This window comes from Leopardus geoffroyi, chromosome B3 (assembly GCF_018350155.1).
Source record: "Leopardus geoffroyi isolate Oge1 chromosome B3, O.geoffroyi_Oge1_pat1.0, whole genome shotgun sequence".
Lineage (NCBI taxonomy): Eukaryota > Metazoa > Chordata > Mammalia > Carnivora > Felidae > Leopardus > Leopardus geoffroyi.
This window is the reverse complement of record NC_059337.1, coordinates 135,751,537-135,961,312: the sequence shown is the minus strand read 5'-3', so window position 1 is coordinate 135,961,312 and position 209,776 is coordinate 135,751,537. Positions and strand designations below refer to the sequence as shown.

Below are 209,776 nucleotides of genomic sequence, written 5' to 3'. Positions count from 1 at the left end.
AGAGACAGAGTGTGAGCAGAGGAGGGGCAGAGAGAGAGGGACACACAGAATCCAAAGCAGGCTCCAGGCTCTGAACTGCCAGCACAGAGCCCGACGCGGGGCTCAAACTCACAAACTGACCTGTGAGATCATAACCTGAGCCGAAGTTGGATGCTTAACTGACTGAGCCACCCAGGCGCCCCATTTTAAAAAAAAATTTTTAATGTTTATTTTTGAAGGAAAGAGAAAGAGACACAGTGTGAGTGGGGGAGGGGCAGACAGAGAGGGAGACACAGAATCTGAAGCAGGCTCTGAGCTATCAGCACAGAGCGTGATGAACTCACAAGCTGTGAGATCATGACCTGAGCCCAAGTCAGACGCTTAAGAGCCACCCACGCGCCCCTCTTATCCCCTTTCTATAGACCGAATGTTTGTGTACCCCCCAAATTCATATATTGAACTTATTTTTTTTAATGTTTATTTTGAGAGATAGAGCACAGCAGGGGGAGGGGCAGAGAGAGAGAATGAGAGAGAGAGAGAGAGAAAGAGAGAGACTGAGCTGTCAGCACAGAGCCTGATGCAGGGATTGAACTCAAACTGCGAGATCATGACCTGAGCAGAAATCAGAAGCTCAACGGACTGAGCCACCCAGGCCCCCATATATTGAAATTCTAATCCCTAATGTGATGGTATTTGGAGGTGGGGCCTTTAGGTGATGAGAGCAGAGCCCTCATGAATGGGATTATTGACCTTATAAAACAGTTCCCTTGCCCCTTCCACCATGTAAGATTATAGTAAGAAGATAGCCACCTATGAACCGAGAGCAGATTCTCACCAGACACTGAATCTACTAGTGCCTGGACCTTAGACTTCTCAGCCTTCAAAACTGTCAAGAGTAAATTTCTGTTTTTTATAAGCCACCCAATCTTAGTTTCTTTGTTATAGCAGCCCAAATGGACTAAGACACTCCTACTTTTAAAATCAGTTCCAAAAGGGGCACCTGGGTGGCTCAGTTGGTTAAGCATCTGACTTTGGCTCAGGTCATGATCTTGCAGTTTGTGGTTTGGAGCCCTGCATCGGGTTCTGGTTCAGATTCTGTGTCTCCCTCTCTCTCTACCCTCCCCTGCTCGTGCTCTCTCACTCTCTCTAAAAAATAAACATTAATAAATAAATAAATAAATAAATAAATAAAAATAAAATCAGTTACAAAACAGATCGAACTGTGAAATGGAAAATAATAAAGCTTCTACAAGAAAACAGAACATCTTTATGATCTTGAGGCAGACAAAAAAACCCTTTATAAGACACACACACACACAAAATACTAACTATGAAAGAAAATACTGATAACTTGGGCTTTGTTAAAATTAAGAATTTCTTTTCATCAAAAATTAAGAGGGCAAAAAGATAGCCAAAGATTAGGAGGAGATATTTACAACACATACATTTGAAAAGGATTTGTATCCCACAATACGTAAAGCTCTCTTACAAACCAATAAAAAGGAGCAATCGACCTAACAAAAACGGACTAATCTCTTAAATAAGCACTTCACAAGAGAAAATATATAATTGGCCCAAAGCACATGAAAAAGCTATTAGTCATCAGACAAATCACAGTGAAATATCTTTATACAGCTGCCAGAATGGTTAAAGTGTAAAAAGATGGAAAATATCAAGTACTGATGAATTAATGGAGTTGCTAGAACACGCAGGCATTTCTGACAGGAGCGTAAGTGATAGAAGCACTTTGGAAAACTTGGCCTCTGTTTATTAAGGCTAAACATAGGTCTGTCACCAGCTAGACCCCAAGACTTGACCTTTACTGCCCACCTGCTGGTACTGACCTTTGTCTTACACTTTTCTGTAAACTTCTTTCTGGCTTACTTCTAAACTCAGGCAAATGAAAGCTGAAACCACCCCTCAGGTGGTAGTGACCGCCATGATAAGACCTCCCGTTGACCAAGACCACCCAGGCCTTTTGAGCTAAACCCCCGACTCATGCCTACTGAGAGGGACCACGGAGTGACCCCTGGAATGATTGGCAATTACTTTTACCTTATTAGAATACTAAAATCTCCACCCAAGGAGGAAGCCTCAGTCTCATTTACATAACATGCAATGTGTGTGTAGGCATGTTTCCTTAAGTCACGTGCGTGACCTTATGCCTACCTCTACATACAATGACAAGTCTTCCCTACCCAAATATTCATCCCAACCCTAAATAAAAGGCACCCATTCACTTTCTGTCAGGAAGTCAGTCACGGCTTTGGAAGCTATTTCCTATGACCCCCTTCTTTGCTGCAAATAAAGTTTACTTTGTGCGCCAACCCCACCTGGTGTATCTGTGACTCACCAAGGAGCAAACGCACATTGGTTCGGTTACAGGTCTAGTCTATAATCTGGTGAAAAACACGTACGATGAAAACCGAGAAACTATAACTACGCGCCACAACATGGATGAATCAGACAGAGTTGTGTTAAAGACGTGGTGTTGAGTTAAAAGAAGCCAGTCCAAAGACTACATATTTATAATTCCATTTCTATGAAGATCAAGGAGAGGCAAAGCTAACCTCTGATTACAGAAGTTATAATAATAGTTACCTTGGGCGAGGGGGCCAGGTATTGACTAGGAGTGGTGGAGATGGAGGTTCCCAGGGTGCTGATAATGTCTGCATCTGGAGTTTGGCGTTGAGAATACATGTGGATACACATATAAATAGTCTTCATTAAACACTGTGCACTTGTTAATTTTTCTTGCATATATGTTACATCTCAATTAAAACAATTTAAAAAAATACACATACTTGGGGCACCTGGGTGGCTCAGTTGGTTGAGCATCTGACTTCGGCTCAGGTCATGATCTCACAGTCTATGAGTTCGAGCCCCGCGTCGGGCTCTGTGCTGAGAGCTCAGAGCCTGGAGCCTGCTTCGGATTCTGTGTCTCCCTCTCTCTCTGCCCCTCCCCCACTCATGCTCTGTCTCTCTCTGTCTCCCAAAAATAAAGATTAAAAATTTTTTGAAAAAATATTACTACCTCAGACCACACATAAAGATGTCAGGGGCACCTGGGTGGCTCAGTCAGTTGAGCATCCAACTTCGACTGAGGTCATGATCTCAAGGCTCGCAAGTTTGAGCCCCACATCGGGCTCTGTGCTGACAGCCCAGAGCCTGGAGCCTACTTCAGATTCTGTCTCTCTCTCTCTCTCTCTGCTCCTCCCCTGCTCACACTCTGTCTCTCTCTCAAAAATAAATAAAGATTAAAAAAAAATTTTTTTTAAATACACATACTCTTTAGGAAGATAATTCCACTTTTAGGAAATTATACCACAGATATGCTTACACACATGCAAAATGACATATACAGAGTTATTAATTACAATATTGCTTATATAATAGCAAATACTGGAAATAAGTTAAATGTCCATTGATTTAAAAATCTTGGTACATTCATCTGACAGAATGTTACACACCTGTTTTGAAAAACCGCTCACACGAGGCTCCTGGGTGGCTCAGTCAGTTAAGCGTCCAACTTCAGCTCAGGTCATGATCTCACAGTTTGTGGGTTTGAGCCCCGCATTGGGCTTTGTGTTGACAGCTCAGAGCCTGGAGCCTGCTTCGGGTTCTGTCTCATTCTCTCTCTGCCCCTCCCCCACTCACACTGTGTGTGTGTGTGTGTGTGTGTGTGTGTGTGTGTGTGTGTGTCTTTATGTCTCTCAAAAATAAATAAATGTAAAAAAAAAAAGAAAAAAAAAGAAAAACCACACACACATACAGAAGCTCTTGAGGAGCTGTGAGAGCTGAACAATGTATAAAAAATCTGAAAGGAAAAAAGTGTGTTCATATATGCTACCATTTGTATAAAATATCCTTTTGTGTGTGTGTGTGTATAAAATATCTTTTAAGGGTAGAATCTATCTCTTGAAGGTCACTTTCTTTGCCTCCTGGGAGGAACTTGCCTGGGCATCAGGGGTGAAAGGGTGGTTTATTCTTTGATGAATCCTCTTTTTTTTATTTAAAAATAATTTTTTAATGTTTGTTTATTTTTGAGACAGAGAGACAGAGCATGAATGGAGGAGGGTCAGAGAGAGAGGGAGACACAGAATTCAAAGCAGGCTCTGAGCTGTCAGCACAGAGCCAGACGTGGGGCTCGAACTCACGGACCATGAGATCATGATCTGAGCCAAAGTCAGATGCTTAACTGACTGAGCCACCCAGGGGCCCCTCGATGAATCCTCTTTTGTATGTACCCTTTGTCCTCTGTGCCGTGAGAAACCATTATTTTGTGAAAATAAATAACATTAGAAAAAAGAAAATAAATAACATTAATTTTTTTAAACTTTGAGTACTGTAGGAGGCTGCATGCACTCCCCACGTCTTTGTGGTCCTGCCTCTTGGCATCACATGATATTCTTCATTTCCATCACCTGCCCAGCACCTAGGAATTTTGTGACCCTCACTTGAAAGGTCCTGTGTTCTTCAGCTCCTGGGTTCTGTGGTTCTACGTCCTTGTCGAAAAGATCTGAAGGATAAAATCTGTGCATTTTCATCTTCCAGCAGCAGGAGGCACTGAGTACTTAAAATATACATATGTCTATTTGTACGTATGTATATTCTGTCTGGATTGACAAGTAAAAGGAGAATTGCTGTGTTCTTTTGTTTATGGAGCACAGAATGTAATCTTTCTATGAACTGACCCTGAATGATGCACAGGAACTTCATGTTCCCATACTTTTTTGGAAGTTCCTTCAGATGTGACAGGCCAATTCTATTTTCCATGCCATCTGGAATGCTAAGCTGCTCTGAGCCCCTGATGAAACTTCCTAGGCCCCCATCTGTGCCCCTCCTTAACCTGTCTCTGTCCCTGCTAAGAGGCCCCCAAACCCCATATGACTCTATGTCGGCAGCTGGGCCGGGTGGAGAAAAGGCTATAAGTTGCCCCGGAAACAGCACACGCCTGGGCATCAACAAACAGCATTTTGTGCTTTACTTTGGCATCATGGACAACTCTATCACTCAGGGCCTCAGGTTCCTTAGATGTAAAATGGGTCATTAGTGGTTTTTAAGGTATATGGGAGTGATCATTATACATAGAATTCTTTCTTTAAGGGGAATCCTATGTCTACAACCCATATATAAGATACATCAAAGTGGAGTAGTCCTGATTAAGGAGTGTGGATGAAGAGCATCAGCATGGGAAAGAGGGTACCCAGAGCCCCACCCAGTCATTCCCTGCACTCCATCAAGTATCTGCTGAGATAACCCAGAGGAGCCCTGAGGGAGTTAAATGTGTTTGCACTCAGCACCAAGTAATCTCCAAGTGCCTTCCAGCTCTGAGATGCTGGGATTCTGTGGACTCAGGAGAAACTTCCCCCTCCCTTAGCTAAATGGAAGAATTTCAATTGAAGGCCTTTCCAAGAATAAAGATTATTACCAGAGATAAATTTTATCTGAGTGTCCTATGTATATGGCAGGGCAAACATCTAGTTACCTAACATCTGTGTTTTTTATTGCCTCATGAAGCACATTCCTTCCCTTGAAGTCCCGGGAACCCTGCCCTCCCCTCCTTACTTAGGATGGAAATACACACCTCATTTTGCCTGACTGTCTTTGGAATTCCCTTGTCTGCGTGGATTCCCCCATACACAGGCAATGAAACTTAATTTTCTCCTGTTAATTTCTCATGGCAAGTTGAATCTTGGCCCAGCCAGAAGCACCTTGTAAGGGACAGGAATTGCGTGCCTTCCCGACAGAACTGAATTGTGAGTCTCTCTGAATTCACATGTTGAAGCCTGACCCCACTGTGACTGTACTTGGAGACAGAGCCTAGGAGAAGGTAGTGGAGGTCAAATGAAGCCATGAGTGGGGCCTGTTAAGTAGGATTAGTGGGCTTTGAGGAGATACCAAAAGGCTTTCCCCTCCCCGACAAGGAAGAACACAGTGAGAAGACCCTATCCTGTTTCTCGTCCTGCTGGATTTAGCATCCGCCCATGTTTCTTGACTGAATTAATTACTGCCAGGTGATGATTTGATGATTCTATCACTCCTCCCACATTTACCAGGTACTATGCCACCACAGGAAGTGCTTTTCTCTCTTCTCACTCGCTGGATTCCTGTTTCAGGTGATGGAATGCAATCTGTTACTCTAACTAATTGCTTTCCAAATTGCCCTAGAATCTGACTTCTTTGTCCCTTTGAGATGTCACCCTCAGTAGAGGACGTCTTTGCTTCCTGACACCACAGCATGTTTCAGGCTCAGTATATACCTCCTGTACCTCACTCCTAGAATCAGTAACTTCTCCAAGGGTCCCTTGTTCATGTTGCCAGGGGGAAAAGAAGGCATTTAGAAACCAAGATCTGAGTGCTGAGTTTGTTCATTGTCACTTGCTGTCTATTTCTATATCCATCTTTTGTTTTGCAAACCATGAGTTTAGCAATGCCCCCAATTCCCATCCAACACCACAAGGTTCATTCTAGATTGATCCCTTTTAAGACTGGTTAACTCTCTTTCCTGATAATGAGAAGCCTGCTTCCCATTACCCATTACCCTCAACATATTTATGTATTTGCTCAATCCCACTTCACGTACCTGATCTCCCAGTTCTGCTTTGCCACTGGCCAACTTAGCCACCTTCCCTTCTGAGGCCCCAACTGCCAGGCCACTGACCTGCTGGGCCTCTTACCTTCTTTGAGCCCTGACTATTGCTGGGGCACCTCCAGACCTGGCTGTCTTCCTCACCTGAGACTGCCCAATCACTTTTCAGTGGGATTCTTAGGGAATGGAGCAAAGAAGGAACATGGGGAGTCCATATGAATATTTCACATAAATATAAAACAAAATTAAATTAAAAATAGAAATCTCTCAAATCAGAAGCGAAAATGAAATAAATGTGTGTATTGAGTTGTGGCATTACCACACAGACAGAAGCTATTTCAAGTGACTTTAAAACAAAATAATTTGGGGGCGCCTGGGTGGCTCAGCCAGTTGAGCGTCCGACTTTGGCTCAGGTTATGATCTCGTGGTTTGTGAGTTCTAGCCCCGCGTCAGGATCTGTGCTGACAGCTCGGAGCCTGGAGCCTGCTTCGGATGCAGTGTCTCGCTCTCTCTCTGCCCCTCCCCTGCTCACGCTCTGTCTCTCTCTGTCTCAAAAATAAATAAAACATTAAAAAAAATAATTTGACTGCACATTCTCATAGATACACACCCTAAGAACAAAAAAGAACTGCAAGAAAACTTAAACAGGTTTTAGTAATGATCCAGAAAGTCTACTCCTTAGTGTACCAGGAGTCACGAAAACATGTCCACACAAAACCTGTGCACGACTGTTTATAGCAGCACTATTCCTCATAGACGAATGGAAACAACACAAATATTCACCAACTGTTGAATGGATTAAAAATGTGGCATATCCATACAATGCAATATTATTCAGCCATAACAAGTATTGATACATGCTACAATGCAGATGAACTTGAAAACATTCTGCTAAGTGCTTAACAAAATCTAGACACAAAAGAACACATACTGCCTGGAGCACCCGGGCGGCTCAGTCGGTTGAGCATCCGACTTCAGCTCAGGTCATGATTCCGTGGTTCGTGGGTTTGAGCCCTGTGTCGGGCTCTGTGCTGGCAGCTCAGAGCCTGGAGCCTGCTTCAGATTCTGTGTCTCCCTCTCTCTCTGCCACTTCCTCACTGGCACTCTGTCTTTCTCTATCAAAAATAAATATGAACATTAAAAAGAACACACACACACATACTTTCTGATTCCATTACAGCTGACCCTCGATCAACACAGTTTTGAACTGTGCAGGGCCACTTCTACACAGATATATATATTTTTTTATGAACAGTACAATACCATAAATTTATTTTCTCTTATGATTTTCTTAATAACATTTTTTTCTCTAGCTTACTTTATTATAAGAATACAGTATACAATACATATAACAATAAAATACACATTAAGCAACTCTTTACGTTATCAGTAAGGATACCAGTCAACAGTAGACTATTAGTAGTTGCGTTTTGTGGGAGTCAAAGCTTATACATGGAGTTTCAACTGCATGGGGGGTCAGTGCTCCTAACCGCTGCCTTGTTTCTTCAAGGGTCAAGTGTAAATGAAATGTACAGAATAGGAAAACATAGTAACAGGAAGCAGATTAGCGTTTGCAGGGCGTTGAGGTGGAGAATGGGGAGTGACTGCCAATGGGTATGGGGTTTCTTTCCCGGATGATGGAATTCTATCTAATTTTGGAATTAAATAATGGTGTTGGTTGTACAACTTTGTGAATATGGTGAAAACCATAGAATTATATACTTTAAAAGAGTAAATTTTATGGGATGTGAATTGTACATCAATAACGCTGTTACTTAAAAAAGAGAGAGAGGTAACCAGGCATGGAGTGCTTCCTGAAGAAACATTCTCATCAAAAATGAGAATCTGAATCTTATTAAGTCTCCGGGTGGAACATGTTAACACCATGGAGATATAATCAGCAAAATCCAAAATGAGAGACATTCTATAAGACAAATTGATTTCCTCAAAACAAACACATTTAAAAAAATTTTTTAATGTTTATTTTTGATAGAGAAAGTGCGAGTGGCGGAGGGGCTCAAACACACGAACAGCGAGATAATGACCTGAGCCAAAGTCAGATGCTGAAGCAACTGAGCCACCCAGGCATCCCCCTCAACAAACACATTTCAAAATAAAAAACAAAACTATAGGGGCGCCTGGGTGGCGCAGTCGGTTGAGCGTCCGACTTCAGCCAGGTCACGATCTCGCGGTCCGTGAGTTCAAGCCCCGCGTCGGGCTCTGGGCTGATGGCTCAGAGCCTGGAGCCTGTTTCCGATTCTGTGTCTCCCTCTCTCTCTGCCCCTCCCCCGTTCATGCTCTGTCTCTTTCTGCCCCAAAAATAAATAAACGTTGAAAAAAAATTAAAAAAAAAAAAAAACAAAACTATAACAGAAATGAGAGACCTATAGATTCCTATGTATCTATGTAGGGCTGTTACTTGGATATTGATTGAAACAAACAAAACCAAGAAAGTAAAAGAGAGAAAACAAACAAGCAGGCGAGTGGGGAAATTTGAATAATGACTGGATTTTGGTGATATTGAGGAATTATTTACTTAGGGTGGTAATAGTGTTAAGATTATGTTTATTTTATGTTGGTGAAATAGGTCTGTATCTTGACATTTTTTATATATGAATCTATGCATGTGATAAGGTTACCCCTTCCCTGAAAAGAGGAAAGTAAGAGGCCCTGGGAGTTTATTCACATTAAGTATTCCTAAGAGAATGGATGTTGAATGTGTTCATATACTCTGAATAACTTTTCATGAGTCAAGTTCTATCTACTCATTTCTGAAAGCATGAAGGTTATCTAAGAGTCTTCTTTTCGAATATAGTGCTTTGTTAGCCATTTATCACTTCCTGTTTTGATTTTTTATTTCTTCAGTCAGCAGTCTCACATTTAATCAAGTGCTTTGTTGTACAGGAAGAAAGAAAAAGAGGAACTCTGGCCTCCTACTAACTCTTTTCATTTTTGAGTTCATGTTAATTATTGTCTCTGTGTTTTGCTGAACATCACAAGCCAGTCTTACTATTTGTGCAATTCAGGCCGGGTTTGGGGAAGTCATGGGTCCCAGGATACCAGCCAAAGATAATAGTGGCTTTTGCCAATGTCTTTTCACGCTCATTGGGAGCTGAAGATAGATGATATGAAAAGAGATAGTACTGAAAGCATTTCCTTGATTTACTGAACCTTAAAATTAAAAAAAAAAAAAGCTTTATAGGGGTGCCTGGGTGGCTCAGTCGGTTGAGCATCCGACTTCGTCTCAGGTCATGATCTCGTGGTTTGTGAGTTTAGGCCCTGCATCGGGCTCTGTGCTGACAGCTCGGAGCCTGGAGCCTGCTTCGGATTCTGTGTCTCCCTCTCTCTGCCCCTTCCCTGCTCACGCTCTGTGTCTCTTTCTCTCAGAAAATGAATAAACATCAAAAAATTAAAAAATTAAAAAAAATAAGCCTTATTTGGGAGAAGAAGTGTAAGAAAATGAAACGTGATACCAGGAACTTGATTCAACAAGTGATTCTGAGGGCATGACCTGAGATCACCCCATTTAGTCCAAAGTCTTAGCCCCTTTCATCGGTAGCAACATCTTGAGAGGCATCTGGGCCAGAGAACAGAAGAGCTGTGTTCAAGTCCTGCTTTGTGGCCAACTTGCTGGATACTCTTAGGTGGCATGTTTCCTTCAGTTTCTCAATTTTTTTATTTGCAAAACTAGGGTCCTGTGCCATATCACCCCCAAAGTTATTCAAGTTCCCCATTTTTTATATCCATAAGTCATAAAAGGGTCTTCATCTGTTCTGGAAAGAAGATCACTAGAAGTTTGAACTAGAGGGCTCTTCTGCTCAACTCCCTTTCATTTATTTATTTGGTATTCAGCCAACACTTGTGAGGTGCTTACAATGTTTTGAGGGACTGGATAAAAACATACATCAGATTGTTGCCCATGGACTGAGCGGTGATTTCTGAGCAAGATGTCTTGGACGGGACCAGAACTGCCAAACGCATTTTGGGGCTCTGATGTCTTCCACAGCTAGGAGCTTAGGGAAAAGCATTCTTCTCAAAGATAATTCTCTAAGGAGGAGACTTTCTTGAAACCTTTAGCTTGAGTTCTAGGGTAAACTTGGTTTTAAGAACTTGGAAATTTTAATAAGATTGTTGGGAGGAAGAAAACATCTTTTTGAAAGGTTTGACTAGACTTTTGGTTTCATTTCTGGGACAGGCTATTACTCTTTGTTTGGGGAAGATCATGTGAATAATGATAAGGGTAAATGATTCTGTGTAGTGCTTCTCATCTAGTAGGGGTTATACGAAGTCCAATTCAACATATTCATTTAATCCTCATAACAGAATGCAAGAAACATATTTTTATTTACCCAATTTTATAGACGGGGAAGCTGAGGAATGCACAACTTTTATTTATTTTTAAATGTTTGTTTATTTATTTTTAAAGAGATAAAGAGCAAGGGAGGGGCAGAGAGAGAAAGGGAGAGAGAGAATGCCAAGCAGGGTCCACGCTGTCAGCGCAGAGCCCGACGCGGGGCTCGATCCCACAAACTGTGAGATTGTGACCTGACCTGAAATCAAGAGTTGGATGCTCAACCGACCAAGCCACGCAGGTGCTCCAGAAATGCACAACTTCTAAAAAACCTACTCGGGATGACATACAATAAATGGTAGAGCTGGATTTGAACCCATACACCTGGCAAATCGTGCTCTTAATTCCATCCACTGATGACTCCCTCAATGGGTCTGTTAGTAACGTGAAAGTAAAGCTGGGATTACCTTATAGCCCAGTGTATTTGTTTCCTGCAGCTGCTGTAACAAATTACCACTGTCTTGACAACTTAAGATAACAAAAATGTATTCTCTGATAGTTCTGGAGGTCAGAAGTCCAAAATGGGTCTCACTGGCTTAAAATCAAGGTGTTGGCAGAGCTGTGTTCCTTCCGGAGGCCCTGGGAAGGAATTCCTTGCCTTTTCCAGACGCTGCCTGCATTCCTTGACTCATAGCCTCTCTCCGTCTCCACACTCAGCAACAGCCAGAGTCTATCTCATGCTGCACCACCTGACACTTTCTGGCTTTTGTCTCCCCTTCCTTTATAATGATTACACTAGTCCCACTTTGATAATCCAAAATAATTTCCTCATCTCAAAATCTTTTAAAAAGTTTATTTATTTTGAGAGAAAGAGAGCGAGGGCGGGGAAGGGGCAGAGAGAGAAGGAGAGAGAGAGAGAGAGAGAGAGAATCCCAAGCAGGCTCCGCACTGTCAGCACAGAGCCCCATGTGAGGCTCAAACTCATGAACCGTGAGATCATGACCTGAGCCGAAGTCGGACGCTTAACTGACAAGGCCGGCCAGGTGCCCCTCATCTCAAGATCCTTAATCCTACCCGCAAAGTTTCTTGCCACATAAGGACATGGATGCACAGGTTCTGGGGCTTAGGACGAAGACACGGTTAGGGGGCCATTATTATGCCTGCTACATCCAGCAATGCTGCTTGTAGGTATATTCGCAAGAGAATTAAAAACAATAAGAAAAAGAAAACTTGTATATGAACATTCCATACAAAAACTTGTTGACAGATATGTTCCTAGCAGCATTATTTATAATAGCCAACAAATGGAAATGACATTAAACAAAATGCGGTATATCCGTACAATAAAGTATCATTGAGCCAGGAAAACAAATCAAGTACTCATACATGCTACAACATGGATAGACCTTGATAATATTATGCTAAGTGAAAGAAGCCAGACAGAGGAGGCCGTATATGATTCCATCATGTTAAATGTCCAGGAAAGGCAAATCTACAAAGGGAGAAAGTAGAATGGCAGTTGCCCAGCCCTGGGGTGGGGGGTGGGAATGGGGAGGGACTGCAAATGGGCAAAAGGTATCTTTTGGGGGTGATGGCAAGGTTCTAAAATTAGGTCGTGAGATGGTTGCTGAGCAAGCTCTATGCGTTTACTGTAAATATTGAATTGTGCACTTAAAAGGAATGAATTGTATGATATGTAGATTATATCTTGATAAAGCTGTCTTTAAAAATGAGGAAGACAGAACCAGTACACGGCGTTGATGTTGCCAACCCTGTTCTTAACAAGAACTTTCATTCTGAGATTATGTCCTTCCTACTTTTTTAAATCTATCTTTCCTTTCTGAAAATGATGTGATAGAAAATTGGCAGTAAGAATAGTTGTTTTTTCATTGCCCTTCCATGTAAAGCAAAAAGAAAGCACCCCGTGTCCTCCCTCTCTCTCTGCCCCTCCCATGCTCATGCTCTGTCTCTCCCTGTCTCTCAATAATAAATAAATGTTAAAAAAAAAAATTAAAAAAACAAAAAGAAAACACCCTGTGTCAACTCTTGAATGTTTGTAAAAACTGTACTGATCTGAGAAATCCAAGAGTTTGGGAAGCCCTAGGCCAGGTGATCTGTTCGAGTGGGAAGAGGTCTGAGGGATCATTGAATTCAAATTTCTCATTTTCAAGATGAGAAAGCGGAGAAGGCCCCTGGTGGTGGAGCCCCTGGTGCAAGGTTGCCCAGCCAGCTTCTGGGTCGTTCATTTGTTTCCATTCTCACTGCTCATTCTCTCTTCTCATTTTGATTCCGGGAGTCTAAGAATTCTTTGTCAGTGCTCCTATCAGTACACACTAGGGTAGGACATTCTAGGCAGACCAACAGGTGGAGAGGCTTCACCAGGGACACGGCTCAAAGGAAATGCTTGGCTCCACTGAGGGGAAATCATCTGGGTCAGTCACCTGACCCAGACCAGTCCACATCATCACATGACAGTCAAAGGTTCTGAAGTGCTTCTGCCAAATGACTAAGAAGCGTTTACTGGCCCAAGGGAGAAGATGTTGACTGTTTGTGTGGGTAACTAAGAGTACTTCCCCAAGACTTGGCAGAGTGGGACACGTGACCCCTGGGCATGGACCCCAACGTGACATTCTCGGTTTCACTCCTGCTTCTGAAAATATACTACAAAGGCACCTATGACAATGTCTAAACCCCCAAAGGTCAAGACACTTGGGGAATGCAAAGACGAATCAGGTATTTCTGTCTTTATCTTTTTTGTTTACTCCCAGTCTTATTCCAGAAAGGAATGAAGGCAGTTTTGAAGGATGAAGTTATGTAAATATGGACGTCATTTTCTGACCTGAAACTCAACTTTTCATTAAAAATGTCTAGAGGGGAACATGAATGGCTCAGCCGGTTAAGTGTCCAACTCTTGGTTTTGGCTCAAGTCATGATCTCATGGTTTTGTGACTTCAAGTCCCAATTCGAGTTCTGCATTGCTTGGGATTCTCTTTCTCTCTCTGCCCCTTCCCCACATGCACTGTCTCTGTCTCTCTCAAAATAAATTTAAAAACTTAAAAAAAATAAATTGGGGGCGCCTGTGTGGCTCAGTCAGTTAAGCGTCCGGCTTTGGCTCAGGCCATGATCTCGTGGTTCACGGGTTCGAGCCCTGCGTCGGGCTCTGTGCTGACAGTTTGGAGCCTGGAGCCTGCTTCACATTCTGTGTCTCCCTCTCTCTCTGCCCCTCCCCTGTTTGTGCTCTGTCTCTCTCTGTCTCTCAAAAATAAATAAACATAAGAAAAATAAAAAAATAAATTGTTACAAATGTCCAGAGAAAATATTCAACTAAAATTTTTTTCCGAGACTTTATTTTTAAGTAATCTCCACACCCGATGTGGGGCTCGAATTGACAACCCTGAGACTAACAGTCGCATGCTCCAGCCGGATGCCACATAAATATTCAGCTAAAATTTTTATACCTCTTAGCTCTATAGTACAAACTTTAAAAAATAACAATTATATTGTGATGCAATTCACATACCACAAAAATCACTCATCGAAAGTGCAAAGTGGCAGTTAGCATATTCTCAGTTGTTGCATCCATCACCAATGTCTATTTTAGAACGTTTTCATCACCCCTAAATACAACTGTACCTGTTAGCAGTCACTCCCCATTTTCTCCCAGCCCCTGGCAACCACTATTTTGTGACTCTGTGGATTTGCCTAGTGGACGTTTCATATAAATGGAACGAGGCAATATGGCTTTTCTTTTTTTTAATGTTTATTTATTATTTTAAGAGAAAGAGAGACAGAGCACGAGCAGGGGAGGGGCAGAGAGAGGGAGACACAGAATCCGAAGCAGGTTCCAGGCCCTGAGCTGTCAGCACAGAGCCCGATGCAGGCTCAAACCCACAGACAGCAGACGGCGAGATCATGACCAGAGCCGAAGTCGGATGCTCAACTGACTGAGCCACCTAGGTGCCCCGAAATTACTTCAAAAAAAAAAAAAAAGAAGTCAATCTGAGAGGGCTAAATACTGTAGGATTCCAACTATATGACATTCTGGAAAAGGCAAAAACCATAGAAACAGTAAAAAGATCAGTGGTTGCCAGGGGTTGGCGGAAAGGGATGAACAGGCAGAGAACAGAGGATTTTTAGGGCAGTGAGACTAACCTGTTTGATACTATAATGGTGGCTACGTCATACATTTGTCAAAATCCATAGAACGAACAACCCCGGAAGCGAACCCTAATGTAAACTGTGGACGTTGGGTGACAATGATGCGTCAGCATAGGTTCTCTGATTGTCGTAAATGGACCAAGATGTTGATAGTTGGGGAGGCTCTGTGCACGTGGGTGATAGGGGACATATATGGAAACTCCTTGCACTTTCTGCTCAATTTTGCTGTGAATCTAAAACTGCTCTAAAAGGGGCGCCTGGGTGCCTCAGTCGTTTGAGCATCCGGCTCTTGATTTTGGCTCAGGACTTGATCCCAGGGTCGTGGGATCCTCTGTTGGGCTCCTCTGTTGGGCTCCATGCTGAGCATGGAGCCTGCTTGGGATTCTCTCTCTCTCCCTCTGCCCCTCTACCTGGCTCACACTCTCCCTCTCTAAAATAAAACAAAGCAAAATAAAAACCTGCTCTAAAAAAAAAGAAAGTCTATCAAAAACAAATAACCAGAAAACTATCATATACACCTGACTTGAGCGTCACATGTAAGTTGTGATGGTTTCAGTATAAGGGATGTTCTTGGTGCCCTGCTCAGTTCCCACCCTGCCAATGGGCTAAAGGAAGCTGTCCCCTGCCAGGAGATGCCTGGGAAGTAACACTCTCTCTTCATGGCCAGTGACTGGCTGATGTGGGAATTGACAGCTCAGCCCTCTTGCCTCTGGGTAGAAACACCTCTATGGTAAAACTGTACTTCAGAGTCTTCATGGGATCAGCCTGAGGCCCACTTCTTCCTGACCGTTTTCCCCTGCCCTGTCCCCTTCCAACACTCCCCTCCAGGTCTGTACCACGAGCGAGCCCTCTGCAGCTCACTAGCACTAGAATCATCTCTCAGGCTTTGCTTCTAGGGACCTGATCTATGACAATTCCTAGAGGACATCTGGCACTGTCTGGAGACATTTGAAGTGTCACAGCTGGGGGAGGGGAGGCTGCTAAACATCCTGTAATACACACATGCAACAGTCTCCTACACAAAGAATTATCCAGCCGAAGATGTCAATAGTGCTGAGGCTACGTAGCCTGGCTTAGCCTTCATCGAGGAAGGGAATTTGCAGGGAATGAGAACTAGATTTAATCATCTCTCCACTACAATTCTTTTTTTTTTTTTTTTTTAATGTTTACTTATTTATTTTTATTAACTTTTGAAAAATGTTTATTTATTTTCGAGAGACAGAGCATGAGCGGGAGAGGAGAAGAGTGAGAGGGAGACAGAGAATCCAAAGCAGGCTCCAGGCTCCCAGCTGTCAGCACAGAGCCTGACGTGGGGCTCGAACTCATGGACCGCAAGATCACGGCCCAAGCTGAAGTCGGATGCCTAACTGACTGAGCCACCCAGCCGCCCCTAATGTTTATTTATTTTTGAGAGAGAGAGAGAGAGAGAGAGAGGGAGGGAGGGAGACAGAACGTGAGCGGGGGAAGGGCAGAGAGAGATAGGGAGGCACAGAATCTGAATGAAGCAGGATCCAGACTCCGAGCCGTCAGCACAGAGCCTGATGCGGGGCTCGAACCCACAAGCTGTGAGATCACAACCTGAGCTGAAGTCGGCCTCCACTACAATTCTGAAGATCGTTCTCAGATACCACACCCAGCTCTTAAAAAGAACTTAGAGCAGGGCTTTTCCAAGGCTAGTCAACAAGCACATATTGAGCACTTCCTGTTTACCAGGCATTATCTGAGCACCAGTGGTACTAAGATAAGCAAAACGTGCACAGCTTTTGTCTTTCTGGAGCTTACATTCTAGTGGAGAACCATACAAAAACCAGGGAACCCCTGCATTATTGCCTGGCTCTGCCACTTATCGCTGTGTGACCTTCGGCATGTTAGTTAATCGCTCCAGCCTCAGTCTCTTCATCTATAGAATGGGCTAATAATAGTATCTGCCATATAGGGCTGCTCCTCATGGGGTTATTGTAAGGATTAAAAGAATATATGCTAAAAAAAAAAAAAGAATACATGCAAAGCCTTTAGACTATAGCTGGTATCTGTTAAGAAGAGAAAAATCACTCAACCAGATAAATATAACATACAGTGTCAGAAGAAAAATAAATACAGAATACAATGTTTGAAGTTAAGAAAAAGAAAACTAGGGGCATCTGGGTGGCTCAGTCAGTTAAGCGTCCAACCTAGGCTCAGGTCATGATCTCACAGTTTGTGAGTTCAACTCCCACATCGGGCTCTGTACTGACAGCTCAGAGCCTGGAGCCTGCTTCAGATTCTGTGTCTCCCTCTCTCTCTGTCACCCCCCCCTCCACCCCCCGCTCATGCTCTGTCTCTCTCTGTCTCTCAAAAACAAAAAACATTAAAATAAAAAAAGAAAGAAAAGAAAACCAGGGGCTCCTGGGTGGCCCAGTTGGTTAAAGCATCTGACTTTGGCTCTAGTTATGATCTCATGGTTTGTGGTTCAAGCCCCCTTTGGGCTCTCTGCTGTCAGTGTGGAGCCTGCTTTGGATCCTCTCTCTCCCTCTCTCTCTGCCCCTCCCCTGTGCTAGCTCTCTCTCAAAAATAAATAAGCATTAAAATAAATAAATACGAGAGCCAAAGCATAAGAGACTGTTAAAAACTGAGAACAAACTGAGGGTTGATGGGGGGTGGGAGGGAGGGGAGGGTGGGTGATGGGTATTGAGGAGGGCACCTTTTGGGATGAGCACTGGGTGTTGTATGGAAACCAATTTGACAATAAATTTCATATATTAAAAAAAAAAAGAAAAAAATAATAAAATAAATACATACATACATAAAATCTTAAAAAAAAAAAAAAGAAAGAAAGAAAAAGAAAACCAAGTAAGAGGATGGTGAGTGATAGATGGAAGGGACCCTAGAGGGAGGGTGCGGGGTAGGGGTAAGGATGTCTATGTTATTTAATATTTGGGAAGGCCTTTCTGAGAAAATGACATTTGAAACTGAATTAAGTGAGGAAATACCTCGATCAATATACAAAAATCAGTTCCAAGTGGATTAAAGATCCCAAACGAAGTGCCATTATAAACCTACGAGATTGGTAAAAAGTCTGACAGTACTAAGTGTGGGTGGGGTCGTGGAGGAAATGAGAATTGCATACATGGCTAGTGGGAATGTGAAGTGGGACAACCCACTTGGAAACAGGTTTGGGTTTGTGAAGAAAAGTTGAAATGTCACTTATCCCGCGTACTCCTAAGAGAAACTCATGCATAGTGTGCACCAGGACACGGAAATAATAATATTCATGTCAGCATCGCTCCGACTTGGAAACAGCCCAGATGTTCACTGACAGCAGAAAGATGATTCCTCGTGAAATGATACTAGGTAAGATGCTGCAATGAGAACGAATGGGCTACTTCTATAAGCGGCCGCGGGGAAGACTGTCCTCCACGTAACATTTACCAAAAGAAGTAAGTCATGCAAAAGTGAAATAAGTCAGACAGAGGAAGACAAGTATCATATGATTTTGCTTATGTGTGGAACCAGAAAACAAAACAAATGAACAATGAAACAAAAACAACAACAAAAAACCCAAAGAGACTCTTAAAATACGAGGGATGGTTCCCAGAAGGCAGGGGAGTGGAGGGCTGGGCCCGATAGATACAGGGGATTCAGAGGTACAAACTTTCAGTTATAAAATAAATAAATCACAGAGATGAAAAGTACGGCATAGGGAATATAGTCAATATTATTGTAATAACATACGGTGATGACATTTATCATGGTGAGCACTGAATAATGCAGAGAATTGTTGATTCAATGTGCTGTATACCTGAAACTAACATAAAATTGTATGTTAATTATACTTCAATAAAAAAAGTTAGAGCATTATGTACCATACAGAATTGTCGAACCTCTGTGTTGTATACCTGAAGCTAATATAACATTTTATTTCAACTGTACTTCAATAATAAACATTAAAAAAATTTTTTTAATGTTTATTTTTGAGAGCGAGACAGAGACAGAGTGTGAGTGGGGGAGGAGCATAGAGGGAGGGAGATAGAGAATCCGAAGTAGGCTCCAGGACCTGAGCTGTCCGCACAGAGCCTGACGTGGGGCTTGAACTCATGAAACGCGAGATCATGACTTGAGCTGAAGTTGGATGCTTAACCGGCTGAGCCACCCAGGTGCCCCAGTAATAAAAATTTTTAAATAAAGGGGAGCCTGGGTGGCTCAGTCGGTTAAGCATCTGACTCTTGGTTTTGGCTCAGGTCATGATCTCACGGTTCATGAGATTGAGCCCCGCATTGGGCTCTGTGCTGGCAGTGCAGGGCCTGCTTTGGATTCTCTCTCTCTCCCTCTCTCTCTCCTCAAATAAACATTAAAAGTATTTTTAAATAAAGAAACAAGGCATAAAAGAACAGTATGATCCCAATTGTGTAAATTCAATGACTCCCCTCTGTTGGAGGGCAAGGAGGTGAAATCAAATTATATTGTTTAAAGTTACAAACTTAGATGTTAACTGTACAAAGAAATGCAAAGAAATAATGGTCATCACTGATGAGAGAGCATAAGGCAAGCTGACACCCCAGAAATGTGCCCTCCTCCCCGCAGGTGGGAAATGTATAAAATTCTTCAGGCTCTCCCAGCTGCCCAAGAACAAAGAAAAGGACAGAAAACAAATGGTTAAACTGATCGAGTCTCCATCAGTTTACAAATACCTTAGTAATATTGGGAGAAAAGGGCAATCTTATTAATAGCCTATTCTCCAGGACCTCCCTACTGTCTTAATGCTAATGCTTTGCTAGAGAGAAAAACAACCTTAGCTTGACAATAGCTAAGCCTCCAGTAATCTGTGAGTCTTCTTTCGCATATGGAAATCGCTTTAAGAAATTTCCTCTTGACTTTACCTCCCCCAACTCCACACTATACAACCAGTCACTCTTTGCAACCCCAGTGCAGCTCTTTCTGCCCACGGGTCCTGTCTCTGTGCCTTAATAAAATCATCTTTTTGCACCAAAGATGTCTTCAAGAATTCTTTCTTGGCTGTCAGCTCTGAGCCCCATCACTCCAAAACCCCATCCATAATGACAGGATCAGTCTCTGGAGGGTGGGGAAGGAATTTTGGCCAGGTTGGGGCATATGGTGGCGGGGGGGGGGGGGCTACTGAGGTGCTGGTGACATTTTATTTCTTGACCTGGGTGGTGCATGGGTGATTTTGTTTTATAATTATTCATTCAACTACATTTTATGCACTTTTCTGTGTACTTGCTATATTTCACAATACAAATAAAAAAATAAATAAGTCTTGGAAATTCAGTGGGAAGAGCCTTTCAGGCAGAGGAAAAAGCCAATGGAAGAGTCTGTGGTAGGAATGAAATGGGCATGTCTCAGGGTCACCAAGAGGCCAATGTGGCTGGCAAGGAGGGAGGGAGGGGGCAGGTGGTAAGTTGAGGTCAGAGAGGGAGCAGGGGAGCCAGGTCACGGAGGGCCTTGTAGGCCACAGTAAGGTTTGGTTAGGACAGAGAAGAGATCTTCTTTCTAGAAGTGTAAGATCTAAAAGTGTCAGTTGCCAGGCTGCTGTGTAGGGGGTAGGTTGCAAGATGGTTGTAAGACTCATCTAGAAAGTGCAGTGGGAATGAATGAAGATGAAAATGAACAACTATTGAGTAATTACTATGATGTGCCTTCATCTCTATCAGCAATGAATCTCTACCACCAACCGGAGGCAATTGCTTTTGAAGGGCTCTCATGATTAGAGTAGGCTCACCTGCCCAGATAATCTCCCTTTGCCACATAACATAATCATGGGAGCGATATGTAATCTGTTAAAAAGGCAAAAATTCAACTGTATAAATTTGAAGATCAAATTGGCTTTATTCAATGATTCACGAATCAGACAGCACCCTGCTAGCAAGTAGAAAGAGGCTCAAAAGAGCTGTATAAAATGGAAGACTTACAGGCAGAAATGGGTGGGACAAGGAAGTTATCCGTAAAAGACAAGACAGGACTGTTTCAGGCAAGGTCACTTTTCCTGGAGGGCAGGAGGCAATGGGGGTGGGAAGGGTAAGCATCTATCATGCAGATTATCTCCTTACTGTAGATCAGGAAATTCCAGGCTGATTGATTTAAAATTCCACTCTTGGGAAAGGCTGAAACTGCAATTAGGTTAGGCATGAAGTCTTGGTTTGGTACGTGGGGCTTAGCATAAGCGACTCCATTTTGGATCTGCCATTTCTTTTTTAACACATCTTATTGAGAGGTTTCACCCACCCTGAAGGAGGAGGAGATTATACATGAGTAAGGGTTACTTGGGCAGGCCATTCTAAGAACACTGTCTACCACAGAGTTAAATAAATGTTTACTGATTGCTTGGAAATCTTTCAAAAACAACCAGGAATAGACGGCACCCCCCACCCCCATGTGTTCAGGACCACAGCAACCTGAATGTGCCTTTATCTTGTCATTTAATTCAACTGATATTTATTGACCGACATGGCAGCTACTATTTGGGGCACTGGGGTATAGAAATAAATAAGAGGGACTCAGCCTCTGCTCTTCAATTTTATTGGGGCGCTAGGGTAGGAAATTAAGAAATGTATAAAGAGAGATGGTAAAGCAGGGTGAAAGGCTATAGAGTAAACGGGGTTTTCTGTGCTATCTTAGGTCAGCTGGCCCAGGATGGCATCTCTCAGGAGCAGAAGCCAGCTGTGCGACTAGAAGGGGAAGGGCATTCCAGGAAGAGGGAACTGCATAGGCAAAGACAAGAAGACCACAGGAGCTGGAGTGGAGTGAGTCCGGTGGCAAGAAACGAGGTCATGGGAATAAGCAGGAGTCAGATGATATTAGCCAGGTAGGATTTTATTCAAGGAAGAGGGGGACAGTTTTTAAGCTGATGAAAAGTTTCAGAAGTGGATAGGCCGCACGGCCATGTGAATGTGACTAATGCCACTGAACTGTACGTGTAAGAATGGTTTAAATGGCAAATTTTATGTTATACACATTTTACTAGGTCAGGGAGCAAGAATTCTGGTCCCCTCAAAGGTCCTTCTAGCTGGACTAAGAATCAAATTGACATAAGACAAGTTGACAGGAGAAAATCAAGTTTCATGGTGTATGATGTACTGGGAATCCACACCGACATGGAAATTCTAAACACAAGCAAAACGTAAGTCATGCTGAACTAAGGAAAGGGGGTAGGGGTCTGGAATTCAGAGAAACCTATGCACTTCACGTAATAAGAGGAGCAGGGGTATCTGGGTGGCTCAGTTGGTTGAGTGTCCGACTTTGGCTCAGGTCATGATCTCACTGTTGGTGAGTTTGAGCCCTGGGTCGAGCTCTGTGCTGACAGCTCAGAGCCTGGAGCCTACTTCAGATTCTGTGTCTCCCTCTCTCTCTCTTTCCGTCTCCCACTCCCACTCTGTCTCTCTCTCTCTCTCAAAAATAAGTAAACATTTAAAAAAAAAAAAAAGTGGCACATTCTGGGAGGGTGGGGGCTGTCCTGAACCCCTTCATTTTCAAAACTGGTCTCCATTTGAGTTTGATTCTAATTAACTTCTAGCTGAACTTTCCCCTGCCCCCAAATACAACCTACCCCAAACCCTCAATGGACTCCCCTGTAGCTTGGGACAGTTTGCTTGTCTCAAATTGCAATTCCTCTGCTATTCCCAAATAAACTCATCTTTTTTGCACTTGCCTCCGTTTACTCCTTTATTTAGATCAACAATATTACATACTTCAATGGAAATAGTTACATTTAAAAAAAGGTCGGTCTCTCTGCGGTGGGGACAATTGACTGTAGGAATCCTCAGGGCTCAGGCTAATGCCTGACACTTTACCATGCACTCAATAAATAGCTGGCACTTGGCTAGACTCTGTTCTGAGGTTTTTTTCACTTTGTGTTTCAAGTCACTTGAACTTAGCAACAACCCTACGAAACACAGAGAAGTGAAGGGATGGTCCAGGACCCCACCGGCCAGGAGAAACCCAGGAAGTCTGGATCCAGAGTCTATGCCTTTAACCTTCACATCGAACAGAATGACTGACTGACTGAATGGTATGTTGAGCCCTCTCTCTCTCTGAACCAGTGGTTCTCAAGGTGGAGGGAGGTGTGTGTGCACAGATTTTGCCCCTCCCCTCCCCATCCCCTCCCCGGGGAGACTTTAGGCAACCTCTGGAGATGTTTTTGGTTGTCACAACTTGAAGGGAGGGTGCTCCGGATCGCCTCCAGGGATGCCGATGCTGCTGAACATCATTCAAGGCGCGGGACAGCCCCCCAACCTCCCCCACAGGGCAGAGAATTACCCAGCCCCAATGTCAGTCGTGCTCAGGTGAAGGAACCTTCCTCTAAACTTAACCAATTTCTTTCATGCTCTCTCCAACTCTTATTGCTTTATAATCTTAATCTTGCACATAGTCTCCCACTATTAGATAAAAAAAAAAAAAAAAAAAGGACCAAATGTGAAATGGCTCCTCAGTGCTCTTATCTCTGGTGACTGGGTTATCTGCCGCATTCTTGCGGTATCACATATTTATATCTGGTTTGAGCCTCACTAAGCCCTGAGTTTCACACTGTGATTTTCCTTGTGAGAATTCTTCTGGGGACATTTGAGAGGGTGTCCCCATGCCTGTATGTTTACAGGAAGCCTGCCACCCTCCTGCCACCCTGGAATTGTTTTGTGCCTCGATCTTCCCTCCTGGTGCACCCCACTGGTGCTGCCCTTCCCACACCATCCGCTAATGCACGTACAGGTATCAGAGCACACGCGGTGCCCAAGGTCAGAGATTCCCATCTTCTTGTTCTCATCATGCTCTTCACCCGGCGGGGGGGTGGGGGGGGGAGCTAATATTCGTGGGGCATGTAATTTACAAAGAGACCTTACAAAGTAGGTGCTGTTCTTCCATTTTACAGTTGAGGAAACCCAGGCACTGAGAAGCTAAGTAACTTGCTCATGTCACACGGCTCGTAAGTGCTGGAGTTGGGATTGGAATCCAGGTAGCTGGACGGCAGAGCGTGAACCCGGTTCTCACTCCAGGCCCCTCTCCTCTCAGCCTCCTCGTTGCAACTGGGCTAAGCTGGCCGCCTTGCAGTCTCTTCTGAGGTTCGCCCGGCCATTACCATGGCAAACCCCAGCAGCTCATCAGTCCTCCCTCAACTTTCAGCCATCTTCTCTTGTCCCACACTCTGAGCTCAGAGTTGCTGAGGGAGACGGAAGGGACTCTCCCTGGCCCCTCATTTGCCTAAACATGTCTGGCATCAGGCCACCACTTCTTTTCCCTTTCACCTGTGAAAACCTAACCAGCCAAATGTCACCATTTATTCTGGGTGACTTGAGGGAGTGGTTGAGGACACGCTCTTCCTCTTTTACTAGACAGTGAATTTCCAAGGGGGAAGGAACAGACTCCCATTTCTCTCAAGGCTCAGCTACACTTGGCACATAAGGGAAATCCACTAAATGTGCCCTTGAATAAATGATTCAATGACCTCCCAACACTCCCCTCGGAGGAAGACCGTGAAAGCATAGCGGTCATGAGAATTGGTTTTGGACTTGGACAGAGCCGGGCTTAAAGATCACGGTCACTTTGAAGCTGAGTGTGGAGGAGTACTTAACTCAGGGTTGGCAAACTTTTTCCGTAAATGGTCAGACAGCAAATATTTTTGATTTTGTGGGGCACATGGTCTCTTGTGTAACTACTCAACTCTGCAGTGTTTGCAAAACCAGCCAGAGATAATACCTAAGCCAGTGGGAGTGGCTCTGTTCTCACAGACCTTTATTTACAAAAATAGGGAGCAGGCCCAGGGCCTGCTGACACAGGACTTACCGTAAGAAAAGATTAAAAAATAAGATCAAACGAGGCAACCCATGAGTGTGGCCCTAGATCTTACACTTGATGTCCTTGGGTAGGATTGCAGTTATTCCCTCACATCAATTCCATTCAGTTCAATTTACTGTGCCACATGGCACTGGCATGCATAGTATTTCTTCTTTTTCCCATTTCCTTGTGAGATAATACCAAACATTTGAGAAACAGCATTGCATGGGGATTAAGAGGATAGGATTCTGGAACTGAGACTGCCTGGGTGTGAGTTCTGGCCCCACCACTTCACAGCTATGTGATCACAAGATTAACTTACCTTCCGTGAGTGACCGAACCTCCCTCAGTCGTCCTACCTGCAAAGCCAGGGCCACAATAACAGTGCCTATCGCTCATAGGATTGTCTCGAGGATTAAACGGATCTGCATATCCGAATCTCCGGGGGATCTTTAAAGATTCCAAAACCCAGGACACGTGCAGACCAAGGAACTCACGACATGTCTGGGGTGACACAGGGCCATTCAGTACTTTTGAAGCTTCCCTAGATGATTCCAAAGTGCGACGAGTTTGGAAGCCACTGGGTTAAAGTGCTCCGCCCGCTGGTTTTGATCCTTTGGTGGACACTTCTGGAATTACTGCATCACCAGGAGGTCCCGCGCACCCCGGGACCCCCCAAGCCGACTTCGTTGCTAACCCTGTTCCCCAGGCTTAGCGAGACCCTGGCTTAGAAGCCCCGGCCGGTGCATGCTGGGACTTGTAGTCCCTTTGGTTTGCCGGCCCCGCCTCGCCCCGCCTTCCATTGGCTTTCTCAGACGCCCACCCCGAAGTTCCACCAATCACCGCAGCGCGGCTGGCCATTAAAGTCTGGAGCTGGCCGTTGCTCCGCAATCACTGCAGGGCGGACATCACGAGGTGGCTCGTCTGAGGCTGCGCGCCGCGAGGAGTTCCCACGGTCCTGCCGCCCGCCGCTGCCGCCGCCTCCGCGGGAGGTCTGCTGCAGGTAATTACAAGCCCCATCCGGGGACCCGGGCTAGGCCGCACGTCCCGGGCCAGGGTTGCTTCTCTGCCGCGGCTCTGGGTCTCACGGCCGCGATTTTCAATTTCCCCGACCCTTTTTGAGTAATCCTTTTCTCACCCCGGGGAAGAGGATTTCGGGAAGCGGTGAATCCCAAGGGAAATGCTGCGACCTCTCAGCCCGCCCTCCCGGAGGGTGGTCGTGGGCTGATGGGGGCCCTCTGTTGCGCGAGTTCTGGCTGGAAGCCCAGGCTCTTCTTCCCAGGCGCAGGGAGAAGCGGGCGCGCGGAGAGAGTATTTTGCTCTGCTCCCACAGGCAGGGCTGCCGGGCAGGGTCTGGGGCTTGGTTCCGACCTTCAGGATCTAGGAGCAGTTCAGCTTCTTGGTGCCTTTTTTTTTTTTTTTTTTAATGTTTATTTTTTGAGAGAGAGAGCGAGCGCGCACGAGCGGGGGAGGGGCCGGGAGAGAGGGAGACGCAGGATCCCCAGCAGGCTCCGGGCTCTGAGCTGTCAGCACCCAGCCGGAGGGCGGCTGGAACTCACCAACGGTGAGATCGTGACATGAGCCGAAGTCGGACACTGAACCGACTGGGCCACCCAGGCGCCCCAGCTTCTTGGTGTTTTTAATGCGGAGGGTTGCATCCATTTCCACCCACTTAATTACCACAACAGAAATACCCAAACGTATAAAAACATCCCTTCCCAGAAGTTAGAGGCGCCCTAGTTCCCAGAGGCTTGAGCTGGTGGGACTCACAGGATGATTCACTTCAAGCAAGAAAGTGAAAGCTTGGTTTGGTCCCCTGCCCCTAACTATCAGAGGTGAGGTTGTGCCGACATGGGTCATTCCAGGCCAAGAATTGTAGGATCTGGGAGTTGGAAAAAGGAACTTTTACCACGTGCTTCGTTTTATAGATGCAAATAAATGCCTGAGGTTTGAGACTTGCACTGTGTACGTGGTGAGTGGCGTAGCTCAGCTCTTTTACTGTAGGGTCCCATTAGTTAGCAAACGTTTATTGAGCCTTACTAAGCTCTTTGAGCAGGGGGCATTTGTAAAGGGGAGAGGCAGCCTCTGGAGAACCAGTCCGGTGTTAAAAGGGTTTGCCCAGGGGCAGCCCATTGGCAAATCTAGCCCAAATCTAGATTTGTGGGAAGAGGCAGAACTTAGTTTGAGGGATGCACAAGAGCTAGTGTGATGGAGAAGAACGTTTCACCTGGAAAACAGTGGGTGAAGGCATAGAGCAAGGATTTGGGACTCGAATCTTGAAACCTGGTTGGAACAAGGGATTTCATGTGGGTGGTGGATTTCATGAGCTGTTTCATGAGAAGATAGCGGTATATCTTGCAAGGCGTCCTGTGCTGCTGTAAGAGGTTTAGATCTTGTCCTGGAAGCTTGGGAAGCTGAATTCAGTAAGTGTGCACGTTAGGTAGTCTGTAGTGTGGAAAAACATTGGAGAGAGGTCACAGCAGGGGGCACAGGCAGTAATTCCCAGGAGAATTGGTGAGGCTTTTTGAAAAACAGTTGCAGTTGGGAAGGAGAAGAAAAGAGAAAAAGTTCTGAACTGTTAAGGAGGTGAAATACACCATACCCAATATTGTTCAGTAAAAGTATATTGAAGTGAATGCTGTTTCTTGAGTTTTCCAACCTATACACTATCTTGAGAAGAACCACCCAACACTTCTTTTTTTAACTGCAGAAGTTGCTTTGTAGACCATAATTCACATCCCAGTTAATGATGGGGAAATTGTCACGTGTATCAAAGATGTTGAAATCTGAAAGGTTAAGCCGATGATCACACTTAAATTTTCTTGTAATCCAGAAAATGCAAATTAAACCTATAATTAGATCACTTTATGTCCATCAGATTAGGAATTATAAAGTTCAGTGCAGTTAAGAAATGATAGGTATTTAGAAAAAAAAGAAATGATAGGTATTTGAGGGAAAGATTCACTACTGATAGAAGTGTATCTTAGAACAGTATAGCTACTAGCGAAATGATAAGTATACCTGAAGACCTAGTGGTTCCACTTCTAGAAAGTAGCCTAAAGAAATACACATTTGTATGCAAGGAGAGGAGTATTAGGATGTTTGTTGCAACTTTGTTTATAGTGATAATGTTTTGAAACTGCCTAAAAGTCCTTTAGAAGGGAATGTTTATAAAGCGCACATATGTGTTTTTAAAGGTATAATAAAGTGAATGAAAAGAAATGCTAACTTACGATTGTGGTTATCTTGTGGTGTGGGAAGAATAGAACAGGATATGGAAACAAATTTCATCTGTAACATTTTATTGGTTTTATGGGGAAAGACTCTTCACAGATTCGCAAAATATTAACAGTTCATGGGCTTAATGATAAGTTAACAGTTGTTTTACATTATACTTTGTACATTTCTGTAATTTAATGTTTACCCTTCAGTTTCTTTTTTTACAGTTTATTTATTTGAGAGAGAGAAAGAGAAAGAGAGAGAGCAAGCAAGGGAGGGGGAAGACAGAAAGAGAGAATCCCAAGCAGCCTCCCCACTGCCAGTGCAGAACGCAATGAGGGGCTTGAACTCATGAACCGAAAGATCATGACCTGAGCCGAAACTAAGAGTCAGACACTTAACTGAATGAACCAGCCAGGTGTCCCTACCCTTCAATTTCTTGAAGTATAAATTAACAAAATTTAAGTTAAGAATTAACATCGAACTGTAAAGGTCTTTCAGTCATTTTGGTAAAATTCTACAAACTAAACTGATATCAGGTTTCAAAAATAGTAATTTTGGTAAAAGGAATTCAAGTGTCAGATAGCCGTGAAAATAAAAATTTGGATAAACTTAACCATTGGGCAAATTTTACTTTGCTAAATTCCGAAATTATTCTAACCGTTAGGAGATTTTAAAAGTGTTTATCGACTGTCCATTTTGAAATGTGTTTCAATTGCTCAGACTTTTTGTAATGTTAAAAAATAATTTTTAAAAAGGTAAAGTCGTCACTCTATAGATACAAGGGTGAACAAGTAGTAAAGATTACATTTAACTTACTTGAGGAAACTTAGTGCGGTGGTTACAACCAGTTCAAAGGCGACTCCATGGTATGGATATATTTGTAGATCAGAAATAATGAAATAAATATGCAAATGGCAGGCAAAACTGGCTTCTTTCTACAACCAGAAATCATCTGAACCTCAGCTTGATAGAATTCATTTGTATATCTTTAGATAAGAATTGTTTGGGGTGCCTGGGTGGCTCAGTTAAGGGGCTGACTTTGGCTCAGGTCGTGATCTCACGGCTCATGAGTTGGAGCCCTGCATCAGGCTCTGTACTAACAGCTCAGAGCCTGGATCCTGCTTCAGATTCTGTGTCTTCCTCTCTCTCTGCTCTGCCCCTTCCCCTCTTGTGCTCTGTCTCTCTCTCTCTCAAAAATAAACATTAAAAAAAAGAATTGTTTGCATTGCTGTTAATCCAGTTTACAGAGATGTGAAGAAAAAGTTCCATAGAGTCAGAATTAGGTAACCTTGAAGGACGTACTCTAATCTAGAATCCAGTTTGCCATGGACTCAGAAATTTTCCTTATAGGAAAAATATTGATTACCCTGAATAAGGTACAGTTTTCAATTGAGATTTAAGATACGATCCAGTTGGATTTGTTTTAATCTCACTCTTCAGACAGGAAGTTTAAAGGTTTGAGAGCTGAATCTGCCCTAAATAATTTAGTTCTACTATCATTGTACAGATAGACAATTCCCTAGAGACGGAAGCTTCTCCTGTGAGTTAGTAGCTGTGTGTCCTATGTTAGAACTTGGCACTACACGCTTGTTAAAAACAGCAAGACAGGTTTTATTCCAGCAGTTTTATTAGGGACAGGTGCTTGAGTGTAGATCTGAGCTCAACTCAGAATACAGCAAGGATAGCTAGGATTTATAGGTGGACGGGGTCAGTGGACGGAAGATTACTAAGTGGAACTTGATTAGATATCAAAGGGGGGCTTTGATTCTTGCTAAACTGAGCTCACCAGGCCAAGACCTAGTGAGAAGGGGGCTCAGAGGGACTTGACTCCAGTTCGGTCAAGGATGGGTCCTTATCATCTCTCCCTGTGTCTTGCATACTGTCAGTCAGGGTCCACTAATGTTGATCTTATTGTAAGCCCCAGGAGAGTAGAGAGCAGGATCAAAGACCTTCAGGATCCGAAGGTTCTTTTCAGATGTCCTTGACTAGCTAGCTGCTTTGCTTGGCTTTGATGGTTCCCTGTTTCTAAAGAGTCAGTAGCAAATTGGGGACTGGCATTGAGGTCACACCCAGTGGTGGTTAAGGTGTGGGCTTTGGTGTCAGACATTGGTTTGAACTTGACTGTGCTACTTAGGGTAGTCCTGTGATTGGGGCCTCATTACTTGTATTGCTGGTGACAGTTTATCTAGAATGGGCACTCTGTCCCACACCTAGCAAATGAATGGAACCTTACTTGCTAGTATGCTTCAAGTCAAGTGGAGTCCTTTGATGGAATTACTGACCTTGTGTAACCCTGTAGCCTGAGAGAGACGACGCAGGGCTAGTGGGAACAGCAAAGGACTTGTCATTGGAGGCGGGTAAAATTCATTCGTAAAGGTTTGACCGATGGTCTTGGCTTTGTGTGGTTCAGGTTCTCCTTTGGTAGGTTCTTTTAAGAGAAGAGCTCCTTGTACAGATGGCCCACAAGTGCCTTAAAATAGTAAGGTGGTGAGGAGCACCGGGGACGACCTGCTGGTGGAGGGGTTGGGCCCTGGGTAGGGGGTGCTGTGCACCCACCTGTGCTTACCCGGTTTTGCAGACATCCACATAAACAGCTCTTTTTTTTGTGACGAGCAAGGTGACGCAGCGAAAAAAGCAGTCTCTGGACCAGATCTGTGTGTCAGCCCCAGGCTTGCCGCTTACCAGTGCATTTGTCTCCCTGTCCGGCCTCGCTTTTCTCAGCTCTGAATAGAGCGATGAGACTGGCTCACAGGCTTTCGCGAGGATTGGGTGGAGTGAACATGGCACGGCTCATTGCAGAAACCCGCAAGCATCCTACTCTGCCGCCCTGTGCAGCATATGAACACGTGTCTCTGTAGGGGAGACCTTCTCTCCTCTGGTAGGGGTAACACGCGTCTGTGTCATTTTCTCCCCACAGATGGTTAGCAGACTAAACACATCCCCACTACAGTCCCCTTGGAGATCTTTCCACGGTTTGAAAACAGGTTAAAACAGTGCCCCATCGCAAGCGTGTGCCGTGGCTGATTTAACTCGACAGCCCTCCGTAGAGGACACATTTTGCCATTAGAATGGGTGGGCTTCCTCACTTCCTTAAAGTCTTTCCCTTTTGACGAGATCGGGTGCGTTTAGGGTGGTATGGCCGTAGACAAGTCTTTCCCTTTTGAAAAATAATGCCTCCCACTTCTACTGGACTCTGCCTCCTGCCTTATATTTGCTCCTGATGGTCATCCCCCCTGACAACGTGTGGATTTCAGTCGTGTGTCTTCCCACTAGAATGTCAGCTCAGTGAAGGATTCTGTCATTTGGTTCGCTGTTCTGTGCTGTGTTTGTTGGATGGATGGGTGGGTGGGTCGGACTGTAAAAATAGCCATCATGGGGGTGCCTGGGCAGCTCAGTCACTTAAGTGTCTGACTCTTGGTATCGGCTCAGGTCATCATCTCATGGTTCATGAGTTCAAGCCCTGCATTGGGCCCCGTGCTGGCAGTGTGGAGCCTGCTTGGGATTCTCTCTCTCTCTCTCTCTCTCTCTCTCTCTCTCTGCCCCTCCCCAACTCACTTTCTATCTCTTTCTCAAAATAAATAAATAAACTAAAAAAATATAGCCATCCTGAAGAGCTAGTTCAGCAGGGATCATTTACTTTGCCTTCGTGAACTTTTCTCTTTGACAGAACAAGAATCACAGGCATGTCGCGAGATTATTTGTGACTTTTGCCTGATGCTTGGACTTTGTCAAGAGTATTGCTGATCAGGAAATGGCCGGGTGAGGCCGGCTGCTTTGAGACGTGTTCTTGCTGAGGGCAGTGGAAAGCTTATGTTACTCATCTTCATTCTAGACCCCAATATGTTTCCCCAAATGGTATTAACACGTGTTTTTTTAAGTGACACTTTCCATCAGTGTCATACTGTGAGGCCTTTAACTTGCCATTCTGTTCAAGGAACCGTACTGCGTGTTTATAAGAAACAGCAACAACAAAAAATCGCAGACAGGAACCGTTGCCAAATGTTAGCTATGAAAATGTCACTTGCATATTAATAAAGCACTTTTCCCCACTGAGGGGTAGCATGCTAGTGTATTAGTAGAAGAGTGACAAATGAATTTGAATTTGTAAAAATAACCTGGCGGTGCTTTTTCGGTGCCTGCTGTGTTGTTTGCCAATATAGGCAGTTAAGCTGGTGGTGTCCCTTCTAGGGTTCACAGTCAGGCCAACTTCTTGATTCTGCGTGTTTTTTGTTTTGTTTTGTTTTTTTTTTTTAATGTATTTTGAGAGAGAGAGAGGGAGGGGCTGAGAGGGAGCGAGAGAGAGAACCCCAAGCAGGCTCCATGCTGTCCTCGTAGTGCCCGACACAGGGCCTCCATCTCACAAACCGTGAGATCGTGGCCTGAGCCAAGATCAAGAGTCGGATGCTTAACCTACTGAGCCACCCAGGCGTCCCTTTACATATTCTTTTTGTCCCTAAACGTGAAGGGAAAAAGTCACATGGCAGGGCCTCCAGAGGAATGAGCCTCCTTGTGATTAAGTCACGCAAACCAAACTTGGAAGAGACTGGTGTGCCCACCAGAGAGCCCGCTGAATGACTGCCGATGGAAGATGATAAGAACCGGCCGCTGTGCCCGTCACGTCATGTGGGCTGGCTGGGAGTATATTCTCGCTCCCTGGGGCGGGTCAGAGAGACCTGGCCCTGGTTTTATTGGAACATCACCACGCCCACTGGTTCATGTATGGTTTCTGGCTGTGCGCACAGGACAGCGACAGAGCCGGACAGTTTTGAGGGAGATGGTGCGATCTGCAAGGTAAAATAGTTCTGTCCAGCTTTTTAGAGAAGAAAGGTGCCAGCTGCTGCCCCGGGGGAAGGCTTCCCAGGGAGGCTTAACTGCAGTGAGGAGGCCGCCTGGCAAGCTTAGGGTCAAAGAGCTCCTGGGGGGTCATCTCCGTCGTCACTGTCACCTCTGCCGTTACCTCCCAGCCCTATGGCGAGCCCCCATCAGGTCCAGAGGACTTGGGAAAGTGTCCTCATGTGCACATTAATACATTAATAGGCCAGCTGGTTTGGGTACCAGGATGGCCGCCTGGGCAGTCTACTGCCCTCATCTGTTCTCTGACTTCATCTGTCATATACCATACTTAAAAACAGACCAACTATGGCATCTGGGTGGCTCGGTCAGTTGAACATCCGACTCTTGATTTCAGCTCAGGTCATGATCCCAGGGTCGTGGGATTGAGCCCTACATTAGGCTCTACAGTGAGCATGGAACCTGCTTGAGATTCTCTCTCCCTCCCTCTCCCTCTCTCTCTCTCTCCCTCCCCCCGCCGTCCCCCTCCTCTGCTCCTGCCCTCTCTCACTCTAAAACAAGCACAAACAAAAAGCATGGCCATTTCTGAATAAGCTTAAACACAAATCTGGGGCACCTTATCGTGGTTCCCCGTTCATCTGTGGAAGACCTTGTGTGGTGCTAAAGAAATGTGGATCTAGCACCAACTCAGGTTACAAGTTAAGAATTGAGTTCCTGGAGGGGCTATCACCTTGGAGGGGGTGGCGGGGAAAGAGTAGCCTCAGGTCATGAGACTTTGGGCCAGAGGTGAACTAGAGCCCGCCAAGGTTAATGAAGAACGCTGTTGCATCAAAATATAGTCCTAGACATCACCTGTAGCTCATTAGAAATGCAGAGGCTCAGGTCCAGCCCAGGCCTCCTGAATCCGAATTTGCATCCTAACAAGATCTCCAGAGGATGTGGGTCATGGTCAGGTTGGAGAAGCACTGGACTAAGACACTGTTAGGTTTTTAAACTTTTATTGGATTCAGGGCTTCCTGTTTCCTCACTTTTGGGGGGAAAATCTACTCAATCCATTTTTGAATTTTAGCAGTGTTAGGTACAGAATGCTAAGGATGGTTTCTTAGGCTTTTAGGTGGTTCATCCCTTAGCTGGCAGCATGCTCACCAAGGATAGAGGCTTTGTCCCGTCCTGCTGCGTTCAGAGCATCCAGCATGTTTTTTGCCAGAGTGGGTGTCCAGGAGACTCTGGCCAACTGGGTGAATGAATGAATGAATAAGTGAATGAGTGCGTGAGCCCTATTTAACAAATGGCATAAGTGTCAGAGGTCAGCTTTGCAGACTGTTCTCCCGAATCCCTAATCTCAGAGACTGGTTTTCCTCTTCTCTCAGTGTGACAGGCTTGGTATCTGTCACAGGAAGGCTGTTATTTTAGAATAACATTCAGGACGCAGGACAGTGTCTGATCTGAGTAAGGCAAAGTGGCCGGGACTCGGCCTGGGTACTGCCTCTTATGCGTTAAAACTCTAAAGTTTTGGCCGTGCAGTATAAAATTGGGCATGTACTTCATTAAGAATAAAGTCTCAGGGCACCTGGGTGGCTCAGTTGGTTAAGTGTCCGACTTCAGCTCAGGTCGTGATCTCACAGTTCATGAGTTCGAGCCCCGCATTGGGCTCTGTGCTGGCAGCTCAGAGCCTGGAGCCTGCTTCAGATTCTGTGTCTCCCCTTCTCTCTGCTCCTCTCATGCTCATGCTCTATCTCTGTCTCTCAATAATAAGTAAACGTTAAAAATTAAAAAAAAAAAAAAAAAAAAAAGAATAAAGTCTCAATGTAGAACTGTGTGGCAGAAAGCCTGAACCAGGAATTCAGAAGGCATGGGTTCTGGTCTCTGGCCAGAGCTGGCTGACTGGATATTGGACAAGTCGCTTCTCTTGCTTTAATCTCCCCTTCCTATAACAAGGAATAAAATATTTGCTCTGCCTGCTTTACTGAATTCGTGTATGGTTGTAAATATTGTACAAAGGCATTGAGCTGAGCTGCCAATGTTTGACTATAGCTTATCCAGGTAACTCACTCAAACTTATAAATTGCCCCTCAGTGTTTGAATTTTTACGAACTTTATTGCATAATAATATCTGTTAATTGTAGTAAAAAGAGAGCTAGGAGGAAATCATCCTGAATTCTACCTGCCGCCAATCACTATCTACTGTTAAATTTCTATGTCTGCCCTCCACATTTTTCTATGCACACATTACATATGTATTCTTTCCTTGCAAACATTTCATACAGTGTGGTAGACATTCTTCTATTACAGTGAGTTTTGTTGTTGGTGGTGGTGAGTTTTATCTGCTGTATTCCAAGTTGTGATAAAAACTTTTTAAGTTTTCTTAATGTTTATTTATTTTTGAGAGAGAGAGAGAGAGAGAGAGAGAGAGAGACAGAGCGAGAGCAGGGGAAGAGCAGAGAGAGAGGGAGACACAGAATCCGAAGCAGGCTCCAGGCTCTGAGCTGTCAGCACAGAGCCCGACACGGGGCTCGAACTCATGAACCGCGAGATCATGACCTGAGCTGAAGTCAAATGCCTAACCCGACTGAGCCACCCAGGCGCCCATGACAAAAACTTTTTAAAGAGTTTTCACAGTATTCTTTGGTTTATACCCATAACTTCAACCTGTAGTGAGGGAGATATGAGTAGACCTTTTTCCCCTTAGGGAAAGGGGCCACAGAGCTAAAGATAAAATTCTGCTCAGTCATCATTTTTGTCCTTAGCCTGTTCTATCTGATGACTAACTGGTCTTATCTTTTTGACTCATTTGCTGTGATATTTCCTCAGGGGCCAACAATATTCTGTTTTTGTCATTCCTTTTTTGCTTGACTCTCTGCTTTTTTCTCCCCAGGTTCCTGCCGTTGAACTGTGAGGCACAGAATGATTTGGGAAGGAGCTGTGTTGCTCAGCGTGGTCCTGGGAATCGGTGCTGTTCCCATGGATGATCCCGAGGACGGGGGCAAGCACTGGGTGGTGATTGTCGCAGGTTCAAATGGCTGGTATAATTATAGGCACCAGGTAAGACCATGACTAATGCTTTTCTTTATGACCCTGGTATTCTGTAAACAATCCTGTACATTGTCAATAGAACAGACTTTTTAAAAAGTCATTCACACTCCCAAAGGCTGGCTAAAGGGTGTGTGTTGGCAACGATGTGGCGAAATGGGGGGCTCGTAAAATGGTGCAGCCATTTTGGATCACTGGCAGTTCCCCAAAAGGTGAGACATTGAGTCACCACATGACACAGCAGTTCCATTCCTAGGTATGCATCCGGAGAAATGAACACATATGTCCACACAGATGCTTGTACATGAATGTTCATGGCAGTATTGTTCATGCTGGTGAAAAAGTGGGAACAGTCCAAATGTCCATCAACTGGCGAGTGGATAAACAAATGTGGTACGTCCATACGAGGGATATTATTTGGCCACAAAAAGGAATGAAGTACTGAAGCAGGCTTCAGCGTGGATGAACCGTGAAAACATGCTGAGTGAAAGAAGCCAGTCACAAAGGACCACATAGGATCCCACTGATATGAAAGGCCAGCATAGGGAAGTCTGTAGAGATGGAAAGTTGATCGGTGGTTGCCAAGGTCTGGGTGGAGGGGGGAATGGGGAGTGACTCTGGGGTAATAAGAATGTTCTGGAATGAGAGAGGGTGATGGTTACACAACTTTGTGGATATCCTGGATACCACTGGGTTGTATATTTTGTTGTTTTTTGTTTTTTTAATGTTTATTTATTTTTGAGAGGGAGAGATAGAACATGACCAGGGGAGGGGCAGAGAGAGAGGGAGACACAGAATCCGAAGCAGCCTCCAGGCTCTGAACTGTGAGCACAGAGCCCAACCGCGGGGCTTGAACCGGTGAACCCGGAGATCATGACCTGAGCCCAAGTCAGGTGCTTAACTGACTGTGGCTCACCATGGGTCGTATACTTTATAAAGCTGACTTTTATGTGAATTAGAGTTCGGTAAAGTTGTTGCTTAAACCATCAGTTAATCTGTCAATTCTCAGAAACAGGATGCAGGTTGTGCTGGCTTCTTGTCTAAGAGAGCTTCCACACGTGAACTCATCTCACCCCGTCGTCGTGGAGCAAGGCACAGTAGGCCCAGTTCTTGTTTCCTCTTTGTGAACGAGAGGACTGAGGCATAGAAAGTCAGTCCTCCACCCAGTGAGGCACTGATGGCAGGTGGTTGAGCCTGGATCAAACCTGGGCTGACTAGCTCTGAACAGCGCTGTCTAGTAGGAGGGCCACGTGTGTTGTGGTAAAATTTCTAGTAGCCACATTTTTTTTTTAACGTTTATTTTTGAGAGAGAGAGAGCATGTGCATGCTGGAGGGCTAGAGAGACAGGGGGACAGAGGCTCGGACACGGGCCCTACACAGACAGCAGAGAGCCGATGTGGGGCTCGAACTCACGAACCGTGAGATCATGACCTGAGCCGAAATCAGATGCTTAACCAACTGAGCCACCCGAGTGCCCCAACCACATTTTTGAGAAATAAAAAGAAACAGATGAAAGTAACTTTGCTACATCTTATTTATCCCAATATATGCAAACTATCATTTCACTGTAATCAATATAAAAAGTTAATGATGAGATATTTTACCTTTTTTTTTTTTTTTTTTACGCTATATCATCAAAATCTGGTATGCATTTACATTCACGATCTATGGAGTTTGGACGGGCCGTACTTGAAGTGTTCGGTTGCCCCGGGAGTTGCTGTACGGGACAGCACAGGCCTGGAGTCTGTGCATCCACGGCCTGGGCAGTGCTGCTCGCGCGTTACCCTCTGGGGCTGTTTTCATATCTGTTAGGCAGGGCGTTGGTTTAGAAGACCTCCCTACCAGCTCCGGAACGTGATGATTATTGAATGACCTGTTTCGTGAATGTTTTTGTGTGTTTGCCGAACAAGAAATTTGGCTTGACTGAAACGTTGTCATGGCAAGATGATCCCTTTTAACATCTTAGTACTTAACCACAGACCTGACCTATTTACGGAGGAGCAACCTGAGTACATGGCTGATCCGTCTCTCAATTTTCTCCTCCCTCTCCCAGGCAGGAGAAAGATAAGGTGTTAAATACAGGTCACCGATGGTGACCTTTTTTTTTTTTTTTAGTTTATTTATTTTGAGGGAGAGAGAGAGTGCGCGCACACACATGTGGGGAAGGGACAGAGAGAGAGAGGGAGAGAGAATCCCAGGCTCGAACTCATGCACCTTGAGATCATGACCAGAGCCGAAGTCAGACACTTAACTGACTGAGCCACCCAGGCGCCCCTTAAATGTTACTTATTTAATTTTGAGAGAGAGAAAGACAGAGACAGAAGGAGAGGGAAATCAGAGGGAATCCCAAGCAGGCTGCATGCTATGGAGCCTGATGAGGGCCTTGAACTCCTGAACCATGAGATCATAACCTGAATCAAAATCAAGAGTCAGATGTTTAAAACCGACGGAGCCACCCAAGCACCCCTTGCCACGCTGGTTTTTGTACAACCCACTTAGAAAGAATATTATTGGTTAAACATTATTAAGTATAGGGATCCAATGACCCTTTCCTCTGAGAAAACCCTTTCTGCTTTTTGTTGTTGTTGTTGTTGAAGGGTGCTAGTTTCCCCTGGTAAAATAATATCGAAACAGAATGAAGGGAAGCACTCACTTCCCAAAAGAAAGAGTGAAAAACACTCATCCTTGAGTAAAGAGGACAGAGGCCGAGCGGAGGAAACGCGAGCGCTGAGTCATCGCTGAACTCAGCACTTAGCACTACTGGCCTGGTTCTGTCCTCAGCCGCTGCCAACATTGGCCTTCTTGGCTTTGGAGACTAATCATTAAAAGAGCATTTGAAAGAACTTTCCTCCTAGAACCTACACAGACTTTTCAACCTATATTTTGACGGAGGTTTACCTTCTTGGATTGACACAGCGCTGGTTCCCGCAAATTCCTTTTGTTGCGGAAGGACGGGGACACCAGGCACAATTTAAATCACTGCTGAGTGCTTTGCTGTGTGCGTGATGATGGTTATTTAAATCATGTTTTGTCTTGACAAACTGGGTTTCTCTGGTTTCCATTTTGGGGTGGGATTACTGGATGGCCTCGAGGGGGTTGGTCTGAGGCGAGGTGGGTAGAAGGTCTGCATCTGGTGCCCTCAGCTGGTTGTGGGGGAGGGGGGGGAGGTAAGGCCTCGCCAGGGCAAGTGCCTGCAGTGTCCGGGCAGAGGAGAGAGGGAGAGGTCCGGAAGTGCAAACAGCACTCGGGGACAGGCTTGTCAAGGGGAATGGAATGGGCCGCTACAGGAGGAACTGGGGTTGGAGGAGGGTTTCTTTCAGGACAGGTCTGAGCATGTGGAGGAGGAAGACCTCAGGTGGAACCGTGGGGGCGGCTGTTGAAATAGATTGCTGGCGAAGTTCACGGCCCCCTGGGGACTTTGGGGGTGACAGGAATTGAGGAGAGGCACATGTGACCAGGTGTCACTCAAAGGATGGGGGTTGGGAGGGTTTGAGGCCATTGCTGGCAGTGGGGCTCCAAGGTTTGCCATGTGTTGGCAGACGCCCCCCCCACTCCGCTGGTCTGGTCTGGAGTTGGGTGGCGGTGGAGAGAAAGGGGACCGCCACCTCCTCCTGGAAGCTTTAAGAGCATCTGTTCCGGGAGCTGGGAGGCAGATAGGCAGGTTTCAGCTGAGGCAGAGAGGGAGAAGGAGAAGCCTAGAACTCACTCTTCTTGTTGGAACTGGGAGAAAGACGTGTGATAGAGGGCCAAGCGACAGAGTCATCACGTTTCTAAAAGACCACCTTTAGGGGCACCTGGGTAGCTCAGTTGGTTAAGCATCGACTTCGGCTCAGATCATGATTTCGCGGTTTGTGAGTTCGAGCCCCACATCGGGCTCGGTGCTGACAGCTCAGAGATTGGAGCCTGCTTCAGATTCTGTGTCTCCTCTCTCTGCCCTTCCCCTGCTCATGCTCTGGCTCTCAAAAATAAATAAACATTAAAAAGTTAAAAAAAAAAAGACCAGTTTTCATTTTAAAGATTTTAAAAAATGTTTTTATTACTTTTGAGAGAGAGAGCAAGCTCCACACTGTCAGCACAGAGCCCGACACAGGGCTCAAACCCACGAGCCATAAGATCATGACCTGAGCCGAAATCAGTTGGATGCTTAACTGACTGAGCCATGCAGGAGCACTTGATTTTATAGATTTTTTAAAAAATGGGTGCGATCACCACTTTTTAAAACAGCTCTATTGAGGCATACCTTTACATGTCCTACAGTTCATCTGTTATAATTGTATACTTTCTGTGAGTTTCAGCAAATTTATACAGCCCTGCGAGCATGGCCACAGTCCATTTTTAGGACACTTTCATTATTCTAGAAAGTTCCCTCATGCCGGTTTGCTGTCAGTCCCTGCTCCCATCCCAGCCCCATGCAACCACTGCTCTGTGTCTCTATTTTCTTTTCTTTCTTTTTTTTTTTTTTCAACTTTACCACCCACTCCCCTGCCATCTCATTTTAAACCTCTGATTCTCCTCTGGAAAGTTCGAGTTGGTGGTGGGCTCAGTGAGGCAACTCTGCAAAGTCCCTGACCCAGGGACTGCCTCACCCAGGCAGCACACAGTATGTACCAGGAAGTGATAATATGCATACATCCGGCAATGAGCAGACCAGGAGGCGCCTCTCTCAGATCCTTACCTGGCTCACAAGTGGACCCCTTTACACTGACCATGACCGGAATGTGCCAATTGAGTTTAACCTTTGTTCTAAAGTGGTGGTTCTCATTTGGCTCACAGCCGGCCTGAGGTGGCAGCATCACAGGCAGGCATTGTCAGACAGTGGCTTGCATCAGGGAATCACGGGATGCTTTACAGGCCTGTCGTCAGAACTCCTAACACAAGCTGTGAACCAAGCTGAGTCATGGCAGTGTCTGCTCAGTAGCCCAGAGGGCCTTGCCTTCTTTATAGAATCTTGCTCAATACCGTCGTCACATACTGCTTTGTAGGCTTTTCTGGTTTTCAGGGGAAAATAACATATGGGCCAGATAGTGCAAAGGAAGTAATTCAAGTGGCTTTTAGCACCATTTCTCAAGTATTTGACTTGGTTTAACCCTACTCTTCCTTGTTTTGAGTAGCAGTCAATACTGAGTCTAACAAGGAGCCCCTTTAGGTTAACAAAGTTAGAGGCAACCAAGTACCTTTGGACCTCGGAGAGACCCATGACCTGACTGTGAGACTGCTTCTTGTGGAAGAAGGGCACAAGGCATGGTCGGGGTCAGGAGACCTGTGTTTGGATTGCCGAGTCTGTGCTGAGTCTGTCCCCATTTGCAAAATATGGATGAAAGCATGTGCCTGCCAAGGTGGTGGTGAGGAGTCCAAATAGTGTAGGAGAAGTGCCAAAACAGGACACGCTGAACCTGCCCTTTCTAAAATACATAGCTTTATTGAGGCATGTTGTACACATCACATGTGATTCACCCATTTCAAGTATATAATTCAATGATTTTTTTCAGTAAATTTACCAAGTTGTGCACACATCACCATAAATCAGTTTTAGAACATTTCCATCTACCCAGTTAGATTCCCTCCAGCCCATTTGCAGCCCCAGCCCCCAGCCTCAGGCAACCACTGAAAATATACCTTCTGTCTCTATAAATTTGCCATTTCTGGACGTTTCATATCAGTGGAGCCATTTGACATGTAGTCTTGTTTCTGTTAACATAATGTTTTTGAGATGTATCTGTGTTGTAGCATGTCAGTACTTTGTTCTTTTTTATTGGCAAGGAATATTAAATAGTATGTATAGACCACGTTTTATCTGTCGCCTTACCAGTTGGTGGACATTTGAGTTGTTCCCATTTTTTGCCTATTATGTGCAGTGTTGCTAAGAACGTTGGTCTCTAAATCTTGGCTGGATAAATGTTTTTGTTTCTCTTGGGCAGAAAGAATTGCTCGGTCATGTGGTAACTTTAAGTTCAACCTTTGAGAAACTGTTGAATCACTTTCCAAAATGGCGGCACCATTTTACATTCCCACAAGCAGTGAATGGAGGAGGTTCCTGGTTCCCACATCCTCACCAACACTTGTTATTGTCTGTCTAGCTGTGAATTGGTGTCTTGTGCTTTCAATTTACATTTCCATAGTAATTAATGATATTGAGCATCTTTTTATGTGCTTTTTAGCCATTTGTGTATCTTAGGTGAAATGTTAATTCAAATCCTTTATCCACTTTTGATTGGGTTGTCTTATCAATGTTCTTTGCATATTCTAGATGCAAATTCTCTATCAGATACGTGTTTTGTATATATTTTCTCTTACCCTGTTGCTTATCTTTTCATTTTCTTAATGGTGTCTTTTGAAGCATTCAAGTATTTAATTTTGCTGATGTCCAGCGTATCAGTTTTTTTGGCTTATGGACCTTACTTTAGGTGTCATATCTACAACATCTTTGCAGTTATAACTCAAGGTCCTGAAGATTTTGTCCTAAGTTATCTTCCAAAAGTCTTATTGTTGTAGCCCTTACATTTAAGCCTATGACCCATTTTGAGTTAATTTTTGTGAGTGGTGTGAAATGAAGGCCCAAGTTCATCTTCTTGTGTGGATTTCCATATGGTCCCAGCACCATTTGTTGAAAAGACTGTTCTGTCCCTGATGTACATTTGATCCTTGGGACAACATAGGTTTGAACGGCACAGATCCATTTATATGCAGATCTTTTTCAATAAATATGATATAGTACTATACAGGCATTTTCTCTTCCTTATGATTTTCTCAGTAACATTTTCTTTTCTGTAGCTTACTTTCTTGTAGGAATACAGTACATAATACATATAGTATGCGAAAGGAAGTAAAAGTCCTTCAACTTTTTCAAAATTGTTTTGGCTGTTCTTGGGTTTTTGCAATTTCCTATAAATTTTAGGATCATCTTATTCACTTCTGCAAAAAAGCCTGCTGGTCATTTAAAAACATTTTTTAAATAGAATTAATTAAGTCTTCTCATCCATGAACATGAGGTGTTTCTCTGTTTATTTTGATCTTCTTTATTTTTTTTTTTTTTAATTTTTTTTTCAACGTTTATTTATTTTTTTTGGGACAGAGAGAGACAGAGCATGAACGGGGGAGGGGCAGAGAGAGAGGGAGACACAGAATCGGAAACAGGCTCCAGGCTCTGAGCCATCAGCCCAGAGCCCGACGCGGGGCTCGAACTCACGGACCGCGAGATCGTGACCTGGCTGAAGTCGGACGCTTAACCGACTGCGCCACCCAGGCGCCCCTATTTTGATCTTCTTTAATTTCCCTCAACATTTTCAGATTTTCAGTGTACCAGTCTGACACTTTTGTTAGAGTTATTCTTAAGTGTTTTTTTTTATTTTTATTTTTTTTAAATGAACCTGGCTTCTGACAAAAGGAATAAATAATAGGATGGTTGTCACCAAGGGGAGTGGGTAGGTATACCTGGTCACTTTCACTTTCATCATAAGAATAAGTTAAATCTGACATAATATTGGTTTGATTTTTTTTAATGAAAAGGAAAGCAAAGAACTATCTATATGACCTGTGTGTGCAATTTGAAGAATATTAATAATAATAATAATAATAATAATAATAATGAATACCTGTATCAGACTAAAAAAAACAAAAAACAAAAAACATTACTAAGACCCTATGCCCTGTCTGATTTTGTCCCCCTCCTTCCTGCCTGATGGCAAGCTCCTGAATTTTTTGTCAATCATTCCTTCATTTTGCTTTCTGGTTTTACCATATGTGTATTTAACTATAAACAACAAAATGTTTACTTTTGCCTGTTTTGGCCTTTATATAACTGTAATCATAGTGAATGCATTTTTGTGTGACTTATTCTTATTTGCATTATGTTCCTGAGATTCATCTATTTGAAACATGGGTTGTATTCCTTCCTTCCATCCACCCACCCATCCATCCATTCATCCATCCATCCACCAGAGCTTTATGGTATTTCATTATATGAGCATATAACAGTTTATTTTTTCCTATTTATGGTCCTTTGGGTTATTTCTTTTTCCCTTTCTTTCTTTCTTCCTTTTTTTTTTTTTCTTTTGCTATGAATAATCCTCTACTGCACAGGTTAGAGTTTTTTTAGGGTCTCGCTAGGAGCAGAATCCCTGGGTTGGAGGCAATGTGCTTCAAGTTGATTGGGTAATGGCAAGATATTCTCCCAAGTAGAATGCCAATCACACTAAACTTCCACCATCAGTGGATTAGTTTTCTAATGTTGCTATAACAAATCACTACAAGCTTAGTGGCTTAAAACAATGCACATTTATTATGTTACAGTTCTGGAGGTGAGAAACTTGAACGGGGGTCTTACTACATTAAATCAAGATGTCAAAAGGGCTGTGTTCCTCTCTTGTGACTCTGAAGGAGGTGCCATGTTCTTACCTTTTCCAGCTTTTACGGGCTGTCCTCATTTTTTGGCTCATGGCCCCTTCCTCCATGTTCAAAGCCAGCAATGGCGCAATTGAGTCTTTTCTGACATTGTATCCCTGCAACACTGATTCACTGCCTCCTTCTTCTACACACAAGGACCCCTGTGACCACACTGGGCCCACTGGAATAATTCAGGATAACCTCCCTATTTTAAGGTCAGCTGATGAGCCATCTTAAATCCATCTGTTTTAATTCCCCTTTCTTAGGTAGTGCAACATGGTCACCAGTTCTGGGGATTAGGAGGTGGACATCTGTGGGGGCTATTTTCTTTCCTACAACTGTTAGTATTTGAAGGTCTTCCTTGTTCCACAGAAACGGGGATTTAAACATTTTAGCAATTTGTGTATGTATAAAATACTTATCTTAGTAACTATCTTAAAACAACCTGTTCAGATTTTCAGCTCCTCCCCCTCTCTGGGCTTCTCTAATTTTTCCGATTTCTCTGTTGTCCCTGCATGAAGCACCGTCAAGTTCTGGAGGCAGAGTGCCTGGGATATCTCGCTATGAGCTGGGTGGCTTGGGTAGGTCACCTTACCTCCTTAAGCTCCAGATTCCTCTCCTATAAAGTAGGGATCATTACCTTAGTCACGTAGCATCGCTATGAGAATCCCATGAGGTGGCGCCTAGAAAGTCTCAGCACGGTGCCTGACACGTACTAGAAAGTCAGTAAATGTATGAGCTTTTGTTATTTATTGATTCAGTCACCCATTCATGCAACAGCTCCGGAGTGCCAGACCCTGGACTCACTCGCCCAACATTCAGAACTGTGTATTTAACACCCGTCGCTAGCTGTGAAGTCCATTTGTTGTGAGGCATCTACACCGCCGGGTTTAATGCTCAATAAGCTTTATTGCCGTGCTATGTACTGTGTAGAATGTGATGTGTCCTGAAGGTCCAGTTCCTAGAGCTCCCTTCCTCAGAGAGGCAGAGAGCTAGGCTCACTTTGTTCTTCACGTGTGTCTAGTTGTTCGTGAAAGACACACAGGAGCAGAAAGTGAGAGAAGTTTTTCCTCACTGACCTCAAATGATTCCCAGGTTCCGGAGTGGACCACGTGTCATCTGAAAAAGGAAGCGAAGAATGTCTTCACCCTCTTATGGACAAGGAATCACGTTAACAGAGTTTTTCTTTAAGCCCTAATGTTGTCACTCTTGCTATTTTTTTTTTTTTTTAACAACTAAAGAGTACATTTCCTCCTTTCAATACCTGAGCTGACCTTCTGAGTTTTCAATTCCCTGAACAGCGACGATAGCAGCCAAAATTACTTGAATTGGAAGAATCCTGTCTGATACAAAACTAAGTTTTTAATCTGTGGTTCATCATTCTGTTTTTCAGACCTAATTCTTTGCTTTCGGGAGACTTTCATGTGGTGTGGAAAAATGAAAATAAATTCTTCAAGACTTTTTAAGGCCCTTGTTATCCATAGTGGTGGTGCTGTGCATGTGTGTGTGTGTGTGTGTGTGTGTGTAACCCACATATATGCCAGCTACCAGGTGAATGAGAGTTTGGATAATGGGTGTGAGGTAGGGAGTTAAAAACATTTTTTTAATGTTTATTTATTTTTGGGAAAGAGACAGAGACAGAGACAGAGCACGGGCAGGGGAGGGGCAGAAAGAGAGGGAGTCACAGAATCTGAGACAGGCTCCAGGCTCTGAGCTGTGAGCACAGAGCCCAATGCAGGGCTTGAACCCACAGACTGCAAGATCATGACCTGAGCCAAAGTTGGACGCTTAATGGATTGAGCCACCCAGGTGTCACCTCCCTTAAAAAAAAGTTTTTTTTTTAATGTTTGAGGTGGGGAGTTTTAAAAATTGAGTTAAGGGGTGCCTGGGTGGCTCAATCGGTTAAGCATCCGACTTCAGCTCAGGTCACGATCTCATGGTTTGTGGGTTCAAGTCCCACAGCGGGCTCTGTACTGACAGCTGGGAACCTGGAGCCTGCTTCAGATTCTGTGTCTCCCTCTCTCTCTGCCCCTCCCCTGCTCATGCTCAATCTCTCTCTAAAATAAATAAAAACATTGCAAAAAATTAAAAATTGAATTGAAAAAAGACTAATGTATATGGTTTAAAATAATTTATTTTTAATTTTTTTGATTTTATTTATTTTTTGAAAGAGACAGAGTGTGCGAGCAGGGAAGGGGCAGAGAGAGAGGGAGAGAATCCCAAGCAGGCTCTGTACTGTCAGCGCAGAGCCTGACCTGGGGCTCTAACTCATGAACCATAAGATCCTGGCCTGAACCAAAACCAAGAGTCAGATATTTAACCGACTGAGCTACCCGGTTCCCCTAAAATAAGTTAAATACTCAAACAATAAGGAGTGATTTATAACATGTGTTCCATGAGAAAGAACCGTGTGGCTCCTTAGAACTCCAAAATTGACCTCCTTCTGGGCAGAATCTAAAACTTGACAAAATCCTTTCTCCCAGGCGGATGCATGCCACGCCTACCAGATTGTTCACAGAAACGGGATTCCTGATGAACAGATCATTGTGATGATGTATGATGACATTGCCAACTCTGAAGAGTAAGTAGGGAGTATTTTTGAACTTGGTGATGAATTCGGGATATTTTTTTTTTTTTTTAAATGCATACCCACTCATAGGAATCTTTAGAATTAATATTAGAATATAAACGTTAGAACGTGCACAGACTGGCAGATGAAATCCCACAGGGCTGCTTCATGTAGAGCTTTGAATACAACTGTGGGCGGGGGGGGGGGCACCCCGGCAGTGTCAGTTGGCATAGGAGTTGCTGAGGGGTGTTTGGGGCTGGTGGCTTTGGGAGAGTTTAAAGTGTAAGTTCCTTCTTGGGACACCTGGGTGGCTCCGTCGATTAAGCGTCTGACTTCAGCCCAGGTCATGATCTCACGGTTTGTGGGTTCGAGCCCCATGTCGGGCGCTGTGCTGACAGCTTGGAGTCCGGAGCCTGCTTCTGATTCTGTGTCTCCCTCTCTCTCTGCCCCTCCCCCGCTTGCACTTTTCTCTCTCTCTCTCTTTCTCTCTCAAATAAAACGTCAAGAAAAGAATTAAAAAAAAAAAAGTGTAGGTTCCTTCTCAGCTTGGAGAACTCACCATTGGGCTCTGCAGTGCTCATTCCCGACCTCCGAGCAGGGGCAGGCAGCACAGAGGGGTTGCCTCGGTGGCCCTGTGCGCAGGAGACTCTTATTTGTAGGCTGGATCCTACTGCCCTTCTTTCCGTGCTAATTTGCTTTTATTGTTTGTTGAATTCAGCTTTACGAATAGTCGTCTCATGCCTGCTTATCTGCCGTCTTGAGATCAGGAGCAGCATTATGGCTACTAAACTGCACCGGTGCTAGTCTCCCCCACTTCTTGTTTTCCCTGCTGTGGCCAAGGATGGCCGATCACACGACAGCACAGAATCCATTCTGAGCTTTCTCGCCTGAGCTCTTGTATTAAAGTCTTGTCTTCCGTCCCATCTTTTTCTGTAAAGAGTTTTGCTCTGAGAGATCGCTCGCTCGGGTCTTGCCCCCAGAAGGCCATACAGTTCCGGCAGGAGGCCAGCCACACCTGTCATTTTCAGGACAGCCCTTCACTGCTCCCACCAAGAACCGGAGAACTGTGGGCTGCCTGAGATCCCCAGGCTCTAAAGTCACTAGCACGTTGGCGGCTGTGCGGGTGATGAGAAATGTCTCTGACAAACGTGGTCACTCACTGTTTTTTTACGTAACGGGGGCATAGTTTTGAAGAGAGATTTCAGAGCCATATCACACCGCGTGCTTCAAATGTGTCCCTCGGTTTCTTTGTTTTCTTCAGCAACCCCACGCCAGGAATCGTGATCAACAGACCCAATGGCTCGGATGTGTACGCGGGGGTCCTGAAGGACTACACCGGCGAGGTGAGGGGTGCGAGGTTGGAGCCAGCAGGGCTTGTGTTCATTTCAGTGACAGTACGCCCCTCGTTCTTGCATTTCCGGGATCAGAACCTCACGACACTGATTTCTGGGCGGTGCTTCGTGTTGGTATTAAGATTTGCACTTGAGTAATTTCTGAGAGTTTTGAAAGAAAGCTGAGGAAAGAAAAGGAAAAAAGCTAGAAGTAAGTTGTAGTCTACTGATCTTTAGTTTCTAGTCTTTTTTTTTTTGTAAGTTTATTTTGAGACACAAAGAGTGTGGGTGCGTGAGTGGGGGAGGGGCCAAGAGAGAGGGAGAGAGAGAGAGAATCGTAAAGCAGACTCCACGCTGTCAGCACAGAGCCTGATGTGGGGTTTGAACTTACAAACCTTGAGATCGTGACCTGAGCCGAAATCAAGAATCAGGCGTTTAACCAACTGAGCCACCCAGGTGCCCCATCTAGCCTTCTACTTTAAGCCTGATAATGGATTTCCTTCAACAATACCTGATTTTCTTGAGATCTTAGCAGAGATCCTTGCTGCTAATCTGATTATAGAGCTGTGCTCTTGTCTGAAAATCGATTTTCTCAGCACCAGCTCTGGTGCCAAGAAAGCATCACTGGATTTTGCTGAGATAGTTTTTCGTTGTTATTGTGTATCACTTATGAATTATATCGCTCCCAATTGAATTCTATCCCTCCCAATTGATTGAGGCTTTATCAATTGACACATTTTTGAAGATACCATAATGACTGCCACCGCATGGTTTTCCAGATTGTAGAGGGATCTCTTAGGAACTAATATTCCTGGTAATGAAGGAGCATCTATCTGAAATTCAGCAATTCTTTCAATTTTTTTTTTTTTTAAATTCCAGCACGGTTGAATTGAACACATCATGCTTGTAACATAGATGGTCTCGTTTTTATGAAATTGTTTTTCTATAGTGTGATAAAGAAATACCTGGAATCTTAGTGGTAGGGGGTAGGGTTTTTGGTGATTTTTTTTCCCCTTTGTACTTTTCTGTATTGCTTTATTTTTATTTTTATCTTTTATTTTAGAGAGAGCATGTACAGGAGAGGGGGGCAGAGGGAGAGAGAAAGAATCTTGAGCAGGCTCCACACTCAGCACAGAGCCCGACTTGGGGCTTGATCCCATGATCGTGACCTGAGCTGAAATCAAGAGTCAGATGCTTAACCGACTGAGCCACCCAGGTGCCCCTGTATTGCTTTTTCAAACGATCAGGCATCAGCATTATAAAATCTTTAAGGACATCAAGTGTCCTTGGGATTTGACCTTCTAGGCAGCAAGCTGGATGCAAAGGGAGGCCCACTGCTGGTGCTTCTCCTCCCTTTCTGCTGTGCCCCTGAGGTGCTTTGCTCTTCCCTGGCTGTGTGTCCCTACCTACCAGCATCTTTGGGTTTCCGCACGTGGACTCTGGGATGGTTAGGAAGGAAAGGCAGGCTTGCTGAGTTGCCATCAGCCAAAGGCAAGATGATATTTGAGAAGAGGTCATGCACAGGCCCCAGAAACACTGGCCTTCCTTTGGGTCTACCTTGGTTCCAAAGTGTTTGCTCTTAAACCTTGAGCCTCAGAGATCTGTGGACCGCTGGCTCAGGTCAGCTACAGACTCAGCAAATGCTCTGATTGAGAATGACACCTATGTCTGATTTTGACTTCCAAATTCTTTGTAGGATGTGACCCCAGAAAATTTCCTTGCTGTGTTAAGAGGTGATGAAGAAGCAGTGAAGGGCAAAGGATCTGGAAAGGTCTTGAAGAGGTAATGTCTGTTTTATAAAGGCTTGTACACTTTTCTAATGACTTGGCCCCCAAATAGGTGTTGTTCTTTGCTCCCGTCCTGTTTACTCATGAGAAGTAACAGAGCGGGAGCTTTGTCCTGACTTACGACAGGCCGCATGGAACTGATGGCTTCACTGGGGAGCGCATTTCTGTACTGAATTAACCCTAGGAGCCAGGGTCCTTCATTATCATTAATGAAATGTTCTCTGTCACTTGAAGCGACTGCTTTTTGTTGTCCACGATCCTAGGGCTGGTATTTTTCACTGCCAGCACAAAACACTGAGACAGGCGGGAAGCCCTGCAGCCGGTCAGGTTGTAGGGTCTGGCCTTCCAGTTCTGTGCTGTGTTCGAGGTCAGCCCAGTGGGGGAGAGGCGTACATGCGTACACACAGCTCTCACCTTCGTCCTGGGGAAAACCACCCCACTGCTTGCTGCCGGCTCTGGGTGACCGTGACCGATGGCTTGTTAGCATCTCTTGATGTAGCACTTTAAGTGATGTCAGGGACTTCAGTAACATGCCCTCAGACTCTCTCAGATCCTTGGCAAATGGTGCCGTTCCTTTCATGCTAGAAGGGAACAGTGGGCACAAGGATGGGCAGGTGGGCCGGGCACACAGTGGGCAGCCTGCGTGCAGGCTGAGGGGCCTGGAAGGGAAGAAGTCTGAGCTGAAGGACTGTGTTCAGCTGTGTGTGCTGACCTCCTTCCCTCATCTTAGGGCAATCTGGTTGGAGAGTATGGCCGCTGGCATGAGGCCCGATTGCCAAAGGACTTCGATGTTTGAAAAAAAAAATTTTTTTTTTTAATATTTATTTATTTTTGAGAGAGAGAGAGAGACACACACACACACACCGAGTATGAGCGGGAAAGGCACAGAGAAAGAGGGAGACACAGAATCCGAAGTAGGCTCCAGGCTCTGAGCTGTCAGCACAGAGCCTGATGTGGGGCTTGAACCCACAAACCTTGAGATCATGACTTGAGCCAAAGTCAGACGCTCAACTGACTGAGCCGCCAGGCGCCCCAAGGACCTCACTGTTGGAATCATACCTGGTCCATAAGCCAAGCCACCTGGCAGATGTCTCCTCCCGGACTGTAACTCACAGCTCTGAGGCTCTGGGATGTGCCTTGTGGTTCAGGATCACCCTCAGCAGGAGCAGAGGGCACCACCCAACAGTAGACCGTAGTCCTGGAGCATCTTCTTACTTTTTTGATGGAGCAACTTTTCAGAGAAGTCGAAGTGAAATAGTGGAAATTTTGACCTTGTGTGTCCCGCTCTCTCGGCAGCGGCCCCCGGGATCATGTGTTCGTTTACTTCACCGATCATGGAGCTACTGGAATACTGGTGTTTCCTAATGACGACGTGAGTTTTCCTTAAAATTATAAATACAAAGTAGGAGACTAGCAAACAAAACCTTGGCATTGACGTGAAACCTGGGATGTGTGTTGCTCATGTCCTACCAGGGTTGGTTTCTGTGTGTGGCAGGTGAGTGTGGGGGGACACGCGTAGCGGCTGGAAATCTGTCTGGCAAGTTTTGCCTACATTTGTCTTCGTATCTGAGCCTTAGTAAAAGGTCTCCAGACCTGGGTGCGTTGCAGTAGAGGCAGTAATAGAACACGGTCTCTGAACGCTTCAGACGAAGTGATGGAGGAGAGAGCACATTCTTGTCCCCTTTTTATTTTTTTTCTTTTAATATTTATTTATTTTTGAGAGAGACAGAGAGACAGCATGAGCGGGGGAGGGGCAGAGACAGAGGGAGACACAGAATCCGAAGCAGGCTCCAGGCTCCGAGCTGTCAGCACAGAGCCCAACACGGGGCTCGAACCCACGAAGTGTGAGATCATGACCTGAGCTGAAGTCGGATGCTTAACCGACTGAGCCACCCAGGCGCCCCTCTCTTCCCCTTTTTAAATATTTGAATAAAACACATGAGGTGCCACTTTGGGATAGTGCTGTTCACCGTGATTCTTTCTAAGGACCGGCAAATAACAATTTACAAAGCATCATTAGGACTTTTTTTAGGGGGGTTCTCTGGAGATGTTGGTCTGAATGTCCGTATTCTTACGTTTCAGCTTCACGTAAAGGATCTGAATAAGACCATCCAGTACATGTACAAACACAAAATGTACCAAAAGGTAACGTCAGCGCTTGGGGCAGCCTGCGGGGAGGAGTACAAGGAAGGCAGTAGACGCACAGCCTGCCGTATACCGTGACTGCCCCAGCCCCAGATGGCTATCTGGGGAGTCTCCTTGGGATCGGTCTTGACCGCTGGTTTCCCGGGATTAAACTGTAAATTGTAATTCTAGGGCTTTAGCTGTTAGATCAGGATCACTGGAGCTCTTGTTAAAACAAAGTGTGGACCCCACCTCCAGAGTCTGACTTGGAGGCCTGGGGAGAGGCTTGAGAACTTGCCTTTCTGAGTTGACATGGATACTGATGGTCCAGGGACCACTTTGAAGACCACTGTTCTAGCACTGACCTCAACCGGGAGCAGCCGGGGAGGAAAACGCCATCGTCTTATTTTCACGTTGGCCGTCGCTCGCCCTCGTAGCACCCTTTATAGAAACTGACCAGCTCGGGCATGCATGTGATAGAAATGTGGAAAGAGGGCCTGCCGCACCGTCTCCCTGAACTGGACGGTGGAACAGTTTTCCTTAGCATTATCTATGGCACCATTCGCTCTGCACCATTTCAACTAATGGATCATTTTCGTCTGTTAGCGATGAATAGGTTTGAGTCCTTCCGGTTTGCATGACAGCAGGTTCTGTAGCCTCCAGCAGCAGCCTCTCACGGCAGAGATCTCTCCCAGAAGCAAGAGTTAAAAGACCCTTAAGGATGGGACAGGAATGTGAGCAGAGCCCGCATTTGTGAGAGGTCCGTGCCTGGCCAGGGTGTGAGGTCATGTGTCTCTTTCACCTCACAGATGGTGTTCTACATCGAAGCCTGTGAGTCTGGGTCCATGATGCGCCACCTGCCCTCCGACATCAATGGTACGTGGTGGTCGTGCTGGCCTCTGAGCCAGGCTGGGTGGGCAGGTTGCTCAGTGGCGCAGTTGGTCATTGATTCTGCCGACGTGAAGAACCGGGCGGTGTGTATAAGCAGGGGCTTAGGGCAGCCTGGTGCACAGAAGCGGGGGTGAGGGGTTTACTGTGGGCAGGAATAAAGAATAAATAAACAAAGAATGTGATGTGAGCTTCATGGTGCTCTTCCAGGTTCTAGTAAAGCTACTTAAGTCCAAGATCACATAGCCTTTGGACCAGCTTCGGTCCCTTTGTGATGCACTGCTTGCCGGCCATCTGATCTTGGGCAGTTGACTTACCCTCTTTGGCCCTCAGTTACCCCCGTCTGTGAAATGGGGATGAAGATGCTGTCTGTTGGGAGAGTTGCATTTTAAGTGATACCACTTGCCCAGCACGATTTTGAGCCCATAGCAGCTAGGTAGTAAACGGTAGCTATTGTGTATATTCAAAGTGTTCGTTTGTTTGGTAAATGTTAGCTTTCTCCAGAAATGAAATTAGGTACATGTTCTTCAAGTTTCCAGAGCTATTGAAATGGTTCAGATTATTCTAGAATCGCTTAATATCCTAACAAGCACGCGGGCTGCTTATTACCGCCGGCTGCATCCGTCAGCCAGCTTCTCTGTCTTCCCCATTTCATCTTAGGCAGTTGCTGTAAACAAGTGAGCAGGGCTGGGTATGGCCGTGTCTCTCTGTCCTGCCTGTGCTGTTGGCAGGTGGCGAGCTCTGATCACACCGGGCGGGAGGGAGAGGCTCACGCATCGGGTGGGAGCCACGGCAGAGAGGAGAACATAATCAAAAGATGTCTTTAACTCCTACTAGTTTATGCGACCACGGCTGCCAACCCCACCGAGTCGTCCTATGCCTGTTACTATGACGAGAAGAGGTCCACGTACCTGGGGGACTGGTACAGCGTCAACTGGATGGAGGACTCGGATGTGGTGAGTCCCGAGGGTCCGGCCGTCCAGCTGAGGCTGAGCCGTCAGCTCTGACTTGTCCGAGGACTTCAACGTTTGCATCTTTGCAGGAGGACTTGACCAAAGAGACCCTCCACAAGCAGTACCAGCTGGTGAAATCCCACACCAACACCAGCCACGTCATGCAGTATGGAAACAAGGTGAGAAGGGCAGCCTGGCCCCCCCGTGGATTCCCGAGCCTCAGGCTGACTCGCCTGGAACGTCGATCTCTTGGCGAAGAGAGATGGGGACCCAGGGGAGAAATGGCCGAGGCGGCGATGGCCCTGCCTCTCAGAGCCAACTGCATCCTGGGCCCCGGGCCCGGGCTCTGGAGTCGGCTCAAACTCGCAGAGTTGTGAGATTCAGGGTAAGCTCGTTAGCTTCGCCAAATCTCCCTTTCCTCCTTGGTCAGAGCCTCAGTGTACAATTAAAGAAGGTCGTGCACCCAAAGCACTGAACAGGGCTGGCACACACTAAGAGGTCTCTGGATTGAAAGCTTCTGCCTCCTAGGACCCCACATCCTGCGCGTTGCACTTGTTACTTTCACCCTTTGGCTAGAACTTAGGGCCTTCCGCTCCCCCCCTCCCCCGCCCCGCCACTGCCCAGAAGGGACCTAGGTGGTTAAATGGGTAAGATGATCAGGGCTGTCTAGACAGATGTCACAGCAGGTGGCTGCTGAAGGCTTGGGCCTTACGTGCCACCACGGGCGGGCGTGGGGGGTGGCCAGCCCTTGGGATGCTCACTGGCTGAGACCCGTTCCTTTGATGCAAGCATTGGCCTTCTAGAAAAACTTGTGAGCTGGTCAGGCCAGCTGCCTTCAGCTCGTCCCTGACAGAGTGTGGACTGGGGCCTGGAGGCCACGAGACAGGCCTTCAGGATGCCACAGGCCTGGCCGGGCTTCTGAGTGGGGGTTCCGGAGCGGGGAGCAGAGAGAAGGCAAGGGGGGAGGTGACTTCGACGAGGCAGGGTCAGACGTGGCACCGCCCTGGCCATGTGGGGGGTTCACAGGGGAGAGGGCACCCAGCCACAGCTCCTTGTCCCTGGCTTCCTGTTCACTTTGTGATTTCCTCGGTGCTGGCCCTTCCTGGTCTTGGTCGAAGAGGTATGATGGATCTTTGCCAAATGTTACATGTTTCTGTATATTTATTTTTTTGTCTTAGAACTTTTTTAGAGTATTGTTGCTTGGTTTAGGAACAAGAATACTTGTAGCATTTCTCTCCTTCTGATTGGGATCCAGTCTGGAGTGGCCTGTGCAGGCAGAGTCTGGCTGTCGTGCTTGTTTGGCCCCGACTGTCAGCCGGACCCTCTGTGGCTTTAGCTCTGTCCATCTCAGTGGACCCAGGCCTCAGCTGCAACCTGAATGGATGCTTTGCACCTTCCTATTCCTGGTCTCTAGGGACAGGCAGGTTCACATGGATAGGGGAGCACAACCCAGGTCGTCACTGGTTGAAACGACTCTGGCCCCAGCTCTGCATGACTGTGGAGTAAGGATCGTCTATATATGAAATAATTAGCAGTTCTCCTCCAAAGGATGCTGGATATTTATTTTATTTTATTTTTTTAATGTTTATTTTTGAGAGAGAGAGTGAAAACGGGGGAGGGGCAAAGAAAGAGAGGGAGACACAGAATCCGAAGCAGGCTCTAGGCTCAGAGCTGTCAGCACAGAGCCCGATGCGGGGCTCAAACCCACAAGGCACGAGATCATGACCTGAGCCAAAGTCGGACGCTTAACTGACTGAGCCACTCAGGTGCCCCTAGATGCTGGGTATTTTTGAAGTTCATCATCGGTGGATTTCAGGAGCTCAAATGTGTTGCGTTGCTCACTGCTGAGGGCCAAGCCTCTGTTTTCCGGCTGCGACTGTGGCTGTTGGTGGTCCTGAAACCACGTGGTGTGAACTGTGAGCCTCCGGCGGAGAGGTGGGACCCAGGGTATGTGTGGCACATCCACTCTTCCCACTCAGACTGGTTCTCTCCCTCTCTCCTCAGTCGATCTCTTCCATGAAGGTGATGCAGTTTCAGGGTATGAAACACAAAGCCAGTTCTCCCATCTCCCTGCCTCCGGTCAAGGACCTTGACCTCACCCCAAGCCCTGAGGTGCCCCTCACCATCATGAAAAGGAAGCTGATGAGCACCAATGATCTTCAGGAGTCCAGGAACCTCGTGGAGAAGATCCACAGGCATCTGGACGTAAGTAGTGGTTAAAGGAACCATCTCCGGATACTGCTCCCAGCCTCACCGGGCAGCATGTATGAACTTGGTCTCTGCCTCCTGACAGTTATCCAGCATTGTTGGAGCCAGGTGACAGCACTCTGGGGCCACTCCGCCTGGCACATGGGGGTATGTGGGAAAGGAGACTAGTCTGTGCTCTGTGTAACAGAGGAGTGAGCAGCAGCTGTCCTCATCTTCATTATTCATTAGTAAGCTGACCTTGACCTCTTTTTCTCTCCTGTATCCTGCCAAGAAGTCATGGCATGTGGGTGTTTCCCTTTTATACCTAGTTGCTTAGAAGACATTTTTATTTTGCTACTTGAACACTAGATTAAAAAAATTTTTTTAATGTTTATTTATTTTTGAGAGAGAGAGAGAGAGAGACAGAGTGTGAGCAGGGGAGGGGCAGAGAGAGAGGCAGACACAGAATCCAAAGCAGGCTCCAGGCTCCAAGCTGTCAGCACAGAGCCTGATGTGGGACTCGAACTCCCAGACCGTGAGATCATGACCCGAGCCAAAGTCGGATGCTCAACCCACTGAGCCACCCAGGAGCCCCTGAACACTGAGATTTTAAAAATACTAACCGATTTAGAAATAGCAGTAATAAACTCATTTTGCGTGAAGGTATTTTTTTTTTATTCATCATTTGGGAAGGAAACGATGCCCCGCTCTGTGCCCCTCTATCTGTCTGGTGGTTTCTGGAAGAGGCAAAGTGCCTGTGAACACACTGCACTGTTTGTGGGACAATAGTCTACTTTGGCACAATTTCTACGTCCCCCTCCTTTTCTCAGAGTGGACCATGCCTGCTCTTCAGGTATTTAGATTTAAATGTTAACGTTGTGCGAGAAGACATCGGAAAGGCAGGGTATTTCTAAAGGCTTCTAGCTGTTCCAGAAGCCTCGCGTGCACAACCTCTTGCCTTCTGTAGGACGGCTCTGTTGGCATCTCTTTCGACATCCTGGGTTAGAAGTTGCACGAAGAGAAGCCTTTAAATGGGCTCCTAACCTGATCCAGGGTTCCAGGAGAGACTGCGTTAAGTACAGTACATTTTGAAAAGATGTGTTTCTTCACAGGCTAGGCATGTCATCGAGAAGTCAGTGCAAAAGATCGTCTCCTTGATCGCGAGGTCCGGTGCTGAGGCGGAGGGGCTGCTGTCTGAGAGGGCCGAGCTCACGGCGCACGACTGCTACCAGGCAGCCGTGTCTCACTTCCGCACACACTGCTTCAACTGGCACTCACCCACGGTAAGCCCAGACCCCCGGGGGCCGCTGGCCGCTGCACCCTGCCTCCCCTGGGTCAACTTAGCCTTTCCCTGTGTCTTCAACCCCTAAAGCTAAATTAAGGTTGTCCACTAGAAATCACGTGGGATGTGTTGCCTTGTAGAAGGTTCCATCCAGGCTGAGGAAACAATGGACTCATTCAGAGGCCTTTGATGGGGACAAGAGGAGGAAGTTCAGCCAAATTCAGTGACCATAAATCCTGGCCCCAGACACACTCAGTTGTTTTGTGGGTAGGAGCTTACCAGTCATGACTCAACTCCCATTTATATTTGACTGAAGGCGCATTCCTTCTCTGTACACTTGTGCTGTCCCGGCCAAACACCGGTCACATAGGCTTTCTCCCTTTCGGGTCTGTTCTGACCCCTCCCCAAGCCTTATTGTTGGAATCAGGTGCTGGCCCGTGGAGGACAAGGTAACAAGCTTCTGCAGATTGTAGAACGTCAGGTGGGAAGGCGCCTGTGGTCAGCAAAGCGGCCCACGGGCCAGATCCTACCCGCAGCCCGTTTTTATAAATGGTTATATTGGAACACAGCCCTGCTCTGATTGTGGCATCGTGTCTATGGCTGCATTCACACTGCAGCAGAATCGAGTAGTTCATACAGCCCACAAAGCCTAAAATATTTCCAATCTGGCCCTTTACAGAAAAAGTTTGCCGACTTCTGCTTTAGAGCTGTGCTCTTTGGTACGGTAATTGCCAGCCTCGTATGGCTACTTGCATTTCAACTTAAATGAATTAAATTAATTCAAACGCAGTAAGATGTAATGCTTAGTTTCTCAGTGGCATCGGCCACATTTCAGTTGTACAGTTGCCACAGGCGGCCAGCGGCTGCCGAACTGGAGAATTTTGTAGAACGTTTCCGTCCTCGTAGAAAGTTTTGTCGGGCCGTGACGGGCACACCTGGTCATGCTTGAATGCTTCCAGAGATGGAGTCCTTGGCACTTCAGATGTCGCTCTCCATTATTTGGAAGCTCTCGGTTTTATTTTTTCATTTATTTACCTTTGTAAGGGAAGTATTTTTCTTACCTATTAAATAATTAAAAACGTCCCCCTCATTTAATAAATGCACTGTCTCCTGGTGGTGTTACTCTTTTTAAAAACTTTTTTTTTATATACATATTTTTAATGCTAATGAATTTTTATGAAAAACACAAACACAGCCAGGTGAGAAATGAGCAAAGGAGCTAAATAAAAACTTCACAAAGAAAGATACCCAAATAGCCACACACACAACAAAACAGGCGCAGTCCCTCATTATTCATCAGGGAAATGCAAACAAACAAACAACACAAAACACGAAAAAGGCAAATCTAACAGAATGGCTAAAATTAAAAAGACAGAAAACGATGACTCCCAGTCATGACGAGGTGCAAATGGAACTCTCATTCATTGCTGTTGGGAGTGGAAATTGGTCACCGTCTGTGGAAAACCGGTACCATTTATGATAGATTTGCAGTTAGGCCTGCTCTATAACCCAGCAATCCCACTCCTGAGTATATGCTGGACAGAAATGTCCACACTTCTGTACTACGAGTCAAGTACAAGTACATTCCTAATAGCACTATTTGAAATAGCCAAATAGTAGAACAGACATGTCCCTCAATTGTAGCACTGATTTAAAAAAAAAAAAAAAAAAAAGCACTGACAAATGTGGTATATTCATATAATGAAATACAGTACAACCGTGAAAATGAACAAGCTCCTGCAACATACCACATGGATGAACCTCACGAATACAATACTGAGCAAAAGACACGGACCCAAAAATGTATATACAGTATTACTCCATTTACATAAAATTCAAAAACAGGCAAAATGAATCTTTGGTGTTGGTAATTACTGCTTACCTTTGGGGAAGAGTACAATTAATGACTGGGAAGGACCTTCTAGGAGGTTCTGGGGTTCCTAGGATGATGGACCATCTGTGGTGGTTATACACATATATTCACTTTTTCAAATTTCACTGAGCTATGCCCTTGATTTGTACACCTTCCTGCTTATATGTAATATTTTTTAACTTTAAAAATAAATGTATTACAAGTTTGTAGAAATTTTACTTCTCAAGATCCATTCTTAATTTTTTTTTTTAACGTTTATTCATTATTGAGAGACAGAGAGAGACAGAGTGTGAGCAGGGGAGGGGCAGAGAGAGAGGGAGACATAGAATCTGAAACAGGCTCCAGGCTCCCAGCTGTCAGCACAGCTGTTCAGCGGGGCCTGAACCCACGAACTGTGAGAGCATGACCTGAGCCGAAGTCGGACGCTTAACCAACTGAGCCCTGGTGGTGTTACTCTTTTGCGCTCTGGAATCACACAAAATGAATCTTCTCCTTCTTCCCCATGAGACTTCTCAGATTCTCCTGAAGGTTTTTCAAGATAAACACCCCGGTTATTTCAGTCTTCCCTGTTGCGCACCATCCAGTTTGGTATCCGCTCCCCATCCATCTCGCATCAGTGTGTCCCTCCCAGAATGAGGTTCCCAGAACCAAAAGCCAGGTGGGCGGGGTGGGGGGGTCCTAGGTAATAGAAGGGAGCAGGGCCATGTGGACTCCTCAGTCAGGAGGCCTGGCCCGGCACCGAGAACGCTCCAGGAGGCTCGCCAGCCCTCAGGCCGGGCTGCATTTTTCACAGGAGAGGGAGCCCATGAATCTCTCCAGATTACCGAAAAGTGGAGGGGGGGATCCATGAGCTGAAGAAGCTCAAGAGGCACAGGTCGAGGTGCTTTCCCCCCAAAACCACAACAGTGGGATATTCCCAGGTTAGAAGTTGCTTGTGTGGTGGTGATGGTGTTTGACGATGTCTTTTTTGGTGTTTTCCTCTAGTACGAGTATGCTTTGAGACATCTGTACGTGCTGGTCAACCTTTGTGAAAAACCTTATCCGATTGACAGGTGAGCCAGCCCTGGGCCTTGCAGGGTCAGTGTCATTCCGAAAGCAGAAGCAAGCAGCATTGCTAAACCTTTTCTGCAAGTGGACACTTGTACTTCTGCCAGCCACCCCCTCTCACGGGAGAGGAATCCAAAACTGATGCATCCTCCGTGAGATAATTGTTGGGTGGGGCCGTCATAAAGGATGACCTGTTTTGGATTAGGTGTGTGTTAATTTTCTTCAGAGTTGACATGGGTCACCAACTTCTTCTTCCTGTTTTGCACAGGATAAAATCGTCCATGGACAAGGTGTGCCTTCATTACTACTGAAACACTGCCTTCCTGACGGGGTTCCACGTGGGAACACTGCCGCTCAGAACGCGTGCTAATCCGGGCAGAAGAGGCAGAACAAGAGGGAGGCGAGCCTCCCAGGCCCTCCTGGGGAGCGCGGACACTCCCGGGCCACCCTCTAGGCCTTGCACAGAGACCTGCTCACCGCTGCCTGCTTCCCCAGCCTCCTGCAGGTCCCGTGTGATGCTCCGATGAAACCACAGATCGGTGTGGGGAAAGCTCTGTGTTGAGTATAATTGCTTCTTGGGAGGTGTTTTGTGCTCACTGGTTTGAAGGAGCAGGAAGTTCACTGGGGCCTCTGTAGCCAGTGAAAGTCTCTGTTCTGCGGAATTTGAAGCAGGTAGGGTGATTTTATCGAAGAGGGATGTATGCCCCAAATGGAAAACTATTTTTAGGAAGTCTCATGATTTTTGATTGCTTTTGTATCTTATTTATCAATAATGGGCGAATCTCAAAAAATAAAATTTTATAATGGAATCTGAGTATTAATTTCAGGCCCCTGACTTGGTTAGTGTATGCTTTGGGCCTCAGCTCCCTCACCCCTTCCCACGGCTCTGCCCTTCCTGTCCCTCTGTACTTCTCGGATTTCTCAGCCTCCTGTGCCTTTGCTACTTACTGGTCCTCTTGCCCCAGAGTGCCTTTTCCTGCGTGTGGTAGGTTCTCTAGGTGTATCTGAAGTGCCACGTCTCCCTTGAACCTTCTTCCACTTCCTCCTGGCCCCCTGACCCCCTCATCGAAAGTCCTCTCCCCTTTCTGTGTTGATTTGTATCTCTTACAGCACCTGTCAAGATCTGTCTTTACTGGGGAGGGGGTGTCCTAGCTCCTGGAGGGCAGAGACTGCCCGACTTACTGTTGTTTTCTTGGCCCAGTGCCCCACACTGGGAGGTACTCAACGTCGGGCTCGCTAAAGACACGTAAGTAACACTAACCATATCCACGCAGCGGAATATCACAGAGCATTAAAACGGAACGAACCTCTTTATGTGGGAACGTTAAGCCAAGTTATCAGTCACCAGAGACCACGTGCTACACGATTCCATTTGTATCTATTTGTCCAGAATAAGCAAGTCTGTAGAAGCAGAAAGCGGGTGAATGGCGCCAGGCAGTGGGGCGAGCAGGGAACGGGGAAGGAGCTGTAGCTGATCGCTATGCAGATTTCTTTTTAGCGGTGACTGAAAATGTTTTATATTCGCACAACTCTGAAAATACAAAAAAGCCCCAGAATTGTACACGTTCACTGGAATTATGCAGTTTACTCGTTACATTTCAGTGATGCTGTTTTTAAAAACAAGCCATATAGCCAGATGCTGTGTAGCTAGCTAGCTAGAGAGAAAGCAAATGCGAAACACTAAGTAAACCCTGATATTCATGACCACCTGTCTTTATGAAGTGAGACCTGTCTTAACAGTGATTGATGCCCTTAAAAAATTTTTTTAATGTTTATTTTTGAGAGAGAGACAGAACGTGAGCAGGGCAGGGGCAGAGAGAGAGGGAGACACAGAATCTGAAGCAGGTTCCAGGCTCTGAGCTGTCAGCATAGAGCCCAACGTGGGGTTTGAACCCACGAGCCATGAGACCTGAACCAAAATCGGACGCTTAACCGACTGAGCCACCCGGGCACCCCTGATGGATGCCTTTAAAGTTTGGAGTTATGGATCGGACGTTGGGACACTGGCCAGAAGGGTTATGCCGTGACAAATTCCAGGTGTTAACTTTTGTTTCTAATGGGCCCACTTTCTGTCAGCACAGATTACCCTTTCTCAGCGAGGCTGTCCTCCGGCTAATCAAAGGACCTCAGGATAAAGAACTCTTACCATCCTACAGATTTGGGGGAGCCCTAGGGTGTTAGGTAACAAGTACACGAAGCATAGTGTGTGTGTTGTCACTGATGGTCAATGATGGGTGAAACGGAGGGCTGGCTGATGTTCAAAGAAACCTGAGCACTGAAAAGGAGAACTTTTAAAAGGAGTACTTTAAAAAGGCCTCAAGATACAGGTGGTAAGAAGCTCTGTTCTTCTATTTCCACGAACTGTGATACTCTTGTTCTCCATTTGTCCTCTGGAGAATGAAAATATGTTTTATCTACTGAATAAATACCGAAACTCCAAGAGCATTCATGGTCCTAAGGGTTAAGAACAGCTATATTTTGTTTCTGAAATAAACGGCAATTGCATAATTCACAGTGCTTTGGTGTCTTTTTTTTTTTTTTCTCCCTTCCTCTTGTGGTTCCACAGGCCCCCAGTAGAAATGGGCTCTCTGTGCCTCATATTGTAATTTTCTGTTCAATTTCTAATGAGGTTGAACTTTCCATGTGTGTCACAACTAAGATCAGCCTTTTTTTTTTTTTTTTTTTTTTGTAATTATATCCAAAACGTAGAGACATGTTCTGGCATAAGAGTCATATAACACAAAAATATTCAGAGCAAATTGTGGCCATCTCTTTTCCTCCCCATAAATCCCAAAGAGCAGTTTGGTATTCATCAAGAATCCCCTTCCTCTCTATTAACATACCTATATGCAAATTAGACTTTTTTTTTTAAGCTTTTCATTATAAAAATATATAGGAGACCATGCAAAACAAATATGTTGCTTAGTGAATTATAAGGTGAACATCCTTGTAACTATCACCGAAGTCAAGAGACTGAACTTTACCAGCTGTAGTAGTCAAGGTCGTCTGCAGAAACAGAACCAATAGCAGACTGGAGACCCAGGGGGGAGTTGCAGCGTAAGTACAAAAGCTGTCTGCAGGTAGATTCCTTCTTGCTCCAGACTTCGCTCCAGGCAGGCCTTCCACTGATTGGATGGGACCCACCCACATTACAGAGGACGATCCCCTTTGCTCAGAGTCTTACCAATTTCCCTGTTGGTCATTATATCCAAAGAACACCTTGGCAACAAACATCCAGAATCACATCCGACCAGATATCTGGGCGCTGTGGCTCACTCCACGTCGACGCATAAACCACACCAGCCATCCAGAAGCCCCTCCTGTTCCATCCCGGTCACGGCATTGTCCCCCCCCCCCCCCCCCCCCCCCCCCACCACCACCATGACCACTCTCCTGTGTTCTTTGTGGCATTCACGCATGTGCATCCCCAGACACTGTTCGCTCTTGCCCACTTAACAAAAACGGTAAATGTCTTTTCAGCTCCTTTAACCTACAGATTTCCTCCCCATCTCTTTCCAGCTTCTGTTGAGGAACCCAGGCTATTGAGTGGTGGAGTTTCTCAGCCTGGGTTTTGATGACTGCATGCTATGGTGTTAAGCATGTTCCCGGCTCACTGCCCCGTGTCCCCTACAAATCAGCAGCTCAAGCATGCTCAGTTTGGCTCCTTTTGGCAAAGGATGAAAGCAGGGTGTGCTCTTTGCTCAGGAGGCACACTGGCTGAGGTTTGTTCCTTTAAAAAAAAAAAATTTAAGTTTATTTACAGAGAGCAAGCAGGGGAGGGGCAGAGAGAAAGGGAGAGAGAATCCCAAGCAGACTCCTCACTGCCATCATGGAGCCCAATGCGGGGCTTGAACCCACAAACTGTGAGATCATGACCTGAGCCGAAACCAAGAGTCGAACACTTAACCGACTGAGCCACCCAGGCGCCCCTACTCCTTTCTGATAGTAGTTGACGCTCAGTGCCTGTATCCATTAACTCATCAGAGGATTGCAAACTGGTAAAATTCTATCATTTTCTTCTCCTTTATTAGCTGCAATAACTTCTCTGCTATGTATTTGTGTTTGAATTGGTTCTCTCCCCCTCAAAAGGTGACCCAGTAAACTTTCTAAATATTTTGAACTCATGGATGTAAACACATCTAATGGGTTTCAATCCGCTGTACTCTGTTGAAGCTGGGGCAGTCGGGTCCCCCCTCAAGGCTGCATGCCCCTCGAGCTCAGTGGAGAGCACATCCCTCCACTGCTGCATGCAAGCCGGGAATCCAGAGGCCCACCTAGGACCCTTCCTCTCCCTCACACCCTCCAGCGTATCCTGCTGCCGCTGCCTCCTCAATGCTTCTCAGGTTTAACCTGCCCGTCCCCAACCCCCTCCCAGTCCAGACCTCACCTCTGCCCTAGGTTCCTGCGGCCGGCTTCTGTAGACCCCCTGCCTCCTGCCTGGCCCCCTTCCAGTGCCGCTACAGGAGAGTGGAAACTTCCCACACTCCTTGTGGTGCCAACCAGGATTACTCAGGGCTCGGCCCCACTCCATCTCTCACTTCCCCTGGCCTCAGGCCACCTTGAAATGACCGGTTACCCTGCATACAGCATTCTTCAGTTTCGTTTTTTTCTGAGGTTTTTTAATTTTCTTATCTTTGTCAAGAACTGTCTGGGTTGGGTCACCTCGGTCTGACTTCAGCTCAGGTCATGATCTCACAGTTGGTAGGTTCGAGCCCCACATCAGGCTCTCTGGTGTTAGGACAGAGCCTGCTTCAGATCCTCTATCCCCCTCTCTCTCTGCCCCTGCCCTGCTCACGTTCTCTCTCGCTCTCAAAAATAAAATACAGGGGCGCCTGGGTGGCTCAGTCGGTTAAGCGTCCGACTTCAGCTCAGGTCATGATCTCATGGTCCGTGAGTTCGAGCCCTGCATCGGGCTCTGGGCTGATGGCTCAGAGCCTGGAGCCTGCTTCCGATTCTGTGTCTCCCTCTCTCTCTGCCCCTCCCCCGTTCATGCTCTGTCTCTGTCTCAAAAATAAATAAAACGTTAAAAAAAAAATAAATAAAATACATTAAAAGGAAAAAGAACTGTGGGTCTGAGATTTTACCCCACTTGCAAGCTAACAGGGTCACTTGCCGCAGTTTCATAGGTGCTGGCAGAAGATAGGAGACCCCTGGGGCAGAGACAAAGGACTTTATGTTACTCCCCACACGCAGGTTGCATGAGCTTCACATTTGCTTCCATCCTCCCTTCCCACCACGTGTACGGAGGCCGAGGTGGGCCCAGGCGGATGCTGTGTACACAGCGGGGTCTGGGTCATGGCTGAGAAATCTTGAGCTTAGGAAAACTCCCTGATCTTTTCAAAAATGCTGCTAGCAAACCTGTGCAACTCTTGCCCTGGAGGGAGACACTGTCTTCCAAGGTGAGAGAGAGTATTTCATTTTCCTGGTCAGGAAAAAAAAAAAAAAAAAAAATCTGCCTTCTTCCCCAGAGGGAGAAACTATATAATTCAAGGCTATTCAAATACTCTTAAAAAGATGACTAGAATAAAAGCTGTCAATGACCCGTCACTAGACATGTGGAAATGCAAGGGACATACGGACTGTCTCCTGGTTGTGTTGCAGGAGTTCTAGTCCCTCCTGCCCTCGGCCAGCTCCTTATCCTTCAAGACCCAGCTCAGATATCCCTGTCTCCAGGGAGCCCTCTTTGCTTCATCCAAGTGGGTTACCCTCCACTCCCTCAGGCCCCAGAGCATCCTGTGCTTACTGCTGTCATCAAACTGGTCACACTAAGCTGAAAATCAGTGCATGGCCCAGCAACCCCCAGATTTGAGCTCACCTCTACCCTATAGACCATAGAGTGCCTTCGTATAGATTTGGAAAAGGCATCTCTTCTTCTGAGTGGACATGGTGCTGTTCCAAGGAGTAGCCAATCTTGGAGTCCAGATTGAATTTCAGTTCACTTAATCACCTCAGCTGTGCAACCTTGGCCGTGAATGACCTCCCGGCCCATATACGCAAGCCCTCAATTTATTTACCTTTTCAAAAAGATCTGAGGCTTCCCTTGCTTGTCCCCCCCGGGAGTTTGTGTGGTCCCTGCAACAAGCCTGGGAAATCGGGATATAAACGCTCATTTTAAGAGCAGGGAAGGGTGCCTGGGTGGCTCAGTCAGTTAAGCATCCGACTTCAGCTCAGGTCATGATCTCGCGGTTCGTGAGTTCGAGCCCCGTGTCCGGCTCTGTGCTGACAGCTCGGAGCCTGGAGGCTGCTTCAGATTCTGTGTCTCCCTCTCTCTCTGCCCCTCCCCCACTTGTGCCCTGTCTCTATCTCTCAAAAGTAAATAAACATTAAAAAAAAAAAAAAAAAAAAAAGAGGGAGCTGGAGATGTTCCGTGACTTGCTGAGGGCTCCCAGCTGGGCTGGAGCCCAGGTCTCCTGGCTGCTGCCGAGGTTCTTCCCACCCTTACTGCTCAGCAGGTTTTTCTGACTTTGAAAGCAAACAGATGTTGGAGTTTCCTTTTGGCTTAGGGTTGCGTGGGCTGAAAGGATTCCTGGAGAGCCTTCCTCAGAAAAGAATGTTTCCCAGCAAATCGCGTGATGCCTGGGGAAGAGGGGAAGCCACCGCTGTGAGCTGGCACTTTCGTCCCCAGAGCTCAGCTCTATATAGCCTTCCTGCGAAGGAAGGGCCTGGTTCCTGCCACAGCTGCTGCCCACTTCCTCCCAGATGACACTGCCCAGCAGGAGGCAGCTCCGGTCCCGGAATCCAGGCCAACTGAGGGCATACGCAGCAATCGTGTCTGCAAATGTGTGCCAAGACTTCTGGACACAGCCTCGGCCTGCCAAGTGGGAAGATAGGTGTGTCTGTAGTGGGGGACCGCTGGGGGGGGTGGTGGTGTCTGCTGCAGCCAGACGGCTCTCTCCCCCTCTCTCTGCCCCTCTTCCCTCTCAGGGCCTCTGTTCTCTGCGCATCTCTCCTGTAGGCCCGCCCCTCGTCCCTCCAGCTCATAGTTGGGCAAATCGGATATGCCACCTTAAGGTGTTGTGAGGCCATCATGGGCCAGGCATCTTCAGGGCCTGAGATTTTTTCTCGATGGGCAGGATTTTGTACCCAGCTGTCACTGGGAGGCCTGGGAGAAGTAGGAGTAGCAGGGCCCGGGCGTGACTCAGTCTCTCTGCAGAAAGCTGATGGCTGCTTTCTCCAAGGCTGGCCCCAGCTCCAGCCTCGGGCTGAAGGCTAGTAAAAGCAGAAGAGGGAGCCAGCCTGCCAAGGGGAGAGGGGACACATGCCAGGGAGGAGAAAGATGAGCCCCTGTCACATTCTTTGTTCCTGTCACCCTTGGACACACACACACACACTGATGCACAGCTCTGGACTCCTGACCGCTTGCTCGGGGCCACCCTGTGACACTCACCATGGCTGGCTGCCTGAGGCAAGTTCACCCAGAGCTGGGACCTAACAGGCAAGGTTTGATGACTGGTTTTCTACCAACAAGTCACTTGTGATGCTGTGTGGGTCAGGAAGAAGAGCCTTAGATTTTGGGGTAGGTCAGCCCTGAGTTCAAACCTCTGACTGCACAAGCTTGGGTACAACACCCTGTTATCAGCTGAATTGTGTCCCCCCAAAGTTCCTATGTTGAAGCCCAAACCCCGAGTATCTCAGAATGTGACTGTATTTGGACACAGGGCCTTTAAGGAGGGGAGTAAGTTTGGGGCGCCTGGATGGCTCTGTCGGTTGAGCGTCCAACTTTGGCTCAGATCCTGATCTCACGGTTTGTGAGTTCGAGCCCCGCATCGGACTCACCGCTGTCAGCCTGTCAGCACAGAGCCCACTTCGGATCCTCTGTCCCCATCTCCCTGCCCCTCCCTGCTTGTGCTCTCCCAAAATATAAATATATATATACAAAAAGAGGGCATTAATGTAAATTAGGTCAGAAGGGTGGGGCCCTAATCTAATAGGACTGGTGTCCTTAGAGGAAGAGACAGAGGGGGGCTCATGCAAGAGAAAAAAGGCCACATGAGGACACGGCGAGACGCAGCCATCTGTGAGCCAAGAACTCAATCCTGCTGACCCCCCGGCCTCAGACTTACGGCCCCCAGAACTGTGAGAAAACAAATGTGTTGTTTATGCCCCCCAGTCTGTGGTATTTTGCTATGGCAGCCCAAGCAGACTCATATGCCCCCTTCTTCGAGCCTTGATGTCCTCATCTGCAAATACCTCCCTGCAGGGGCTGTTTGCAGATTAAATAAAATAATGCAGGGGAATCACTAACCAGTGCCAGGCTCCCCCTGAGGGCTCAGCGCGTGTGACGCCCTGGATGAGGCCTGCACCCCTGTCCTTGTCCGATCACACCTCCCTGTGGGCAGAGACATCTAGACAACAGGGAGTCGGGGCAGCCCCACCCCTCCTGCCTTCTGGCCTCTCCTGGGTGAATCCCGGCATTGGCCTGAGGATGCTGGGCCCTGCACACACCCACACACATGCGCAATGATCTTACAGCGGCCCGTCAGCCCAACTCTCTGGCTGCTTCTGCCCTTCCTGGGAGCTGGACATAAGACCCCAGGGCTGCGCTAGGACCCAATCCACCCCCTGAATCCCAAACCCATCCCATGTTGAGGCCCCGCCTTGGGCAAAAGGCTCCCTCTGACTTTCCCCAACTGCCTCGGGCCTTGTCGGAGGCGGTGGGCACTTACCTTACAGCTGGGGGTACAAGGCCGCATCGCAAGCTCAGCTCAGGGCTGTGGGGACTGGAACCCCAGGAAGGGGACGGTGTCTGCATCCTGTAGCGGGGGGAGGGGGAGAGGGAGGGGCAACCTGGGACCGTGCCTGGCTACCCTCGGTTTCTGTACATTTGCCCATCTACGCTCACCCCCAGCCTGGAAAGTCCTCCCGGCCAGCAGCGTCCTGAAGCAATCCTGTATCTCACACCGGGCTGGCCTGGAGCCAGAGCCCAGAGCCCAACAGCTGTTTGTTGACTGGCTAAACGAGCTGGCTGATGCCCAGGGGTTTAATTCGGGCGAGTCCAGCCATCCTTCCCTGGGCACACTGCTCATTGCCGTTCACCCTGGGGCTCCGTTCGAACTTTGTCTGTTTTATTCTCTGTTTCCCAAGGCCTAGAAGAGTGCTGACAGTTAACAGGCCCTCAACAGATACATATTTTTAATCAGCGTGGACGACACAGATGTGAATGGTTGGAATCTGGAGGACAGAGCAGAAGTATCAACAGACAAGAGCAATTTGCTATCTCTCGTGAGGAGATGAGCCCGGGGGGCTGTGGAAACGTGGATAAGGACTCTCTTGCCAGCCTGGGAAGTCAGAGGAGTCTTCCTAGAGGAGATGGGCTTTGAAGGATGAATAGGAGTTTGACCAGTGACTCCAGGAAATGGTATTCCTGGGATAAGAAGCAGAAGCAGGAAGGTGTGAGATCATTTTTGAAATGATACAGAGGTGGGAATGACGGGAACCAAGGGTGGGGTGGGGGAGGCAACAGATGACCAGGCCGAGGGGCAGACAGGGGCCACGGCCATGGGAGCTAAGGATGGTTGATAGCACACTGCAGATTCTGTCAGAAGACAGGGCCTTCGGGAGAAAGGAGGGGGAGGTCTTCCGAACCCCATCTGGGAAGGGAGTTAGACATTCATGGGGGGGGGGGGGTCTGGCCGGCTGAGCAGGGCTCAAGCCTCTTGAGGAAAAAAGATGCCATTTTTAAAAGGGCTTTTATTAAATTCTCCCCACACGGCGTCTCTGGCCACATTGCCACAGCCCTGGGGCGTGCCCACCAGGGAAAGGGCTCCGTCAGTGTTCTCCTGTGGCTGAAGCTGAACTTGTCCTTGTAGACACTGAGCCGGCCTTTACTTGGTGGATCTGGTGTTTGTCTGGCTGCTTCCGGAGGGACTCAGAACCTGGGGGGCGGGAGGGCCACTGCGGGCACTAGTAGCTGAGGGCAGTCTCCGGTCGGTGTAGGGGGTGTAGGGATGGGGGGGCTCGTCTCAACGCACACCCTGAGAAATACTCCTGAGATGCTGGGAGGGGCCAAAACATCCAGCTCGGTCCTGGGGGCGCGGTGGGCAGCTGTGGCCAGGCCACTCCTCCTAAGGACAGTCCTAGGGAAAGTCAGCCCTTCCCACAAAAGACAGGACTGGGCGGGCCGAGGCTGGAGCAGAAGGACCGGCCTGAAGGGCTGTGAATGAACAGGGGGCAGGCTTGGGCTCTGTTTGCCGCAGCTGGCTGGAGAGTCCCTTCTCTCTCTGAGCCTCAGTCTCCCCTTGCGTCTAATGAAGAACTTGGCCCCTCGAGCGCTCCTCACAGGATCTTCACAGCTGTTCTGCTGTGTTGGCCTACGCATGCTCGGTATGTTGCAAATGAGTGTGCCAGGTGGGCATCCCATCCACGTTGGGAGTGTGCGCGTGTTCAGATGGGGGGCTCCTGTATGCACGTGTTGGGGGCTTGGTGAGCAAGCGGGAGCCCAGTCTGCCCGCTTCCACGCCAGCCAGGCTTTGAACGCTGCCACTGGAGGGGCCGGGGGGGGGGGGGTGGGGAGCCCCGGCCTCAAAGGAAGTTGGGCTCCCGCACCACGAGGCAGGGCGGGCCCCCGCCGCCCCCGCCGCCATCCAGGGGTCGGTACACGAAGTGGAAGTCGCGCTTGGGCTCGCTGCGCAGCAGGTAGCCCTTGATGCGGTGGGGCAGCGCCTCGTCCGCCAGCTGGAAGCAGCGCCCGTCGACCAGCACGAAGAGCCGGTAGTCCTGGGGCTGCAGCACCTCGAATTTCTCCGCGCACTGAGCGCACAGCGCCTCGGCCAGCGTGTCGGTCCGCGACGCCAGCGTCCGCGACTGCCGCTCGGGCTCCAGGTACGACACACAGATGAAGTCCTGCGGGAGGGAGACGGAGGGGTCTTGAGTCACCGGGGGGGGGGGGGGCATCCCGTCTCAATCCCGTCTCACCCCCACCCCGACGCTGGGAGCTTGCAAGGCGCCGAGGGGCTGAGTGGCCTCGGACAAGTCCAATGCCCTTTCTGGGCCCCCGGCTCCTCTCTACAGAGAGGGGACTGCAGGGGCGGGTTGGAAGTCGGGGGGTTGGAAGTAGGAGCATCTGCGGCTGACCCTGCCGTGTGACCTCCGCCAGGCAAGGTCCTTCTCTCTCTGAGCCTCGCCTCCCAACGGGCTGACCATTCTGGGGGAGTCAGCCGGGCGGGTCTCGGCAATGAGGAGTGAGCACGCCCCCTGGTGGCCAGTCCGCGGGCTCATCCGTCACCCACTTCCTCAACAATTCCTCCCGAGGCTCCCCCTGCATTCCCACCCCAGGCCCGACGCTGGGGCACCGAGGCTGGCAGAAATAAAATAGAATGTGCAGACCCCAGGACCAGCAGCCCACGGTGCAGCTGGAGCTACTAAGGCTGGCGAAACAGTTCAGTCCTTAAGGCTGGAAACAGTTCAGCCTGGGGGGTGGAGGTTCCTCGTTGCAGGGGCAGGAGGGGGGCTTAGTGAAAGGGTAGGGGAGCTGGGCCTGAAGGCGGGTTTAGGACGGAGGGAGAGGGGCACCGCCCGAGCTAGGCGGGCAAGGGTGAGGCGATGCCTGTGGGGCTGGGTATAGGAACACACGCACAAACCTGAACAGCATCTACACCTTCCAAGAGCCCCAGAGGGAAGACCAGGTGGTGGAAGGATGGGCCCTTGAGTTCCTGCCTGGCTTTGAATCTGCTCCCATGCACTGTGTGACCTTGACCTCTCTGCGCCTCCATTTCCTCATCTCTAAACTGGGATGACACCAGTCCCTTACAACCTTGGCTGGGAGGAAGCAGACAAACTAGCTCAGCGCCTGGAAGAGTCCCCTTTCCCCCCAGCACTTTGAGGGCAGGTAGAAGCGGTGTGTGAGGGGCTGCCCCCTTGTGGAAGGCTGGTCGCAGTACAGCTGTCTGACCATAGGGAAGATGATGAGGACGAACAAGGCGACCGTGACTTAAGAGTGATGATAACTATGGTTACAGGGTGGTGAGTGCAGACGAGTCGCTGAGAGGAAGCAGGGGGTGGTGCCCTCTCTGGACCCCGGAAATAGTGCTGGGGGGCTTCCTCATCCCCCATCCAAGCCTCTCTCTTAAGCTTTACCTCCCCAGTGAGAGGCACTGATGCTCTGCCTGGTTTAGCACTGGGAACCTACAAAGTAGAAGCAAGAAGTGAGCAATGCCATGGTCAGACATGGGCCAGCAGAGCCCCTGTTGCCAGAGTTGGTGGAGAGACGGGTGTTCCAGGAGGGGATGGGGGGCAGTGACGTGCTGGAGGCCTCCTGTACCAACTTATGCTGGCTCATAACCAGCCTGAGAAAGCCAATTGCGTACATCTCTTTCCAATTCCAAGTTCGGCAATCCCAAGTTAGTAGATTGAAATTGGCCATGATGGGAGTATTTGCACCATGGAAATTGACAGCAGCTAAAATCAGAGCTGCCTTTTTTCTCCCTAGAAGCCAGTTGGTAAATATTATCAAGACACCATTGATAAGTGGTGGGGGGATATCATCTTGGCAGCCTAGAACATGTACTTGGGAGGCAGAGCGCATCTGATCCACTGAGTCCCAAAGAGGGGCAGGGACTGCTCCTGGCCACATAGCAAGCTAGTACAGAGTTGGGTCCAGGCCTCCAGGCTTTTGCCTCCCAGGCCTGGGCTCTATCTGTTACAGTGGGGCCATCTTGAAAGCCAGGGGTGGGGTTCAGGTCTAGTGTGCTCCAGGTGCCAAGGGAGTGAGACGGTAGAGTGTTTACAGCTCTGGATTGCTGCCTGGCCTGATGTTTTAATGTCTTCATTCTGCACACACCCCTATCCCAATCTGTCCCAGGCCCTGGGCTTGGGGCCCCTCAGACATGTAAGTCACGGGCCCTCCCTTCCAGGGCAATGGCTTCATACATAGATGGTCACAACACAGTATGATATATGCCATGGGGATATAATGGGGGAAGTAGCAGCAAGAAACACAGAGGAGGGCATCTAACCTGGGCCATAGGGAGTGGGAGACAAGACAGGTGGGGAGGTCGTTCAAAGAAGACTTCTCAGTGAAACTGAGGACAGGCTGTGGCAGCAGTGTGGAGCCAGAGGCTGAGTGCCAGGGAGTGGAGCTCCGCACGTTCAGGGAATCGGGGGCAGCTTGACTGGACGCAGCATGGGGGTGTGTGGGGTGATGAGAGTGTAGGAGGCAGGATTCCCGCCGTCCATGGCTTGAATACTGAGTGTGTCTAGAGAGAGGTGGGGAGGGATGGTGGCTGGATTGGAGGGGCAGGCTAGGCGCAGAGGCACCTTGGCAGCATTTGTCCAGAAACAAAAGGGGCAAGGCCGTGGATCAGGCCGTGGGCTCCCCAAAGTGGGACTGGCAAGACTATGTCCAAATCTCCAGGCCCAGCTGGGCACTAGGACATTAGGACACTGAAGACACTAAGGAGTGTTGGACAAAAGTCTCATTCCTCCCATCCTGTCTTGCCTGCTCAACTAAAACACCGATGCTGCCTGGAGAGACTTTTCTAAAGTATCCCGTCGATGTCGGGCTCCTGGGCTGGGGGGCCACGGGATTGGCGTCCGCGGGACGGTCCCGCCGGCCCCCACCCACCCTGAGTCCCACGCATCACCTGCACGGAGGAGCGCGAGGCCCGGGCCTTGTTGAGCGTGCGCCGGCGCTCCCAGCGGTGGATGGAGTCCTGCACCTCCATGCTCAGCTGCCGGGTCACCGTGATCTTGTCGTAGTTCTTGATGTGCTCCAGGGCCCCGTACGTGGTGGTCAGGTAGTAGGAACCTGCGGAGACCAGGGTGTGGAGGCTGAGCTAGGACCCCTCGCCCGCTTCTCCAAGCTCCGCCCACCGCCGCCGCCTGGGGCGCACCTGCAGCACCCTCCCCTGCGGAGCTGCAGCCCTGCGCTCACCCCTGCAAATGCACACGCTCCCTGAAGTCCAGCGTTCCCCCTCCCCAACCCCGTCCCAGCTGTCAGGCTCTGCTCAAAGATTGTCTTTGGCTCCCCTTCCGGACGGAACTTATTTATCTTTTTAATGTTTATTTATTTTTGAGAGAGAGAAAGAGAGCGCGAGAGCGAGAGCGCACGTGCCGGAGGGGGCGTGAATGGGGAGGGGCAGAGAGAGAGAGAGAGAGAGAGAGAGAGAGAGAGAGAGAGGCAGAGGACCGGAAGCTGGCTTTGCCCTGGCAGCGGCGATCGAGATCGAGATCGGATGCAGGGCTGGAACTCAGGAACTGAGATCATGACCTGAGCTGAAGTCTGTAGCTCAACAGACAGAGCCACCCAGGAGGCCCTCCCAGGACTCCTTGATTGAAGAGAGGAACCAGCCCCTTACTCTGATTCACACCATTATTAGTTACACCGTGAATCACCTGCAGCCCCAAGCATGCCTGTTGCATTGGATGAAGCTGCCAACACATGTCTACAAATTCCACACCAATATGGAAAAAGTCCACACCCTGGCTGGGGAGGTTGTGAGCGAATGTCACGGCTAACACAGAACTTGGGCTGGCATCACGTATCAGAGAAGAGCCAATAAACCACGCATGAGCATCCCTTTGTAGTTGAGCTTAAAGCCAACTGTGCCAGGCACCCTTCCCTGGGGCCCCAGCCCTCGCTGCCCTGAGAGCCCATCTCCTCTAGCTGGCATGCCTCCAAGGCACTGTCCCCACCTGTGATCATGTCTCCCTGGCTAGTAATGGAGGAGCTGAGTGCAGTGCACTGACTGGGAACGTTTAGGTTTGGAGTCAGAGAGCACAGTCCAGGTCTGTGCCCTTCAGCAGCCAGCCCTGTGATCTCGGGGGAATTACTGTCCTCTCTATGCCTCAGTTTCCTCATTTACTTTTCCCAGAATGTTGTAAAAAGTAAATGAGATGAATACTGTCGAGTGCAGGGCTTAATCGAATGTGAGTAATGCAGGTAGTTAGGTGACCTAAGGGAGATGCTCTAGAGGCTTCTCACCCTCTCCCAGACAACTTCCCCTTGACTTGGGGCCATGCCATGCAGTGCCTGCCAGGACCACTAGGTGGCAGGCAACCCCTCCCACCGTGAGTTTGGGAGCTGGTTGTTCCCTTTGGGGAGAGTGTTGTCCTTTGATGGAGAAAACTCACTACCCCTTTTAAGATATTTGCACAGGGGCACCTTGGTGGCTCAGTTGATTAAGCGTCCAGCTTCACCTCAGGTCATGATCTCATGGTCCGTGAGATCAAGCCCTGTGCTGACGGCTCAGAGCATAGAGCCTGCTTAGGATTCTGTCTCCCTCTCTCTCTGTCCCTCCCCCACTCACACTCTGTCTCTCAAAAATGAATAAATGTTAAAAATTTTTTAAAATAAAAAAAATGTTAAAATATTAAATGTTAAAAATGTTAAAAATTAAAAAAAATTTTTTTTAATTTATTTTTGAGACAGAGAGAGACAGAGCATGAGCAGGGGAGGGTCAGAGAGAGAGGGAGACACAGAATCCGAAACAGGCTCCAGGCTCTGAGCCGTCAGCCCAGAGCCCGACGCGGGGCTCGAACTCATGGACCGCGAGATCATGACCTGAGCCAAAGTCGGATGCCCAACTGACTGAGCCACCCAGGCACTCCCCCAAAGATTTTTTTTTTAATAAAAAAAAAAAAGATATTTGCACAGCATGGCCAGATGTCAATCAGCGCAGAGGGGATGTGGGCAAAGGTGACCATGGGGGTGCTTCTGGAAGAGGTTTGGATTTTGAGCTGGCTCCAGCCAGGTGCACAGCAGCTGCCAGGGTCTCCCGTCTGCCCGTATTTGCCCAGATTTGTGGGAGCTGCAGAGCAAGGCTAGAAGGAGGCTGGGATCCGATCAGCCCAATGTTCAGGCGCTCTCTACTTCTTCCAGGAAGTCCCTGATCTCTCATGCCTGATAAGCCTGCTTCAAAGAAAGCAGGACCCAATCACTGGTCTTTTTACCAAATTAGCAGCACTCAGAACCAGCTGAAAGAACATGAGGGTCTCAAAGAATGCAGTCAGACTCGCAAGGCCTTTGGTTGAATGCAGGATGCTGGGGCACCCAGACAGTGTGAAAACCCCACATCTAGCCCAGCACATGTGCTTTCCCAAGCCGGAGACGTTACGGGACTTGTCCAAGGTCTCCAGCCAATCAGAGGCAGAACCGGGGCCGAAATCCAGCCTGCAAACCGCTCTTTTTACTGCACTGGTATTAGTTCTCCTCTTAAGATGGAGGAACTGACGTTCTCTAGAATGGGGGCTCCCTGAGAGCCTGCCCCGTCCCAGGCATCTCTGAGCTCCTCAGAGCACCCACTCCCCTGTAAGGCAGGCTCTTCTTTGTATCTGAGCCTCAGGGGCTTTGGGAACAGAGCACCCTGTGTGCCATACCAGCCAGTTAGGACAGGCGGCAAAGCTGGGGAAACGCAGGAACGCTGTCCCCCTCGTGCTCTGTCCCTCTGCCCTCGGCCCAGTTACTTCTAGATGAAGGTCTGCTGGCTGTCAGACTTGAAGGGCGGACGCCCCGGCCCAAGCTGAAGACATCCACATCATCTCACTACCGGAGGCCTCGCCTATGAGGCCGGGCCTGTCCTGGGTGCTGGGACTTCCCACCTTGACTATCAGAGTAGGAACAGAGAGAGGTACAGGGAGGCCTCTTGGTGTATGCAGCATGATGTAAAGCTGGTCCTCTGGGCCATGGGCAGGCTCTGTCACCCATGTCGGTGGGGGCCGGGAAGGGATGCTGGGAGGGGCCGTATACAGTGCGTGGCAAGGCTGTGTGTGCCCTGCCCGCCTCTTTACTTCCAGCAAACACCTCAAGGATTCCTTAGAAATCTTCCCATGTGGGGGTGCCTGGGTGGCTCCACTGGGTAATCATCTGACTTCAGCTCAGGGTTCGTGGGTTTGAGCTCCACGTTGGGCTCTGTGCTGATAGCTCAGAGCCTGGAGCCTGCCTCAGATTCTGTGTCTCCCTCTCCCTCTCTGTCTCTCCCCAGTTTGTGCTCGCTCTCCCTCAAAAATAAAAAAATAAACCTTGAAAAAAAAAGGATCTAGATTCTAAAAAAAAAAAAAAAGAAATCTTCCCATGGAGCCAGAGACTGACTACTTCAGTTTGAAAGAGGGCAGGGTACAGGGTATTCAGGCAGCCTTGGGTCAGAAACTGTAAACTAAGACCTTTATGTATTTACTGGTACTTGCCTTGTCTCAAAAGCACTTAACATAACCCAGAATAGACCAGCATTCCCGCCTGAAGGACCTTTGCTTTCCTACCCAAACCCCGGGTAGCCTTAGGAATAGAAAGAAGGATCCTAGGAGGCCATGGCAGGATTGTGGTGGGGATCGCAGGCCCATTAGGAGAGGGTAGCTGGGCCAAGGACGTCCCTGCCCTCTCCCTGTTCAGCTGCTATGCCTGGCCTGGAGCCTCCTTTGGCCATAAAGATTCAGGCTGAGAAGGGAGTAGGAGTCATAGTGGCCAAGGCTTGGCTGACCACTGCTAGAGAGCAAGCCAGGACTCAGACCATGGCAGAGCCCCATGGTCTAGCTCCATTATTCCACCCCTCAAGTGTTTTTCTCCAACACTGTCTCTAAGACACTAAAAAAACCTATGGGGTTGGGGCTAGTTCTTTAATAGGATTTGTAAGTGATTTCTTCCCAGGTACATCAGCAGCAGTGCCCTTGGTGGAAAATTTGAAAGATGGATAGGTGGGTTGGTGGATGGATGGATGGATGGATGGATGGATGGATGGATGGATGGATAGATGAAAGAAAGGGTGGGTGGATGGGTAGGTGCATAGGTATATGGGTAGATGAATGAATGGGTGGGTGGGTAGGTATATGGGTAGATGGATGGATGAATGGATGGATGGGTGGATAGATAGATAGATAGATAGATAGATAGATAGATAGATAGAATAGATGGGTGGATGGATGATGGATGGATGGATAGACAGATGGGTGGGTGGATGATGGGTGGGTAGATGATGGATGGATGGACAGAGAGATACATGGGTGGGTGGAGGATGGATGGATAGATTGGATAGATGGGCGGGTGGATGATGGAGGGATGGATGGATGTACTGGACAGCACATAAGCACTGCTTAAGGAAGCCTGGCTTCCACTGAATTCCTACACCCTCTGGAAGACAGGTTGTTACAACTGCAGAATTTTTTTTGAGAGGAGAGAGAGAGAGAGGGAGAGAGAGAGAACCCATGCAAGTGCACGCACACACGAGTGGGGGAGGGGCAGAGGGAAAGGGAGAGAGAGAATCTTAAGCAGCCTCCATGCCCAGAGTGGAGCCCGACACAGGGTTAACTGCAGAACATTTTTAACTGAAGAGGAGAAACAATAGCTCCAGAGGTCCCAGGGCCCTAGTCAAAGTTATATGGGACAGCAAACTTCAAGGCTTTCCACGCTCCCCTGAGTTTCCAAGAACTCACAGAACCACCCATGTCACACTGTCACCCCAGAGGCCAACACACGCTAAAAATGCAAACAGATGTAAAGTGGGCCGGCTTATCTCAGGAACCACAAGGCCCAAAGGGGACACTCGGGCCCTGAGAGTCTCACTTCGTCCTTTGGGGCTGACGTGTCAGGGCTGATATCTGGGCTGTGTACACCGCAAGGATTGTTGGTGGAGGAGGGGCCGAGGCAAAGTGGGTGGGGGGGAAGTGGTGGGAAGGAGGAAAGGGGAAGGGAAACTGAGCATGGGGTGAGCAAACACACCTCTGCCATCATCCTACTCGGGAGTGCAGGTTCCACGTCCCAGCATCAACCTTCTCTCACGGACACAGGACCTGGCCACGGCTGAATGAGGAGGGGGCCGACAGTTCCCAGGGCCACCCCTGTCTAAGAACTGATCATTATTCCCTGCTCAGACTCCTTCCCTTGGTGGGTCCACCCACTGATTCAGCCTTGTCTTTTATGCTACCAGCAAATGCTGTTCCCTCTGTGAAGAATGCCTCCCCCACTTCTTTCACGGTCTGGCTCCTCTCCAGCCTTCAACACTCAGCTCAGGTATCACCTCCTCCTGGAAGCCCTCCCTGACTGCACAGCCTGGGCACCGCGCGCCTATACACTGTGGACTTCCCATCATTCCAGCATCCGTCAAGCAGTGGTGACAGGGTCTCTTTGCTGGCCCAGCTCCCCTGCTGGTCTGTGAGCTCCGGCAGGACAGGGCCCGTGTCCAGGCCCTGTGTCTGGTCCTCGGGGCTCAGTGGAAGCTGGCATCCGGGAAGTTGCTTGTTGGGCTGTGCAGCGGACCCTGGCAGCCTGGAGAGGGGCCTGGGGTGGGGACTCACCCTCGCCCAGCTGCAGGGCAGGGTCCATGAGCTCCATCATGTACTCCACGTTGAGGAGCATCTCCGTGAGGTTGCTGCGGGCCAGGACGTACATGAGCACGGGCAGGAAGTCGTCTGCGCCGTAGGGCTTCCCTGGGAGGAGAAAGGGTGCAGAAAGTGGTGAGTGTGAGGTTCTCCTTGCGAGCCATTCTCTGCCCTCGGGAAGAGGACAGCGGTTCGCTGGGTGGGGGCCGGTCTCCCCTGGAAGAGGAACCTTGCAGCCTTCTCATGACTCAGGACAGGGGCAACCTGGGACCAGCCTTCCCAGGGATGTCTGAGACACAGCCCAGGGTTAGGAAGAAGGAACTGAGAGCGCCACCCTCCACTGGAGTGGTCAAGTCCCAACCCCTCCCTCTTCCCCAGCTCTTCCCCCTCAATGCCCCTGGCTGCTAACTTTTTTTTTTTTCTTTTTTTAAGATTTTTATCCCTAAAGTAATCTCTTTACCCAACGTGGGGCTCGAACTCACAACCCTGAGAATGAGTTGCACCCTCCACCGACAGAGCCAGCCAGGTGCCTCCCACCCTCGCTGCTTGCTTGACAGTCAAGTTCATATCACACTTATTCAGGAAGCCATCCAGAAGCAGCTGTCTAACAGTGATGTATTCGGGAGGGTCCCCTGTCCCTTTTAACCACATCTCCCTCTGCATCTGCAAAACAGAAAGCCCTCCCTCAATCAGTACTACGTGGTTGGAAATCCCACCACTCAACCTTCACTCTATTGGGTTAAGCAGGGCCCTGTCCTGAGGGGTTCTTTTAACACGTAAATACCTCTGAAAGGAATAACTCATCACTTCTGCTTTTGTGGGAGATGTTCTCATGGCTCAGAGGATCTTGACAATAATAGATGCTTTGGGGAAGAGACAAGGGTGGACAGTGGGCCTATGAGATGCCTCCCCTGTTGGGCTCCGGGATGGCTCTGGTGACTGACTGGCAATACAAAGGCACGGGCTGGATGTGGAGGGAAGAATTCCTACAAGGACAGAATCCCCTGGAGTCCCTCAGTTGGCACATTGGCATTCCCCCCCTCTTTTTTTTAATGTTTATATATTTTTGAAGGGAGAGAGAGAGCGTGAGTGGGGGAGGGAGAGAGAGAGGGAGACACAGAATCGGAAGCAGGCTCCAGGCTCTGAGCTGTCAGCACAGAGCCCCACGCGGGGCTCGAACCCACGAGCTGTAAGATCATGACCTGAGCCGATGTCGGATGCTTAACTGACTGAGCCCCTCAGGCGCCCCAGGAGGAGTCTTACTCATAAGAGCCCACCCACTCGCTCATTCATTCATTCATTCATTCATTCATTCACTTGAGCCCTCGTACTAACCACCCTATTCCTTGGGTGTCACCTGTCCAGGTAATAAGATCTGATTTTTTCTGGATTCCAGCAGGGACCAGAAAGATGTGAGTAAAGGAGATGGTGTGACAGAGGTTTGAGAAGAGTGGAAGCTCAGTGTTGAGTTTAGCAGCCCCTTCGGAGGCCCTGTGTCCCACTGCCCATGCCTGCACAGGCCGCCCACCCCTGGGTGCCGGGAGGCACGATCGAGCCGCGCTTCCGTGGGCTCCGTGTGTCCACGCCTCTCCAGCACAGGCCAGCGCGCTCCTCCTCTGTCCTCCACGCTCCCCACGGTACAGTGCTGGCACCGCGGGGGCCTCTGACGATGTCTCTCCCATGGGGGCCCCTTCTGCTTACAACCCATCCTTGGTCGGTTTCCCAGAGAACAGTGTGCCTGTGGCCGGCTTCCTGGCCACACTCAGTTCCTACATCTGCAAAATGGGGCCAGCAGCACGAGCCCTGATGGCCTTTCGGGGTTTTTGAGAGAATAAGGTGAGCAAAACAGCAAAGTGTTTGGTACCTGTAAAGTGCTACGGAAAAGTGAGCTATTACTGACGTCTCTGTTCTGCTGTCTCAAGGGGCCTCCGTTTTCCCACCTGTGAAATAAACAGGCTGAAGGGGTTGGTAACACATAGCACTGAAAAGCAGAGTCGGACCCAGAGTGTGAGCCTCAGTGCACTTCTTATCAGCTGTGTGACTTGGGCTGACTGCTTGACCTCTCTGAGCCTGTATTTCTAGTCATGCATGATGTGCCACAGATTACACGACACCCCATAGGATTTTGGTGAGAATTCTATACAAGGATTTAAGGATTTACCCATAGCACTCCCACATGCTCCCATGGAAATGCCTTCTTCCCATTCCAGTTCTGTGTGTGTGTGCGCGCACAGGTGTGTGTTTAATGTTTATTTACTTATTTTGAGGGGGGGAAGAGGTAGAGAGAGAGGGAAAGCAAGAATCCCAAGCAGGCTCCGCACTGTCAGCACAGAGCCTGGTGCAGGGCTCAAACCCACGAACCATGAGATCATGACCTGACCCGAAATCGAGAATCGGACACCTAACTGTCTGAACCAACCCAGGCACCCCTGCAGCTCTGTGTTCCGAGGCTCTCTGGTTATTTGTTTCAAAATTCCTGTCCTGTCCCTACACAAAATTAGTCCGTTTTGGAGAAAGCTCTCCCCTAAACCTTTATAAGCCAGAGACACAACCAACGAGTTCCTGGGGAAAGATTTTGTGCCGGGAGATGTTTTTCATGCTGATAATTTAATTATTAGAATCCTGGCCTACAGGAGATTCTTTTCTTGTTTGAGTTACGAGTTAGGAACTGATGTGAAACGGTCCTGTGCCTTTTGGAATGCACCTATAACTCACGCACCGGCTTAGAGCTGATTGAATTTTTACTGAATTTTACTAGAACACTGATTTCGTCCTGGTATTGTGTTAATAGCTCACCAAGGGATACAATCAGGCAAGCAAATTTGCTTTTGAGCAGTGGTTCTCCGCCGGGGTGGTTCTGCCCTTCAGGGGCCACTTGGCAGTATCTGGAGTCCTTTTGGGTTGTCACATCAGAGTGGGGGTGCTACTGGCACCTGCGATGCCCAGGACAACCCTCCATCATAAAGATTTACTCAGCCCCAAATGTCTATAGTTCTAAGGGCCAGAAGCTCTGCTTCCGGGGGCAGTGACTTTCAGCAAGAAGGATGGTCAAGCTCTGGCCCTCAGTTTAGGATTCAGAGGCCCTCCGGACTGCGGCTCTGTGCCTTGTGGGGGATAGAATGTGGTTCATGTGTTTCTTTGTCTCCCCATGCTCTCCCTGAGAAGCCTGGCCAATGCTCAGGAAGGGCTTTGGGGCCCACTGCCTCAGTCCCCAGCACATTCTGCTTAGCCACCTACTGCAAGGGCTCCCGTGATCCCACGACTGTCCCTCCAGCTACCCATGAACATCCCCTTTCTGTCTCCCCGGGACACAGAGCAGGGCACAGCAGCGGTGAGCAGGAAGGGGTGCCTCCCTAAGTTCCCCAGGCTCCGGTGGACCTTTACAGACACCCCATGAGTCCTTCCCCTCGCCAGGGGCCAAACCAAGTGTTTCGCCATTTCCTGGAAACCAGCCCTGGCTGCAAACTTTCCCATTTCTGTCAAGGAGCCCACGGCTCCCTGCCCCCCATCCCAGGGTGCAAGGCCTGGGAGTCCCCTTCTTCCTCTGGGGTTCTCTGTTCCCTGTGGCCAGGCAGGTCAGAGCCCCAGACGAATCTTCCTTCTAACTGCTCCCTGCACTCACATTTTGCTTTTTCCGGCCCTACTTCCCTATGCCTGCCCTCCCAGCAGGGTCTCTGTCCTTTGATCCACTCTGTCCACTAACCCATCTCCTGCGAGTATAGCTCTGATCATGCTATTTCTCTTCTCAAGAACCATCAATGGCTCCCCCCTGCTTAGAGAATCAGGTCTGGATCTCTTACCCTGACATTCAAGGCTTTCCACAACTGGGCCCATAAACACCTGTCCAGTATGATTACTCTCTTCCAGCCACACTGTCTAGTTGATGGCCTGAGAACAAGTCACCTGCACTCTGGCCCCTTGGTATTTGCCACAGTCACCTATCGGGCATGGCTTGTCCTTACCTTCCCCCTCCCACACAGCACCAACATTTGTGGGCCATTCTAAAAGCAAAGCATATTTTATAAATATTATACCAATGGATTCCTAAAACAACTCTGTGAGGTGGGTTAGATCCATTGTGCCCACTTTATAGATGAGGAAAGTGAGCCCCAGTGAAGTTAAGCTACTTGCCTAAGGTTGCATGGCTAGGATGTGGTGAACCAGGACTTGATTCCAACTTTTTCTTACCCACAATCCCAGGTACCTGGTACTTCAACATTCTTCCTTCAAGTTCCACCTCCTCCACGAAGCCCTCCTAGACTGCCCCCAGCCACCACTGCTTATTCCATATTCCAACTTCCAGCTCAGAACGACATGCTGCCTTCATCACCTTCTCACACAAATCCCTCCGTGCTGAGTCATGGGCCATTCCCCGAACTCCATTCCTCGTGCCTTTGCACACCCATTTCCCTCTCCCGGGGACACCTTCCCTAGCTCTCCCGAACAAACTTCTCCTTCTTTGCCCTCTCCCACGTCCTCAGGCACAGGTGAGCACTTCCTGCTCCAGCTCCCAAACACCTCGACTTCAGAGCCTGCCCTTTTCCTTGGACTATGAGCTCCTCGAGGGCCAGGACGGAGGCTGGGTGAGCTTGGACAAGTCTCTTAACCTTTCCGAGCCTCTGCCCCATCACTGCCTTTCCAGTCCCCAGCACAGGGCTTGGGATGTTGGACATTGACAACGGACTGAATGGAGCCACATGTGTGCTCCCACTGGCCTTCGCTCTGTCCTGTCCAGGGCTGGGGCCATGGTCAAGGATACTAGGATCCTCTGTGGGTCTTAGACAGCGGTGAGCTGGGAAATGGCCAACAACTGCCTCTCCGAAGGGAAAAAGAAGCTCCGATTTGCAGGGTTTGCCAATTTCTGTGGTATAAATATTTCCACAGCGGCCCATTTCAAGCTACCGACATGAACGTGGAACGGGAGAGAGGCACATGATTAGCTCTCATGGCATGACCAGCTGACTCAGGACACCAGCGGCCCTGGATTCATCAAGCCCAATCTCACTGTGAGGAGGCTGAGGTTCAGAGACCAGAGAAATTTGCTCAAAGCCCCACAGCCGGTTAGTGATGGATCTATGACTAGAATCTGGGTCTCTCTTCCTGATGTAGGTGGGAAAGGCCCACACAGACTCTCTGACTTGATAGCTACTTGCAGACAAACATAAGCCACAAGCATTGTTTAAATGCTCCAGCTCTCTGATATTCCAGGGCTAGGTAGGGCTGCGGTCTCCTTCCTGTGAAGCCAGGAGCCCAAGGCACGAGCTCAGCCTGTGCACAGGGGGCCTCAGCCAGCAGTGCTGGGATACGGAGGCACAGCTCCAAAGTAATTCTCCGTGATCAGAACGTCCGGCTTGCACGGGTCAGAGACCACATCCATCAGGCTGTGCCTCCCAGAGCCCTGCTGGGCCACAGCCTGTAGTGCCTGGTGATTTCTGCTTTCTTTTCGTGCCAAAGTCATCTGTTTTCCATCAGTAGGTATGGGGGGTGGGGGGCGGTGGGCCATCACACGTTAAAGGGCTGGCTCGGTGCCTCGTGCATATTTCATCGGCGGGCAGGTTTTCGAGGCGAGTTCTGATAAAAAGGCGCTGAATGCGCTCGCCTCGTGCAGACCGTGTGAGTACTGCATCAGGAAGCCCCCAACTCCGTCCCTTCACTGTGTGATCTGGGGCCGCTCACTCTGAGCCTCAGTCTTCTCATGTGAAAACGGGCTGATGATAAAACTCACTCAGACTTCAGACTGGGGGCGCCTGGGTGGCTCAGTCGGTTGGGCGTCCGACTTCAGCTCAGGTCATGATCTCACAGCTCGTAGTTCAAGCCCCGCGTCGTGCTCTGTGCTGACAGCGCGGAGCCTGGAGCCTGCTCTCTGCCCCGCCTCTGCCCCTACTCACACTCTGTGTCTCTTGCTCTCTCTCAAAAATAAATAAACATTAAAAAAAAAATTAATTCAGATTGTCACGCCAGGTTGCTGTGAACCTCAAGTGAGTGGCTGGGTTAAAAATTAGGTTTTAGATCATTTGTCAATGATCTAAATGAGCAGTTGGCCTATCTTTCTGTAAAGGGTCAGGTAGTAGTTATTTTTAGTTTCGAGGGCTATGTGGTCTCTATCCCAACTACTCGATTCAGCAGTTGTAACAAACGTAGCCATGGACACTGTTAATGAATGGGTGTGGCTGTTTCTATGAGTGTATTTACAAAATCAAGTAGGGGGCCAGAGTTGGCCTGCAGGCCATAGTTTGCAGACTCCTGATCTGGATAGAGGAAGGGTGTATCATCTTACTATAACTGTCCCTCCAAATTTGTTGACCGGGCTCTTCCTGAAAGTGGTGGCTGATGCAATAGTCCTGGGGCAGACAAGGTACAGGACTGTGATGTGCTTTGACTCTTACTTTCCACCATGATTCCCACTTCAAGTCACTTCCTTCCTCCAGAAAGTATTAACTGAAGACCCCCACTTCCCACAAACTAGGTTAATGCCCTTATGATGGGTTTCCTCTGCCCTGTCCCTGCAGAATGGGAAATCGGATACTGTACATTAACTCAGAGAGGCCTCCCCTGACCACCCCACGCAGAGCGGCAAATGCCTCTGACATTCCCCAGACCCTTCTCCGTGTTTGATTCAGCCTGCCGGCACGTTTCAGCATCTAATGACATAGTTTATGCTTCCGGTTTCTTATTTATTACCTGCCTTGCCTCATAGAATGAAAGCTTTGTGAAGGCAAGGGTTTCATTGTGTTCACTGTTCATATCCAGTATTTCCACTGTGCCTGACCTGCACTAGGTTCTTTTTTTTTTAATGTTTATTTACTTTTGAGAGAGAGAGAGAGAGAGACAGAGACAGAGTGTGAGCGGGGAGGGGCAGAGAGAGAGGGAGACACAGAATCAGAAGCACGTTCCAGGCTCTGAGCTGTCAGCACAGAGCCCGATGCGGGGCTCAAACCCATGAACCGCGAGATCACGACCTGAGCCAAAGTCGGACGCTTAACTGACTGAGCCACCCAGATGCCCCACGCACTAGGTTCTTAATAAATATATCTGCTAAATGAATGAATGGATACCATTTGTCACACGGTATGACTGTCGCTTGTTTAATGCTCCGTTATCTCACTTGAATTGTGATCATCTTAAAAACAGGGACTGGGTTTTCCTGTTAACATCCATATTGTCATTTCTTGTTAGTCCTACTGTTGAATGAATGAACTTATTTGATAAACACACGGGATGGTAGGAAGTAGAGAGCAGCACCTATAACAGGAGGTTTTCAGTTTACTTTTATAGCGGAAGACTTTCATTTTTTTAATGTTTATTTATTTTTGAGAGAGGGGGGGAGCACGTGTATGCTGGGGAGGGGCAGAGAGAGGGGGAGAGAGAATCCCAAGCAGGCTCCCGACTGTCAGCACAGAGGCTGGCTCAGGCCTGGATCCCACCGAACCGTGAGATCACGACGTGAGCCAAAATCAAGAGTCTGACGCTTAACTGACTGAGCCACCCAGGCGCCCAGGGAAGCCTTTCATTAAGGGGTATTTTAGGCAGAACTTGGCTTCTCTGGTTGATTCACAGTGGGGGCTGGCCTGCTCTTCTCTCCCTCCACTGCCCCCTGCAAATGGCCCTCAGCTATGTCTGTGGCCTCTGGGGAGCTCTCGGCTGCCAGTCTGAAAACCACTGGTCTAGTCTGAACTCCCAGCTGCACGGCTGAAAGAGCGGGAGCCCAGGGAGGAGGGAAGAGGGGTGGAGGGTTCCCCGCAGTCTGTGGCTGACGTGGGATGAGAAGCCAGCCCTCCGCCCACTGAACCCCCCTCCAAAGCTGCCCCGTTGGGTCATGTGGGCTTTCTGCAGACGCCGCTTAAGCCTCAGTTCTGCTTTGAGCCACACCGCATCTCCGAGGAAATTACTCCAGCTCACCAGGTTCCTCTTCGGAGAGCTCAGCCCGTGAGCCAGTCCAGCCACACAGGCCGCAGGCTCGGAGCCCTGCGGCCCAAAGTCCCAGCCTGGCTGGAAAAGGCATGAGGCCTCCTCTGACTCGGGCCTGACTTCTCTGAGGTCCTCGCTGACCCCAGGACACCCCAGAGAGGGAGGACAGCGCACGGTTGGGCGCGGGACCTGGCTCCACTCGCCTGCTCGTGGATGACGCTGAGTGTGCTGCCCAGCCTCGCTGAGCCTCAGTTTCCTCGGCTCTAAAGTGGGGGCAACAATAGTGTCTACACCTCAAGAAGTGGTTCTGAGGATTCGGTGGCAAGACAGGTGGGCAGTGATGAACACGGTGCCCGTGGGGCTACCGGCATGTGAGAAATGCCAGCCAGGAGGGCAACGTGTCTTCTGATGCTCAGAGCACGACATCTTAAGAGGGCCCGGGCACCATTTCTGTTGTGCGGTGGGGGGCGTAAAAGCAAGGCTGTGCTTTGCTTCCAGGCCTGGCCCTTGTGCTCTCGCTCTCTCTCTCTCTCTCTGTCACCTGGATGTCAATGCCCAGGAGGATTCAGACAGTCTCCCTCGGCCTGGATCCCTGAATGACTCCATGCAGCAGAGCCCCGCCCCCCCCCCCCCCCCCCCCCTTCTCCATCCGCTTGGACTTACATGAGTGAGAAATGCACGTTTATTGGGTAAGAGATTGCAGGGATTAGCAACATAGCTATAATACATAGCAATATATATATAATATATAGCAACATGTTAGCAAATATAGCAGCAAGTATTTTCCTTAACTAATGACCTATTTATCTACCTATCTATATCTCTTTCAAGAAGACCAGAAAGAAATCCAACAAGATACTCATCATCTTTTTTCAACAACAAACATTATTAGTGACTTCTGTATCAGAAATCGGAGGAGACTTTTTTTTTTAACATAGATTTAAAAAAAACCCAAGAGCCTGACCTCCCTCTGTGTCCCCCTGACCCCTGGTCAATGTCACAGGCTCCCCGGGGTCTGCCCTCGCAGCCTCTGCCCCCACCTGAACCAGCTATAGATTCCCAGCTGGCTCTGCGATGTCTGCGAGTGGGGTGAATGGTGAGGGGCTAGAGGGGCTCCAGGACCCTCAGACCACCATCCCTTTGGCCCTTACATCCAAACACCTGGCTGCTGGACACCCCTCCCCCAGGGTCAGGGGCCAGGTTCCATCTTGTGCGGCATGGCATCTGGGTGTTTACACAGACTGCTGAAGGCACAGAAAAAAGGCAACCTCTTGCCCATCATTGCCCCCCTCCTGTTGCCTCCTCTCCATCAAAAAAAGGTTCTTTCTGTTCTTTTAGAAAGCGCCCCGAATACGTACACACCACACTCCTCCCTCCTTCCTCCCTCTTGCATTTTGGGGCGGGGCTCTCAGGCTTGAATCTATTTCTCCTCAATGGCGGGGCCAACCCTGTTCTTCGACACTGAGAAGGTTCTTAGACTTTGAGAAGGTGGGAAGAGCTTGTTTGTGGAAGCAGAAGGAGAAATGATTCTAGAAGTTCTGGCTGCTCTCCCCAAGCCTCATGAAGTCCATGAGCAGCAACCCAGTCTGCTCCTTGCTGCAGGATGGAAGGCCAAGCTTACCCAAAGCCATTTGTCTCCATGAACACCTGCTCTGCCTGACTCGGACCCCTAAACTTGCTACCGTAGAGGAAGCACGTGACTGGGATTCAGGAACCTTGGGATCTGTCCCTAGGCTGGCTGCTGCCTATAGTCACAAAAGCACAGGCTTTGGAGTGAGGACCTGTTGGCTTCAAATCCTGGTCCTTTTGTACCCTGGGCATAAAGAACAATACCCTTCTGGGAGAGACGGCCCGGCCAGTTAACTCAGACGTCTCCAAGTTCAGTCCTTCTCTTTGTGCGCCAGCGGGCCTTGCCAGCATCCAGGCCACAGGGACACCACAGGCTATTGCCAGTGTCATGTCAGAGGTAGGCAGGTGGGGCTTCTTCCCTGGAGATGAGGGGGCTGGGGTGGGCGTGGGGTGGGAGGGAAGGGCTGTTTTCGGCTTTGAGTGGGTCAGTGGTAGAGGTAGGCGGGACCCAAGCTGGAGTGTGCCTTTTCACGGGGTCACCGATAGCTCCCGGAGCTTCCATGCAGGGCTGCTGGTCTGCGGACCACACTTTCGAGCAGCAAGCCTCTGGAAGCATCTGGCAGGAGGGAGGTGTCGGCTGAGTGTCTGGGGATAGGGGGCCGGGTCCTAAGATCGCAGAATGTCGAAGTCAGAAGAGAATTTAAGGGTCCGTCGGGATCTGGCTGAAAGTGCATAACCTCAATCTAATCATGAGGAAACATCTGACAAACACAAAATGAGGAACTTTCATCAAAAAGAACCAATGGTGAGGGGGTGGGGTGGTGGGAGGGAAACCCGTATTCCTGCAAAACATCAATGTCATAAAAAAGCAAAGAAAGAAAGGCTGTGGAAATGTTGCAGGTTAAAGGAGGTAAGAGACACATGACGGCTAATTGTGATACCTCACTCCTGACCGGATCCCGAATGGGAGGAGGAAAAGCCAGCAAGGACCTTATTAGCTCCAGTGACAACCTGGAATACAGATGGTGGCCTAGGTAAAAATATTGTATCAGCGTGAATTTACAAAGTGGACAACTTTACTGTCGTTATGCAAGGGAATGTCCCTGTTCTTAGAAAAGTATCTAGGGGTAAAGGGCCAAGATGTAAGTAACTTAAGCTCAGATGATTCAGGAAGAACATTATGTATGCACAGAGAGAGTGTTTAAGTGATAAAGCCAATGAAACAAGATGTTAACAATCCACAAAGGGTATGTGGATGTTCCTATTAAAAAATGTTTATCTATTTTTGAGAGAGAGGGAGGGAGAGAGAGCCAGAGCGAGAGCAGGGGAGGGGCAGAGAGAAAGGGGGACATAGAATTGGAAGCAGGCTCCAGGCTCTGAGCTGACAGCACAGAGCCGGACGCGGGGCTTGAATCCACAAACCGGGAGATCATGACCTGAGCCAAATTGGGACGCTTAACTGACTGAACCACCCAGGCACCCCTGGATGTTCTTATTTTAATGTAGTATTTCTATTCTCAAGCTTTGTGAAGTCTGAACCCATTTCCAAATGGAAGTTTTAAAAGCTAAAATATTTAGCAGCAGAACGGTTATTGCAAACAAAATCCCATGCGGGACTCCATGTGTAAAACAGGGACAAACAAGGTTGTGGCCCAGCTTGTGTTGTGTCCCCTTGGTGGCCCTGGGGTGCCTCCTGGACCCCAGTATGGAGACCACTGGGTGGTGGGGAGGCAGCAGCCATTCCCGCATCCTAACATGTCAGACACTCCCACAAGTATTTGGTTGCATCTGGTCCTCGAAACAGCCCTGAGAGGCATTCCCAGACCCATTTTATGAGTGAGAAAACCAAGGTTCTAGGAGATGCCTTCTAGGTGTTCTCCCCGCTCCTGCATGACAACCTGATTAGCAGGTCTTATCATCCTTGTTTCATATGCATGCAGAGGCCCCATGAGATTCACGTCCAAGGCTACAGCACTGAAGCTACAGTTCAAACCCAGGTCAATGAACGAGGCCAAAGCCCCCGCTCTTCTTGGCAGAAGCTGCTTCCTCCCAGGTGAAGAAGCCGGGGCTCGGAGCGGGGCAGCCCCAGCCTGCTAATGGCAGAGGTGAGATTGGAAGCCCGTGGGCTCACAGCCCAGTGCTCCCCCAGCAGCGGGAGGGGAACACACTGCTCCTTGACGAGAGACTCATTTGTTCCCAGCGGGGAAATCTTCCCACGGAGCCCCGGCCCTGGCCTGAATTTCTGGGCTCAGAGTTTCCCTGCCTGGAGCTGGCTTCTGAATCAGCAGAGAAGAGTCCAGCCTCCCTCCCGCGAGGACAGGGAAACTCTGAGCGCCCTCGTTCCCCTCTGTTCGTTCATGTGCCTCGCCTGGGCACATCCTCTCCAGCGACTGCCTTTCTTTCCTTTCCTTCTCCCTCCACATTAGCTATTCCTTCCCCCATTCCCTGGTCTCTGGTAAGGTCTGAGTGAGTAAATTCACCGTCAGCAAGAATCATGGCGTTTGAAGTCACTGGCAAGAGATAGGGTGTTTAAAACAACTGCAGGAAGCCCAAGGCTTCTGAGTAAACCAGGACTTACTGGGAATGGAACTGTCCCCTTCAGGCCCCAGACCGTCTCCCCGATAACGTCTCAGGGTCTGCAGAGTCCTTAGCTCGGATTTTACTCCAAGCCTCGGCGCGGCCCCGGGAGAAATGATTCCCCAAATGAGGAGTTCAGACATGGAAGGTAATTGCCCTGATTAAGTGACAGCCGCTGGGCTAGATGCAACTTTACAGACTAAATTACATCTCGTGACGGCGCCGTAAGGTGGGTATGGCTGTGCCCGTTTAACACAGGGGTAAACTAAGGCTCCAAGCACCTATGTAGCCAGGATACAGTCACATCGCTGGGAAGGAAACCTGATGCCTCTGAGGTCCCAGGCCAGCCTCTCTGTTCTCTCTCTGAGGCTGCTCCCAGCAAAGGGTCCTGCGGGGCTCTGGCTCCTCTCTGGTTCGATCCGGTTGTACTGTTGCTCCCTGCCCACACTGGGCAGGACACCCCGAGCTCCCCTCCCCAGCTGCTGCACATCTGGGGCAGCCTTGCTCTGGGAAGGACAGAGAAGGTCCTGGCCGGCCCCTTGCCACCTGACAACAGGGTCTTAACCTTCCGTTCCACATTGCTGCCGTGAGCCACGCCGGATACTTTCCCAGGGCCCCCACACCCTCGGGACCAAGCACGTCGAACTCTGATTGAGAGCTCGGGGTTCTGAAGGCTGCTTGCTGCCCTCACCTTATTTCCTTGGGGATTTTTAAGGAGTTTACTTGGTTGTGGAGTTCACATGCTGGACTGCTGTCTGGGGTCCGGACTGCACAGGACGCTGGGTCTCAAAGTCTGACATCCGCCCCACGATAAGAAAACCTCCACTTTGCCATACCGTCCCCACCACCAGGGTCTCTTTTCCAGTCACATTTCCAACGTTATGCTAAATGGTGAAGGCGCGGCTCTAATGGCTCTAACTGAACGTGGTATCTGCTTAGAGGGAACAATGTTCGTTCTAATGACAGCAATGGGACACAAGTCAATTTAACCCCAAAGGGTGACTCCAACCTGGAATGGTGGCCAGTACCAGGCCTATGAGGGAGCTTTCCTAGGGGAAGGGGACCTTGCACCATCCCTCAATTGCTTTTTGCTGGCCTATGGCCAAACGGGCCTGCTCTTCTCCAAGGTAGATGGAGAGAATCCCTCCCCCAAAACAGCCACCGTTTGTTGGGTCTGTTAGGTCCTGCGCATTGAGGTTGACATTTCACATGTCATTTTATATGCTGCTTCTTATATTCATAAGTGACTGAGTATGGCTTTTGAACCATTAGGGGTCTGAGTTTCCCCTTTGTAAAACAGCTTCCTTGGGTGAAGAAACTGAGCTTTAAGGGGTGAAGTTAATTATTCGAGGTCACAAAGAGAGTAAGCGACAGATGGGAAATTTAAACCCACGTCTGTGTGACAACAAAGGTAACGATCCTTTTGCTCTCCATTACCACGGCTGTCATGTACAGGCACACAGATCGCTCACTGCACAAGGGCATCCAGCTGAAGAGGTGATCGGGGGATAAAATCCAGCCATCATTCTGTTCACCAAGGCATATACCATGGTGCAATAATGCCTGTTCTTGTCTGCTAGAGGAGTGCTGTGGTAAACGGATTGTAAATGGTCCCAATATTCCCTTCCCTACATCTGTACCCCCTTGCAATGTTACTTTGCAGCTCTTCCTATCAAGCGAGTTTAGTCCTTTGCCCCTTGAATCTGAGCCAGTCTTGTGACTAAATAGGTCAGTGAAATGTCAGAGTGGTGTTGTGCCAGTCCAACCCAGGTCCTAAGAGGCCCTGCAGGCTTCAAATGCTCTCTTGGACCCCAGTGACAGTGATGGGTACAGGCCCAGATTCACCTGCTGGAGAAAGAGAAGCATGGCCCAGTAACCTGCATTCCAGACCAGTCAACAGCCACTCAGCCCCCCAACATATGAGCAAGGCCGCCCTAGCCCAGCCAGCCTCCAAACAACCCCTCTGACCACAGACCCATGAGCCAGCCCAGACAAGCCCGGGCACACCCGACCAGATCAGCATAACTGCCAAACCTCCTCGTGAGCAAACAATAAATGCTAACTGCTTGAGGTGGCTGTTGTGGGTTGAACTGAGTCCCTCCAAAATTCATACGTTGGAGCCCTAACCCTCAGTATCTAGGAGTGTGACCTTATTTGGAAATAGGGCCATTGCAGATGTCATCAGTTAAGATGAGGTCATACCAGAGTAGGGAGGACCCTTAATCCAATGTGACTGATGCCCTTGCAAAATGGGGAAGTTTGGATGCACACACACGCACGCACACACAGGGAGAATGTCGTGTGAAGACTGGAGCGTGTTGCCACAAGCCAAGAACTACCAGAAGCTACCAGAAGACAGGTCTGGAACACACTCTTCTCCAGAGCCTTCAGAGGCAGCATGACCCTGCCCACAGCTTGATCTTGAACTTCCAGCCTCCAGAACCGTGAGACCATCAATTGGTGCTGTTTCAGCCACCTCGTGTATGGCCCTTTGTGACGGCAGCCATAGGACACGAATATAGCACCTTCTCCTGATCAACACACACACTGAGCATGGCCTGTGTGCCGTCCTCTATCGTGGCAGCTAATCCTGGTCCCCTCCTGACCCCCAGGTAATGCTGGAGAGGTGCCCGGGGTTCCACTCCGCCATGCCTCGTCCTGCCCCAACAGGGCTCTGAATCTGGAGAGGCCTCCCCGGCGCCTGCTAAGGGCTCCGGAGTCCTTGACGGGGAGGGGGTCAGAGACCGAACAATAGTGCTGTTCCTAGAGAGAGCCCCTAGCCCGGGCTCCTCTGCCTGCCCACCTACCTGGGTTGCCGAGGGCCATGGAGTCATAGATGAGCTTACAGGTCTTGAGCAGGATGGAGATCTTCTTCTCCGGCGAGTAGGCCTTGTACATGCTGGTGAATTTCTGCAGGATCTTCTCCATGATGGGCACCTCCGGCACACTGGTGGTCACGCCCAGGTCGGTGGTGGTGGTGGCCAGGATCACCAGCTGGTTCTCCCTGAGCTGCTGCAGCGAGCCGTCCTTGCTGTGGATCTCACGCAGACACGAGTTGATGGCTTCTTTCAACGGCTTTAAGACGCACTTGTACAAGGCAGACTCCACAATCGCTTCTGTGGGCGGGGGGGGGGGGGGGGGGGGGGGGGGGGGGGGGGGGGGGGGGCAAGAGCGGGCCGGTGAGGAAGCCAGCGGCCAGGATCCTACCAGCAGGCTTTAGTGTTCAACAGTGTGGTGTCCCCATCTCCTTGTCCCTGGAAGGACACACTCGATGCCCCAGCAGTTATGCCCTGCAGTTCTGACACATGGGACAGTGTAGTACCTTCAACAGAAAGCCACACTGCCAAGACACTGGCGCACTGTCTGGGACTGAAACCTTATATCCTGACGCTTTTCATAGGGCGTGGTACTGATTAAACTCTCACAGGGTTGCCTACCAATGTATAACTTCAGAGGGCACTGTTTACATGGGAGTTGTGCAGTATACAACCTGTGCAGTTGTATGCGGAGGGCCTGGGTGCCCAGTAAACGTTTGGTAGAAATCTTCTTCTTTTTTTTTTTTTTTTTAAATGTTTATTTTTGAGAGAGAGAGACAGAGAGGAAGGGAGAGAGAGAATGGTAGTGGGAGAGGGGCAGAAAGAGAGGGAGACACAGAATCCGAAGCAGGCTCCAGGCTCTAAGCTGTCAGCACAGAGCCTGAAGCAGGGCTTGAACCCATGAACCTTGAGATCATGACCTGAGCCAAAGCTGGATGCTTAACCGACTGAGTCACCCAGGTGCCCCTGGTAGAATTATTTTTGATGTCTCTCTTTGAATTCTCAAATCCACTTGACTCTAGTTTCAAGAATACAGTATATCCAGAATCTAACTTCTTACCACTCCCATGGCTACCACCTCAACCTGGGCTATCTTTTGCTTGAGTTATGTGAGTAGCCTCTTGCCCTGGCCCCTTTTTATCCATTCTCGGCACAGCAACCAGCATAATCCTGCTAAGGCATGTTTGATCACGATATTCCCATGCTCAGAACTCTCCACTGGCTCCCATCTCATGCACAGTAGAAGCCAAAGTCTTCCCCGTGGCTTAGAAGTCTCCCCCGTGATCTGTTCTCACTCATCACCTTGCTAGGTCCCCTGTGCTTATGCTGCTCCAGCCCCCCCCCCCCCCCCCCCCCCCCCCCCCCCCCCCCCGGCTTCCCTGCTTTTCTGCCAACTGCCAGGCTTGCTCCTGCCTCAGGGCCTTAGCACCTGCGACTTCCTTTGCCTGGAGAAGTCACTCCACAGCTATCTACATGACCTATTTGTTGTTCAAATGTCATCTTATGCAAGAGGCATCCCGATCAGCTACTGGAATGGGATTTAGTCAGCTTTGATCTCACAGCAACTCTGCAGCCTACACGTCATGACCACCCCCCTCTGCAGATGGACCAGCTCCGGCTCTGATGGTGTGGGTCACAGCTAGGTGGGGCTGAGCAAGGATCTGAACCCATGGCTACTTGCCACCGTGGCTGCTTTGGGTGACAGTAGGGAAACGTTCTTGGGAAGTCTTTTTATTTTATTTTATTTTTTTATTTTTTTTAACGTTTATTTATTTTTGGGACAGAGAGAGACAGAGCATGAACAGGGGAGGGGCAGAGAGAGAGGGAGACACAGAATCGGAAACAGGCTCCAGGCTCTGAGCCATCAGCCCAGAGCCCGACGCGGGGCTCGAACTCACGGACCGCGAGATCGTGACCTGGCTGAAGTCGGACGCCTAACCGACTGTGCCACCCAGGCGCCCCTTGGGAAGTCTTTTTAGCTCCACCCCATCGCCGGGGAGCGGGGAGGGTCTCAACTACTGCCTAGTAAGGGGAGGCCCCCAGGTCCTGTCTATCTAAGAACACACCTGAGCTGCCCTATCCCTGGGGGATAAGGGAGGGACCCACGCTTTCGTGGTTGAGTCCCAGGAGAGATCCAGATAACGCCTTCCTTCCATGCAGGCCTGGGCCTGGTCCATGTCTGGGTTTGGTGCTGGTCCTAGCTATCTGCCCTCCTCATCACACCTCCTTCTTCCCCTTTGCTTCTCCAGCCTGTGCGACAGGACGCGCGGCCGCCCCGGTCCACCTCAGCCCACTGCTGCCCGTCCTTTCAGGCCCGCATCACGACCCCACTGCCCCAGAGCAGAGCAGCTACAGAAGCGGTGACCCGAAGGCAGGGACTTGGCGGTTGGCTTCCCCCGAAGCCTCTGGCTCTTGTGGGAGCTGGGCTGAGTCCTTTCTTCATCTACATCCACAAAACAAGAGAGGGCTGTGGCCCATGCCCTCTGGGGGCCCGGCATCTCTGAGAGCCACCAGACCTGCGGAGACTGCTCTGGCCCTCCGCAGCCACGTTTGTTTGTACCTCTTTTGCCTCCAACTGCTCCTCGTGACTCGTCTCCCTAAGAAAATCAGGAGCACCTGGGCGGGCAGGGGGCGCGGGAGGTCCCGCCGGCCTCGTATGTGGCTGGGGTTCTCCCACCGTCTACCTGGCCCAAGGGCAGAAGTTGGAACGGCAGAGGGGTTCGTTCACGGAAAGGGTGGATTGTCTGGAATCGGCCCTCCCTGCTGCCCGCGCCCGGCCCCCCTGCCCGGGACTGACCTAGCTCCTCCTCGGAGTGCAGGGTGGGGTCCACCAGGGCCTTGAGCTCGGTGCTCTGCAACAGGTAGCTCTTGAGCTGGGTCATCATGGTGCGGATCTCCTGCAGCATCTCCGTGCTGGAGGTCTGGCGTGCCATCATCTCCAGGCTGTAAACTTTGTAGTCCTGCACCAGGTTTCCGAAGTACGAGGCCTTGTCCTGGGCCAGCTCCACCACCTTCTTGTATAGCTTGCGGTTGTTGGAGAGGAAGGCGTGGAAGACATTGGTGAAGCTCGCGAAGCTGAGGCGGTGGCGCGCCTTGCCCAGGACCGCCGAGGGCTTCTTCTTCCCGCCGGAGCTGCCGAAGTGTTCTAGCTCCTCCTCCGTGCTGCTGGTGGAGTAGGAGTCCTGGTCTGTGGCCGAGGCGGGCACTCCCAAACTGTCCGCGAGCGAGGCCAGGGAGCCCTTGAACTCTGGAGAGCTCTGGGGTCGGGCACCGGTCTGGGCGTGCGGGCTCTGAGTCCTGGTCTGGGGGTCGGGGCTTTGGCCTCCTCTGGACGGACCGGGTGTGGGTTTCTCACGGGCTTCCTCCTTCGTGGGAGGCTCCGTGCTCTCCGAGGGGCTCGCGAGGCCCGAGGCCAGCTGCTGGGAGATCCGTCTCCTCCTGGGGGGCGGGACTGGGGGTTGCCGGATCTTCCTCGGCGGCTCTGGCATGCTGCCCGGATCACTGGCCTTGGCCACCGCTTCCTGACCTTGCTCTTTGGTCCTCGGAGGCCGCTCCCCAGGACTGTCTGAAGTGCCCCGGGGAGGCAGGCTGAGTGTGGATGCCCTACAAAGACCCAGCTGGTCCCCCTCTGCTGCCATCCCCCTGTCCGCCTTCCCTGCACTCTGGTCCTCCAGGGAGACCTTCTCAGAGATGCGGCGTCTGGGAGGAGCCGCCGGGAGGTTCTTCTTCACGGGTGTCGGAGGGGCAGGGGTCTGCGGCAAGGGGCTAGGGGGCAGCCCTGGCTTCACCTCTTCCTCCCTGAGGGGGCCCAGGCCTGTGGGAGGGCGTGGAGACCTCTCACAGGCTGCCATGGGTGGCTGGCTTGGAGGGTCTGGGGGGCCTGGGGCATGGGGTGCAGGGTGGGGGACAGAGGCTGGGGGCGTGGGAGGAAGGGGCTCTGGAGGCGGGGGAGCAGCCACTGGGGGGGAAGCGGGCAAAGGACAGGCCAGAGCAGGAGCAGGAGCAGGGCCTGGAGGAGGCTGGAGGGGGCCGGCGGGATGGAGAGGGGGTGCCGGGGGAGGGGGTGCTGGGCGGCGAGGGGCCCACTTGGAGGTGGGAGGCAACGGGCGTGAGGGACAGCTCTCAGGGGGTGGCTGGTCGGCAGGCAGGGCACCGCCACCGCAGTCCTCGATGAAAATAGGATTCACAAACCACAGGCGGTCATTTCCTACTGACAGCTCGATTTCACATGAGCAGTTTTCGTAATGGGCGCTGGACTTGAGGCTGGAGGCTGGCGGTGCTCCGGGGGCTGGGTCTCTCGGGGGCTCCGCTGGGCTCCCACCTCCTCGCCGGGGGTTCAGCGAGGAGTCCCAGAAGCCTGCAGAAACGAGAGAGGGAGAGGCTGGTCAGTCCCAAGGCCTGGCCCCCTACCTGCCCGATGGCGTCAGTGGGCGGGGTGGGGGGGCAGGGCCGGTCACAGCATTTGCTTCACTGCTCCGATGGCTGTTTCCCCTCCTGGGCTGTTTTAAACCTCTCCCACCACTTCCTGCCTCGAGAGGGGAAGCCCGGCTTGATCCTCCCAGGCGCTGCTGGGGTGGGGCCGGGACACGGCGGTGGCAGGCAGGGCTCCAGTTCTGCCCCTTGGAGTGAGAAAGCCCCCCACGGAGGGCACCAATGGATCGGGGTGCAGGCATGGGTGGGGGGACAGAAGGCAAGGAGGTCGGCAGCCGACCAGCTGGGTGCCCTGGGGCAGGTGACGTGACCTTACCAGGCCTCTGCCTGGTCATCTTTAGAACGGAGGTCCCCACAGGGAAGGGGCTTTGGGCCTGTCCCGGCCACCGCGGTTGTTTGTGCGCAGGGAGAACGAAGCACGCACCGTGGCCTGTGAATTCAGACCTGACCATCCAAATGGGGGACACCGGCCCACTGCAGAATGCTTCTGTCAATCTCCGTGTTAAAACAGGAAAATGGCCCACGCCCTGCATTTGTGTATCTGTGTGTGTGTGTGTGTGTGTGTGTGTGTGTGTGTGTGTGTGGTGAAGGGGGTGGGTCAGAAAGCAGGGGATCCTCCACTGCTGGCTGGCTTCCAGCACATGCCTCTCTCCTGACCCACCCCTCACGGACAGCCCACGGCCATGACCACCAACGCAGGCCCGGCCCGATCCAGATGTGGTTGGTCCACGCCAGGCTTGTTCTGGGTAACGGGCTTGGAACGTCCCAGCTGAAAGGGCATGGGGGGTTGGCTAGCTCAGGAGTTCTTGGGTACCAAGCCCTGTGGAGAATCTGAGAGAAGCTTGGGGTCCTTCAAAAAAGGGCACGGGGGCACAATGTTTTGAGCACAATTTCAGATGGTCTGCAGGCCACGCTGAACTCACTCAAGCTGCTCCTCCTGGATAACAGCGGGGACTCTAGCCTGTTTATTTTTGAGAGAGAGAGAAAGCAGACGAGGGGGAGAGAGAGAGGGGGACAGGATCCATAGCAGCCTCTGTGCTGACAGCAGGGAGCCTGATGTGGGGCTCGAACTCACACACGGTGAGATCCTGACCTGAGCTGAAGTCGGATGCTCAACTGACTGAGCCACCCAGGCACCCCACCCCCTCTTTTCAAAAAAAAATTTTTTTTCAGCCTGTTAATGTTAGACACTGATAGTGCACCGTCCCTTGTTAACGATGGGGCCAGGCCTCCAGCCTCCCGTCCTAGAGCTCTTACCTTCTGGGAGGGATTCATCGGGAAGAAAAGTACCAAAAATAACATCAAGAACAATAACAGGTGCAAACATGTCTTGGGTTCTGGCTGTGTGGGCCACTTGCTTTACACGGACCATCCCACTGACGCCTGACCACAGGCCTCCGGTGTGAGTCCTAATATTGTCCCCATATCACACGAAGATGAGAGACCCAGAGAGATTCAACAACTGCCCAAGGTCACAGGTTGGTGAGTGGAGGAACTGGGATTTGAACCAGGTCAGGCTAGTTCTGAAGCCTGTGTGCTCACCCCCCGCGGTATGTGCCTTCCTTCGTAGGAACTTGCGACACATCCTGGGGTCAGAGTGATAGGGTGGTGTGCACCCCAGAACTGGCGATGTGGTAAGAACACAACAGCCTCTTGAGGGCGAAAGAAAGAGGCCACCACAAGATGGCTGGCAGGACGATGGGGCTGCCGGGACGCTGACTGAAAGCGAGTGTGTGCATCAGGAAGGAGAGCGGGGCTCCCGGTTCAGCCCCGTCCTGGGCAGAGACCCCGTGTCGGGCATCCTGAGTGTCGCGGCCAGCTGTCTCCACAGTAACAAGGGCGACAGACTTTCACGTGACCGTTCCCCATTTGCCAAGCCCTGCGTACATCACAGCCACTACCTGAGGACATGGGGTGCCCGGGGTGGACGGGAGCCTCTGGGCTCTCTCACGTCCGGGGTGGGATGCTCCTCACGACCGTCTGGGCCCTGCACTTGGCTCTCTTGGGCAGCTACTGACCTCGCCGTGACTGATCCGCTCCCCCGGGGTGCTTCACACCAAGCACACAGATGTTCTGGCCCCGAGAGGCGAGCATCGGAAGTGCCGAGCCCTGACTACACAGGACCAGTAGAGAGTCATCTCGTCTGGAAGAATTCCCAGCAAAGAGAAGCCAGTCTGGCTCAAGAGTGAACTGGCAGCCGCCCCACATGTGAGCTGAGGTCCCTGATGCTCACCACCAAGTTCTCTGAAGACCTTCCTTTGGGTAAAGATGGTAGTCATAGGCTAGATGGTGAACACAACTGTCACCGATGCCTGGACGTTCTCATCATTGCTGTCTTAGATCGTGGCCATAGCCTGCCCACAGCCCCATCCAGTTTCCTCCTTGGGACACCATGCTGGGCTTGGTTGCTCTTTGTTCAGAATCACTGCCGACCCTTTACTTTTTTTTTAATGTTGGTTTATTTTGAGAGAGAGAGCGAGAGAGCGAGAGCGAGAGCGTGTGAATGGGCAAGGAGGGGAGGGGCAGAGAAAGAGGGAGAGAGAGAATCCCAAGCAGGCTCTGTGCTGTCAGTGCAGAGCGCAATGTGGACTCCATCCCCCTAACCGTGAGATCATGACCTGAGCAGAAATCAAGAGTCAGACATTAACCGAGTTCTCTGAAGAACTCACTGCCAGCCCTTCAGGGTGGCATTCGAGGCCTATGGGATCTGGCACTGTGCATCTTTTCCAACTTCACCCACTCGCTTCTTCCTGAATGTGTCACGGGCTGCCCCACCTTAAGGTCTTGGCTAATGCTATGCCCTCTGCTTGGAATTCTTTTCCTACCCTCTCCACCTGGCAAACTCATACTATCTGTCACGACTCAGGTCGACAGCCTGCCTCAGCATAGCAAGGTGGGTCCATCATGCACAGAATAAAAAAAAAAAAAAAAAAAAAAAAAAGGACACATTTTCCACCACTCAGATGTAGATTCTGGCAGGAACAGACATTGGGGTTCAGAACGACGGGCCTGGGTGACTAAGGACTGCTCCCCTGCCCCTAAGCTATGCCTGGTGGCTACGCTCTGGCAGAGCAGAGGCCTCAGAGCCAAGGCCACTCTGGGGGTGGGGGGAAGCTGGGACCTGAGGATCTGTATCTTAGGGTCTGGGGGCCTGTTAGGGAACCACAGCAGCAGCACAGGCCTCTATGCTGGAAAAAAAAAGGAAGTAGGTAACTTTCTCTGTAGCCTACAGAATGCCAAGGCCAGAGGAGAACCGGAACACTGTCGTGCAATGCCAGTGGTTGGCAAAGCTGGGGGCGCTTGTGCCCACTGGCATCCTGCCAAGCCCTGGCTCAGCGGCCGGAGATCCCCTGAGCACCCGTATGTTCACGGCCTCTGGGCTGCTACAGACTGAGGCAGGTGCTTTGCCGGCCCTGTAGCATCCTACAGCTCGGCCGGGGACGCCTCTCACCAGGTGCCCACTCCTACGATCCTCAGAGGGGCTGGGCCAGGCCGGGTCCTGGGCTGTAGGCTCTGAGGGCAAAGATGATGAAGGTTTCACCCTTGGGCGGGGGGCGGGGGGCGGACTCGCGGCAGGGCAGAGAGGGGATGAGTAAATGCAGCAAAGCAGTCCAGATGTCATGGAAACAGCCTAAAAGTCCTCCGAGTTTAGCGAATCACTGTTTTTTGTGGCATCCCCAAGATAGGCTGTTGGACAGTCATTCACACATGACTTTTCACTGAATTTTTAATAACTAGGAAATTTCACATTGTATAATGTAAAGGAAAAAGCAAATTACATGCAAATTTGGGAGAGCTATAGAACATGTGCTTTCTCTGAACATATTTTAAAAATATTAAGCATAGCGGGTTCCTGGGTGGCTCAGTCATTAAGCATCAGACTTCAGCTCAGGTCATGATCTTGCAGTTCGTGAGTTTGAGCCCCGTGTCGGGCTCTGCACTGGCAGCTTGGAGCCTGCTTGGGATTCTCTCTCTCCTCCACTGTCTCTCTCTGCCCCTCCCCAACTTGTGCTCTCTCTCTCTCTCAAAATAAATAAATACACTTTAAAAAATATATTAAGCATATATAGATTGCAAGCGTGTCTGAGAACCTCTACAAATCTGACCCCTGGTTGCCATTAAGTACTTGCTCTAGGTTCCCCTTGTGCTAAGAATCAAATGCATGCAGTTTAATCCCCATGTCAGCTTTGCGGCCCCAAGACAACCCCTCTGCAGCCTGGCTTCCTATTAAATGCCAGCCTTTCCAAGGCCAAACCTGGACTCTCTTACACAAGCACCCGCTCTGGGCCACCACGTGGTGCTGACCCTGCAAATAAATATCTCTGTCTTGGCAACATCACCCCTGCCTGAGCACCAGGGCTTTGCCGGGAATTGGATTTTTATCACATTCTACTCACTGTGTAAAAAGTGAGTAGAATGCCAAAAAAATTACATTGCAGACACTTGGTGATAGGAGGAAACACACAGCCTCACAACTTCTTCCAACTGCAAGGTCAGCGGGTGGCATGAGGCTGGCACCAGAGCCCGGCCCGGGGGAGGCAGGGGGTGTTGTCGGGGAGCAGGGACCCGCGGTTAGGGAGGAAGCCAGCGAGGCAGCTGCTGCTGCCGCAAAGCCTGGCTGGCCTTTTGCTCTGTTTCTTGGAGACTCCTCAGTGTCCCTTCACGAAGTCCCCTTTCATCTCTGCCAGTTTGAGGGGGCTTCAGGTCTTTGTCATGAGAATGCCTTGCCTGGAATAATGAGATGCTGGGGGCACAGTGCCCGGCGCATCCGGGCTCTTGGCAAAGCTGCTCCCTGCATATTTGGTATCATCGTTACCGGTGAAGGTCGGGAGGTCTACAGCTGCCCATCTCAGAGGCACCTCTGGCCTATGAAGGCATGTGCACTTCGGGCTCTGGGTCTCTGTCCATTCTGGGCATGGCCTAAAAAGTTAACCCTTCCTTGGCCACAGGGAAAAGTGATTCTGGAGGCCTTGCTTTGCATTACAGCCTCTAGGGGGCGCCAGGTCTGACCAGAATCCTCTAGTTCCCAGGCTGCCGCGCACCCGGGTTCCATTTCAATCCGCTTCTCAGGGAAGCAGGTGCTGACAGACGAATCTGAAATGCCACTGTCCTCCCAGACGGCAACCTCTCTTCTCCACTTCCGTAAGGTGCCTGAGGTCGAGCACTCCCAGGACAGAAGGGCTTGTCTCTTCCAGAAAGGAATGTGCCTCTACCCAGGGGAGAAGATTCTTTTAAACACAGTGTGTGTCTAGGGTTTAGCGGGGGCAGCCATGTTTCTCCAGGTGAGCAAAACCTTTGGGGAGCCCCTGGACACCTGCCTGTTGTGTAATCCCTACCAGTTTTTTTTTTTTTTCTTTTCACAATCTAAGTGCCTGACTTAAGCTTTAATTGCTGAGGTATCCATTCCAAAGAGGCATCCTTCAACGGTATTTTGAATAAACACGTCGCCAGTCACAAGACTAGATAACAGCCAGGCGGCCTCCCTCCACTGAGGCTCCTTTGTTCTAGAGATCTTGGTTGATTTAGACAGCTGACCATTTGGGCCACTTTTATTTTCTCTCTTCCTGCACATTAAATTTCCCTCTCATAGTTTGTTTGAAAGAGAGAGAGAGAGAGAGAGAGAGCGAGAGCTCACACACCCATGCATGCATAAGCAGGTAAGGGGCAGGGGGAGAGACAGGATCTCAAGCAGGCTCCACACCCAGAGTGGGAGTGGGGCTCCATCCCGTGACCCTGGGATCATGACCTGAGCTGAAATCAAGAGTCCGAAGCTTAACCGACTGAATCACCCAGGCGCCCCATCCCCCCTCATGTTTTAAATTCACCAATTAAGAGTGAGCCTGTGAAACCCTAGGTTTCCACTGTCAACCTCCAAAAAAGCAGAACCCCCGGCCCACATGTGCTTTCTCCCCATGACCTCACTGTGGGGCCCCAGAGGTGCTATGTAGTTTCTAGGTCTTGTAAGCAATAAACCTTTCTTTTTCTTCTTTTCAAATTTTTATTTAAATTCTAGCTAGTTACCGTACAGAGCAATATTGGTTTCAGGAGTAGAATTCAGTGATTCATCACTTCCATACAACATCCAGCGTTCATCCCAACAAGGGCTGTCCTTAGTACCCATCACCCATCTAGCCCATCCCCGCCCCCTCCTTCCATCAAACCCTCAATTTGTTCTCTATCTTTAAGAGAGTCTCTTAATAAACCTTTATTTTTTTTCAAAGTCTCCTGATGGTTGTTGCTGAAGGGTGTCTTGCAAACGTAATAAGAACCACAAGGGCCGGTCCAGCCACAACACTGGTCACTTGTAGGCCGAGACCCACACACGGCACGGCCTGAACCCCACTGTGGGGCCGAGGGCTGGAGCAGGCAGACCCCTCCCGTCAGAAGTAAACCTCTCCAGATGCAGCCCGTGCGTCTCACTTTCCCTACTGACTTGTCCTCGGACTGGCCCCTGACTGCTTGCTGCAAATCTACTGTGAAGGCCATGGGGTGCAGGTGAGGGGCAGTGGAGAGGTCGTGCTTGGAGTCAGAAAGCCCTCGGCACGTACCCCAGCTTTGTTCCTTCTGCCTGGGCCACCTTGGACAAGCTTCTCAGCTGTGCTCAGTCAGACTTGATTTTGTATTTTTTTTTTAATTTGAGAGAGAGAGAGAGAGAGCGTGCGCATGAGCAGGAGAGGGCAGAGAGACGGAGACAGAAGAATCTGAAGCAGGCGCCAGGCTCTGTGCTGACAGCTCAGCCCGACGCGGGGCTTGAACTCACGAACAGTGAGACCACGACCTGAGCCGAAATCAAGAGTCAGATGCTTAAATGACTGAGCCACCCAGGCGCCCCGATTTTGTGTCTTTGAAATGGGGACACAAGGATTACACGAGACAATGCCAAGCAAGTATGGAGCACCGAAGAGTGTCATTATGCCACTTTAGACCTCAGAGGAGACGTCACTTGGGCTGTGTGAGTTACAAACCTGTTACCCATCCCGCATTCAGCTCACGGTCACGTTCATGCTGCTCTTCTTTCTGGCGAAGCGGGGGAGGCCAGGGGGGCGGCAGGGCTGGTGCCCAGCTCTAGCCAGCGGACAAAGGCCTGGGAGTTTGGCTCGGCCTTTCCCAGAGCCACGTCCTGACTGCGGGTCAGCTTGTGCTGGTCCCGACTGGCCCCGGCTCCCCCAGACCCAATAAGGCTGCGCATCAGACCTTCTGGGTAGCTGTAAAAGGTGCCACTTTGGAAACTGGGAGAGTTTCCGGGCTATGGGAGCTCAGCAGCCAGGGGAGGGGTGGTCCCACGGGACCTGGGTGGGACTCAGCATCCAGCTTGGCCTCAGCCCAAGGGGCTGCCCCCGTGCATAGGTGGGCAGCAGTCCTGAGGCCCCATTTCCAAAAGCCCTGCCACCTGGCCTGAACCTCGGCGGGGACTTACCCAGGCCCAGGTTGGAGATGGTCTCGAGGTCTGTGAAGCTGTGGGCCTCAAGGATGGCCTGGGGCAGCTTCAGCGTGAAGGGCAGCAAATCTCTGTGGAGACAGGAAAGGTCGGAGGTCATGTGGGGGAGAGGGACCCATGTGTCCATTCCCTGGCCCCACAGCCCATAAAGGAAGCAACCCTGATGGCTGATGGGTCTCCATGAAGACTGGAAGCTTCCCTGGGGGCCCAGGAGCTGAGCCCTGTGGCTGAGGGAGCAACCAGTCGGCTCTAGTCCTGTGCCAGCACTGAGGGACCCGGAGAAATGGGAGATTGTGCTTGGGAGTTGTGGGGGGTGGGTCATGGCTTCTCCCTGGTTTTCCTGGCCTGTGGGAAGCCCAGGAAGTTTCCTCTACTGGTGCTATTCTGGGTAGTGACCCAGCCCTTCCTGCCTGCTAACCATTGTGGGTCCACGCTGAGACGGGCAGTGAGCACATAGTCGGGCTTCCCCTGTGAAGGTTACCAGTCGGCCCCTCCGGGCAGGCCGGGCCTAGACCCAGACTGCACCCTCAGTGCTCATTCCCAACTCAGGCCACCACTATCCCAATCTCTAACTTTGAAGGATGGCGCAATTCATCCCTGTGTTGCCTCAGTTTACCCGGTTGGCTCTCTGGCCTGCCAGCAGGGTTTCCAGCGGCTCCTCGGTCACTGTGTATGTCGTAACGGCCTGCAGAGTCCCTCAGCTCATTTGGTGCCCACCCCCGACCACCAGGACAATCTCCTATGCCCCCTCACCCCCCTTCTCTGTGTGCTGCTCAAGATGCCGTCATGGTGGCTGCAGACCACCCCCAGCCTGGGACCCCTGTGTCCACGGCCTTCCCTGGCCTTGGCTCTGCCCCCTGCCTCTCCCACCAGTGCCTCGCTTCTGCACCATAGACCCTTCTCTTGCACTCAGGGGCCTCCTGGCTGCCTCCCAAAAGGGCATGCTCATTTTCCTGTAGGGAGTATGCTTTGCTATGCCGCACCTCTGAGCTTTGCATAGAGGGAAGGCCTCCTCTTCCCCCCGACCACATCTACTTAGATTCTACACATCCTTTGAGGCTGTACCATGGAACCCCTCCTTCTCCATGACCCAGTGTTGTTCAAGGACTTCATCTGTCCCCACTCCCTGACACTTCATCCAATTCGACACTTCACCCAGGAGCTGCCTCTTCTGATCCAAGGCAAAGCACCCAGAGGACAGAGTGTTTGTTGAGTGACTATTATGTGCCAGGTACTGAGCTGAGTGTTTGCAGGCTTTGTGTCACATGATATTATTACTATGATGACAACGACAACGACGACGATGATGATGATGATGACTGTATCACAGCATGTGGGTGGGTATTAATACCTTTGTATTACTTAACGCTGGATCAGAATCCCATGGGAGGGCTGCTAAAAATGCAGATCCTCAGATATACGTGCATGGGCTCCCAGGGTCAGGTCTGGGGGTGGGCGAGGAATACACACACACACACACACACACACACACACACACACACACAAAGAGACAGAGTGAGAGAGAGTGTGTACAGGCACATGAGCAGGGGAGGGGCAGAGAAAGAGAGAGAGAGAGAGAGGGACAGAGAGAATCCCAAGCAGGCTCTGTGATGTCAGTGCAGAGCCCAGTGTGGGGTTCATCCCAGTCACCCTGAGATCATGACCTGAGCTGAAGTCAAGAGTCAGACGCTTAACCAACTGAGCCACCCGGGGCCCCAAGAATCCATATTTTTCACCAGCTCTCAAGGGGATCCGGATGGACACAGCCTGGGATGGGAATCACAGCCCCCAAAACAAAAGCTATCCATACAAATAAAAATTGAGCGCCTCTCCGGTTGTGTGTATGTGTACGTGTGTACCATTAAGTCCCTTAAAAAGCATTCACAAAAACAGAAATTTGAAAAATGGAATAATGCTCCAATGGAATAAGCATGAATGTTCCAACATGTCCCCCCACACGTGGGTGGGTCAGCCTGTGTACCTCCCAGGGTAGGAGATGCCCGTCCCTAAAGGCCTCTATTCTACTCAGTGGTTTTTGAATGTTTTGACCATGACCGCCAGTAAGAAACACATCTGGCATCTCGACGCAGTGTATACTCCCATGCACACGCTCTCTCCCTCACACACACTCATACACACACATAACTAAAGCAAGAGTTTAGCAAAACATGACTTATTCTAACTTATGTGAGACACATTCTGATATTTCCCAGTTTCATTTAAATTTTCCTTTAATTTTTTTTTTAATGTTTATTTATTTCTGAGACAGAGAGAGACAGAGCATGAGTAGGGGAGGGGCAGAGAGAGAGGGAGACACAGAATCTGAAGCAGGCTCCAGGCTCCGAGCTGTCAGCACAGAGCCCGACGCGGGGCTCGAACTCACAAACTGTGAGATCATGACCTGAGCCGAAGTCAGTTGCTCAACTGACTGAGCCACCCAGATGCCCCTAAATTTTCCTTTAAAAGGAGAGCAGTCCTGATCCACTAGATTGATTTTATGATCCCCTCCAGGGTGTTTCCTAACACTAACCACCAATTTTGCAATTTTCCACACACCAACAGGGTGTCCCACGAGTTAATTCCATTCTGGTGCTAATTACTTAGAAGTAGTGTAGCCCCTACAGGTTAGGGACTCCGCCCCACCTTCAGAAGCCTGTTGTAAGTCCCGGACCACCTGCACTTCCCGACTGACTGGCTATAACTTGCAGGTTCCCACAGCCCCCTCCTCAGGTTTGACCATTTGCCAGAATGGTGCACAGAACTCAGGGAAATGCTTTCCTTACATTTACCAGTTTATTACAAAGGATACAACGCAGGAACAGCCCAAAGAGGTGCATAGGCAAGGTACGGAGGAAGGGGCGCTGAACTTGGATGCCTCTCTGGGCGCGCCACCCTCCTGGCACCTCAGTGTGTTCAGCAAGTGGGAGGTGGGTGGGTGGGGCTGCAAGTCCCAGCCCTCTGAACACTTGGTCTTCCTGGTGACCAGCCCATCCTGAGGCTCCCTGGGGGTCCTGCCTATGTCAGCTCTTGGCACAAACTCAGGTATCACTAAAAGGGGCTCATGATGACTAACAAAAGATACCCTGTCACTCAGGAAATCCCAAGGGTTTTAGGAGCTTTGTGTTGGGAACGGGGACAAAGACCAAAGCAAATATATTTTCGTGTTCTACTATACTCCCATTATAATGGGAGTATAAACAGGATTGAAATAAAAACAGGGAGGGAGACAAAACAGAAGAGACTCATAAATATGGAGAACAAACTGAGGGTGGCTGGAGGGCTTGTGGGAGGCGGGATGGGCTAAACAGGTAAGGGGCATTAAGGAATCTACTCCTGAAATCATTGTTTCACTATATGCTAACTAATTTGGATGTAAATTTTAAAAAATAAAAAATAAAATAAAAAAAATAAACAGGATGGAAAAACACCACATACCAAGTATACTATCTCATTAATGCTAATTTTCTCTTCCTCTGAGGGCTGGGCAGCCCTGCCCAGTTCCTGTAAAGCCTTGGGGTGACCTGGGGAATGCTTATTTCCATGGAATGTCCTGGCTTGTGGGAACAGTATGTGTCCCCTCAATGCCCCCATGGCACCCCCAGCTCCATCCCCTGAGAGCCCTTGGGTGACTTTTGTGGTTTTGAAAGTTCATCACTGTAGAGGGAAAAACATGATCTTATTTTGGTAAATTTTTTATTAAAATAATTTTTGTTTTAATTTTTTTAATGTTTTTATTTATTTTTGAGAGGGAGCACACACGAGTGGGAGAGGGGCAGAGAGAGAGAGCGAGACACAGAATCCAAAGCAGGCTCCAGGCTCTGAGCTGTCAGCACAGAGCCCGACGCGGGGCTCGAACTCACAAACCGCGAGATTCATGACCTAAGCTGAAGTCGGACGCTTAACCGACTGAGCCACCCAGGCACCCCAAAACATTTTTGTTTATTTATTTTGACAGAGAGAGAGAGAGAAAGTGCAAGTTGGGGAAAGGTAGAGAGAGAGAGAGAGAGAGAGAATCCTAAGCAGGCTCTGCACTGTCAGCATGGAGCCCAACATGGGGCTCGATGGTCTCACGAGCCACAAGATCGTGACCTGAGCCCAAATCAAGAGTCAGACTTAACTGACTGAGCCACCCAGGCACCTTACTTTGGTAAACTTTCCAAGTGATAGAGAGGGAGAAGGTGAAAACCAGCATGAACTTCGACAGACCCTGCGAAACCCCTAGCTCTGCCAGTCCTGGCTGGGTGTCATTTCCTTCTCAGCTTCCCGGTCTGACGGAGGGGACACGATGCCCTCCCACGGGCTTGTTTTGAGAATTCAATGAGCCGGGGCATAGAAAATGCCGGCAGCGCATGCCAGCACCTAGTGGGGGCTTGTGTGTTTCGTTCCTCCTCCTAAAAGCACAGGTCATGGGTGCTTCCCAGCGTGGTCGGGCTCCTTCCCTCTCCGCCGCTCACCGGCACCAACCCCAGGTAAGACCACGGCTCCTGAGGAAGCTGGGAAGGCAACGCCAGAAACAGCTTTCTTCAGAGGCAAAGAGGACCAGCCTACCACCCCGTCCCCCTGGGAAAGGAGGGTGGTAGCTTAGTCACAACATTGTGTAGTCAGGCCCGAGGGTCTCCACCCTTCCTTCCTCATTTCAGCTAACGGCACCCACTTCACGAGGCTAGACGCCTGGCCCCTGGGTGCGCTAAGGATTTGTCCTCGCGGTCCTTGTAAGGGGCTTGGTAGAGTGCCTGGGGCACAGTCAGTGTTCCAGAAAAGATCCAGTGTGTTCACGGCCCTGTTGCCCAGGAGAGCAGCCCCAGCGCCCCCCTGGCTCCTCTGTTCCCTGACTCCCTTCTGCAGTGGCTGTCCCCCCCCACCCCTCTCAGTTCCTCCAGCTGGCGCTGGGGCAGGGGCCTCCCCGCAGGCACTGCGTGGCTGCGGTGGCCCTGGGCTGGTCTCCCCTCTCCCCTCCTCCCCTCTGCCGTCTGCTGCGGCCACACAGGTGTGCTAGAGTGCGGCCCGACTGGGAGCAGCAGTGGGGCTCACGGCAGCCGAGGAAGGATGTCCCCACAGCTCCCGGGCTTGGTGTTCGAGGCCTTCCATCTCATCCCCACCCACGTGTCTAGCTCTCCCACACAGCCGTTCCCAAGCTTCCCACCACCAGTCTTCCCCGCTGTGCGGTGTCCTCTACCTAGAATTCTCTCCCTGCTCTTCCTTGCTTGGTCTCCAGTGTCACCTGTTCCACAGGAAGGCCTGGACCCTCCCACCCGTGGAAAGGGAGGGCTGCAGGGGAACAGCACATGCACTCTCTAGGCCCCAGGCCCTGCATCGTGTGCTGGGAAGAAGCAGCTGGGGTTCGGGGGTCCAGATAAGCTTGTGTTCAAATCGGCTTAGGACTGAGCTGTGTGACCTGGGCGGGCGACGGCCCCAGCCTCAGTTTCCTTGTCTGTAACAGCTGTAAGAACACCCGTGATGGCCCCTGGAGTGTTTACGTCACGCCAGGCCCTCTGGCAGGGCCCTTACAAGGAACTTTGTGTCTGATTCTTAGCACAACTCGGGGGCAGGGGGCATCAGCCTCTGAAGTGGGTCCGTAGATGAGAACACCTCCCCACAAGCCAGCTGTAGGGGTTACAAAGAACTCTGTGGGCAGAGCGCAGACCAAGCCTGACTCTACACAGATGCCTGGTCAATCAATGGGAGCCGGTTTGCACAGTCTGCTGCTGCCCCACCCTGACCCCCGGATGCCTCTTACCAGCCCTGCCCACCCATCGCCCAGCCTCAGTGGGGTCTGCTCCCGGGGACTGGCACCTGTGACCCTCAGAGGGTTGTCCTGAAGGCTGGGGCCTCACTGTCTGCCCCACTGACCCCGCGGAGAGCCACAAATGCCTCTGTCATGGGGGCTGGTCGGGTGGCTTGGTGGGTACGAAAGCCTAGCCCCGCTGGCTTTAAGGTGGACAACGCTGAGGTCTCTCTTCTGCTCCAGAGCCGCCCTTGGGATCCTGCTGAGGCTGGGATGGCCCCTGCAATCTCACCTCTGCTGGACTCCTCTCCCTCCCGCGTCCTAGCTTCCCCTCCCCCTGCCGCTCTCTCCTTGGGGGCAAGTCCTTTAGCACCACCTGTATGCGTGCCTCTAGGAGAGCCCTAGCTGAGCTATGACTGCGCCCCACCCCAGACCCGCTGGGTCAGAATCTCTGGGGTAGACTCCAGGAGTCGGTATTGTTTTAAAATTTCTTGTCCTGTTTATTTGAAAGACAGAGAGAGAGAGGCGGGGGAGGGGCAGAGGGAGAGGGAGACACAGAATCCAAAGCAGGCTCCAGGTTCCCAGCTGTCAGCACAGAGCCTGACGTAGGGCTCGAACTCACGAACTGTGAGATCATGACCTGAGCTGAAGTTGGAGGCTTAACTGACTGAGCCACCCAGGTGCCCTCAGGAGTCTGTATTTTTAACCAGCTTCCTGGGCGACTGCAAAACCCAGGCAGGTCTGGGAAGGCTCTCTAGAGCCCTCACACCAGAGGACCATCCAGCCCGGAACGTTAGGGTGAGCACTCTGAAGCGGGGCCCGTGTCTTCCCGCATGGGGACAGGGACGGGGGAGCATGTGTTCCCAAGGAAAGTGCTGGCTCTATGCTGTGCCACCTTGGCTACCATCCCCTTGAGAGATAAGGCATCCACAGCTAGGAGAGGCTGGATGACAGCGAGGTAACGGGTCTCCAGCTCCTGGCCTGGGGCTCTTCCTCCCACAGCATCTCACTCCTCACAGACGGCCTTGGTGCTGACACCAAATACGGTAATGCTGACTTCGAGACATACGGGCTCTGTGCCCTGTGATCTCGTGGGTTCCCTGAGCAGCTGAGGGTGGGCAAACAGGCATCTGTTTTTCTGGAACGCAGAGAAACAGCAGCCAGAGGCGGAAAGGCCGGGAGGTGACAGCGTGCGCTTGGTGACTATGGCTCCAGATCTCTCTGGACACAAAGTCACTACTCCAGCACACCCTCCCAGGGCCCAACCCACGGAAACAGAACCAGAACGCCTACTAGCTGCTGGGTGGCTCCTTTATCCGCTTTCTTTCTCTGGCATGTGTCAGCGGGTATGAGCATTCCCATTTTACAGAAGAGGAAGTTGAGCCTCAGAGAGACGAAGAGACGAGTGCAAGTCCTGGGCTCTGCAATTATGTCATTGTTCATTTATTCATTCCAAGCACCAAACGCCATGCTGGGCACTCTCTCCTAAGACAGGAACTTCTCAGAACAAGAAAGCTCCCTGAGAGCTCGGCAGGTCATAACATATGGAGGGCCAGGGGGCCTCTGCCGCTCTGCCTCGGAAAGAACATGCCAGATCATTGAAATTATTGTGAGAGGCACACAGTGTGGGGGGCGGGGGCGGTTGTAGCAAAGATCATAGACCTTGGAGATTTACCTACTTTCAATCTCCATCCCGCCATTTACCACCTATGTGACCTGAACAAGTTACTTCTCTCAGCCTCAGCTTCCACATCTGTGAAATGGGAACTTCCCTCAGGGAACTGTTCGCAAGACTTACAAAGGTAATGGATATAAAAACTCTTAGCACAGTGCTGGGTACCGGAGAGCCCTCAACAGGTGCTGGCTGTTAGCGGCTGCTATCACCCAGCATCACATTTTTTTGCCCATCACAGCCCAGGAGGGTTCCGGCAGGTGGGAAGGGCATACTGGGTTGAGCACGGGAGGCAGCAAGGATGGTCTCTCGGACGCATGGAGAAGCGAGCCTGGAGCCCTGGAACCCAAGGCGTCCTGTCCAGCCCTCGTCAAGGGCCTGGAGCTGAAGCCATTATGACACCAAAATACCTTTTTACATCCCTATTGGCCTGCAGCCAGTTCTGAGGAAACAGAGCAGCTCTGAGGGTGGTGATCAGTCACTCACCCCACCCAGCAGCTACTTAATAATCACAGGCTCTGTCCCACTGAGGGGTATCAGCCCTTCCTGTTGTCCCCACAGGAAGTGCCATCTATAACCCCTGCAACAGGGCGGGTCAGGTCCTCATGGGACTCCGGGCTGTCCTGGAAGCTGGAGCACAGGAAGTTGGGGTAAGGGGCTGTGAGCCAGGGGGCAGGTGGTGACGAGGGAGGGGACCTTACCGGCCAGACTAAGATAGCATCAGAGCCAACACCTCCCTCATGGTTACCAGGACAAAGCCAGGGACCGTCCCCTCTCTGTGCCTCCTCTGGGCTGAACCTTTCCTTCCCTCTGGGGGCTCCCCTGTGACCCACACCCCCACCCAAGGGTGCATGAATGTCGGTTGCAACCAGATGCCCTTCTGTGGGGCCAGATCTACTCACCTACTGACACAGTAGAACGCGATCAGTCTGAAGATGTCCTCAAACACAAGAACTGAGCCTTCCAGGTACAGTACTGAGGAGAGATGACAAAAGCTCTGGATGAGTGTCCCTGCCAGGCGGAAAGAGACTCCCTGAGGGTTGGGGCCATATCTGCCGCCTTCACAGGGGGTCCCAGTGCCAACCACAGTGCCTGGCATCCTGCAGCCTCATACACATCAGCTCCTAACCAGACTGTAGGCAAGTGGGGACTGAACTTCTGTGGTGTTAATCCACTGAGATTTCAGGGGACTATTACAGCAGCTGGTTATCTTTGATATACAGTCATCATTTGGGGCAAAATGACACAGGAGACTCTAGATCGTAAAAGCAGAATTAAACATTGAATTGATGAGGGTCATCTCAATCTGACAAGGAATTGGGAGGGGCCAGCAGGGGGCAAGTTGCCCAGTTCTGTCTGGGTCTCCAGGAGGTGCAGGAGGGCAGGACCAGGGCCACTGGCCTTTCACCCAAGAACCCTTGGACCTGTTAGAACCTTACTTGATTTGGCTATATGGGTAATCCAAGAGTGAGGGTGACCCTGGTATTTCCCAGCTCTGAGAACAAAAACGGATCAAAGCACTTGCCCAAGATGCCATCCCAAGGTGGATATGGCTCCTTGGAGGGGCACGGTGCTGGGATGTGCCTGAAGGTAAGTGGGGGTGGACCGACCAAAGGGGAATGTGGCACCCTGCTTTGGGTCCTCAGGACAAGGGGCCCTCAGGACAAGGGGCCCAGAGAAGCTAAGCCATTTGGTCGAAGTCCACTGCCCATCTTGGCTGTCATGCAAGTTCATGACCCTTGACTGTCATCCCAGGGCTCCATATGCCCAACAGGTGATGCTCCCTGTGTTGGGGATCCCCCGCAGTGAACTTTCTCAGGCACCAGAGATACCAAGAAACAGAGGGCCACACTTCAGTTCCAATTTCCTAAGGTTCTTCTCTCATCTGTGTGGTGGAGGGGAAGTCAGGACCTGGGTCCCAGGCCTGGCTCCAACCATGGGTCAGGGCCACCACCTGCAAAAGGAAGGAGCCCTTCCAACCATACATCTAGATAACAGGAGGCTGTTCTGTTTTCAAAGCCTAGGACAGCATTTCACTGCATTGTGCTCTGCGACACGGGCACACACGAACCAACATGTTTTGTTCAGATAGCTTGGTATCATTTTATTTTATTTTTTATTTTTTTCACATTTATTTATTTTTGATAGACAGAGAGAGACAGAGCACAAGTGGGGGAGGGGCAGAGAGAGAAGGAGACACAGAATCCGAAGCAGGCTCCAGGCTCCGAGCTGTCAGCACAGAGCCCGACGCGGGGCTCGAACCCGCGAACTGCGAGATCGTGGCCTGAGCCGAAGCTGGATGCTTAACCAACTGAGCCACCCAGGCGCCTCTGAATAGCTTTATTTTTATATTTGCCTTCTTTCAACATACTAGATACTGTTCTAAACGGTTAACAGGATTTTTAAAAAGAAGTTACACTCATCATCTATTTATGGCAAAGAAGTAATGGTTTCCCATAGACACTTTAAAAGGGAGTTTAAAGAAAAACGCTAAGTAAATTTTTTTTAAATGTTTATGTATTTCTGAGAAAGAGAGACAGAGAGGGACAGAGACACAAAATCCAAAGCACAGAGCCCGACACAGGGCTCAAACTCACTAGCCATGAGATCATGGTCTGAGTCCAACTGACTGAGCTGCCCAGGCGCCCCAAGAAAAAATACTAAGTCGATTAAAGTACCAGTGGTACTTGGAAGGTGCATACAAATGACTTAGAAACATCCATCCCTGGAACTGCCACCCTTTGTGAATCAGTAGCAGTTGGGGCGGGCCACAGCGCCACCTAGTGCTGGCATTTGGGGCATCACCGACTCTCTCAAGAAGCGACAGGCCAAGGGAGCCCCGGGCCAAAAAAGACAGCCTGTAGCCTCAAGAGGTAGAGAGAGCTCCATCTATCAAGCGGGAAAGTAAATAAAGACTTCCTTGCGAATCCTTCAAGGGGAGGCTAGTAGTGATGCATGCAGAAAGCCTAGCGTACCTGGTGCGCGTACTCAACAGTTAGTAGCTGTCCCTAGCCACGGGGACACGGGGGCATGTCTGACCTTTGCAGGACACACTTGAAACTTTTAAGATAAAGTCAGCCACTCCCTCTTCTGCGAGGACAGCATCCCTTCACACCACGGACACCCCTGGGGGAGCTCCTGCGTGCCAGGGCCAGGGTGTGGCCCAAATCTGAGTCTCCCCTCCCCCAGTACCCAGCACAGCGTGTGGCACGCAATTTGGGAGATCACTATGTGTATTACGTGTCTATCTGGGAGGGAGACCCCGGAGGAATAGAGGCCTCGGGACACTTTGGATGGCTCATCGCTCTCCCCCGCAGGAGTCCAAAGGGACACCTCAGACCGGAGGGAGTCCCGACAGACAGCTTCACATCATTCTGGAGCACGGGCTAACGCAAATGGGTAAGCGTTCGGCGATCCTAATGTTGGCTGGGCTTAGCTTCCAGGACCGTCCAGAGTTCTGTGCTGTACCGGCCTGGTGCCTCGTGTGAGGGCGCCCGGGCCCAACTGCCCAAATATGAACATGCCTCCGTCACTCTGTTGCTTACCCTCTCTGTGCCTTGGTTTCTTCAGCTATAAAACAGGGATAATAAAGTATCCACCTGTTATGGGTTGAATTGTGTCCCCCAAAAAGGTATGTTGAGGCCCTGACCCTGATTTGGAAATAGGGTCTATGTAGGTATCATCAAGTTAACATGCAGTCAGACTGGATTGGGGTGAACCCTAAATCCCATGAATGGTGTCCTTACAAAAATGCGTAAGGACGTGGAACACAAATGCAGAGAGGAGAAGGCCACATAACGATGCAGGCAGAGATTGGAGCAAGGCCTGTATGAGTCAAGCAACACCAGAGAGTGCTAGTTGTCACCAGAAGCTAGAAGAGGGGCATGGAACAGATTCTCCCTGATCTGCAGAAACAACGAACACGTTGATTGTTGATTTCTGACCTCCAGAACTGCGAGAAAATAAACCTGTGTTGTTTTAGGACCACAAGTAGCACAGCGGTCCTAGGACACTAATGAACCCACTCATAAGCAATGCTCATTCCCAGAAGCCGCTAGAATGGTGCACAGCACGCTCAGTCACTGACAATACAGGATTACTAAACCGTAACTTTAAACCAGTAAGCCAGTCATGGAGGTAGAAGGGTTTCTGTGGCTCTGCTTGGCATTATTTCGTATGGCTCCTCAAAAGAAAACCTGTCCCTTGGGGGGCCCATTTTCCTCACTTTATCCTGTCAACACAGTCCATATTCCTACCACCGGGCCTTTGCTCGTGCTGTTGCCCTATGCACAAGAATCCGTCTTTTTTTGATTATTATTATAATTTATTGTCAAGTTAGCTAACATACAGTATATACAGTGTGCTCTTGGCTTCGGGATTAGATTCCCATGATTCATCACTTACATAAAACACCCAGTGCTCATCCCAACAATGCCCTCCCCAATGCCCTTCACCCATTTTCCCTGCTCCCCTCACCCCCCCTGCCCCTCCACTCCCTTCCACCCTCAGTTTGTTCTCTGTATTTAAAAGTCTCTTACGGTTTGCAATCTTTGCCCTTCGCCACCTTCAGGATTCAGCTCTACGTCTACCTTCCGGCCCAAAACCTTTCCCGAGTGTTCCGACCTCCCCCAGGGAAAGCTGCATCCAGGAGGGACTATGCAAACCACACATTTTCCCATCAGGGAAACGTCATACATACGCTCACATTGTGATGTGAGGTCATGAGACTGTGGACCCCCTGAGAGTAGGAACAGGTCTTAACTTTCCTTATCGCCTGCCCTGCACCTGACACCGTGTTGGGCACACAGGAGGACTCTGAAAGGGACAGCCGGGCTGACCAGGCCCTCCGGGGCTGGAATCGAGAGTGGAGCAAATTTATAGAGACAAAAAGTAGGTTAGTGGCTGCTTAGGGCTCGGGGGTGGGGGAGGGAGGAGAGGTAGGGAGATGATATGGTTTTCATTTTTTTTTAAATCGTGTTGAGCTACAAAAACACACAATTTAGCATTTTAACTATTTTAGGGGTGCAGTTCAGTAGCATTAAGTACAAACACATTGGTCAACACGGGGCTTCTTTTTTGAGGTGATAAAATGTCCTCACACTCACTAGGGTGGGGATACACTACTCTGAACCAAAAGCCGCTAAAGGAGCCCCCTAAGTGGGTGAATTGTGTGAACTAAATATATTATATGGCTATCTTTCAATAAAGCCACTACATAAAAAAAAGGAGTGGACTGAATTTCACTGCCTAGATTGTGTTTTTCTGGGAGTTTTATAATGAGCATATATGACCTCAGTAAGCAGAGAAACTATAAAGAGTCTACATTTTTCTCTAGCCTTTAAAAAAAAATGTTTATTTTTGAGAAAGAGAGAGAGACAGAGTGTGAGCAGGGGAGGGGCAGAGAGAGGGGGAGACCCAGAATCCGAAGCAAGTTCCAGGCTCTGAGCTGTCAGCACAGAGCTGGACGCAGGCTGGAACTCATAGACCATGAGATCATGACCTGAGCCAAAGTCGGATGCTTCACCGACTGAGCCACCCAGGTGCCCAGTAGATTTTTTAAAAAAATTTTTAATGTTTATTTATTTTTGAGAGAGAGAGAGAGAGAGAGAGTGAGGGAGGGGCAGAGAGAGAGGGAGACACAGAATCTGAAGCAGGCTCCAGGCTCCGAGCTGTCAGCACAGAGCCTGACGCGGGGCTTGAACTCACGAACCGTGAGATCATGACCTGAGCTGAAGTCCAATGCTTGACCGACTGAGCCACCCAGGCACCTCTCTTTGCTCATTCTGTACTCAAGTTGTTTGCTGTTTTGTTTTGAAGGGCTCAGAGTTCCTCTTTAGCTAGGACATTTTCATAACGTATTCATTTCTCCACAAATATTTATTGTGCTCATCATCTTGACAAAAAGGGTAGGTGGATATAGAAATTGAGAGGCAGCCTCACGAGTAGAAGGATGACAGGGAATTTGCCAATGGTCTGGCCATAGGACATCGCTCAAGCTGGGTCCCCGACAGGAAAGGCCACAGGCGCAGAACCTGAGAATAAAAAGCCACTGTGATGACAGGCTGGGGAATGGTTTGCAACTGGGGAGCAGGAGGGATAGACGTCGGCAGGCCTGGCAGGTGCAGCCAGGCCCGCTGGTCCTCATGCCTCCCACCCCTCGAGGCTCCTTCCCCGCTTGGAAGGCCGCAGTTACCTTCTGGCAGCCCAGCAGCACGGTTGCCATGGGAACCGTCACCTGGGCAGTTTGTGGCTCAGGTGGGAAAAGGCCTCTTTGCTACTCTCATCGGGCCTGTCCAAAGGCTCGATTTTCTGCAGTAGATGAAAACTACTGCCCCTGCTCCCAGGGGTGAAAGTGGGGAGAGTAGCAGTTTCTCCGGAGTCCGGGGGACCCTGTGGGTCCAGGCCCGGCTCTGGCGCCCACTTGTTTCCAGAAGCTCCCGCAGCAGCTGCCTGTCCTGTGAAATGGGAGAACAGCCATCTCCCTGCCCGAAGGAAGGGTGCTGCCAGACTAGGGCTTGTGGGATCGCTGGTCCCAGCGGAAGGAGAAGCGGCCAGGAGGGAGCACAGAGAGTCCCACGCTGGGCAGCAGGTCGGCTATGCTCTCTGGGCGGGCACAGATCCGAGCACGAGTGGTGGACACCCTCGTTCCCGCTCCAGGCAAAGCCCACGCGGGAACGGTACCGACCAGGCATGGGCTCCCGGTTCCATCGGCCACATGCCCAGAGACCAAAGCCTTTACTCTCAGAGACTTGCTTCCTAAAACTGCCACGTGATGATAAGAGTAACCGAGGCCCTCCTTGGCCCTCTGGCTCCTCGTGCAGAGGTCAGAGTGGTACCCTGCAGAGGTGGTGAGTGAGGGCTAGCAGTGGCCCCTGCACCAGAGGGAACACAGAGGTCCGAAGGGCTGGGGAGGGAGCCCAGGAGGGGCGAGTTAGGGCTCAGGGACCTGGAGAGGATGACAATTTGAAAATGTGCTGGAGACAGTTTCCTTTCTCTCTCCTTGCCTGGTACCGATGGTCCAGGTAGACACCTTGGCCTCTGGCTCATTGGCTGGCCCTGGAGCCCCTTGATTGTCTATTTACAAGCTCGCCTGAGCCTCCCTCTGTGAAACTTCCATCCCCTCTGAGCCCCGAAGCTTCTCAGTGTAAGATCATCCTTCCTTAGCTCCCCTCCCAACCCCCACCACATCTCCTCCATCAACCACGGGTCCCTGAGAGGAGGGGCATGAGCTGCAGGGAGGCTGACAGGGAAAGGAACAGGGAGGAACTGCCAGTCATGGGCAGGGGTCCAAACAGGGGGCTGCTTCCAAATGCCCCTAATGCTCTGTTATAGGATCTGGCAAGGGAGCAGAAAGGTGCCTTCTCTTCCAGGTGACTGTAGCCCTGCCCTAAACTGTACAACTTGACAAGCAGAACACCAGCTGGGGTTCATCTCCCACCAATGAGGCACTTTTGGACAGTGCACAAGCTGTGCAACTGTCTATGGCAGCCCTGGATGTGAGTCATGGCCATCTTTGCTGGTTGCAGTAGGCATAAGGAGCAATTTCCTAGTAATTTCATCTTAAGAATTTTAAGATGAAAAAGTACTGCAATGTCTTTTTACTGAGGTCTATCCCACATCCCAAATTTGCTCAGACTGGAGACTCCACCACACCGAAATGCTGCTCCCACTGGACTGAGAACCATTGAAAGCCAGAAGGGAAGGGCCCTTAGAGACACGTCTGGTCCAAACTCTCTCACTGCATAGATGAGGAAACTGAGGTCCAGGGAAGGTACATCATTGTGCTGTGAACCAGTATTAATTTGGGTGCTCCCCAGAGTTTGATTATGGTGCTCTCTGGAATCTGATTGCTATTCTGATTGTTCTGCCCCATTCTCCCAAATTCCTGGCTTTAGGAACCATGGGCTTTAAGCCTCCTGATTAATAATGGAGGGGTACAGTTTTCAAGGTTTCAGAATAATAATAACAATAGCAATAATAATATCGACCACTTATTAAGTGCCTACTGTGTGCCAGTCTCTATTTTTAATCATCATGGCAACTCCATTATCCTCATTTTACAGGCCAGGAAGCTGAGGCTCAGGGAGGTTAAACACATGGCCCAAAGGCCACAGTCATGATTAAGTGCCACCAGCCTGGGAGCCTGGTATATCAGGTGCCTTTTTTTTTGTCCAGAGAGGTGGCCTGGGGTGGAGGGAGGGCGTCCCAGTACTTCATGCTGGAATGCACTCATTGGGTCCCTGCTTCAAGTGAATAGGTCAGCTAGCAGAGACGCCTGTCCACGGGCCACGCATTTCCTCCCCTGTCACCAGGCAAGCCCCATGTCCCCCTGGGTGACACCCTCCCAGGAAGACCCGTGGCCTCCCTCCCTCCGGCCCTGGCGCTGGGTACACACTCGGCTTTAGAGCAGGACTACACCGCGTCATGCTGTGTTCCAGCTCTCGGGAGAGCTGGAGTCAGGCCTTCCTCCTTTTCCTTGTCCCAGAGCCAGGACCTTGCCAGGATGATACCGCAGCCCGGGCGGCATTTGCTGTCGCTAAACGCATCGCCCCCGAGCCTCACGCTGGCAGCCACATCCGCCAACAGCTGTGGCTACACGGTTCGAGCTGTAACGAAAGATTCCTTTTCTTGGATGGCGCTCTTCCATAGTTAGCGACTGTGCAGACGAGGCCGTAAGTCGGGGAAAAGGAATACAGAGCAAATCGTCACGATGCAGATGGGGGCTTTGCCTGGGAACTATTTATGGGTTCAGAGGCCAAAACAGAAGGGGCGACGTTAGACAGATGAGTGAACTGCCAAGTGTCAGGGAAGACTAAATCACGCGTAAGCAGACGGGGAGGAGTTTGGGGAGAAGGGGCAGGGAGGGGTGGAGGACAGCAAAGCAGAGGCATGCCGCCTGCCATCTGGGGGTCTAACTACCCACAGGGAATGAGCTGCCAGTCTGGGAAAGCCATCCACCTGCGCCTCCGCTCACATTCAGCGATCAGCAGGTGTCTTTGTCTCCATCAAGAAGAAACACTTTGCTCTGTTGGGCCAAAGGAAGAAAAGGAGGTGGCCCGAGGCACCACCCTATTGGCGAGAACACCCCCAAGTCCCACAGAAGGACCCATCAAGGCACAACCCAGCTCAGGAAACAACCCGGCCTCAGGGTCTTACCCCCGGTTTGCAAACTTTAATCTGAGGTCTAGAAGAAAAGTGACGACCACTTACAAAAACCGGGAGGCCCAGAGAGGTTCAGTGGCTCAGCAGAGGTCACAGAGAGCTGGGAAGTGATCCCGGGACGTGACTCTACAGCCCGCGCTCTCACAAAGCACACGCTCTTGGTTCTCCAGACCCCGCTGTCCAGGAGAAGCAACATGCAAGCTATGCGTGCAATTTTAACGTTTCCTATAGCCACGTTGGAAATGGTAAACAGAATCAGGTCAAGTGAATCCTAATCATATATTCTATTTAACCCCAAATATTGAAAATATTATCAGTCCCATAAATCATAAAGATAAAAAATTACTAGTGGGATATTTTAGATATTTAAAAAAAATTTTTTTTTAACATTTATTTATTATTGAGAGACAGAGACAGACAGAGCATGAGCATGGGAGGGGCAGAGAGGGGGAGACACAGAATCTGAAGCAGGCTCCTGGCTCTGGGCTGTCAGCACAGAACCCGACGCGGGGCTTGAACTCACGGACCGTGAGATCGTGACCTGAGCCGAAGTTGGACGCTTAAAGTATGCTGAGTTTCAGAAATCCTGCTGCGGAGGGAGAGCCGGTCTGTGCTCCCAGGACAACTGGCAGGAGCCCATGGGCGCTGCGGGTGCCCACGCCTAGCGTGCCACCGGGTGCCCAACATCGGTGCTTAGAGTGGAACTGGATGGAAGACAGGAGCGCCCACCAGGACTCTGAATCACAGGGATCTCGTTCCCATCCTCCTCCCCATCAGTGCCATGCACGGAGTCATGGAATCAAGAGCTAGGGACCGGCCTCGGGGCAAATGACCCTTCACTTGCTTCCAGATGCTGCTGGAACGCCAGCTTGGCAACATCCAGCCCAAGGCTCAGGACGCAGCTTGCTTCTCTGCAAGCATCCCGGGGCAGGCTCGGCCCTCGCCAAGGGGGAGGCCTACGGTTCTGGGGAGCAAATTCAGCGGGGGCGATAGGGCACTGCATTGCGGCTGTAGGGTCAAACGGCACTCCCAAAATCAGCCCATCAGTGGGCAAGTGGGTGCTCTGATCTTTTATCTAGCTCCTCACTGGTTCTGAATGTGGGGGTGGACAAAAGGGGTGTTATTTATAGACACCCCCCCACCGCGTCCCCATAGGCATAGGGCCGGGTGCTCTCTTGAATCACCATAAATACCCCTGGTCAGGAAAGGACACACTGTTGCTGCACGGAGAAGAGACTGCTCACACAGGGAAGTTCCTGTGGCTGCCCAGGGGTCAGGGCCCCACATCCTCAGGCATTTCCTCCCGCCCCAGGTTCCTCCAGCCCGTCACCTAATCCAAATTCCCCTTTAGCTACCAGATGGCAACTCGGTGGCAAGAACAGAGATGGAAACGGGTATCTTGACCCCAAAGGGCGTGACCACCAGGGAGGGTCACTGCAGAGTTAGCATCTCATGCCCCGGGGACTCTCAAATGTCCGTCCTGAGCCCTGGACCCATGGGTTTCTTCAAATATTTGCTGAGCACCTACTATGTGCCAGGCACTGCTCCAAGCACTGGGGTGATGGTGGTGGCTTCTTTCTCCTGGGCACGGTGGTTCCCCGTGTCCCTTGCTGTCACCCCCACCCACCATTCTTCCCCTGGACCTAGGGTGACACTGCCACAGGTCCCTGACACCCGGTGCTTACAGGCCCCTCTTCCTTCTTCAGCCATTTCTGCCCACCTGTGCTGCCCAAGTGACTCCTCTTCCTAAGTGTCTCCTCCGTCCACACCCGCTGTAGGAGCCGGTGCAGGCCCCACCATGCTCCCCTCTGGTCTCCATCCTGGGTTGTCCCCCCGCCCACCCCAGCAGTGGGGGGCTTCTGTGTGAAAGGCACATCAGACCACGTCCCCCATCTTTTTTTTTATTAAAAAATTTTTTTTTAATCTTTATTTATTTTTGAGAGAGACTGTGTGAGCAGGGGGAGGGGCAGAGAGAGAGAGGAAGACACAGAATCGGAAGAAGGCTCCGGGCTCTGAGCTGTCAGCACAGAGCCCCACGCGGTGCTCGAACTCATGAACTGTGAGATCATGACCCGAGCCAAAGTCAGACAGTTAACCGATGGAGCCACCCAGGCGTCCCACGTCCCCCCATCTTTAATGCCCTTCTGCCGGGGGTTCTTCCCCAGGTCTTTTAGATAAAGGCCAAGCATCAGGACCTGGGAGCACGCTGCCCTGGGATCGACCCGGGCAACGGTCCCCGTCTCTGCCTGTCCCTTCCTTCCACACACCCCGTACTCCAGGCAACTAAGCTTCCCTTGCACACACCCCAGCATCCTGTGACTCCATGGCCTTTTTTGGACTGGCTGGCAGCCTCCCATGCTCCTCCTCACTCCTCCTCCTGGGGTCTCACTTACCCTCCAGCGTTGGAGCTCTTTCCGCTAATTGCAGTAAAATCTTAACACTTTCTTAATATCATCTTCTGTGTATCCCTATGGCCTAGTGTCCTTAAACTGGGTAGATGAATAAGTACACGCTTCATACAATTCTCCAGTTATGTAGTGTGCGTGATCCTTGCACCCCAAAGCAGGTAGAAGTCTCCTCGAGAGCATAACCATGTTTTGCACTCAAGAGCAGTACAGCAGAGTGTTAAGCACACATGTGGGGGAGCCAGGCTGCTGGGTCTAAACCCTGGACCCACCCCTTACTCGCTGTGACCTCGAGCAAGCCACTTAGGCTCTCTGTGCCCCAGTTTCTTCACCTGTAAAACGAGGATCATACTTGTCCTGGTTATCTATTGCTGAGTAACAAACCACTTGAAAAATTTGGCAACATAAAACAGCCATCTTTTTGCAGCTCATGGTTTAGTGGGTCAGGAATTTGGGCAGAACTCAGCTGGGAGATTCTTCTGCTCATGGCACTGACTAGGTCACTTGGTGGCATTCAGCTGGGGACTGTCCTGGTCCAGAGGATCCAGAAGCCTTCACTCATGCCTGGTGCCTTGGCAGGAAAGGCTGGAAGGTTAGGCTCAGCCGGGCCCTCTGGGGCTTTGCTCCCTCTCTGCATGGTCTCTAGGTGGTCTTTCCAGTGTGGTGGTCTCAGTCATCAGATTTCCTACATGGCAATCCAGGGGTCCCAGAGTCCAAGCAGAAGCTGCCAGTTCTCTTAAAAGCTACACAGGGGACTGGCATACTGCCCCTTCTGCTTTCCTCTGTTGGCCAAAGCAGCCCCACGCCAGCCCAGATTCAAGGGGAGGGGTTGTAGCCCCTTGATGGGAACAGGGTCAAAGAAAGGACCGCCATCTTGAATCTGCCACACGACAGTGTTTATATCTTAGGGCCGATGTGCAGATTAAATGAGTTAATTCATACAAAGCGCTCCGCAGATGATTGCTATCAGTATCCTACATCCTTAGTCTCTCACGGTACCCAGGAAAGGCCCGGGCACGCAGCAAGTTCTCAGTAAATATTCTGTGTCATAACTCAGTAGAGGAAGAGGCATATGGAGAGCATTCTAGGTTGGGCTGTGTAGAGGGAGCTTCCTGTACCAAGCCCTGAGCCACATTCTCCACATTCGGGGTCACCTGGAGTCCTAAGACAGTGCAGTGAAAATGGGGAGAGCCCAAGAGAGCAGAATTAACACCAACCCAGCACACAGCAACGTGTGCCAAGACCCCACAGGCCCCTCTCCCAAGCATCCCCCCAAACCCGTATGTTATAGCCGAGGAAACTGAGCTCAGATGAGCTCAGGCTCTTGTCCACATTCAACCAGGGGCTCAGTGACGGGCTTCAAATCCAGGTCTGCCTGGATCTGTTGGTTCCTTCTACTACAGCCAAGGAAACCACGGAAAATGCTCTCTTCTCAAAGACTGACAGGGCTTTGGTCCTCGGACTCGGACACCCATAAGAAGGAGGCTCTCAGCCTCCCACTAGAAAGTACCTCATGGTCTCAAACGTGACCTTGTCTGTGACCAGCTTGCCGTGTCACGTGATCCACGTGGTATCTCTGGGAATCTGTGTCACACCTGCTGGGCCACCCCGACTCTGACGTAGTTCCTATTTCTACACACAACCAACACACACGCACCTGCCTGTTTTAGAAAAAAGATACAGCTGGGGCATCCAGGTGGCTCAGTTGGTTGAGTGTCCAACTCTTGATTTTGGCTCAGGTCATGATCTCACGGTTCGTGAGTTCAAGCCCCACAGGGGGCTCTGTGCAGAAAGTGTGGAACCTGCTTGGGATGCGCTCTCTCTCGCTCTCTCTCTCTCTGCCCCTCCCCCACTCATGCTGTGTCTCTCTCTCAAAATAAGAAAATAAACTTAAAAAACATAAATAGAGATACAGTTTTTCATATAAGAATTGTTAACAGATTGCATGTAAACGCACACTTCATATCTACATGTACACACTCCAGGCTTCAGTTTGGAAAGCATGCACATAGACATCAGCTCCCAATGGTTCTAGAAGGTGGGCACCCATTTTACAGATGAGGAAACCGAGCGGCAGCCTGCTGGCAAGTGTGTAATGACCAGCTCTCTCGGGAAAGAAACCTCAATTTTGTAGCAGTGGCCAGCTCCCAGCACGTAAGCACTCCGAGTATCAAGCCCAGAGTCGGGGAGCAATGTGCCTGCTCACATTGCACAAGCCGGAGCGAGCTGTCTCCCGTGTGCCACCAAAACCACAGCTCTGAGCCAAATCCACTTTCAGATGGTTGTTATGAGGCAGAACCATCAAAAGGCCTGGCACTCAGGTGACCCACTGACTCGAGGGACTCGTCCTCCGCACGGCTGTCCTTGTTGAAACCACCTAGCCCCCTTCTGCTGCCTTGCGGTCCAGCTCTGGTTCTGTGCCATGAACACAAAGGACTTGGATATAATTTAGGCTTAGGCCTCAGATTCGGAGGGTGATTCCAAAGTCCTTAGACATGCTCGATGATCGCCTGCACTGCCTCCTTCTCCTCCACCTCCTCCTGACCTGGAGAGCCTCCTGCGTAAGGACCACGGGAGATAAGACAAGAAACAACCTGGCTCGGGGGAGGCACGTTGAACGTGGAGGTGACAGGCCTGGGTTCAACCCCAGCTCCGTTCATGGGCACGATTTCCTCAGTGGCAAAATGAGGGTCCTAGCATCTGCTTCCTAGGGCTGTGGTGAAGACAAGAGGAACGGCTTCTATACAAGCCCATCCAGTGCCTGGCACACAGTGAGTGCGTTACAGTGGCTCGCCCACAGCAAGTCCCCAGTAACTGGGGCTAGAGCTACATAAGATTTCATGGTGGGACCTAGTTACTGGGGAACTGGGTCTCACCTGGGGGCTGCTCAGGGCAGTCTTAGACTGAGAACAATGCCTACATTAAAGAACATTCCAGCAGGGGAAGTCCTACTGGGGCAAGTTCCTTAAAAGTTTCCACTATGAAAACCAAAACGAAGACAAACAAACAATAAGCACAACACAGCATATGTGATAAGATCGGGACTGCTGAAAAAGCAGTGGAAACTATTCACTGAGTCTCCACAGACAAAAGGAGATGGACACAAAGAGCCACGGAAGACACCAGTCCTTTTCTACAGAACTTTCCAGAAGGTCTCACCTCTGACTTCTTCCTTAAATAGTTTGGGCAGAAAGAAGAAGTTGGCGGGACAGGCATCATAACGTGGCTTCCCAAGAGGCCAGCCCAGCTGCCTAGACACAGAGAGGCAGGTGTCTTCCTCAGCCACGGCAAGGCTTTAGAAAAATCCAAGTGTTTGGGATGTCTGGGGTCAGGCAAACAATGAATAGCACCTTCTCTCTGTGTGGGGCTTTGTCCTTCCAAGGCACTTTGCATCTGTCTCTTGCCAGGTGAGGTCAGGGATCCCTCCCCCCAGGAGTCCCAGAAACATCAAGTGACTGGCTGAAGGTCACGCAGCAAGTGACTGGGAGAGCCAGATTAAAACCCAGTTCAATGACACCCACCCATGGCTTTGCCCAAGCTCCCACAGGCCCTAACGCTGCTCACGCTTCCTAGTGGTAAGCCGTCTCGAAACTCCCAGAGCAAAGTACATCTAGGAGGTGCTCCAGAGGTGCTCAGAGGTAGCAACTTTCTCTTTCAGGAGAAAACCTAAAACTTGTAAGAACATCTCTTCACACGTCCTGAACCCGGGGAAATCCTCCTAGAGCAAGCCGAGCCTCCACACGGGGTCGCCAGGAGAGCCACAAAGCACTTGGCTTTGTTTCTTCCACTCTTGTCCCAACCCACTCAACTTCCCCAGCGATCTTTTTAAGAGCAGCATCTGGTCTTATCATGGTCCTCAATAGATCCTAGCTACATACATATGCGAATGAATGAATGAATGCAGTGTCACTCTTGCATTTCTGCCTGGTTTTAGGTGTATTCACATATGTCTTCTTATCTGTTCCTCATAACAATTTCCTTACAGGCATCATTCACTCCATTTGTGGTTGAAAGTGAGGCCCAAGAGGGGTGCCTGGGTGACTCAGTTGGTTAAGGATCTGACTCTTGACTTCAGCTCAGGTCATGATCTCATGGCTCATGAGTTTGAGCCCCCCACCAGGCTCTGTGCTGACAGTGCAGAACCTGCTTAGGATTCTCTCTCTGCCCCTCCCCGACTCGCTCTCTCTCAAAATAAATAAATAAACTTAAAAAAAAGGGGGGGGGCGCGCCTGGCTGGCTCAGTCGGTTAAGCGTCCGACTTCGGCTCAGGTCGTGATCTTGCAGTTTGTGAGTTTGAGCCCCGCGTTGGGCTCTGTGCTGACAGCTCAGAGCCCGGAGCCTGCTTCCGATTCTGTGTCTCCTCCTCTCTCTGCTCCTCCCATGCTCACGCTCTGTCTCTCTCTGTCTCTTAATAATAAATAAATGTTTAACAAAAAAAGGAGAGTGAGTCCCAGGAGTCAAACATCTTGCTATAGTTCACAGAGCTAGTTTAGTGGGAGAAGTGAATGTAAATCTAGATTTTCTAACGCTAAGACCCGGGCCAAAGGGAAAGGCAGGAAGTCAGGGAAGGGGGAGGGCAATTCACCTTTTGTGAACACCTCCTGTGTGTAGTGTGAGTTTGCCATCACTAGGAGTCCATTTCACAGTTGAGAAAACCAAGACTTAGTGAGGCAGAGTACCGAGCAACATTGCCAAGACCTCACAGCCAATGAAAACAAAGGGATTTGAATCTGGGTCCACTGGGCATGAAAGCCCACCCTCTCAGGCCTTCTGGACCAGGCCATCTCTCTGTTCGAGTGTGAGGTGTTATAAAGCAGCTGATCAGTGGCCTGGTGTTTGCTGAACACTTTCTACAGCTCTACTCTATGAGGGCTGTGGGGACCACATCTATTGTAACACACAAACCCTCGGAAGCTTCCAGCCAGTGGGGGCAGAGGAGATAGGAAAATGTGGAACAGACAACGAAGGCCGAAGGGATTGGGGAGAGCATCCAAGCACAGGTGGAGGGGGCTGAACCTGGTGAGTACAAGGGAGGGGAAAGAAAGGGGCAGGGTGGTTCCAGATGAGGGCATAGGCATTATTACTCTCCCAGGGGGGCTTTACACTGGGGGGGAAACTGCCCTGAACAGGCAAGAACAGGAGAGCACATTAGGAAACTTCACTGTCCACCCAAGGAGAGGGCCCGGGTGAGCGGTGGGCCTCAGGAGGATTTTGACAGTCAGAATGAGCCTTTTCTAGAACAGGTAGGTTCCCCCTCTTCTGCTATTTCAGGACAGCCAGGACAAACCAACTCCCACTCCTTGCAGGCTGAGGCCTGACATTTCACCACTGTAACATCACTACTAGAACTTTTATTCCTATTGAGAACTGAGACGCACACCCTCACGGCTGTGAGCACAACTTTATGGTGATGTTAGTCTTTCACATGTTAGTATAAATCTGTTTATTGGCTAGAGAGTTTCCAGGGAACACGTTTTCCCAGGAGGTGGCAGAGGGAGGCAGAAACAGCTAGGAAGGAAGGTGAGAGTCCCAGATGCAAACGTTGAGCTAAGATAATCCACATTCCCCCGCTCTCCGGTGACAGAAAGCCCAGGACCCCTGACACTTCTGTAGTCACCCCCAAAAGAGGGGTGGCTGCACAGAGAACCCTGGCTCTCTGAAACAGTTGGGTTGGACTGTTTTCCCTCGGACAGATTTTCGGAAGCTGCAAAGCCCCTGAAGGTGGTGGCCATTGTGCACACGGGCCACCCACTCGGGCCTGGTGCTGGCATGAAACCTTCACTCCCACAAACCCATTTCCCTCTCTTCCCCTTCTCTTGCCTCCAAGGCCCTGTGTTCTAGAAGTTTCTCTCATCTCTGTCAAAACTTCTTCCTGTGTCCCACTTCTTCAGGGCAAAGTGAACTCCCGGCAGTCCCTGTATTGCTGTGCCCCAGAGAGGCGGTGCAGCACCCCGCCTTCTTAGGAGGCTTCATCCACTGGAAGGGCCTCCCCTCCCACCCCCCTGCAATGGCCACTCCAGGCCCCGCCCCTTTTCTTGGCCCTGCTGCCCTGCCCAGTTCCCACCACTGCCACCGCCATCGCCATCGAGGCCCTTAACTCGGGCAGGTCTCTCAAACCCTCACTCCTCCTGCTCCTACTGCTCCTGGCAGGGAGGGCCGTCCCCTCCCCCTCCCCCCCCAGCCCAGCTCCCTTCATAAGCACCGATTTCATCTGGGCACTTCCTGCTCCAACTGTGTCCGTGCCTTCCCAAGATGCTGCAGAGCGAGACCCTGACACCCGGGGGTGGTTGTCAAGGCCCATGGTGACCCGGCCCAATCCCACCTTCCCAGCCTCATCGTCGATTTGGCTCCCCTCATCACCTTACCCCCAACACCGCCCACCCTTCCCTGAATCTCTTTCCTGCGTCTGAGCCCTGCAGGCTGTGGTCTCAGTTTCTCCTCCTCACGGTGATTTCCCAACCTCACGGCCCAGGGAGTCCTGGATGATATCTCCCTCAGCCAAAAGTAGTCTGTTTGGGGGCACGTGGGTGGTTCAGTTGGCTAAGTGATGGGCTCTCGGTTTCAGCTCAGGCCATGATCTCACAGTTTGTGCATTCGAGCCCTGTGTCAGGCTCCGTGATGACAGTGTGGAGCCTGCTTGGAATTCTCTCTCTCCCTCTCTCTCTGCCTCCCCCTCACTCCATCTCTCTCTCTCTCTCTTAAAATAAATGAATAAACTTAAAAAAAAAGTAATCAATTTTGATGCCTCCAAAGTACCCATTCACATTCTGGCACTTACGACAGACAGTCTAGCCTGCACTTTTGGTTAAGTGTGTGTGTGAGTGTGTGTGTGTGTGTGTGTGTGTGTGTGTGTGTGTGTGTGTCTGCCCTATGGATCCGATGTCAGGAGCCACGTCTTCCAGAGCCCATTGTAAGTGTCCTCCTTCCGAAGCCATCTAGAACATGTTCAATTGGTTGTGTCGTTGTCAAAATGTTTAATAACTCAGAGAAAGCTCATGGTAAAATATTTAAGTGAGCAAAGGGAGGCTAAAAACTATATGCACCACCATGATTCAAAACGCATTCACGGCGGGTGGCAGGGGGGAGGGAAACAGGCGAAGGGGGTGAAGAGAACACTTATTGTGAGGAGACGTGAGTGATGTACAGAAGGGGTCAATCACTCTATTGTACAACCAAAACTAATGTGACCCTGTCTGCTACCCATACTGGAATGAAACAAAAATTTTAATGCATTAAAAAAAAAAAAAAGAAATTCATCAAAGTTTTACAATAAAGTTCTTGGAGTTAAATGATCCAATGGTGTGTTTTTTTTTCCCTGGACCAAACCCAATTTTGGAGGCTGAGAAGGGAATTGCTGAAACCAGAAAGAAACAAACTGTGGTTAGCTTTTAGCCCAAACCTCCCTGGGTAACAACCGCTGTGTGATAAAAAGAATGAATCAGCCTCTTAGAGGAGTTCTCTGGAAACAAGGCATTGCAGGAAACAATGGTTTTGAGGTGTAAGTTGATGTTTTTCAATCCCCACAGCAAATGACGACTGGTAGTGTTTACTGAGAGTGCTTACTCCATGCGGACGCTGGGACAGCTCTTCCTCAGAAACATCCCCACGCCGTCCAGGGGACAACACGGTCATGTTGGGAAAGTTACTCCAATTCTGATGTCAGTTCCAGCGGGTCTCTTTCCCCACCGCACCAAGCGATTCTCCTCCACCAGCCGGGTGTCCTACGATTCAGCTCAATTCTGATGCTGTCCCCCTGGAGGTGGCGTCAGACCCCACAGGTTAAAGGCTCAGTCCCAGGAGATGGGCCCCTGCCCCACCCCTTCAGATGCTAATTACAAGTCCAGGTGCCTGTGGCCAAACAGTAACAGATGGGATGTTCCAATGACTCCCTTCTTGGGTTCAATTAATTTGCTAGAGCGGCTCACAGAATCCAGAGAAACATGTTACATATTAGATCACCAGTTTCTTATAAAATGATATAAATGACGAATAGCCAGATGGAAGAGGTTCACAGGGCAAAGTATGTTGCCCCAATCCAAAAGCTCTTTGAACCCCATCCTTTTGAGGTTTTGTGGAGGCTTCACTACATGGGGATGCATTGGCCATGCATTAAATGATTAAATTGTTGGCCGCTGGCCATTGGTGACTGATTCAACCTCCAGCCCCTCTCCCCTCCTTGGAGGTCAGGGTGTGGAACAGAAAGTTCCCACCCTCCAATCATGCAATTGGTTTCCCTGGCAACCAACACCTCAGGCTCCCCAGCCCTCACTGAGGTCTTTGTACAAACTCTGGTGTGGTTGAAAGGGACTTGTCATGAATATCAAGACACCTTTATGGCTCCTAACACTCAGGAAATTCCAAGGGTTTGGGGAGCTCCGTGCCAGGAACTGGAATGGAGACCAAACATATATTACTTATTATAAATCATGATAACATGGCTACGATGCTGTTGAGTGCTTTCCTCCCACCAGGCGATACTGTCCCCCATCCCTACATGTATTCACTCATCAACCCTCCAACAGTTGGTTCTGTTGCAGGTGCTCCCATTTTGCACGTGAGGAAACTGAAGCACAGATAAGTAGCTTGTCTGATGTCCCAAGGTGACAGAGACAGAATAAAGATGTAGAACCATCTGCCTTTCCAGAGCACATGCTCTCAAAAGAGCTCTGCTTTGACTAGAGTGTAACTCACAACTATGGGAGTACTGCCTCCCCGACAAAATATCACGAGCTTGCCTTGTCCTTCCCAACCCCAACGTTAACGATGATCGTTCCTTCCCTTTTTATGGACTTAATACGCTGTGGTCCAAATATGGGTCCAATCTCATTCTAGGATGGTGGGCCAGTTGGTGAAGGGCTCAAACCCAAGAGCAGCAGTGCAAATCTCCCATGTGGACCTCAAAGGCATTCTGGTCCACACAGGGCCATCTGGATGACGCTCTGACCTGCCCATACACACAGATCTCTACTGCCCAGGAACACTTATCTAGAATTTCTCTCCTCCTTGGTTTAAAGGTTCCTCCAGTCCAGTGGCGATAACACATCAGTGCCAATCAGCACGACATTCACCAAATTTCCCAGTGAGGTGGGCTTTGTTCCTAATCACAGGTGGATCTATCAGCTTCAACTACTTGGCCCCAAACCACAGACCTCAGAGTGGGAGATCTGTTCAAGGTAAGAAGAAACCCTGCCTGAGCTCAACATGCCAGCTTTTCTAAAGCCAGGGGGTCAGCCTGGGTAGCAGGGAATAGGCAGGGAGTACCGTGGGGCTGCCCCCGAAACGGGGCCTATGGCTCAGACTGAGTGCCAGGCAGTGGCTTTCTGTAGGGGCCAGACCACATCATCCGTCCCTGTCTGATGGTTCCTCTTCTGGAGACAGGGCCAACTCATTTTCTTTTTCTTTCTTCTCCTTCTTTTGTTTTTGTTTTTGTTTGGCAGCCAGCAGAAAAAATGCCATCACATGAATGTGTCAGTGTCACCATCTTCAAGGGTGCGGATGAATGAAAAGGGGCTAGCTTTTCATTAATTTCAGCCATTTCAGCTGGCCTAGCCTCCGTCCATCCTGTAGCCTGCTCATGTGTTCCCTGCGTCCCCAGCCCTAGTGCCTTCTTCTGCTGGTTCTCTGCCCCCACCTGCCACGCACACACAGCTGGCCTCTGAGGGTCCCTGTGAAGCTAAGTGGTAGCTTAGCTACCCAGACACGGCAAAGCCTTCTTTTCACCTCGGAGCGGAACAGAGGTAGACTGGGGGTGCAGGAGATGGTGATGCCTGCTCGGAGTGGTCACTGCCCCTCCCTGCACAGAGGGCAGACAGCAGCCGCTGCTGCTCAGGGCTGTTCGTCCCCACAGCATCACTAGCCTGAGCGACTGGGTCAGCGTTTTGCAAAGAACCTCTTTTTTTTTTTTTTTTTTTTTTTTAAATTTTAAGCATTTATTCATTTTTGAATGGCAGAGAGAGACAGAGCATGAATGGGGGAGGGGCAGAGAGAGAGGGAGACACAGAATCTGAAGCAGACTCCAGGTTCCGAGCTGCCAGCACAGAGCCCAACGCGGGGCTTGAACTCACGGACCGCGAGACCATGACCTGAGCCAAAGTCGGCCGCCCAACCGACTGAGCCACCCAGGCGCCCCGCAAAGAAACTCTTAACAAGGAAGGAGAGGGGGATCCAAGCACACAGAACCACAGGGGTGGTCCAAGTGAGCCTTCCTCGTGGGGCCACGGGTGAGGCTGACCTCCTGTGTTCGGGGGATCCTCTCGTCTCCCTCCTTTGCCTGAGTTGCGTGGGAAATCCCAACAAAAGGCCCCAGTCCCAGGCCTGGGCCTTCCCCTTGCCCACTTCCTCCTCAGGCTGTCCCCCGCTGAGGCCACCACGGCCACAGGGGAACTCAAAAGCTTGGTGGCTCCCTCCTCCCACAAGGGACTACGAGGCAGGTGCACGTGTTGGATGGGATTTACCCAGAGCCTGGAAACCTCTGTGTAGGCTCATTCCACTCTTCCTTTTAGCTTAATCTTGCAGGAGAATTAGTAATAATAATAATGATAACAAGGCCCAACAAATATGATTCTAATCTTCTCTTGTGCTCTTGATACTGTCCTAAGTTATTTACTTATTTATTTATTTATTTATTTATTTTTAAAGTTTGTTTATTTATTTGGAGAGAGAGAATCCCAAGCAGGGTCCACGCTGTCAGCACAGAGCCTGACTCAGGGCTCGATCCCACTAATCATGAGATCATGACCTGAACCGATACCAAGAGTCGGATGCTTAACTGCCTAAGCCACCCAGGTGCCTCTGTCCTAAGTAATTTAGACATAGCACCCCTATGAGGGAGACACCATTATCCTTCCCATCGTAGAAGCCTGGAGAGGCCAAGTAAGGCCTGGAGAGGTCACACAGGTAGTGAAAGACAGAAGTGGGATTCAAACACAGGCGGTGGCTTCTGTAGTCTGTGCTCGATCACCATGTTAAGGAGACAGGTACTGAATGAGGAAAGAGACCAAAAAGATCAGAACGGTGAATCAAGGAAGCACGGAAACACATCACCTGGTACATTCTTGATGTTGTCTGGGTTCAGGAGTGTGAGGTTTGGGGGAGCACCAGAGTAATATACAGAAAGAGCCAAAGAAAAACACATGCAAACTTATAGATGACATCTGTGCGGTCACAGTGAATGGACACAAATCATGATTGGAAGAGTTATGTCACAGGAAGGATTTGGGGTTTGGGTTTTGATGGTCTTTTCGGCAAAGTTGAGCACTGAGTGTTTCAGAGTGGGAAGTGAGATTCTACCACATGGTCCTGGGAGGAAGATATGAATCTGGAAAAGGGAGCTAAGTGCCTTGGTTTGTGGCTTGGGCTCCCGATGGGAAATGAGACATTTGCAGCCAGACATGACATCCTGGTTCCATTGGGTAGGACTTGTGCATGCTTTCTGACCAAGTCCCCAAAGGCCAGGAAGCGTAACGGGGTTGGAAAGACTTAGAAGTGATTACCCTGGAGCTAGGGCGGGGAAGTGGGAAGGAAGCAGAGGGGCAAAGGAGAAAAGCAGATCTTCCAGTCTGTCAGTCCAGCCCGGTTCCCCTTTCATCTGAGAAGCCTTCCTTATCAGCCTGCCCTTGAACAAAGCTCCCTCCTTGCACTTCTAGAGCACATGCCCACCTTCAGCTACTTTCTCCATGCTGGTGTTGAAATTCAAGAGCACAACTGGCTATCAGGTTTCTAAAGGACTGCAGGTAACTAGTGCCTGGGCAGGCGAGTCTTTGAACCCGGCTGATGGTCAAACACGCACCCGGGGTCTGTGCACCCCCAGGCACCTGCTGAGAACATCCAAGAAAGGGCCCGGGTTCTTGGAGAACAGTAGGAGCCCCAAACAACCTCCCCCTTCTGCAGTCATTAGAAGGCGCTGTATACCCTGGCTTGGGAAAACTATGACCCTCCTTCCTCTTTGAGATCCCTACACTTTCTTCCTTGCTGGACACTGCGGGACAGAGGTCACTGGTTTGCTATCTAAAGTAACAACCCCACATACTCTACCCCCTCACAGACTCTCAGCCTTTCACCAAAATCCAAGTCCTCTGCTTCTGCCTGGGCACAAGCCAGGACCACATTTCCCAGTCTCCCTTGCAGTTGGGTGTGGTCATATGACCGCACTCTAGCCAATGGAATGCAAGCACAAGTGACAGACCCATTTCCTGCACAAGACTCTGAACTGGGAGGCTGCCTGCTCCTGCTGCAGAGCCCCCCGCCCCCCCCCCCCCCCAAAAGAGCCTTCCCCGCTGCTGCTGAGGAATCTTGCACAGGAGCAGACACTAGCCTCTTCTGGGCTTAAGCCCTTACACTTTTTGTTGATATTGAGGCAGCTGGCTGATCTTCCCATTTCCACATTCTACACAGCAGGGACTCTTCAGCTCAAGGTCACCCTGTATTGTTACTTGTTTACCGTCTCCTCCTTTCACCTGAACATCAGCCCGGAGAGGCTGAGGCTGTGTTTTGTTCCATGTTGTGGTCCCAATGGTAGAACAGCCCCTGACACAGGGGAGATACTCAATAACCATGTGCTGAACATACAGTGAGTCAGGGTCTCTGTGGAAAGGCCCCCTTGAGCAACCTGCTTCTGCTCTCTCATCCACATCCACCTCCGGAGCTAGAAGATTAGCTTCTAAGTGCACGAATACCCACTGGTCTCCCCTTTGGGACCCAGCCTGTGTTCTCTCCTTGTTCCTGCTCTCCTGGAATCCTTCCCACCTTCTGCAGTCACCCCTGTCACACTGCACAGCAAGTGTGTGTCTGTGTCCCTCCCACCCCCACCAAGCCCCCCCCACCCCCAACTAGACCGGGAGACGCTTGAGGCCAAGAGCCTATTCATCTGTGTATCTGCTCAGTGTTGGGCACAAGTGTTTCCTGAGAAACAACTACTCCAGAATATTTAATAAATATCTCAAAATATTTATTGTATTTACACGTTATATAAATATATATTTACGAAATATACTTCATACATATTTTATTGTCTTCTTTAACTCCTTTCACTCTGTGTCTAACTAAGGGTAAAAAGCTTTCCACATCCCCCGGATTTTTAAGAGGACCTAAGCTGGATGCCTGGAATATTCTATAGATTCTTCTAACTTCTAGGCTTTTTGGCTCTTACTACCTGGCATGGTCTGCGAGAGGCCCGGACCCTTTCACTGTGTATCAGTACAAACCGCCCTTGATCGGAGGCCCCAAAATATTTTCCCACGGGCCCCAGGCCTGCTCCCCACAGCCCTGTGCCCACACAGGATTTCCGTCTTCCAAACTGCCTGCCCATTTGACCCTCACAAAGGCCCAGTGGCTCAGGCAGGACAGTGACTGTTATGCGCATCTGACAGACGAGAAAATGGGCTCAGGGGGGTTAAGTGACTTGTCCAAGATCAAGGTTGGGGTGTGTGCCGAGCTATCACTAGGACCAGGGATCCAGACAGTTCCTCTCCTTTTATTCAGTTTCTCCAGCCTGAGCTAACCAGAAGAAGCTTCGCGGCGGCCAAGAGGAAGCAAAGCCAACAGGCTGTGACGGGGGTGAGCGGAAACACATCGACTGTGAGCGATAAACTGAGTTCACAACAAACCTGGCCAGATAACTCTGGGGGGCTGAAAGTCCCCCCACCCTTCCTATTTTAAACCCTTCTGACCAGATGGGAGTGTCTGTGGTAGTGTGGTGTAGCATCTTCTGCTGCTGTGTGGTCAGGGGCCAGCACAGGAAGGTACTTACTCGATTTTTCTTCTTTAATGGTGTATTCGAGCACCTCGGACGAGCTGTCGTTCAGGGAAGGGAAGTGGACACAGAGCACCAGGTGCTTCAAGCTGCTGTCCCGGCAGACCAGGAACGTCTACAATGGAAGCAGGGGGCAGCTCCATGAGTCAAAGATTTGGGTGAAGGTTAGAAGGACAGCAGTGAGCTGGAAGTCATCCAGAATGTTCCAGAAACAAGGAGGCAAGCATCCCTCAGGGGAACTGGGGATTCTGCCCCAAGAGTCACATGTCACCTGGCCCATGTCCCCTGCTCCTGAGTCTCCATTTCTCATAGGCCCACAGAGGGGGGGGCGGTCAACTAAATCAATGTTTCCTAAAGAATTCTGTATTGTAGACATAGAGTTTGATGGGGGTGTTTAAAATGCGGATTCCTGTGCCCCACCCCAGGGATGCTGGTTGGGTGGGAAGGGTTCAGAATGGGCTGATTCTGATATGGGTAGGGGTCCGGCATACACACACAGAAAAGCTCTAAGGTAGGGGCAGTCATGTTGATTTTCAAGTCACACCCCAACATGTATGCTCGCCTCCACCCCGTCCCCACCCTGAGGTCTAAAGCCTCCCCCACTCAGGTCCCAAGCTCCTGGGCTAGAGCGTGGAAGACCAGGAGCCTGGCCAGAGACGCTGAGGGAACGCTGGGGAACAGGGCCACCAGGGCATCCCCGAGAATGTGGCCCCAGGGATGTGGCCCCGGGCACGAGACGCTCTGGAGAAGCATGAAAATGGCACGTTTTCCCTTTCCCCACCAAGGCACACTGTCCTCTCTCCCCTTTCATGATACTCCAGATTCTCTGCTTTCATTATTATAACTGTTAAGAAAACATTATACTAATATTGATTAATAGCAGCCCACACCTACTGCCTCCCTTAGTCTGCCTCAGGCTTTAACCCCAGGTGATTAGATTCCATGATCTCGCTTAGTTCCCTTATTAAAGCTATGGGGGGGGGGGCGTTGCTATTATTATTATTATTATTATTATTATTATTTTAAAATATTTATTTATTTTTGAGGAGGGGAGGGGCAGAGAGAGAGAGAGGGAGACAGAGAACCTGAAGCAGGCTCGGAGCTGTGAGCACAGAGCCCGATGTGGGGCTTGAACTCACAAACCGTGAGATCATGACCAAAGCCAAAGTCAGACGCTTAACTGACTAAACCACTCCGGCGCCCCTGGAGGGTGTTATCATTATCCCCATTTTAGAGAGGAGGAAGCTGAGGTAGAGAGAGACAAGTAATGCCCTTCGACTTGGATCCTGGGCACTCCGTCACCCCTGTACCCCCTGCACCCGGCCCAGAGAAGCTGGACTCCTTTGGGAGCAGTGACACAATGAGCCCATGAGTCACTCAACTGTGGTTGGAAGTTTACCAGCCCCTCTCCTGGAGCAGGGCAGAGTGGAGAGAGCATGAGAGCCTGGAGTGGATGGGAGAGGACAGGCGAGGACAGGAGGGAGGCTTCTGGGGGTGGAAATGCAGGTGACATGCTGCCTGCAAATGTGCCCCAGCCTGGAAGCTGGCCTTCCCTAGGGGACCCAGCAGAGGCTGGCTTACCTCTAGAAGCCTTCCGCAGCCCCCACCCTGCACGCAGAGAGGACGCCTGAGCCCCCTGCACGGCCTCGCCTTACGCAGAGCTGTGGCATCACTGAACCGATGTGTTCACCTGAACCTGATCTGGCCTCAGGAACACACGGTCTTGCAGAGAAAAGGGTTTATCTGGACTTTGCTTCAGAGGCCCAAGGTCAAGCTGTCTTCCGCCTGGGCTGGATGGGAACCAGCAGTGTGTGTGGGAATGTGAGGGTGAGTCTGTGGGGGTGTGGGGGTGTGGGGGTGGGGGAGTGTAGTATAATGAAAAGGGGATCTGGTCTTTGTCTCAGGTTCCTGGCACAGAGCTACAAAAACCCTTGGAATTTCCTGAGTGATAAGTGTCCTTTATTATTCATAATGAGCCGTTTTTGACTGTACCTGAATTCACACTAACAGGTAACTCATGGCAGCCCTTGGTGTCAAAGGAGGGGCTGGCCACAGAAAAGCCAGCGGGGGTGGGGGGGTGGGGAATGGAGGGTTGGAACATTCAGCCCCACCTCTGCCTCTCCGGGGAGCTGCAGACTGGATGGCCTACGTGTTAGTCGGCCCAGTCATGCCCAGGAGATAAAACTCCGTGGAGATTTCTGGTTGGTGAACACACAGATGTGTCAGGGGTGCTGTGCCTGGATTCCACCAGGGGGAGGGAACGGGAGCTCTGTGCGCCCCTCCCCACCCCAGACCTCACCCCTATTCATCTCTGTCCCTAGCTGCTCTTGAGTTGTGTCCTTCAGAATAAAAGGGTCAGCAGAAATAGAGTGTTTGCAGTGAGTTCTCAGAGTCATTCAGTGAATGATCAACTCTGAAGGGGGGCCGTCATGTTTAAAGCCAAGTCAGAAGTCTGGGTAGCCTGGGGACCCCACTTGTGTCTGGCGTCTGAAGTAAGGGCAGTCTTGTTGGGGACCCTGCTCTTTAACCTACGGGGTCTGCACTCACTCCAGGTACTTAGTGTCAGAGCTGGGTTGAATTGTAGACCCCCACTGGCGCTGGAGAATTGTTGTCAAAGCAGTGAGTGAGTGAGTGAGTGAGTGAGTGAGTATGTACGTGGGGGGGTGGTGAGTGTGGAATGAGTAGACTCCGGGCTGCCCCAGGGCCTCTTGCCTGGAGCTCTGGGGGACAGGGCACGGGAAGGAAGGCCAGTGTTTTCCAAACTGTGGGTCATGACCCGTGAGTGCAAATGCCACCAACTATTTTTATTTTCTCAAATAAAAGAGAAGAGAAGACAATCAGGATGTCTATAAGAAGGATGAACTCGGTCAGAGAGTGAGAGAGAGAGAGAGAGAGAGCGAGAGACCTACAAAGGGCCAGGGCCCTAGACCCAACATATATTTCTTCCTCTACTGGCATCGCCTTCTTCTTGGACTATTGTGACCCCACGCTGAGCTCTCTCTTGGTTGACTGCCGTGACAAAGCACGGGTGCCAGCCTCAAATGGGACCTCCTCGTGCCCTGCAAGCTCCCTGGCTCTTTCACACCCAGCACGGACTTCTTTCTAGATTTCTCCACTCTGCTGACACATCAGCCCTGTGCTCCACCCCCATGTTTACGGAAAGGAAGAAGATAACTTCTCCAGCTGGGAGGAGAGTCAGTCTGTCACAGTCTGTATTTTTCTTGGGCCCCTGGAAGGCCCTGAGCAGCCAGTCACGAGCTCGGTGGCCCTGGGTGATTCTGTGGCTCCCCTGAGCCTCAGTGTTCTGATCTGATCTGTAAATGGGGAGAATAACACCAGACTACCCAGCAGAAACAAAAAAAGAGCCAAAGCCCCGCCCCTCCGTATTGGAATTGGAAGCCGCGGAGATATTGCACAGGGAAGCACCCAGTGGGACAGTCGAGTCTCCACAGATGCTCACCAAGGATTCATTCTCCGTTTGCAAACCCCCCCCCCCACCCCAGCTGGGTTTTGGTCTTCTGTCCCCCGGTCTCGGGCTCCACCTAGAACTGAGGATGAGTCCGCCACACGTGGTTACTGTGCAAAGGAACCAGGAGGTGCTTCCCTGAGAGCATGGTTCAGTCGAGGGTGAGGAGCCAGAAGCTGAAACTGCGGCTGACGTCTGTGCTCTGCGCCACATTCGTCCCTTACATTTGGCCTCACTCGTTCCCCCCACAGCCCTGTGAAGTAGGTACTGTTGCCATCCTCTTTGACGGGTGAAGACTCGGGCTACAGAGAGGAAAAACAAACCCAAGGCCACGCAGATGGGAAGGGCAGAAGGAAGACGCAGACCGAGTTGTCACCAGGAGCGGCTCACTTATTTATAGCCCTCCTGCCTGTGTCATCTGCTTTTTGAGGGGCAGGGGCGTGGGCAGGGGTGGAAAGTCCCCCAGGCTGGACTCTGACAAGTCCCCAGTTCTGAATGCCCAACACCCGCCGTTTCTGCATGGCCACAAAGCCTCACATGGCACTTCCCTCTACCATGGCCAAGTCCTGGGGCTCTTATCTGAAAAGCCAAGGTAAGGCACTGGGGAAAGTTTGGGGGGGGGGGCGGTGCACAGAGAGGCTGCGGGCTAGTGGGGCCATGAGGGAGGGGGGCACTGACAGGGGTCTGCCTGGGCCACTGTCCTTTGGACAGTGTTCTGTGTTCCCCTTTGGGAGGGTTTAGCTGCTCAGCTAGTCACAGGGTCCCTCCTGGGAAATAGCCACAGACCGCACTCTAGACACAGTGTCGCTGTGCAGCCAAGTGAGGATAGGCACGATGATGCATATTATAATATTCTAAATAACCATAGTGACTCCTGCAAGGATTCTAGGTTATGGTGAGTCTCCTATGCTTAGACTCAGCAGAGTCTGGCCAAAGTCAGTGTCGGGAGGAAGACCATCTGTGTGAGCTGTCTGTGAACCCCTCACTCCCAAGCCTCATGACTGGTGACCACGACTTCTACTCTAAGGAGGTATCGCCCACGATGGTTGCTGCAGGTGAGTACGTAGGAGGCCGCAGTGCTGGATGGGCCCCTCAGAGCTCGTTCTCCCACACCTTTGGGGGGTCCTGTGTGCAAATTCTCCAAGCCCCCTTCACTTCTCGTTCTGCCCCCGCTGCAGCTAGCTTTTTAGAGATACAGTGGGACCCAGAACCAGCTCTGCTACTCACTAGCTGTTGGATCCATGGGCAAGTTCCTTTCCTCTTCTGAGCATGAGAATGATAACATCCACCTTTCGGGGCTGCCGTGAGAATTGCTGATGACGTACATAAAACACCTGACACCGGGTGTGCACTTAATAAATAAATAGTGCTAATAATCTTTATTATTATAGTAGACTGCTACCATTTACTGAGCACTAAACCACATGCTAAGATTGTTACAGGCATAATCTCATTTGATAAATAAATAAATATTTGAGGGTGCCTGGGTGGCTCAGTCGGTTAAGCATCTGACTCTTAATCTTGGCTCACATCGTGATCTCTTGGTTCATGAGATCCAGTCCTGCATCAGGCTCTGCACTGACAGTGCGGAACCTGCTTGGGATTCTCTCCCTCCCCACCTCTCTCTCTGCCCCTCCCCTGCTCGTGCACTCCCCCCTCCCCCTCAAAATAAATAAACAAACTAATCTCTTCCCTTTCTTGCTAACCAACCCCAATTCTGACCTGGGTGCAACAGATCCTGCCTCAGGAGATGAATCATGTTTGGTCAAAGCCAATCATGGTTCTTCTGCTCCTTTCTACCATTCATCCTTTCCCAACCTCCCTTGCAGTTAGGGGTGACCAAAAAGGCATCTAAAAAATATTTGTTCCCTGGCAAAAAGACTGAGTCTAGGAGAAGAAAGCCGTTTGCCTGTGACCACCTGCCTTTGAATGGGTGAGATGGCTGGAGCTGCAGCTGCCCTTTTGTAACTATGAGGTGACAAATCTGAGGACACAAAGCCAACACCTTGAAGATGGGAGAACAGAAAGGTGGAAAGACCCTGGGTTCTAAGGACATCGGTTAGCTGCTAAACTAACCCTGGGCCCCAACTTCCACATTCCTCATTAGACAAACAGTCATAGCTTTATGGCTCAAGTTACCACAGGCTGGGTTTGCTGTTACTTGAAGCCAAAAGCATGCCCGGCTGAGGCAGTGCCTCAAGTGATTATCAGAAGAACTGCACAGGTGCCTTCCGGAGAATGCCTGCTACATAATAAGCTCTCAGTATTTGGTGCCTCCCTTCCCCAGAGACCCTCTACCTGCCTCCGAGCCCTGAGGGCAAATGGCACAGAAACCCCTACTGTACAGAGGCAGCATTCCTATCCTCCACTGTTTGTGAATGGCTCCAAGAGTCAGAAAGGAAGCATGTGAGGCCCCAGGCACTCGCAGCGAGGCCGGGTCCAGATGCCAGGCCTCGGCCCAGAGACAAGGATAAGCTCAAGGTGGGCAGTGAGGGAACAGGAGGTGACAAGTCCAGCCTTCTTTGTCCACCTGCAGGAAACCCGTGCCTGTGGGCTGCCCGGGGTCATAACGAGCGCAACAGTTCACAGTCTTGCCCTCTGTACCATCCACCGCCACTCCTGAGTCTTCCCCCGTTAACCAGGCCACCAACAAACCTTGCTGTGCCCCAGCGTCCTCACTCAACCTCTCTCCTCTGTGGGAACAAGTACAGTTTGGTGCCCCGTTGGGCCGACATCTGAATCAGCCCACTCCTTCTGTGCCCTCTTCCCACCCCCTCCCCACCCCTGTCTTAAAAAGTTTGCTTATTTATTTAGAGAACCAGCGGGGGGCGGGGGCAGAGAGAGATGGGGGCAGAGGATCTGAAGCAGGCTCTGAGCTGTCAGCACAGAGCCCGACACGGGGGTCGAACCCATGAAGTGTGAGGTCATGACGTGAGCCAAGGTCTGAGGCTCAACTGACGGAGCCACCTAGGCATCCCAGGGGGTCCGATTTTCTCTAAAGAGCTAGGGTTCTCCCGTCCCCACGCCCAAAACAACAGTAGGGTAGTGGTCAGAGCACTGGGCTGCAAGGCAGGACACTGGGTGTCCCTCCTAGTTCCGACCCTGGTTTGCTGTGTCCTCTGGCAAGTCACTTCCCCGCTCTGAGCTGGCTTTTCCAGTCTAGGGAGGGCAAGGGGGTGGGAGGGTCCCACAACTCCTTCCTTCCAGAAGATTCTCCCCCAGCATCAGTGCCCTGGGGGCTTGCCCAGGTCCTGACAGGCTTGCACAGGGCGTTTCACGGGTAAATGCCTGCAGTCCACGAGGCTGCAACAGACAGCTGTAGGCGCCTCTTCCTGTCTACCCTTAGCCAGTGTGGGTTTTTGGAAAGCCCAACTGATTTCAGTAACAGCTGGACAGAATATGCTTCGGGAGAGAACTATGCAGTCACTGCAGGCCCTTCCTCCTCTCCAAATAAATATATACAAACCCAAAGCCCAAGACACAATAATGATTTTATTTTTATGATCCATTTTTGGCCTGGACAATCCAGAGCTGTCTGCTTTTCTACTTCTGTTATTTTAGGACTCTTTTCCCATTGCTTGGGGAAATTTTCCAATCATGCCCATCCGAGCAGTAACAGAAGTGGCTGGTCCTTCCCAGAGGCCACAAACTCAGGGGCTGCCATGGCTCTAGAGGCCACTCTGGACACATGACCCACGTTTCCCGTTACTGATAATGAAGTGCTGGCAAGGCATGGAGTGGATGGAGTTTCTCAATCCTGGCTGCACATCAGAATCACCTAGGAGCTGTTAAAACACGTTGGTGCCTGAGCCCTTACTCCAGACCAAAAAAAAAGAAAAAAAAAATCCACATTTCTGGGAATGAGGCCGAGACATTGCATTTTTTTTTAAGTTTATTCATTTTTGAGAGAGAAAGAGAGACAGAGCATGAGCAGGGGAGGGGTAGAGAGAGAGGGAGACACAGAATCGGAAGCAGGCTCCAGGCTCCAAGCTGTCAGCACAGAGCCCCACACAGGGCTCGAACACACAAACTGTGAGATCATGACCTGAGCTGAAGTCAGACGCTCAACTGACTGCACCACCCAGGCGCCCCGAGACATTGTATTTTTTTCAAGCCTTTGAAGGCAGTCAATTGGTGCCTTCCAATCGCACTTGACCATTTAGCAGCTATTATACTCAGGGCAGGCTCCTTACCACGGGCGTTGGGTTTCCTCAGGTATAAAATAGAAAGCCCACTCCCTGTTCTGCAGGGCTGTTGGAAAGATGACAGATGGTGTGTGGCACACAGTAGGTCTGCCCTAAGTGTTGACTGTGCCTTCCTTCCTGGCCCCAGCACCCCGAAGGGGCAAGAGAGGGGCTTCCCTGATGCTTTTGCTGAACTAATCTTTTGAAGTTTTTTAATTTATTTTGAGAGAGTGCGTGAGCAGGGGAGGGGCAGAGGGAGAGGGAGAAAGACAATCCCAAGCAGGCTCCATGCTATCAGCACCAAGCTGGACACAGGGAATGATCTCACAGTTCATGAGATTATGACCTGAGCTGAAGTCAAGAGTCAGATGCTTAACCGGCTGAGCCACCCAGGCACCCAACCCCTTGCCAAACTCACCTTGAACGGAATCGGTATTCCTTGCCTCACACCTGGGGAAGGTGCCTTGAACCACCTGTGTGGCTGGTCTGTATCACAACTAGGCTGCTGCAACTATTGAGCTAAACCCCCACCACAAAAGCAATCTTACAAGAGATTTCTTTCATTAAAAGCTATTCTTCTGTCCTCCAAGCAATGATACTCCAGTAGCAATAAACAAACATAACACCCTGATCTTGCTTTCTAATATTATTTTCTAACAAAAGGAACCAGGGCTTCTTGGAGAAATGGCTGATTCCAGGACTGGGGCAAGCAATATACACGTGCGCCTGGGTGGCTCAGTTGGTTAAGTGTCTGACTTCAGCTCAGGTCACGATTTCACCGCTGATGAGTTCGAGTCCCACATCGGGCTCTGTGCTGACAGCTCAGAGCCTGGAACCTGCTTCAGATTCTGTGTCTCCAGCTGTCTCTGCCCTGCCCCTGTTCATGCTGTCTCTCAAAAGTAAATAAACATTTAAAAAATTAAAAAAAAAAAAAAAGAAATATACAAGAAGCATGCAGTCAGAAAGTAAGGAAGTGCTCCAAAGACCAAACACACACACACACACACACACACACACACACACACACACACACACACGCAAGCAATGATGGGCGTATATCAAAGGGACTCAGGAGGCAACTGAAAGAGCTCCCGATGGCTAAAGTTGGAACAATTTGAGCAACAAAATACTTAAAATAGTATTGGATTATAACCCAAAGCATTGAAATCAATATCCATGGGTCCATATTGATACAACTAAATGACTGAATAAACAAATAAATGGAGGGGTGCCTGGGTGGCTCGGTTGGTTAAGTGTCTGACTTCGGCTCGGGTTATGATCGCACAGCCTGTGGGTTCGGGCCCCGCATCGAGCTCTGTGCTGACAGCTCAGAGCCTGGAGCCTGTTTCAGATTCTGTGTGTGTGTGTCTCTCTCTCTGCCTCTACCCCGCTCATGCTCTGTCTCTGTCAAAAATAAATAAACATTAAAAAATAAATAAATGAATGAATAAATAAATGGAGAGGACACAAAAAAGATCTTGTGCAGAAGAGCTCCAAATAATTGACGTAGGTAGTAAGGATTCCCCACTCCCTGAGGGTGGGCCATATGCACAGTGGCTTCCTGCCAAAGAGGGCAGTACAGAAGGGGGAAACAGTTAACTTTGCCAAGGGGAAACCTGAGCACAACCTCAGCCAGGTGAGCAAGGTCAATATTAACAGTGAGTGGTAAGTCATGTTGATAGTAGGTGCCTTTGACATGATGTGATGAGAACAGCCCCATAACGCTAGTCTAACCATCAGATAAATCCCAACCGAGGGCCCTCCTACAAAATACCTTAAAATACCTGTATCCGTCAACACTGTCAAGGCCATCGAACAACAAAGAAGGCCTGAGAAACTGTCACAGTCAAGACGAGCCTGAGAAGACACTGCGACTAAATGTAATGCGGTGCCCTGGAGGAGATGCTGGGACAGAAAATGGACACCGGGTACAAGCTGTGGGCTTTAGTTAACATGAATGTATCGATATTGTTTCATTAATTGTGACAAATGTATCCTACTAACGTTACATGTTAACTATAGCAGAAACTGGGTGAGGAGTATTTGGGAGCTCCCTATACTATCTTTGCAACTGTTCTACAAATCTCAAATTTCCAAAATAAGTGTGGTTTGTTTTTTTGTTTTGTTTTTGTTTTTAAACACAACGTTTGGGTGCAGATGGAATAAAGGTGGCTTTTCGATTGCCTGGTTTCTGGATACACACAAATAAAAAATGGGCCAGTATGTTCCCAACACCTTATCAGAGAAGCAGGCTGCAGGGAGGAGAGACAGGGAGGGGTGGAGGGGGTGGGTCGTGGTCAAGGTCACAGAGATACTGGTGTGGGGGCAAGGGGGCAGGATGCCCAGTCTCTTGACCATTCGCATGGACAGGAGGAAGTACCCTCCACATCAGGAAGGGTGGGTCCAGGCCATCTCTGGAGACCCTTCTCTCTCTCACAGCCTGGAAGTCACCTGCAGTGGCTGCAGCTTTAAAAACAAAGAAAGCAACACTGTAGCTGAGTTTCAGGCCATCGTGTGGGATGAAGGTACCCAGCAAAGGGCCTTCGATGAAGGTTACGCCATGCAGATTCTGTGCTCACCAGTCGTGTGGCCTCAGGCAAGTGAGTGAACCTCTCGTGCCTTTGTTTCCTCATCTGGAAATGGGGACACTAGTAACACTTACTACCTGACACAAATCGCCGTGAGAATGGATCAGGTTGTGCAAAGAGCAACTCTGGGGAAAACTCTGGGTAAAAGTTGGCCCATTGTTGTTATCAGAGTGTGAGCTTAGGGCTTGGCTTCTGCTTGAAACTACAGAAGAGGAAGAGTCCGGGGTAAAGGCAGAGGGCAGGGAAGCCGACAGAAGGTGCATCTGCTCTAATTCTGTTGTTCTCAGGGCTGGCCCTGCTCCTGCGGCCTCCGAGGGGCAGCGAGCGGGAACCGAGCGAGGGCCTGGCTGACCTCCTTTAGGGCAGTTGCCTTCTGTCTCAATGTTAGCTATGGCCTTACTCCCAGGATCTGATTCAGGCCTCTGGGCGTGGGGTTACTTTAGGACCTAGCCCTGGAGAAGCTTTCTATTTGCTAGACTCAGCCCCCGGATCATAGGTCCATCGCCGTGTGCCCCAGCCCAGCTCATGCCGACCTCTGGGGCTCAGCCTGTACGGTTCTCGCACCCACCAACTCTCCAATGAACCTCTCAGCTCCCCCCATCTCAGTCCTGCCCATCCGTGCCACATGACCCGGCTCAGCATCTGCCTCCTCCAGGAAGTCTGCCCACATCACTCCAGAGCTCAGCACCGCTTTCTGGCCAGGGTCAGGTCTTCTCATACCCAGGGCAGACAGGAGGTGCTGGAACATGAATCCTCACCTCCACAGCCTTGAACCAACGGTTCTCAGGGGTTGGTAGACAACAACTGCTTTCTCGTCCCTCGAGAGTGGGGGGATGACCTTGAGATGTGGGATGACCTTGAGATGCGTGTTCTACACTGGCTCCTAGAGGGCTCCAGCAAGATTCACTCCTCTTTGCCCAGAGGTAACTTGCATGATCACATACATACCTCTTATCAGCTGCCTCCCTTCCCTTCCCTTCCCTGTCTTACTTCCCCTGCTGGTGCTCCCTGGGGTCACCTTCCAAATAAACCTCTTGAACTCAAATCCTCATCTCGGGGTCTGCTTCAAGGGAAGCCCAAACTAGAAATGTTCCTCTTAGCCTCAGTTTCATCATCTGTAAACTGGGGATAATAGCAGAGTCAGCCCCACAGAATTATCACAAGGATTCAATGAGACGACATCATGCGGTACTTGAATTAATGCCAGTACAGGGCCTGGCATCAGTAAGCATTCTTCACTTAGAACCACTATTGTTGTTGTGAGTTGGGGTTATCTTAAAGTTTTTGAAGCGAGGGCTGAACCCTTCGGGGGCAGAGCAGTCAAGACGTCGGCCCAGCCCAGCCGGCCCTGGAGACGAACCTGCCTTCTGGGAAGGGTCCTCACTGTGCTATCCGCCCACATCTACACCCATGCCCGGGGCACACCTCTCCCAGTGACCAAGAAAGCTCCAGAAAATGGCCATCCCTCAGCATCAAAACATTGCACTTGGGGCTGTTTTTGAGCTGCATCGCCTCCGGGAAGGGTGGGAAGCTAATCCCCTCAGAACCTAATAGAGAAGAGTCGGGGCTCCTGGGTGGCTCAGTTGGTTAAGCATGCCATGATCTCACAGTGGCATGAGTTTGAGCCCCGCGTTGGCCTCTGTCCTGACAGCTCAGAGCCTAGAGCTCTCTCTCTCTCTCTCTCTCTCTCTCTCTCTCTCTCTCTCTCTCTCAAAAATAAATAAACACTAAAAAAAAAAAAAAGAACCTAATAGGGAAGAGGATGTTTCTCAGGGCCTGGGGCCTGGGAACATTGACTGGGACACTCACTGGCCTGAGCCCCCGACTCCGTTTTTCCACACGGTTTTATCATCCGCTCTGAAGCCGTCAGTTATTTCCAAACAGAAAACTTTATGGGGGGGAAGGACGAAACAACAGACCTTTTTTTCTCGAGCACGACAGTCTCACAGCCTGCCCTTCGAGCTCCCTCCCTGCTCATCCCTCCAGAGGGACCTACAGACTCCCAGGCTGCCCCTGGTGCTGCGGTGGGACTCGCCTGGCCCGCGGGGCACCTGCCACCATACCCAGAGGAGGCCTCCCTTGAGCTGGGAAGGATCCTGCTGGGCTGTCCGGCCTCACTCCCTAAGAGTGAGGGTCCCTACTCCCTAGGGCAGGGGCACCTGTGACAAAGGGAAGTTGGGACGTGGCTGGAAGCCCCTAAGTCCCGGTAATCCTGGAACTGCGGACTTGATGGATTCTATCTAGTCCAAGGTGAATGAGTCCACTAATCAGCCGAGCCCCGTGTATTCGGGAGCTTGGAGCATTCCCTGGACACAGCGCACATAGACTGCATACTGCATCGACGCTGAACCCCGGAGGAGTGTTCAGCGGCCGAAAGGCATGATTCCACCTGCACGTGCGTGTATCAGACAGCACAGCAGCAGCCAGACTGCCTGGGTTCAGCTCGGGCCCTTGCTCACTGAGTCATCTGGGGGAGGTCACTCAACTTCTTTGCCTGCCGGTTGCCTCCTCTGTGAAATGGGCATAATTGTAATGCTTACCTCAGAGGGCTGCTGTGAGCCCAAAGAGTGATGATTCACAGACAGACCTGAGACTAGTGCCTGGGACTCAGTAAGTACCTGATGAATCCTGGCCGCTATCAACATGGGGCTCTGCGTAAAGGATGCCTGGAGGGACACACCATGCACTTAGAGCAAAAGAGGCTTCGGCAGCAGACTGGAGGTTGCCGGGGGCAGGGGCGGAGGTGGGGGTGGGGGGACTGGATGCAGGGCTTCACGTTGGGGCCAGGAAATGTCTGGCAGATGTCTGACAGGACCGGTGCTGGGACAACACTGTGAACGTACTAAATGGTACACTTGACCATGGTTAATTTTCTGTTATGGGAATTTCACCTCGATAAAAAAGAAAACCGAAAAAAAGACTCCTGGGGAGTGGAGTAGAGGCTAAAAGAGAATAGATGGCAAAAACTTTGAGAAGACTCTACTCCTCACTTTGTCACGTCTGTCCAGTTTGATTTTTTTTTTTTTACAGTGAATACATATGCCTATCACTTTTATAATTAAACGAATTTTTTTTTTTTAAAGGAAGTGGCATGGAACAGAAAATGCGTGGGGTGGTGGTCGGTGGCATTTGATGAGCTCTGATTCACTATCTACGGATCTTTCTTCCCCTGCAATGCCCCTATCACCTAGAGCAAAGCACTTTAATTGATGGCCCCATTTCAAAGTGAGAGAAAGGGAGGCTCACTCAACTCACAGAGCCTGACTCAAGAGCTTTTGCCTCCATCACACACAGCCCCCTAATTCTCATATGTCAAATAAAGGGGTGTAAAATGATTTCTCAGGTCCCTCCAGCTCTGATATCCTCTGGTACCCTCTGGTCCCAGATGCCTGGTCCTGTCCACAATCCAGTCTCCTAATATTGAAGGCATTCCCTTTCTTCTCCAAGTGTCAACGCAGGTGCACGAATGCCCAGGACAGCCCATGCCAGCCACACAGTTCCCTGCTCTCCAGCAGGGACACCAGAGCCCCCGCCAGTCTCTCGCTCCTGAGTTTGGGGAAAAGACACCCCAGTCGAAAAGCCGATAAACCCAAGAAAGGAATGTAGATGGGCGGTTGTGCAGAGGCCAGCTGCTTGGGTGGGAGCCCAGGCAGCTCCTTGTGGCTGTGCCCGCCCACCCGTCACAAGGTGAAGAGACCCCAACTCACCCCAGCCGCCTCCCGCTGCAGGATCCTGGCTGCCTCCACGCGGCCCAGACCCAGCTGCAGCCACACCGGGCACGTTTTGATGAGCTTCTCCAGGACGCTGATACCCCGCCGTGGAAGGCAGTTCTTCGGGGTGACCGGCAGACAGGGCCCCATGCCACCTTCCTCCTCTTCTTCCTCTTCTTGTTTGCCAACATCTGGAACAGGACTGAGAACAGAATCAAATGATCAGCCCATCCTGCAGCCAGCCCAGAGACTGGTGTGTAACAAACGGGGATTCGGTTCAATGGGTCAGTTATTCATCTAGCATCTGTGAAGCCAGGAGTCTTTTGAGAATTAAAAAATAAACCATGATCTTCCCCTTAGGGTGCTTACAATAAAATGGGTTGGATACGCACAGAAACAAGCAGCTGAAGCATTGGGATAAACATAACAGAAGCACAGTGTAACAGAAGTAGCTAATTCCAACCCAGGATGGCTTCAGGGAAACACAGCGGGCATTGGAGCAGAGCTCTGAAGAGAATTTTTAAAACTTTTATTATTTTTATTATTATTATTTTTTGTACCTCTCTCTAGAGGGTGCAAGTGAGCCAGGGGCAGAGAGAGAGAGAGAGAGAGAGAGAGAGAGAGAGAATCCCACAAGGGTCAGAGAGAGAGAGAGAGGGAGGGAGGGAGGGAGAGAGAGAGAGAGAGAGAGAAGCGGGGCTCTCTCACAAAGTGGGGCTGGTGTTTTACCTGAAGCCGGTCTTGTGCTCACCTGAAGCGCGGCTCAAGCTCACCTGATGTGGGACTTGAACTCACGAACTGTGAGATCATGACCTGACTCGGTCAGATGCTTAAGGGCTGAGCCACCCAGGTGCCCCTTTTATTATTTTTTAGTTTATTTGTTTATTTTGAGAGAGAGAGAGAGAGAGAAGAGAGGGAGAGAGAGAATCCCAAGCAGGCTCTGCACTGTGGGTGTGGAGTTTGATGTGGGGTTCAAACTCACAAACCAAACTCACAAGCCAAAACCAAGAGTTGGATCCTTAACCGACTGAGCCACCCAGGAGCCCCTTAAAAACTTTTAAATTGAAGGGTAACTTACAGTGAAACATACAAGTCTTTAGTATACATCTAGACAGAATTATATATGTGTATATATATGTTATATATATACCCGTGTTAATTATGTATATATGTATGTATACATATATATACATACATACATATACCCATGTTAACTACCACCCAGATAGAGACCAGTGCTATTGAGCTCTTAAAAGTGGGTTGACTGAATTGAGACCTGCTAGGAGTATCAAATACACACAGGAGCTGAAGTCTTGATATGAAAAAAAAAAAAAAAAAAGACTGTAAAATTGCTCATTAATAAGATTTTATGTTGACGACACGTTGAAACAATAGTTTGAGTGTATTTGGTTAAAGAAAACGTTATTAAAATTAATTTCACCTGTTTCTTTCTACTTTTTTTAAAGTTTATTTATTTATTTTGGTGGGGGTGGAGGGGTGGAGAGAGGGAGACAGAGAATTCCAAGCAGATTCCACACTGTCAGTGCACGGCCCGATGCGGGACTCAAACCCGTGAACCACAAGCTCATGACCTGAGCCAAAGTCGGATGCTTAACTGAGGTGAGCCACCCAGGCGTCCCTCCTTCTATTTTCTTAATGCGGCTACGAGAAAATTTAAAACTTCATTTGTGGCTTGCATTATAGTTCTATTGCTCTGATACAGACATTTCCAGAAGGCTCCCTTATGTCCCTCCCAGTTAACACTCTCTGCTCCCCAGGGTGAGGATGTGATAGGTCAGGGGGGGGGGGGGGAAGGAGGCCTATCACAGGCCTAAGAAAGAGCAAAACCAAAGTAGAGGTCCAGTTTAAGAGACCTCAGACCCTCCCCCAAATGCTCACTCCACTGGAACCCCTGCACACACAGAGTTTTGATTCTGAGGAACGAAATCTCTCGGTGTATCTGCAGGGATGGTAACCCTTATTACCTAGGAAGCTGTGGCTGGTGCCCCTCTTTTGCCTGTGTCCCTGACTAGCGGGTGCTAGTAAGGAGACGCCCTGTGGAGGGACCAGGCCAGGATGAACCCCGTTACAGGCACAGAAAAGTGGAACCAGGTGGTGGGGGAGAGGGGGTCAGAGGGCAGCAAGACCCAAAAGTCCTGATGAGGGAACAGCATCTCCTAAAGGGAAGGGCAGGGTCCTGGCAGGTCTTAAGTTGGAGGGAGGCTGGGAAGTGCTGGACCAAACAGGTCCGGCAGCGCTGTGTTGTTTAAGCAGCCGGGTTTTGCAGAGGCCCGGCTAGGCGGGTGTGCAGTCAGCCAATGTGGGTGTGTGCTAAAATTCCCTCCTGACGCCCCCACTCCCAAATCCCTGGAGAAGCCCTCCGTCTCAGGGATGCTGGATGTGCAGGCACGGATACTTGTGGATTTCCCCTCCGTGTCCACGCAGAGAAGTGTGCCTGGTCACCAGGGCAACAGGAGTGGGCTGGGAGGGGCCATAGGGCCGCCCTATGGATGTCCACAGGCCGTGGGGCTGGGGCCCAGTGGGCCTCATTTGGAGTTCAAATCCAAGGAGGCCCAGCCGATACTGATGTAACCTCTTCCCAGGCCCTGAAGGATGAGGGTGGTCACAGCATCTCCTCTGGGACAGAAGTGAGAAGGGTGGAGGCCAGAATTACCCAGAAAAGGGCCTGTTTGTTTGCTCTAACCCCTCCCCCCACTTGGAAACACAAAACTATCTTCTGGAACCAAAAGTCTTCCTGATCATCTTTAAACCTCCTTACTTGGCCTGGGGCCTCCCCCAGGGGCAGGTTAGGGTTCTAATGGCAGCTGGGGGCGAGAGCTCCAACTTTCTCTCTGCCCCCAGCTAGGCTTAGGCCTTGAAACGCCCTTTCCCTCAGAGTCTGTTTTCTTATCGGTGCAATGGGCAGGGGGTGGCCCGGAATATTCCTCCACCTACTGGGTGGCCTGAGGCGGGGCCTGGGCTTTGGGGACAAAGGTCCTCATTTTGTCCTATGGAACCAAAGCCATGATCAAACAAACAGGCTCTGTGAGAAAGGAGGGGGTCTGTCTTGTATTCACTTGTACTGTGAACAGTCTCTGAGGGTCTGCAAGCTCCAGATGTTGTTCCAGGCACTGGGTTAGAGCAGAGAAAACAAAACCAAACGAAAACAACAAACCTCATGTCTAGGAGAGGGGCCAGGTGACAGACAAGGTGAACGAGTGACCTAGAGTGCGTCAGGTCGTGCTGAGCTGTACCGAGGACGCAGATGTCTGGGGAAGGGCCAAGGCCTTTGAGCAATCTTACCCGGAAGCCTGGGGGCTGGCAGGTGCGGGGGTGGGGATGCGGGGGGAGGAGGAGGGGAGGTCGGAGGGGGCAGGGTGGGGGTCCCTGTAAGATTCTGGAGCCATTGGCAGAGGTGGCTCTAAATCCATATATATGAACACCTTCCCTAGGCTTCTGATTAGCAACTAGCCCACAACCACGCAAGCTTCCTCAGCAAGAAATGGGCCCTCTATGACCTCATGGGGCCCACGGGGCCTCATGGGGTGGCTTCTGGGCCCATGGAGAGTCTTCAAGGATCCACAGAGATGAAGCTGTTCCCTGCCCCCAGCTCCCTGGGAGTCCCACCTGCATCCCGAGGACAGGGTGACCAAGGAGAAACTGCCCAGCCTCCAATGTCATGGGCACTGTGCCACCCTTGTGATCACATCCCTTCCAGCTCTAAAACCTTCAATGGCTCCCACCGCCTGAAGGATCCAATCCAGTCCCCTAATATTGAAGGCATTCTCTTTCTGAGCCCTGCCCCCTGCAAACTCCCCTACAAAGGGCTGCCCTCCATCAGCTCAGCAGAACCCGAGCTTCCCCACCCTGCTCTGTCCACCTGCAATTCCTTCGGGTTCCCTGTTACTCCCTCCCAACATTTTCTCCAACGGGCAGCCAAAAGTTTAGTGGATTGGACCAGAAAGCAAGAATCACACGAGGAAAGATGGATAAATTACACATACCAAAATTTACACACGTGTCATCAAAACACCTCGTGAAGAAAACGAATACTCAAACCATAGGCTCAAAGAAGATATCTGCAAAGCATACACCTAACAGAGAACAACCAAGTCGATGTTAAAAACAGACACAAGATTTGAAAATACCTCAAAGAAGAAGGCATACGAATGGCTAGCAAGCAGGTGAAAGACTGCCCAACATCATTAGTCATTAGGGAAATGCAAATCAAAACCACAATGAGATGCCGCGACACAACCACCAGAATGGCTAAAATTAAAAAGACTGACGTCACAAATTGGTGAAGATGGGAAGTAATCAGAACCGTTGCATGTTATTGGGGGGAATGTGAGTTGGTACAACCACTTTGGAAAAAGGCCGGTTTTCTGTTTTTTTTAATTTTTCATTTTAAGAGAGCATGAGTGGGGGAGAAGGGCAGAGGGAGAGAAAGAGAGAATCTTAAGTAGGCTCCATGCCCAACACAGAGCTCGACAAAGGCTTGATCCCATGACCCCGGGATCATGACCTGAGCCTAAATCAAGAGTCGGACACTAGGGGCGCCTGGGTGGCGCAGTCGGTTAAGCGTCCGATTTCAGCCAGGTCACGATCTCGCGGTCTGTGAGTTCGAGCCCCGCATCAGGCTCTGGGCTGATGGCTCAGAGCCTGGAGCCTGTTTCCGATTCTGTGTCTCCCTCTCTCTCTGCCCCTCCCCTGTTCATGCTCTGTCTCTCTCTGTCCCAAAAATAAATAAATGTTGAAAAAAAAAAAAAATTAAAAAAAAAAAAAAAAAGAGTCGGACACTCAACTGAGTCACCCACGCGCCCCGAAAAAGGCAGGATTTTTTTTGTGTTTTTAATAAGTCTAAACAGATACCTACCATCTGGCCCAGCCATCCCACTCCTGGGTATCCACCCAAGAGAAATAAAATATGCCCACACAAAGACCTGGACATGAATCTTCATGGCAGCTTTCCTCATAATAGCCTGACACTGGTCCAGGGGTCCATCAATGGCAGAATGAACGACAGACTGGTATCTCGCTGTCTATCTCACAACAGACTAGGAAGTGCTGATCCATACAACCACGTGGATGAATCTCAAAAACATACTGAGTGAAAGAAACCAAATGCAGAAAAACATACATACTGTCTGAACCCATTTGTATGAAGTCCAAGTGGTATACTAAGATAGGTGTATTTACGTTGCATCGTATGTAAATTTTACACCAAAACAATACAAAAGCACCATCAGTGAATACTGAACTCGAGCTAATGATACGTATGCTAATATATCCAGGGGTGCCCGAAACTTTCTTTGAAATGGTTTAAAAAGTAAAGTGGATTCACAGGAGGATAGAGGGATGGATGGGGGTGTAATAAAGTAAATATACAAAAACATTAAGGGTATGTGGCGGGTATATGGGTGTTAACTGAAAAATTCTTTCAACTCTTCTGCAAGTTTAAAATCTTTTAGGGGCACCTGGGTGGCTCAGCCGGTACGCGTCTGGCTCTCAGTTTTGCCTCAGGTCACGATCTCATGGTTCTTGAGTTTGAGCCCTACGTTGGGCTCTGCACTCACAGTGGGGAGCCTGCTTGGGATTCTCTCTCTCTCCCTCTGTCTGATCCTCCCTCACTTTATCTCTCTCTCTCTCTCAAAATACATAAACTTAAAATAAAATAAAATATTTTATAGTAAACTACTGGAGATAAAGTTTTCCCCATTCCTTGAGACCCATTGAGAAGAAGCCTTTCTGTTGTACTAGAAGCCCTGGGTTTGAATCCAGGCTGTGTGACCTCTGGCCGGTTACGTTACTTCTCCGGGCTTCAGTTTAAGCATCTATAAAAAGGTAGTAATAACCCTTACATAAAAGAGTTATTACAAAAACTCGGTGAGACGGAGGTCTGCCGGGTGCTTAGCACAACTCAGCAGATGTTAACTATTGTTTTTCTATCACTCCAACCCTCCAACTGGGTTCTTGTCACTACAATTCTTCCCCTTTGTAGTCTTGATTTTAGGATTTAGCACATTTGATTAGAGTGACTGGGGTAGACATCTGTGTGCTGCACTTGGCTTGTAACCTAGACAACACCTGGCCCCAGGGGTAACCCACAAGTTCCAGCACCTTGTGGCTCAGCGACGGCCCCGGGCAGTAGGCGCTGACGTGGCCAGGCTGCTCAATACCAGTCATCACAGCAGTGAAACCAAATCCGACACGGTCTCAGCTCTGGGTGTTTCCACCTTTGCTATTGTGCTTGAGCCCCACAGCCCAGCCCCAAGCTCCATCACCGGCGCTGGCATTCTGCGGTCGCAAGTGGGCGCTCAGAGCGCCCAAATGACCCCAAACCCAAAGTCGGCAGGGATTCGAGGATCAGAAGGTCCGGCCCCGCTGGCCTTCTTTGGCCTGGTCAGAGCAGACGCCCTTGTGAGCGCCTCGTTCCTTCGGGGCTCTGGTGCTTTCGTGACTCAGAGCAAGGCCCAAAGCTCCCAGCCTTGGCTCGCTCCTTCTCTGCTGGCAGAGCAGGTGACCCCGACACCCACATCCTCCCCCTCAGCGGCCAAACTCCAGCAGAAGGCCCTGCAAAGGCAGCCAGAGGAACCTTTGGGTAACGAGCGGCACTGTTAGCGAAAAGTAAGGAGCCTCAGAAACTTTAATGTTTTAATTTATATTTGAAAGAGAGACAGAGCTTGAGCAGGGCAGGGGCAGAGAGAGAGAGGGAGACACAGAATCTGAGGCAGGCTCCAGGCCCCGAGCTGTCAGCACAGAGCCTGACGTGGGGCTCGAACCCATGAGCAGCGGGACATGACCTGAGCTGAAGTCAGACGCTTAACCGACTGAGTCACCCAGGCGCCCCGAGGCTCAGAAACTTGAGAGCAACTCCACCGGAAAGAGCAATTGTTCACAACCTGTTTCCTTCGGCTCACTGGTGGGGGGCTCCAGTCAGGGCCTGCTGTCCAAGGACACCAGGCTGCCAGCCCAGAGGCAGTCTGGTCTGACACCCGAGGAGACCCTCACCCTGCACAGCATAGACACAGCAACCTGGTGTATTTGGGGGACTTTCTCACCAGCTTCCCTGACGGAGGGGTGAACTGGCATGTCCTCGTCTCCCTGGTCTGGTTTCTATGTCCCTGTCACGGGCCTATGAACCTGGCTTTGGAGAGCAAAGCTCTGCTCGGGGTGGACAGGCTGCCCCAGTGTGGGGTCAGGGCAGTGAGGGTGACGGCTTGGGGTGTGGGGCCTGGCTCGATGCTGCCTGTTTGGAAGGAAGAAATGGAAGGTGCCCAGCTCATGAGTGCCCCAGGCCCAGGGAGGCAGTTCAGAAAGTTCAGCGATGCCTCACTGTGCGGAGAACTGAGGCTCCCTTGTGCAGACTCAGCCAGCACTCAAGTGGAATGGGGGATCGAAGGAGAGGTTCCACCCACGATCCCAACCCCAAGAAGCTTCCAGATCAAGGGGGTCTATTGGGATGCAGAAGCCTGGTCCCTGCCCTCACAGGCTCTCAGGTCTGTGGGTGTGCTCCAGTGACGGATATTATGGGATGGCCAGATAACTGTACAAGGTGCACGGCACGCAGATGGCATGGGGGGGGGGGGGTGGATGGGAGGCGGCCCTGGTAATGCCAATCAGGGCAGTAGCCCGCCTGTTTGGTGTACAAGTAGCCCCCAGCACAACCATGTGTGGGTCTGCTCTGAGTACTCTACACAAGCCCTTAACTTGGGCATCCTCGTACCTACACACCTGGGCTGCACTGTGCCCCCCAACATGGTACGTCCAAATTTTAGCCCCTTGTACCCTAGAATGTGAACTTATTTAGAAAAAGGATCTTGTAGGGGCGCCTGGGTGGCGCAGTCGGTTAAGCGTCCGACTTCAGCCAGGTCACGATCTCGCGGTCCGTGAGTTCGAGCCCCGCGTCGGGCTCTGGGCTGATGGCTCAGAGCCTGGAGCCTGTTTCCGATTCTGTGTCTCCCTCTCTCTCTGCCCCTCCCCCGTTCATGCTCTGTCTCTCTCTGTCCCAAAAATAAATAAACGTTGAAAAAAAAAAAAAGAAAAAGGATCTTGTAGATGTAATGAACTTAGGGATGAGATGATCCTGGGTTGAGGACGGGCCCTAAATCCAGCGGGAGGTGCTCTTACAAGAACAGGGAACGCCCGCGAAGAGACACTGGAAAGTCACGTGAAGGCAGAGGAAGAGATTGGATTAGGACGTCCCCAAGCCCAGGAGCACCGCAGGCTGAGGGGGCCACCACTAGAAGCTAGGAGAGAGGCATGGAAGGGATTCTCCCCCAGGGCCTACACATGGAACCAGTTCTGCAGATACAAGGCTGGCCTCCAGAATTGTGAGAGAATAAGCTTCTGTTGTTTCAAGCTGCAAAGTTTTCAAAAGCTGCCACGGTCCTGGGAAATCAATACTCGACACCTAACAGTCCCAAGTCAAGATGAGGATGCTGAGGCACAGAGAGGTTAAATAGCTTACCCAAGGGCACACAGCCAATACGTGGCAGAGCTGGGATTCAAACCCAGGCAATGTGGCTCTAGAGTTTGTACTTAAAAGTACTACACTATTCTAGCTCTGGAAGGAATTTAAAAAATTTCCCATGTATTTGTGTCTTTGTCATACACGGCAAAGGAGGTTAGATAATGTTGTTATATCATCTGGAATGTATACAAACGTACACAGAGACATGTAAAAATGTACACAGAAATAACTTCCAGAAGGCTACGTAAGACATCATTAAAGACCGTTATTTCTGAGAAGTGCAGGGGATTTGTTTCAATTTTTTATACTGATTAGCATTACTTATATGATTAAAACGTATCTTAATTAAATAAATGTGGGAAAATATACCTGTTTGTCACATAAACGAATGCAGGGTAGAGAGCTGTTGGCTTTGGGGTCTCCCAAGCCTGGCTCGTAACCCAGTTTTGCACAGACTCTGGTGGGGCTTGGATGCCTTATCCAACCACTATGGCCTCCAGTTTCCTCTTCTGCAAAGGGAGTAAGTACAACCAGCTGAGAGAATTTCTCTTGGGAGCAAAGGAGATGCGGCAGGCAGGCACGTGGCATGAAAAGGGCACTCCGTGTGTGACGATTATTATGGGGTCACTAAGAGCACGCCTCTAAAAGCCACAATTGAATTGCCAAATGGATGGCAGCAACCACCCTAAGCTTCAGAAGTCCAAAGTCCCCTCCTTTCCTTTTTTTTTTTTTTTTTTTTTTTTTTTTTTCAACATTTATTTATTTTTGGGACAGAGAGAGACAGAGCATGAACGGGGGAGGGGCAGAGAGAGAGGGAGACACAGAATCAGAAACAGGCTCCAGGCTCTGAGCCATCAGCCCAGAGCCCGACGCGGGGCTCGAACTCCCGGACCGCGAGATCGTGACCTGGCTGAAGTCGGACGCTTAACCGACTGCGCCACCCAGGCGCCCCCCCTCCTTTCCTTTTGAGGTGGCACCTGTTTCTCCAGCTGGGACAGGACTGTCTAGAGGTCCTGGAGGGGAGTGTCCCTGTCTGTGACTCTGGTGGCCCTGAGATGCAGCCATGCCTCAACACTCCCAGGGTGAGACAGGACAGTTGCCCAGTGCTGCCCCCAACACCCCACCCTTTTCCTTGTCCTCCATGCCGACTGCTCCTCAATGAAATGACTCCTTCTGCACAGACCGGAAGGGACCAGAAACACAAGGACCGGCATATGGGAGGTGTGAGACCTGGTAGGAAGGGACATCAACCTCTCAGCTGGTGCCATCTCTCTACAAACTCACCACTCGAGGGTCGGTGGACATTTCACACACTCTGCCCAGCACAAGGGCGAAGACCTGGGGCTCATTAGTCTCTGTCCGAGCCCCTGCCGCGCCCTGGCCAAGTGACCAAGGGCAAGGTATTGAATGTCTACAGGGCTCAGTTTTCTCATCTGTACAATGGGGCTGGTAACACCTGCCACATGCAACGCACACCAAGCAGCACCTGGTACGTGATAACACTTCAAACAGGTCTTTATTCTGGCCGGGGCAGCCACATACACAGTCATGTTCTGTTTCTCCCAGGAACACCTGTTGCTACAGTGGCAACATACGAGATGGCCCAAGATAAGCAAGAATCCACGGCTCGGCCCTCTAGGAGCCGCTGGGGCACCAAGAGGGTTAAGCACCACCGAGAATGAAGACAGGTGCACCTGTTCTGAAAATGATTGTCAAAATCTAAGAGAGACGGGATGGTGTGGCCCAGGCCCAGCGGCCCCTCCCAGGATGCACACGGGCACAAGGAGACGATGAGGATGGCTGGCTGCAGGGGCGTTTGCAGTGACCAGACAATGGGAACGACCAAAGTCCACCCCTAAGAGAATGGGTCCATAATTTGTGATTCTGTCCACCCGGGACCATCGCACAGCTGCTAAAAGGCAGGAACCAATGCAACACAGTTAAATCTCAAAATCCTGTTAATGTCCTGATTTTAGTCCTTGTGCTGAGGGTAGGTAAGAGAATGTCCTTCTGTTTGAGAAACACCCACTCAGATACATTGGGGTAAAGAGGCACCGTGTCTGCAACTTAGAACGAGCAGAGGTGACAAAATGTTCACTGGTGGGTCTGGGTGAAGAATGTACATACAGGAGTTCTCTGTACTATTCTCATAACTTCCCTGGGAGTCTGAAGTTACATTAAAAGAACAAATTTCAGGGGCGCCTGGGCGGCTCAGTCAGTTAAGCGTCCGACTTCGGCTCAGGTCACGATCTTGCGGTTCGTGAGTTCGAGCCCCGTGTCGGGCTCTGTGCTGACAGCTCAGAGCCTGGAACCTGCTTCGGATTCTGTGTCTCCCTCTCTCTCTGCCCCTCCCCTGATCACACTCTGTCTATCTCTGCCTCAAACATAAATAAAACATTTAAAAACATTTAAAAAATTAAAGAACAAATTTCAAATTTCAAAATCACTCAAACCTAATGTTGAGTGAAATAAGCACATTACAGAAGGAAGGAACATAAGGAGGTGTAAAAACACACATGCCACAGCTCCGCGTCTTGTTTGTGGATACGGACACACCCAGTTCAGGATGCTGGTTCCTGCCGAGGGGAGAGGAAAAAAACGGGATCGGGGAGGGGTCTGCAGGAGGCTTCGGCCAGCTCTGTGACCCCTGATTTATTTTTTAGGGGATCTGCAGCAATAAGCCAAAATGACAAGGATTTAACAAAACTGAATTATGGGTACTCAGGGCATCGTTATGTTTTCCCCTGGACTTCTGTGTGCTTGAAATACTTAATTAAAAAGCAAACAAAACACCCACACACCTTCTCCTAAGATCTCAGCGTGTGTCACAGGCTGAGGAGATACAGGGTGGGAGGTCCCCAGGCAGCCAAGCTTATTATTCCCTCTGCCAGCTCAATTTCTACGGTACACTCCAGCTTTTGTTTGTTTGTTTGTTTCATGTCGTGAAGTCAGTTGTGGAGCTTGAGGGCTGTGCCGAAAGGCAATGAAGATAAGCCCAGCCTGGGGGTGGTTCACCAGTTCATCCAGAGAATCAAGCCCCAGGGGACTTGTGGGGAAATCCTCGGAAAACTGCCACAAGGTCACTAGAGAAGAAGCCAGAGGTCACTGTGGCCATTTTTCTGGAAGCCACAGGACTCAGGCCAGGAGCAGCAGCTGATGCCATCTGGAAAGGCACCCCAGAGGCCCTAAGGTAATGACCAAAGCCAAGCCACTCCACCTGGCTGAGCTCCAGTGCCCCCCACCGTGATCAGGGAGACCAGGCCACCTCCCGGAAGGTTGTCTGAGGATCACGTGGGATGGCATACGGAAAGAACCCAGCCACGGCTGACGCATAACAGGTGGTAAGCACTAGAAGGGATGGGGCATTTGGGACAGTTTACAGAGACGTCCAGATGTACAGCGACTGCTGATTTCCACAGTGTAAACACTGCTGGCCTTGCTGACAATGAGCCATCAACGGTTTAACCAGCAGCTCGCAAGGTTCCTGAATAGCTACCCACAGGCCTTTGTGAGCCTCCAAGCCGCTGGCCTCTGCCTCAGATGTTCCCCTAATGCTGAGGTTCTCTCTGTAGCATCCCAATATGTACTCGTTGTATCTGTTTGACGACTTCTAGTGACAGGGCGGCTGGCTCACTACCTCACTGGGCAACCCATTGTGAGAAGCAATTCTCAATGTCTATGGAGACGAAATGTGTTTCTCTCAAGCTTTCCCTCTTGTTGCTTTCTCTATACGTTATAGGGCCTTGGGGACCACTCACCCGCCCCCACAGAGCCCTTCAGCTATATGAAGATGGCTGGCACACCCCCTCCCCCACCCCAGGTCCTCTCTCCTCTTGGATGAACAGCCCTACTCTTCGACAAGGCTTCCCAGAGCTAACGTTTATCAGCTGTTTCCCTGTTGGTGGGCCTTGAGCTTGGTGTTTTACATACAGTGTCTCTATGAATTTGCAAATGAAGTGATTTTTTTTTTTTAAATAACATTTTAACATACACAACTCAACCATTTTTGGTATAGTCACAGAATTATGCAGCTATCAGTATAATTTAAGACATTTCCATCACCCCAGAAGGAATCCCATACCCATAGGCAGTCATGATTTCCTCCCAACACCTCAGGCAGTGGCAACCACTAATCTACTTTCTATTTCTGTCTTTATAGATTGGCCTCTAGATATTTCATATAAGGAATCAGATAATATGTGGTCTTTTATGTTTGGTTTCTTTCACTTGCATATATATATATATATATATATATATATATATATTTAATTTTTTAATGTTTATTTTTGAGAAAGAGAGAAAGAGAGAGAGAGAGAGAGAGAGAGAGAGACAAAGCATGAGTGGGGGAGGGGCAGAGAGAGAGGGAGATACAGAATCCAAAGCAGGCTTTAGGCTCTGAGCTGTCAGCACAGAGCCCGATGCGGGGCTCCAACCCAGGAACCATGAGATCATGACCTGAGCCGAAGTCAAACGCTTCACGGAGCCACCCAGGTGCCCCACATATATATATTTAATTCCAGTGTAGTTAACATAGCATGATATTAGTTTCAGGCATACAAAACAGCGATTCAACAATTCCATACATCACTCAGTGCTCATCAAGATACATGCACTCCTTGTTGATTGATAGGGGCATATGTACCCCAATGTTTATAGCAGTGCTTTCAACAATAGCCAAATTATGGAAAGAGCCTAAATGTCCATCAACTGACAAATGGATAAAGAAGATGTGGTTTATATATACAGCGGAATACTACTTGGCAATGAGAAACAATGAAATCTGGCCATTTGCAGCAACGTGGATGGAACTGGAGGGTATTATGCTAAGTGAGAGAAGTCAGGCAGAGAAAGACAGATACCATATGTTTTTACTCACAGGTGGATCCTGAGAAACTTAACAGAAGACCAATGGGGGAGGGAAAAGGGGAAAAAAATAGTTATAAACAGAGAGGGAGGGAGGCAAACCATAAGAGGTTCTTAAATAGAGAGAACAAGCTGAGGGTTGATGGGGGTGGAGGGGTGGGGGCTGGTGGGGAAAATGGGGGATGGGCATGGAGGAGGACACTTGTTGGGAAGAGCCCTGGGCGTTGTATGTAAGCGATGAATCACGAGAACCTACCCCCAAACCAAGAGCACACTGTATACCTGAGCCAAAGTCCGACGCTTAACCGAATGAGCCACCAGGCACCCCCCACGGCACCCTTACTGAAAACCAATTGAATGTAAGTTACAGCGGGGTTTGGAGCTCCCTAATCATACTGTTTCACCCTCCTTCTGAGCATGCTGAGTATCCTCTTTGTATTTTCGAAACGCAGAGTCTCAAACAGGGACTCTTTTGAGTTCCCCAGATATGCCCTGAGCACTGAAAAAAGACACATTACCATCACTTCCCTCATCTGGATATCCTACCCCTATTAACGTGACGCGACACGGCACCAGCTTTTCCCCAGCTACATACGCAAGCAACACTCTGATAAACGGTGGGAAACTGTTGCATTCTGAGGTCGGGATTCCCACTGTCGAAATGAAGGGAAATAACAGACCTACGAGATGAGCAGCGGTTGTGACAAACGCCGTATTCATCAGGAGAACAGGTAGGATATAAAGGCGGTGGCACTGAGCTCAGACTCAGGAGACCACGGTCTCATTCTGTTGTTCACTATGTGACCGTGGGACACTCACTCCTGCTCTCTAGGCTCCGCGACCTCTTGAGAAAAATGAGCAGGCTGAACTGGACCTGGGACGGCAAGTAGGTTGAACGTGCACGCGGTCGGTAGCCGCTGCTTAGACTGATGTTTTCCGCAGGAAAAGAAGGCTAGGACACAGCGTGCTGTCTGCCACGGGCTCCGTCTGGCTCTGCCATGCACCGACATGGACCCGACCAGGGACTAAGGCTCTTTCCAGCACTATGAATTCCACGATTCTGGACTCAACTGACCCGTGGCTGGATGCCACCTCAAGGCTTCTCTCCCTAGCTGGGCTGGCTCGGCCCCAGCAGACAGCCTGCGAGAAGGCAGGCGGCCAGCCCAGCTTCTCTGTGGCCTCCTTCCTGCCAGATGCTTTTCCTCGACGTGTAGAAGCTGAGCCACAGCTGCTGCCGGATTCTACCTCTGGCCCAGCGTTTGGTGCACACGGGACCAAAAACGCGGCTCCGGGCTGACCACGGGGATGGAAGAGACGGGGCCAGTTTCAGAGTCAGAATGTCTTAAGCCTGTAACGTGCACAACCCATGGCCCGGTTTCACAGGCTAAATAAATGCCTGAGGCCCTGGTGGGTTCCCACCGACGCCTGGGGGGCTCCGAGGACGGTGTTTGGAAAATCGTGTTGTGAGAAAGTTCCCTGGCTTTCTCTCCACCCAGAAACCGAAAGGCCTTCTGCGAGGCAGTGGGACACAGGGTGCAGCTTAAGCCGCGCCCCCGCCCCCCCACCCTCTCCCCCACCCTCCCCCCACCCCCCCACCCAACACTTGGTGGGTTAGCCTCAGGAACCTGGGATGCGGTGCTGTGGGCCCCTGCCCACAGCTTCTCAGAGGGGAAGTCAGCTTAAGCAGGTCTTCCGGACCCCGGAAGTGCTGAGAACGGGTCAGGCTGTCTCAGTTTGCACGTCACAGCCCACATCAAGGGGTCTAGCAGGTCAAAGGCCTTCAAACTTTCCACACCTGTGTGTGCTGCCGACCTCTGTTGCTTGGCACATGCCAGGCACTGCCCGGCTCCCAGCCCTGCCTTCCAGGCTGTCTGCCGGGTCCTCCGCTGACCCCGAGGGTTCCACCTGCTTAGACTGAGCCACTCCGGGGCCCCGGTGGAGCCTGGTGGAGCCAGGCTCCAGTACTGAGCCCTCTGGTGGCTGCTCCCACTATGCCAGGCCTGCCCCCAGACCCCATGTCTCAGGTTTGACTGCTGGCTCATAGCTTCTCTCTGCATGGCCCTTGGCCCTGGCCAATCTGTGCTCCTGAGAGCCTTGGACACCACAGCCTCCTGGGAACCTGGGTCAAGTTCGTCCACCCTCCTGATGGGTAGTAACTTCCTCTGGCTCACAGGTCACAGCCTCTGTCCCTATCCCAGCCAGCCCCTTGAACCCAGCCTTACTCGACTCAGCCTGCTGGCCCTGCCCACACACCAGTCCTAGGCTAAGACTACCCACTCCCATCAAGACCCAGCTCATAGATGATAATACCAATTCTCTCCCCAGTGCTGTGTGCAATTGGGCTCTGAGCGATGGCAAGGGCTGGGCTGATTAGCGGTTTGAGCACGGGCTCAGGACCCAGACAGCCTGGACTAGAACCCCAGCTTGGTGACCTTGACAAATGACTAGAGCTCTCTCTGCCTCACTTTCTTTACACTTAAGATGGGAGGTATGAAAGGCACCTGGGTGGCTCAGTTGGTTAAGCGTCCGACTTTGGCTCAGGGCACGATCTCATGGTTCATGGGTTTGAGCCCCATGTCAGGCTCTGTGCTGATAGTTCAGAGCCTGAAGCCTGCTTCAGATTCTGTGTCTCCTTCTCTCTCTCTCTCTCTCTGCCCCTCCCCAGCTCGTGCTCTGTCTCTCTCAGTCTCTCAAAAATAAAATTAAATAAATAAATAAAATTTCAAAAATTAAAAAAAAAAAAAAAGATGGGAGATATGAGCATTACTACCTTATGGGATTCTGTAAAGAGTTCAGGATAGTGCCCGGCATACAGCAAGCATCAGTGATGTTACCCTCAACCATTCATTCATCCATTGAGTATTTATTGAGCATCTACTATGGACCAGACAAAATTCTAGTCTTGTCACGATAATAATTACAAAAATAATCATACGTAGTGAAAAGGCAGCTGACATTTCCCTCCTTCCTCGCGTCCCCTGCCTCTGCCCAAATCCTTAGAAACTTCACTGAACATGATGATGGTTACTGGAAAAGAGAGCACTTGGGGGACAGATTTCCTGCCTGGGACTGAAGCTGGATGCAGTGGGGACACAAGGACCCAGGTCACCAAGGGCACTGGGCAGGCCTGTGAGCAGCTGTGACACCTGTATGTTGACATGGGCTGCGGCCACCTCTGCAAAGACACACAGGAGAGGGACCAAGTGTTGCCCTCGGTGGGGGACGGGGAGGCTGGGGCACAGGGGTGGGAGGAAGGCGTTTCACTGTATACCTTCTTGCACCTTTTGAATTCAACTCATGTGACTCTACCACCTGTTCCCAAAATAATTAAAGCAACTTGTAACTTTGAAAAAGAAAAGTTCTCATCAAGGGGATTTCAGATGTGGAACAGAGCTGGGTTCTGCACAAGCACATCTAGAGAATGCTGCTTTCTTGTTTTGGCTAAGATGGCACATGCAGGTCATTTCCCTTCTAGAACTTATCTCAGAGAGATATTTCAGAGGTGAGATAAGGCTCCACGGACAAAGATGTTTACTGCAACGTGACTTACAGACGTCAAGAAGGAGAATCAAATGGTGAACAACGTCTCTTGTCACGGCCCGTCTGCTCCCGGCGCTCTGTGTCAGTCATGTCTACTGCTGTGCGCCCAGGCTCAGCACAGAATAGGTGCTCAATGAAATTTTTTTAAATGCTTGAATGACTGGGGAAGGATTAGTACGATACGAAATTGGCAACAGCCAATTATTTTTGATCTACAAAGAAAGCAATTTTAGATATTCAATCTAATACAAACCCTGGAATCACATATCTATAAAGATACAGCTGCACATGTGCAAAATGACAAACAAAGATGCTTGCTGGGTTCACTACAGCGTTGTCTGCAATGGGGAAGAGACTGGAAACAATCTAAACGTCCATCGGAAAGGGGCTGGGTGAATGAATGGATACCAGGCAACTGCTACAAGAAGAATGAAGAAGCCCTCTGTACACTGACATGGAAAGGCTTCCGGGACATGTGGTTACATGACAAAAACAAGTTACAGAACAGTATGTATACTATGTTCCCTTGTTGGGGGGAAAAAAAAAGATCATTTGCATTTGGAAAAAAGGCACCGGAAGAAGATGCAAGAAACTAATCACTAGCTGAGCAAGTATAGGAACAGACACACAGGAGACAAGGTGGGAAGAATTTTTCACTATACATCTTTAAAAAAAAATATATATATGTATATTTAAAAATATATAAAAATATATAAAATATATTAAAAATATATAAAAATATATGTATATATTTTTTAATGTTTATTTATTTTGAGAGAGAGAGAGAGAGAGAGAGCAGGACAGGGGCAGAGAGAGAGGGAGAGAGAGAATCCCAAGCAGGCTCCAAACTGTCAGTGAAGGAGAGCTCGATCTCATGAACTGTGACATTATGACCTGAGCCGAAACCAAGAGTCAGATGCTTAACTGACTGAGCTGCCCAGGCACCCCTAAAAATATATTTTTATTTTGAACCCTGTGAATGTATTACATACTCAAAAATAAATTAATACTGTTTCCAGAGATTTCTCTGCACCAGGCATTGCTCTCTATTAACCACATGAATTCATTAAAACAACCCTGTACCATAACTCTGGTTATCATTCCCATTTTATAGAGGGGGAAACTGAGGTACAGACGTTAAGCAACTCACTAAGGCTATGGAATCGGTAAGGGCAGAGCTGGGATTTGAACTCTCTGAGTATACAGTCCGGGTTCTCAACCACTCTGCCACGTCTCTCCAGGTTCCTGCTCATGATATAAAATGAAACGTTGAAGAGTATAAACATACGAGAAGAGAATAAAGAGATGGAAAGACAGATCTGGTCTGCGGGGTGTCAAGGTATGAATTCTACACAAACCGATTTGAAGAATCCATACAATCCCAGCTGGATTCCCAAAAGTGTTCCATGAAAAGGCACGCAGAGATGACAAGGGTCAAGGGCACCCCGACACACTTGAAGAACGGGGGTAGGACTTGGTTTGCTGGGCACCAAGACCTGTTATAAAACTACAGTGATTGGGGTGCCTGGTGGCTCAGCTGGTTGAGCGTCTGACTTCGGCTCAGGTCGTGATCTCGCAGCCCCGCGTCGGGCTCTGTGCTGACAGCTCGCAGCCTGGAGCCCGCTTCCGATCCTGTGTCTCCCTCTCTTTCTGCCACGCTCTGCCTCTCTCAAAAATAAACAAACATTTAAAAAATTAAAAATAAAAAGTAAATCACTGTACAGTGATTAAGATGTTGTGGTACTGGCACAGGGACAGACAAGTCAGTGGACTAGAACAGTCCAGAAACAGACGGACACATACACAGGTCCTTGACTTATGCAGGGCCACAGCAGGACATTGAGGAAAAGAGCAGTCTCTGCAACAGAACGTGCTGAGACAACTGGGTATCCACGTGGGAAGAAAAAAGAAACGTGACCTTTCTTCACAGCATATACAAAAATCAGTTCCAGGGAGACTCTGTCCTGACCTAAATGTGGAAAGCAAAACAAAGAGCTTCTGGAAGAAAATAAAGAATATCTTTATAATCTGGTGGAAGAGAGAGATTTCTAAGCAGCGCCCATGTGCGCGCGCGCACACACACACACACACACACACACACACAGACACACACACACACACCAACCATAAATAAACTGATATATCTGACTGCATTAAAATGAAGACATTCTGGGGCGCCTGGGTGGCTCAGTCGGTTAAGCATCCGACTTCAGCTCAGGTCATGATCTCGCGGTCCGTGAGTTCGAGCCCCGCGTCGGGCTCTGTGCTGACAGCTCAGAGCCTGGAGCCTGTTTCGGATTCTGTGTCTCCCTCTCTCTCTCTCTGACCCTCCCCCGTTCATGCTGTCTCTCCCTGTCTCAAAGATAAATAAACGTTAAAAAAAATATATGAAGACTTTCTGTTCATCAAAACACTGTTAACAGAGTAAAGGCAAGCCCTCAGGGGGGAGAAGATCCCTGTGATTCACGTAAGCAACAACGGGCTGATTACTAGATTATGTACGGAACCTCCGCACATCAGTAAGGAAAAGACAAGACGTATATAAGCAAATAGAAATATGGGCAAGAGGCTTGAACTTCACACTGAGGACATCTCAGTGGCCAACAAGCATATGAAAAGATTCTCGACAGCATGAGGAATCCAGGAGCCTGGAATTACAACTCCAAGAGCCCACAAGAACGGCCAGCGTGAAGAAGACCGGCTTTGGCAAGGACCAGAAAGGAGTGGGAGCACTGGGGCCTTCCTGTTCCATTGGCGCAAATATAAACTGTTCCAGCAGTGATTGTTAATCCTGAAACGAAGGGATTGCTTTCTCCTTCTTTCACCCTTCTCTGTATATTGCAAATGTTTGCACCGAGTGTGCGTTATTCTGAAAATCAAAAAATAATAGGTGAGCATTACAGGGGAAACAATAAAAGTGGAAGAACGGACGGATGCCTACGAGCGCGTCTCCCCCGGAGACCAGTCTGCTCCTCTGGGTCTCCCCATCACATAAAATGCCACATGTGGGGATTCGGAGAGATCACCGTGGCCCCCGCCTAGCTGTGCCTCAGCCACCCTGGACAAACCAAGGGAAGGGTTTCTGTCCCTAGGGATCCAACCTGATCCAACCCTCCCCTAACCTATGGCCCCTCGTCCTTTTCAGTCTCCTCATCTGGAGAAAAAATGGGAGACATCATGCTGACACCCACAGGGCCAAGGGGCCGGGCAGATGAGATGGAATCATGTACGTGGAAAGGTGGACACCCAGACATATGTAACACAAAACAGGTCCAAAAAACCCAAACCGATTCCAAAAGTTATTTTTCAGCCAGTAGAGATTTCCCAGCTTATGGTCTGGTCGGTGCTGTCCGAAGGACCGGGTGTGATAGTGGAAACGTCCTATGTCTGCCCTATCCAGTGTGGTCACCGTTAGCTGCCTATGGCTATGGGGCACTTGAATTATGGCCAGAGTGACCGTCACTTTGTTTTAATTAACTTAATTTGTAAAACAGGTATAGGTGGCCGGAGGCTAATGTATTGGACAACAGGGGTCTAGACTTTTGCACTGTTTAAATCTCCATGCGCGCGAACTCACGTACTACATGGGGGATTTGTTTTAATTAGAAAGAAGAAATAAGATAGAAAGGAAAATTCCGCGCACGTTGAGGGTTATTACCATTAGCCGTTACTCTGTTCAGAAAGCTTTTCAAGGGGGAGATTCTGCTCTTGGCCACCTGTTCCGCTGTGTAAGGGCCCCTTCTCTTAGGAGGCTGGCTGCGGGTCCGGCTTTGCACACGGATCCCGGCCCACCCCTTCCTGAGCTTCTACAAAGTTCCCAGAGTCCATGCCCACCCTTCTGCTGCCTTGTCCTTCCCAGGGGTGGACCTGGTTAGGAAAATAGGGCTCAGATGGCTCTGGGGAGGCGTGTCCCTTGCCCCTGCCGGCCCCCTTTCCTTCAGGAGCACCCACAACACGTGGTAGCCCACATGTCCCCCGGTGACCCTGGCCTCTGGCCCCGCCTGCCGCTTACTCAGTGGTTCCCCATCATCTGGGGGAAAAAGGAAGGGGAGCAAAGTGCTCCCTTCCCCCACCTGCCACTGGGGCTGAGGAAGGAGAGGAGGCAAGGGGGGTGGGGAGAGCAGCAGCCCATGGTGGACGTGACTCACCCAAGAGAGACAAGGGGCCTCTGTGCCCTTACTCAGGCCCCTCCTGCTGGATCTCTGCTGGGATTTCTTTTTTCCTTGCCCTTAGCCTCTGGGGGCCTGCCCAAATTCCACTCTGAGCCTGGCCTTTCAAGGTCTGTAGAATGAGACTGAGAACAGCACCGACCCTTCGGTGCACTGTGAGGACAAGACAGACCACTGTGTGCGGAGCTTAACGGTGGGTCGTTGATACATGGTCACTGCAGACATTACTCATCCTGGACAGCAGAGTGGGGCCGAAAATGGTTTGCCCTGGAAAGAGAGCCGGGGTCTATCCTAGCCGTTTGCTGCCGTCGTGTCCCGGGACGAGTCTCCCTCCGTCTCTGGACCTCAGATCTCCCAACAGTGAAGTAAGAGGAAGAATGCTTCCCCCTCCCCGCCACGGCTACCTCAGGGGGTTGCTGGAAGGGTGAAACGTGACCATAGGGTGTGGGGATGTGCTTTGACAAGGTGAACCCCCGTTTCTAAACCGGGGGCGAGGTCAGGCACAGAGCCGGCCCGGGGCTGATTCCCGATGGCTGCCTGCCCGTGGGCACTGCCACAGGCGTGGGTATGCGGGCTGCGGACCACCTGCCTGGCAGCACCTTGCAGGAAACTGCCTCAGCGTCACATTCCTCCTGGTGACACTGAGTCACCCTGCCACCCACCCAACACTTGTTGTGACCACATTTCCTCTGCCGGGGGATAAGCGAATCATGTGAACGACCCAGCCTAACCAGTCCTGGTGTTTCTTGGCACCTGCCACGTCCTGGGCCCGGGCCCGTCTAGAAAAGCAAAAGGGATGCCCCTCTCCCTGCCTGAAATCCCACCCTTCGGGGCTGCATCTCTTGTAGGATTTGTTCCAGCTACCAGCCACGCGCCTCTGCCCTCCTCAGACCATACAGTCTGCACGGTCCCCGACGACTCAGCATGAGGGAAGTCACTAGTGGTGACTTTGCAAGAGTGGGAGGAAGCCGAGGACACTGGCTCGCAAACTCCGGGGGCTGCTGGGAGGTGGGGGGGTGGACAGAGTCGGGAGCTGCGAGGAGCGGTCCGGAGGCATGGCAGGCACGCTCCAACCCCCCCAAGGTTGAAGCATCTCCCCGTGACTCCGGAGCCCGGGTCGCAAGGTGGGACTCCGCCAGAGGATGAAGGGGGGCGCTGGCAGGTGGGACCAGGTGTATTTTTCCGCATGTCTCAGGTTCTTCACCTGGCCCATCCGTCCAGGGCTAAATCGGGGAGGGGGGCTAGGAGGTCACCCCACCCTGCCGGAGGGGCTCAGAAGGCTGGGGAGGGTCCAGCGGCCCTCTCGCGGGGTGCGGGCTCACCCGGCAGCAGGCTCCCAGACCCTGGGGGTGCAGGGGGTTCAGGGGCTCAGGACAGCGGCTCTGGACTCAGACAAAGCTGGGTCCAGGTCCAGGCTCTGCCACTGATGGCTGGGAGCTCCGATCAGGTCACTTGTCAGGCCTCATTTCTTTGCCTGTTAGCCGGGCACTGAAACCCCAGCTTCGCGGGGCTGTGACAATTAACTGAGAACAAACTCTCAGCGAAGGGGCCTGAAGTAAACCCTCGAGACTTAACTGCTGCCATTATAGCGACACACCTATGCGTGCCAAGAATCCTCGCTTTAAAAAAAACTTTTTTTTCAAACATCTATTTATTTTTGAAAGAGAGAGACAGAGCACAAGCAGGGCAGGGGCAGAGAGAGAGGGAGACACAGAATCCGAAGCAGTAGGCTCCAGGCTCTGAGTTGTCAGCACAGGGCCCGACGCGGGGCTGGAACCCACCAACTGGGAAATCGTGACCTGAGCCGAAGCTGGACACTTAACCGACTGAGCCACCCAGCCGCTCTGAGAATCCTCGCCTTTGATCTGCCTTGACTGATATGCGGCTCCCTGTAAAGATTCTTCTATTAGAATCACAGAGTATGAAATATGAGCACTGACCACTCCCCTTCTTGGAAACTTTCCAAGTCTCGAATTTCACTGGAAGGGAGAGGACCACAGGACAGTGCCCATCCCAAGGATTTGTGCATTTTAAAGACAGACTGTACATAAAACGGGCACTTGTTAATTCAGAGGAACAAAGTGCTAGTCGCAGGAGAGCAGACGGTGCAGAGACTTGGGGCCCACATACCTACACGATGTAGATACAATCGGTTCTCATTTTTTTGTGGTTGTTACGTTCTGTAAAGTCACCGTGAACACTGAATTAGCGAATACTGAACCACCGTGTCCAGGGGGAACACAGGGTGACGTTCCTGTGAGCTGCTGGTCATATTTTCATCACCCGATAATATATAACCTTCCCTACGTGCATTTTTATTTATTTTTTTTTTTTTTAATTTTTTTTTTTTCAACGTTTATTTATTTTTGGGACAGAGAGACAGAGCATGAACGGGGGAGGGGCAGAGAGAGAGGGAGACACAGAATCGGAATCAGCCCAGAGCCTGACGCGGGGCTCGAACTCACGGACCGCGAGATCGTGACCTGGCTGAAGTCGGACGCTTAACCGACTGCGCCACCCAGGCGCCCCAGCCCTACGTGCATTTTTAAAAAATGTTTATTTATTCCTTTTGGGGGGTGGGGAGAGAGAGAGAGAGAGAGAGAGAGAGACAGAGAGAGAGAATCCCAAGCAGGCTCCGAGCTGTCAGTGCAGAACCCTACGTGCAGCTCAATCCCACAAACCATAAGATCATGACCTGAGCCATGATCAAGAGTTGGACACTTAACCAACTGAGCCACCCAGGCGCCCCATGTGTATTTATTTTTAAAGACACTCTACTTAATATATATTTTTGATGCATGAATATCAAATTCACAGCCGACAGCACGTCTAACTTGCCTAAATAAAGCTTCTTTAACACACACATTTTCTTGCAAGGGCATCACAGTGTTCTTGCATTTCGAAATGCGAGAACGGGCTTCAGTTCTATGGTCGGGGGACATTTTAAACGGTGAAATCACCAACAAAATGCATACAAATGCAAAAAACAAAACAAAACAAAACAAAAAACCACGGCACTAAACAGACCCCGGCAAGGACCCTTGTTTGAAGGGTAAGAACTCAAACAGGAAGGTAGAGTGCCTCACCTCAACTGGCCTCAGGTGGGAATGTGCGTGTCAGAAGATTCCAATTTTTCCACCGCTCTGAGCATGTCTGCAAACGACGTCTGAAGGACTATGATTTGGGGGTTACGAATACTTTTAGCAAGTAGGACAATGTGCAAATGGGGAATGTGTGCGTAATAAGGCAAGTGTCCCTCCGTTAGGCTGGCACCAGTCATGACCTGGACGTGAACCCTGGTCTCAGAGCAGAGCCTTGCAACAGACCTCGAGGCTGAGGTGGCATCTGAACAAGGACACAGCCCACCTCTCCCTGTGGAGCCCAAGCCGGGCACCTGCTCACCTCCAGCTGAGGCTGCTGGGGGGCCGCCTCGGTCAGTTCCCGTCAGAGGTGGAGGAGGTATCTGGGAGGAACACAGGAGGACGATATTTGTGGCAACTACAGGAGGGGCCTCTGCCAGCGCCCCCCAAACCTGGGGGCGCCCCAAAAGTCGCTCGCCTCCCTACAGACTGCCGCGAGCAGGTCGCCTGCGTGTCTTGATGAAGTTCCCACTGTGTGTGGCCGCCATGCGCCACGTGCTGTCCTGCACAGAGCCTGGCGCACAGTAGGGCTTTGTACCTCCGTGCGGTGTGATCAGAGAGGTAAGGAAGCCAGCTCAAGTTCTCACAGCAGGTCAGGACAGACCCGGGACGGCGCCCAGATGAGGGTGTCGTCCACGGCACCGGGGAGCCACAAGAGGTACCACAAACTGGCTTATTGCCAAAGGGATGAGTAGAGTAGACGAGACGGCGTGGGGCTAGGGCCCTTCAGGAGACCACTGACCGCGGTTCAGGGTTATTTTTTTTTTCATTTATTTTCCAAAATTTATTTTATTCGTTTGATTAGGCTCCACACCCAACGTGGGGCCCGAACTCACAAGCCTGAGATCGACAGTCACGTGCTCTGCTGACTGAGCCGGCCGGGCGTCCCTGGTTCTGGCTTCCTGAACACCTACTATGTGTCAGACTCTGTTCAAACTCCTCGCGCGTGTTAACTCCTATGATACGGTAAGAGCTCTGCGAATTCAGAACCATTAGTATCCCTGTGTTACAGAGGAGGAAACTGAGGCAGAGGGTAGACTGTCAACCCTGACAGTTGGCTCCAGGGTTCACGACACCCGTAACCATTGCACCGTGATGTTCCGCTCATCAGCTCCACGCGTCCAGCCACGCTGAGCTGCAAGGGCTACCCTCCCCTGGGGAGGCGGGGGCCGGGCCCCCACGCTGCCATGGCACAGACCCAGTCCGCCACCAGGCTCTGTCCACTCTACCTCCTAGATATGCTCCAGCGGGCCCACTTCTCCCCTGCCGAGACCCTTGTCCAGGCCAGCATCACTGCTCGCCTGGAGCCCTGTGGGTGCTTCCTTTTGGTCTCCCCACACACTGCTGCCCCCACCCCGCGTCCTTCTTCACACAGAAGCCCGAATGCGAGCCGGCCCTCGTGGTTCCCTACCTGAAACCTATACCCTTTGTGCAGCCGTTTGTGTGACTGTATTTGCCACTGCCCGAAACTGGAAACGACCCAAATGTGCTGCCGTGGGTGAGTGGACGCACCAGCTGTGGTGTGTCCGATACGATTAAATATTCTCAGCCGTGAAAACGAACACGATCCTGAGACACGGCCACGGCCAGATCTCCCATGCACTCAGCTAAGTGAAAGAAGCCAGGCTCACAAGGCAGCGTGCATATGGCATTCTCAAAAAGGCAGAACTCGAGGACCTACGAAATGAGTGACTGCCAGGATTGGGGTGCGGGGGGCGGGGAATTCTGCACAGGGACAGGCTATTCCTTATCTCGGTTGTGATGGCAGTTACACAACCGTCTACATTTGCCAAAGTGTGTAGAAATGAACACACAAGAAGGTGAATTTTACTCTATGTAAATTTTAGCTTGTTATGGATTGGACCGTGTCCCCCAAAAAGATACGCTGAAGTCTTAACTGCCAGCCCCTCAGAATGTGACCTTATTTGGAAGGAGGGTTGTTGCGGATGCGATGCGTTGAGATGAGGTCATACTGGAGCAGGGTGGGCCCGGATCCAGTATGACCGGTGTCCTTATAAGAAGAGAACAGACAGAGACACACACACAGGCAGCTGATGGTCACGTAACGAACAAGGCAGAGGCTGGGGTGATGCTGCTGCAAGCCGAGGGCCCCCACGGACGGCCTGGGGCCCCCAGAAGCTGGGAAGAGGAAGGGCGAGTCTGCCCAGTCTCACAGGCCCTGATGCCATCTTGATTTCGGACCCCTGGCCTCCAGAACTGTGAAAGAATAAATTTCTCTTGCTTTAACCCCCCCTAGTCTGTGTTACGTCGTTAGAGCAGCCCTGGGAAATGGATACACAGCTGAGATTTTTAAATGCGCAACAAACCTGTCTCACTCTCCGTGGCCTTTGGGGGACCGTTGTCTGGTCCCCTCTCCGGCACAGGCCATCCTCCATCCATGCAGGGTGCTAATGTCCGGCCTGCTGAGCCTGCAGCACCCCCCACACAGCCAAGCTGGCTCACCCCACATTCATGCGGGAAACTCCCAGGCGTTGCTCAGCCTGGCTCTCACCCCCAACAGAGCTGTCCCAGATGCACCCGCGTCTGAGCAAGATACCCTCAGCCAGCTGGCACCCCGGCACTCCACGTGACTATCCTGCACCCCGTAGGCACAGCACTGCACGTCGCTCCTATGTCCCCACAAGACGGAGGGTCCTTGCGGCCAGGGTGAGTCGTCAGGTCATTGCCGGACGAGCGCCGTGCTCCCGGACACTGAGGTGGCTGGGAGTCTAAGGCCTGGGGAAGAGCTTGGGGCTTCGGCAGTTACCCCGCGTCGTGCCCAGCTCAGCCCCGGCCCCACAGAGGTGGCGCCAGGAGTCGCACCAGGGGTGCCTGCTTTCCCCAGCCACAGCCTCTGTGCTTAGGGCCTCCCGCCCAGAGTCGGCCTCGACAGCTTGTCCAGGACCCCCACCCCTGGTCTACTGGTCCCCCCGCAAGATGCAGGCCTCCCAGGCCCCTTTCCTTCTCCCACATGCCCTCTGTCCTGTCAACCTCTCCTGACCTCTCTCCTCGGCATTAACCTGCCATATATTCACTCAACAAACATTTTCCAAGCCTTGTGCTGGACACTCCTCCCCAGCCCTCACACCTCTCGCTCAGCACGACTGTTCTGGGAGTTGAACACTGCCTAGCACGGTGCTCAGTTGGCGATGACACCCTGCCAAGAGGAGCCACTTTCTGCCCTCGGGAGCTTACAGTCTACTGGGCCAGAGAGTACACTGCGAGGGCGTGAGGAGCAAAGCTCTGGGGGTGTTGCGGGGTCTTCTACTGTCCGGGCTTCCAGCTCGCCTGTTTGACGCCTCTGCACATGTTAGAAAAAGACACTCCTTCCTCCCCATGAATGCAGGCAATCCCCTCACCACCCTCTCACCACTTGACATCGTGCGTGGCTTGGCAGGAGAATGAATTTTCAGCCCCCACGTGTTTCTCTCTCAGCCAGGTGCCTCTGTGCAGTGAACAACCTGCACAACTTTATGCAACAGCCCTGGAGGCCTGACAGTCTCCTAGGCTTTTTACAGAAGGTGTAAGTGGGGTGCGTGTGCTCAGTCTCCGAGGCAGGAAAGAGTTCACCTTTCCAGAGGCTGGAGGGAGAGGCAGTCGGTGAAGACTGATGTGCCAGTACCCCTCCCCCCGCCCCCATCTCCAATGCCTCACGCAAAGGAATGGCCTAGGCACCTTCACAGAGCCTTGGAAAGAGCCCGGGTCCAGCTGTTGAGACATCAGGATGATCACTTCCCCTCTCTGTGCCACAGACTCATCTGTAAGCAGGGGCTGGATTAGGGAGCCCCTGCTAATCCAGAGAAAAACTGAGCTCTGGACATCTGATGATGCTAGAAGCAGGGATGGGGGCTGCTTTGGCCTATAAAAAGAAGACAACTGTGTTTCAAACCCTTTCCAGGGACACTTGCTCAGCCTGTCCAGACAGCCCACCCCACTCAATCCCAGGCCACACATGGGACCTCTCAGACACAGGCAGCCCTGAGGGCCTCTGCATGCCCAGGGGGCAATCCTGGGCTGTGCAGGACCACTCCGAGCAGGCTCTGATAGGCTCCAAATAAGTCTGTGCTATCCTCAGAAGGGGATGTCAAGCCCTGGCCATTTCTGGACAAATCTTTCCCAAGGCCAGCCAGAGAGGTCATTCAAGACCTCCAGCGGCCCATGTTCAGCACAAACCCACCCTGGCACCCAGCAAGCGCTCAATAAAGAGGCAATGAATGAATGAATGAATGAATGAATGAAAGGGCAAATGGTGCCAGCCAGCAGGGACGCAGGCGCTGCTGAGACTGGGCCCAGCCTTTCTCGTGCTTGTGTGACAGGAGACTCGATCTCAGAAGGAGCTGCAGAGGTCAGCACAGGGGGGGGTTAACCTATGAGGGTTCTCCATCTAGAGCAGAGATGGGGAAACTGAGGCTGAGAGAAGAGACACAGTTGCTCAGCAGTATTTAGCCTTGTCAAGGCACAGAATTGGGGAGTTAGAACTCAAGCCAGAATAACTAGTCTGCAGCTTCTGGTGAAATCTAAAACTCACAGACACCCAGTATGAAGAAAATGTTTGCAATCTAGTCTTTGAAATAAGAGCCCTAGTCGACCCAAAACTGCCTTTTCTCTCTCTCCTCCTCTTCTTCCTTCCAGCCTCCACTAGGAAATGAAGACTCGCAGGCAGCCCTGCAAAGCAGCTTTATTATTTCTGACACAATCTGCTGCTGTGTGACGAGAGAGAAAAGTTTTTATGTTAGTTAGGATCAAGTTTGTCTGTGAGTATCAGAAAATCTAAAATAACAGTGACTTAATTCATATAGAGATGTATTCTTCTGTTATAGAAAAGCCCGAGGAAGTGGTCCAGAGTCGGGATGATGCTCCAACATGTCTAGGACCCTTACTATATTGTTGCTGCCCCCCATATAGCTTCCATTCTCAAATTGACTTCAAAGTCCAAGATGGATGCTTCGACTCCCACCATCACATCTGCATTCCAGCCAACAGGAAAGAGGAAAGGAGAGAAAGCCACGCCCCTTCTCTTTAAGGACATGTCCAAGCAAACTGCACTCCTCACTTATATTTCACCATCCTGAACTTAATCACATGGCCACACCTAGCAGTGTTCAGCTAAAATTTACACCCAATTAAAATTCAGGGACCAATCAACAGGCTCTACTTCACCCTTGAGTTCAAATACTCTAGGGTGGTGATCTATCTCAAAGAATTGGGCCTCAAACCCTAGCCCCGCACAAGTTTCCACCTAAGTTTTCAGGAGCTTCATTTAAAACAGAAAGGACTAGAAAGAAGTTGACCAGTGTCTGTGCCAACTGCAATCATGAATCATATGAGGCCACCAAAGATGATACATGGGTAACATACGTCCACAGCACAGCATATAAAAATGCACATAGGAAACAATGAAAACAAAGGAACACAAATTAACATATACATGCAGATCAAAACTGCATGCAAAGCCTGAAATTAACAGGCACTCAGACTGGGTGTAGCATCAAAGAGATTCAAATGTTTGATGCTTTAAATGCCACTACTTTTGTGTGACCTTTTTCAGGTATGTAATAAATTTTGGGGAGAAAACCAATAGTGTATGAATTCGTGTGCACACACACACCCTATACACATAGAGGAAAGAGCTCCCAACCCCTTGTAATGGCAACAACCTTGTAAAGCAGGGATCCTCCTTGCTCCATGTGGCAGAGAAAAAGAAGAAAGGTGTCCTAGCGGGTAAAGGTGCAGGGTTGCCCAGCTCTGAAACAGACCTGTGGTCTTCGCCACCATGGTAAAATCCAAACTCTTCCACCTGTTACCAAGGGGGTCCCAACTCCCTTTCTAGGTTCACCCCACACAGAACTCTCCCTCCCTGTCCCCAAACCAGGCTCTTGAGGGCTTCCACACGCAACTTGTCCTTTCTCACCTTCCTGCTCTGTGCTTTTCTCCTATGAGGATGTGCTTCTCTGCATACACCTGATTTCAGCTGTTAAAAGCTTACTTATCCTTCAAAACCCAGTCCAGATGCCACCTCTGCCAGAATGTCATTCCTGCTTATCGTAGCATAGGCATGTTTGTATGTTTTTATGTAGTGCCCTGTGAGTTAGTTATGTGCATATTTCTCTTATTTTCCCTAATAGATAAACTGGAAACTCCTCGATGTTCAGTAAATGGACAGATAGATAGATGAATGAATGGGTGGGTGAATGGATGGATGGGAGGATGGGAGGATAGATGGATGGGTGAATGGATGGAAGGATGGATGGATGGATGGATGGATGGATGGATGGGAGGATGGGAGGATGGATGGGTGAATGGATGGAAGGATGGATGGATGGATGGATGGATGGATGGATGGATGGATGGGAGGAAGGATGGATGGATGGATGTGAAGATGGATGGATGGATGGATGGATGGATGGATGGATGGATGGAAGGAAGGATGGAAGGGAGGATGGGTGGATGGATGGATGGATGGACGGGTGGATAGAAGGATGGATGGATGGAAGGATGGATGGAAGGGAGGATGGATGGATGGATAGAAGGATAGATGGATGGATGGATGTGAGGATGGATGGATGGAAGGAAGGAAGGAAGGAAGGAAGAAAGGAAGGATGGATAGATGGAAGGGAGGATGGATGGATGGATGGATGGATGGAAGGAAGGATGGATGGAAGGGAGGATGGATGGATGGATGGATGGACGGAAGGATGGATGGATGGATGGACGGACGGACAGATGGAAGGAAGGGTGGGTGGGTGGTTGGATGGAAGGAAGGAAGGAAGGAAGGAAGGATGCATGGAAGGAAGGAAGGATGGATGGATGGATGGATGGATGGATGGAAGCAAGGAAGGATGGATGGATGGATGGATGGATGGATGGATGGATGGAAGGAAGGAAGGATGGATGGATGGATGGATGGATGGATGGATGGTTGGATGGATGGATGGATGGATGGATGGATGAGAGGATGGGAAGATGGATGGATGGGTGGATGGATGGATGGATAGATGGATAAAGATGGATAAAGAAGATACTAGTTGAGAAAAGAATCCCTGAATGTATTTTAGATGGATGCTCTCTCAAAAGTGACAAGAACAGAAAGAAGTAAGCATAATAAATGCCATCATCAGAGGCACCTGGGTGGCTTAGTCAGTTAGGTATCCGACTTTGGCTCAGGTCATGGTCTTGCGGTTTGTGAGTTCAAGTCCCACGTTGGGCTCTGTGTTGACAGCTCAGAGCCTGCAACCTGCTTTGGATTCTGTGTCTCCCTCTCTCTCTGCCCCTCCCCCCCTTACGCTCTGTCTCTCTCTCGCTCAAGAATAAATAAACATTTTTTAAAATTTTTTAAAAAAATAAATAAATGCCATCATCAGATGCCATTGGTAGAAAGCTAAGTCCTTGCTTCGAACTGCAATATCCCTAGAGAAACTTAGAGTAGCCATCTCTGACAGTGATTGAGATTAAGGAAGCTGGAGACATGGAGGCTGGGGAGAAAGGTCCCTGGTGAATTCCTCCCTGATAGCTTGCTCCTTTAGCCAAAGATCATCAGACTGAGAATTTCAGATGCAGAGTGCTTTATTTCTTTGGTTTCCAGGGGTGGGTGAAAAAGCACACTTACTGACCCCAGGAATAATTTCCCTCTGGGGAAACCTGTGCCCAAGAAGAAGTCTTCTCTGTGACTGTCGTGGCCCCCTTTCCTCCTTCCGGGCTGTCCCTCTCCACATCCCTCTCTCCTCTTTCTATCTTCAGAAAACAGGCTTTTTCATCAGCCCTGATATCTCCTATCAAATGTGAGTCAAGGAGCTGGGGTGGTGTTGACATCTGAAGTCCCATCTCTCAACTAGGGGATAAAAAGTTCTTGGCTTTGACTAAGACCCCAGAGTCAGTGGTGAAGCGGGGGCCACCTTCATGGGGGAAGGGTCGCACAGGATGGTCCCTCTAAGGCAGATCTTACCATCAGGATCCAAAGGTCCCCAACCCTGGCCTCCCCCGCCTAGAATCCTTATGTCCCCCCACCCCAGGCTCCAGGCTTGTGGGTGGAGCCAGGTTCGGGGTAGGGCGGGGGCGGGGCAGGGGGGGAACCGTCACTCTGCCTGGTCCTAGGACAGAGCGTGCAGGGGGGGCCTGGCCCTGAGGCTGGTGCCATGAGCCCATAGGATGTGGCCTGAGTGTGCACTGTACCACAGTGCACACGACACAACAGGCCTTGACCACAACCGCTCTCTAGCCCATTTCTCTTAAAAAGGAACTAACATTTTTCAGAGCAGGCTGGTTCGTTCTCTCAAACGAGTACAAATTGGAGTGGGAACTCTCCCAGGAACTCCCAGAAATTACTGGCGAGATGGGGGCAAGGCACTCTGATGACCCCCCAGAGTTGTTTCTGACCCCCAGAAGTTTTGACCCCCAGTATGGTTTTAGCCACTGGGGCGGCCTCCTCAAGCTCCACCCCCCTGGGCAGAAGAGCTGCCTGGGGCAGCAGAGGACTTACTGGCAGGTGGAGAGAGCCTGAGGTGGCGGCCATGATGGTGGCTTCCAGATGCTTCTATCAAAGGCCAAGGCTGACAGCCACATAGGTATGGAGTCCGTAAGGCCCTCCCCACCGCCCTGTGGACACCGAGTCAGAGGGAAGGATTCCTCTGTACCCACCCATCACTTTTCTCTCTTTCCAAGCCACGCGGGCAGGAGGGAAGGTTCTGGGTTCACTGGCTAGCTCTGTGGGGGGTGGGCAGGGGAGGCACAAGGTGCCATCTGCGGCCTGCAGGCACAGGGACAGCTGTCTACTTCAGGACGATACCGGGTGTGCTGTGGGGAGGCCCTGGGGTTACCCGGCAGAGAGCCCCCTCCCTCGGATGTCATCCCTCTCAAGCCCTGACGGGACAGCCTTCCCACCAGAAACTCCGCGACGTGAGGCTGCCTGTGATCTCCTCGGTGTCTCCTCAGCAACCACCCAAAATGGCCAGTGTGGGAATCCAGTCACACTCAGAGACGCCACTCCAATGCCACCCAGTCGGCACATTCTAGCAGGACACACGAGGCCTATCCCCAGAGTGGGCTTCCACAACCCATGTACTTTTTCTTTAAAAATGGTTTTTCAAAAATAAACCCACAGCAGTGAGAAAACATTTCCTTCCAGGTACTCGGTCAGGGTGACGACCCAGAAGTCTCCCTTCTGAGTCTTTGTGTCTTATGAAAGTGTACCCGTATATTCTAGACTGTTCCACAGGCTGCCCTTCCAGCCATCAGAAGGAAGAAAGGCTAGGTCATCTCCAGCTGGCACATCAATCCCCTGAGCTCTGATATTACTCCAGGACACCAGCTTCTGCTGCCCGTTGGCCAGTATTCGGGGAATCACTGAATGTCAGACCAAGGGGGAACCTAGAGATCACTGAGTTCGTTGAAAAATGAGGCCCAGCGACAGACACTTGCTTCCTAGTATTCTCCCAAATCACCACAGGGACGGGACTCTGGAGACATCCTACATCCTCAGCAAGCCCCTAGCATCTTCCAGATGAGCAAAGGATGATACAATTAGGGGGACTCCGACCCCCAGGTGTAGCTGGCTCTGGCATGGGCATGAAGGGGGTGCAGGACGGACGAATCCTCCTGAAGCAACTACAGCGGCGTTTCTCAGACTTTCCTTCAGCATTTTTTATTTTGCAAAAAAAGACACCAAAAACTAACAACCACCATCAATTTACCCAATCGTTTCATAGAAAAAAGGAGGCTTAACATGGCAAACAAAACAAAACTCCCATCTCAGAATAAAAGACAGTTCTGCCCTGGGGGCGCCTGGGTGGCTCAGTCGGTTGAGCGACTTCAGCTCAGACCATGATCTCGCGGTTCTTGAGTTCGAGCCCTGCCTCGGGCTGTGTGCTGACAGCTGGGAGCCTGGAGCCTGCTTCGGATGCTGTGTCTCCCTCTCTCTCTGCCCCTCCCCTGCTCCCACTCTGTCTCTTGCTCTCTCAAAAATAAACAGTTAAAAAAAAAAAAAAAAGACAGTTCTGCCCAGGAAAAGAGGTTGGCAGCCTTGGCTGATACACATCACACACACACACACACACACACACACACACACACACACACACACACACACACCCTTATCTTCCCAGTTTTTCAGTGGACCACAGACCTGCCCTCGGGACCCAATGACCCAGGCTGGGCTCACCCAGAACCTGTTCAGCCAGCTAACTCTGCTCTCTCGGCTGAGGACGAAGTATCTACTGGTAATCCAGAGCTGGCCTCACCGTCTCCCACCCTCTCTCTCTCGGAGAAGTGAGGGAGCACAGCTAGAATTAGGGGACCCCGCCGAGGAGGATAAAACGAAGTGACTGGTGCCTATACAGGGTCCCTACCCAATTTCCTGGGTGGCCAGCCGCCTTGTTGTCCCACAAGGGAAGGCTGCGAGGCAATTTTTAGAATCCTGTTCAGTATGTCATTGTTCTCAAGCGTTTATTGAGTGCCAGCTGTGTGCAGGACAAAAAGATAGGGATGTAAAGATCTGATCCCTTTTATTTGGAAGTTCATAATCTAAACAGGAAGACATGCTATTAATGGGGTTTTGGTTTCTTGCTAGGTAAATAAGTAGCTCGTGCAGAAAGTTTTTTGAGGATTCACAAAGAGCTGGTGTGGATGGAAGGCTTCACGGAGGAGGTGACGGCATTCCAGTTGGAAGGAACTTTGTGGGCAAAGGCAGGGGAGGCTATGGCAGCTGTGCGTGCCAAGGGGAAGAGAAAAAGTAAGGCTGTACATTGGCTTCATGAAGGACTGGAATGGGGTATGGAAGACAGGGAGTCCTTAAGGGGTTTTTAAATAGGAGATCATAGGTTTTTAAATAGAGATCATAGGAGATCTCTCATAGGAGACCAGGGGTTATGGGAGTCATGCTGTTTTCTCCACCCCTCCTGGGGGACCTCGATGTGGCTGGCTGGCTGTCTTCTGTCTCTAGCAGCAAGAACCATTTCACCAGAAGGGCTTATTTTGGGGCGGGTGGGGGAGCGGGTGGTGGTAGGATGAGATCAAGGGGAGATCTACAGTTTAGAAAAGTCATTAACATCGTGATTTTCGTCTTTAGTTCCAGTGTTGAAGAAAACATCCATGTTTTGGCCACCCCTGGGGCATGGGATAAACGGCAGGTTCAGGGTAACAGTTACGTAGCCAAAACTTCTAGAGCTGGCTGCCAGAGCAGCACTCACTGTCTCCAAGCCAACTTGCCAAGAACAAGATGACTCCTGGGCCCTCACTCCCTTCTGAAGGTGACTCCCGGAGAGGGGGGGAGGGTGGGCAGAGAGCCACAGGGGCAAACAGGAAGTCTGGGACTTTTCTGAGGCACTTCCCCCCGGTTGGGGCTCTTTCTGGGCACCCAGACGCTGAGCATGGGCCCTCTTCCTACGCCAGGCCTTTCTGTTAGTGTCTCCCAACCAAGATGTGCCTCTCTCGTTCTGATAAGGGAGGGGTAGACCCTCCACTTTCCCCCTTTCAAGTTTGCTCAGACACTTCTCCCCTCCAAACCTGCCCTCCCTCCTCATTGCTCACTACCCAGTTCTGCTCATTTGTCATGGCCTGCATAAGCATGAACTGGCGACAACCCTCACTCAAGGGACAGATGGACTCTGGGATGTGATGTAAGGGACCGAGTGTGTAGTTGCCAATCAGCATTCCTTCCTCCCCTCTGCTCTGGCCCCTTCCTGAGAGGCACCGCAGGCCAGCTCAGATTCCTGTCTATAAAGTGGAGCTCCAGGAAGGCCTGAGAGGGCAGTGAGGGGCCTGGGTGGGTCCCCCCCCCCCCACCTTCAACCATCATACCTATCTTTGGTTGGGTTCCCTCTTTTATTTCCCGATCCCCTGGATTAAAATGCAGGTGCCTTTATAGGATGTGTAGTTTTTAATGCTTTCAGTCTCAGTAAAGATCACTAAACAGGGACCCAGGCCCAGGATAGGTCCTATCAAGTGGTAGGGGAGATTGGGAAGAGGTCCTCAGGGACAAATGTGCTGAGACTCCCCGGTCCCAAGCAGACCCTGAGCCTCCACCCCCTAGTGCTTCCCAGGGGAGGCACGGGGGCTTCTTAGGGTTCAGAAGTGCAGGCCTGAGCTGGTTAGGTAACCCTTTGCTGCCTGTGGGCCACAGCCTCTCTTCTGGTCTGGAAGGGGGTGGGTCTCCCAGCTGAGTGCCAGCCAGGACCACCCAGAGGCATTAGCCCCTGCAAGCAAGGAGGCCCAGGTCGGCGGGCAGAGCTGGAGTTGGTATCTGGGACCCTGAATTCATCACTGCTCTGGGTGGGCCCCACCCCAGAGGAGTCCCGTCTTAGAGCTGGGAGTGAAAGAGGGACTTCTCTCAAGGAGTTCAGCGGGATCCCCGCATTATGTTAGGCACAAGGCAGAAAGCCAGGGGTCTCCCAAACCCTGGGGCTTTGCCCAGGCAGCCCCTTCAAGGCCCAAGGCTCAGGAGACCCAATTTCTAGGCCCAGCCCCACCTCCAGCTCCTAAGACCTTGGGTAAATCACTTCCTCTTTCTGGGTCTCCTTTCTCTTGTCGTTAAATTAGGGGATTGGAGGGGCGCCTGGGTGGCTCAGTCGGTTGGGCGTTCGACTTCAGCCAGGTCACGATCTCGCGGTGCGTGAGTTCGAGCCCCGCGTCAGGCTCTGGGCTGATGGCTCAGAGCCTGGAGCCTGCTTCCGATTCTGTGTCTCCCTCTCTCTCTGCCCCTCCCCCGTTCATGCTCTGTCTCTCTCTGTCTCAAAAATAAGTAAACGTTAAAAAAAATAAAATAAAATAAAAAATTAGGGGATTGGATTAGATCCAAGAGTGGAATCCTTTTTCAAATAAAATCTTAAGCAGACTCTCAATTCATCAAACATAAAAGTGTGGGCTTTGAGTATACGCGTCCTCAGTGACCCCTGCACACAGGTTGGCGTCCGGCCCCTCCACAGGTCACAGCTTCACCGGGGTCATCTTTGCGCCTCCCCACTCCCTCCTCACCTCCAGTTCATCCCTTCAGAGGCCAGCGCCTCTCCCTCTCCTGTCTCCCTGGTCACTACCCGCCCTCCTGCCCACTGAAGAACTTCCTTCCCAGCAGATTTCTCTGCTTCTGCTTTCTCTGCTACAGTCTGTCTGCGATATAGCCCCAATCCGAATCAGATCACCTCTGTGTGCGAACCCCATCTGCAGCCCCCAGCATCCCCCAAGCCTTCACCCCACCAGACCACCTTCTGTCATCGTCTCCCACATCAGCTGCAAGTGGGAAGGGGCTTGGTTTAATGCTGGGCGCCCGCCCCCACCTAATGTAAACACTATTTGTTGAACCGAAGGAGAAAAAGTGTCTACACCTAGGATACTGGGCAGTCTGCCTTTTCTTTCTCCCCAGCCGACATCTGCACCAAGGAGGAGACAGACCTTGCTTGCCAAGGTCCTCACACTCCTATTCCAGGGGGCTCTCTGAGCTCTGGGGGGTCAGAGTAGGAGACATTCTTCCCAGCTGTCTGAACATCACAGCGAGAAGGAGAGGACTTTTGGAAGCCCAGTGGAAAGAGGAGTCCTCCTCTGAGGACTCAGAACCCAGCCCCAAGTGGTCGGTGGGGTCTGGGGGTGGCATGGGGGTGAGGAATCACAGATGATTGCTCCTCCTCATCTTTGGACTGTAACACAGGTGGACATGCGGCCCGGGGAACAGGCGGTGCCTGGGGTGCACCCGAAAACTGCCTTGTAGTACTTGAGAGTCAAGGTCTGGGCTCCCCAGGGCAGAACAGGGTCTGATACGGCAAGAAGTTAGAGGGAGGCACCTGCAACTCAAGTTCAGTCTTAGGACTGCCACAGTGGTGGCAAGTTCTCCGTCCCTGGAGGTATGCAAGTACCTACCAGGTATGATTTTCGGTGAGATACTATTTAGGAACCCTTCCAGCACAAAAGGTCCTCTTAAATAAAGTGATGTTTTTAGCAGCAAACCAATATTCCTTAGAATGTGCCAGGCACATCTAAGCAGGCCTGAGCTGGTGTGTTAACCCACGGCTGCCTGTAGGCAGCTGCTTGAATATTAACTCATCCAAACCTCATAACAATCCTGTGAAGTTGGTGTTATTATTACCCCCAATTTACAGAGGAGGCCAGACCAGGTCTCTTGTCCAAGGTTAAGTATCTGGTACTATTATTAACAAGTGGGAATAATAATAATTATTATTATTATTAAGAGTTTACCCTATAGGCCAATGTGCAAAACTCTTTATGCATTATCTCATTTAACCCTCAAAACAACCCTGTGAGGATAGTTACTGCTACTTATCTTCATTTTATAGATAGGTAAACCCAGGCACAGAGAGGTTAAGTAACTGGTCCAGTAATGAACAAAGAAAAGCAAGAGGAAGTAGGTGGGGGGGGGGGGTCACTCCTGGGGAGGGGTAGGGAAAGGGAAGCTGGACAGGTCAGGACCCTGGCCCCTCACCACCCCTTCTTCCATGGGAAACTCCTCCTAGCTCCACCCTGCAATATTGGGTGTGGCAGAGACTTGCCCCTGAGGGGCCCCCTCCCCAACATAATTTCCCATTCTTCCCACCGGATGGCATTTGTCTTTCCAGAGGTTACTTCCAAGAGAAAGCATACAGGCAGAACTTCTGGGGAAGGGCGGCGATGGGGCAAAAGGGAGGAGGAAGGCATTCAGATCCAGAAGAGTTTAAGCCCCCAGCCCGCCAGAGAGGGAACCAGTCACCTCCAGCTGTCCCCCAGTCCAGAACTGCACAAGATCGGCCCATCCCTCTTGTTTTACAAAGCAGAGAACTGAGGCCCTGGGAGCTGGAGCTAGGGGTCATGGAGCTCCTGGGGTCATGGAGCTAGGCCAGGCAGCAGCTGGGTGTCCATCACAGAAACAGGCCTGGGAGTTTTAAACCAAAAAGCCAGGAATGGCAGCCTCGGGGCAGGGGTGGGCGCCCGTCAACCTTGACACCCCGAAAGGTTCTAAGAGGCTTTCCCAAGAATCCACCACTGGAACTGATGCCTCTTCAACCCCCTGAAGCTTCTCGAGACGCCCGCTGGGCTGGGCGGCGGGGAGGGAACCTTCTACCCGGAGCGCAGCCCTGAGCAACGTCCAAAAGCAACTTCGGTGGGGGTGGGGGACATAAGACGAGGCACACGAGACCCCTCCCGAAAGTCAGTTCCCAAACAAGTTCGGCTTCACGCATGCCCAGCTGTGCCTTCTCCCCGGGACCCCCCAGACCCCAGCGCAACCCGTGCGCCCCGGACCTTCCCCAGGGCTTGATAAAGGCAGGTCCGAAGGTCACCGTCCCCGGACCCGCCTGAGGGACGGGGGAAGGGGATCTCGGTGGGTCCGCGGTCTAGGCGGACTCGTCAGCTGTCGGGGCCGCTGGCGCCCGAACTTACGGAGACCCCGGCCCCCACCCCACGCCCGCCAGGGCGTCAGCGTCCCAGGACGCGCGCGGGGACGCAGGCGGAGCGGCGGGTGCAAGAGGCTGGCGCGACTCGGACCTCGCGTGATTGCTTCTGAAGTTCAGGCGAGACAGGAGCCGGGGGAGGGGGCCGCATCCACGCAGCCCCTCCGCCCCGACTCTGACAGGTAGAGACGCTTTTCTCGCACCCGGCCGCTTAGCTGGTTTTCCAGCGAGCGGTGACGTCTGAGCTTCGAACTTTGGCCAAGTCCCCGGGTCCTGCAGCCACCAGCGCGGCCCCCTTCCGCGCAGAAGCGGAGTCCGGCCCCGGCCGTGGCCGCGGGGCTCGGACTCACCCGACGCCCCGAGGCCGGACGGCCGGGGCTCCCTCGCGAGCTCCGAGCACTCCCGGGGGGGGGGGGCGGAGGCAAGACTTACCCCGCGGGGTCCCCGCTCTCGGGCGCCCCGGCCCGTCGGATCATGCCGCCGGCAGCTCCGGGACCGCGGACGGAGGGGCTCAGGCGCCGGGCGGCGCGGACCGCCGTGCCCCGGGCGCCCGCATGGCCCTGGCGCTGGCCCTCGGGAAGGGCCCGGCCGGGCGCCGCCGCCAGCCCCGCGCCGAGTGGGAAGCCGCCGCCGCCGCCGCCGCCGCCGCCGCCGCCGCCGCCGCCGCCGCGCTCTGGGGCGCTCGCTGGCTTCCACTTCCTGTATCCGAGCGCGCGGGGCTTTCAGGAAGAGGCTGGCCTTGGTGGTCAAGGGGTTTTTGTCAAAAGCCTCTCGCCGGCGGCGGGCGGCCCGGAGCCCCCCTGGGGCACGCGGAAGCCCGGCGGCCGCGCCCCTCCCCCCTCCCCCCTCACCGCCCCCCCCCTCCCCCGGGGCCGGCCTGGCGGCGGGCGGCGGGGGGACCGCGGCTCCGGGCGCCGACGTCCAGCCGCCGGGAGCTGCCTCCGCGGGCAGGGGCTGCGGCCCGGGCGGCTCCCGAGAGCGCCGCGAGGGAAACTTACAGCAAAGTCTCCCACATGGCGAAGAGTCGCGTGGGAAGAAGGAAGGCGCTCCCGGCTCCTGCGGACCGGCAGGTGGGGAACTCGGGCCGGGCTCGCCAGACAGGGAGGCGCAGCCTTGCCTCCCGCCCCAAGGAGCCCGAGACTCGCCCAGGGGCAGCCCCGGACCAGAGGCAGGTGGCTTCTTGGATGCCTCGGCTAACGGTGAGCTCACTACTTCACAAGGTGGTCTGTTCATCTACGGGCACGTGATTCACTTATCCTGGGTACCACCCCTAGGTGGGATCGGAGTGGGAAAGCCAGTGAGCTCACACAAATACCACAGCCACAGCAACTCCCGTGGGACCAGGAGGCCTCTCTTCTCTAAGCGCCGGCAGCACTCAACACTGCCTCCTGAGCCCAAACTGCCCTCAGAGCATTTCACGTGACTGGGCACGACTGGACCTTGCAAGGCCACCTCAGTCTAACGCAGGGTTTCTCGCCTTGGCACTACTGACATTTGGGACCAGGTAATTCTTTGTCGTGGGGGCGGCCCTGCATATCGTAGGATGTCTGGCAAGCATCTCTGACCTCTATGCACTAGATACCTGGAGCATCGCCCATCCCCTGTAACACCCCCAAACGTCTCCAGCCTTTGCCAGATAGATGTCCCCCGTTGAGACCCATTGGTCTAATGCCTTCATTTTATAGATAAGGAAAACTGAGACATAAAGAGAGGAGGAGACTCACCCGAGGCCACCCAGCAAGTTGGGCGCAGGCAGGACTGAGACCCGGGGCTCTGGTACAAGCATCACGAGGCGTCTTTGCCCTCCATGCCTCTGCCCTGCCACTCCCCTCACACCCTCCTCTCCGCCTTTCATGACATTTCCACCATATCAGCCTGGCAGAAACTAGAGAGGAAAGAATCCCCATCCCTAAATAGAAGTGCATGCAGCCTCCTGGTGGGGACGTAATGTGGTGCAGCCACTTGGGAAAATGGTCTGACAGTTCCTCCAAAGGCGAGACCTGGAGTCACCACATGACCCTGCAGTGCCACCCCCCACGTGGGTATCCAGAGAAATGAACACACGTGTTCGCACAGATGCTTGTACATGAATGTTCATCGCAGTATTGGCCATATCAGTGAAAAAGTGGAAACAGTCCAAACGTCTATCAACTGATGAGTGGATAAACAAAATGTGGTACGTCCATACGACGGCATAATGTGAGGCCATAACAAGGAATGGCCTACTGATACAAGCTTCCACATGCATGAACTTGGCAAAGAGCTCAACGGAAGAAAGCCAGTTACAGAGGGTCACATACTGTAGGATCCCATTTACATAAAATGTCCGGAATGGGCAAATCCATATAGAAAGAGAGTAAATTGGTGGTTGCTAGAGGCTGGGGGGAAGGGAGCCTGGGGAATGACCTGCTCGTGGCTCCGGGATTTTTTTTTAGGGGGGCGGATGGTGAAGAAAATGGTCTGATATTGACTGTGAGGATGTCGCACAACTTTGTGGTCAAACTAAAAACCTTTGAACTACACTTCACATGGGTGAATTGTATGGTACGTGAATTCTATCTCAATTAAACTGTTATTTTGTTGTAAAACTGCGGTGTCCAAGAGGCTACGCTGACTCCTCCAGACATATCACTTCCTCCTCTGTCTGCATCCCTCCAGGCTCCCTCATTAGATCATAGCCAAGCTCCCACTCACCTTTCCTCTCCTCTGGAGGCTCAACCGTCTGCTCCCTGGACCAGAATCTTTTCTACATCTCCCTGGATAGGACTGTAGCTCCTGTTTGAACGCAGGAGCTTTGAGGATAGACTTGTGTTCATGTCCAACCCCAGGACCTTCCAGCAGGGGTAGCCCCAGGAACATCACTTCCTGGTGCCTCAACTTGCTGGGCTGTAATAGTGATGAGTGTAAGTGGGCACCTGCCCCAGGTGGCATTATTAGTCTCTTGTTGTTGCTGGAACAAGCCTGTTGGCCTCCCTGGCCCCCAGGGAAGAGGTCCATCCGACTGTCATATCTACAACGATCCCTCAGGCCCTACCATGCTGATGCTGACCGTGACTAACCCCCCACATTCCCCCACCCCAGCCCCAAATAAAGGTTTCCTTCAGCTTCCTAGGCTGCCGCTGAGAAACAGGACAAGCCCCTCGAAGCCTGGGTTCCATGGGACCAGCCCCAAGGTTCTCACCACATCCCGACAGAATCCTCCACGAGGCCTGTTGCTCACCCGCTCCGTGAAGACCGAATTCCTCAGGTAGACACCAGATGAGGTCCACCCTGCCCCTGTTGCTGGTAACTGACCGAAAAGGAAGTTGCCGAGATTCCAGAAATCCAAGCAGCTTCTCTTAGTGGTGGCCTCTGACAAGTTGGCCCTGAGTGTCCTTCCTGGGTCCCTGTTTGACTCACTCAAGCCCTCACACACCCCACTCCTCTCCCCGGACAGATCTCAGGACGCCTGCCGGGGGAGTGAGCATCTGCTGCTGTTTGGACCCGCAGGTTCCTTCCCCCTGCCCCTAGCCTCTGTTTCTTTGTTAATACTGGTACCGGGGTACCTGGTTTCCCTTTAAGGAGCTACTCCTCCCGGCTGGGTTCAGGTGGAGATGACAACTACCCCCAACTGACTGGGAACACATATTCTAGTCTAGCCAATCAGAGCCCTACACTTAACTGGGCACAGTGATTGGCTGGTTCACAGATCAACACGTGACCCAATTGGGCCAATAAGGTCCTTCCCTGGGACTTTTCGTTGGCACTGTTCAGGAAAGCCAGCAGTCTTCCCCCCACCTCAAGCTGGCTAAGCTGGGAAAGTATGAACTTGGGGTAGCACAATAGCTCTTTGAGCCACCATGTGGTAAAATGTACTCAGAAAGAAAGCCAAGATGGAAAAAAGCAGTGCAAGGAGAGATGGGGCCCTAGTGTCACCTGTGAGGTCTAGATTCTGATGTGTCTACAGCCAGCTGCACCATTCGACATCTCCGTTACAAGAATGAATACAGTCCTTTTTCTTTTCTTTTCCTGTTTTAGAAACTCAAATACAATTGGAGTCAGGCTTCTGTTAGTCACCAGGGAGTCCAGGCTCTCCATGATTGCAGCCCCTTCTCTGTCTTCACTTCTTGCTGGGCCTAGAGGATGTCCAGTTGTGGCGGGGCTATGGGAATAAACAGATAAACACTTCAACTTATTACCCCAAAATATAAGAGGCTGGTTTGCATCTCTGGGGTCCTCATGGGGCAGCTCTCACCTCCACCAGCTCCTCAGCCTCCTCCTCCCTCCACACAGCTGAGGGCAAACAGACTCAGTCCTGAGGAGCATCCTGGGATTTTTCAGGGAAAGGTCACCCCCAGGAGGTCAACTTTAAGCCTTGCTGGAGTTTCTGGGGACGATTAGCCAAGAAAAAAAGTCTTACGGCACAGTCTTGCTTTTTAAAACTTTCCCAAACCTTTCTCTGAGTTGGATAAGAGACAATAAGGAAATAGAGCGTGTTCTTTCCCCAGATATTTTCCTTCTATCTAGAGTAGTCAATGAGAGCAGGGGATGGAATCGGGCTGCCAGGGTTCAAATCCCAGCTTTGTCACATAGTGGCTGTGTAACCTCAGGCAAATGACTTTGCGTCTCTGTGCTTCAGCTTCCTCATCTGTGAGATGGGATAATAACAGTGCCTACCTCACAGGGTTGCTGCGAGTGTTGCATGAGCTCATGTAGGTAAGGGGCTTAGAACAGAGCCTGGCATATAGTAAGTACTCAGTAAGTATCAGCTATTATTTGTACCATGACTAAGGTCTTTAATGTATCAGATCTCACAGCAAACAAATGGCACATCTGATTAGGATAATTTGAAGAGGGTTTTGGTTTTATTTTTATTTTTGAGAGAGAGAGAGAGAGAGAGAGAGAGAGAGAGAGAGAGCCGGGGAGGGACAGAGAGAGAGGGGGACAGTATCCGAAGCAGTCTCTGCACTGACAGCAGAGAACCCGACGTGGGGCTTGAACTCACGAAGCGTGAGATCATGACCTGAGCCAAAGTCAGATGCTTAACCCACTGAGCCACCCAGGCGCCCCTTGAGGAGGGTTTAATAAATTTGTAGGTGGGGAAATGCAAGAGAGAGTGCTGTCAACCTCAGATCTGTTACCTTCCTCAGCCCAAAGATGGGGAGAAGGGGTAGTTTCCAGACCCAGAAGCAGAGAGTCCTGTCCTCCCCTTGCCAGGGGAGTGGAGCAGGGTCCCTCAGTCTAGGAACACAGCCAGCTCACAGTGAACCTGAGGGAGGCAGCCAGGAAAAGAAATGCTCTGAGTCTTTTCCCTCCCTCCAATCTCCTGCAGCGAGGGTGCCCCCAAGTTACCCAAGCCTGCTGGAAGCCAGAGGGCTTGGGAGCCCCTCGGTCAGTCCCTGTGGGTGAGGAGTCCCTATGGATCAGCCTGCTGGAGTGCGGAGAAGGGCTGGGGGCAGGGGTGGGGGCGGGAGGGCAAAGCTGGGGAATCAGACACACTGGCTCAAATCCCCCTCAGTCTCTGGCCGGGAAGCCTGGCAAATCAGTCAAGGCAGCAGACATGTGAGTGAGGCCATTTGGATTCTCCAGACCAGCCCATCTGCTAGCTAAATCCATGCAGTGACCTCTGTCACTGTTCCGTGGAATAGGAAGATCACTAGGCCAGACCTGCCTGAACTCCCGGCTGGTAAATTGGTGACATATAATAAAATGGTTGCTATTTGGAATATTTTATTTTGCAAAAATAGATACAGAAAACAGCTCTTTCTGTGGCTTTTTCCATTGTTGGGCCCCCAGTAAGCCCCCTCGTCTTTATTCCCTGTTATTTTAGAGAAATCTTAAAAGACGTGGCGGGCGGTGGGGCACCTGGGAGGCTCAGTTGGTTAAGCCTCTGCCTCTTGATTTCGGCTCAGGTCATGATCTCACGGTTGGTGAGATTGAGCCCCACATCGGGTTCTGTGCTGCCAGCGTGGAGCCTGCTTGGGATTCTCTTTCTCCCTTGCCCTCTGCCCTCCCTCTGCCCCTGCAAAATAAATAAACTTTAAAAAAATTAAAAAATAAAAGTGGGAGGAAAACCACTTTATTATTGCAAAATCAATCTGTATCCTCAGGGGTCAGCCAGGAAAAAAATGTCTGCACCGGCTGCATAGGGGCTGAGGTGGCCTGGGAGCTAGACTCTGGGGAAAGCAACAGCGTCTTCTCAGTTCTTGTGACGTCTGCTCAGCAGGAATGAGGGCTGGGCATACAAGGCCTTACAACTAAAAAAAACAAATCCTGGAAATCTGGAATTTTATAGGACTGTTTCAGATTTCTAGAGTACCGTACTGGCTAAAGAAACACTTCCGAGGGCGCCGGCACCCTCGGGGGCTGGTTTGAGATCTTACTTCTGTCTTCTCTGAGGCTCTATCTGTCCGCAACGTGCACCTGACACTGGCGTGGGTGTGCCTCGTGAAACCCAGGGGGCACTCGGGGATTCCCCAGGTTCTGGAAAGGACAGAGCCCTGACAGACATATTCTGCGTGTCTCATCGGAGACCACGCAGGCTGTCTCCGGCACTGGTCTCCGCAGAGAGAGGATGTTCCCGAGACACCCCCAAAAGTTTTTAAAGCAGCCCTCGGCCTGGATTATTGAGGCAGCAGATTCTTGTCTGCTCTCCCACTCCCACTTGGCCAACACCATTCATCCCTGAGGCAGGAGCTAGAGGCTCTGAAGATCTGCCTCAGGGAACTCCTCTCCCCGCCAAGACGACCAGCTGCATTTGTTCGTCTGCCTCCAAGATCTGTCCCTGAAGCCTGTCTGTTCCCAACCGAGGTGCCCTCTTAACCTGCACTCGTTACATATTTCCAGACACTCTAATATTCTCATGCTTCAATTATCCTTAGTGTGAGTACAGGCTCCTTAGGAGCGGGGAATACACCTCCTTTTAAATTCTTTTCTACACCCCACCCAGCAATAACAGTGGAGAACTCTGTAAACAGTAAACACTTAAGAAGCTCTTATTGGCTAAATAAAAACAATTTGTTACCAAGGAGGAAAGCTGCTCCATTTCTGAGTTCTGTGCCATTGTGAGGATTATCTCTGCTTTGTGCTGTCCGAAGATGAGCTAAAACTGGGGCCAGGAATATCCTCAGTTCATACAGTGACACCAGTGGGGTACTGGGAGCTCATGGAAGTCCTGTGCTGAGGACTTTTTAGGTTAGTGAATGAGCCAAGCCACAGGAAGATGCTCTTGGGTTTGACAGAAAGCTCTGAATCTAAGTGGATTGAGTACAAAGGAAATGGATTGTCTCTTACAACTTGAAGCCCAGAGACAGGAAGTGCATCAGGTATCTATTGCTGTGTAACAAATTACCCCCAAGGTTAGTGGCTTAAAACACACAAATTTGCTATCTCACAGACTCTGTGAGTGGGGGGGTCTTGGCAAAATTTTGATGGTTGCCTCTGCTTCAGGGTCCCTCACAAGGCTGCACTCAAGTTGTTGGGCTGGGCTGGGGTCTCATCTGAAGGCTCGACTAGGGAAGGGTCTGCTTCCAAACTCAGATGGCTGTTGGCAGGATTTAGTTCCTTCAGGGGACCCAGTTTCTTGCTGGCTGTTGGCTGGAGGCCATCTTCAGTGCCCTGTGGCATTGAACATGGCCTTTGATTCATCAAAGTGTGAAGCTGAGAAGGCAACAGAGAGAGTATGATGGAAATCACAGCTTTACAGAGCCTAATCGTGGAACTGACATCCCAACATTCTGATCCTATTCTTTTTTTTTTTTTTAAGTTTTAAAATTTATTTTGAGAGAGAGAGAGAGAGAGCAGGGGATGGGCAGAGAGAGGGAGAGAGAGGGAGAGAGAGAGAATCCCAAGCAGGCTCTGTGCTGTCAGGAGGACCCCAGAGCTTGATCTCACAAACTATGAGATCATGACCTGAGCCAAAGTCAAGAGTCAGGAGCTTAACCGACTGAGCCACTTAGGTGCCCCTGGACCTATTCTATTAGAAAGTCACAGGTCCTGTCTACACTCAAAGGCAGGGGATTAAATAAAGGTGTGGAGACCAGAAGGCAGGGATCATCAAGGCCATTTTAGAAGATAAGTAGTACAGGCAGCTCCATGTGCAAAAGAGTCAGGGACTCAATGCTGCCATCAGTCACTCTTTTGGTCCCTTTCTCTGCTTTGCCCTCCTTGGCACTGACTCCATCCTTGGGCTAGTTCTCGTAAGCTTCCAAGAGAGCTGTCCATGGCAGTGAGGGTCATGCTCTCTAGGTCCATCCTGCAGGAAAGGGGAAAAGCCTCTCTCCGAAGCCTAGGACAGAAGTCCATGTAGTGTGATTGGCCATATTAAGCCACACACCTGCCCCAGTCACCCGGAGAATGTCATGCCATGGTGGCTTATGTTACTTAGGACCCATACTTGGTCCTGGGCTTGGAAGTGATCTTCCCCCAGATCATGGTGGGGTGGGGTTGAGACCCAATCAAAGCTAAGGTTCTGCTGGGAAGGAAGGAGAGAATAGGTATTGGGTAGATAATCAACAGTGTCCACTACATTTGTATGGAAATGACCAGAAAAACAAGACCGTGCATGAGAAAACACTTGGGAGTTGATTGACATATTCATTATTTTGACTGTGGTGGTTATTTCATGGATATTTACATATATATAAACATTGGGGTGCCTGGGTGGCTCAGTCGGTTAAGCATCCGACCTCGCCTCAGGTCATGATCTCACAGTTCATGGGTTTGAGCCCCGCGTTGGGCTCTGTGCTGACAGCTCAGAGCCTGGACCCTGCTTCAGATTATATGTCTCCCTCTCTCTCTGCCCCTCCCCAACTCGCATTCTGTCTCGTCAAAAATAAATAAACATTAAAAAAAAATTAAACATCAAATTTATACTTTAATATGCACAACTCTTGTATGTCAATTATACTTCAAAAAAGGCTGTTTTAAAAAGCATGTCATATCTTTAGTCATTATGTTATGAACAACACAAAAAAATCAAGCAAATATTCTTCCAGTTTTCAAAAACTACTGTTTGATTCTGCAGAGAATTTATTCATGTCATTGATGAAGGAGTAAATTCTGAGGTATGCCTTTGTTGATTTGCTTTGGTTGTACATGTTAGTGTAAACAAAAATGTGATAATCTATAGCATTCCTATAGTTCATCGGTTGCAACCATAGGTGTGTTAGAGGTACAAGAGTTTGGCAGCCCTTCGTGAAAACATTTGGTGAGAATCAATTGCATATGTGGGATTTATAGAGCATTATATAGTTTATTATGTAAGGAAACAAGGCCACAAGTTATAGGTATAGTTCAAGTTGCTCTAACAATATGGTTCCTAAAGATTCGGCATGAGGGAGTCATTTTTCAGGATCATCTTCTTTGCCCCCTTCTCCCCCCAGTGAAGGATGGCCAGGGAGGCGTAGAGGAGGAGGTGGCCCTTGGCGGGCCTGAAAGGACTCAGCCCTTCACATGGGTGCAGGCAGTGGGGGGGGCGGGGGGGGGGCAGCTGGCTCGGGAGAGACTCACTTGTCTTGTTAACATGGCCCTCTTGGCAGCACCTGGAGTGAGGGACTGGAAAGCCTTTGAAACAATGACTTCTGGGAAACAAATCCATTTTTGACAAGAGGCCAGATAACTGAACATTAGCAGCTCATCAGATCCGAGTTGGCTCATCCGACCAGAAGGCAAGCCAGGAGGCCCGAGGCTCTTCTCTGGGACGCGAACTCCTACCGTGTGCCAGGTACTGTGACCCTACGTGTCAAGGTGGGGAGACAGCTCCGAGGGCGAGGACACTTATAATTTCTGCCCCCCTCCCCTGGGAATTCTTCGTATTCTGGTACGCAGTCTTTAACCATGTGTGATTCATTCATGTGTGCCCAGATTAGGGGTTCAGGATGGTTAAATAAATGAGATAAAACCTGTATACAGAGTATATTACCTACCCACTGATGTATAAAATATTACCCCAAATGTAACAGCTTTAAGCACAGTAAACACTTTTTTTTTTTTTTTTTTTTTTTTAATAATCTTACCATTTCCATGGCTCAGGAATCCTGGAGCGGCTTAACTAGTTGGATCTGACTCAGAATCTCTCATGAGGTTGCAGTCAAGATGAAGGTTGGCACCCATTTTGTACTATGAGGCTATATGCCTCACGTGGGAAGATAGGACAAAAACAGAGAAGGAGGCTGGGTCGCCGCCACCATGGAGTGCCACACCAGTCTGGACTGAACACCTTTGTCTTTTTCTGTGTGACAGAGAATAAAATCCTATCCTGTTCAAGCCACTGTTCTTTGGCATTCTTCTGGAGTAGGATTTCAACAAGTAGAAATAAGGGAAGGGCACCTTTGGGGAGAAACGTGACTGTGTGAGTAAAGGGTTGGAGGTAGGACCCTATTTACCTCTCAAGACAGGGATGAGGGAAAAATTAATTACCACCTAAGAAAGCGTAAGTGTCCATCTTTGAGGGGTGCCATATTGATAACGACTAATCCTCCTTGTTTGTTTTTGTCTCGAGGGTAAGGACTGTATCTAACACTTCTTTGTATAGCAGGCTGGGCAAAAAAGATGTTCCTTAACTACTTGGTGGTCATGCCGTGATTTATTTCTATCTCACTTCTCCCTTTAGGGGATACTCACTTCCTCTGAAAATCAAGTGTGGTGTCCTCAAACCTTCCTGGCGAGAGAAGCCGGGGTGGTTTGTTTAAAATCATGGGGTGGCAACAGGCTGGTCAGTTTGATCCCGAGGAATCTGCAGATCCCGAGGCTCTGCAATGCCTTCCACCTTGTGCCCTGCCCCTGACAGGGGTGCCAAGAGGTGTGTTTGGGGAAGTTTGGGGTTCAGTTCAGCTGCTACTAATTAATGCTGCCTCAGGCAAGGCGATGCCGGGGAAAGGAAGGAGCAGCACCCACGCTTCCCAGGGGTCTCGTCTGCAGATGTCTCAGATCCTGAAACTGTGGGCTGTGGTCCTCACAGGGATCTTGGTCTAGGGCAGGGCGGGCTACGTGATTCGTGGGACCCACTGCCACATGAAAATGTGTGACCCCGTGCTCAAAAAGTATTGCAGATTCCAAGGCAGCAACAGCAGAACATGAAACCAGGCACGAGAGCCTTCTACGGGTGGGGCTTTCTAAGCATGGGCTCCATGACTGCACGGGTGACCTGGGGTGACCAATATCTCAGTTTGTCACAGCCCGATGGGTTTCCCAGGACAGGGGACTTTCAGGGCTACCCTGGACAGTCCCCACTTGGTCCCAGCACTCTACCTGGCTCAGCATCACAGGGAACCTCCCCGGATCTCCTCAGCCGAATCCCCAGCCCAGAGGCCTGGGTCAGTCCCGCTTGGAGCCCCACAGGAATGCTCTGGGTCCTGCCCCCAGGAGCAGCCTCTCTGCCTGCCTGACAGTGCAGCCCACCCTGGACTCTGCCAGCTGGCCCCGCTGGCTCCTCCCAGAGGCCCCAAGGGCGGAATGTGGCGAGCTTTTTTATCTGGCAAGCTTTAAAGAAAAACTTATTCGTGACCCTTGCTAAAGAAGGAGGCTAAAGAACAAGGAAGGTTATCGCCTCGGGGGCAGGGACCCCTGCAGTGGGAGAGAGAGATTGGGCTGGAATCCTCAGACAGCAAGGAAACATGGAGGTTTCTATCCAAGGAGCAGGGTGGGGTCCGTGGATGGAAAATTACTGAGAGGAAACATCAGGGGTACAGGGATTCTGGCTAAATGTCAGGGGTACGACGGATTGTGGGTTCTTGCCGAAGGCGGGCCAGGGTGGTCAGCGTCCCCTGTGGTTAGTGGGGGACAAGGAGCCAGATCACACGTTGAGGGTGACCAGTGTGGAGGATTGGGGCTTCTGGCTAGACCGACTTGGCAGGATTGCTCCTGAAAGTGGACAGGGTGGGGACAAACATGGAGGCCCAGAGGTCACGGGCCTCGTGGAGAAGAGAGATCAGAGGAGCCTGACCAAAGCTTGGCCAGAGAGGGGCTGTCTCAAAAGCCCTTGGCCCTCTTTGTTCGCCATGGCTCTTTTTTTTTTTGTTTTTAAATGTTTATTTATTTGTTTGGGGGAGATAGAAAGCGAGTGGGGGAGGGGCAGAGAGAGAAGGAGACAGAGAGAATCCCAAGCAAGCTCCTCACCATCTGCGCAGAGTCACAAACTATGAGATCGTGACCTGAGCCGAAACCAAGAGTCGGACGCTTAACCGACCGAGCCACCCAGGCGCCCCCGTTGCCCACAGCTTTTACCTCAGGTGCTCTCCCTCCCAGAGCAGAGATCCCCAAGAAGGCAGCCTGAGACCCGCCCACCACACCCCCCTCTCCATCTCCTTCTTTTCCTGCCGCTCCTGGGTCCCAGGGCGGAGTCTCAAGGCAGACAGGTGGTCTCCTCTCTGTGGGAGAAACTGTCATTCCTGCCCCGCAGGCTTGGTTCTTGATGTCCTACCTGAACCCCCCCAAGCCCTCACCACTCCTAAGCCCATGTTCCCCCTTCAAGCGGTCAAGTGCGTGCTCTCCCTTGCCCTGCTGGAGAGAGAGCAGTGGGGAGCAGCTCTGGACGAGCAAGGTGTCTGTTTCGCCCGCACCAGTGCTGCCTGTCTCGGGTGTTCGCCAGACTGGAGGCCCTGGGTGTGGGGTCGGATCCGTTATCTCACACAATGGGCCGCATAGCCCTGTGTGATAGGCTTTACGACCCTCGTTTTGCAGAGGAGGGAGTGTCCTCTGAGAGGCTAAGCCACTTAGCCAATGTGGGTCCCACAGGCTTCCTGGACTCCAACCTGCTCCTCCCCAGGGCTTCCTGTGGGGAAGCTGGTAGCCCTCCTCTCCGGACCTTCTCCTTTATCTCGATAATCAGTTCCTGGGTCCTGTGGGCGACGGCACCAAACAGAAGCCCACCGGGCACTCGGTGAGCATCGAGCACCTGCGCTTAGCCAGCCTCCCCTCTCCGCCAGTGTCCTCACTTCTTTTCTGGGTTTTGGACTCCTGGCCGATCACTCCGTTCTAGCCCGGCCACCATGCCCGGGGCCCAGCGCTTCTCCATCTGCAGTCCGAGAGATCATTTGGACACTGGAAGGCAAAGCGGGCACTGTCCTGTTTGGCAGCCTTCAGTGGCTCCCCACTGCCTGACCCCCAGGGGCCCTGGCAGCCTCGGCCTCCCTCCATGTCCCCCTCCTCGTCCCACTCATAATCTCTGCACGAGCGTCCCGTGGCCACTGTAACGAATTACCCAACGTTAGTGGCTTCAAACACCTCGGTTGTATTAACCTGCAGTCCCAGAGGTCAGAAATCCAAAATGGGTCGCAGTGGACTAAAGTCAAGGTACCAGCAGCCTGTTTTCCTTCTGGGGACCCCAGGGGAGAATGTTTCCTGCCTTTCTAGCTTCTGGAAGCTTCTGAAAATCCCTGGATCGTGGCCCCACATCCCCCTGGCCTCTGCTTCTATCATCACATCCCCGCTTCCCTCTGATACCTGGCATCCTTCTGATGAGGATCCTTGTGAATAAATACATCAGGGCGACTGGGAAAATCCAGGAGAGTCTCCCATCTCAGAACCCTTAACTTCACCCCATCTGCAAAGTCCACTTTGTCCCATAAGGTGCCACATTCACAGGTTCCGGGCATTTGGGACATGCGCTTCTTTCGGGGGCCATTGTTCTGCCTCCCACAGGCCCCATAAGTTTCCCAGCTGGAATCCCTTGGGGATATCTGAATATCCCCATGTCATATTTTTCCTTTACGCATTGCCTCTTTTTAAATCTGAACGACTTGACTTCTGCATGGCTCCTGTCTGGTGCGTCAGCTACTTGCCATCACCCCTCCTCACTCCCCTTGTCCACTGAGCTTCAGCTGGGGTCAGTGTCTGCCCTGTCAGTACGACTGGGTGCCCTTTCTCCGGGCTCCTGCCTCTGAGCGCACTCCTCCCGAGAACTTGGGGACTCCCCGAACCGGTTGGAAGTGGGCCTTCCATCTCTGCAACCAGCAGTTGGCTTGATGGTTGGCACAGAGCAGGCCTATCGAATAAATCAGGGGGTGACAAAATGTGCTCTTTTTTAGCTTCAAGGGCCCATCTGAGAGAGGTAGTTTAGATATCCCCAAATTGGTGCCCTTCTATAGTTGGCGGGGGCCATGGGTGAGTATATATCAAGTTGAAACTCTTCTAGAAAATTCCAGATGCATACTTGCTAAAGAATAATCAAAGCAGTCTCACCAGCAACAGATAATAAGAAACCAGAGGCAGGTGATTCATTCTGGACTAGAGGTCTAGGAAGGCCTTGAAGGCAGAAGGGCCGGTTCCCACAGGACAAGGGGTGGGGGATCTCTTTCAAGCAGAGGAAACAGCATGAGGACAGGCAAAGAGGGAGGTGACGATGGTTGATGGTCGCGGAGGGTCTAATGTGGCCCGTTGAGGCAACTGGGAGTCGCTCAATGTTTCCAAGCAGGAGAAGAACAAATCGATTCCTGCTTTGGAAGATCCCTCTTTGCGCTCTTTCGAGTGTTTGGCTGTGTTGACTAAAGCTGCTGTGAACACTTGCCCACGTTAAAAAATTGATTATTTTTGGTCACCTGACTTTGAGGCACTTGGGAGGCTGAAGAGTCCAACAGGAGGTTAGACGTGCAGGTAAGGGGGCACCTGGGGCGCTCGGTCAGTTAAGTGTCCGACTCTTGATTTTGGCTCAGGTCAGGATCTCCCGGTTTGTGGGTTGAAGCCCTGTGTTGGGTTCCGTGCTCACAGTGTGGAGCCTGCTTGGGATTCTCTCTCACTCTCTCTCTGCCCCTCCCTTGCTCATGCACTCTCTCAAAATAAATAAATAAACTTAAAGAACAGGAAGTGCAGGGGCCCCAGAGGGACTAAGCCTCTTGGGGCGGGTGCTTTGGGGGACGGTTGTGAGGGTTCCTATCATTGCTGCATCCAGAGAGGCTGAGCCGGACCAGTGGTTCTTGATGTTGGTTGCACATTAGAATCACCCCTGAGGTGGCTCAGCTGGTGAGCATCCGACTTTGGCTCAGGTCATGGTCTCACAGTTAGTGAGTTCGAGCCCTGTATTGGGCTCTGTGCTGACAGCTCAGAGCCCAGAGCCTGCTTCCGATTCTGTGTCTCCCTCTCTCTCTGCCCCTCCCCTGCTCACACTCTGTCTCATTCTCTGTCTCAAAAATAAACATTAAAAAAAATAAATAAAAAAAGAAAAGAAAGAAAACCATGGTGCCCAGGCCAACCTGGTCACCTCTGGGGTGGGGCTCAGGGAAGCTGTGTGTGTCAAAGCTCCCAAGATAACTCCAATGGGCAGCCAGGATTGAGAACCATTGGACAGAAGAAAGACGTTCCAGGATGGTATGCAGACAAACACTTTCATTTAAGGGGCAGGTAGAAGGGAAGCCAGGAGACGGAAGAAAGCCAGGCAGGAATAAAGAAGTGGAGGCCCAGAGGAGTGAGTTTGCTTATTAGGATAAAAATCCACAGTATTAAAACCTGCAGAAAGATTAGGAGAATGACAGGCCAGGGGTATCGTGGTCTGATGATACATGCAGGGCAGAGGGTGGGACACGAGACCTCAGAGGCAGTGAGTGTAAGTAGAGTTTCAGAAGACAGTGCCTTTCGTGGGGACAGAGGGAGGTCAGAATCCACTCCTCCCCTCTGTGCTGCCTGGTGGACTCCAGCTAGCACAGGCCCATTCAGTGGACTATCAGACCACCTGTACCAGGACCATGGTGAACTTGGAATCGCCTGGAGCAACTTCTAGCAACATCAAAAGCAAGTTGACAGAGCCTGAGGTGTGAAATCAACTAGGAGGTGAGCCCCCGGGAGGGGATAGATTCAGCCAAATGCCTGCTACCTTTTCTTGTGTGGGCAGCTGTGGGCAGTGGAAGGAAACAGCTTCTCGGCCAGCTCAGTGAGGAGCGGAGTTCCTGTGCACAGCAAGCTTGCTTCCTCTACCCCATTTCCCCATCTGTGGCATGGAGACCATACCTGCCCTGTGTTTCACTGGCTTTGTAAGTCACAAAGCACCAGACGGACTGAGGGATGCTGAGATGCTCAGAACCAAGAGCATGTGGCTTGGGCTCTGGTCGTTAACTTGCGGTTTGTGAGTTCGAGCCCCACATCGGACTCTGTGAGGACAGTGTAGAGAGCCTGCTTGGGATCCTCTCTCTCTCTCTCTCTCTCTGTCCCTCCCCTGTTCGTGTGTGTGCACATGCTCTCTCTCTCTCCAAAAAAAAAAAAAAAAAAACAGCACAGGGCTGCAGGACCCACAGAGATGACTGGACTGGAATTACCAAAACTATCATGGATTGACTTTCAACAGGAAAGAGTTAAAACAAAAGGGGTTTCTGTCTGTCTTTGAAAGTAGAATTTCTACCTGTGGAAAGACTTTTAAAATATATGTTTAGATTTTAACTCATTGTGGGTGCATATTTTAATAAAATACAGTAAATTACTATAGGGGCATCTGAGTGGCTCTGTCGGTTAAGTGTCCGACTCTTGGCTTCGGCTCAGGTCATGATCTCAGGTTGGTGAGTTGGAGCCCCACACTGGGCTCTGTGCTGACAGTGCAGAGCCTGCTTTGGGTTCTCTCTCTCTCCCCTCTCTCCCTGCCCCGACCCCACTTGCACTCTCTCTCTCAAAAGAAAATTTTTAAATAAGTTACTAGAAAATGCAATGAAAAAAAAAAAAAAACAGATTCAGACATAAAATTACCCATCATAGTGCCATAGACGTTTATATTCTGTTTCCCTCCTCGTCTTGTTGCAGATTGGGAACAGCCTGTGAGTCTGCAGAGGTGCCCCTGTCATGCTCCGAGTAGGACTGATCTAGCTCCTCACTACTCAAAGTAGACCAGCAGCACTGGCACCACCTGAGAACTTGCTAGAAATGTAGCATCTCTGTCTCCATCCCATTCCTGCTGAACCAGGATCTGCTTTTTAACAAGCTGCCCAGGTGATTCATGAGCCTGTTAAAGTTTGTGGTGGCGGCTGAGGCAGGTGGGTCTCAGGACACTTGCAGAATGAAGGAATTAACTAGAAGCTCTCCTCCTAATCTCAGTGTCGCCTAACACCACAGCTGATGGCCTAACCTGTTCCAGATGAACAGAACCAGACATCACTGGAAGGGCCCAGTGCCAAAGTGAGAATGTGGGCCCCCTTTTCAAAAAATCATGAATTCTAGAATGGTGACAACCAAGATTGGGGCCCTTCTGAGTGTGAGGCCCTTGGTGACTACGTGGGTCGTCCCCTGCTCATCAAGCTGGCCTTGCTGACGAGGTAGCAAACGGTTGGCTCATTCCGAACTCACACGTGCTGGTCAAGATAGGTTACAAAATTTCTGCTTTGTTTTTTTCATTACCAGTCATCGTCAGTAAAAAGCTCCAAGCCTCAACCTTTTTGAATTTTCT

General features: G+C 50.6%; 2 protein-coding genes across 3 annotated transcripts; one reads left to right on the top strand and one right to left on the bottom strand.

The window, feature by feature from the left end:
• Positions 1-25,655: 25,655 nt before the first annotated feature.
• Positions 25,656-61,054, top strand: LGMN (legumain). Its single transcript, XM_045448286.1, has 14 exons — positions 25,656-25,782; positions 35,669-35,834; positions 46,688-46,785; positions 48,035-48,116; positions 49,801-49,886; positions 51,188-51,263; positions 51,974-52,036; positions 52,825-52,891; positions 53,741-53,859; positions 53,946-54,035; positions 55,861-56,061; positions 57,156-57,326; positions 60,183-60,250; positions 60,514-61,054. The coding sequence occupies exons 2-14, from the start codon at positions 35,697-35,699 to the stop codon at positions 60,554-60,556; spliced, it is 1,302 nt and encodes a 433-aa protein (XP_045304242.1). The 5' UTR covers positions 25,656-25,782; positions 35,669-35,696; the 3' UTR covers positions 60,557-61,054.
• An 8,863-nt stretch (positions 61,055-69,917) lies between these two features.
• On the bottom strand, positions 69,918-193,649 carry RIN3 (Ras and Rab interactor 3). Of its 2 annotated transcripts, none has more exons than XM_045448283.1 (10): positions 193,437-193,649; positions 152,889-153,093; positions 138,941-139,058; positions 114,529-114,601; positions 106,209-106,300; positions 97,158-98,717; positions 94,352-94,660; positions 79,467-79,598; positions 73,826-73,989; positions 69,918-71,087 (listed from the first exon to the last, which is right to left on the bottom strand). In XM_045448283.1, exons 1-10 carry the CDS (start codon positions 193,451-193,453, stop codon positions 70,767-70,769), a joined length of 2,991 nt encoding a protein of 996 aa, XP_045304239.1. In that variant the 5' UTR covers positions 193,454-193,649; the 3' UTR covers positions 69,918-70,766. The 2 variants fall into 2 exon arrangements, with proteins under 2 accessions (XP_045304239.1, XP_045304238.1); XM_045448282.1 differs by lacking the exon at positions 193,437-193,649 and adding an exon at positions 192,871-193,269.
• Between the last annotated feature and the right edge of the window lie 16,127 nt (positions 193,650-209,776).

What these genes read in the sequence shown, in the direction of transcription:
- LGMN (XM_045448286.1), top strand. Translation starts at nt 35,697, where the DNA reads ATGATTTGGGAAGGAGCTGTGTTGCTCAGCGTGGTCCTGGGAATCGGT. An exon ending in GGATGGAGGACTCGGATGTG is followed by an intron (nt 53,860 to 53,945) that starts GTGAGTCCCGAG and finishes GCATCTTTGCAG; the next exon opens with GAGGACTTGACCAAAGAGAC. An exon ending in TCATGCAGTATGGAAACAAG is followed by an intron (nt 54,036 to 55,860) that starts GTGAGAAGGGCA and finishes CTCTCTCCTCAG; the next exon opens with TCGATCTCTTCCATGAAGGT.
- RIN3 (XM_045448282.1), bottom strand. Translation starts at nt 192,914, where the DNA reads ATGATCCGACGGGCCGGGGCGCCCGAGAGCGGGGACCCCGCGGG. An exon ending in GCGTTCTACTGTGTCAGTAG is followed by an intron (nt 106,301 to 114,528) that starts GTGAGTAGATCT and finishes CTGTCTCCACAG; the next exon opens with AGATTTGCTGCCCTTCACGC. An exon ending in CATGGCCCTCGGCAACCCAG is followed by an intron (nt 79,599 to 94,351) that starts GTAGGTGGGCAG and finishes TTCTCCTCCCAG; the next exon opens with GGAAGCCCTACGGCGCAGAC.